General features: G+C 35.8%; 1 protein-coding gene across 1 annotated transcript; it reads right to left on the bottom strand.

Annotated features, from left to right (window-relative positions):
* Nucleotides 1-46,315: 46,315 nt before the first annotated feature.
* On the bottom strand, nucleotides 46,316-242,357 carry RAB31 (RAB31, member RAS oncogene family). The gene is made up of 7 exons (XM_074201263.1): nucleotides 241,727-242,357; nucleotides 159,147-159,226; nucleotides 145,198-145,279; nucleotides 110,914-110,985; nucleotides 109,451-109,557; nucleotides 88,945-89,054; nucleotides 46,316-50,851 (listed from the first exon to the last, which is right to left on the bottom strand). The coding sequence occupies exons 1-7, from the start codon at nucleotides 241,763-241,765 to the stop codon at nucleotides 50,754-50,756; spliced, it is 588 nt and encodes a 195-aa protein (XP_074057364.1). The 5' UTR covers nucleotides 241,766-242,357; the 3' UTR covers nucleotides 46,316-50,753.
* Nucleotides 242,358-254,186: the final 11,829 nt, after the last annotated feature.

Genomic DNA, 254,186 nt, shown 5'->3' with positions numbered 1-254,186 from the left:
CATCCCAGTTTTTCTGACTTTGCCTAAGTACTATGGCTTTTGAGTTACAAAATAATGACATAGTGATATAGTGATATATTAGAATGCAATTGATTTGTTAGTTGTTTACAGTAGAAATTGTGAAATATTTAAGCTAAATACAAGTCCTTCTTGTTGACTTCTTTTGGTTTGGTACAGAAAATGCTCTTAGTACAATAGCAAACACACACCCTAAGGTATTTGACCTTAGTACCCATGCATCATGAGCTAAAACAATAGTTTCCTCCTCTGAGGAAGCATTGCTTCATACTCTATGTGTCACTACTACTTCATACATTTTTTAGCTTTGAGGAGGAAAAGGTGAAAGAAGAGAGAGAGAGAGAGAGAGAGAGGAGAAGAAGAAGAAGAAGAAGAAGAAGAAGAAGAAAAAGAAGAAACAAAATAGTGACTTCAGAAAGTTTCCTTTTGAAAAGAATAAAAATCATTTCTCTCTTATTTATTTTACTATATTAACCATTTCAATTTTTTTCTTCTTTGGTTGTTTTGTTACCAGTTCTTCAAGTAAAATTGCTTAAGCTGATTTCCTAGAAACTGCAGAAGAAAAATTAAGATTCTAAGGGTAAGCAATGAATAGCAATTTCAATATAATGAAACTTCATGATATTCAAAACCAAGCTGAAAAAAAATAGATAGAAATGAATTTTACCTGTCAAACATCTAATAAGAGGATTACAACTCCTTCCCATCCCCTCCCAACTTCTATTTTATTGCCTCTTGTAACGATGTTCTCTAAAGTTTCCTGAAGTTTGGCATACACCTCAGTTCTGGCTTTCCTTCAGGCCAGGAATGTTCATCTCTTCTGCCTCCTAGTTCCCATGGTTTCTTTCTAATCTCTGCTCCCCCTTCTGTGGGAGGCTTTTATTCTGGGTCCTTAAGATCCAGAATTCATAACTTGGGGTCCATGAACTTTTTAAAAACATAAACATATATCTCTATGTATATATGTACATATATTTAGACATCCTATGTATTTCATTTTATTCATCTAAAACATTATTCTGAGGAGTATGTAAGCTTTACCAGACTACCAAAAGAGTCCATGACACAACAAAGGAGAACTCTTCCTCCAGATACTAGTGTAGCACCTTTGCTTTGAAATTAGCTCCCAAGTGTTGTCTATTTGTTGCTTTACTATCCTATTTTCATGCTGTCTCCCTCATTAAAATATGAGGGCAGAGGTTGTTTACCTTTCTTCATATTCTCAGGTCTTAGCACATAAAATGCACCAACACCCAAAATACTGAAGAAGGAAGACTGAAGAAAGGCAAGAAAAACAACAAATAGAAACACCAAAGAAGAGAAAAATAACTTTAAAAGTACTTAGGGAAAAAACTAACCAAAATTAAAATGAGCAAAACAAACTACCAGTAGTACTTTAATTTTAGAATACTATACAGCAACTGATTGAGATAAACTATCTACTGGAAACAAAGGAGATGGGAGAAAAATTAAGCAAAATATTCTGAGAAATATCCTCAAATGGATAAAAATATTCAAAGAAATTAGTCGGAACTCTCAATATTAAGAAAATGACGAAAAACAAAAATAACAAAACATAATAAAAGAAAATCTTTAAAAAAGTAAAAATAAATCATACAATAAAATTAAATAAAAACAGAAAACAAAGAATATAGAGAATAAAATAGGAAACCTCAAAACCACATTACAGACACAACCAATAGCAGATTTACTTAAGCTAAGAATTTGAATTTTGCATCGAGAATTCACACATATTCAAAAAGGTCACTCAATTATTCCTACTCTTGGAAATCATGGGTTTTTGTTTTGTTTCGTTTTCAACAGGGTAAACTATAAGAGGCAGCATGACATATTAGATAGAATACTAGTTTTATTAGTCAGGTAGTCCTGGCTTTAAGTTCTATTTCTCAACATACTGATTGTGTAATCTTGGGCAAGTAATTTAAGCCCTCAGTGTTCCAGGCAACTAACTATAAGACAAGTTGTAGAGGTGTCCATGAGCACTGGTGATCTGCTTTAGCAGATCCTTATGTCAGTGAGATAACAGGTCCAGTCCCATTCCATTCCACTGGACCTGTGGACCCGAGTGACAGATTTAGAGGAAAGAGTGTCATAACAATCTCAAGATTATAAACATTTTAGAGTACTTAAAGTGGGGGAGGAAACTCCTGAAAGTCATATTTCAAGAAATTGTCCAAGAAAATTTCCCAAAATCAATTTTATAAAAACCTACAAAAGTCAAATAAAATACAAAATGAAAATGAAGAACCAAGGTTAACATGCCTATAAATGTCATAATGAAATTCTCTCACTACAACAAGAAGGAAAAAAATACTATGAGCTTGAATAAGAAGAAGAAAGTAGATCACAAAGAAGAACAAAGAAACTGGATTTTGCAATATTAAAAAAATAAGAAGTATGGACCACAAAGCCAGAATCTTGGCCCCTTCCAGTTCTAAATCTGTAATTTTTCTCATCTATGATACAAAATTTTACATAGTCTATGAAGTCAAGAAGAAGGTAGATATTCTGCAAACAGATTTTGAAAAGTTTAAAGATTGATATTCACTTCAAGGAAGTTTTCAGCGACAAACTAGCCTTTCAGTCAAAAAGATAAATATATAAAGCATTGAAAATAAAAGTTAACAAAATGTGAGAAACCTCAGAGTATTTCCATGTAATGAATATGTAATACAGACATGGCTGATCCACAAGTGGCATGGATAACTAGAAACCTGGAATCTGGCTCACCCCATTCACAAAAAAGACTGATTTCTGACTTTGTGGGAAAAAATAAGTGGCTTATGACAAAGCTCACTTTCACTTATGTTTATTCTTTCACTTGCTTATCTCCAAGAGGGCTATTAAGTTAGAACAACATCTATCTACTATACCTCAAATATTTCTGATCTTAGAGTAAAATGTTCTTCTTTAGAAGGTTTGGAACAAAAGCTACTTTTCCTAGTCCTGTTAAAGGGAAGAATAACAGCTAACTTATTTTTCCCTGCTGGTCTTCCTATCCTTAGTACACAAAAAAATGATCAAGAATGACTAGTAAATCTGACTATCAAAATAAGCAGTAAATGGAAATTGGAAAAGTCATACATTTAAGTAAGATGAACAACACACTGGTTGTTCAGTTGTTTCTCAATCAGGTCCAATTCTCTGTGATCCCACTTGAATGTTTTCTTGGCAGAGAGATACCAGAGTGGTTTGCCATTTCTTTCTCCAGTTCCTTTTACAGATGATGAAACTAAGGCAGACAGAGCTAATGATATGCCCAGGATCATATGTGTGAGGCCAGATTTCTATTATATCCACTGTGCTATCAGCTGCCCTGGGAAGCACATTAGGGCAGAGTAAAATCTTTGATTTGAAAGGAAGGAAAAATCTTAGCTTCATCAAGGGGAAGTCTACCAAGGAAGTCTACTCTAAGCAATCTCTAGATTTGCAGCTGCTAGAAATCAAAGTACAAGTTAGGGGACAAGCTTTCCTATACTAGGGAGATTTCCTGTTCACCCTTCAGAACTTTCCTGTTCTTTCTCTCTGTCTTTCTGTCTCTGTCTGCCACACAGAGTAAGTGGGGAAACAACATGTAAATAAACTTTGATTCAAGGAAAGGGAGGAATTGATGACATGGAAAGATTTCCTTCCAAAGATGAGATTAGCTGAGTCCTAAAGGAAGCCAAAGAAGGTAACAAGTAGAGAAAAAGAGAGAAAGCATTTCAAGTACGAGTTAGCCTGTCCAAAGTCACAAAATTGGGAGATAGCATATTGTGCAAGAGGAATAGCTGGATTGTAAAGTGTGTGGAGGAAAGTAAGATTTTTTTTAAAAAACCTGGCTCTGAGAAAAAAATGAGTAATGGAACAAAATACAAAACTGATATATTGAAAGCAATCTTTATTTTAAAAGAGTAATGTTTGCTAAACACTGTTCAGTTTTTTTTAAAGCTATAGCAACTGGATAATTATGTTAAAAATAGATTTGAAACTATAACTCACCCCTCACTACAATAAATTATAGTTGGATCAGTAATATAATTTTTTAAAAAATAACAGGATAAAAAAGAGGAATAATCTTTTGTGATAGAAAAGTGAATAGAAAAGTGATAGAAAAGAGAATAAAACAAATAGAAGAACTCGTAGAACAGTCTATGAGTTAGATTATACAAAGATAAAAGTATATTGAAAAACAATAAATAATTCTAAAATTAAAAGAAAAGCAATATTAATAGTAAGAGGAAGCATTTTTATAGTCTAATAATTCTAGAATTGTTTTCTATTGTAGCATATTGTTGTGGTCTTGCAAAATAACCTGAGTAAGCTTGTATGTGTTGAAATGATACATCCACAGTATCATAAAACATTATGATACTGTTTTTTAAAAAAGACAAATAGTTGACCTTTAAAAACTAATGCAGAATTCAATCAGCAGAACCAGAATTATACTCATAAACAGAGATTGCAAATGAATAGAAGGAAAGAAGAAAGAAAACAGTTAACTTCAGATAGATCTGAAAGGGGAATTGGAACAAAAATATTCTCTTTGATTGTTTTTTAATTCATTTAATTCTACTATTTTACATTCTGGGTTGTTTTTTTGGGGGGGGGGGTTTGGTTTGGTTTTCAGATGGTAGGTAGAGAAGAACTTGGCATTAGGAAGATCCTAATTTGAATCCTGCCTCATATACTTACCAATTGTGTGGCTCTGGGAAAGCCACCTAAGTTCTGTATGACTCAGTTTCTTTATCTGTAAAATAAGAAAATAATAGCATATTATTATAAATATAGTGTATCCTTGAAATAGGATAATAACAACACTTTTCTCATGGAATTTTTTTTTTTAGATTTTTACAAGGCAATGGAGTTAAGTGGCTTGCCCAAGGCCACACAGCTAGGTAATTATTAAGTGTCTGAGGCTGGATTTGAACTCAGGTCCTCCTGACTCCAGGCTCTGTCCACTGCACCACCTAGCTACCCCTTCTCATAGGATTTTTGTGAGACTCAAGATAACATTTGTAAAGCTCTTTGAAAACCTTAAAATGTTGTATAAATGCTATCATATAAGATTTTAATCTTTTATTATTTTAATCTTTTATAGATTTTATTTAATTGCTTTTGTTAACTATTACAAAATTTATGACAATTTTTAAATTTCAGAATATACTCTGGCCAAGTCATCTATACTTTTTTCTATGGTTCATTGCATATTTTTAACCTTTAAAAATTTTATTTAAACCCAAATGAGAAATGAGATGTGAAGATTTTAATAATTCTATTAGAAATGAGAATGTTTTAACACAGATCTTCTCATCAGGTGGGCTAAAATCATTGGTGATTGTCATAATATGCCAAGAGAATTTGTAAGTCCCTTGAAAAAATATTGCAAATACTTTGTTGCCATTAAACTCCATGAGCAAGAACCATGGTCTTGCCTAGAGTGATAATTTACTACTGATTAATTTACAGAGAAAATAAGCTACTTATTACTGTTTGTCTGCTTAGGGTCTGTTTGGGGTTTTTTGCCTGTATAGTATTAGCGAATATTAGGAAAAACTATCTCAAGGAATTTATAATCAAAAGATTCATTAGCTCTGTTAAAAAATGCCAAAATTAGTTATTAACCTATTTTCCAATTCTAGATTCTCAAAAAGCATTGATTAGGTCCTGAAGAAGGAGATTTTTTTTTTGAAGTTTCCCTGGAGAAATGAGTTTTTTATTTAGGACAACATTCTGTATTATGTGAATTTGTCTCACATAATAGAATAATTTAATTTAATAATTTAATCAAAAGTTAAAGTACACTAAGAATATTTCCTCATGAAATATAAGTATTTATAAATGGTTTTTGTAGGTCATTAGGCTTGTCAGGATTCTTTTTGTCTATTGCCTACCTTAGATGGTTACAGATGGAAGAAACTTTTAAGGCCATTTTGCAGATGAAACAATCAAATCCCAGAGACATAAAAGGAATTAATTGACCAGTATTATTTAGCTGACAGTGGGCTGAAAATCAGGCAAAGTCTGAATCCCTGTCAAGTGATCCTTTCTCTTTAGCTCTTGTTAGGACTGTTTCCTCTCTCCTCTCACTGACTACTTTCTACTCTACTCAGTGTCCTTTCTCTCACCCAAGAGTTCAAGGCTAAGTAAGAGAGACTGAGAGATGAGATCACACTTTTTGTATGTCATTCACTTCCAGTTTAGTAACTCCTGAATCATCAGTTCTTCTGGCTCCTCAACCAATTAGATTTTTTGTCATCACACAGTAAAAACTCTTGAATCCATGTGGAGAATCTGGCTCCCCAGAGTTTCTATGTGGTCTCCTGGCCCAGATTGAGAAATACCAGCTTGGACTGAAAATAGTAAGAGAATATATACACCTGCTTACATACACACCGGGACCTCCCTGACCAGATCAAGCCCATCAAGCCCACCACACCAACAACTACTGGAACCAAAGACATATGGGGACTATTTCTCCAACTCCTGCAACTTTTGCAACTCTCATAAGTTAAAAGAGTACAAATATTTGACAAGAGCATATACAGAGTTTCTTTATAAAGAGAAAATTCATGGAATGAAAAAAAGAAGAAACTGAAAAATGAGACAGAATGTTGACCTTCTCATTTGACTCATTGCAGAATCCTTTTAATCCTCAAGCAAAGGGACTAGTGCGTATTTTAATGCCTTTCTATCACATGAAAAGTATAGCATAATAAATAACAATATTAAATTCATGACAAGTTTAATCCCCTGCACAAAATGTTTATTGAATTTAAAATAATATATTTGCTTATAAAATATTTTCATTTTTATGTTGAATTGCTATATCTTTAATAACATTTCTGCTTTACACTGTATAAAAACCAAAAACAAACAAAAAAAAAAACCCCAATTTATCTAAATTCACTGCTGAGGTATATAGCATACTTTCCTATTGTTTTAACAAAATTTTTTATAAATTTGATTTTGATTAAAAATAATTTATGATCATAAATTGTATCCTTATACTAAATTCCATCTTCATTAAACCTATTTATATTAGTTGCTTTACAAATTATTTATATATTTGAAGACTGAGCACCATATCTTCTCTCAATTCTGTTTTAGAGAGGATACATTGACTCAGATGACTAGGACAGAGGACCAATCTTTAGAAAAAGAATCTCCTAGAACTGAATTGTTCCTAGGTATCCAGCTGGACTTGTTGGCATAATTTCATGAATAAATATTGTTGTTTCCTGAGGAAGTCTCCTCTGACATCTGGCTAAATAAATTTTTATTGTTGTCCCCAAAAGACTGGACTTTTTTCTGTGTATTAGATAGATCTCTCTAAATAATGTTTTAAGAAATAGGGATATGGGGGCGGTTAGGTGGTGCAGTGGATAAAGCACTGGCCCTGGAGTCAGGAGTACCTGGGTTCAAATCTGGTCTCAGACACTTAATAATTACCTAGCTGTGTGGCCTTGCGCAAGCCACTTAACCCCATTTGCCTTGCAAAAAAAGAAAAACCCTAAAAAAGCCCTAAGAAATAGGGATATGAAAGTACATTTCTTGCATGAACTAACTTTTTTTTGCAGGCATAGTGGGTACTACTACAGGGTTTAAGCTAATGTTAAAATTGGGAGGGGAAAAAAATTCCCCTTAGGAATGTAATTTAAAGATAGCAGTATAGCTGAGGAAAAGGGATGACAGCATAGAGCCTCCACTTGAAGTTCAGTTTTCAGAACCCCATACAAGGTTGCCTTCACTCTATAAACATGATCTGTTCCCTCTTGCTATCTTTTCATTCTAGCCTTCCACAGTCAATATTACATGCATCTTCCCACATCTAGCTCTTAAATTGCAGAGAGGAACCTCTGAAATCTAATCCTTTCTCTGCCAGAGTTGAAATTATGTGATGAAACAAAATTTCTGAAGGGCAGGGACTGTCTTTCACCTCTTTTGTACCCCCCCCATGCTTATCATAGACCTTGCACAAAAAAAGGCAACATGTTTATTGATTAGTGGATTTGAAAAAAAATAAGAAAAAAGGAGAAATTTACGAGTATACAACTGTAATTTCAAGTCATGGGGTTTTCTCCATTTAAAAAAAAAAGAATTTCCTAGACTCAAAATCAATTTAGAATCTAATTTTATGGATTAAATATTTATTCTCTAAACATCAAATCAGACTTTTTGGGATGATTAACCCATAACTAAGGATATGGACAGAGCTTCAGGTGAGACTCTTAAAGGAAATGTGAAGGAAAAAAATCATTATTTAAATAAATAGAAGTAATTACAAAGTATTTTTCATAAACTATCTCATCTGACTCACAACAATTCTGTGAAGTAGATAGTGTAGTAGATACTACATTAATAATAAATCATAATAATGTTTGTCCTTCATATTCAAAAGAGACCATGCTATCAGAGGAGGTGACACCATGACAAGTACGTGAATTGGGTTTGAGTGAGTGGGTGCTGTGCTAAGTCATCAGCCTCACTTTCTCCTCCAGAGCCACCTGGGTCCAATGGCCAGATCTAAATCAGGATGACTGGAGATATTCCTGGATTCGAGGTAATCAGGGTTAAGTGACTTGCCCAAAGTCACACAGCTAGAAAGTCAAGTATCTAAGACTGGGATTTGAACTCCTGTCCTCCTGACTTCAAGCTTAATAGTAGTAGTAGTAGCAGCAGTAACAGCAATAGCAGCGGTAGCAGCAGTAGCAACGGTAGTAGTAGTAGTAGTAGTAGTAGTGGTAGTGGTAGTAGTAGCAGTAGTAGTTGAGTAGTGAGAGGAAGAGGAGTAGTGGTAGTGGTAGTAATAATAAAGTTGTAGTAGTAGTTACTGTTGTTGTAGTGGTAGTACATACTGCAATAGATACTGCATTAGAAAATATTATTATCTCCATTTTATATGTAAAGAAACTGAGGTCCAGAGAAGTTAACTGAATTTCCCAAAGTCTCACAGTTAACAGGTACTAAAGTTGGAATTTGAACTCAGGTTTTCCAATTATGATATGACCATTTCATCATGATCACATATTCATCTATATTCATTTAGAGATTATCTTGATGTATGATATTTAGTTTTCTTTAACAACTTTTATCCTTTTTCCTCCTAACCACCCCCACCCTCACCCCTACTGGGGTCTTTGAGTTTATCATTTACTACCATTCTGAGGGTGGTGATCGTTGTTGTTGGCTTTCATTCCTGTTTTTTGCTTTTGTATGATGTGTAACTGATCTGTTCCACAGATCAACCTCTTTCTCTTTTAAATCAGTACCTGTATTATTGTGGTTTGAAAATTGAAACTGATAGACTGTCTTCCTTCACACTTTTCTTTTATTGTTACCTTGAGATTCTTGACCTTTTGTTCCTCTATATGAATTTCATTGCTTTTTTTATAGGTTTATAAAATATTATTTTGAGAGTTTGATTGGTACAACATTGAATAAGTAAATTAATTTAGGTAATAAGTACTATATTTAGGTTCAACCTACCCATAAGCAAATGCTTTTCCAATTATTTAGGTCTATATTTCTGCAAAGAATGTTTTACAACTAGTTTCATGTAGTCCTCTGGTGAAACTTTTGTAGTCATGTTTAAAGACTTCTCTTTCCAGTAGTTGAATTGTATTGTTTACATTGATGATTTGCATGGGTTTATCTTATAACCTGTAACTTTACTGAAATTATTAGTTATTTCAATTTATTTTAGTCAATTTTCTAGATTTCTCTCAATAAAACATCATATCTGTAAAAAATCAGTAATTTTGATTTATCTTTCCTTATATTTATTTCTTGTGACTATATTTAACATTTCCAGCACTATGTCAAATGGTAGAGGGTATAATGCACATTCTTGCTTCTGATCTTGTTGGAAAAGCTTCTAACTTTTCTTCATTACTTATGATTTCTCAAGAATTTATTCTTATGATTTCTAGAACTTTTAGTAAAAAAATAGCTGAATTTTGTAAAAAAAAACTTTTCTAACATTTATTTATATTTATTTTGTTATTGGAGTAGTTAACTTATTATATTTATGATCTTTCTTTTATCAAACCAACCCTACATTCTTGAACCTGAGTCTTCTGAAATCAATGCTCTTTCCAGTATGCCAGAATCACATTGTTGCTATGATTTAAAGTAGTATTAAGTTCTTTTAAAAGACTGAAAATAATATACTGGTGGAATTGAAAATACAGGCTTCACATATCAAAGAACAGATAAATAATGTAAATATTTGTGACTTTTTATCATCATAAAATAACTCAGCACATAATGAGTACTTAGAAGCTTTTTCATTCAATCATTCATACAAAATTTGTAAGGGAAGCTAGCATAATCCTTTGTTAACAATCATGGTGAATTGAAATTGCTACTCTTTTGTTAGGCTGCTTTCATGATCTTTATGAAATAAATAAAACAGAAATTCAATTTAAAAAGCACAGTAACGCTTAAATATATGGGTAAAATATTTGAACTTTTAGGTTCACCAGCAAATACTAGGGAGTTTCTCACAGGCACTCAATTTCACTGGACACAATTTACTGGGTTGATTTCAATAGACTGACAGATTTCTAAACAGTAATTATTTGTTGTATAATTTAGTAAATGAAATTGTTAGAAATATTTTCAAAATAGAATAAGTTGCTATTTTTTAAGCATCATAATGGTGTTTTACTATGCTCTCTTGTCTCCACATTCAAGGAATTTTACAAGTATAATAATGTTTTTGCATATTTTGCATACATCATCAGTTTATATATTCCATTTTACTAACAAGAAGAAATACTTACCTTGTTTTGCTTTCTCACTGTCCTCATAAGAAATGTCTGTTTTACAGGTGGAAAAACAAAGGCAAAGAACATTAAATTACCTGTCATGACAAAGTCACTAGATAACCTATATTGGTTATGATTCCTGGGACATTGTATTTTCCTGTAATTCTCTCCACTTTTATACCAATGAATTAAGATGTAACACTCATTATGTAATTAAAGAAAATGTTTTCCCAAGTAAATAAAGATATCTCATAATAAAATATTTATATCATCTAGACTTCTCAATGTCTGATAAGATTTTTTAAATTATCTTTTTATTATAAGCTTAATCATTAAAAATCAATTCAGGATAGAAAGAACGAATAAGAGAATTGTATGAATATACATAAACACACAATTGTAACAGAATTGTTTTGTGTCTTCTGCACTTCTTTCCTCTGTGCATTTTTAATGTTTTATTGAGCCTTTTCCTATATTTATTATTACCCACTAACTTCCTCACTTCCCTTCCCAATGGAAGCCTTTCTTATAACAAACATGTACAGTCTGGCAAAACAAATGAACACATTTACTATGTCTAACAATGTATTTCTGATTTAATACCTCTAGTCTTTCATTTCTATGCTTAGAGTTGGGAGTTAGATTTCATCATCTTTTTTTTTCTTAAATTCATCACTGATTTTAGACTTAAGTCTTTCAAAATTATTTTATCATCATTTCATGAAAGTCTTTCCACAGTTCCCTGAAGTCACCATTTTCATAATTTCTGATGGCATAAAAAATTCAAAACTTGATAATATTTTATTTCAAGTATTTTTCTACAACAAAAGGTGCTACTCTAATAAAATTCTTTACCCTGGGGGTCTTTTGAACTGGTTGGAGGTAAAACTTACACCTTTATTTCAACTTAATTGGTTTTCTTTATAATCCTAAGTATTTCATCTTAGACATTTAAAAACATCAGTCTGAGAAAAGGTAAGTAGACTGCAAAAGGTCTCCATGACATTAAAAAAAAATTAAGAACTCAAACTATAAATATTCTTACATTTATGCCCTTTCTTGGTCTTTAACCCCCTTTGATTCCATACTGAAGAGTATATAACAGGTTTAAAGGATATGTATAGTGTGGTGTCTCTGAAGGCATAGTACCAAACTGTTTTTCAAAATGGTTAAACCAATCCACAGTTCTATTAGAACTGTACTATTGTTCCTGTTCTGACACAATACTTTTTTTTAAGGTCTTTTTTTTTGCAAGGCAAATGGGGTTAAGTGGCTTGCCCAAGGCCACACAGCTAGGTAATTATTAAGTGTCTGAGACCGGATTTGAACCCAGGTACTCCTGACTCCAGGGCTGGTGCTTCATCCACTACGCCACCTAGCCGCCCCCTGACACAATACTTTCAACAATTGTTAGCTTTCCCTTCTTTCATTTTTTCTGGTCTTTTTCTGTGTGTGAAGCAGAACCCCAAAATTGTTTTAATGAGTATTTCTCTATTAGTATCTGAGCATTTTTTCAGAAGGTTACTGATATATCACATTTTTTAATTTGAGAACTTCTTGTTCCTATCTTTTGCTTTTTCTAGTATATTTTGGTTTAAGTGTAACATCTTCCTCAGAGCTTTCCATCCTCATGCTAAAAAATGAGTTTCTTGAGATGCAGAATTGTACTCACTTATAATCTTGGAAAAGTACCTATCTTATGTTGACCTCTACGGATCATTGGGTGTGCCGACCTCCTGGAGGGGAAAGATTCACATTTGCAGAGTTCTTGGCATAACTGATAAAGCACAAAGGTCCTGGGTTTTGGAAGAGCCATCATTTGGGAGGAGCCATCCCTCTTGGCATGTACTCCTGGACATACCACCTAGTAGGTGTGTCTGATATGCAGCCCTATCCTAAGTTGAAGCTCACTCCCTTCCTTTGATGGACAAATTCAAAGAAACTTTTTGGATCCCACCTTCTGATAGTGAGACTGTATTTAAAAACAAAATCATTCAAAGTTGATTCCAACAGTGTTTGGCGCTCTAGTCAGACTGCCCTGAACATGCTTGCATAATCAGCAAGCTTAGAAAAATATTAATAAATGTTTAAGTTAACCTAATTCTTTTTAGCTCTTTCTTGACATCAAACCCCGGAGATTAATGTTTGTCCCTTATTAGGATAAACTCTGATGGCTGACATATATTTAATCTAATTATTATTTTCAGGTCAAATTCATGAAAGACCCCTTCTCACTTAGTATACTGAAATATTTAATGTAATGAAAATAATTTAGATAGCAATTCCCTGCAATCACAATGATTTTTACTCTATCATTATTTTTAACAAACCTTTATTTATTGCCTAATATGTGTTAGTTTCTCTTTTTTAAAGCAAGATTCTCCCCTTCTCAAAAAAAAAACCTTAGTGAATTTTACTTATATCAAAGAACAAAAACAATTCTGGTTGATACATATAACAGAACTTAGAGGATTACATATCAAATAAATTATGCTATTAATAGCTGGTCCTAAAATCAGGAAAACCTCAGTTCAAATTTGACCAGACACTTAGTAGCTGTGTGACCCTGGGCAAATCACTTAGCCCTGTTTGCCTCAGTTTCCTTATCTATAAATGACCTGGAGAAGGAAGTGGAAAACTACTCCAGTATCTTTGCCAAGAAAATTCCAAATGGGGTCATAGAGTCTGACACAACTGAACAACAACAACAAATTAAAAATAGCAATAACTGCAGGGCTTCACAAAGCAAACAGCCTTAAGTTTCAGGGCTTCATAACTAACCCCCCTCTGAACTTTGTTGTTGCATCCCATTTCTGGATCTGAATCTAGCCTCTTCATCTGTTTCTACCATATGTTTGCTAATCAATGTTTATTCATAAAAAAATGCTGCCAACAATTTGGATTATTACACCAATTAAATGAAAATAAATTGTACACATCATTCTTCTACATACTTCATGTCTGATTTAAATAATTTGAAACATAATAAGCTGTGATCATGCTTTGCTCCTTTTCCCCATATTAAATGAATCCTCTGCATTTATACTTGATAATAATAATAATATAATAATGTTTTGTCCTTCATTTTTGAAGAAGATTGGGAGGTGATGCCATGACAAGCATGTGAATTGGATTGGGGTGGGGGAGGGGGACTGTGCTAAGTCATCAGTCTCACTTTCTCCTCCAGAGCCATCTGAGTCCAGTGGCTAGATAAGAATCAGGTTGATTAGAGATGACCCTGGATGCGAGGCAATCAGGATTAAGTGACTTGCTCAAGGTCACACAGCTAATTAGAGTCAAGTGTCCAAGAATGGATTCTAACTCCTGTCCTTTTGACTCCAAGGCCAGTGCTCTAACCACTACACCACTAGGCTACTTGATGTAGGGAGAAAAAAAAAAAAGGAAAAGCACCTAGACCTGGGACATTTAAACTATCTCAACTATCAAGGCCTACTCACTTTTGATCAAATGCTTCTCCCACTCCATTTAATTCTGTGTTCCCCATGTCTATAGGTGGTCCTCTTGGTTGTTGATCACTCACTGAATATGAGATTTTTCTTTTCTCTTGCACTATTTCCTTTCTGCTCTCCATCCCCCCACCCCACAACACCCACACCACTGCCATCACCATACACACACACTTCCATTCTTTCTAGCTGGCCACCACTCATTGCCTTTCCTGCCCTATTTATGTGTACTCCTGGGCAGTAGAAGCTGACCACTCCATTTAGGTTAACCATTCCATAACTGAGCCTGAACCATAACTAGGGCAGGACAACCAAGAATCTTCTAGGGTTTGGAAACTTTTAAAGGTTATTGAGCATTTGCAGTCCTTCAGCAGCTTAGAAACAACTTCGCTGGCTAGAATAAACTACTTAAACTAGGAAACTGTCAGATGGTGATCTGCTCACCTTGGGTGAGATCTTCCTAGATCTTGTGACCTTACCCTTCCCAGCTCTCTTTGCCTAGATCTTCCCCTCTCTAAACCAACCCTGAAGTAGTGTCCCTAACTATAGCTTTGTTTTGTTCTTGAATCTGCTTCTCTGCTTTATCTGCAACTGGATTGAGAGCATAGTTCATGCTACTTGCCTCAAACAAAACATTCCTAGTTATAGCGCTTTTTACTGACTTCTAGACTTTCTTAGAGTGCAAAAACACAGCTTCCTCTGATGGCTTGGGCAATCATTCTAACTGTAGTTACTTTCCTAGTGTCTACAATTCAGCCTCTATCACCATACAAAAATTATAGTTCTGCTGTTATAAACAACAAATTATTGGGTTCAAATAAACTTGCTTCTTCAGAGTTTCTTATTTTTTTAATGAACTTTGAATTTCTAATAAACTCATTTTTCATGAACTTTGAAGCAGTTGACTAGTATAATGGATGTTTCATTCAAGTCAAGAAGATAAGTTAAATCCTGCCTCATATTCTATTTGTATGATTCTTAGCAATTCATTTAATCTCTCTCAGTCTCAGTTTCCTCAAATGATAGAAAATACCAGTACCTTTCTTCCAAGGCGTTTGTGCTCATAAGATAAGATAATATGTGTAAAGTGTTTTGCAATTCTCAAAGTACTATATGAAAGTTAGTTGTTACTTCCTTCTCTCATATTTTTGCTGATGTATCTTTTTTTATTATATTATTATAAGTCTTTAATTTAAAAATGCAATCATGTCACAGAACTCAATGAATATCCTTTGATCATCATCTTGCTTAATTATATTATAAAATATTTTCATAGTTATTTTAGCCTCACAATCAAAGTATCAAGGCAAGCATTATTACCTCCATTTCATAGGTGGAAAAACTGAGGTTTAATGATTGTAAATTTCCTAACAACAAAAGAAGCAGAATTCTACCTATTTCTCCTGATAGTCTTTCTATTTAATCTCTAATATCTTTCTCATGCTTGTTTATCCCATAAGAACTTCTAATATATGTTAGGAATTACTATCAAGAAATTTACTTAGTTTTAGTTTACTAACATTTCAGTTTGATATTTTTATTTTCTTTGTCAATTTGATTAAAATTGTATCATAGAATTCTCAATTTTCCTTTCTCAGGGGTTCAAGTACCATTAACTAGTTTCATAGCCCTAAATGGTTTGTTCCAAATCCTCAAAAACTAGGACAAATGATTATTTTATGTGTATTTTAACTCTGCAATTGATTCCAGCAACCACCAATGGTGTTCCCCCAAGTGTAGGGTGTGGGGCTCTGTACCCAGTTCCATCTAACCACTAACAGATTAGTTTTTTTACAAAGAAATATTTTACTTCAAAAGGTATAATCACAAATATACAAACTTGTACCCAAACAAGTGAGGCATAAACCCCTTTTCCACCCCACCCCCCAGGAACCATTCCAGTCTCTGAGAAGAGGATTAGATCTGTAGTTTATCTCAGTCCCAGTTTCAAGTCCAAAATCCCCTGGTGCTTAAGTATCAGGCATCCTGACCTCTCTGGGTTACCCTGCCAGGTTGACTGACTGCATTATCCTGCTTTCAACCTTGGCTCCAAAGATGGCATAGTGTGAGTTCCAAGATTGGTAAGGATCACCTCCAATACTCAAAACTAAGAATGACCAACATAGAATAAATGCAGACATTCCAGCCTATCTTTCATAGCTGGAGTAAAAGGGGGAGAACAAGGGGAAGAAAAGCATTCCTTCTTACTAGTTCAGTTCATGGTGCCCACAATGTGGATGAAGGGTAATCCTTATACTCTAGATCAGCACAAAAAAGAATGTGAGCCAGCATACTCAGTAGAAAGAGACAATGACCATCTCAGGCTCTCCAGTTTTAAAGAGAGTTCTAGTTACATAGTCAATCAGATAAGGTTATATCTACAGAGAGCTTCCATTTTAGGAGATCTGGGCATGCTTATTTGGTCCCTTAGGACATCTCCATGTTAGATAACGTGGGCATACTCCTTTAAAAATTTTTTTTAACATGGTCATACTCTTTTTTATGGGCATAATCTTTTTTTTTGTTTTTGTTTTTGTTTTTTTAGATTTTTCAAGGCAATGGGGTTAAGTAGCTTGCCCAAGGCCACACAGCTAGGTAATTATTAAGTGTCTGAGGTCGGATTTGAACCCAGGTGTTCCTGACTCCAAGGCCAGTGCTCTATCCACTGCACCACTTAACTGCCCCCCCCCCCCACTGTGCCACCTAGCCACCCCATTATGGGCATATTCTTAAAGGATCTATTATGCATTGAGATTTACTCAGTTCAGATATATTGCAAGCTCAGTTTATCTAGAACTTCCCAGATTATTTTCTCCTTTTTCAAAGAGTTTTAGTATGTGTCTCACAGGTTTCATCAGCCCTGAATCACCCATTTCCCTAATCATCATAACGTACTTCTTAAGTCACAGGGATCGATATACCCTTGATCCCAACTCACCAACTAGTGTTCCACTTCCTTAATCAATTTTCTAGAATTGCATAATCTATCATATTTTCCTATTACACCATCTTTCACCATGCCACTTTCTTGTTAAATCCATTATTCATTCAAACTAATTTTGACTTCCAATTCCTGCTTTGCTCAGTTCTTTATTAGGGCATGACCCAGGCTCTTGTTTCCCTCTTCTCTCTTCCTTATTTTGACTCAGTAAGTAACCAGTTTCAGCACTAACCAATCCTCTACATCCAGAACTATTTGCTCTTTCATCACTCATGCCTTACCAAACCCCAACTTTAGATTACTCCTATTATCTATCTTTTCTGCTCCTACTCATGTAGTATTGAACAATGCCAGAAGAAATAATACAAGACAAGTGACTGGGTCAAATACAAATAAGCATTTTTATTCCCATTTTACCTATAAGAAAATTAAGTTTCAGAGCACTTAAACAACTTGTCCATATTTTGTTGTTGTTGTTGTTGTTGTTGTTCAGTCATTTCTCAATCATGTCCAACTTTTTTTGGAAACTCAATTGGAATTTTCTTGGCAGAGATACTAGGGTAGTATGCCATTTCCTTCTCCAGATCATTTTACAGATGATGAAACTGAGGCAAACAGGGTTCAGTGATTTTCCCTGGATCACACAGTAAATGTCTGAGGCCAGATTTGAACTTAGAAAGATGGGTCTTTCTGACTCCAAGCCTAGCACTCTATCTACTGTGCCTTCTAGCTACCCCATGCTTAACCAGGACTAGAACCCACAAATTCCTCTCCTAACTGCAGAATTCTCTAATATTAATAATAATGATGTGAGTTTTTTATAACACTGGAAGGTTTCCAAAGCATTTTATATACATTATCTTATTAATCAACTGCCTCTTTCTACCACTTATAAAAACATATTATTCAATTTTAAATTTTTAAAAAGAGGTTTTCAACTTCCTATCCCCTCTGAAGAGGTTTACTGGAACACAGTTCACAGACTGTGAATAATCACTATTATTATTATAACATTGCATCTATTTGCTCTACATGGGGTTCATCACTATAGCTTTAAAATTAACTACCTATCTAAACACTAACTTTTCCTGGCTTTTTTTTTTGGTTTAAAACTTAGTAATAATCATAGGTAGCATTGTGCTCACTTTTTTTTAAGACATATGGAAAGATGTTCTCATAGGTAGACTCTGAAAGGGAAAAGTGATAGCAGCTGGTATTCAATTTATATAACTATATTTCATGAAAGTGATAGTTCAAATGAATCTACTTTGGCTTTGATTATCATAAAGATTCATGACATATCTACAGATGCAAAATCAAATAGGAATCACTTGAAAGTAAGCATTTATATTTGTGAGTTCATTTTAAGCCTACGAGAAAAGATGAGGAATTGAACACAGGAGGGAGAATCATCTAAATCTTTTTATATCAAACTGAGCTAATATCTAGAGAGACTTTTTCTCTTTTAACTCTTTTTCTATTTAACTCTTTCTCACAACATGACAACACCCTTTCACCAATTGATGTCAAGAATAATTTCAAGAAAACTTTCAGCTATTCTGCAAAGCCCAGAACCCAGGGCAAAGCTAAAGCTGACATTTCTGAGCCAAGATTCATTAGCTAACTGGTTATTTCCTCTTGCATATCCCTAATATCTATGAAGGTTACAGATTTGGCCAAGGGTCACTGGCTTTGCATATGAGTCTCTCCTTCAAGCCAAGGCAGGTACTAGTTATGTAGCCTTCCAGATATGAGAAGGAATAGAGCTTCTCTCTTTACTCTCTTTTCCAAATTCGGTCTATGACAGTGTGACTCTGATCTCAGTGGAAGCAGCTTTCAGATGAGTAGCATCTCTGTTAGTATAACCGTGGGGCTTCAATGAGCCCAGCCTGCTTCTGCCAAGCTTCCTGCTTTCTCATATCTGCCAGGAATTCAAAGATTAGGATGGATATATATATATATATATATATATATATATATATATATATGTATATATACTTTCTTATTATCCATTTAAAGAATAGAAACTTATGAGACAATCAAAGAAGAAAGCTTGTAAAGGGAAGAGGAAAAATAATTTTAGAGTGGGAGACACTAGTAGCTAGGGGACCAAGAAAGGCTATATGTAAAATGTGATGTTTGAGCCTAACTTCATATGAAGCTATGGATTCTAAGAGGCAGAGGTGGGGAGAGAAAGTATTTCAGTCAAGGAGAAGAGTGAGGACAAGGGCAAAGAGATAGGAGATAGAATTTGTTTTATAAGGAACAGTAAGAAAGCCAGTTGGCTAGACCACAGAGTGCACAAAGTACATAATAAGACTTAGAAAGAATTTTGGAGCCAAATTGTGAGATTGTCTAACAGATCATCTAAAGAGGTAACATGAAACAAATAGAGTTTATTGAATAGTAGGACATGATCATACAAGTACCTAAGGAAAATCACTTAGGAATTGTTCAAACAAAGATCAAAAGACTATAGGGGGTGGCTAGGTGGTGCAATGAATAGAGTACAGGCCCTGTAGTCAGGAGTACCTAAGTTCAAATCCTACCTTAGACAATTAATAATTACCTAGCTGTGTGACCTTGGGCAAGCCACTTAACCCCATTGCCTTGCAAAAAAGAAAAAGACTATAGAAAGGCTATTGAACTTAATACTAGGAAATAGTGGGCCTAAAATACTACCCAACACTGCATGCAGGTGAATCAATCATTTTTGGAGGACTAAACTTCAAGATAAAGAATTACAATCATGCTAACAGACAAAAAAAATCCCCCAAAGATTCACAACATTAAAAAAGGGTTAAGGTGGGTGTAGAGGTGAGTAAGGCAGAGACATATTTGGGTTTTTTTTCCACTGGGACAAGCATTAATCTACACTCATGGAAAGTACAAAAATCATCCTCAGCTGGAGGAAAGGAACAAACACTGCCCCGTGGAATGAGGCAGAAATGCTAAGATCTCAAACCTGCTGTTGGAGAGTCTGCCTATGCCAACATCAGAGAAAGTAGGGTACTCAGTAGCTTCCTATTTAGTTAATCTTGATAAGTAGGTCCTAGGGTCAGCTCCATCATCCAAGAAGTTCTTTATTGGCTTTACCAAATTGCACGGGGCTTAGATTACTCCCCCCTCCGCCTCATTTTGTAGTCCAGGTAAATTTTGAGCAGTATATTATCTGCAGAATTCACCCCATTCATCACTTAATCAACTCCAGTGGATTCCTGTTGCCTCTAGGATCAAACAAAATTCCAAATTTGGTGTTTTAAGCCCTTCCTAACCTGGTCTGTCTCCTTTCTAATCTTCTCACACTTTATACCCCCCACCCCAACTCTGCAATCCAATGATACTGGCTGGCTACTTGGTTGTTCCACAAGTAAGGGATCTCTCAGCTTCTGACTTTTTCTAGGGTTGTTTCCATGCCTGGCAGGCTCCCCTAGTCATCTCTGGTTCATGTCCTCTCTGGTTTCCTTTAATTTCTAGCCCCAAAACTCACTTTTCCCAATCCCTCTTAATTCTAGCATCTTCAGTCTGTAGACTTTCACATTTCAATTATGCCTATATATAATTTATTTGCACATGGTTACTTGTCAATTCCACCATTAGACTGTGAGCTCCTTGAGGTTTTTTTCCCCTTTCATTGCATCCTTAATAAATGTTTATTGACTGGTTGACTAGTGGCAAACTTGGCCTGATGAGAACAAAGAACTTCCAGATCTTTGAAGATATCACACTCCTGCTCTGGATAGTTTTCCAAGTCTGAGGGGCTGCCAGACACCACATCAGCAAAATAAACATGAAACAAAGAAACCTTTATGCCCTAACTGCCTAGGTGATGGAGGTTACCACCTTTCAGCATCTCCCAGCCCACCTTGTTTGATAATCCTATCTGCTCTCCAATCAAGAAGGACTTTCTTCTTGAAATTAAAACTGACCCTTGAACCTACTTCTTCTATTATAATGGATTGATCTGATTTGATCTAATCTAAGAGATTAATTGGGTAAATCCACATAGAACACACCCCAGATAATGAGATAAGCTAAAACAGATGTTACTGAACCTTCAACTCTGAATAACTTGGAGAGATTGGTCTTTTCTCATAGCCTTCTGGTGTTAGATGTATTGAACACTGGTGTGGGCAGAGAATGCCTGTGCCTGATCCCTACTGTTAAACAGAATCAGGCTACTGGCCAACACCACCCCCTTGTGGTCCTCATAGGCATTCCATGTAAATTCACATTCATTAGTTTTATAGTCTCACTAAGGTACCATTCTGAATTTATGTTCTGGAAAGGTGGAAAGAAGGGAGGTTGAGGAGAATAAATTATAAGGACTCAGTATTACAAGAAGTATTTTATAGGGGAAGAAAAGCATTGTACTAGAATTCAGGGAAGGTAGGTTCTGCACACAATTTTTTTTTTACTTTATTTGTGAATGTTCATTTCATATAACTTTCTTGTTTTTATTTTGTTTTCTTTTTGTTTTTGCTAGGCAGTGGGGTTAAGTAACTTGCCCGAGGTCACAGAGTTAGGTAATTGTTAAATGTCTGAGGGTGGATTTGAACTCAGGTCCTCCTGATTCCAGAGCCAGTGCTCTATCCATTATACCACCCAGCTGCCCCCACACAACTCTTTCATTACCTTGTATGACCATATAGCAAATCATTTCTCCTCTCTGGAAGAAGAAATAAAAACTTTCTATAGTCATATAAAAATATTCTAAATTGTTATTGATTAAAGTACTACAAATTAAAACAATTCTGAGATACCACTTCACATGTATCAGATTGCTTAAAATAACAGAAAACAACAAATACTGGAAGAGATGTGGAAAAATTGGTGGAATTGTGAACTTCTCCAGTCATTTTGGAAAGCAATTTAGAATTTTGCTCAAAGTGTTATAAAGATCTATTTCCCCAAGGAGAACAGGGAACAAGGAAAAGAACTTACATATTTATAACTAATTTATAACTAATATATTTATAACAGCTCTCTTTGTGTTGACAAAGATTGAGATGAGGCCTACAAATTGAAGAATGGCTGAATAAGTTGTGGTATATGATTGTGAAATAAGAAATAAGGAGTAGAATGGTTTCAGGAAAAACCTGGAAAGACATATGAATTGATATGAAGACATACACACACACACACACACACACACACACACACACACACACACAGTCTTCTCTAATAAAAGAAATAAAGATAATTTCTCAAATTAAATTTTGGAGTGGCAGAGGCAAAAGATCAGAGTGAGACATTTTTCCAGTCTAAGTGTACTTAGGAGGTAGGCAGGAGAGCTCCATTATACCAAGGAGGAATACAGCCTATATACAAGGTGGGAGACCAAGGTGGGCTGCAGACCAGTGGGAATCCTTGGAGGCTGCCAGAGCAGCAGTACTTTAAGGAGTTCTCAACTCAGAGAATGTAATGGGGTCAGACAACTGATCAGAAAGAGAATAATGAGGACCCTTTGGTGGCACTTGTTTCTGTTGGCACTTACTGGCAACTCTATTACCCATACAAAGTTCTAGATCTCAATTTTAGGCATAGAGGAGCAGAGCCCTGGTAATAGTTTCAGGTTGGAGAAATAGGGGCACTTGTGGATGCAGGAGAACAGAGGACCTTTCTGTGTAAAGTCTGGAGCATAAAGCAGGGTAGTGGTAACCACATGTATCCAAGGATCACATGACCCTGGAAACACTGAAAACTTGCAGACCCCCCAGAACTAGCCCTGAAAACAGCAGCACAAAAAATGTCTGAAGTTTGCCCCCCCACCCCTAAGTGAGCAGAGCTCAACTTTGATATAAAATTCAAAGTCAAGAAAAAAACTGAAAAGATGAGTAAATGCCAAAAAGAAATGGTCATTAAAAATCTACTGAGGTTGAAGGGAGACCAAGACAGGAAAAAAAATTACAATATAAAAAGAGCTACAAATCATGATTTCTCATAAAGCAAACGCCAAATATTTTGATCCTTGATCAAAAAGTTCTATGACTATATCAAGGGGGACGTGATTTGTATCTAGTCATGTGAAAGGTTCCTTTAGGGATAAAGGGCCATGTTCTATATACTTTTTTTTGTCATCTCACAGAGCTGGAGTTAAAGTAGGCATTAGATAGCTGGCTAATTAAATTGAAGAACTGAGCTACACTTTTATCTCCTTTTCCCATTTCAATGAAAGTGGCACAAAACTGTTACATCAGTGATGATGAGTGCCTGTCATGCGGAGATCAAAAAAAAGTCTTTGTCATAAAGGATCATTCTTTATGATCAACAAACTTTGTATAACCAGATCATTTCCATTTGTAGAACATAAGTCCCTTAAGGGTAAAATTTGCTAATTTCTTTCCTTTTTGGGGGGTGGGGTTTGCAAAGCAGTGGGATTAAGTGGCTTGCCCAAGGCCACATGGCTAGGTAATTATTAAGTGTCTGACTGTGGATTTGAACTCAGGTCCTCCTGACTCCAGGGTCAGTGTGCTATCCACTGTGCCATCTAGCTGCCCCAATTTTTTTCTTTATCTCCCCAGAGCATAGTGCTTGGCATATGCTTACTGATTGATTAGAATTTGAAAACAACTGTAAAAAGTATTTGCATTTATAAATATATAAATTCTGTAAATATAAATAATATCTACATATTTACAGATATATGTAAATTGTGTCTTTACACTAATGATTATGTAGTCTGGTACACAATTAAAAATTTAAATAGTCTTTTTTTCTTTTTTAGGTTTTTTTTGCAAGGCAGATGGGGTTAAGTGGCTTGCCCAAGGCCACACAGCTAGGTAATTATTAAATGTTTGAGACCAGATTTGAACCCAGGTACTCCTGACTCCAGGGCCAGTGTTTTATCCACTGCTCCACCTAGCCACCCCTTAAATAGTCTTTGTACAAGTAATTATGTATTTTTTGTACTAGCAATTAATGGAATTTTATTCATGTTGCAAGTTCTTATCATAACTGGAATGTTCAATAACTATTTTCCCATGCAAATGATGGTTGATTATCAAATCCTCTGATGTGCATAATCTGTTAAAGAAGACATCCCAAAAATCTTAGTACCGTTTTAAGTTTTTTAAGTTTGAAAACCTGTTTATGACACCTCTGGAAATACATTGAGTCCTTCTTTCATGGTAGTGCACTATCATCTTAAGTTCATTCTCACACAATGCTCTCCATCGCTGTATCTAAGGCACCATCAACAATCCATAATAAATGCCTTCATTGTATAGAACTTTCTTTGGACTTGGCCTCCCTGTGCACATCTCTTGATTTTTTGCTCAAGTTCTGGGTACAGGCCTGAGTCTTGCCTCATAGAAAGGTGACTTTGACTTGACTTGGGGTTTTTTTTTTTTTTGGTATTAAACTGACACTTAGTTGCCATCCCCTCTTCTGAATTCTTATGCCTTGGGAGAGTTTTAATTTGCTGAATTTAAGTCGACACTGTGCAATGTTAGAAATTAGAGAGTCCTGGTCAGTGGTGCTTTGGCAAGATTGAAAGGTATTAAGGATTTGTTAACAATTTGATCTCAACCACTGGCATGCCAAAAAGAGATAGTAAAATATCCATTGGGCCCAGATCACACACAGTATTACTAGGACAGTGATCTCCACTTGTTTTTCATTGGTCCTTTAAATGTTGGCCCCCTGACTAGAAGCCAAATTAGAGTTTTACCAAAATGCCAAGGGTTGAATCAATATTCGTGAGAACAAATGGAAATCAAAGATGCGTCCTAGAACTTATTTTTAGCACATCCTTTAAACCCAAAACACACAGGCAGTTACAGTAGTTAAAAATAATCAGAGCCACAGCTCCAATTACCCAGCTATTAGCAGATTCCTTGTAACCTAGCAGCTCAGAATCACAGTAAGAGATTCACTGGGAAGGCTCTGAGCTCACACATTAAAAAACTGATAGAAACTAGTAATGACTGAGGAGGATGGAGGGAGTAAAGAAAAGGGTAATTATTTAATAACCTTGTCAAATTAATGAATGAATGAATGATAGGAAGTCAAATAGGAATAACTAAGATTCTAAAATGAAAACTTTTGTTCTCATAAAAATTATTTCTTTGTGCTTTTGCAGCCCCCAAACACAGGAGGCACTCACCAGAGACCTGTTAAAATGAATTAAATACCAGCATCTATAATATATATGTCATTTTTACTTCTTAACTCAAAGAGAAATAAAATGAAACCAATCTTTCAAATACCTCCAGTTAGCCATCAGAAGGTATAAATTAAAATGTTTTTAAAATAAATTCTGCAGTGAGAGTTTTTCAGACCAACATAAACCCCTTTATGGTCTCTTATAGCTAATAATAATAATAATAATAATAATAATAATAATAATAAAAGCTAACACATATTATACTGAGTACATTATAATTTTATCTCATTTAATCTGGACCCTGGGAGATAAGTGCTATTATCATTTCCATTTTGAGGAAAAGGAAAACAGAGGGTAAATGACTTGTCTAGGTTCACACAGTTAGTCAATGTCTGAGTTTAATGAGTTAGTTAATGTCTGAGTCAGGTCATCCTGACTCCAAGTCTGGAAATCTATCCACCATGTAGCATTTACTATGTGCATGATACATTTGAGGGTATGATTATATTCAATCTTATGTTTTATAATTGCTTCCTATGTATAATATATAGTCATTCTTATTGCCCCCACAAAAATTAATTTTTCTCTAGGGCAAAGGCCAATTCTGTTCCTTCTCTCAGGGTCTAGTCCAGTTTTGAATAATACTGGACCTGAGGAAGACAGGAATACTTCCTGAACTATAAGAACCTGACCCCTTTGGGGTTTCCTTTATTTTTAAAATGGGTTTCTTTCAGTACCTTTTGTTATTACATCACCACAATTTCCCCCTTCTATAATAGAGATCTACTCCATATAACAAAGAATCTTTAATAGAAAGAGGAAGAGGGAAAAAATGGGTAAAACTTATCTGCAATTGGAAAAATGTCTAACTTTGTAAGCAGTGTTCCACACCTGTGGACCCACAACCTTTGTATAGCCTTCTATTTGTCTTGTTAGTACTCAGTTGAAAGTTCCTCAATGAATGATATCTTTTTAGTTCAATTTTGTAAAGAATTGTGAATACACTTCTCCAATTCTTTGAGTGGCAGTGATTTTGAATCTGCAAATGCAAGGATAATTTTGAAAATATAGATCTTCCTCGTGCAAAGAAGATTACAATGCAGCTTTGAGTCCCTAGATAATCTTCAAATTATGTAATCTCTGAAAGTTCATCAAACTGTAGATAATCTGGTAAAGAGTTTCTCTGAATTTAACTAAATTGGGTCACATACAAAATTCTTCAAAATTCCAAGGTTACTTCTACAAAATGAGACAGCAGAATAGAATTTTTATAAATATTTGTCACTTGGTAAATATTTATTGAAGATTATAATGATGATGTAAATGGCTATCATTTGATTAGGGATAATGTAATGTCTAGACAAACCAGTGACTTAGCTTTCTCATTGTATTTGTTTATAGCTCAACTACCGGGAAACAATGGAGGCAGAGGATTTGAGGGTTGGAAGTGGAGAGATGAAGTTGTTTTTTTTTAATTCTAAATTAAAATACATTTCCATTTTCATAGTAGAATACAAAAATAGGATTATATACAAAACTATGAATTGCTATTTCATTTCCACTTGTGTTTTTAAGAAGTATAATAAATTTCACACTTTACTTTCAAAACTGACTTGCTTCTCTATGCTTCCTTCTATTGTTTTTTGTGTATTTTAAAAAATGTTTTAATGGCCCACTTTTTTTGGTACCACTATTGTTAATGTCATCTCCTTCCCTTCCCCCTCCCCACTAAATTTCTCTCCCTTATAAAAACAGAGTGGGGAAAGGAGGAAAGAAGAACATTTGGAACTAAAAAAAATTTTTAAAAGAATGTCAAATTGTTTTTACATATCATTGGGAAAAAATAAAACAAATTTTTTTTCAAAAAAATAAGGGGGAAGAAAACATTTGTAACAAACATTGTCAAGCACAATGATATCATATACCAAGATCTCTTACTTATGAAAAAATGTTACATCTTGTGTAAGATTGATTGTGATTCTGTAGTTTATGGCGGCTTTGGTTTGTTCCTCCTTCCAGTCTTAGTTTCTAAACTGTGATGTTATGCCAGAGTCAGACTCTGCCTCTTATTGTAATTTAAAAAGTGTTAAAAATACTTGGTATCCTGTTGGATTGACAGATGATCAGTATGTGTATAAACGCACACACAAATACATATTGCAAGCACTACAAATAGATAATAAATGGGGCTCCATATTGAACAGGAGAAAGTGTAGCCTATTGTCTTTGTCATTATTGCAGCATTTAATAGAAGTCTTTCCAAACTTCATGATTTATTTTATTAATTACATTAATCATTTTTTTTAGGTTTTTGCTAGGCAATGGGATTAAGTGACTTGCCCAAGGTCACACAGCTGGGTAATTATTAAGTGTCTGAAGCCGGATTTGAACTCAGGTCCTCCTGACTCCAGGGCCGGTGCTCTATCCACTGCACCACATAGCTGCTCCCTATTAATCATTTCTTAAGGCATAATATTATTCTGTTATTTTAAAGTACTACAACTTGTTTAGTCATTTCCTAATCGATAGAGGCATAAAACTACTAGTGAGATATATGGGTCAAAGGCTTATTATAGAAATTTTGATAAATACTTTGCAATGATTATGTTTGAAATAATATGATTCATCTCTATCTCTTGTCAATATTTCTTAAACTCATTGTTTCATGAGGCAATATTTTACCAAATTCCTTCAGGAAATTTTCCTTTACCTATTATATCTCTACATTTGGCAAGAAAATAAAATGTTTGCTGAGATAGTCTCTAGGTGGTCTCTATTTTTTTCCAATTGATTTACTTCTGTTAAACTTCCATAATAATACATAAGTCCAATGAACTTCCATGGTGATAGTTCTTGTCCATATGTTCTTTTATTCATTTTTTTTTATTTATTTTTCAGAGTCAACAACCTGCTTAACTAGGTCAGATTAGGACTTTTCATACTCATTTTATTCCTTCTTCCAATTTGATTCTGATTTTTATCTTTGTTTTAACAAACTGATAGTTTACTTTTGTACAGACAACTATTTCAGAAGTGATTCCTAAATCAGCAAATGACTGATTCCTATCTGTTAAGATATAATCAATTCCATTAGTGTGGTATTATTTGAGTTTTGATTATGTGCAGACTCTCTTGACTCTCAAAGAAACTTCGGGGCAGCTAGGTGACACAGTGGATAAAGCACCGGCCCTGAAGTCAGGAGTACCTGGGTTCAAATCCGGTCTCAGACACTTAATAATTACCCAGCTGTGTGGCCTTGGGCAAGCCACTTAACCCCATTTGCCTTGCAAAAACCTAAAAAGAAAAAAAAAGAAACTATTCAAGATCCTATATGATGTTTCTGAATAGCTAATAATACTTTGACTCTCTCATTTTTTTTAGTCCTGAGACAAATTTCCAAAACTATTTTTTTGTGTTCTTCCCTTTTATTACCTTTGTCTTGAAGAATTAAAGTACTTCCTCAATTTTTACTGTGGATTTTTGTGCTTAAATTGTAATTATCTTCATAATTTTAAAAAAAAGATTTCAATTGTCATAGATTACAAAAATAGCTAGATGGCACAGCAGATAGAACACTGGTCTTGAAGTCAGGAGACTGAGTTCAAATTCAGCCTTAGACTCTTAGCTGTGTGATCTTGGGCAAGTTACTTACCGCAGTTGTCCCACATCCAGATTTATCTCAAGTCAACCTGATTCATATCTGGCCACTGGACTCAATTCATGTGCACATCATGACATCACCTCTTGCTTCTTTGAAAACAAAGGACAAAAATCATCTTTATCTAAACTGCTTTTCAAATTTATTACAACTTTTACATATTTGTTGTACTCCTTTAAATTCCATGCATCTTCTTGGGCTAATCAGACTTAGTTTGATCTTACTCCTAGACTTTTGTATGCAGCATACCTCAGAAAGATTGTGGGTTCCAATCTAGATCACTGCAATCAAGTGAATAGGACAATAAAGTGAGTCACACAAATTTTTGATTTCCCAGTATATATAAAAGTTATGTCCATACTGTACCACAGTCCATTAAATGATCAATAGTATTTTCTTTAAAATGTACATATTTTAATTAAAAATACTTTATTGCTAAAAACAAAACACAAATGATCACTTGAGCCTTCAACAGCTTATAATCTTTTTGCTGGTGTAGGATTTCACTTCAGTATTAATGGCTGCTAAGGTAGTGGTTGCTGAAGGCTGAGGAGGCTGAAGCAGTTTCTTAAAATAAAACAACATTGATGTTTACCCCATTGATTGACTTCCTCTCATGAAAGATTTCTCTGTAGAATATAATGTGGTTTGATAGCATTTTATCTACAGTATAACTTCTTTCAAAATTGGAGTCAATCCTTTCAAACACCACCACAGTTTTATCAACTAAGTTTATGCAATACTCTTCAATATTACAGAAAAGGAAGAGAGACTGAGGAACAGTTGGTAGGTAGAGCAGTCAGAACACACACAACATATATCAATTGTTCACTGTCTTATATGTACATTTTTCATGGCTTCCCAAAATAATTACAACTTACAACAACAATTACAATTACAACAACAATAATTACAATTAAAGATCATTGCTAATAATCATTCCCCATTCTTCTCCCTGATACTTTTCAAAGGAACTTAAATTCTCAAGAACTGATATTAGCTGCTATATCCTTTTTTGAAAAATCATTTTGTTGATGTCTTTATTTTTTTTTACATCTCAATCACTTTCCAATATCTGTATTTTAGGTTTAAAATTAGAGTAATAACTATACAGTCAAAGAAAATGTAGATCACAGTAGAGCAAATTCAGCCAGCAAAAATTTTTACCACTCAAAAAAGGTAAAGTAAGAATCTTAATCAATACAGAGTCAAAAATTCTGGTTTTTATCTTGAGGAAACTGAATTCCACCACAATCAGATAGAAATACATTTAATGGGGAAATAGCTTTTAAGAATCTACCTGCAATGCTCCCCTAAGCAGTATCTTCTACAGTTAGAAGGCAGTAATTATTTTCAATTATTTGATATTATCTTTGTAAAACAAAGTTTAATAGCAGTTAAATTTAAAAAATAATTTGAACTTTTGCTTAATATCAATTAAGTAAACCTCAGAGATTGACTAGATTTATCAATGTTGTATATCATAAAGTATCTCATGATGCAGACATTGACATCAGTTGATCCAGAGACACTTTTAGGACACTGATAAGAAAGTCAGAGGTTCAACATCAACCAGATGCTTCAAATTTGTCAAGATCCTTCTTTAGGTGGGGGGGAGGAGGGAGTAAGGAGAGCTGAATGTACTAATTGGTGCATACTCTTGTTTTATTGGTTTTTTCTCTTTTTGTACATTTATTTGCTTGTATTAGCATCAAACATATATTGCACATTTTAATTGCAAGAGTTTGTTAATTATATGTAAGTGATCGTTAGCAAATTAATCTGCATGGACTATCTGAATTATTACTGCATGAATGCAGCTGTCAATTTGGAAAGATTTAAACTAGATGCCCCACAAGGAGGGGGGGGGTGAAATGGAGTCTAAGTTACTAAAGACCCAGATCTGGAAGATAGGAAGTTATCTCAGGATCAGAGCAGAAGGAAAAGCAACTTGAGGTTTTTTTCTCTGCTACAGTGGGAGTTATCATCTAAAAGAATGTTCACCACCAGATTTCAAACCATGCCACACATTTAGTATAAGATACTGGGAAAAATATTTTAAAAAAGGATAATGGGGTGGCTAAGTGGCACAGTGGATAGAGCACCAGCCCTGGAGTCAGGAGGACCTGAGTTCAAATGTGACCTCAGACACTTAATAATTACCTAGCTGTGTGGCCTTGGGCAAGCCACTTCACCCCATTGCCTTGCAAAAAAAAAAAAAAACTAAAAATAAAAAGGATAATACAAAATCTTCCCAAATCACCAAAGAGCCACATGAGAGTTTGGATTATGGGTTTTGACAAATTGCTGAGGACAATACATATATATATATATATATATATATATATATATATATATATATATATATATTAAAACTGAGGAAAAGATTCTTAAGAGTTTGATAGGTTGGAGCAAGAATGGCATTTCAAGGGTTAAACAAAGTGTGATATGTGATTATGATGGAATGCTATACTGCCAAAAGAAATGATGACCAGAATGCTCTCAGAAAAATCTGGAAAGACTTACATAAACTGATGCAAAGTGAAATGTACTGTGTACAAAGTTACAGCAATATTGTGAGTTAATCAGCTGTGATTTCACTGTTCTTAGCAAATGACTCAACATTTCTGAAGGACTTATGATGAAGAATGATATCCATCCCCAGAGAAAGAGATTACAGTTTTCAGAAAACAGATTAAAGCATATTTTTTAAAATTCATTTTTCTTGAACTTCCTTTTTGGGGTCTAAGTTTTCTTTCACAGCCTGACAATTATGGAAATGTTTTGCATAACTACACATGTATAATCTATATCAAACTGCTTGCTTTCTCAATGTGGTGGGTGGGGTGAAAGGGAGAGAATTTGGAACTCAAAGTTTTAAAAATAAATATTTTAAATTGTTTTTACATGTAGCTAGGGAAAAACAAAATGCCAAATTAATTAACTAAAAATCTTAATTAATTAATTAATTAATTAACTAAAAAGAATGACATTTTAGTTCACCTTTGGGGACCAAAGAGATCTAAGTTGTGACAGAAATGGGAAAGATCTGAGAGATCTTTCTAGATAGTTTCTAGGATCATCTCTGAGCAGAAAAAGGTCAGCTCTTTCTCCAACTTCTCCTAGATAGTTTCTAGGATCATCTCTGAGCAGAAAAGGTCAGCTCTTTCCTCCAACTTCTCCTCCTAATGCCTGTCAATCCACAGACATTGAAATATTATCTGCCATTTTGTTGCCCCCAAGTTTTCAATAAGCTGAATTTTGTCTCAGTTACAAAGAGGACATGAATCCTGAATTTTGGGAATTTTCTTAACTAGGGGTTCAGAATAATTGTGACTAAACTCTAAACTTTTGATCTAAAATGGATGACACAGTGTGCAGAGGATCTGAGATCAAATCCAACCTCAGACACTTAATTACTTTGCTGTGTGAACTTGAATAAGTCACTTAATCCCATTACCCTGGGGAAAAAAGTTTAAATCATTCTAATTATTATAACAGAATTAGCAAATAGTGAATTTGGACAACCACTATTTGGATGTTACTTTCAAATTTTAATCACATTGAAAGTAAAATTTCAGGTGGACAGTAAGATACAGAGAGGATGAACCAAAAGTCAAGACACTTGTGTTCAATTCCCAGCTCTGCCATGAACCATCTCTATTACCTTAGCCTTTTGGAGCTTCAGTGTTCTTATTTATAAAGTGAGTAGATTTATAAGGTACTCTTCAATCTAGCTCAGAATTTTTTAATGAGAAGGGATCTTCATTTATAGTTTGCAAGGGTGTGTTAAATTTCCACTAGGTATCTTAGTGCCAAAGAAAACAGGCTACTCTTAAGGCCTTGTTCCAAATGGCATCTGGCCATTATTAGGAAGCAGCAGCAAAACCCATAAAATTCTCAGCAGCCAAATCAGGGCTTCAGGCCTCACCAAAGTCAGAATGGCTAAATTTATACCAAGAACCCAAGAGTTAATGTGCATAGGTCAGGCAAACTGAGTCAAATCTGAGAAGCTGGTCAACATGAAAGGTCTCAACATGTCCATAGTACAGTTTAAGTGAGCACAAAGATATTGATCAAAGGAGAGCCATGCCAAGAGTTTTTGGATGAAATAATTGTTACAGATAAACTAAAGAGCTTTTTCTGTTAGAACTAAGAGTGAGACAGCATTTCCAACCTTGTTCTTAGGCTAGATCTTGACTTTCTAGTCAGAATTTCCTCCTCAACAGAGAAATTGTAAGGATCTTTTATTTTGATTTTTATACAGTAGGTTACATTGGGAGGAAAAGAAAGGAAGAGAATGGGAAGAAAGAGGAAAATAAGTGGTTGAATGCATATGAATGAAGAGCAAGGAAAGAGACAAAGTTATGGTAGGAAGAAGAGAACATTTTTCCTGGAGATTGCTCTACATTGGAAGTAAAAAGAATTTAAATTGAGATAATTTTTAGTTAGACTTTTTTCACTGCTTTTTACTTAAAACTCCCCAACAAAGTTATCCCAAAATAAAATAAGGTGTCTCAAGAGGCAGTTGGTTTACCATCACTGAGTTCATAAAGTGAAAACTGTAGGACCACTTGCCACCATCATTTTATAAGTGTGATCTTTGCTTTCTCCTCCTGGTTTTCTTCCTACTTTTAGGCTTAGCCACCATATTTCAGCTACCATCTCATCTTGGATCTTCCCCCAGCACCTGGGACTTCCTCATCCTAGAACATCCATCTGACCGTATGGCCTTCTCAGTCTGGAATATTCCTCCACCCTGCAAATGAGTTCTTCTATACTGAGGAAAGGTCAAGTCTGGGCAACCTGCATTTTCCTGATCTTCTGCTCCTGACTTTCCAGACTTCAACATCATGCCCTGGTATCTTCTCCTCCTTCATCACACCCAACCTAGCTGCATACCCTCCCTTACTTTGCATGTCCCTTTTGTATATTGCCTTTCCCCATTAGAACATAAACTTGTATCCCATAACCTGGCACATTACCTGGAATATAATAAGTACTTAATAAATGTTTGTTACCTGTTTTCATACCCAAGAACAGGTTGGGACCTCTTGAGGCTCCTTCTAACTCTAAGGTTCCACAATTTTGCAATTCGTACCTTTTTTCTTTTTACTCTCATTCTTTCATTTTATTACTCCTGTTTCTTTTTCTTTTTTTCTTTTTGCTTCTCCCCATTTCTGCCTCAGGCCTGTCTGAGGTACCCACCTTCTAGGAAAATATGCAAATATAACTTGATCAGCTATAAAGAAGTTAAAGAAGATAGAAGAGTAGTAGCTGCCAGAGACAGTGAGGTGGGTTTTTTTTTGTTTGTTTTTGTTTTTAGGTTGCAAGGCAATCAAGTGGCTTGCCCAAGGCCACACAGCTAGGTAATTATTAAGTGTGTCTGAGGTCAGATTTGAACTCAGGCACTCCTGACTCCAGGGCCAGTGCTCTATCCACTGTGCGACCTAGCCATCCCCTAGTGAGGTTTTTTAAAATAATCCAAAACATACAATCAAAACAGATACTAAAATGTATATGTAATAAAGTTAGGAATGCATACTGGGGTGGGGGGGTAGAGAATAATGGCATTGCCTTCTTTGTTTAGCTTCTGTCTTGGATCAAATGCATTGCTATGCCAAACTAGGAAGATCCTGGAAAAATTTTACCTAAAATCAAATAGTTACCCAGGATAAAGGACTGTAATTTAGCTTTAGAATCTGAATTTTAGGACCAATTGACTGACCATCTACACTGTCTATTAAATATATATGAATATGTATGTATATATGTATACATATACACACACACACACACACACACACACACACACACATATATATATGTATGTATATTATATACCTCCTTAGATAGATAGATATCCTGACAAACAATCTCTACAGGTTTTCCATTTAGTTGAAAAGTATAGCCTAGACCAGTGGTTTCCAAAGTGAGGGTTATGGCATGGCCCAAAGTGATGCATAATAAATAATGAATCAGAGGGAAGATGAGTCACATCCTCTCCTCTCCGTGATAGCCAACTATAAGATTTATCTCCAAAATAACAAAATCTATTCTTATTCCCTAATACTCCCCCTCTCCCTTCCCATGCAAATTCCTATCTTCCTTCTGAAACAACATTGGGTACTCAAGTTATAGGCTAATGGCTGATCAAGTGTCATTGAGATAATTCCCCTCCATCCCCTGCTACTCCCACCCCCCCAAAAAAAATTACTTACTTTTTTGCAGAGGACACACCTTGTAAATTGGCTGGTAAGAGCCTTGTCTTTGCCCCTTTTCTTTTTGTGTGAAACAGAGTGAGTCATATGGGATGAGTAGGTATGGGTAAATTGCGGTCTACATTATAGATCTCTTCACATTATTCCCTCCCCCCCCATCCATAACTCTTTTAAGTTTCCCCATTAATATTGAGGGAACAACCATTCTTTTAGTCAACCAGTTTTATAATCTCAGTGTAATTTTGACTGATGGAATGACTTCTCATTCTCTCAAGACTCATGGAACCCAGTAAGCAGATTCTCCTTAATCTTCCAGTGCAAAAACTCCATTGGCATACTTACTGCCCATATCACAACAAATGGCATCCATTTACTCTTCTAATTCAGATAAAGAAAGAAAAGGACAGGATGTTGAAAGTATGCTGCCTACTAACTGGGACCTAAAACTGGGTTGCAGACCTCAAATCTGCAAAGACTCTGCCCCAGACACCTTCACCACCTTATTCCTACTCTAAAAAAAAGTGATAGGTTGACTCAGCATAAGAAGGAAAGAAGAGCCAAGGGAAGAATTGGTTCTGGGTGCTGGCATGTCTATTTGTGCTAGACAGGAAGTAAAAAGGATTAATACCCTTGTTGCAGCATTTCTGCCCCTCAAAGGGACCTCAGGACAGAGTTGAAAAACTATTTTTATGGCAGAGAGACTTAAAGCCACTTTGCGGTCCCCAAGAACATACCTCCAGCCAATGAAAAGGATTCAGTGAGTGAAGAAGGGTGAAAAAAGTTTGAAACATAAAAGATTTAAACATAAAAGAAAAAGTCCTGAATAAAAAATTCCAAGGAATAAACAGATAACTTTGTTTCGAGAATCCTAAAACTAGAAGAAACAAAGAATACTAAATCCTCAAAGAGAATGCAAATATAGAATTTTCTGGATTCTAAAGAGAGGAATAGAAGAATAATAAGAAAAGATAAATTAAAGAAGTGTTATTTAATAAAATGAATATCTTCCTAAAAGAAGAAATTAAGAATGAAAATTGGAGGAAAGAATGATCATAGGTCAGAACTTGAAACTCTCAATAATAATTAAAAAACTTAATTAGCAGATCAGAAAAAATTATAATCCATGATGGAGATTCCAGATTTGGAATACAAAAACACTAAAACAGAAGAAAATCTATCAGAAGAGATGCAAAAGACAACATTAAAACAATAGATTAATTTTGTAAAAGTTCAAGTGGCTCACCTTGAAGACAGGATGCCCAGAGATACTCAAAGGTCTTCCAGACAAATAACTAATTTTAAAAATTGAACATCATAATGCAAGAAATAGCACCAAAAATTTGCCAAGAACTCCTGAATTTAGACAACAGAGTATCAATTGAGATTGCTCCTAGGAGAAAAATAAAAAATACAAAGCCCAAACTTCAAACTCCAAGGAACACAATGGTTAAATTTAACAATTTCAATGATAACAAATTTTACAACCTAAAAGAAATAACTTCAGAAATTTAAAAAGTGGATTCAAGTAGATTATTCTACAGATATAAAAAAAATCACAGAAAAAATGAAATAGGGAATTTCAAAAAACAAAGGAACTCAAGTTGCCTAAAATGACAAACCATTTGAACTTAAGTCTCAGTAATGAAGAAAAGATGAACAGTCAACAAAAGAGAAGAATTGGCATTATTCTTGTCTTTTAAAAAATTGTGAGCAGAATATTTGATTAAGAAGTAGCCAGACCTACAGGACAAAGTAAAATAATATAACAACCAATTAAAAAATAAATAATGAAACAATTTGCTCCATGTTTAGAGGTTATTTTAAAAGGGAAAGGGAAAACTGAATTATGGGGAAAAAATTCAGTAATTTCTCAGTTTTTTCTGTTAGGATTTTCAGCACCCAAAGGACATCATCTGGCCAAGGTGATTCAAATTCATCAAAGAGAAATAGGTATTCTCTTATTGTTCCCTTACTTATCTCAACAATTAACACCCAATTAATAATTTTTCTTCTGACTTTTCTGGTCCAGAGATCTTTCTACTTTGAAGAGAAAACAGAAGTAAAATTAGTTGAATACTTGTGCCTGCTCTCCACTATCTTTTATCAACATAACATTTCTCCACCCAGTAGTGTGATCTTATTTTTTTATTTGATACTACTCTTTCCCCTAATATAGCTTTAAAAAATAAACATTTTTTATTATGCCCAAAAGGTAATAAAAATGTGCAAACCCTTTGATCCAGCAATACCATTATTGAGTCTATACCCTGAAGAGATCATGCAAAAGGGTAAAAACATCACTTGTACAAAGTGATGGTAGCAAAGAATTGGAAATCAAGCGAACATCCATCAGTTGGAGAGTGGCTGAACAAATTGTGGTATATGTATGTTATAGAACACTATTGTTCTCTTAGAAACCTAGAGGGATGGAATTTCAGAGAAGCCTGGAAAGACTTGCATGAACTGATGTTGAGTGACTTGAGCAGAATAAAAACATTGTACACCATAACAGCAACATGGGTTGATGATCAGTCTTAATGGACTTGCTCATTTCATCAGTGCAATAATCAGGGACAATTTTAGAGCACCTGCAACAAAGAATACCATCTATACTCAGACAAAGAACTGTGGAGTTTAAACAAAGACTAAAGTATATTACCTTAATTTTTTTTTTAAAAAAGTGACTTATGTACTACATAATTTTGCTATCTCTAATATTTTATTTTCTCCTCAAGGATTTGATTTCTCTCCCAACACATTCAATTTCGATCAATGTATAGCATGGAAACAATGTAAAGATCACCAGACTGCCTTCTGTGGGGATGGGGGTGGAGGAAAAAATTGCAAAATTCAAAACCTTACTGAAAATGATAGGTAGAAACTATTATTGTATATAATTGGAAAACAAATAAAAATATTAATAAAAAATAACATCTTTTAAAAAATTCTTAGATTTTCTCAAAAGCCTCAATTCATTCTAAACAAGTAATTTTGACACTATTCATACAATTTATGCTCCATTTCCTGCCATCCCTCATTTATGCATATCCATATCTATTTCATATCTAAGTTCCCTTACCATTTATATCCCCCCTTTTCTCTTTATTTTCAAAAATTATTTTTAAGAAATTCATTCTTGGTTAATTTCTTTATACTTTTAATCCATATACTTTTACTTAACATTTTTTCTTAATCTTTTGAAATCTGATCTGCTTAAAAAATCTGGGGTGCACCACATATTTAATTATGTACAACTTTCCTCTTTTTCTCCTTCATAAATCCTAAAATGGAATAGTCACTTCATTCTTTGCATTCCCAAAAGAATTTCTCTTCTTGTTGAGGATACATAATAGATGTATCTAGATGGTATATAACATATGCCAATGATAATATTATTCACCCAAAAGGTTTCCACTATGCTTCTCATCCCCAACCCGAAATTCTTATCTGGATTTTCCCACATGAGTATATCTTCTTAATATACAATATTACTGGGGCGGCTAGGTGGCGCAGTGGATAAAGCAGCAGCCCTGGAGTCAGGAGTACCTGGGTTCAAATCTAGTCTCAGACACTTAATAATTACCTAGCTGTGTGGCCTTGGGCAAGCCATTTAACCCCATTTGCCTTGCAAAAAAAAAATATACAATATTACTTACTCTGTTTCCTTCCCTCCTAAAATTTTCTGTTCTCTTTAAATAAGCTACATCCTTCCAGGGCTAAATTATAGTTATTGGTCACATTCTATAAAATCTTAATGATATCTATGAGCATATGCCAAATTTGCCTCTTTATATTGCTTGTTACCTATACTCTGAACATTTTACATAGATATCTAAAGCTATAGGTTTTATTGCTGGCTTCTTTCTTCTATTTTGTTTCCTGTAAATTTATATTTATCTTAACTGGTAGTCTTCTTAGGTTGCAAATACTCCATGTGGTATCTAGTCTGGAAGTTATACTTAAGTAGTTTTCTTCGTTTTCTTTTTGGTTTAAAATCCTTGTTATTGGATTTGTGAGACACCAAGCAAATATATATTTGACTAGCCCTTTCTAGATTTATTCCATTTTTGGCCAGAGGCCTACTTTTTAAGAAATGGCTCCAAAATAAATTTCTTTCTCTGACATTATCTTCCTAACTACTTGTTCACTTTTAAAATTTTTGAGTCTCATCTGAAATTCTAGTCTTTGATTAGACGAACAATGATGAAAATGCCATTTGTCTTCCTAAGGTAGTCACTTATTGCCAAGACTTCATAATCCTTAGCAATGATTTCTAGATTCCTTAAAGTATTATTATTATTTGTGCCCACAAAAATCCCCAGGAATGGGTAATAATAACTAATAATAGTCAAGTTTGACAAACCTTGGGAGGTTCTTTCTCCTGTCCTAGATGCATGCTTCTCAAAGATAGCAGACTACTTTCTTATTATTGTTAGATTGACAAAGAGCTCTCAGGGCAGGGGATTATTACCACCACTATTGGTCTCTTTTTATGACCCAGTTATAGTGCTACATCACTCTTCTTTAGATGACAAGCAGCAGCTTCCTCCTTACAGCTCTCTGTCTCTTCCTGTTTGGAAATAACTTCAACTATAAATCTTCAATCAACAGTCTTCTTCCCTTTCTCTGTCATGTTACATTCTTCTATTGTCCAATTGCATCACTTAGGTGAGGATTCAGCTCTGCCTCTTGAGTTTCCTTTTCTTTTTTGATTTTAACATTAAAATTCCTTTCCATTTTAGGAATACTTCATTATCCCCTGGTTAGCGATGTCTTCTTCAAACTAGTTTATTTTTTTCTTCCAGTTGAGAGATTAGTCTTCACTTTAACATTAATAACAATAATTGAATAAGGCAGAAAGACAAACATTACACATTCTATGCAGGGGTTGACATAATTCTCCCTACTTCATATTTTCCAATAGCAACATCCACAGGGTTCAGGAATGTGATTATAACTTGACTTCAATACATGCAAGAAATAAGACTAACTTTCAACTGACAGATATGGATGCACAAGAATCTTTCTGTGTATTTTAATTTTCTTTGAGAATTAATCATGTTGATAAGGCACTCTTATTTCACATATATTTTCCAAAGAAAATTCAGGTTACAGGAAAAAAATGATTAGTCATGATAGAAACCCCTGCTTCATTTAACAGAAAAGGATTTGCTTATCCATCATTGGTGGCATCACTTTAAGAATATTGCTGCTGCTATGTGTGTGATTGCCAAAAAGCTGCCATTTTTAAATGCTGCCACTTTGTAGATTGTATTGTGTGTGTGTGTGTGTGTGTGTGTGTGTGTGTGTGTGTGTGTGTGAGAAAGAAAGAGAGAGAGAGAGAGAGAGAGAGAGAGAGAGAGAGAGAGAGAGAGAGACATCAGAGTATCAAATGTCAAAGCAGGAGGGAAATAAATATGAAGGTTAATGAGAACTAGAAACTGACGTAATGTTAGAGTAATTTTAATAGCGAATTAAAAATTATTTTATATTAACTGGTCAAACAGAGAAAATTGAGATCTGCCTGCACTCTATTAAAGCAAGCAGAAATGTAAGGAGCTTCTATGTATTTGTATGATATTTTTTGCTTCATTTTTTTACTTTTTAAAAATGATTACCAGTTTGGGGATGAAAGATCTATGAAGGTTAACAGGGAGTATGGCGTGAAGATAATGGACAAACATAAAAGTTGTTTGTTGAGCAGAGGCTTCATATGACAGATAAGAAAGATGACAGACCTCTGAGAGTGAGACATCTCTGGTTACTGGGATGATAAACAAAGAAGGTTATCTGTTCCAGGGCAAGCGGAAACAAGAAAAAAATAACATACAAAGAATTTTCATTTGCAGAGATTACAATCTGCTTTTGCCTTGTTATTCTAGAAACCGAAGAAGATGAATTTTACTAGAATTAAAGGTCTAAAGCTTAGAAAGGTCTTTAGAGGTTATCAAGTCTAAATCCTTCTTTTTTTACATATGAGGAAACTGAGGCCCAGAAAGGTTGTGACTTTGCCCAGAGTCATACAGGTAGAATGGGAATTCCATCAATAATGTAATACTTTTGCTTATCTTTCCTAAAAACTGGGTCTGTAATTGACTTCTAATCTCAATGACACTGATTTCTATTGAAATCCACTGATTTCATATTTGGCCACTGGACCCAGATGACTCTGGAGGATAAAGTGAGACTGGTGACTTAGCACAGCACCCCCCACTCAAATCCAATTCATGTACTTGTCATGGCATCACCTCCCTGATGTCATGGTCTTCTTCAAGAATGAAAGAAAAACATCATCCTTTTATTCATTTTGTCCCACCACTGGCTCTTCATCTGACAGTAAATCATAATTATCTTACACCAGTTCTTAAGAAATTTCCCCTTTTATGAGAAGGTCCTTTCTCTGATAATTGGATAAAAAAAAATAATCGTTCTACTTAAAAATCTTCAGCTATTTACTGTTTCCAATTGTGTAAAGTTTAAGCTCCTTAGCCTAGTATTCAATACTGCCTATAATATGGATACGCCATACCTTTCTATCTTTGTCTACAACTATTCCTTTCCACATAAAGTATGTTCCAGTTAAAGACTCGTTCTCTCTCTTTTCTATACAGGGATGTGCTGGTAAATGTTTAACATCTGGCTCTCAAGAAAAAATGTAGCATGGCATTTTAAAAAATTAATTTGCATTATTTTAAAAATATTTTATTTTTTCATAATTGCTTGTAAAAACAATTTTTGACTTCTTTTTTTACAATTTTGAGTTCCACATTTTCTCCCTCATTCCCTTCTCTCAAGTAAGAAGGCAAGTAATTTATGTGCAGTCATGCAAAACCTATTTCCTTATTAGTTGCTGTGACTAGTCATGAAAGAAAAGAAACCAAAAAAGAAACCAGAAAAATAAGGAAAGTTGAAAAAGATATGCTCCAATATACATTTAGATTCTATCAACTCTTTTCCTAGAAATGGATAGCATTTTTCACTATAAATCCTTTGGAATTGCTTTGGATTATTGTTTTGGTGAGAATAGCTAAGTCATTCATAGCTGATCATTATATAATATTGATGTTACAATGTTCTGCTTCTGTTTATTTCACTTCGCATTAGTTTGTGTAAGTCTTTCCAGGTTTTTGAGAGAGCATACTGCTCATCATTTCCTATAGTACAATAGTTTTACATCACAATCACGTGCTCAAACTTGTTCAACTTTTCCCCAATAAATGGGCATCCCCTCAATTTCCAATTCTTTGCCACTATAAAAAGAGCTGATATAAATATTTTTGTATATTAGGATCTTTTCCTTTTTGTTTTTTGTCTCTTTTAGATACAGACCTAGTATTGCTGGGTCAAAGGGTATGCATGGTTTTGTAGCCCTTTGGGTATAGTTCCAAATTTGTTCTCTAGAATGGTTGAATCAGTTCACAATTCTACCAACAATGCATTACTCTCCTCCAACATTTATCATTTTCCTTTTCTGTCATATTAGCCAATCTGATAGTTGTAGCATTGTATCTCACAGTTTTTTAAATTAACATTTCTCTAATCAATAATGATTTAAAGCATTTTTCAAATGATTATTTATAACTTTGTTTACTTCATCTGAAATCTGCCTATTCTTATTCTTTGATCATTTATCCATTGGGGAATGGTTCTTATTTTTATAACTTTGCTTCCATTCTCTATCTATTTGAAAAATGAGGCCTTTATCAGAATAACATGAAAAATTTTTCTAGTTATGATTACTGTTTTTCCCCTTTATTCTGTTTTACCATTTATTTAGCCTTATCTCTCCTTTCACCATGTCCTTACTCAAAAGTGTTTTACTTCTGACCACTATTTCCCTCAGTTTTCCCTTCATTCTAACAATTTTCTCCTTTTCTTATTCCCCACCCCTTCTACTTTCTTGTTTGGTAAGATAGACTTCTATAAGCAACTGCATATGTTATTCCCTCTTTGAGTCATTTCTGATGAGAGTAAGGTTCAAGTGATTTTCCCACCTTTTTCATCATCCCCTCAAACTTTTCCCCTGAAGGATTTGCTGGGTAGGTGATTTTTTCTTAGAATGCTATCTCCAGGGTGGCTAGGTGGAGCAGTGGATAGAAAACTGGCCCTGGAGTCAGGAGTATCTGAGTTCAAATCTGGCCTCAGACACTTAATGATTACATGTGTGGCCTTGGGCAAGCCACTTAACCCCTTTGCCTTGCAAAAAAACCTAAAAAAAAGAATCCTATCTCCTTTGCTTTCTGGAATGCCATATTCCACACCTCTTTAATGTGGAAGCTACTAAATCTCATGTTATCCTGACTGGTTCCATGAGATTTTAATTGCTTTTTTCTGGCTGCTTGAAAAGTTAGTTTCTCCTTAACCTAGTAACTCTGGAATTTCACTCTAATATTCCTGGGAGTTTTCATTTTGAAATCTCTTTCAGAAAATGAGTGTTGAATTCTTTCAATTTCTATTTTATCCTCTGTTTCCAGAATATCAGGGCAGTTTTCCTTATAATTTCTTTTTTTGCTTGTTTGGTTTTTTTTTTTTTGGATTTTTGCAAGGTAATGGGGCTAAGTAACTTGCCCAAGGTCACACAGCTAAGTAAGTATTAACTGTCTGAAGCCAGATTTAAACTCAGGTCCTCCTGACTCCAGGATTGGTGCTCTATCCACTGTGCTATCTGCCTCTCATAATTTCTTGAAAAATGATGTCTAGGCTTTTTTTTAAATCATGACTTTCAGGTAGTCTAATAATTCTTAACTGATCTCTTCTTGATCTACTTTCCAGGTCAGTTGTTTTTCCAACAAGATATTTCATATTTTCTACTATTTTTTTTCATTCTTTTGATTTTGTTTTATTGTTTCTTGTTGTCTCATAAAATTATTAACTTTCATTGAGCCAATTAAATTTTTTAAGAAATTATTTTCTTCAGCAAGCTTTTTATCTCCTTTTCCATTTGTATAGTTCTACTTTTTTTTAGGTTTTTTTTTTTTTTGCAAGGCAAATGGAGTTAAGTGGCTTGTCCAAGGCCACACAGCTAGGTAATTATTAAATGTCTGAGACCAGATTTGAACCCAGGTACTCCTGACTCCAAGACCGGTGCTTTATCCACTATGCCACCTAGCTGCCCATATAGTTCTACTTTTAAAGGAGTTCTCTTCAGGGAATTTTTATGCCTCTTTTTATCAAGTGACCTTCTGTTTTTTAAGATGTTATTTTCCTCAGTAGTTTTTATACCTTCTTTGCCAAGTTGTTGACTCTTTAATCCTGATTTTTTTTTGCATCATTCTCATTTCTTTTTCCCATATTTCCCCCACCACTTTGATATTTAGAATTCTTTTTGATCTCTTCCAGAAATTCTTTTTGGGTCTGTGACCAATTAACATTTTCTTTGAGGCTTTTGTATATAACTGTACTGATTTAATTGATTACTTTTTTGTGTTTTGATCTTCCCTGTCATCACTGTAACTTTCTATAATAAAGTTGTTTTTGTTATTGTTGTTGCACATTTTTTAACTTATTTCTTGACTTTTAATTTTATATTAGAGGTGTGTTTATTGCTCTCTGTGATCTGACAGGTCTGTGATCTGACCTGTGAGTGACCAGAAACACTCTTTTCCATGATGGAACTGTGACCAGGGTCCCCATTCCCTAGATGGAAAGTTCTGGTAGGCTAGTGCTTAAAGCTCTCCTCATCTCCATGATACAGATCCAAGTATAGACAATGCAACAGAGTTCTGCCCCCCAGAGAAGTAATGGGATCCCTGTAATCTTCTAAATTTGTCATCTGACCTTTTTACCATTTGTGGACCAGGAGCTCCGAAGCTGCTGCTGCCATTTCAGCATCCCCGGGGTCTATTGTTGCTGGCACTGGTCATGGTTGCTCTTGTATAGCGGTCCAGGGCATTACTGCTACCCTGCTCAGGCATGGCTTGCCCTGGGCCTTTCCTTTGAAGCTGATTTGGACTGGGAAATTGTTTCACCCTTTCCTTTATTAGTTCTACTTCTTCATAATTCATTTTGAGGTGTTATTTTAGAGTTGTCAGAAGGATAATTTGAGAGAGCTCAGATGAGTCCTAGCTTTTCTCTGCTATCTTGCTAACTTTAATTTGCATTATTTTTTTTTAGGTTTTTGCAAGGCAAACGGGGTTAAGTGGCTTGCCCAAGGCCACACAGCTAGGTAATTATTAAGTGTCTGAGACTGGATTTGAACTCAGGTACTCCTGACTTCAGGGCCAGTGCTTTATCCACTGCGCCACCTAGCCACCCCTTTAATTTGCATTATTAACATTTTCTTCATCACTTTCTTAAGACCAACCAATCAACAAAATAATAAATCAATCTTTGATTTATAGTTTGCCTATTTCTAAGGCATAAACTACTCACAATGAAAATTTCATAATTGACTTCTGGTCTGGTTCTAGCTGCTTCCTGTATACATACCTGATTACCTTTGTTCGTGATCTTTGTTATGCCCGAAATACTATTCCCAATTCTTTCCTTACCTATTTAATTCTTGCCTTTAAAGCCTAATCCAAATGTTCCCTTCTTCAGGAACTTTTCTCTGATTACCCCATTTACTAATCACCTTTCTGTGTATCTCCAACTTTATATTCTTCTTGTATACTCATCACAAATTATACTTTATGATACTTCATATCACACATTACACCTATTAGATTTTAAACTTGACATCAGGGGCTATGTCCTATCTAGATCTTGTAACGCCTCTATTATTCAGTACTAACATGTTTTGTACAAATTAGATTTGCTGAATTTTTGTTCATCTGCAATCTCCTTCAAGTTGTAACTCTATCCTCCACATATATTCACTGACTGTTAGTAACAGTAGATTTTAAAAAGTATATAGGGATAATATTATGTAGGTTATTTGAGTAAATTAGCAAATAGGGAACATCTTTCTTATTTGATCTCAGTCACCTAATAAATCTTTGAAAACTGAAATTCTGTATCCATAGATTATATGCTCTAACTTTTTCCTTTCCTACTCTCACCTATCTACTTAGCAGCACATTGATGAACATAAATCTTTGTTGAGTTGACTGGATTAAACAGATTTTAAAGGCCCTTATTTTGACAACCATAGACAATGCTTAAAATATAATCAGAATTTTAAGAGACTACAACATTTGATAATACTTAAAATATTTATTAGTATGAATCAGTGTATGTTAAAACAAAATAATAGGTACAGTTTTGTTGCTGTTGCTGTTGGAATTTGGTGATTTTTGTGAAGAGAGGTTGGGAATGCACTACTATTTAATGAAAGGGAGAAAAGTCCTGATATCATAAACGCATTCCCCCTAAGCAGGAACTGGGGCCAGCCCAGTCAAAGCCCTTTGCAAAAACACAAGAGAGAAAGCAACACACATTGCAATACATAATGTTGACAATGGAACACTTGATCAGGTTTAAAAGATGATTAAAATAGTAAACATATATCACTGATACACTTCATATGTCTGCATACATGTCAGAGTTTTCTAGCCTATTGCTCAACTTGCCCTGCTCCTTGGGGAGCAATATAAAGTGGGAATCTACCAATAGGGTTTATTTTCAGCTATCATATATTGTAGTGCTATGTCTGGAAGAAGCCTTCCACACTCATAACCTCAGCACATAGCACAGTCCCAGATACATAATAGACACTTAATAAATACTACTGAGTAACACTTGGGAATATCCCCTGTAAGGAATGAGATTAATCCTCTTTGGGGCACAACTTCAGTACCCTAACTGTGAGAGAATGGTTAATTTAAAGCCCTCAAAATCTTGCCGCCTGAATGGAAAATGCATTCTTAGTATTATTCATGTACTATTTGAAAATTTTTAAAAATGGCAAGTCAACAAGCTGTTTATATCATCTTCTTGTATATCACTACTTTCTATCTTTGGCCTTTCTGATCTTAAGTGTGAAATGGGCACTATAAAAATTCATATTTACAATTTGCACTGGATATCTGTGAGCCAGATTCAGCCAATGAAGGGTGTATCATGTTAGCCTAAGAAATGTAAAATCATATTTATATATGTATATATGTACACAGAAGAGATAAAAAGGGGCAAGGAGAGAAAAATGAAAAAAGAAAATGCAAAAGAGAGAAAAAAGGAAAGAACCAAGGAAGAAGGAAGGAAGGGAGGGAGGGAGGGAAGAAGGAAGGAAGGGAGGGAGGGAGGGAGGGTAAAAAGGGAGAAAAGAAAAAAGAAAAGGAGGGAGGGAAGAAGAGAAGTTTAGAGAATGATTAAAATGCTATGTCACCTTTAATGCTCTGACCAGAGTTTATGGGGGCACATTGTTTTATAAGGTCACCTTGTAATATACTCTGGTTACAGTTCATGTTTTAACTCAGGCTACCCTGATTTTTTTAAGTAGCTCTCATGAAAAATCCTGAATCCTAAAAAGGGTCTAGATTCTTTCCAGAGAAGGCTCAATAGACATACAAATCTGTTTTCTTAGCCATGCTTTATCACCTCTTTCGATAATGAAGGTTTTTTCTCTCCCCAACCTGCTTCTGATAAAAACAGTATCAGAAAGATAGAGTCAAAAAGCTTAAAATCTATTCCTTTCTGAAGAGAGCCCTGGGTCCATTATTTTTTTTTTGGTGGTGGTGGGGGGAAATGAATATTCATGTTCTGTAATCAGAATTAGCCTCCTTTATGTTAGAATTTGTCCACTGTAATTCCCTAACTATGTGACAAATGGATATGATTCCTTACTTTCTCTGCTCTATTCCCTGCTCAGTTCAAACACAAATTCATTTTTTGTGCTCAAAGAGGAAAAATTCAACATAAATCTGAATGTCATCCAGAAGAATTGACTTGTTTCTCATATCAAACTATTTACATCCAGAAGGATGTGCAGATCTGTATCAAACCTGTGGATTATGACAATGTAGGAAATCCCATAAAGTCTTTTCCCAGATAGCTAGAATTCCTCTTTACTCTTTGTGAGTATTTGCTTTTGTCTGAAATAAGTAAGACTCAATCCTATACTAAACTACAGGTTGACTGTATGGAATTCCTTCCAGCCACTAATATTTAAGAACTAACAAACCAGTTCTAACAATTTCAGAAGTGCAGTCAGAGAATCAAACTGACTGTGTGCACAGTAAACAAAAACAAAAACAAAAACCTTTTTATTTGTAATCTTTTGTAATCTGTCATTTGTATTTGTTTTGTAATTTATAATCTTTGGGATTTTATTTGCTATCTTTTTTTTAATGTAAAAACTTTTTTTTCAAAAGGTCTTTATTGTCAGCCTGGCTTCATGTACCCTTTGATTGTTTTTCCATTTACGGCCCCACCTTTTTAAACCACAAAACAGGGATAGTTGTGACACCCATGTTGGTCCCTAAGTAGATACTTTTTTGGGACACTGACAAAACTCATTTCTTCAACCCAGGAAAAAAAAAGATTCAGCATGCAATAGGAACTAAATAATCATGGGGATGGTCCTATATTTGTTCCCAAAGACTTGAAAACTCCAGGTATTTATCCATTAATTTCTCTCCTAGTTCTGATATGAACTAATCATATGACCTTGGACAAACTATTTACCCTTTCTGAGCCTTTGCTTCCTTCTTTCCAAAACAAAAATGATTAGAGTAGATGCCCCCTAAGATCCCTCCCATTCTCTAGTTCTCTGAGTGATATGATTGTTTCTTAGATCACAATTAAGGTCCTCACAGAAAAATAAAAATGATTCCAAATTTTCCTTGACTTCATAGTACTTGATTAGATATTTTGGGAAGAATGGAATTTCTTCTTATATTATGGTAAAAAGAGAGTTGGATTTAAAGGCAAAAAGCTTAGGTTCAAAACTCACCTCTCCTAGTGATCTTGGGTGAATTATTTAATCTTATCTGATTTTTCTCATCCAAAAAATGAGAAGTGCTGTTGTCTCAGTGACCTTTAAGGTCCCATCCAACTTTAATCCCTTATCCTCTACCAAGGTTACTGGACCTGAGATATCCTAACAGTCCTTTCTCAATTTGAGTCCCGGTGATGAGTCAACCACTATACCATTCTAGATTGGTAAAAAAATTGGAATGCAAAAAGGATTTAAACTTTGGGAAAAACTAGTTTCTCTCCTTGTCCCTCTCAATCTTTACTTCCCTCTACTGGCTCCAAGGACTCTTCAAAACTAAACAGACAAAAGATATTCAAATCCTTCTGTTACAGAAGTAACTAAGGAATATGGGTCAGGAAGGCCATTCCAAGATCTATCTTTTGTGCAGATATGATGGACTACTGCATTGATAGAGTGTGGAGGAGCCCACAGGATATCTTTTTTTTAAATGCTTCTTTTTTGTCTAATAGTTTTAATATGTCTAAAAGACTAAGGCATATGCCACTTACTCTAGCTAGCTGTTCAATAATATAACCAAGCTTTCATCATCACAAGCTAACTCTACAGTTTAATCTGTGGCTTCTTTTTCTTCAATTCTCAACAGATTTTATTAGCAAGGAAATACTCTGTTCATTGAGTTACCTGCCCAACAAGATGACAAGCAGATGGTAGAACCTCTTTAAAAAAAATGTCTCTGTTCTCTACCTTAGTCTCTGCTCAAAGGCAATCTTACATAGAAATGCCTTCTATTTTTGTTTTTGATTTTTTTTCCTGTAACTAGACCTTCTCAATCTCCACGTCATTTGCAACAGTTTTCTCAGATATGTTATTCTACATACATACCTGAAACTCAAAATGTGTGCAATGCTAAACAATGAGGGGAAAAAGAAAGATCTAAAAAAGATTTTCCTTTCTTCTTTCTTTCTTTTATTCTTTCCATCTCCTTTCCTTCTCTTTCTTTCAAATAAATCTTCCACTCTTCTTTTTTCAGTGAATTGCTCAAACCTATAGTTTTGGGAACAGTTGGACAATACTTGTCTGTTCTCTAAAGAAGATGTGGGAAGTATGGGCTAAATTCTATTTCTTAAAAAAAAATTTTAGAGCAGATCTAAAATTTAAAAATAAAAACAAGCTCAGTTCTAAAATCATATAAAAAGTTATCTCCTCATTAACTAACTTCCACCGGTGACTGGGGAGGTCATCTGCAAAGGCAATGGGACTGGAAGGACTCTTGCAGTGTGGCCAGCCCATCTGGGAAGTCAGAGAGGAACAATCCACCATAGGATCTCCCACACAAACTGAGCCAACAAGAATACATCCTCTTTTTTGCAAAACTTGAATATTGGGAGGGTGTAACAAAAAACTCAGTATATACTAGTCATCCAACCACTCCCTTCTTTCACCCACTCAGTAAAAAAAAGCACTGTTTTAAAAAATGAGAGAGAAAGGGAGGGGGAGGGGCAAGATGAATTTGGTATACTCCAATTTATCAATATAAATAGTATGACTAAGGATTTTTCAAAAATTTCTGCAAAATCCTTTCTCAGGGAAACTTTCTAACTGTGATGCCTGAATATTTCTCATAATGCAGAGCAGGGTTTGTTTGTTTGTTTTTTTAAAACAAGGCACAAGGTCACCAAGAATGGAAAATCTTTCAGTGCACAAGAAAATGGGATTTGAGTTCTTCAAGTACATCAGATGATATCCCAAGGGGTCAACAACATCGCCTGCTTGCTTGTGGTGTTTGCTTCCCGAGCTTGATTGCTCCATTGTTCCCATTTTCATGAGGATCCAAGGGTGGGATCTGACGACCTAGAACATAACATTTCAATAATATTTGTTAATATTTAGCTCATCATTCCTTGAATGGTTATCAAACCATAGAAATCATTTATTGCAAAACCATCTATTTTGAATTGGAAGGGAGCTTAGAGATTATCAGATTCATTTCTTATTTTATACTTCAGGAAACAGTCCAGAGAGGAGGTGAACTAACTTTGTCAAGGTTACATGCCAAAGTATCCAGGTACTGTGACTAAAAATCCCATGCCATTCTATTGTTATTAAACTGATGAGAGAATAACTTTGTTTTTCTTTTTTCTTTTTTGCAAGGCAATGGGGTTAAGTGACTTGCCGGAGGTCACACAGCTAGGTAATTATTAAGTGTCTGAGGCAGAATTTGAATCATGACCTCAGGGCCAGGGTTCGATTATCCACTGTGCCACCTAGCTGCCCCAGGGAATAACTTTAATACATATGAAGTTATTATACTTGGATTCTAAAAAATCTACTTAATAAGTGTAATATGGGGTCATGGACTAGGCAGCAGTTGAATTAAAGAACAAGGTGGCACAGTAGGTAAAGTTCCAGAATTACAAATACCAGAAGGCAAATCTGACAGACACTTACAAGCTATGGGACCCTGGGTAAGTCACTAAAACTCCAGATTGCCTGAGTTTCCTCAGCTGCAAAATAGGGCTAATAATAACAACTACCTTCCAAGGGTTCTTTTATGGATCAAATGACATAGCAATTATAAAATATTTAGCACAGTGTCTGACACAAAGTAAGTGCTATGTAAATGTTAGTTGCTATCTGGAATTTTAGTCCAATCATTTATTAAGGGTTTTCTAACCTCAGTCAAGTGCTGGGGATAAAAAGAGAGACCAAAAAACAATCTCTGTCCTCAAGAAGTATATTTTTTAACAGAAGAGACAACATGTAGATAACTAGGTAAGTACCATGATATATAAGAGAAAATAGAAGGTAATCTGATTAGAAAAGGCAGTTGATTGAGGGCCAGGAAAGGTCTCTTGCAGAAAGGGAGACTTGAGTAGAGTCTTGAAGAAAACTAGGAAAACCAAGAGGAGAAAGCAAAGGGTTCAGAACATTTCCATCATGAGGGACAAGCAATACAAAGGCATGGAGATAGGAAATGGTGTATTATGTTTGACCTGTAGAGATGAATCATAGAGTACATGGATGGGAACATAGGATTAGAAGACTGGAAAGGCAATAGGGAGTCAGGTGATAAATAGCTTTAAATACCAAACACTGGACTTCTATAATGGATCCTGGAAGTAACAGGGAACTACTAGAATTCACTGGGAAGGTGGTAAGATCTATGCTTTAGAAAAGCCACCATGCAAAAAATCCTTGGAAGAATTCTCTGAATTGATACAAAGTGAAGTGATCAGAACCAGAAGATCTTTGTATATAATAATAGGAATATTGTAATTATGATCAATTTTGAAAGACTGATCAATATAATGATCCAAGACAATTTCAAAGAACTCATGATGGAAAATGCTGTCCAACTTGAGAGAATTGGTGAACTGTAAGTGCAAACTGAAGTATAATATTCTCACTTTCAAAATTTTATTTGCCTTTTTTTTTTGCAACATGGTGTTAACCTCTAATAGTCATTGAGTGTGCTGAAATTCTGAAGGGGAAAGATTCACTTTGCATTGTAGAGGTCTTGGCATAATTGATAAGGCACAAAGATCATGGGTTTGGGAGGAATCATCAATTTGGAAGGAGTCATACCTCCTACCTAGTAGCTGTAATGGATATCCAACCCCATCCTAAGTTGAAGGCCACTTCCTTCCTTTGATGGACAAGTTTTTCAGATTCCATCATCTGATAGTGAAAATGTATTTTAAAAAAAACTTTTCAAAGCTGTATCCTTGGGGGTTTGATTCTCTTATCAGACCTGCTGCATATACCTGCTTAATCAGCAAGCTTAGAGAAATATCAATAAATGTGTATGTTAACCTAATTTTGTTTTGTTCCTTTTTTTAAGGCAAAACACTGGAGGTTAATACATTTGTCCCTTATTAGGACAAACTTTGAAGTTTAAATATATTTAATGAAATTTATTGTTTTTAGGTCAAAATCATGGAAGACCCCTCCTTCAATGGCTAATATGGAAATGTATTTTGCATGATTTCACATATATATTTGACATCTTACTGCTTGTCTTCTCAGTGGAAGGAGGAAGAGAATTTGGGTCTCAGATTTTTTTTTAAAAGAAAACTAAAAAAGAAATAAACTTTAAAAACCTCTCCATGATAGGGAGACCAGTTAGGATGGATGATATATTTAGTCTAGGAGAGATAGGATGAGGATCTGAACTAGGGTTATAACTTTGTGAATAGATAGAAGTTACAGATGAGGGATGTTCTGAAGGTAGAATTAGGATTTGGCAAAAAAGTTAGTATGTAGGGTTAATGAGAGTGAGGTGTCAAGGATGACATATTAAGGTTGCGGTTCTGGCAGATTGGGAGGATAGCGATACCTTACTCTGGACTCTGGATAGGGAAGTTCAGAAGAGGGGAGGGTTCGGAAGAAAAGACAGTTAATTCTGTTTCCATCATTTTGAGTTTGAGACACCCAGAAGTCAGCTAGTTTGAGAAGACTATGGGACATCCCGGGTTCTGTGATAAGGTAGGACTGAAGCTCAGAAGAGAGACTAGGGCTAGGTAGAGAGATCTGAAAATCATCTCTATGAAGATGATAAATGAAACTATAGAGTTGGTGAGATCAGTAAGGAGAAGATTATTGTGCAAAAAGAGAAGATCTAGAACATAACTGAGGGATGCTCTTGGTTGTAAGTATAACATTGATAAGAAAAGAAAAGATGGCCAATAAAGAATATTGAAGGAGAGTAAGAAAAAAAATTAGAGGAAGAGGAGAAAGCAATGTCATGAAAATCTAGAGAAGTAAAAATGTCCTGAAGGAGAAGGTGATCAACTCTATCAAATGCTGCAGAAAGAACAATAATATGACAAATGAGAAAAGGTCAATAGATCTGGCAATTAAAACATTAACTGCCATGAAAGCTACAGTGATGCTCATAACTAAGTTATGAGAGGCATAGAGTACTCAAAAATAAGGAGGCAATAGTCCTTATGAATGTTGTCCTTGTCAGATCATATTTGGAATTTCTGGGCACAAAAGTGTAAGGAAAGAGATTGAAAAACTGAAGTGTATAGAGGAGGGCAACATGAAGTAGAAAGAGGAGAGAATAAAAATAGAGAGAAAAACCAAGAGTCTATGGTCTGGGCAAGAGGTGACAAGCTTCCAAACTATGTCAGAGGCTATGGGAGTAGATAAAGAGAGAAGACATGACAGAGATGTTGTAAAAAAGAGTAGAAAAGATTCAGCAACTGAGAGAATACAGGTTGAGGTGGGGAGTGTGATGAGGTAAAGAGAAGAGTCAAGGATCATGCCAAGGTTGTGGATCTATGTGATTGAAAATGAGGTAGTGTCCTCAAGAGAAATGGGGAAGTCTAGAGGAAGGAGGAATTTGAGGGGGGAAATGTAATAAGTTACATAAGGGAATCTTGAGATGTCCACGGGATATCCAGGTAGATATGTCTAATAAGTAGTAGGTGATATGAGAGTGAAATTTAGGAGAGAGATTAAAGCTTAGATATATAGATTTCAGAACCTTCAGCATAGAGATAATTGAGTCAATTGGAACTAATAAGGTTATTAAAAGTAAGTGGTAGGAAAGAGAAAAAGGTACCAAAAGAAAGTCTTGAGGAATGCCTCACTTAGAACATTTATATGGACTAGCAAATACAATATAATTTAAGGAAGAGAGAGCTAATAGGTGGAATTGGGAAAGGTTGCCCCCAATCTGATTATGGCAAGATCCTTATCCATAGTAGATCAAATTACTTGGGTTTGATGAAGTTTTTCCTTATGATGGAAAGAAATACAGGAATACATCATATAAAATTGAGCAGCAAAAAAAAAAAAAAAATGACAGGATCTTTTGAATTGAATGGAATCCCAGAAGCTATCTGTTTAGTACAACCTGAATCCAAACAAGAGATTCCCCCATAACATCCCTGACATCTTCAACTGCTTTTCACATATCTCAAATTAGATATCCAAAAAATATCTTAAATCTAAGAAGTCCAAAATCAAACTCATTATCTTTCCCCTAAACTTTCTCTCTTCCTCCTATTTTTCTTATTACTGTAGCCATTCTCACTAAGGCTCCCCTGAATTCCTCACAATCTCTCATATGTAATTTGTTGCCAAGATCTGCAATTTCACCTTTGCAACATCTCTTGAATATTATTCATTCTCTTCTCTGACACTGCCACTCCTCTAATGTCCTCCTGGTGTGTCTGTCTGCCTTAAGTCTCTGCTCACTTCAATCTGTGCTCCCTTCAGCCACTAAAGTGATTTCCTGTAACAAAGGTCCAATCACATCATATATAGCTCAACCCCCAACCTAACTTTCAATAAACTCCAGTTACTGGCAATAATCTCCAATAGCTACCTATTACCACCAGGAACAAATATAAAATGCTCAGATTGACATTCAAAGCCCTTTATAATCTAGTCCTCTCCTACCTTTCCAGACTTCTCCCTGACAATACTCTTTGATGCAATAATACTGTAATAATTAATCTCTAGCATTAATTGCTAGAGAGGGTTTTCCTTTTAAAAAGTTTAAATCTGCCTTATTTCAACATCTAGTTTCTAATTCTGCCAAACAGAAAGTCCAAACATAAGTCCTATGGGAAGTCTTTAGATACTGAAAGATAGCTCTACCCAATTTTATTTTATAATATTGTTGTAAAATAGTTATAGCTATCATAATAGTTACATACACATATAGTTCATTCACAGTTGCTTGGCTCAATCTTTCTACCATAATTGTGATTTTTACCATAGTTGACTTCAATACTCACACTGATGCCCATCAAATACCCTATGATCTTATAGCATAGAGTGTCCTCACTCTACTCAGTTCTCATGAAATATTCTTCCACACCATCTAGGCAACACTCAGAGAGGGATCATACCCTCAATTTTGCCATTACCCACAAGTTTTCTGCTTCCATGTTCATGAACTTTGTAATGATTTTATCTGGTCATAGTATTTTAACATTCTTTCTTTCCCTATGTATTACAACCTCCAATATTATTCTTCATTTTCATCATGACCTCCAATCCTTCCATTCTTCAGTTTTTTCACAGTCTATCACTCCTGTATGGTCTACATTTTTTTCCCTTCCTTATTTTAATCCCTTTATGACTCAGTTCAATTCTACAATATTGTCTATCTTGGAACTTCTTTTTCCCTTGTCCTATCATGGATCATGTTTTGACTAGTCCCACTTTGGATTATTCCCATCATCCACTTTCTTCATTTCTATTCATGAGTTACTGAATAGAGCTGAAGGAAATCATGAAATCATGTTGAGTCCACTATAAATTTATGCTACACAATATCAAGTAGGCCCTCAGCATAGTCCTTTTACACCTCCCTAATCAATGCACTATATTGCTCACTCCAGCAACTGTTCTACATATTCATGTCTCTCCTCAAGCCTCTCATAGCACCTCATCCACCAACCTTAACAGAGGATTTTACTTCATACTTCACCAAAAAATTTCAAGACTATCTTCTGAGAGTTCCCTCTTCTCCTCCCGTCATTTCACATCCCTCAGACATTTCTCTCCAACTCTTTCCTCCTCTAACCCTATTTCCCATAAGAGATCACCCTTCTCTTTGCCAGCACAGAAATATGTACCACTGATTCCATCCTATCTTATCCTTTCCGAGAAATTAAGCCCTTTCATCATCACTCTTTCACTAATCTTCAATATCTCCCTACCTACTTGCTACTTTCCTAATGCATGCAAACACACTCATGTTCTCACACCTTTAAAAAAGTTCTCACTTGATCTTGTCATCCTTGCTAGCTATATTCCATTATTTCTCCTCTCCTCTCCTCTTTCCCCTATTCACTTCTAAATCCTCTACAATTTGTCTTTTGACCTGACAATTCAACTGAAACTTTTTTCTCCAAAGTTAGCAATGATTTCTTAAAGGCTAAATCTAATGACTTTTTCTCAGTTCTTATACTTACTGATTCATCTGTAGCATATCTCATACTGACACTGTAGACAATACTATTCATCTAGATTCTCTGTTTCAGGTTTTCATGAGACTGTCTTCCCCTCATTCTCCTACCAGATGACTATTCTTTCACAGACTTCTTTGATGGATTTTCACCCAAGGCATGCCCATTAATTATGGGTATTCTCCAAATGTTTGTCCTGGGTTTTTCTATATATATATATATATTATCTCACTTGGTGATCTCATCAGTTCCCGTGGTTTCAATTTTTAATTCCCAGATCATCCATCTATCATATCTCTCTCTCTCTCTCTCTCTCTCTCTCTCTCTCTCTCTCTCTCTCTCTCTCTCCATATGTGTGTCTGTCTGTGTGTGTGTGTGTGTGTGTGTGTGTGTGTGTGTGTGTGTGTGAGAGAGAGAGAGAGAGAGAGAGAGATACCATCCTAACCTTTTCTCTAATCTTCATTGTCGTTGCTTTTGGAACATCTCAAATGGGATGTGCTGGACACATCTCAAATTCAGCAAGTCCAGAACACAACTTATTATCTCTCTCCCACCCCTAATTCTCACTCTTTCTCACTTATTTTAAGGACACCACAATTCTTCCAGTCCCCCCAGGCTAGTAACTGCAGCATCATCCTTAACTCTCCACTCTCATTCATCCAACATAGCTGATCTGTTGTCAAGTCTTGTATTTTATACCTTGAGTACTCTTCTATGTGTTCCCTCCTCTCTATTCTCCCTATTACCATACTGTTTCTTGTTTTTTTTTATTCATGTCTAGACTGCTTCAATAACTTTCTAGTTGGTCTCCCTATGTTAAGTTTCTCCCTATCCCAATCCATCCTCCTTTCAGCTGTCAAAATTATTTTCTTAAAAATGCATGTCTGATCGTGTGACCTCCTCCCCCACTTCCCCCACTCAGTAAGCTCTAGTGGCTCCCTATCATTAGGATCAAATATAAAATGCTCTTTGTGGCATTTAAAGCTCTTCAAATTTGGACCTGTCCTACCTTTCTAATCTATTAGACTTTACCCCTCACCACAAACTCTACAATCCAGCTATAGTGGCCCATTTACTGTTCCTTGATCACAACACTTCATCTCCTGAATCCATGACTTTTTTTTAAATTTGACTCCATGATTTTTCACTTGTTGTACCTAATATTTAGAATGCTTTTCCTCATCTTTAAGCCCATAGCTTTTCCAGCCTTTTTCAAACTTCTATTTAAATTCTATTTTCTGCAAGAGATCTTTTTAATTCCTCCCTCAACTCCATCCACCCTTCCTCTGAAATTACCTGTCATTTATATATATAAAATTTTATAAATATATATATATAATATGTATGCATGGAGGAAACAACATGAAAATAACTGTGCACATACATCATGTATATTGTTTGGTTATTTGCATGTTGTTTCCATTAGAATGTGAAATCCTCAAAGGTAGAAATCATGTTTTTGCCTTTTTTTTTGTATTGTCAAAACAGCATAATTTCTGGCACATAGTAAGCATATAGCAAATGTTTATTGACAGACTGACATATGTGCAAAACAACCAACTCTAAGATTAAGAACTCTACTGTCATGTCATTCACACCAGTTCTTTTTTTAAATCAGTGTTCTTTGTGGTTTTTTTAAGTTCAAGTAAAGATTAAATCACAGATTTATATTTAATTAATGTTAGGTGAGCTATTTCTGCCAAATGTTTGGTAAATAAATAAATCCAATAGACATTATGAAATGAGTTCCTTGACAGTGTCTTTTATAACTATATATGTTTTTGTTCTAAGAATTTTGATATTTAAGATTGAGAAGCATGATTCCTTCCTATTAGCAGAGAGTTGGTAAGTTATAATTGTAGAATAAGAAATACATTTGCTTTTTTTTTTTTTTAGGTTTTTGCAAGGCAAACGGGGTTAAGTGGCTTGCCCAAGGCCACGCACAGCTGGGTAATTATTAAGTGTCTGAGGTCAAATTTGAACTCAGGCACTCCCGGCTCCAGGGCCGGTGCTCTATCCACTATACCACCTAGCCTCCCCAGAAATACATTTTCAAATGAAGCCAATGTGCTGGTTTGTTTAGCTTAGTTATATCTATTAAAAAGGAAAATGCTAAGAGTAACTGATGAATGGGGGAAAGTAAGGGGAAAAGAGAAATTAGGAAATGAAAGTATGTTTGAAAAAAGAAAACTCATGAAAATTACATTTCTTGGGAGAAAGTAAAATATTTAAAAAGAGACATTTAGGGGCAGCTAGGTGGAGCAGTGGATAAAGCACTGGCCCTGGAGCCGGGAGTGCCTGAGTTCAAATGTGACCTCAGACACTTAATAATTACCCAGCTGTGTGGCCTTGGGCAAGCCACTTAACCCCGTTTGCCTTGCAAAAAACCTAAAAACAAAACAAAAAAAAAGAGACATTTAGTCTTATGTAAGATATGAAGATGATCCTCTAAAAGCCCTCCAAAAGGAAATAACAAGGTGATTTTGGTTCTGCCTCATAATGAAAGTATCTATTGAGCTAATCTCCCAACAAATGACACAGCTATGTAAATGGATTAGAATTTTTTTTCCAGGTGTCCAGAGCAGATTTTACTGTATTACCTTCAGCTGTAATAGGTAAAAGTATTTAGATTAATAGAGTGAGTGCTTAATGTTTATCAGACACAAGTAGGATTTTTTCAGATTTTCTATTCCTTTCTTCATCAAAGAGGAAAAAACAAATTCCATTCCAGAAGTGAGAGAATTCACACACATAAATTTTATCTTTTCTGCTGCTCCAGTTTGGCCTCACCAAACAGTGGAACACAGATAAAAGCTCCACAAATATTCTGTTCCCATGAATTCCAATTGTGCTTGGGAAGTGGGCAGTGCAAAGGTCTTTCATGTCAACTGTTGTCGTAAAATCCCCATGAGTCAGAAACCCGCCCCTCCTCTCAAGACGTGTTATGTTAAATGCTAAGAATCCTATCTCGGAGCTGCAACCGCTAAATTTTACTCAGCCTTGGAGACCAGGCGGCTTGGTGGCAGTTTGCCAAGGGGGAAATTATGTGGAGAAAAAAAAAATTTATATTTCCTTTACAAAACCAGGAGGAGGGGGGGAGGAAGAGGAAGGAGAGGAAGGTGAAAGGAATGTAAACAAAGGAAGAAATATGCCATAAGAAGAGCATTCTTTTTCCTTTAGCTTTCCATCAGGGAGCCTCTATCTATATTCCTTCTGACAAAGATCTGTCAAAAAAAAATTTTTTCCCCATCATGAAAGACCACATTATTCTGTCAAAAGAAAAAAAAAATTGTTCATTGGTGTGGCTACAATTATTTTAGAAAGATGATTAATAATAATTGTTAATAATAATGAACTTTCTCTGTCTCATAAATTCTTTCTGTATGCTTGAAAATGATAGAATCATAGATTCAGAGATGGGAGAGTCCTCGGAGACAATCTAGACCAATGTTGAAAAACAGGAAATAACACAAAAAGGTTTTAATCAAATGGGGATTCCAATACAAGTCCTCTGATTCTAAAGTGAGGCAGTTATGTAGTCCAATGGAGAGTATCCTGCACCTGAAATCAGAAAGACCTTAGTTCAAATCCAGCCTCAGTTGCCTTACTAGCTGTGTGTCCCAGGGTAAGTCACTTAACTTCTATTTACCACAGTTTCCTCAATTTTAAAATGAGGATTAATAATACTACTTATCTCATCAATAGTGCCACCACCTATCAAATGAGATAATATTTGTAAAGTATTGAGCAAAGTATCTGATATATAATATGTACTTAATAAATAAATATGTATCTCCTTCCAAAATGTGTGTACCTTTCTACTGCACCATATTGCCTCACAACTGTAATTCTTTCAAAATGTCCCATTACATTTTTAACCTGTATCAGATTGTTTGCCTTCTTAGGGAGGGGGGAAGGAAGGAAAGGAAGGAGGGAGAAAAATTTGAAAGTCAAAATCTTATAAAAATGAATGTTGAAAACTATCTCTAAACATAATTGGAAAAAATAAAATACTATTTACAAAAAAACACCCAAAAACAGAAAATGACTTTTTATTCAAGTCCAACCTCAGTGATATATAGAATCTGAGGCAATATTTCTCTCCAACCCCTTTTTTCCATCTCTTCTAGAATCATTTTTATATTAGTGAAATCTTGCTGTGATGAACTTCAAACTCTGTTCAATAGAACTGAGAGGGTGGATATTAGAAGTATTTCAGTGAAAAATGAAATAACTAATGGAAAATATTACAAAAGGCAACATATATAGTCTGGGGGTGGAAGGGAGAAGAAAATATTGCTAGGCAAGCAGAGACAGTCTCACATATGATGATGACTCAATGATAGTGAGAGAGATGTATGTTTGGGGAGGTTGGGGAAGGAGAAAGGAGTTATTTGTTGATTGCATATGTGTCTTAAATCTTTAAAGTGGTGTTACTTTAAAGAGGTGTTACTTCCTTCTCCTTCTCTACTTGTCATACTAAGTCACCATAGAATTTCGGCTGCTAGGTCTTCAAAACAAGGTGTGTTCTCCCTCAAAATATATGGTTTGGAGCTATATAGACATGAGTCATTACTATGCAATATCAAAGTCTTCGTGCAAGTTTAAACTTCAAAGGCTTAGCTGATCCTGAGCAAGTCACTAAACCCCTGTCTACCTCATTTTCCTAAAATATAAAATGGGAATTAATAATAGTATCTACTGCTTAGGAGAGCCACATAAAAAAAGCCACAAGAATACAATGCAAATATTACAGAATGTATTGCTAAATTTAGAGTATGGATTCATGTTTCATTAATCAAAACTAACACATTTAAAATAGAACAGAATCACAGAACCACAGAAACTCAGAATTGTAAGAATCCATAGAAGCCATGTTGTTCACTTCAAATTTGGACTGAACAAGAATCCCCTAGACAATCCAATCCAATTCATCAAGTATTTATTAAAACAACTATCATATGTGTAAGGCACTATCCTGGAGAAAAGGATTTTAAAGATGAAAAAAATTTCTTTTCTCAAAAAGCTTAATAATAATGTGACATTCTTATGGTACTTTTTTTGGTGGTTTGAAGTGTTTCACAGCTATTTCAACTCTTTTGAACCCATATTAACTGCTTGAGAAAGGTGAACCAGGTAATATCCTCTGCAATTTGCTAATTAGGAAATTGAGACTCCAAAATGACTCTGGTCCTATAGCTAATAGAATCCAGGTCTTTCTGAGTCTGAGGCCAGGACCCCATGCTCTAGACAAACCTGTCTTTCTGTGCTTGAGACAGAGATCAACTAACCTTTGTTTGAAGACATCTCCTGAGAGGTTGCTGACTCTTTCCTTAGGCAGTTTGTCCAAATCCCTATTTTTTTTTATTTAAGGCAATGGAGTTAAGTGATTTGCCCCAGGTAAGACAGGCAACTATTCAGTATCTGAGGTTGGATTTGAACTCAGGTCCTCCTGACTCCAGGGCCGGTGCTCTGTCCACAGTGTCACCTAGCTGCCCCCATACCCCTATTTTTTTAATAGCTCTAGTTGTTAGAAAGTTTTCCCAGTCAACAAGTCTACATTCACCGCTTTTCAACTTTCTCCCATTGCTCTTAACTGCTTTCCGGGGTCAAACAGAATAGGTCTAATTCATTTAAAGAAATATCTCTGTCAGTAGTTTAAAAAAAGTAAAAGGTCATAAACTGTTAAACTGAACTCCTGTGTAATTAAAATGACCAGGCTTGCCACCCTGAGAAAAGGTGAGTAAAGCTGAGAAAATGTACTTTCCTCCCTCCCTTCCTTTTTTGAAAAGATGGGGAACTATGGTGTGGCATATTGTATATGCTAAATCAATATATTTGTTGATATTAATGCATAACTGACCTTTCACTGTTTTCTTGTTTATTCTCTGTTGCAACAGATGATTTGTTGATTATGGGGGAGGAGAATTTACATATTTAGAAATGAAAATCATGTGAATACAAAAGATTCCATATTTAAAGACTAATTTTCCTTCTCAATTACCAACACATTGATTGCAGTAACAGGAGTTACAGAAAATCAAAAGACCACCAAGAGGAAGTCTGGAGGTAGGAGACAATTGATGAGGAGATAAGAAAAAGGAAAGAATCCCCAGAAGACTAAAAATGGGAAAGACTTATAGGAAATTTTTTTTTAAAATGGAGAATAAGAAACTACATTGTCTTTTTTTTTTAAAGTATGGGGATGAAATATGTGTCAGGTTGATTTCTTTTGAATTTTTTTAGGGGATGAAACTAGTATCTTACCTGTTTATACTGAGCAATTTTCTAAGACTATAAATTGAAGAGAATTGTTAAGTTGAAACGGTAGGAGAATTTACTTACAGGAGCTACCTGGTTGAAACAATATGTTTCATTTAAAAAAATAAAAAAGCTAAGATGAAAATTATCAAGGGAAGAATAGGAAAGTGAATATTAAGGAGGAAACTGAGGCCCAAAGCCATATTATCAACTAATGACAGTAAATTTTACTTTTCCTATTAAAAATAAGATCTTTAATAAAATAAGATACAAATATGAACTAATCACTAAAGATAAACAACATTACCTACCTGCAATTTAGTGCAGTAGTTTAAAAAAAGTTACAAACCTACAATTTGGTAACTTCCTTTCAAAACTTGAACTTTGGACAATTATCACTTTCTCTAATGTCAAGTATTTTCCCAAAACTAAGCAAAAAAATTTCATTTGAATCTTCTTTAAGAATTGTCTTCCTGGGGGTGGCTAGGTGGCACAGTGGATAAAGCACTGGCCCTGGAGTCAGGAGTACCTGGGTTCAAATCTGGTCTCAGACACTTAATAATTACCTAGCTGTGTAACCTTGGGCAAGCCACTTAGCTCCATTGCCTTGAAAAAAATCTAAAAAAAAAATTGTCTTCCCAGGGTACAAGCAGGCATTTAACTCATCAGGAAAAATGACCTTGAGGACAGAGACCAGGTCTTATGTAATTCTACCTTGTAACAGTGACGTGCACATAGTAGGCCTCAATATTTGCCTCACTAATATGCCCACTTATCTCTCTGAGCTCTCCTTTTATTTGTCAGAATTTCTTTCTACCCCTTCTAACAGGGAAAGAAAAATGACTTTCTGTTCTATGTGTCTACGTTCAAATGTCTCTTCAGCTTTTCCTACTGGTTTTTTCTGATAGATGAGTAGAAAAAGAGAAAGAAAAGGAAGATGGCAGTCAGGCAAGACCGTTAAATATATTCACTAATTCTTCCTCTGTTACCTCTATAGATTTCTTACTTTCTTAAAAAGTACAAAGATTTATTAATCATTTATCAGATTTTAAAAAAAAAGACAAAATAAGTGAATTGGTTTGCCCTTAAGATCTCATATTTTAATAGGAAAATGTATGGCATATAAAAATGTGATGCCCAAATAACACTTTCTCTAGGCCAGGCAGGGGTTCTTAACCTGATGTCTATGAACTTTTAAAAAATATATTTTAATAACTATTTCAGTGTAATTGGTTTTCTTTGTAATTCCATGTATTATATTTTATGTATTTAAAAATGTTATTCTGAGAAGAGATCTATTGGTTTTACCAGACTCTCAAAGGTTCCATGACACATAAATGACTATGAATACCTACAGAAGGATTATGATGGAGCTACAAAACACTAGTTTATCATACTCTCTTCAGTAGAATGGTAGTATTGGTTTGAATATTAATTCTAGAATAAAGCAAGAGTTGGAAAGAAAGAGGAATGTTGACAGCAAGATGCCTGAATTAGGAGGACCCTGGTGTTCTAGTGTATGCTAAAATGAGTTATGAAGCAGAGTTGAAGGTTGAATAGATCTAAAATTAGAAATAGAAATATTAGCAGATTTACGGGGTTTTTTCCTACTAAAATCTTAAAACACACAAATAGAAAAAAAAGTTTGTTATTGGTAGTTTTTGGTTTTGAGTTTTTAAAGAAATATATAGAATATTCTTCACACTCAAACTTTAGGTCTTTTTACTACCACTATAGACTAATGTATATGTGTCACACTGCTCTAAACCTGGTCTGATTAAGTCTTGGGGGGGGGGGGGTGAGAGATGAATGCCTACTCTAAAACAAAGCATTACTTTACACACCTCAGTGCTATATAATTGATGTTCTTAGTTCAGTTTTTAGAACTTCTCTATCCAACAGTCCTAAATTGCTTTGGAGAAAAGTTCTACCATCTCCAAATAACTGTTTTGTTCATGTTCTTGTCATCCTTACCAATCTGATGAGTATAAGGCAGAAAAAGAATTGCTTAAATTGACATTTCTCTTGTTAGTGAAGGAGAATTATAAAAAATTATATTTTGTTTTTCCCAAATTCAAGTAATAACAATTTCTAACAATGTTTTTAAGATTTTGAGTTTCAAATTAAATTTGTCCTTTCCTGCCCCACCCCTACCCTTGAGAAGACAAGCCATTTGATAGCAATTATAATGTATAGTTAAGCGAAATATATTTTCATATTAGCCATATTGCAAAAGAAATCATAGAGGAAAAAGGAAAAGAAATATAAAGTAAAAAAAGCATACTTTGATCTCCATTCAGATTTCATCAGTTCTTTCTCTGGAGGTGGACTGCCTTTTTCATAAGACCTTCAGGACTGCCTGAGAATAGTTAAATCTCTTACAGTTGATCACAGTACAATATTATTGTTACTGTATACAGTGTTGTCCTGATTCTGATCACTTTACTTTTTATCAGTTCATACAAGTCTTTCCAGGGTTTTTTAGATGATTTTCATATAGTTGTTGATCACTTTCATTTCTTCTGAAAATTGTATAGAATTATCCTTTTACCATTCTTATATGCTTGTATCAATTCCCTATATGGATATAGGGTATCCTTAATTTTAAGTTTGGCTAAAACTGCACAAAGTCTTTTGGGATACTCTGTATTTTAGATTTCTAGCTTTAATCAGAGACACTGGATGCAATTTCCCCCCTGGCTAACCCTTTCCCTTTTCATTGAAACCACTTTAATTTTGTTTATGGAAAAACCTTTCAATAATATATATATATATATATATATATATATATATATATAATTCAAACTGTTTATTTTATATTTTAAGATAATCTCTATTCTTTGGTCAAGAATTCTCTTCTATGAAATGTATCATCCCTTATCCTGTAAATTTAATGTATTAAAATATGGATTATATTTCAACTTGAAACTTATTATGATATATGACATTAGATGTTTGTCTAAGATTAAATTCTCCCAAACCAATTTCAATATTCCCAATAGTTTCTGTCAGATGGTAAGTCCTTACCCCTAAAGATGGTGTCCCTGGATTTACTAACTATTTTGCTATTATATTCTTTTGCTTCTCCATCTTGTATATCTAATCTAAACAAGAAACTTGCAGACACTTAAAGACTGTTGCCAAGTTGTCCCTTAGTCTTTTTTTTTCTTTTGGGATAAACATCCTAAATTCCTTTAAGTAATTCTTTATAACTTGTTTTCAAGAAGACTTCTTGTCATTTTGGCTACTGTTCTCTGAATAATTTCCAGTTTGTAAAAACAGCAGCAACAAAACAGTTGAGAAACTGAACAGAGGAGAAGCTGAGAGGCTAAGTGACTGTAGCAGGAGCTCAGGATTTATCTGAGCTTGTGTGGCTGCTGGGTTGCCTGTGCCCACCAGGTGGGTTGAGGAGCAGTAGCAGAGAGGGGGTGGGGGGGATCACCACCATAGAAGGTGCTAGGCAGGGACTCCTGGAGGAGGGAAGGGCTTGATGCAGAGTCACTCTGTTGCACTTGACCAGATTTCTTTTCACTTTACAGATTCAAAAGCCGCACCTCAAACCTCTATCAGTTTGAGACTTTGCTTTCTTGTCTCCTCACCAGAATAATTCTCCTCCAGCAATGTTTTCTGTAGCTATTATTCCCTTTGATCCTAGGTCTAATTCCTGATAAAAAAGGAGGACTGGACTTTTGATGTCATGGGATAGGGAATTTTAGATGAGGTAACTCCTACCAGGACAAGTTCTCACTTTCTCTATAACTTCTAATCCTAGAGAATCCCCTTTGGCATGGAGAGATTCAATTACTTGTCTGGGACACACAGCAGCTTTGTCCATGACAACATTGCCTCTAGAGTTCCAAATACATATAATAGAAGACTGAAATGGTTATTCTCTCACAGTGACATAAATGGATGTTGATACGGCTTTATCTTAAAACCATAATCGGCAAGACCACAGGAAAAAATGTACCAAGTATATTCTTTGATTGACTAAAGATTCTGTTTTACACAGGTGGTCTACTGTGAATAAATAAGGATTTCTCCTATTTTAGGAAAAAAAAAATAATTTCCAGTTTGCCAGTTTTGCTTGTCCAGAATTTGACAAAGTACCCCATAGTCTGATTTTTCACAGAGAATAGTAGGATTATCACCTTCACTTCCCAGACACTATAATTCTATTAACATAGCTTAAGATGGCATTAGAATTTTTGGTTGCACATGTGATACTGATTACTCATACTGAACCTTCTGCTTAAAATCAACAAAACCTCTGTGGGCTGTTGTTGTTTTCCACAGCAACTTCTATTAAGCCAACATTTCCTCCATCCTGTATTTGAATGAATTTTTTAAAGCACAAACAAAACCTTACATTTATCCTTGTTAGAGTCATCTAGTCCCTTTTTTGTATCTCAGTTCCTAACTATCCCTCCCAGCTTTGCATCATCCACTATTTAATAACCATGCCTTCTTTGGCCTCTCTTAACAACTGATAAAATGTTGGATTATACAAAACCAAGGATCAAGTCCAATGATAGCATTAAGAAAATGAACTCTGTCCAAGCTGATGATCATCCATTAATCACTTTTCTTAGTGCCTCACGTATATTAAGTGCTTAATGAATGCTTGCTGTTTTTCTATTTTTTTCTATAAAAATATTATTACTGATTACGTTGAAGGATCAATTAAAATTCACATAAACAGGGCCTAAAATATTCCCTTGATCTACTGAACCAGTGATTCCATTTTTTAAAAAAAGAAATCAACATGTGATTTGAAAATATTCAAAGTTCAAATACAATAAAAAGTAAAAAATGCTTTCCCTTCAGAGTATAAAAAGAGGAAGATAACTAATAAAAGAAGAGTTGTACTTTAAACGGAGAATAAATGTAAATAACTAGAGGAAAAGAAAAAAGGAGTAAGGGTTCCTATTCCATGGTCAAAGATATTATAATTCATTCCAAGGTCAAGTACACCAGTCACCAAAGAATGGAATCTGGCAAAAAGCCATACACAGTGTTCTGCACCAAGGTGATCACCATGGAACAGTGTTAAATCAATATTGTTTATATGTGGGAAGGGAAGGCTAAAAAAGTCTGAAGAGGTTCAGAACATTATCAGTATGTTTCTGTTCTTAAAAAAAAATACCTTGTAAGTACCCCACCTTAATAACAAGTCATACTTGTATAAAACCCTAGGGTATTTTTAAAACTGAGATTTGGACTGGGTAAGATTCTCTCTGCCTGGGAAAAGCTAGAAGATTTTAAAAGTTCAAGTCTCTTGGAAGTTAACAGGCTTGGAAAAACTCAAGCCTATAATAGTTTCTTCAGAAATTTAAGGCATGAAAACAAGACCTAAACCTGTAGAATTTCAGGCCAACCAAGACCTGACTGTCTAGAACATGATTATTTTGAACAAAAATTAAGCAGCATTTTTTTGTAATGTATAGTAGAACAGAAGCCATTTCCTCTTCATGCTTTGCCTTATCCCAGATTTGCCATTTGTATTCTTCACTCCCATTGAATTTTGGGAGCTGGTCTCCCATTACATAAGTTCATGTATCTCCCTTGTCATATAACCTGTTTCCTTCTTCTTTATCTTTACACCATTCTCCATTGTTTCTGAGGAAGTTTTTGTAATATTGCTGCTTTTCAATAGTTAACCTTATCTATGTGTTTATTATAAAGACCAGTGTTGGTTTTCTAACTCCCATTTTTCTTCTCTGATTTGATGAGTCTGTTTTGTTTATTAAATCAATCAACACTTTTAGGGTTGAGTGATATTTTACTCTTGAAAATAGAGGCTGACCACCTAAGTTCAAAGTCTATGTAGAATAAAGGGAGAACATTGCTCCCAGAAATAAAGAAAACCAGGAAGTCAGGAAGATATTGAAGATAACAAATGTGTGGCTCATTTATACTCTAAACTTTCCCAACACAGGCTACTGTTGCTACCTTGTGAATGTAAGAAGGCAGCAGTAGAGAAACTGGAGTAATTATTCTTAAGGGATTAAATTATCCAATCACACTAAAAGGGCAGGCCCCAGACCTTCGAAATAATCTAATGGTGAATCAGCTTTGACATTTTTCCACATGGCAATTAGGAAATTATTCTTGTTCCTTCTATTTTTATGTATGGGTTAATTTCTTCCAAAGAGAATGGACATTATACAAATAAGGACTTCTGGATGAAGTCTGATATTGCCAGCAAAGAAGACACAAGAACGGAACTAAAAATTAAACTAGAAAAAGAGTAGGAACTCTAGACCTGCAAGTGTGAGGCTAGCATTTAGGACGGATACAGCCTAATAGGGAGCTCTACAGAAGTGCACACTTAGAGGAATTTTTATTTCATTGTAGAAGTAAATAAACTGTATATTATGTGACCATGTCTCTAGCTGAGGGAGGTTTTGTAATATAAGAATCAGGATTTTTATCTAGCCTCATATTAATTCTGAAGAATAGGATTTGATAGACACAAGAATTTCAAAGCTGTACAAGCTTTATAAAGTGGATTTGTTGCTCTGGACAACAATTAAGGCTTTTTTTTCTTCTTTAAAGGATTTCTCCTTCTGTTGCTTCCTTTCTTTCAACTCCATTAAGCACCAATTTCAAGCACCATCCCTCTTATTGTTCTCTCTCACCCATTCCTCTCCCCTTCAATTTCTCTGCCTCCCTTCTCCCTTACATAGCCTATCCACATACTCATAGGCAGTGACCGTGAACAGTCGATGCAGCTTGGATAGTTTACTTCTAATCTTCACTATTCTAACCAATAGCAGTGCATACTGAATATAAAGAGTATACTAGGGTGCCATATGGTTCATCTTCACCAAGTTGCAGTTCATTACACTGGCTGCACAGAAAGTCATTAACAATCTTACAAAGTAGTACTAGATGATTGCCATTCTGACTTTTCTGAGCATTAGTCAGTTAACAAAGCAAGTAGAAAGGAGGGAATGAGAGGGGGGAGGGAAAGAAGGGGAGGGAAAGGATAAGAAGGGAAGGAGACAAAAGAGAAGACTCTCTAAGGGTGACTAGCAAATAATTTCATAGTATTTTCAACAGGAGGATATTCAGACTTTTCTATAATTATTCAATTTGCACATATTCCCCCCATATGATTCATAGGGCATCCTTTATAACTATATTTGCTTTTTAAAAATTGAGTTTCTGAGGGTTATTGGGGAAATGGAAATGGACGGGTCTTAGCTGTCAACCCTGCATTTCTCGGCCTGCACAGGTGTTGTAAGTATTGCTTGAGCAAAATCAGGATGCAGGGATCTCTTATCCCAAAGCAGCTGAGAAAACAGGGATGGGCTTAGATGATATTCCAAAGAACATAACTATCATTGACCCTGTGACAAAGAGGCAGCATAACCAAACCCTTAGTAATCACTGTGTTCAAGACCTCTGGCAGTTTGTACACTGTCCAACAGACAAAATTTCAGTACAAATACATGGACAGCACAAAAACATATACAAAAACATTGGGAAAACTACCCAGGAAAACAAAATGTTAGAATCTCTGGTTTGGAAGGGACATCAAAGGCCATTGAGTTCAACCCTTACCTGACCAAGAATCCCTCTTACATTAGCCCCAGCAAGTGTCCCATCCTGCCTGAAACCTTCTAAATGGCCAGGTTTAGATGCCACTAACTCCTAGAAAGGTTTTGTTACACCAAACTTATTACTCCCGATTCTGCCTTCTGGAGCCATATGTTACAAGGATAACCCCTCTTCAATAAGTTAGCCTTTCAAATAATTGATGACAGAAACAATTACACACCCCCTCCCACATGTTTTCTCTTGTTTAAAACCCTCTTTTCCTTCCAATGGTCCTTAAATAGCATGAAATGGAAGCCTTCAACTTTTCTTCTGCCTTCCTCTTGGACTCTCCAGCTTAGCAAAATCCTTCTTAATCAAAACTCTGCATCAACCCACCACAAAAGAAGTCTTGTCTGCTTTCCTTGCTCTCCCTCTTTTCCATCCATACTGTCCTGTCACTGCAATAGAACCAACCCCCAGACCAGGCAAGATGTTCAGGCTTTCCCTGAATTTGCATAATGCTTACAGACAACCCAGAATGGAATCAAGGTTAGTGCCCTGGCTATGGCTTCTGGTAACAGCTGCTGCCTTCTTTTCCCACACATCATCTCCTCTACCTCCATAATTGTGACAGCATGAATAAGATGAAATTCTAGGCATGCAAATTAGGCCCTTGATATTAATAGATACAGTGTCCTGAATAATACTACAAGAGATCCCTGTTTGCAAATCCCTCTCTTCATTTTTGAACTCCAGTTCTTATTCCCCTTTATAGAACCTTCTATCTCAACCTCCCTATAGATAGATTCATTTGGATGACAGGACCTCCAAGAAAATATGAAAACCATTTGATTAATTATAGGTGTAATGAGAATCTAGTGCATGCACAGACTCCATCAGCTTGCTTGGCTGATGCAACATTTCTGTGGGAAGGGCACTAGGGAAATGGCTTCTGAAAGAATCAAGATAACACACAAAGGAAGTGCCTTGGAAAGGCTATGGAGCATGTGTGGACATACTTTAATGGGTTCCTGTTGATTAACCACATGATTGGGAGGGCCTTTTTTGATTGACTGCATAGTCGAAACTAATGGTATCTTCCAAAAGACTTTAATCAGCTTCATCAATTTCTTTACTTAATTAGCGTCTGAGAGAGTCTTACCGGCATTCAGTAAGACACATGCAGAGACATTAGAGGCCCCTTCGTGAACCCTCTCAGGCCAGATAGCCCCTAGGAAATGGGTCCATTTCCTGGGTCTTTTCATTTATGCTTTTCTAGGTGCAGAAAGTGAAGTCTCTAACCATAAAAGAGTGAGCCTCAGGAACTCAGGAGTCTGAATCCATGCTGTTTTATTTTTTTTTTTTTTAGGTTTTTTTTTGCAAGGCAAATGGGGTGAAGTGGCTTGCCTAAGGCCACACAGCTAGGTAATTATTAAGTGTCTGAATCCGGATTTGAACACAGGTACTACCTGACTCCAGGGCTGGTGTTTTATCCACTGCGCCAACCTAGCCACCCCTAATCCATGCTGTTTTAACCAACCTATTATTGATGTGCAGAGGAACAAGGAGCAAGCTTCAGGAGAGAACTTCTGGGAGTATGACAATAAAACGTGAAATGAGGACTCATTCATCTGTGATGTCACTTTTGGACATGAATCTGGTCAGACCAATGCTAAATGAGAAGTGAGCTAGGTATATAGTATTAACTACTCCCACAGAGACCAACTCTCTCCCCCAAGAGAGTTACATTATAGGAGGGTACATCCCAGAGGTATAAAGGAAAATATGTTATGTTTCTTCTTCCTACATCTTTGAAGCAAAACCTTGGTAAAAGCCAAATGGAACTGAGGTACTAGTTACAAGACCCTAACAATGGGCGGGGAGGGGAAGAGACACAGTCAGTAGGGGTTTGAGTCACTGGTGGTAGAGGCACTCTGAATCCTGAGAAGTGACATAGCTGAACTTCCTCTGAGAGAAAGTCAGAGCAAAGACGTGGGAATGAGATGCTATGAGGAACAGAAAGCAGGTCAGTTGAACTGGAATGGACATATGTTGTAAGGGACTGTTGTGTGTGGGAGTACTGTAAACTTCCATCATCTGGTGTCCTCGAGCACTAGAGCCTTGTTCTACTGGTTGATTGTAGAGTGCCACGGGAGTGGGGGTGGACCAAGAACTGCAGAGGATATTTAAGCACTTGTATTCTGGTTAATAAATGGAGATCTTGGAGATCATGGAGATCATGGAGTACTAGGAGAATTTTAAGGAGAACTTGTCATCCTTGTCTCCCTTGTCCCTCACCCCTTCAACATTCGCCTGGATAAGGATAAGCAAGTCCAGAAAGAAACTGAACAAAGTAATATCGAACTGGAAAGGAAGGTGAGAGTTACATTGTAGAGGACTTTAAATGACCACCTGGGTAGTTTTATTTTATACAAAAGAAATAGCAAGTTATAAAAGTATTTTAGTGGGAGAATTATAGGATCAAATCTTCATTTTAGGAATATTAATTTGGCAGTTAGGAGACTAATCAGCATAGTATCTTACTAATCCAGGTGAAAGATGATAAAAGTCTTAACCCTGGTAGACAATGCATGAAAATAAATAAAGGGAAAATGTAAAATAAGTAGAAGAGACATATGAAAAGTTTTCATGTATAATTAAATATGATGAGTGAAGGAAAAGGAAAAATTAAGGAGTCTATAAAATTGTTAACTTGCAACTGGCAGTGTCAGTCAACATACATTTTTTAAAATCTTATTATGAGCTTAGGCACTGTTGCTAAGACTTAGTGATATGAAGAAAACAACACAATGATGCCTGCCTTCAAGGAATTTGTTCAACACAAGAGATAATAATAATAAAAGCATACATACAAAATATATACAGAGTAAATGGAAAATATTCTCAATGGAAAGTCATTAAGATGGGAGTGACCAGGAAAGGTTTCATATTGAATATGGGATTTGATTGAGTTTTTGAAAGCAGTCAGAGAAATCATGTGGCAAATTCTAGGCAGGAGGAATGCCCAATAATAAGGTATAAAGTCAAGATATGGAGTGGCTTATGCAAGGAACAGTAAGGCCAACAACTTCTGGATTGCAGATATGGACAGTGATTATAAAAAGGGGATAAAGACTACAAAGATGGGGTGAGTCTAAATTGTAAAGGGCTTTATAAGTCAAACAGATATTCTTTGTTATATGTGAGATAGCTCTCTGGGAAGGGAGACTAGAGAGGGAGGAAGGATATGAGAAAAATTTCAATGATATAAAAACAAAATATATCAATAAAAAGTTATTTTTTTTAAAAAAACAAGCCAAACAAAGAACTTTATAGGAAGCCACAGTAGTTTATTGACAAAGTAGTGAGTGATACCCTGAATAGATGGGGAAATTTGAAAGAAGGATCATTTTGAACAAATGAGTTTGAGATAGATATCCCAGAGATAGACATTTAGTAAACAGTTGGTAATCCAACTGTTCAAGAAAAGGATTATGACTGGTTCCCTAGATTTAGGAGTTGTAAGCATTGAGAAGACAATTGGCCACATAGAATTAATAAAATGACCAAGATTACCAAAAGAGAGACAGATGAGGACCCAGGACAAGACCTGAAAGGTTAGGAGGATAACCATAGACTGAATCAGAGAGGAATCATGATCCAGAAAAGACTGGAAAGGAACAATTAAGCAACTTGTAGGGTAACCAAAAAAAACATGGTCATAGAAAATAAGGAAACAGAAAGTGGTTAAGAGGACAAGGCTATGCTTTCCTCTTTTTGGATGATAATGACATTTACTCAAGAAAAAGAAAAATGGAGCTGAGATCCCTATCCTGGCCCAGCAGCTATTGAGTGGTTTGGGGAAAATTACACAGATGATGAGCAATTCAATGAACAATTCCTGAAAATAATTTAATATGAAAAGGCTGTAGTTTTAAAGATTATGGATTAAGATGGTTGTTACTGTCACTCATTGCATCACAGAACTGAAGGATCAAAGTGAAATCCTTACTTTCTTCCTTCATTCCTGAAATGGTTGGAGCCCTAATCTATAAGCAGACAACGGGAGGAGCCACAGTGGTCTGGTTCCTCTGCCTTTAGGATAAGGGATCAAGATCTGCTAAAGATGTTTATATTTCCTGTGGCCTGTGGTGAGTGGTTAGAACTTAGCTTTTCTTTTGGCAGGAAAAAGAAAAGGAAAAAGAAAAAGCAGGAAATGTATATTCCCATCCAGTATTTGCTAGGAGTTAAGATAAAGAGTGAACCAGTTGAGAAAGCAGTTTCTGTATTGAATATCAATTGCTCATTAAAGCATGTTACTTTTCACTTTCTTTCATTCCTTTTCTTTTATTTGAATCTTCTTGTACAAAATGACTAATATATTTTACATGATTTCTTATGGAGAGTTGGGAAGAGAGGAAGAAATAGATTTTGAAACTCAAAACAAACAAATGTTAAAGATTTTTTAAGATGTAGTTGGGGGAAAATTTTATACATATATACATATATCTATTCAAAATAAAATCAGAATAAAAAAATCACTTGTTCATCCTAATTATATCAAAAGGCTTGGTGAATGGAGTTATAACTTTTGTGACAGTCTTCAAGTATTCATTAAATTTACAATATGTCTAGCATTACAGTAAAGCAATGGGGATGATGGTGGAGGTGTCTACTATGTGCAAGACCCTGTGCTGAGCACTTATTACAAATATTACCTCAGTTAATTCTCACAACTCTGGAAGATAGGTGCTAATATGATTCTTATTTTACAGTTGAGAAAACTTATATCAATAAAAGTGACTTGCCCAGGTTCATGCAGTTGGTAAGTGACTGAGTTCATATTTGAACTTTGGTCTTTACCCACTGAGTCACCAAGCAAGCAAAAAGAAAGCCAGACCCTAACTCAAAGAGTTTACATTCTAATGGGGAAAGACATGCAAAAAGAGAGCTGAAAAGCAGGAAGGAAGGGGAAAGTACATGGGGAGGGAAGAAGGGGAAATAATGTTGATGTTCAGAGAGTCAGAAGCAAAACCAGTAGGGCAAATGAAAGATTGTCGTTTATGGTTGTTCAATTGTTTCAGTCAAACTGACTCTTTGTGATACCATTTGGGGTTTTCTTGGCAGATTCTGGAGCGCTTTGCCATTTTCTTCTCTAGTTCATTTTACAGATGAGGAAACTGAAACAAGGTGAACTGATGTGGCCAGGATCACACAGTTTACAAGTGTCTGAGGTCACTTTTGAACTCAGGTCCTCTTGATTCGAGGACCTATGATGCTCTATCCACTCTACGGTACCACCAAGCAGAATGAAGAATGGTTCTCTCCAAAATGGAAAGCCCAGGAGGAACACCTGAGAGAAGGGGGATGATTGAGTAGAAAGATATTCCAAGATAAGAATGCAGCTGAGGCATTTAGGAACATTCTAGATATAACTAATGATATTTCTTAGACTCAGGTCCAACCAAGTTACCTCCTATTCAACAATTCCAGTGATGCCTTATTTCCAGGATCAAATTTAAATTCTTTTGTTTGGCTTTTAAATTCCTTCATAACCTGGTTTCTTCCTTTCTAGTCTTCGTATTTAATATGGTTTATTTTTTTGTAACATTTGGGGGTTTTTTCTTAAAGTTTTTTGAGTTCCAAATTCTATTCTTCCAACCCTCCTTTGACACTCCCTTGCTTGAAACAGTAAGTAGTCAAATATAGCTTATACATGTGCCATGTAAAACATTTCCATTTTAGTCATTTTGTACAAGAATACTCAAATAAAATAAAAAGAAAAAAGAAAGTAGAAAATAACATGCTTCATTCTATATTCAAACAATATCAGTTCTTTCTCTGGAAGTGGTTGGTCTGTTTCATCATCATTCCTTTGGGATTGTTTTAGATCATTATATTTCTGAGAATTGTTAAGTCATTCATAGTTCTTCATCAAACAGTATAGCTGTTATTGTACACAGTGTTATCCTGGTTCTGTATGCTTCATTTTGCATCAGTTCATCTAAGTCTTTCCAGTCTTCTCATAATTTACTGCAAACCACTGCCATCTCCATGTTCCCAGCACACCTACATAACTCCAAGTTCCAGGGGCACTGGGGTCCTTGTAAAATCCTGAAGAACTAATATCAGGCATTTTCACTGTTTGTCTCTGTCTAGGATCCTCTCACCTCCTTTTCCTGGTTTCTCTGGTTTTTTCCCCCCTCAGATAAGTCCCATCTTATCTAAGATTCCTTTTCTAGTCCTCAGTCTTGGTGCTTTCCCTCTTAGATTCTCTTCCATTTATCCTGTAACTCTCTTAAATATAGTTATTTTCCTATTTGTCTCCCCAACATTTGTCTTTATATCCCCAACATTTTAGGACAGTGTCTGACACAAAATAGGTACTTAATAAATGCACATTGAGTAAATGACTGACTTCTACCTTTACAAAATGTCTCATATACATTTCCCTCAGACATAATCCTAGCTCAGGTCCTAATCATCTCTTGCCTAGACTACTGCAACAATTAACTGGTCTGTCTTCCCACTTCATGTCTTTTCTCATTCCAAATCATCATCCGATCTGCTACTGAGATAAGTTTTGGTTTTTGCAAGGCAATGGAGTTAAGTGACTTGTCCAAGGTCACACAACTAGGTGATTATTAAGTATCTGAGGCCTATTTGAATTCAGGTCCTACTGACTCCAGGGCTGGTGCTCTATCCACTGCACCACCTAGCTGCCCCCTACTAAGATCCAATAAGCACTTATGAAATGTTTTTTGACTGACTGACACCTTAGTTTTTCTTTTAATCACTTCTGTGCACCAATTACATTCTGTCTTCTGCCATACTTGGTATGATGCTTTATTGTCTCATTTGATTCTAAGATCCCCCAATAAAAGGCCTTTTGTAATCCTTTTTTTTTAAATCTCTAGCAACTAATACAATGCCTTCCTTTCATATGCTTAGTGTTTGGAAAATTGATAGGCATAATAATATACTAGTATAGTGCTAAACAAAGAAAACCTGTATAGTGACTTAAAGTCTTTGGAAACCATTTTCACCTATACTTGGATCATTTGATCCTCAGAACATCTCTATGCTGTATCTGCTGTGCATAGCACCATATGCGATATTTTGTAGATAAGGAAATTGAGGTTGAGCATTTTGCCAAAAGTCACAAAGCTCAAAAATAGAAAAGCCACAAACCAAATCCAAGTCCAGCACTAATTTCACCATTTTACGTGGCTGGAGTCTTCATGTCATTGATGAACACAGGGACCCATTAGAATATTTAATGTAAGATTTATTTATAGCTCCTATAAATTCCCATTTTATCTGTGCTTTCAGAGCCAATTTTCTCAAACCTAGGGATCCTCTAGGAGCCTTATAACTTCACATGAATTGGGGAGAGATTTCTCATCTACTAGTTTTTTATTGGGAACAGGCTCAGTAACAAGCAGGGAAATAGGGCACCAGCAGGATCCTTGTTCTATTGGCCACATTGTGCCCTAATTATGTGAGTGTCTGAAGCCCAATGATGGTTCCATTTTTCATCCCAAACTTCCTATTTATTAGGTCTTTTTGAATATTTCTGTAAAGGCCACCATACCACAGGTGTGTGTTGAGCATCTATGTCAAGCACCCCAGGGTTATGAACATTACAAGACTTCTGAATCAAGGAGCTTGAAATTTCTCTGGGAAACAAGATACACACAGGAAATAATTGAAATGAGCTGAACTCCAAGTTGCTTGGAAAACAACTAAAACAAAATACAGGATTACATAACTCAAGAGGATCTAATTAGTTCTTCAAACCCAAGATATCAAATCCATAGGAAACAATTAGATAGCAACATAAAACAATTCAATTAAGTGTCCCAAAGATGGTAACAGATAATAGGTGAGATAGGGAGAAATTACTGTGGGCTACAGTAGCAAGGGGAGGCAGACAGAAAGTCAGGGTTGAGGTTTGAGCAGGGTCTTTAAGAATGGATAGGAGTGTTTTATCTGAAAAGGAAGGGTAGTGAAAACAGGAGCAAAAACTGAAAAGTGGGAATAAGAATAGCATCTCCTACTATATATTTATCACTGAAATCAAGCACTTAAAAAAACCCTTTTTTGCAATCAGGTGATATATATATATATATATATATATATATATATATATATATATATAGTATAAGAGAAGCAATTTTAATCACATTTAGAAAGCCTTTCAAGAAATTTAAAAGACTTTCTATAACAAGCTACAAAAAATGAAATAAGGGGTTCTTTGTCTTCTCATATGAACTATGATTCTATACATGTAGGTATAGAGTGAACTGAACTGATCAGAACCCAACAGCAATTTCTTTTCCTCTATAACTTGTTGTTGCCTTTCTATAAATCCTCACAATGGGTCCATCCTAAGAGCTGGGAGCCATCCTCTAAGTCTCTTGACATTATGTGGAAACCAATGGAACACAAAGGCTATTCATCACTTATTCCTTTCTCTCATTATTATTATTATTATATGACTAATTTACCTCCTCTTTTGGTCCTAGAGCTCCTTGGTGATCTCTTCTAAGCTACTTCTCCCATGCAATTCTTTATATTAGTGGAATGTTGCAGTGTACTCCTACTGATCACGCATCCCTACATTGTCCTTCAGGCAACCCTCAACTCTCATTCATCAGAAACCCTGGTATTCCATGACTCACAGTCACATGTCATCAGAAACCCACATTCTCCCTAACAGACCAAAAAGGAAAAATGTTCAGTTATGGTTGATTTTTAAACCAAAAATCTGTTTCTTTTTTAATCTAAAGGGATAAACGCACATATATTGCTTCTCACCCAAATCAAGGGCATAAAAACTTCCTGGGGTTTGCCAAGGTTAATGTCAAGAGCACAAGTAAGAAAAACAAACCAACCCAGGGTTAAGAATATCCAGAAGAGAACAAATTATATGCACTGGGAAAAATGACGAGAAAAAAGAAGTGATTTTGAAATCTGTCTTGGAGAAAAACTTCTATTCCAGGATGCCTGGCAACCTTACCAGTCAGAGCCTCATCAGGCCCACACATTCCAAGGACAATAATAGATTATGTAAGTCAAACACATAGAGTATTAAGTACCTTTACTGGAATCTGACACTAGAATAACCAAGCAGTTTTTCAAGTCGTTGTTATGTACTTGTAGCCTGAGACTTTTAAAAATATATGCTGGTGAGCCGTTTTCAGTTAGCAAATAGATTAGCTCATCGTTAGAACAGACAGTGGCCTCATTTCTGGTTTACAAATACTTTTGAAATGCAACAGTGAGACATTTGTTTCTTCATCTCAATCAATATGATTTATTTTTAACACAGCACACATTCAGAAGACGTATTTTTTTCTTTTCCCACTCATTTTTAATTTTTTTGTACCTTTTCTTTCAAGCAATTTTCTCTTTGGGACACTGTTTCTGGGAACATAGGTAATAGTGATGTCTAGATCTATTTTAAGACCAAGGGTGAAACACATAAGGAAACAGGAAAGTATTTAAAAAATGGCAGTTACCTGAAACTTAGATATGCTAGGCCTGTATTTTAATGCATCTAGAAAATTAGGGTTTATCCTAAGGAAATTCAGAGAAGAAAAGAGAGGAAAAAGAAAGAGAGAGAGAGAGAGAGAGAGAGTGTGTGTGTGTGTGTGTGTGTGTGTGTATACAGAAATTATATTATAGGATATATATAGCTCACAGTTATTGTTTTAATATATATGTGACAAATTTAAGAAAAACTAGGATACAGTTCTTAAAATGTTGCTTAATTGGACAGAAGATGGGTAAAATCATATATTTAGAAAAGGTAAAAATTACTCAGGCAAGATAGGCAAAAGTCCATGTTTTCCTGAAATACATAGATATCTAAGGGAAAACAAAGTTTAAAGATTTTGTTATTTCATTTATTCAAAGATTTGATCAGCTTCTCCTTGTCTTTGTCCTAAAAGCCTACCCCATAGAATTAAGACTTTCATTTTGGGTTCATTTAACCTGACAACATGGCTGCTGGATTCTTAAAGCCCAGCTCAAATATCATCTCCTTTGTAAAGCTTTTCTTGATTCCAAGCAATCATCAGCCTCAAACAGCACTTTGTTATGTACCTTTGTAATGCATTTGTCATCAAATATTATCAATTATAGTTATTTATATAGATGGCACATCCAGTCTTTTACTGGAATGTAAGAACCACCAGGTAGGGACTCAAGTGTCTTAATAAATTCCCCAACACCTATCACTGAGATGGGCACTTAATATTTTTGAATGAATAAATGAATGCAATAATAAACTTTCAAAGTTAGTTACCAAGATTATGCTAAAGTAAGCAAATAAATAATTTAAGCATTGTGGTATAATGGATGAGATACTATTCTTGTCAGGAAGGCTGGACTAGAATTCCACCTCCACTCTAGGCAAGTTACTTAACTTTTCATTCATTCATTCAATATACATTTATTAAGTACCTCCTATGTGCCAGAACTGTGCTATGTGCTAAGAAGACAAAAAGAAGCAAAAGATAGTCCAAATTCTCAGGGTTGGAGCAACTAGGTGGTGCAGAGTAGATTGGGTCTGGTGTCAGGATACTCTGAGTTCATATCTGGACTGAGACATTTATTGCCCTGGGTAAGATATTTAATCCTGTTTACCTCAGTTTCCTCATATGTAAAATGAATTGGAGAAGGAAATGGTGAACTACTATAAGTATACTTGCCAAGAAAATCCCAAATGTGATTACAAAAAGTTGGACACAACTGAACAACAACAAAAGCTCACAAGGTACTTACAATCTAAGGGCAGGGGGAGACAACATGCAAACAAATATATGTACTGGATAAATGGGGGGAAATTAAAAGAAGGAAAGAAGAGAAAATAACAGGTAGAAAGTGAAATTTTAATGGGGACTTAAAAGAAATCAGAAAGATTAATAGTTAGAAGAGAATAGGACAGCCAGAGAAAATGCCCAGAGTCAAGAAATGGAACACCTTGTTTGTAGAACAGCAAGGCCAGTGTCACTGACCTGAAGAGTGTGTGTTGGAAAAAAAGACTAGAAAAGTAGAAGAGGGGCAGCTAGGTGGCAAAGTGGAGAGAGCATTGATCCTGGAGTCAGGAGGACCTGAGTTCAAATCTGACTCAGATACTTAATAATTACCTATCTGTGTGGCCTTGGGCAAGGCACTTAACCTCATTGCTTTGTAAAAACCAAAAAAAAAAAAAAGTAGGAATGGGTAGGTCATGAAGGGCTTGAAAGAGCACTTTATATTTGATCCTGGAGGCAATTGCAGGGGAGGGGGGAGGAAAGAGAAGTGTTACCTGATCAAACCTGTATTTTAGGAAAATCAGTTGAGTGAAGGGAGGATGACTTAGAGTAAAGCAGGCAGACCATCAGGAAATTATTGCAATATTCCAGGTGTGAAGAGTTGGAGGCCTGAACTAGAGGTGTGACAGTGTCACAGGTGAGAACCAGATGTAATGGAGAGATGCTGCAAGATGAAATCAGCAGACCTTATCAAGAATGGATATAAGGGGTGAAAGACAGTGAGAAATCCAGGATGACTTCTAGGTTTTAAGTCTGAGAATTGTTGCCTTCAACAGAGATAGGGAAGGTTGGGGATGGCAGAAAGAAATTAGGGGGAAAGAGAATGTATTCCCTTTAAAACACATTGATTTTAAGATGGCCAATAGACTTCCCATAAGAAATGTCTGAAAGACACTTGAAGATTCAAAATTAGGGATCAGAAAAGAGATTAGGGCAAGAAAAGTAGAACTGAGAATCATAAGTATTGAGATGTTAAATCCATGGTTGCTGCTGTGATCACTAAGTTAAAAAGATGGAGGTCAAAAAATAGATTGGGGAGGGAAGAGGTAGATTTGAGGATCATTAGCATTCTGTGGTTGTTTTAGTCATGCCTGACTCTTCCTGACCCCATTTGGGGTTTTCTTAGCAAAGATACTGGAATGGTTTAACATCCCCTTCTCCAGGGACAAACAGAGATTAAATGACTTTCCCAAAGTCACAAAGCTAGTGTCTGAGGTCAGATTTGACCTCAGATCTTCCTGACTCTAGATCCAGCACTCTATCCACTGTGCCACCTAGTTGCCTCAGTAGCATAGGGATGGTAATTAAATCCATAAAATCAATAAATTAAAGAGGCAGAGGGGAAGAAGAAAAAAGCCCCCAGGACAGAACTTTGAGGGGCACCTAAGTTTAGAAGCTGTGATATGGAGGAGGATTCGACAAAGTAGACAAGAAGTAGTCAGATAGGTAGGAGATAAAGCCAGAGGAAAGAGAGTATCAAGGAAGAAAGAGGCATCAACAGGCTGCAGAGAGGTCGAAGAAATGAGGATTGAGAAAAGCTCACTGGATTTGGGAATTAAGAGATCCACAGTAACTTTGGAGAGAGCAGTTTCAGAGGAATGACAAAGTTGGAAGCCAGATTGTAAAGGGTGAAGAGAGAAAGGAGAGAAAGGAGAGGTATTTTTTGTAGACCACCTTTTTGAATTTAGCTACAGAGGAGAGAGGAGATATAGTATGACAGCTGGGGTAGAAGAATCAAGTGAGTTTTTCAAGGATGAGGAGACAAGGGTATGTTTTTAGGTAGTAGAAAATGGATCAGTAGAGAGGGAGAAATTAAAAATAAGTGAAAGAATGGAGATAACATAAGGAGCAATCTATTGGAGAAGACAGGATGGAATGGGATCACTTGAACACGTAGAGGGGTTAGCTTTGGTAAGGAATATGGTGACTTCATCATATGACACAAGGGTGAAGGAGAAAGTAGTAGAAGGCACCTGAGTGTTAAGGAGGTGAGAAAGAGAAGTGGGGCATTCATGTTGAATGGCCTTCATTTATTTAACTATAAAATATGAGGTAAGATTAGGGGGAGAGGGGAAGCCATGAGAAGTTTGAGAAGGGATAAAAAAAGTTTGGAAGAGCTGTTGTGAATTGATAAGGGACATTGCCTAGCAATGGTGTGGGCCCAGCTTACATTATGTAACAGAATTTATAGTGGACTCAGTCAGAATGGTTAGATTGTTTTCTTTACCTTTGTTCAACAGCACATGTGTAGGCATGAAGGTGACAAATGGTGGGAGTGATCTGAAGTTAAAGCTTGACTGGATGTTGTCAGAGATATGATAAATACTCTAGGGATTCAAGAGAGGCGGACAGTGTAGAGTTGAATTGGTTCACCAAGTGATCAGGATGGGGAGAAGAGGAGAGAGTGGCTAGTAGAGGGGAGATGGCTTGGGAAAGAATTAAGGGATCAAGGGATTGGAGATAATAATGAGTATGAAAAGTTAAGCAAGGGAAGGCAGAGAGAGTGGTGAAAAGGCAATAGATTATGGTAGAATTAATGAGATTGTGGAATTCTTGAACTGAAAGGTGATAGATACATCTATGGGTGATGGCAAGATCAATGGAATAACTATCTTTGTGTATGGCTGAGATGGGGTGGAGGAGAGACTCATAGAAAATTGAGGAACTGAGTGGTTAGGATATTTGAAAGAGAATCAATATGTATATTGAAGTCTCTTAGTATCCAGGCACTAGGGAAGAGAGAAAAATTATAAGTTGGGTATCAAATTCATTGGGGAAGGAAGGAGAGAGACCTAGGAATCTTGAGACAAGAGGAATTTGATTGGATAGAAGATATGAATAACATGAATCTCAAAAAGAGATTACAGAATAAAGGAGGAAGGGCAAGAACCTGGAAATGACAATAGGAAGCAAAGAATATTCCAATTCCCCTGCCTTGCCAGTGGTCAGAAAAAAATGAATAAAGGTGTAGCCAGTAGTAGAAAGGGTGGTCAGGGAGACTGTGCCATCAGAGGAAAGCCAGATTTCAGTAAGAATTAGTAGATGGAAAGGGTAGGAGAGGAAGAGATTTAAGATGAAGGGAAATTTGTTGCCTGTCAAACTGGCATTCCAGAGGGTACAGAAGGACTGGGTGGAGTAAGGATGAAATCTCTCTGATTCTGTTTCATCATCTATAAAATGGGGATAATAATAGTGATGACTACAGAAGGTTGTTGTAAGGACTAAATAAGATGATATATACAGAGCATTTTGCAAGTCTATAAGTGATACATAAATGTAAATTACTACTCTAGTAGAAAGCAAGTTTATTCAGACCCAGGATGGTGTCATTTTTTAATCTGTATGGCCTAGCACAGGCCATACTATTAATTAATTAATAAATTCATAATATATGGAGCTGGGAGGAACAACATTCATCTCTTTTGAGGCCCTTATTTTGTTACTTATTTTAGTGGTAAGTACTCCCTGTCTTAGAAATTCTCTCAGAACTAATGAAGGAATCTCACTAAAAACATTTAAATATACTTATAGTGTTTAAGTATACAAAACTATTACAATAATTTGTTGATAATTATGGGGATGGCTAGGTGGCACAGTGAATAGAGCACCGGCCTTGGAGTCAGGAGTACCTGGGTTCAAATCTGACCTCAGACACTTAATAATTACCTAGCCGTGTGGCCTTGGGCAAGCCACTTAACCCCATTGCCTTGAAAAATCTAAAAAATAAAAATAAAAAATAATTTGTTGATAATAATAATAATCACAACAAATAATTATATAGTAAAATTTAAGCTTTTAGTACTTTATATGCATTATATTATTTGATCTTTGCATTTCATTTGGCAACAACCTGCTTAAAACTACCCACAATGAATGAAATTGTTTAGTATCTGGACAAGCAGCCTCCACCCAACAAGAATATAAATTAGTTCTTGGGGAGCAGGAAAGTTATTGTAACAAATACAACTTGCAGTTGCTTGGTCACTAAAACAGGCTACAGTTATACAATTTCAAAAGATCTTAAATAATTTCTCAAACTTAGACATCAAATCCATAGTTCTTAACTGGAAAAGAAGCAGTGATGTGGGGAAAGGGGTCTTTTTTCCCAATAATTCATCATCCTGGAATTCAATAGCCAAAGTCAACAAGCCTTGCAAAATTCCTGTACTATGGAGAGAATGAAGTGAGAAGAGGAAAGGAATCCTTTCACAGAATTATTTATACTATGTTGGCTTGAGCCATTAGGTCAAAGGGAAAATGGAATTGACTGCAAGGAATTAAAGTACACAAGGAGATACAGAGGTCTTAGCAACATTCCTCTTTAATTCTCTGTATAGCATATTTTAGGTCATGATTCCCTCTCTGCAGCAAGTTCTTGTTAAGGCCAAAACAAGCAAACAAAAGACTCTCTTTTGTGGGTCCTGATCTTTGAGTCTAAAGTAATGAAGGAAAAAAACTAGTTCAATGGAAATCCAATCTGTTCTGGGAAATAACTGCCCCCTGTGATTTTCTGAGGGAGGTCAACAATGATCTCAGGCACAAACATCAAACCAAAAAACTTTCTTTCTGGGGTTGTCAGGTTCCAGTCAATTCAAAAACAACTGCTCACTAAACTTTGAGCCTTCCCCTGAGATGGATGCCCAATTGTCTTCAGGGCCAAGACTCACCCGGTCACTTCTACTCTCAGCAGTGTCCCTGGGTAAGTCAATTATACATGAGTGGGGTTTCTTTAGAACTCCTTTGGATAAGGAACCATGATAGAAAATGCTATCCACCTCCAGAGAGAGAACTGATGAACTCTGAGTGAAGACTGAGGCATACATTTTTACTTTCCTTATTTTTTCATTTGTGATTTCTTTCCAACATGGTTAATATTTAATGTTTTACATGACTACTTATATAATAAATATTATATTCTCAAGAGATAGGGGAGGGGCGGGGAAGGGAGACAATTTGGAATGTAAATTTTTAATGAATATTTTAAAACTTTAAACTGGGAAATAATAAAAAAAAGTCTGCATATGTATATTAATACATATATTTTAAATATATGCACATGTACATATTAAATAAAAATATACATATATACATACATATACACATTAACACACACACACACACACACACATATATATATATATATATATATATATTTTTTTTTTTTTAAGAATTATTTTAGAGAGTCTCCCAGGGCTCTTCGAAATAAACCTCCTACCATTAGAAACATAAAAAGGCCAGGATAGAAAACCTTTATGGACAAAGTTGTTCAAGATAATAACTAAATATTTTAGGAGAGCTGACTTGCTACACATAAAGGTACTTAAGGGACTGAATTTTACCCTCTGACAAATTCCATTTATAGTGAAATAGAAACATTTTTAAAAAACTATAAGGATAACAAGATCCTAATAGAGAAGGGAAAGGACCACTTTGCATTAGCTACTTAATAGTGATGAGACTTTTATGTTTGGGGGAAGAGACAGGATTTTCTGTCATTGTCCTATAGTAATTACTATAGGTTTTAGGTATTTTTGCTTTATTTTTTTTTTACCATGGTTAATTCTTGGCATCTGTGTCTTAGCCTCCCTAGCAAGGGCTACCAACAAATGACCTTTGAGATCCCCAAACATAGGTAATTCTATAATCATGTATACTTAGAAACGTAAAGTAATTTTAAAAAATAGTTTAAGCAAATTAAGATTATTTTATTTTAGGATTTTTATCATTTTTTAGTATTTGTGGCATTTTGGAATAATAATGAGATTTATTTAGCCCTTGAAGTTTTCCTCATAATCCTGGGGAGTGTTTTTAGTGAACACTCTGCCCTCCAGCCCCACCCCCCACCCCAAGCTTTTTACATCTCACTCTCTCCTCTCCACATACTGGACACTGCCTCCTTACTGTTCCATGAACAAGACACACCATTTTTCTTCTCCAGGAACTTTCTCCAGTTATCTCACATGTCTAGAATGTCTCTCTCTCTCTCTCTCTCCTCATCTCTGCCTAGTAGTTTCCCTGGCTGCCTTTAAGTCTCAACTGAAATCTGACCATCTACAGAAATCCTTTCTCAATCTCTCTAGATCTTAGTGTCTTCCCTTTGCTTTCTATTCCCTATCTATTATGTATGTTTATTGTCTATCCTTTGAGATGGTGAACTTCTTTTGTCTTTCTTTGTATCCCACAGTGCCTGATGTGTAATAGATTTTTAATAATGACTATTTAATGAGCTTTGTGAATTTAATAAATGATTTTAACAGACTGGGTTTCAAGATAGAGTATAATAATATTTTGTAGCATTTTGCAAACCTTAAATTCTAGTTATTATAAATATTATCACCCCCATTTTACAGATAAAGAAATAGAAGTGACATGCTCAAGGTCAGAAGTAAAAGTCACATTAGACCTTTAGGTCTCTCCTAACTCCAAATTCAGTTTTCTTTTCCACTAGGATCACAATGTTCCTCTTCTACAATGGAGATCACATATTCTCCAAACTGGGAAAGACCCTAGAGGTCATTTCATTCTTCCTGAACTAGAATTCTCTCTATAATATCCTTGATACATGTTCATTTAAGCTGAATATTAAAGATCTTCATGAATGGGAAAGCTTCTTGGGAAGCTCCATTTCACTCTCAGCTCCCAGTCATTTAACTTAAATCTTGTTCATCATTTCAGTTGTGTCTGACCCTATTTGAGATTTTCTTCACAAAGATACTAGAATGATTTGCCATTCCCTTTGCCAGCTCATTTTACAGATGAGGAAACAAGGGGAAACAAGGTTAAGTGACTGGCTCAGAGCTGCTCAACTAGTTAAGTGTCTGAGGCCAGATTTGAACTCAAGATAAGACTTTCCTGACTTCAGACTTGGCACTCTATCCACTACACTAAATCTACCTTATTCCTTCCATTCATCCTTCCTAACAGCTTTGATATCCTAACAAAGTGTTCTTCTCTACAAGCTAAACACCCCTAGTTCCTTCAGTTAATCATATTGCAGGGTCTTCAGTCCCCTCACCATCCTGGTCACCATGCTCAGGGGCACTCTAGTTTGGCAATGCTCTTCCTACATTATGGAACCCAAAGCCCAAAACAATACTCTAGCTATGGTATAACAAGAGCCAGGACAGAGTACCCCTGCCTTCATCCTGGAAAAGTGGCTTTTAAGGCAATCTGAGATCATATTGACTTTTTTGCTACTATACGACAATCAATGGGTGAGATTACAAAATCACAGTTTTAGCTAGAATTATCTTAAAGATCATAATAAGGCTGCAGCTTTGAGCTCCTTATCAGCCAGAGCACAGGTTCCATTTAATGGCTACAGATCCGATCTAAGACAGGTTTGAAAATACACACACAGGAGAAAACAAGTCAGTGTACTTACTGATTCCTTGAAACAGTTCCTCAATATTAATAGCACATTTTGCACTGGTTTCAACTACAACTGCACCTATGGATTCAGCATATTCTTTAGCATCCTTCATAGGAACCTCCCTGGAAAAAAGGGAAAACATATACAGAAATAATTTTAAAGAATTTAGGATTCTTTGGAATTATGCCCAAAGGGCAATAAAAATGTGCATGCCCTTTCATCCTGCAATACCACTACTGGGTCTATACCCTGAAGAGATCATGAAAAAGAGTAAAAACATCACTTGAACAAAAATATTCATAGCATAGTTTGTGGTAGCAAAGAAGTAAAAATTGAGTGAATATCCATCAATTGGGGAATGGTTGAACAAATTGTGGTATGTATGTTATGGAATACTATTATTCTATTTGAAACCAGGAGGGATGGGAATTCAGGGATTTGCATTAACTGAAGCTGAGCAAGATGAGCAGAACCAGAAGAACATTGTATACCCTAACAGCAATAGGGGAGTGATGATCAACTTTAATAGACTTGCTCATTCCATCAGTGCAGCAATCAGGGACAGTTTTGGGGTATCTGCAATCAAGAATACTGTATCCAGAGAAAGAACTGTGGAGCTTGAACAAAGACCAAAGGCTATTACCTTTAATTAATTAATTAATTTAGTTAGTTAGTTAGTTAGTTATTTTAGGTTTTTGCAAGGCAAATGGGGTTAAGTTGCTTGCCCAAGGCCACACAGCTAGGTAATTATTAAGTGACTGAGGCCGGATTTGAACTCAGGTCTTCCTGACTCCAAGGGCCAGTGCTCTATCCACTGTGCAACCTAGCCACCCCTATTAACCTTTAATGTTATCTTATTATGTAATTTTTCTATCTCTTATACTTTACTTTTTTTCCTTAAGGATATGATTTCTCTCTCATCACATTCAACTTAGATCAATGTATACTATGGAAACAATGTAAAGACTAACAGACTGCCTTCTGTAAGGGGTAGGGGAAGGGAAGCAAGATTAGGGGAAAATTTGTAAAATTGAAAATAAATAATTAAATAAATAAAGTTTTTAAAAAAGAACTTAGGATTCAGGAAAACTACTCTCATTCCATCCAGTGTTGGTGTAATAGAAGCAGCTGCTCCATTCATTCAGCAAATATAGATGTGGATGGTACAGTGGCAAGCACTGAGATGGATAAAAAGGAAATCAAAGACCTGGTCCCTGCCCTCTAGGAGATTCCAGGAGAGTTCTGTTCTTGCCACTTTGCCTAGGGCATAGTAGGCACTTTAAATGTTTATTGGTTGAATGGAAGGAAAAGATAAATATACAAAATGATTGCTATCTCTTAACATCCTTTGGAGGACAATATTCCAAAACAGACAACTAGAGCGTGTTGGTGGGAAATTTTTGATGTTGCTATTCAGTCATTTTCAGCTGTGTCCAACTCTTTGTGACCTCATTTGGAGTTTTCTTGGCAAAGATACTCCAGTGGTTTGCAGGGTCACAAAGAGTCAGACATGACTGAAGAACAACAACAAATTGTGGGAAATTATGGTGAGAAAATATGTGAAAAGAGTTATCTGGTCACACTCCTCTGGGTAAGGTTTTGTTTGACAATGTCCTTCCTAAAAATGTAGCACTCAGAACACAATAGAATGAATAAGTAACCATTTATTAAGTATTTTCAATCTTGCAGGCATTGTGCTTGGCTTTAGTGATACAAATTAAAAAGGGGAAACAGTGCCTACCCTCAAAGAGACCGTCTTGCATTTCAGAAAGATAGTGAAGCATCTATACATGTAAGAAACATAAACAAAATAAATAGAAAGCAACTTGGGAAGGAAGTCAGTAGCTGCAGGAAGATCAGGAAAATTTTCTTACAGAAAATGGCATATGAAATTGAAATAGGCAATTCTAAGAGATATGGGTAAGAAAGGAGGGCATTCCAGACTTGGGAGACGGTCAGTAAACAGAAAAGGAGAAATTGTGTGAAAGAAGCAGCAAGGAGTCAGATTGGCTGGATTTCAGAGTTTAGAGTAATGTATAAAAATGTATAATGTATAAAATGTATTAAAAAGGCTAGAAATATAGGTTGGAAATATGTTATGCAGGCTTCAAAAGTCAAAGATAGAAGTTTGGCTTCACAAAACCTCTCCTTGTCATAAAGAGAACTTTTGAATAATTTGTATTATCTAAAACTGGAATAAGGAAACTTCTGAGGCAGTAGCTGCCTACTATATGCTCAATTCTGAGGTTACAAAGGCAGGTGTGAGACAAACTTTGTCCTCAAAATGCTTAGAGTCTAATACGGGAAAAGAAATATATGCAAAAAAAGTCACAATGTGCATGGATCAGTGGAATAGACTAGATGCAATAGCAGAAAATGATTATAGTAATGATTATAGTAATCGGATTACATTAAATTAAAAAGCTTTTGCACAGATAAAACCACTGTAACCAAGATCAAAAGAAATGTAGTAAATTGGGAAATAATTTTTACAACTAGTATTTCTGACAAATGACTCATTTTTCTTAAAATATACAAAGAACTGAGTCAAATTTTCAAAAAAAACAAACCATTCCCCCAATTGACAAATGATCAAAGGATATGCAATTTACAGATAAGAAAAATCAAAGCAATCCATAGTCATATGAAAAATTGCTCTAAATAATTACTTATCAAAGAAATGCAAATTAAAGCATCTCTGAGATACTACTTCACATCTCTCAGACTGGCCAATATGACCAGAAAGGATAATGATCATTGTTGGAAGGGATGTGGGAAATCTGGGACACCAATACATTGTTGGTGGAGCTGTGAACACATCCAATTTTTCTGGAGAGAAATTTGGAATTACACCTAAAGGACAACAAAAATGTGCATACCCTTTTACCCAGCAATAGCACTACTGGGTCTATACCCTGAAGAGATGATGAAAAAAGGTAAAAACATCACTTATACAAAAATATTCATAGCACATCTGTTTGTGTTGGCAAAGAATTGGAAATTGGGTAAATGTCCTTCAATTGGGGAATGGCTTAACATTAACAATATGGTATATGTATGTCATGGAACACTATTGTTCTATTAGAAACCAGAAGGAATGGGAATTCAGGGAAGCCTGGAAGGATTTGCATGAACTGATGCTAAGTGAGATGAGCCAAACCAGAAAGACACTGTACACCCTAACAGCAATATGGGAGTGATGACCAACCTTGATGGACTTACTCATTCCATCAGTGCAACAATCAGGGACAATTTTGGGCTATCTGTGATGGAGTATACCATCTGTTTTCAGAGAAAGAATCATGGAGTTTAAACAAAGACCAAAAACTATTACCTATAATCTAGGGGAAAAAAATGTTATCTTATTATGTAATTCTGCTATCTCTTATACTATATTTTTCTTCCTTAAGGATATGATTTCTCTCTCATCACATTCAACTTAGATCAATGTATAACATGGAAACATTGTAAAGCCTAACAGACTACCTTCTGTGGGGGGGAGGGAAGGAAAATTGGGGGGGGAATTGGAAAACTCAAAGTAAATAAAATCTTTTAAAAAATCACAATGTGGAAGAAAACATGATGACTGTGAAGAAAAATGACCTAGACAAGAGACTAAGGAATTTAAGATGGGATTGATAAATTTCAACTGGAAAATGGGTTGTAATATGGAAAAGATTTCAAGCAGGGAGGTGGCACCTAAGTTGGGTCTTGGAAAAAAAGAGATTCTAATAGATGGACCTGATGAGGGCTGTGGAAGGGAATGTTGTAAAGAAGTAGGGGGTGATGGGGAAGCATGAGCAAAGGTGTAGAGTCAGAACAGAAAAAGAAAAAGCAAAAGAATCAGAGAATAGTCAAGTGAGGATGGAACATAGAGCACATGAAGGAGGATAAAATAATATAAAGTTAGAAAAATAACTTGAAATCAGGTTACAAAAAGCGCTAAATGTCAAGATTAGGAGTTTATATTTAATAATAATAACCAGCATTTATATAGCACCTATCATGTTCCCAGTAATTGTGTTTTAAGAGCTATACATATATATATATATTATATTAATATATATATAATATATATTAATATAATATATATATATATATATATTATTTCACTTGATGTTCACAACACCCCCAGGAGGGAGATGTTATTATTCTTCCTATTTCATAGTTAAGAAAATTGAAGCAGAGAATGGTTAGGTGGCTTTCTCAAGTCACACAGCTAAGTAAATGTCTGAGTATAGATTTGAACTCAGGTCTTCCCAACTCCTCTTTCTCTACTGAATCACCTAGTTGCCTCTTTCTTTTGTAGCTAATTAGTCAATATAATTTTTTGACTAGAAGACTGATATGATCCAAAATGTTAGAAAGATTATACAGGCTGTGATGTAAAGGAAGGACACATTAGAGAGGGATTAGGTGGGAGGCATTAAGACTAGTCATTAAGATAATTTTTAAGGTAAAGTGTTGTGAAGAACTAAAAACAGATATATTATAGTAGAAGTGGATAGGAAGGCATGGATTTTAAAAAAAAGTCAAATCTGAAATGGATATGGGAAAAGAAAGGAAGGGAAAGGTCAAACAGGAAGGATGATCATGCCTTAAACAAAATCAGCAATATTAGGATGAGGCAGGGGCAAGTGTTGAGGGTAAGATAGTTTAGTTTTGTAATATTAAATTTGAGATCGTGAGACATTCAGATGGTAATATCTAGCAGGCAACTGGAAATAGAATTAGCTCTAGAGAGGAAATTCTTCCTCTTTGTGTGCAACATGGACCCCTTCTCAGAATAACATATTTAAATGTTTAAATTAGGACAAAGAAAACAAAAAGAAATCACTTACAATGAAATAAATATATTTATTTAAACCCAAGTTCACAGACATCAGATCAAGAATTCCTGCTCTAAGTCAAGGAATTCTTCTACCTCCAATAATAGCATCTGTAGTAGAACAAAAAGAACATAAAATTTAGAATCAGGAAATCTGGGTTTGAATAATGGCTCTGTTGCTCTGTTACTATTAAGAGAACTCAACATGCCTTTAATTAAATGAAATAAACTCTTTGCATTTCAGCTTACTCTTTTCTAAAATGATATTTGGATTATATTTAGAGACTTCTAGCATTGATGCTATGCTGATTCTGGGCATTTAAGACTATTCAAGTGCTGCCATTTGGATCAATAACCCTGACTCATTCAGTTGTGATATTCAGATACTCAAATGGATCTTGGATCTCTTCAATTTAGTCTTTCTTCCAATAATGTCGATTGCAACCCATCAGTGTCTGTCCATCTTCTGTAACTCAAGACTCAATTCAAATCTCACCCATGCAGGAGACCTCTCCAGGTCCCACCAACTGGGAGTGACTGCCTTTGGGATTATCTTCCATCTACTCTGTAGATACCTTATCTGTACAAATGTGAGCTCTCTGAGGGTAGGATAATGTTTTTTCATTTCTTTATATCCCCAATACTTGGCACAGTGCCTGGAAAAATCATAGATGCTCGAAAAAGAACTATTCTAGAAAACCTCCCCTAATTAGTAGGACAGGCCATATTGTTCTTAAGATTCAGGCTAAAAAGTGGGGAACTAAATATAATTACATTTAATATCAAATAATGATTCCAATAATGAAATCTGGGAAATGCTTATTGATTGATTGTTACCCATATCCAACTCCAAATCCATTATAGGGAGTCTACCCAACTTGCTATGAGCCATCTTCATTTTCTCTTGTCATTATGAGAGGATGAGTGAGGCACTTTATCTCTCTCACCTGTCATCCTTTCCCTTTACAAGTGATAAGCCCAACTTTTAAGGCCCCTTCCAAATCTAAATCTATAATTGATACTATGCCCTTTATTCACATCCAGGCTTTGTTACTTACTCTCTATGTGATCTTAGGTATGCTACTTTCCCTCTCTAGGATTCAGTTTCCTCATCAGGAAATGCAAGTCATATTAGAAAGTCACCATAGTGTAGAGGTGAGTACTGGGCTTCTATCATGACTCTGATACTGATTGTGTGACCACAGGTCATTTAACCTCTCTTACCTTAGATTCTCCAACTGCAAAATGAGGAAAAATAATAATACAACTCAGTTTTCAGGACAGCTAGGTGGTGCAGTGGATAGAGCACCGGCCCTGGAGTCAGGAGTACCTGAGTTCAAATCCAGCCTCAGATATTTAATAATTACCTAGCTGTGTGGCCTTGGGCAAGCCACTTAACCCCATTGCCTTGCAAAAAAAAAGAAAAAGATTTATAAGAATTAGATGATATTTATAATATTTTGTAAGTTTTAAAGTGCTTTATAAAATATAGCTGTTATTTTTATTAGATTATCTCTAAGGCACCTTAGAGTACTGCCTGCAGTACTTTCAACAAGATTCTTTTTTGGGGGGGGTAGCTAGGTGGCATAGTGGATAAAGCACAAGCCCTGGAGTCAGGAGTACCTGGGTTCAAATCCAGTCTCAGACAGTTAATAATTACCTAGCTGTGTGGCCTTGGGCAAGCCACTTAATCCCATTTGTCTTGCAAAAAGACCTAAAAAAACAAAAACCTAAAAAAAAGATTCTTTTCAGGAAGCACTAAGATAGGGTATTTAAAATACTTTGTATAATTTTAAAAGATCATATAACTGTAAGTTAATATTATATCCTATATTCCTGTAAGTTATACATGAGTGTGGAAGTTTTGATGATTAAAGTACTCTTTCCAGAGAGATTACATTCCAAGCCCTTTCCCAGCTTAAACATTAAAACAGAACTATTCCAGATAATCCTCTGAGGCTCACCTAATTAGTAACACAGGTCATACTTCTCTTAAGACTCAAGCTAAAAAATGGGGAGCTATCATTACACTTAGAATCACAGAATGATTCTGATAATGAAATTGGATTTGCCTAGGCCCTTCCCATACCCTCTTTATAATTTTACACTTATGAAGTAAAACCCCAGAAAGGTAGGACAGGATGAAATAAACATGTCAGAGGATATTTTTCTAGTAACAAAGTCAATATGGTTTCTGGTTTCCTTCCCCCTTGACCCCACACAGGAAGATACTTTTTTTCACACATGCATTATATTAAACATATAATGTTTCTAAAATCCCTAGCATATTAAAAAACATAAAGAAATTTCAAAATTGACCAAACTCTTGAAAGCTGACATTTACCAATCAAACTTTTTTTTTCTCCTTCTTTAACCTCTTCCCACAGTCATGGCTCCTATCCAAGGTCAAGTTTAAAATGGCAAATAAGCTGGTAAAACTGTAACATGGCAACAGTGAGCAGTATATAGTAGTTAAATGTCTGATGGAATAGTTTTTGCCACCACCATCCCATGTGTTTAAAGTATCTGGGCCAAAAATGATGGGAAATATTCACAACACTCCATCAGAATCCTGCAGAGGCAAGCTGTGGGATGTGTGAGAAGGCTGTTGTATGTGATGAAGCAGATTCTTATAGCCTTCCCTTATTACCAAGGAAAGCCATTGAAGTGAATAATTAGAGTTTGTTATGTTCCCATTACTGCTCATATTTTCTCTAAATATTCAAAGATATTTGTGTAACACAGATGAGGCAACTCTTTTAATGATAGTTTTGAAGCAGCAACCTGTATGTTTAAAAATAAACTTTTCTTGATGCTAGATACAATTTACCTGTGAGGAAGAACAAATACCAGAGAGAACTTTTTATCAAGTAAATAATTATTACATTTATACCAAAAGACCCAATCATCCTTAGCCTATATATAGAACTGTGTAGCTAATCCACTCAACATCCCTATCATGGGAGTGAGAAAGGTTCCCATGGGACATTGCCTGCTTAATCAGGTGTATCCAGAACTGCTATTTACCTGTAGCCAAAGCTCCAGTATCAAGTTTAGCAAGCAGTGTCAAGTTCATACCATTGACTTAGACTGAGGGTTTTCTCTTGAAAAAACACTCCAGGTCTGAAAGCAAGACCCTACTTCCCAGAAAAGAAATTATTTGTTATTTTTTCTTCAATTCAACAACTAGTTATTAAGCATCTATGAGGAATAAAGCATTACACTTGACCTGGGAATACGAAGAGCAAAACAATCCCTTTCCCCCAAGGAGGTGACAGAAAAGTTCAAGAACTGCTTTCAATAATAGGATTCATATCCTATCCCTGGGCAGAAAATTAGGTTAACCAAAGAAAGTTCTGTAAAGAAGAGATAACAAAATATGCTCCGCCCCTCAGAGCAGAAAGGTGAGGGATTTCTAGGGTAAAAGATTACACGCCTTGTCAGATGAGGTTTTTGTACCAGATGTGTTTGGTTTAATTGTTTTTCTTCGTCATAAGCAAGAGTTTGATCACGGAGGAGGAAGGGGAAATGACTGTGATATAAAGACAAAGGCATCAATAAAAGAGTTTAATTTTTTTTTTTTACTAAAATAAGTAAGGATAATACCTAGGAAAGTGGGAGGGATGGTGGCACAGAAAGAAATGCTCAGATCCAAATCTTAGGATTCAACAGTTGTACCTTTTCTCCCTCATTCTCTGGGGGGCTCATTCCTTGTAGACTATTCTTATGGCTCCTCTTCCTATTTCAGCCCAATCTCTGATGGTTAGACTCTGAACCAGCAGTCCAAACATCTGGAAAAGTGCAGGGTTTGAAAATGTTCTCTGGGATACCTGGAATTCATAATAAAACTCCAGGGAAACTCAGGGGTTTCTGGAGCATGCAGATTAAAAGGAAAATGAATTCTTGCTCTTCTGGCAAAAATTTCCTGTTTCTAAAGCTGACCCTCAGTAACACTATGTAAACTGACACTTTAGAAAGTCACATTTTGGCTGCCTTAGTGCTAGATATATAGTGCTGGCCTCCCTTGAGTTCAAGTACTGTCATTACCACTTATTATCTGGTGGGATAATCTTAGCTAAGTATGCAAATCACTTAATTTCTAGGGACTTCTTTAGTCCACCTTTATGGTAGGAGATTTAACCAGATGATCTCTCAAGTCCCTCCAAAATTAAATGCCTATGATCCTAATGCTCTGCCATCTGTGGGACTTGGTTGAAGAAGAGATTCAGTTCTCTTAAGGAGCCCTGACCTTGCTTTTTGCTCCCTTCCAGTTTCATGATTAATCAGCAGATGTATGGTCACCTACTTCAGTCTCTTGGCAACAACTATCAGCAAAAGATAACTCCTTATAGTTCAACATGCTACCAACTATCATTGAATAACCTCATATAAACTGCTTTTCTATGTCCCACAAGTCAGCAAAAAGTAGTATCTATCCATAAATCAATAAGCATCTATTAAGGGTCTGGCATTGTTTGAGAAGATAATATAAAAGTTAAAGCATCCTTGCTCTCAAAGAGCTCATATTCTATTGGAGGGGACAGCAAATACACACATTACTGATTATAAAATATACACCAAATAAATAAAGATAATTTTTGGGAGGGGGCAATAGAATTTGTTGCGGAGGGAATTTGAAAAGTACTTGCATAAGGAGTGACATTTTAGTTGAGGTTTAATGAACCAGAAACCTGTGTATCTAGAGGTAAAGTGGAAGTCTATGCTATGAATGAAAGAGTAGAGTACATCCTAAGAATAGAGTCTAGACCAGGAGAATATTATTCACATTAACAACAATGTAAGTTGATCAACTATGATAGATTTAGCACCTTTCAGCAGTTCAGAGATCTAGGACAACCCTGGGAGACCTATAAAGGGCAATGCCATCCACATATAGAGGAAAAAAGAAAACAAAAACAGAAACACAAAATCTGAATGGATATTATGTTCACTTCTTTTTAAATTTCTCTTTTGTTTTTGCTTCCTATCTCATGGTTTTCTTTCTGTTCTTCACTGACAGAAGGGAAGGGTAGGGGTGGGATGGATGATGGTAAAAAAAAGTGTAATTTATAAATATGTAAGTGGATGAATGTTAAAAAACTTTCATAACATGTAATTGGAAAAATAAAGTAAAATGTTGATAAAAATGGAATCTAGAGTATATTTCATGAATGGGATCTAAAGTACAATCCATAAAGGGAGTCTAAAATACAAATTATCAATAGAGTTCAGAGTGCATTCCATGAATGGAGTCTGTGATGCTCATAAGATAGGACCTTAAGAAAATGACAGTATTTGATTTTGATATTTCAGTAATTATTTTGCCGTTTTGATGGTCTTAGCATTTGTTTTTTAGACTGGATTAGAACTGAGGTCTTCTGACTCCATGTTTTTTTAAATATTTGGTCTGGATTCATCTTGGGTTTTTAACATCTTGCATCTCCAATTCTTGAAAGTCTGAAGGACACCAAAAAGTGTTAAGGTTCCTTATGATCACTTTTGAGATTGGTTTTAATGTTGTATACACAATGTTCACAATTAATGCAGAAAAAATTAACTACTGAATAGACTCCATTCCATTTCTACCTGGTAATTCTAACTTTAGTCTTCATCTGTTACAAAAATTAAGCAACAAGAATTTAATAAGGGGACAGCTAGGTGGTGCAGTGGCTAGAGCACCAGCCCAGGAGTCAGAAATACCTGAGTTCAAATGTGATCTCAGACACAATAATTGCCTAGTGGTATGACCTTGAGCAAATCACTTATCCCCATTGACTTAAATAAACAAAAAAAAATTTTTTAAAGAATTTAATAAGTATCTATAATGTACCAGGAATTGTGTTCTGTGCTAAGAATACAAGAGAAAACTAAAATGAAATAACTTTGAGAAAACATCATTTTTACACAAAAGTAAACACAAAATATAATAAGTAAGCACAAATAGTAATTTTTTAATTAATTAAAGTTAAAAATAATAAGTAAATATACAGTAATTTCTGATGAGTACTAGCAACTCAACAGATCAGAGAAAGCCTCATTTAGGAAGGAGAACTTGACCTGAACTTGTAAGAGAAGAGGGATTCTAAGAGTCAACAGAGAAGACAACCAAGTGCATTCTAGACACAGGGGAACCTAGCAGAGACATGAAGAGGATAGAATGTGTACCTGAAAAAAAGCCTATCAAACACTCTAGCTAGAATGCAGACTGCACCAAGAAGACTAACCCCCATTAAGTCCAAAAAAGTAGACAGAAGGTAGATCGTGAAGGCCTTTCAGCGACATGACAGGAGCTTTTATTTCATCTTAGAGGCAAAAGGGAGCTACCAGATTGGAAAATGATGTCGGAACTACAAATTCCCAAATCCTGCCAACCCTCCCTTTTCCCTTCCTCTAGTTCCCATGCCTAAATTGCACAGGAAAATTTTGACATCTGGGTTCCAAAGTGGCATAATATAGATTGGGTTTTTTTTATTATATTTTAGCTATCTTTTTAATAATGATTTATGGTTTGTAATATGCTTTACAAATATCATCTCATGTGATATTTGCAAGCATTTAGCAGAATGGCTGGCACACAGTGGATAGTATTATAACTTGGCATATAGTAGATGTTATAAAAATATTAACTATTATTAGATGCTCAAAATAATTCTGGAAGGCTGGCACTATTCTTATCTTATTTTACAGTGAAGGACATTAAGGCAGACAGAAAATAGCTCACCAAGGTTCACACAGCTGAGACTGGATTAGAACTGAGGTCTTCTGATTCCAGGACCAACATTCTTAACCATTGTGCTAACTAGTTGCCTCTTTTCTAGGCTATGGAGATAATCCCCATCTCTACCTCCTTCCCAGGAATATAGAAAATATAAATTATTAAAGACTTATGATGGTTAAATGAAGATTACAAGTTGTTGCTGTAATGTCCCTATGCTCTCCTTTTGACTTGTTAGGTCACAGCAGTACAACCCAAATCACAATAAATATATATGTTAATTGTTGAATTTTAAACTGGAGTTATTGCCTCTAGTCTCTCCTCTCCCTGATCCCTTATACTTATTATTTCCATTTTTTAATGTTTCTGCTCAAGAATTTAGAATGGCTCCCTAATTTTCTGAAGCTCAAATTCTTCTATCTTTCAAGCTACTTGTCCTAAACCTACCTTTTCTACACAAAGGTTTAAACAGTCTCTTTAATATCCCCCCACACATAGTTGTGAACTGATCTACCCATTCTAGAAAACAATTTATATACCCTAAGGGCTATAAAACTGTTCATATCCTTTGATCCTCTGTCCCAAAGAGATCATAAAAAGGGGGAAAGACCCACATGTACAAAAAATATTTATAGCAGCTCTTTATGAAGTGATAAAGAACTGGAAACTGAAGGAACTCCCATCAATTGGTAAATGGACAAATTATGGTATGTGAATGTGATGGAATGCTATTGTTCTATAAGAACTCATGAGCAGGTAGATTTCAGAAAAACCTGGAAAGACTTACATGAACTGATGAGGAGTGAAGTAAACAGAATCAGAAGAACAATATATACAATAATAGCAACATTTTGTCAATTATGATAGACTTTGCTCCACTCAACAGTTCAATAAGCAAAGATAATTCTATAAGACTTGTGTTGGAAAATGCCATCCACATCTAGAGAAAAACTATGGTATCTGAATGCAGACCAAAGTATACTATTTTCTTTTCTTTTTAATTTGCTTTAGGCTTTTTTTCTTTCTCGTGTTTTTTTCCCCTTTTGTTCTGATTCTTCTTTCACAATATGAGTAATATGGAAATAAGTTAAAAATGATTATGCATGTATAACCTATATGATATTACATGCTGTCATGGGGAGGGGGGGAGGGAAGGGAGGCAGAATAATATGGAATTCAAAATCTTACAAAAAATGAATGCTGACGACTATCTTTACATGTATTTTGAAAAAAATAAAATAAAAATATCCCCTGCACATACCATACTCATTCACACCAGTACCTTTGCTACTCTACTTAAACGAGTCTTCATTATTTTGACTAACAGATGTTTCTGAGCTGCCTACCCTCTGGCAATTAACTCACCCAGATACTATCATCTATAAACTGCCAGAATCATGTTAATTCTTTTATAGGAGCAACTCTATTGTCCCCCCACTTCTTTAACTTAAGACCCATCATTGCAACAGTAGGTTAGTATCCATAAAAGTTTAGACAATCCCTTGGCTCCCGAAGTCCAGTTAACAGGAAATCTCACAATATCTGAAGTACATCAACTTTTAAAATTTTATTCCTTTAAAACTATTAGATTATCCCAAAGTAAAAAAGAAACTACAATGAGAATTATAGATGAGACAGCTGATTTTGAATTGTAGTAAAGATGGCAGTGCTCTGAATGAAACCCGAAGATTTGGCTAAAACCCGGGACTACATAAACTATTACATGGTATCTCTAGTTGTTAATAAAAACCAACATGCCACAATTTGACAGGCTTTTGAAATCCCAAAGAAACAGAGCAATTTGTCAAATGGTATTAAACGTGCGTGAGAGAGCTATTCTTCAGAGTTTATTTAATTTTGGTTTAATCATATATGGATTAGCAAAACCTGGAGCACTGTGTACTGTCTATCATGGTATTTATGAGAATTGACTTCCAACATTCCTGAGTATCAAAATACTGAGGGAATAGAGGTGATGCAAAATCTTTATTTGCTTCTTTATTACATATTTATTTAGTGAACCATCTAGCCTATGAGCCTGGATAAAGGCATCCTCAAACCTCTATTGTCTAAGCCTGTATAAACCCCTCTCCAGGGGATGGTTGCTCTATGTTTCATTGTTTTAGGGATAAGCCAGTGCACACATATTGACAATATATATCATGTCTCAAGTCTTAAGAGATGATTTAGGCCCAATTCTAATATTGAGTTACAGGTTGGAGCTTTACTTCATTTGGAATATTTGATTTAACTAAAGTATACCCTGCAGAATATGAAAAATTAATCTTGTCTATCCAAAGGAATCACCTCAAATAGTGCTAGTGGCAGAAATAACAATGATAGTCATACCCACTAAATAATAAATAGTCTCAAATACTCATAAATCTAGTGATCCATTTATATCTTATAAGACCCAAACAGAATTTAAGCTTCTAAGGAGCAAAGACTGATTTATTTTGTTGTTTTGTTTAGTTTTATCATTGCATTCCCCAGCAATATGCATTTTATATATAACAGGTACTTAATACATACTTATTAGATTAGTTAAATTGGGCAACACTATGTTATAAATGAAAGGAAAATTTAGTTGTGAAATGTATTATTACATTGTTGGGTAATTCTATAATTCTCTCCATTCTTGCAGAGGATGTTGATGTTCATTCCTGTACCTGTTTAATGAACACTGTGTAGGTAGAGATCTCTCTGTGTCACATGGCACATTTTCATGAATCCCTGGGCAACAAGGGTGACAACTGTCATGTTAAAAAATGGACCAAAGTCACATTAGATTCCAGGAAGGCATAGCTGACAGTTCTGTGTAATAATAAATTCCCAAGAATTCTATCCAAGACCTTATCAGTAAAAAATAAAAAATTCAAATATCAAATAAAACACACTTTTATATATATTAAAAAAAGTGATAGAAAAAACAAAAGAATGATTTTGGAATACGCTAACTCCACATGTAAGGGCAAAATTAAGAATATATGGTTTAATTATAACCCCCCCCCAAAAAAAGTTATCTTCTTAGAATTCTGGGAATAACAACTAAAAGATTAATTAATTTCTTATTCTATTTTTGAAGAATGATTATTTGATAATTTAGGTCCACCTTTCTGAAACATCATCCTTTATGTTTTCCCTCTTCCTGGATGTCTTTCCCAGCCTTTATCTCAAGGTCCTCATGCTTCGTTAATCCCCCTAAGAAAAATCTATGTCTCTCTCCCTTGTTTATTTTTCAAAAACACTTTTGTTTATACAAGTCTTGTAGTACTTATCACAACAAATTTTCTAAAGTATCTTTCTTATCCAAGAAGTCTTATCTGGAAGTTTTTGATGATGGGACCATGTCTAATTCATTCTTATTTTTTCGATTAAGCCAAATCTAGCACCTTATATAATAATATTTATATTAATGAATGAATTTAAGTAAGGATTAGAAAATCTATAAAGATAAGAAAAATACATGGAAATGAGAATTAATAGAGCCTAGATCCAGAAGAGGAAATATCAAATAGACACAACAATAATTTATAAACATTAGTTGAATTCAAACCACTTAGCAGACAAATCAACTTTATTAGAGAAGGAATTAAAGATTGAAAACTTCACAAATTTAATAAGGAAATAACTACATGCCCTAGGCTACTTCTGGCATAGTTGCCCTCTTTTGAAACACAATGAAATATATGTATTTTACAAATAGTGGCAAGTACACAGAGTGCTGGACTTGGAGGTAGGGAGACAATTTAAAATTTGGTGGCTATTTGACCCAGGGCAGGTAAATTAACCTCTTTCTGCCTCAGTTTTCAAATCTGTAAAATGAGGTTAATAATAATAGTGCCTACTTCCCAGGGTTGTTGTGAAGATCAAATGAGGTAATATTTGCAAAGAATTTTATAAACTATATAAGCACTCTATAAATACTATTATTGTTGTCAATATTATCATTACATGTATGTACAATAATAAATTGCCAACGTTACAGTTCCAGGAATCAATGATTAAAATGGATTATATAGATATGCAAACTTGATTCTAGTTAGTCAATTTACTAATTTCCAGGTCTACTTATGGACTGTATATTTTCCCCCAGGGTTAAGTTTAAAAAGTTTATTGCTAGACTAGCCTCAAGGTAATGAATTTTTTTCAACCTCGGAAGCAATCAAATTTTATCTACAAAGGGTTTATGATCTGAGTTAGGGGAGAGAACCCCCAAAACAGTGAACTTACAGGTGACCTATGAGGCATTGTCAGAGAAGTTAAGACCTACTATTTTCTTAGGATGTGGCATAGCTATAAATATATACATATATATATATTTATAGATAGATAACTAGATATGTAGTCCATACGTACAATTCTGTGGGACATGTTAAGTACAAAAAACAAAAAACAAAAATCAGAATTACATTAAAATTTGTTATATGTTTGTTTTTCTCTTGGTTTTTGCAATTGGGGAGGGAGAATGGGGGGAGAAAAGCAATCAGGTAAAGTGACTTGCCCAGGGTCCCACAGGTAGCATCACATAACTAAGGCCGAATTTGAATTCTGGTCCTCCTGACTCCAAGGTTGGTGCTCTATCCATTGTGCCACCTAGCTGTCCCACATTAAAACATTTTAAATATACAAAGAGCTTATTATTTAAAGAAATTTTTATCACAAAATCCTAGATTTAATGTTGGAAGTGACCTAAAGAGATTAATTTGTTCAAACCTCTCATTTTTATAGATTAGGAAACTGAAGCCTAGAGATGGTTAGTGGTTTAGCCAAAGTCACAAAGGTAGTAAAAAGCAGAGTAGAGACTTGAATTTGGGGTATTTGTCTCCAGGTCTCATCTTTCTATTATACTGTAATGCATCTCTAACTTTTTTGAAGGTCAAAGAGATCCTTCTAACCATCCCTGATATAAATCTGGATTTTTCAAATATCTGGGTTTATTTGTATTAGAGTACACCTGCCACACAAATTTTATGTATTTCACCCTTAAAAATAAGGTTAATGTCTGTTACTTTTCAAGTATAACAAAGAATAACCTGTACCACAACTTAAGTGTTCTGCCATACATACACATATATAAATATACACATATACATATCCCCTTTTATGTTTCTTTACTGAAAATCTACATCTCTCAAAATTTATATTCCTTGTTTGATTGTTTTGCCTCTAGATGCATGACTCTAGGTGGGTTTATTACCTAAATCTCCCTGGCATAACAAAACTGGAAAGCCCTTACTGGTTTTTGAACTCTGAAGAAAATAGAAAAAGAATCAAGCCTTAGATCTGATGCTAATCCTGATACCCTAAAGGAATAGATGTCCCATTATCAAATGGCTTGAGTCTTTGAAAAGCAGGATGAGCTGATGAAAGTCATGGAGAGATACTGCAGAGAGGTTAACCACTGATAAACCTTATCGCTTTATTGAATTTCAAATTCAGCAATCATTTACTAAGTGCCACTTTGGACCAGGCACTTGGCCAGATGCTGGAGATAGCAAGAAAAAAAATAATAAAAAACTCAAGAAATTTACATTCTATGAGAAGCAGGAGGGATGGGAATAGTGTGTATGCAAAATATACAAAATAATTTCTCATGAGAAGACACCATTAACTGGGCTGAATCCAGATAGACTTCCTGTAGGAAATGACACTTGAACTGAATTTGAAAGAAGCAAAGGATTCTAAGATGTGGAGTAGAAAAAGGAGCCTATTTCAGATTGCCTTTGCAAAGGTATAAAGAGAAGATATGTTGTCATCTTATGTGGAATAAATTACAACCCAGCTTGGCTGAAATTTAGTTTGTGAAGGAAAGTAATGTGTAATAAACCAGTAAAAGTAAGTTGAAAACAGACTATAAAAAAGCTTTTAAAGCCAAATTGAGGCAGTTATTTACATGTTATCCTAGATACAAGGAGTCAATAGAAATTCTTGGGCAGGGAATGGATCAAAACTGTGCTTTGAGATCACTGGAAGCTATATAAAGGATGCATTAAAGTGGAGAAAGATTAGAGGCAAAGAGACCATTTAGTGATTATTGTTGAAACAAGAGATGATGAGAATCTGAACTAAGGTGAGGGCTATGTGACAAGAGACAGAGAGAGAGAGAGAGAGAGAGAGAGAGAGAGAGAGAGAGAGAGACGAGAGACAAGAGAGACAAGAGAGACAAGAGAGACAAGAAAGAGGGAGAGGAGGAGGAATGGATCTGAAGTACATTATGGAGGTGGGATCAATAGACTTGATAACCATAAGGGAAGAGAATAAGCATTTATATAGCTTCTGAGTGAAAGGCACCAGGATACATGTTTTTTTACAAAGATTATCTCATTTGATCCTTATAACAACCTACCTGAGAGATAGGTGCTGCTATTATTCCCCTTTATAGATGAGGAAGGTGAAGCAAACAGCAGTTAACTAATTTGTCCAGGATCTTACACCTAGCAAGTGTCTGAGGATTTGAATTCAGGTCTTTATGAACCCCAGGATTAACACACTATCCATAATACCATCTGATTATCTCTGATGGATATGAGAATGTGAGTAATTATGGAAAGAGAAGTGTTGAGGATAAAACTCTGGAGCCCTCAATAGAAATAGAGAAATTAGGAAATAGGGAGGATTAGGAGGAAGGGAAATTATTTTGGACATAGTGAGGTTGAGATCCTGTGTGGCATCTAACTGGAGATATACAATAAGGGAGTGGAATTCAAGAAAAAGACTGGGGCTGGATATATAGATCTGGGAATCAGTGGCATAGAGATGATCATTGAACTGATGGGAACCAATGAGAGCAATGAAAGAACAGATGCAGAAGAGAACAAAACCCAGGACAGGACCCTGGGGGTATAACCACACATATAGAATGAACAGAAACAATGATTTCACATAAGAGATCGAAAGAAAATTTCCAGACAGGTAGGAGAAGAACCAGAAGAAAGCAACATCAAGAAAAGCCAAGGAGGGCGGCTAGGTGGCATAGTGGATAAAGCACTGGCCTTGGAGTCAGGAGTACCTGGGTTCAAATCCGGTCTCAGACACTTAATAATTACCTAGCTGTGTGGCCTTGGGCAAGCCACTTTACCCCATTTGCCTTGCAAAAACCTAAAAAAAAAAAAAAAAGCCAAGGAGAAGATAGTTTCCTAGGAGGAGAGTATCATCAAAGTTGTCAAATACTACAGGCTGTCAAGAAATATAATGTCTGAGAAAAGGCTATCAGATCTGGAGATTAAATAGACTTTAATGAGGAAAATATGAGTGATACCCCTAGATGGCTTTTTCTTTTTTTATGTTATCTAATTTTTATTTTATTTTACTTTTCCAACTACATGTGAAGATAGTTTTAACATTCTTTTTTTATAAGATTTTAAATTCTACATTTTTCTCCCTCTTTCTTCCCCCCCTTCCCATGACAGTGAATAATCTGACATAGGTTATAAATGTGCAATCATGTTAAACATAGTTCCATATTACTCATGTTATGAAAGTAGATTCAAAACAAAAGAGAAAAAACAATGAAAAAAGCAAAACATATAACAAATTTTAAAAGGTAAAAATAGTATGCTTTGGTCTGCATTCAGACTTCAGTTCTGGAGCAGCTAGGTGGTGCAGTGGATAGAGACCAGCCCTGGAGTCAGGAGTAACTGAGTTCAAATCCAACCTAGAACACTTAATAATTACCTAGCTGTATGGCCTTGGGCAAGCCACTTAACCCTATTGCCTTGCAAAATAACTAAAAAAAAAAAGACTTCAGTTCTTTCTCAAGATGTGGACGGCATTTTCCTCATAAATCTTTTATAATTGTCTTTGATGACATAAATCTTTTATAATTGTCTTTGATGACTTTATTGCTGGAAGAGTTAGTTGATCATCACATAATGCTTCACACAATGATCTCTTAGTTCTATTGACTTCATTCAGTATTAGTTCCCTAGATGACTTTTTTCTAGGAATTTCTAGTGAATAGTACATACTTGAATTAAGTACATTGATTATTTAATAGTATATTACTTACAAATTGTCTCAATATGATTTTTTTGTTGATGGACACATAAATTATGCACAAATGCATAGTATGTTTGTTTCTAGGTATACATGTGCACCTCTAAGCCCTGAGATTCCAGAAGGGCAGAGTGTAACAAGTACACATGGCATTGATACTTCATTTGTTCAATGGGTAAAGAAGCAATTTCATGGAAAGTCTGTTGCTTTGCTCAGCCTCAACAGCTTCCCTTAATGACGTTCACTGCCTTTTCTCTATTCAATGAAACTGGCACACCAGGTGAATGTATCTGAGCCTGAAGCTGTGATATTCACCCTGTGTCCTTTTTCCACACATTCAACCAGGTGCCTTTTCAATTCATTTTAGAATACTTTCATCAGATACCTACACATTCATTTCAGTTGGAGACCTAAAAACCCACATTACAAATGTCTAAAGCTATTAGTGAGAAAGCAGTGGGATACTATAATGGAAAAGTACAGAAACAGAATTAATAAAAATTTTCTTTCACTCTTCAAAGACTTTGTCCTGTACTTCCAAGTACATAACTAGATTTTGGATAGCTAAGATTGATCAGTCTTATTCCCAGGTACCCAGCTATGTTAGAAAATCTGAAGTTGCTCTAAATCTTACTGTTAGATAATAGAATCATTGTTATACATCACAGCTAATATTGAGCAATATTTAGCAGATTTGGTTTTTCTATTGATCAACTCATTCTCAAATTTATAATTGTTTATTCAAGTTAGATTAATAGAAAAAAGACCACACTCTTATAAAGTAGCCCCAGACAAATCATTTGATGTGTATAAATATGTTGAACCACAGGATATAAAAAGAAAAGATCAGATACCAGTTAAGTAAGTGTTTAGATTAAGAAGTAATTACCACTGGCATAGTCTTCTCAACTTGTACTAATGGAATAATACATAATTGCATCCACATAATCAAACATAGGCATATGTGTATATATTACCTGATATCCGAAAGATCACATTTGTTTCCAGCAATGGCCATTACAATGTTTTCTGGACCATGTTCTTTTAATTCTTTCACCCATTTCTTCAAGGTATTAAAAGAATCCTTAATCAAAAATACAAGCAAATTATTCAGAAAGCTTTTTGGGATCTCTTTAAAATTCAACATTCTCTTGCCATTACAAATGCACTACAGTTTGATGAAGAAAGAGTTTTCATGTGGTTCTCTTGAATAATGTGATTAGTATTACTACTCTGTATTATGTAAATGTAAAACTATCATTGAAATTATAATTCATTCTTTCACAAAATCTGAAACATTCCACACACTTCCCTCTTTTCAAAGAAAACTAGAGGACTGTGGTATAAAATGTTATCAAATACAGTCACTGTATTGACCAGTTCTGTGTTATTGGAATTTTGTTGTTATAAGCTAGGGTTCTACATTAAGATGGGAGAGAGGGGAGGAGGCAACTTAGAAACAAATGGATATAATTTTAATAATACTTAAAAAATATGAAACTCATTAACTGAATAAAATTAAACCTCTGTAAAGGTAAAAAGCTAACAATTTTCTCTGTAAGTTAAGATTTCTTTAAAATTGTACCCTTTGCACTGTATAAATACAGATAATAGGACTGATGTTATCCTGTTAGGGATGTAGAGTTCTTTTTTCATTTGCTTCAATAGGAAGAACAGCTTTTTGCCCTTCACTCCCACCCTCCCTCCAGTCCTTGACCCAAAGAACACAAAACATAGAAGCAAAAAGTGGCACAAATTCATAAAAGGTAGCAGTGATGGGTCATTTAACTAATGCCTTAGTGTTCTGAGTCAGCCTTTCAAAACTAAAAGTAAATAATTCAATTTGTGGGAGAGAAATAAAATGTCAGCAAATTGCTACAAGGATCTATTAATGTACAGCCTATAACCTCATTTTATCAGATAGATACATAAATACACACATACATGCATATACATTTACACATATACATAATTACATACATAAATATTACCACTGGATTTTAAGTTCATTACTTTTCTATAGTAATGCCATAGAATACTGACAAAAAGCAAAAATTTTATAATTATGTACAAAACTTTGCACCATGAATTCTTGTCTGCCTTCAAAAGCAAAATCTTGATCAAGAAAACTGTCAAAGTTCTATCTACAAATAAATGGTTAGGGTAAAATATTGTCTTAAAGTTAATAAGCAGTCACTTTCTGAGGTTTGGTTTACTCATTTATTTCCATTTTGGATATATCTCTACATGCACTGAGACCTTTGGAAAAATAAAAGCAATATGGAAAAGCCCACTTTGGCTCTTGAGGATCATTATTTCCTGCCAATGCAAGGCTGCATACTAATAAACTCCACTGCAGTACATTTGAGAGAACCAAACTTTCCTAACATACTAAATCAGAAGATAATATGATATTATTTCTCAACTTAGCCAATCTTACCTGTTTAGTGATATCATACACTATAACAGCTGCTGCAGATCCCCGATAGTACATGGGTGCCAATGAATGGAACTGTTTAAGGAAGAATGAATAAAATGAGACCAAAATAAATACATTTAATGTAGTTTCAGATCAAATGCAAGATTCTAACCCCAAATCTAAGATAGTGGTTTACACTGGTATTTCCCCAAAAGTTATATTAAATAATCTTAAAATCTTCTTTGTTGATTTTTTTTCCAGTATTCTACTTATAAACAACAAAACTGTGTCCTTTGGAGATTGCCAAACTTCAACTTCATTTTAAATGTTATCTTTCTAAAAGCTTATTCTTTTCTCTATGGCTCTTCATTCATCTGATTTTATTTTCTTCTATCACTGACAAGAGAATTCTACAATAGCAAAGGAGAAGATAAAGTGTCTAGGATAAGGAGGCAAAAGAATGCCAAGTATACCAGAACCATTGAAAATACAGAGATTAGAGACTTTAAAAAAAACACTCCTAGACCAATTTGACACTTCATCACATTGGACTAAAAAGGCATAGAAAAGAAAGTATTTCATTAAAAAATCTTAACAAAAAAGGATATCATTGGTGATAAGATTCTTATTAGGAAGAAAGAAGTGGGGGAAAGGAAGGAAAAGATAGAAGGAGGGAGAAAGGAAAGTTGGAAGGCAGGGAAGAGGAAAGGAAGGGAAAAAAAAGAAAGGACGGGAAAAAGGAAGGGAGGGGAGAGCAAGCAAGGAAACAAAACATCCCAGAGATTTTTATTATAAGGACATCATCTTAAGGACTTAGTAGTGAGCCATGAAGCTGCTGAAGATTCAGCATATCTATCTATAGATTAAATGACCTTCTACTTATTTCTTTTGTATTACTAGATCTCTCCAACTGGAGAAATTCATTCTCCTTTTACCAGTGAAGACCAAACCTATTTTCCTTTCCTGCAATTTTAAATATCAAATGTCTTTGAAGCAAGAAAAATTCATTTAAAAACTGAAAGAAAGAGGGGAATGAGAAAGAGATAGTCATACTTTTTACCTGACAGATTTGTATACAAAGTTCAGTTCAGGAAGGATTCTTGAACCCAGAATGGAAAGTGAAGAGATCAGTTATAAATTCATCATAATAGATTCTTAAGACCCAATTCTGCATCTCTCAATGAAAAGAAATTCCTGTTTAGATTGTTGAGATTACTTAACCTCATTTTTAAAAGCATGATTGGATCCCGAAAAGTACTTTCACTTTCAAACCTGTCAGAGTTACAAATCTTACAATGACTTTTTAAAGATAGCAGTGATCAACCTGGAAAATAAGGAGATAGTTTTTTGGTGTTTTTTTTAATGAAATAATAAAAATGAAAATGATGACAATAATTACACTAGCATTTATATAGTGTTTTAAGGTTTGCATAGCACTTCACAAATTGTGATTCATTTTATCTTCATAACAACAGCCCAGAGAGATTGGTGCTATTGTGCCCATTTTATAACTGAGGAAACTAAAGCAGATGTTATGTGACTTATCTAGGATCACACAGAAAATAAATGGATGAGGTGGTAGGTCCTGCCTCCAGATCAAGCATTCTATCTACTCTGCTCCACCTGGCAACATTAGAATGAAAATGATTGTATTATAAGGGCAGAAACATCAATAAAATATTTATTTTTTAAAACATCAGTGACCGTTAAAATCTATATACAGAGAAAAGTGCTATCTTACTTTTGTTTTGTGGCTACAAAAACTGTAAAAATCCAAGAATTTTCACAGAGTAACCATCAAAAAATTGGTTCAAATCCCCCTCTTTTAAGAAACAATATATGAATAATTTTCTTTTAAAAAATATGAAAATTGGGGCGGCTAGGTGGCACAGGGGCGGCTAGATGGTGCAGTGGAAAAAGCACCGGCCCTGGAGTCAGGAGTACCTGGGTTCAAATCCGGTCTCAGACACTTAATAATTACCTAGCTGTGTGGCATTGGGCAAGCCACTTAACCCCATTTGCCTTGGAAAAAAAAAAAAAAGAAAATTTCTATATCTTTTCAAATTACATGTAAAATTACATGTTTTCAGCTTTTAGCTTTTAAAATTTTGAGTTCCAAAAGCTCTTCTTCCTTTCTTACTCTTCCCACTACTAAGAGGGAAAGCAGTTAGATATAGAACATACATGTACAGTTAGGCAAAACATATTTTCATGTTAGCCATGTTGTGAAGAGAAAAAAATAGTTTTTTAAAAGTATACTTTGATTTGCATTCAGACATGATAAAATCTGACAAGTTCTTTCTCTGTGAGTGGATAGCATTTTTCATCATTCAAAATGACTATAAAAAGTGAAACTGAGGAAGAATTCATGCACTAGCACCTTAACATTTCCTCCATAGAAAAAAAGTACTACATAATCAATAGGAGGTCACTATTCTCTGTGAGATTCAGTCAATTAAGAAGCATTTATTAAGTGCCTACTATGTGATAGCCACTAGGATTACAAAAACAACAATGCTATACTTCCTGCCCACACGTTCTGAAGCACAGTTGCAGTGCCCTAGATAGATCAGAAGTATTATTTATAGATTATAATACCCAAAATGTAGCTGCTATTTTGACAATTTTTTCAACCCAATTCAGAGCTATTTCAACAAGAGCTCTAAGGGGTTCATGTCAGGGGGGGAGATTTTTGGGAGAGGATGTCAAAGGCAAAAAAGAAATTAGATGAAAAGCAAAATCCTGAAGTCTGTCCAGGGTCAAAGGGTAGAAGCACCAGTTAGTAATCTAAGGAATCAACTAAACTGCTGATTCAAAAGTTCATTCCCCTGAAGCAAGAGTACAAAGTTCTATAAAACAGGAAACGGTAAAAATTACTTCCTTCTTCTACTCCCCACAGGATCCAGAAAGGTCAAAAATCATATTCCCTATTTTACAGAATAAGAAATAGAAAAGTTAAGTAATTCATCAGAGCCATACAACAGACCCATTGCAAAGAGTTAGTGGTTGAACTGAGTCATTTCTATTAGATTCTCTGACTTCCTCAAAGAAAGGTCCTATCATATATATATATATAAAATATTAAAATATCATATTATAAATTATGGATAAAGAATAAGAAAAAGACAAAAAGAAGGGAGAAGGGAAAAAAGAGGGAGAGAAAGAGTTGATTTTATTCATCACTATTTTATAAGCCAGAAACTCCAGAATTCTAGTTGCTGATTTTTTGTTTACAGTCCTGGGAGAGATTCAAGATCTATCATAGTTTTTCTTGTTTTCAGAACAAAGAATAATGTTTGATGTTTTAACAATACACACCTGCTTATACACTCTAATTTGATTTGTTTTCATGTTTGATAATCTGCAGACAAAAAGCTGAAATAAATCTCTAGGGAACAATTAGTGCTACAATATTATAAGAATTAACTCCTTGCTCTAAAATCATCCTAATCAATCAGAATAGAAGATACTATATACTGAAGACTTGGAAAAGTTCTCTTACAATTTTGTAAAATCTATTTCCTGAAGACTTGAAAGAAAATGTATTTCCTATCTTCGGTTTCAAAGAAAGATGAAGGTAGCAACTGAAAAAAACGGGTTTCTTTTCAAGATCCCAAAAGTCAATCTTAGGAAAACTAAGAATCATATAAGTTTAATCACAGAGGAAACATTATCAAATGGATAATTGGTTAACTTTTTTCCAAATATCTGTTTCTTAGAGCAAGAGGCCATAGTATCCAAGGTCAGAGTAATCAAACACCATGAGAAAATGCCACAGGGTGCATTCCAAAGACTGGACCAGACCAGATTAGTTAAATCCTAGATCATGACCAGTGGCACAGAATTACAGAAATCTGAGGAGTCAGAAGGGACTTCAGATCAGCCTGTCCCTGAAAAAGGATCTCTCTCTAAGTCATATAGAACAAGTAAGGGAATTACTAACCTTTGAGGCTAGCCATTTATGGCTAGCTCCAATAGTGAAGAAATTTTATGGAAATCAAACCCAATTGAACAATTTTAAATAAATTTTTTGTAATTGCCACTCATTGCTCTTAGCCTTGCCCTGTGGAGCCAAGAAGAATACATCTATTCCCTCCACTTAATTCCCTTCAAATATTGGAAAACAATTATTATACATACTTTCATGTCTTCTCTTCTTCCCCATTTCCTTCAACTAATCAGACAACATGAATTGCAGCCCCTTCAACATCCTGGTTGCCCTCTCTTGGGACACTTTCCAATCTAGAACTGAATAGAATGTTCCAGATATGATCAGACCAAAGCAAATCAACCTGAGATATTTCTGACTTGATCCAATCACTTCTCTGTGAGATCAGAGAATCAAACCTTGCCCAAGACATCTTTCCTGACAATGGCAAACGCTATCTCTTAAGTTTTAGGTTGTGCTTGAAGTTAATAATGAGATGATCAGGGAACAGTTATCTTTGTGATTAGATATATCAAAGAATATTGTGCATGAGATCTTGTCACATATGAGAGACTCCTTGTTGGGGAAAAGTATACAAGATTCTATTCTTCCATAGCAAATTTGAGGGAGGGGAGTTATCAATAAACAATAAGCACTACTAGATCTCATATTCTCAGCTCTTCTCAGTCATATGACTACAAAGACATGATATGCTGTAGACAATCAGTGGTTAAAGTTTGCTTGTTTCCTTCTAATAATTTCATAAAATTTACCCTTAAATGGTATCTAGATCACTGTGCAAGCCTAGTTCCTTAACCTCTACCAGCCTCAGTTTCCTCATCTGTAAAATAAAAGGGGAAGAGAAGTTTGAACTCAATGACTTTAAGGACCCCTTCCAGATCAAAATCTATAATCCTATAACCTGATGACAAAATAGTTTTCCTTCAAGTAGCTTAGGTAGGAGCAGCTAGGGTGGTGCAGTGAATAGAGCACTGGGCCCTGAGTTCAAATCTGATCTCAGACACTTAATAATTACCTAGCAGTGTGACCTTGGGCAAATCACTTAACCCCATTGCCTTGCAAGAAAACAAAAAAAAACAAAAAAACCCCAAAACAAGTAGCTTAAGGATTGTGGCCTGAAGCAGGGATTAATCTTATCAGCACACTGATTCTTTGTCCTTTGCTTATTTTAAGTCCCCTGCACTGTAGGGAACAAGTTAGGTTCTCAAAAAACACAAATTTGTGAGTGAGTATAATAGTAATAACATCAACAACAACAGTAATAATTTTTATATAAGCCTACTCTGTGCCAGATACTCTGCTAAGATAATTTACAATTATCTCATTTGATCCTTAATACAATATTGCAAGATACACAATTATTAAGGTCATATTTGAACTCAGATCTTCCAGACTCCAGGACTAGCATTTTATCCACTGAACTGGCCAGTCTACTCCCCTCAAGTATAGAGGGGGAATCTGAGTCCATCTCAGAGAAAGCAAAAAATGTAATGTACTGAAATGGACCTGTAGTCTTGGTTCTTAAAGAATTTATATTCTATTAGAGGAGTGGGGAAAGAAGAGAAAAGAATAATGAACAGGTAAGAAAATACAAAATCTAAAAGCAAATACAAATGTCAAAATATGTTAATAAATAATAATGATAATGTTAATAATTAGTATATGTGATATGAAGGGGAAATTAATTTTTAATGCAATTCATTTCTCATTAAACTCAGTACAGAAGATTCACATGAAACAACCTGGCTGAGTTAATGTCACACACAAGGTCTATTTTTTAAAATAGTTATCCAAAGCAATATTTTATGGAGGCACCCAAAGCAGAAGGGATTGTATGAGGGAGACATTTCAGGAAGTTGCCATAATAGAAGCTCAAACAGAAAGAAAAGCAAAAGATTTTTTTTTAAAGGAGAGAATTCATTTTCAATGGTTAAGCCATAAAATGACCCTTAAATGGCCACTGGGTCTGTCTTGTGAATTATTAAAGAGTACTCCGTTTATAATGCATTGCTTTCCAACTCCTTCCTGGAAATGGAATCATTTTAAAATAAATCTATTCGGGAGTCTCCTCAAAAGATTTGTCTTTGTTGGGGACTTTGCTATTAATGAGCCAAAATTTAAAGAGTTCAGCCCCCAAAACCCACAGCTGTGACCAAAGATTAATTTTTGTGTAGGCTGGAAAGATAAATCACTTCTGACCAAAGACAAATATTAAATAAAATCTACCTAGTACATTAATATACAAAATGATATAACATATTCAAGGAAAGGGAAGAGTGAGAGCAATCAAATTAAAAAGCCATTTGGAAGTAAAACATAATCATGAGTATGTAAGAAACCTGTCCTTGAGAGGTTGAATATCTCAGGACTAGAACAAAAGATGCCAATTTGCAGTTTTTCCTCACCAGCTACATAACACAATAGCCTAAAGGCCTAGTAAACTGTCCATCCAGATAATTTTTAGATGCCTTCTCATCATTCAAAGCAACCCCACAGGGAAACTTGAAATGCTAACCTTTTCCTCCTAAAATAAATATTTTGGGTTCTCTTCTTAATATATATATATATATATACATATATATATATATATATATATATATATATTCAATGTATGAATTTCTTACAAGAGCATTGTTTTTCTTTTTCATTTGTGAGACCAAGGTGGGAGGGAGAGAAAATAATTTTTTTAAAGCATTGTCTAAAATTGTCTTTATTTCTTGACCTAGAGAGCCTATTGTTAGGTATATACCCCAAGAAAGTCAATGACAAAAGAAATGCCCCACTATAACAATTAATAGCAACATTTTTTATATTAGCAAACAAGTGGAAACAAAATAGATGCCCTTTGGAGAATATCTAAACTTGATTTACAAGAAGGTAATGGAATATCATTGGGCTGTAAAAAATATTAAGTATGATAAAAAAGCATGGAAAGATCTATGAAGAGATTCAGAGCAAAATAAAAAGAACTAGGAACACAATATAATGTAGATTGAAAGAACAATAAAACAACTAAAATTGAATGCTATGAAATTATAACCATTTCCAATTTCAGAAGTCTCATGTTGAAACATGACACCTACCTCCTGCAGAGAGGTGATGGATTCAAAGTAAAGAATGAAATTTTCTTAACATAGCCAGTGGGAGAATTTATTTTGTTTGAATAGTACTTGTTTGTAATTGAGGTTTTGTTTCCTTTCTTTCACAACAGAGGAGGATGGACAAGAGAGGAGAATAAGTAGGAATATTTCCATTAATGAAAAAAACTAAAATTTAATTGAAAAAAAGTATATTGACCAACCTTGGTGCCTAAGAAGAAATATAAAAAGACATATTCTTATATTATTTCAAAAATGGAAGACTATGATTGTGGAACACTGGATATAATAGACTTTTTCAATATGTTTATTTCTGGTGATCTGGCTTTTCACTTTTTAGTTCTTTGTTATTAAGGATATATCTATTATTAGGGAATAAAAATGTGAGTGTTGTAAAAATAAAAGAATATAACTCGTCATTTGACCCTCTTAGGCCAGTGCTCTTGCCATTATCCTATTCAAAATCACTACTAACCCTAAAATTCTGGAGATCCCATATACTTCCCAAAGTCACTTAACAAGTCCCTGAAGTCCTGATTCTTTCACTCCTCAAGGAGTAAGACTAGAAGAGGGTGAAGTGTCAGTCTCAATCCTATTATCCTCATGCAAATTAAAATAATTCTGAGGTACCACCTCACACTTATCAGACTGACTAAAATGGCAAAAAAGGGAAAGTGATCAATATTGGAGAGAATGTGGGACAACTGGGATGCTAATGCACTGTTGGTGGAGTTGTAAATTTAGCCAACCTTTCTGAAGAGCAATTTGGAACTATATCCAAAGGACTATAAAACTGTGTGTATCCTTTGATCCAGCAATATCACTACTAGGCTATATCCCAAAGAGGTCACAAAAATATTCATAGCAGCTCTTTTCTGTAGTGGCAAAAAGAATTGTAAATTGAGGGGATATCCAACAACTGGCCAATGGCTCAATAATTTGTTGTATATGAATGTAAAGGAATACTATTGTTCTGAAAGAAATCATGAGCAAATAGATTTCAGAAAAACCTAGGAAGACTTACATGAACTGATGCTGAATGAAGTCAGAAGAACCAGGAGATCATTGTACAACTTAACAGCAACATTATGAAATGATCAACTATGATAGATCTAGCTCTTCTTAGCAATATAATGATCAAGGACAATTCTTATAAGTGTGATGGAAAATAATTAACCAGATTTAGAGAAAGGACTATGATCTGAATGAAGACCAAAGCATACTAATTTCATCTTTTAAAATTTGTTGTATTTTTTTCTTTCTCATGTTTTTTTCTTTTTTGTTCTGATTGTTCTTTCACAACATGACTAATGTTTAACATGATTGTACATGTATTTAAAAAAATCTATCATTCTCTTCTCTAACCCCTTCCCCTTGACCCAGCAAATTGTCTATTAAAAGCAAAAAAACAAAAAACAAAAAAGAAAACCTTCTGCTAAAATACACCACCCTATATCTTCCATTTTCTAACCTCTGTCTCACAAAGTAACCTACAAATATTAGCTGTAAGATCTTAGGCAAGTCACTTAAATTGTCCATGCCTGTTTTCTCAGTTATAAAATGTAGAGATTGAACTTAAGTGGTCTCTAAATTCCCTTCTAACTCAATCTATGACCCTATAATCATAGATATTCTAGTATTCAAATAAATACTAAATCATTTCAAAATTATCTGAAGCAAATTTCTGAATATTAAATGCTATTTCCAATTACCTTATTATTAATACTAAAAGAAAAAAATCATTCCTATAGCCAATAAATTAGAGTAGGGGTACTAAAGTTTTCCCCCCCTTTCTAACTCGTCCCAATCTATCTCCTTGGCCTCGACTCACTTGTTCCAGCTCTTTGATCTAATGTTGGGGTGGCAGAATGTAGATAAAAGGAGAATCATAAAATCCAAATTCCCATCCCAGTCCATCACTTGCTAACTCTGCATCCTCTCTGACTCTCTTCTCAGCTTCCTCAGATGTAAAATGTGGTGGCTGGACTAAGTGATTTCTCAAGCTTTCATGTCTATAATTCCATGATTTGTTCTGTAATCGTAACAATCCTTTCACACAGAAAAGGAGCTCCAACCTTTTACTGGTGGAGGTTTACATTTATCCCAGTTTTGCAATCTCCCTTCCTTCCTAGCTAGTTGTCATCCATCACTTCCACTTTCTCCTCCCATTCTCTACATTAGAGCTTCTTAAACCTTTTCTTTTGTCCTGGACTCCTTTGGCAGCCTCATAAAACACATGGATTCTTTCTCAAAAATAAGGTGGGTTTTTTAAATTCATAATTGAAGGAAACACTAAATTTCAGTTGCTATGAGGGAAAACAAACTTTTAATATCTTTATGGAAGGCCATGGACTCCCTGAAATCTGTCCTCAGACTCTTTAGTAATACATTAATAACTATTGATTTACATCCAGAAAAATGATAGAAAACTAAAGGGCAGGATTTTTTTTCTTTTGATCCTTGTTTCCCAGAGCAGAACTCTCTTTTGCTCCTTTTTGAATTCTGAGTGTTCAACACTATGGCTGGCCCATACTGGGCCCAAATAAATGTTTATTGACTGATTGATTGACAACCTAGCACTGTGACTAGCATATAAATAAGCTCCAAATAAATGATGGTATAATGGTATACTTCTCTAGGCCAAACTTTACTCAAGTCTGACTTTCATATACTGGGGGGCACCCCAAGATCCAACATTTCCCCAGGCAAGTTTCTAAGCCATTCAGACCACCCAAAGAGTCACTAGAAAAAATTCCTTAAATGCAGATTTGCGGTATCATAAATTCTATGTGTACAAAATTCCACAGACTGACATTCCGTGTTAAAAAAAATGAGCAGTGTTGGAAAATAAATGATAGCTTAGAATGAGCATCTGGTTCCAGCTGGGTTATACCTTTACAAATGAGAAAGAATCAGGCTAGAATTATCTGGCAATGTCTTCTGGAACTTTGCTATACTTTTCACTTTTCAGAGAATAGTCTGTCCCGAGAGACCCACTGGAAACCTTCTAAGTTTTCTTGGCTTGGATGGGTCCCTATGGTCCACTCTCAGGGCTGCCTTCTGTACTGTGGTACTTAATCAAAAGTCTTGCAACAACCTTCAAACCCTAGACTGAAAAAGAGTCAAGAACAGGAAATCAAAACAAGGCTAGGTTACTATTGGGTTTCTGAGAAAACGGGAAGTGGTAAAAAAGAAAATTCTTGACATTCCCAACATTCTCAGCTGGCAGGGTGTGAATGGAAAGTTTTATGTCTTAGGGTTCTTTCAGTACCATTCAGCAAATGCTTTGCAAGTTTTATTTGTACCCACTCTCTAGGCAGAAAAACTAGACTTCTAATTCTAGGCAAAAAACCATGATATCCAAATTGCACAAAGGTAAATTAAAACTCACCTTCCAGAATCATTTGTTTGCCCATCTCAGGATTCAAGATACATAGGATTTAAGAATCTTACTAGAAAGTCCCCTTGATTTAGAATTAATCTAACTTTTTTTATCCCTTCTTCCTCTTCCTCTTTTAGCAAGGTATGATACAAATAATCTAGCCTAGGTACCGCTTCTACAGGCCTTTTGTTTTTTTTGTTTTGTTTTTTTTTCTTCTCTTTTAAAGATTTTATTTATTTTGAGTTTTATAATTTCCCCCCTAATCTTACTTTCCTCCCCCCGCCACAGAAGGCAATTTGCCAGTCTTTACATTGTTTCCATGGTATACATTGATCCAAATTGAACATGATGAGAGAAAAATCATATCCTTAAGGAAGAAACAAATTATAAGAGATAAAAAGATCAGACAATAAGATATTAGGGTTTTTTTTCTAAATTTAAGGTAATAGTACTTGGTCTTTGTTCAAACTCCACAGTTATTTCTCTGGATGCAGATGATATTCTCCATTGCAGACAGCCCCAAATTGTCCCTGACTGTTGTACTGATGAAATGAGCAAGTCCATCAGGGTTGATCATCACCCCCATGTTGCTGTTAAGGTGTACAGTGTTTTTCTGATTCTGCTCATCTCACTCAGCATCAGTTCATGCAAATCCCTCCAGGCTTCCCTGAATTCCCATCCCTCCTGGTTTCTAATAGAACAATAGTGTTCCATGACATACATATACCATAGTTTGCTAAGCCATTCCCCAATTGAAGGACATTTACTTGATTTCCAATTCTTTGCCACCACAAACAGGGCTGCTATGAATATTTCTGTACAAGTGATGTTTTTACCTTTTTTTGTCATCTCTTCAGGGTATAGACCTAGTAGTGGTATTGCTGGATCAAAAGGTATGCACATTTTTGTTGCCCTTTGGGCTCTACAGGCCTTTTGAATGCTATATTTACATTCCAGGTACTCTCTGTATCAGTAGCTAATCAAAACCACAGCTCAATAGTCTCAAAGTAATTTTTTTTTTAATGAAGCCAAATGAGAGAACACAGAATATCTATGGAAATAACAAAGGGAATACAGAGACTCTGCCTCCAACAGATTTCATATCACTTATTAGAAGAAAATACTCATAATAATCTAGACAACTCATATTTCTAGGGCAGCATTTCAGCAGAAACACCTCTCTGTCCTTTGAAGCTGCTCTTGCTGCTTCTTCACAGAATTAATGATGTCATCTACTGTGTTGCTTTCTCTATTGAGCTGCCATCTGCTACTTCTCCACTGAGAGTTTACTGCCATCTGTTCTTTCATGATGAATTTGCTATAAGACTGTTTCACCACTGAAATGTTATTGCCATCTGCTGCTTCCCTCCTGAATTGTATCTACTAGGTAGTTTATTCCTCAAATGGTAGTATAATGAGCCAATTCTTTCATGAAAAAAAAATCTCAAAACTATTTTGTCTCTTTTGTGAATCAGACTCAGTAACACCTAGCCAGCAAAACAGAGTTCTTGAGTACAAGTCTAAGTTTCTGAATATTACATTTCCTCTTTAATAAGAACTCCCCCCACCACAAAGTCTGATTGATGGAATAAGTGAATTCCTTTTAATTCCCAAATTTGTCCCTGGATGAGAGCATCAAAGCCATGAACATTATTTTGGGGTTTCAATTAGCAACACTGGAGAAGTAAAGTAGATCTAACAATCTTTGCCCCTGAAGCTACATCCAAACTTTTGCCCTCTCTTCACAAAAAAGAAATGATAAAATATGAATACACTTTCTCCAATTTTATTTTATTTTTTTTTTGCAAGGCAAATGGAGTTAAGTGGCTTGCCCAAGGCCACACAGCTAGGTTCCTCCAATTTTATATACATATATATATATATATATATGTATATATATAAATGATACCACATACATAAACGTATCATGCTTTAGAGTTTACCCATATCAATTATCTGAGTTATATGGTATATTTATTATCTCCATTTTTAATTGTCACCATTTTTAATGTCTCCATTTATTATCTCCATATCTCCAGAAAACTGAACCTAAGAAAGGTGATAAAGTGCTCACACTTAAACATACATAATTTTCAGAGCTAGAACTCAAAATCATGTCTTCAGGCTTCAAGTTCAGTGTTTCATACAGAAAATGATGCCATTTCTAAAATGTGAACTTTTTTATTGTTAAATTGAAATGTTCAAAACTTAGTACTATAGACATGAATAGCAATGCCAGTGTACTTACAGCCATCAAGTTATAAAAAACCAAAGCTGAAAAGGACTTTTTTGATTCAGTCCTCTCACTTTACAAATGAAGAGGCCACTGCTGCTCTGAAGTCAGGGAGACACTGAACTGTTTCTAACTTGTTGCTTCTCTGAGTTGGTAAAACAAATGGCAATTATCTAAAAGTTTAAAATCCAAATACTATGTTACTTTCTTTTATTTGTTTGTTTGTTTGTTTATGGCAAGGGGATTTTGAATGACTTGCCCAAGGTCACACAGCTAGGCAATTATTAAGTACCTGAGGTTGGATTTGAACTCAGGTCCTCCTGGCTCCAGGGCTAGTGCTCTATCCATTGAGCCACCTAGCTGCCCCTTATTTTCTTTTCCTATCAGACATTACCAGTTCTTCATATCTGAAGAAAATAACATAATTATGTGAGAAAAAAATCTATCATAGTCTCTCTTACAATGTTATATCCATACTTCTCTCATTTTTCACATTCACAAGAAACTTCTTCCAAAATAAATACTATAAATAAGAATGTTATCAAGATCCAACCATTCTGAAGAGCAATTAGAAACTATGCCCAAAGGTATATCCTGTGATCCAACAATTACACTACTAGGACTGTATCCCAAAGAGGAAAAAAGGGGGAAAGATTCACATGTACAGAAATATTGATAATAGTTCTTTTTAGAGTGGCAAAGAATTGGAAATTGAGGAAATGTCCATCAATTGGAGAATGGATGAAAAATTATGGTATATGAATGTTATGAGGTACTATTGTTCTGTAAGAAATCATGAGTGGCCAGATTTTTAGAAAACTCTGGAAAGACTTGCAAGCACTTGCTGAATGAAGTGAATGGGACCAGGAGAACACTGTACATATTAACAGCAACATTGTGAGATGATCAGCTATGAAGAATGCATTTCCATTTAGCAGTTTAGTAATCAAGGAACACTCCTGAGAGACCTGTTATGGAAAATGCCATCCATATCCAAAGGAAAAATGATAAAGTCTGAATGCAGAGCAGAACATATTATGTTCACTTTTTAAAACTTCTTTTATGTTATTTCTTGCCAATGAACAATATTGGAAGGGATATGGAAAATCTGGGATACTAATCCATTGTTGGTGGAACTGTGAACTCATCCAACCTTTCAGGAGAGCAATTTAGAATTATGCCCAAAGGGCAATAAAATGTGCACACTCTTTGATACAATTATACCACCACTGGGTCTATACCCTGAAGAGATCATGAAAAAAGGGTAAAAACATCACTTGTACAAAAATATTCATAGCAGCCCAGTTTGTGGAGGCAAAGAATTGGAAATTGAGTGAATGTCCATCAATTGGGGAATGGCTGAACAAATTGTGGTATTTGTATGTTATGGAACACTATTGCTCTATTAGAAACCAGTAGGGATGGGAATTCAGGGAAGCCTGGAAGGATTTGCATGAACTGATGTTGAGTGAGATGAGCAGAACCAGAAAAATATTGTACATCCTAACAGCAACATGGGGTTGATGATCAATCTTAATGGATTTTTTCATTTCATCAATGCAACAATCAGGGACAATTTTGGGGTATCTGCGACGGAGAATACTATCCTTATCCAAAAAAAGAATTGTAGAGTTTAAACAAAGACCAAAGACTATGTTATTTCTTGCTGTCTCCTGGCTCCCCTCCCCACCCCACCCTTAATTCTAATTCTTCTTTCACAGCATGATTAAGATGGAATTATGTTAAACAAGTTTGTACCTGTACAATCTATATCAGATTGTCTGCTGCCATGGGAAGGGGGAAGAAAGGGGATTGTGTTAGAAAAATATGGAACTCAAAAGTTTACAAAGGAATATATGTTGAAAACTAGCTTTGATTTAATTGACAAAAATAAAATAGAAGCTTTGTTGAAAAAGAAAAGAATGTTATTAAGGATCATGGATCTATGGTGCCAATAATAACTGAAGGTTAAAGAAAATGTGATGTGTCCTAAAGATAGATAATATGGGCCAGGAGTCAAAGACAGGCTCCCATTTCCCCCATATTTTGTAGGGTAATAAGCCTCCCAGAAAATATTCTCTCCTAGATTTTTCTATCCTTTGCCATAGGATTCAGGAACCTGTATTTGATTCAATTCAGGCAACATTTATTAAGTAACTGATTTGTTCATGGCCTTTGTTATCAAAGAAGACCAAAGTGACATCACTACATTAGAGACAAAAATCATAGTGTATTCATTTGGAACTAACCAAACCAATACAATCTCAGAACGTTCTAGCACAAATAGTCCATGTGAACTTTCTGGCACAAATAATCCATGTGAACACTTGGGAGGTTTACTCTAAACTTCTATATCTCACTAAATACATACTATATATTTGATGAGGTGCTAGGTTCTAGCGACAACAAAAAAGATGAAAAAGTTTCTGCTTTTGAAGAAGGAAGAATACAAATAGAACATATATATAAGCATAACAAAATCTGACAAGGGAAAATTCACTAATAAATAGAAGGAAAGGCAGTAATTAGGGTTCCCTGGAGAATGTTATGCCTTCAAACAAAAGAGGGAAATTTGGAGAAGGGGTATGCTTAATGAAGATATTATATTTTGGACATATTATGTTTGAAGTACCTAAAGGTCATTAGAAGTGTTCAATAAGGGGCGGAGTCAAGATGGTGACAGGAGAGGATCATCTCTTAGGTGCTCTCTCTCAAAACTTATAAACTAAGGACTCTAAATTTTCAAGAGAGACAAAATCCACAGAGGGATACAATGAGGCAGTTCTCCAACCCAAGGTAACCTGGAAAAGAGTGGAAAGGCTCTGCTCCATGGGGTTAGAGGGATAGCCCACCAGAGCAAAGGAACTTCAGCCTCTAGGAGGCAGTCCCAGGGTGCTGGGAGCCATGGCTCACAGCAGCGAAGGCAGTTTCCTGACTTACACTCCAGGGAGCACCAGGCACAACTTGGGGGATCAGCGGGGGTACCTCTACCAGAGCAAGCACGTGAAGCCCAGCCCTCAGGGCACACAGCAAGCAGCATGGCCACGGCAGCCCAGATCCAGGAACTGGAAGCAGAAGCCAGTAAGCAGGAGCCCCCAGGGCATGCATGAGTGCTGAGCCTAGGGAGGGCAGTGGAGAGATGCCGACCTCTATCCTCTGTCCCTGGAACAGGACTCAGGGGTTCTGACCACATTCAGATCCTGATCGTAGTCTAGGCTCCCCCACAAAACAGCAGGGCCCCTCCCACCTCAGCTCCATGGCAGAGGGGTGCATTTATGGTCATTCACAGACCAGAAGGGAAGACAGAGCCTCATACACTGAGATCCTTGTAGGGAATGTCCCAATAATACTCAAAAGCTCAGGAAGCACCCCCAAACCAGGCACAGGCTGGAGAAATGAGTAAGCAGAGAAAAAAGAAGAACACCATTGAGAAATACTTTGCCTGTGATCCCAAGAAGGATAAAAACACTCAATCTGAAGATGAGGAAGTACAAGCTCCTGCATCTAAAGACTGCAAGAAAAACTGAAATTAGGCTCAGGCTATGACAGAGCTCAAAAAAGACTTTGAAAATCAAGTAAGGGATATAGAAGAAAAGTTGGGAAAAGAAATGGGAGAGATGCAGGAAAAATATGAAAAAGAAGTCAGCAGCTTAGTCAACGAGATCCAAAAAAATGCTGAAGAAAATAACATGTTAAAAACCAGCATAGGTCAAATGGATAAAACAGTTCAAAAAGTTACTGAGGAGAAGAATGCTTTAAAAAGAAGAACTGGCCAGATGGAAAAAGAAATAAGAAAGGTCTCTGAGGAAAACAAATCCTTCAGACAAAGAATGGAACTGAGGGAGGTTGCTGATTTTATGAGAAATCAGGACTCAATACTTCAAAACCAAAAGAATGAAAAATTAGAAGAAAATGTGAAACATCTCATTGAAAAAACTGATATGGAAAACAGATTTAGAAAAGATAATTTAAAAATTATTGGAATACCTGAAAGTCATGATCAGGAAAAGAGCCTTGACATCATTTTCAAAGAATTACTACAGGAAAATTGCCCTGATATCCTAGAAGCAGAAGGAAAAATAGAAATTGAGAGAATCCACCAATCTCCCCGAGAAAGAGATCCAAAAAACACAACCCCCAGGAATATTATAGCCAAATTCCAGAACTCCCAAATCAAAGAGAAAATATTACAAGCAGCCAGAAGGACACAATTCAAATATCATGGAGCCGTAGTCAGGATCACACAGGACTTAGCAACAACTACATTAAAAGCTCATAGGGCTTGAAATACAATATTCCAGAACGCAAAAGAGCTTAGAATGCAACCGAGAATCAATTACCCAGCAAAACTGGACATCCTCTTCCAGGGAAAAAGATGGACTTTCAATGAACAAGAGGAATTTCAAATGTTCCTGTTGGAATGGCCAGAGCTGAACAGAAGATTTGATCTTCAAATACAGGACTCAAGTGAAGCATAGAGGGTGGAGGAGAAGGGGAAAATATGAGGGACTTAATGATGATGAAGAACTACATGTATTCCTGTATAGAAAAATGATACTGAGAATACTCATATGAACCTTCTCATATAATAGAGCAGGTAGAAGGAGCTTTTATAGATGAATCACAGGAGAAAGCTGAATTTGAAGATATGATGTGGTATAAAAATGGAGTCAATAGATAAAAGGGAAATGTAATGGGAGAAAGAAAAAGGAGAGATGGAATAGGCTAAGATATTTCATATAATAAGATTTTTCTTTATCACAATGAGCTACTGCAATGATATAGAAGGGGGGAAGGCAAGGGGGAATGAGGGAATCTTCGCTCTCATCAGAGGTGGCTAGGAGAGGAAACAGCATATATACTCAATGGGGGATAGACATCTGGAGTAAGAAGGAGAGAAGGGGGACAGGGGGAAGGGGGGATGTGAGTGATGGAGGAGAGGATGGGCCATGGGGGGAGAGCAGTCACACATAACACATTTTCTTTTTTACTTCTTGCAAGGGGCTGGGATTGGATGGCCTGTCCGGGACCATAGGGCTGGGTGGATGCTGGGCCTAAGGGGTGGGATGTGGGCTCGGGACCTCTTGGCCCCAGGGCTGGGGATCTGTCTGCTGTGCCACTCAGCTACCCTACAGCAGAGACAGAGTGAAAGGAGAGAAAAAATATAGTACATGGTAGTGAAGTACGAATGAAGCAATTAGCAATGGCAACGGTGGAAAAATATGGAAGTAATTTTTGTGGTGGACTTGGTGGTGTTGGAACACAGATTGAAGCACATTTATCATTATTATTATTATTATTATTATTATTATTATTATTGTTATTATTATTATTATTATTATTATTATTATTTTGGTGGGGGGGGGTGCAGGGCAAATGGGGCTGGGTGGCCTGCCTGGAGCCACACAGCTGGGTGATTGTTGGGTGTCTCAGACCAGATTTGGACCCAGGTGCTACTGGCTCAAGGGCCAGTGCACTGTCTGCCACCCAGCCGCCCCTTCTAGTATTATTATTATTACAATTTTATTTTATTTTGAGTCTTTTTTTTTTTGGTTTTTGCAGGGCAATGGGGTTGGGGTGGCTTGCATGAGGTAACACAGCTGGGTGATTGTTGGGTGTCTGGGGCTGGAGTTGGGCGTGGGTGGTCCTGGCTCCAGGGCCGGTGCTCCATCCACTGTGCCACCTGGCCATACTAGTAGTAACTACTACTACTATTATTATTATTATTGTTGTTGTTGCTGTTGTTGTTGTTGTTATTAATTTAATTTTTTTTCTCTCCCCTTTACTTTATCACTCATGTAGGTCTATTTGGGGGGTATTAGGTTTACTCTTAAACAAGAATATTTTAGTAATGTATAAAAAAACATTATTTGTACAAAATAAGAATAAATAAAGAGATAGATAGATAAATGAGAAGAAAAAGAAGTGTTCAATAGATACCTAGCAAAACATTTAAAATTATTAACTCTATCTATACAGGAAAAAAAAGTAGATAAAGGATGGCAATTGCCAGAATCAGAAATTCACTTGCATAAACAAATTCTCCCCTTATAAAGGCATAGTAAATGGACAAAGAATTGAAAAGGAAGAAAAGAACAGACTTGATTGCATTTGGATTGCAATGCTGGATTACCATGTCTACAGTATTTTCAATCATCCAAGCTTTTCCTAACACACACACATACACACACACACACACACACACACACACACACACACACACACACACAAAACCACATCCTTTCAGCTCCAGTATTCTTTTAGTTATGCTATATGGCTGAAAACTGTGAAATACCACAGTATCTAAGATAACAAATTTATAAGTCACCACCCAAAAAAAAAAACCCTACTAAAAACAATGAAAAGATAGATGTGAGATGGGTCAATCAAGCAACCAACATTGGGTCATCTACTATGCACCAGGAACCATGTAAGCACTGGAGAATATAAAAAGAAATAAAAGACAAATCTTGCCCTCAAGGAGCTTACAATCTAATGGGGAGAAAAACATGAAACCAATATCTACAAATCTATATAAACAGAAAAAAAGCAGAGGGAAGGCACTAGAATTAAGAGGAATTGGGAAAGGCTTTCTATATTTCTATAAAATATGAGGTTTTAGTTGTACTTAAAGGAACCAAAGGAAGTCAAAAGGTAAAGAAAAAGGAAGGTAACTACAGGCACAGAGGACAACCACAGAAAAATGGAGAGTTTTGTTCATGGAACAGTAAGAAGGCCAGTATCATTAGGTCAAACAGAACATAAGAGTAACATATAGTAAGACTGGAAAGGTGGAAAGGGCTAGATTATAAAGGGTTTTGAATGATAAACAGGGCATCTTGAATTTGATCTTAGAAGTGACAGGGTTAACTTTAAAAAAATTTTTTTTTACTTTTCTTTCTCATGATTTTCCCCCTTTAGTTTTCATTCCCTTTTCACAACATTTCTAATATGGAATATGTTAAACAAGATTGTACATGCAGGGAAGGGAGAGAGTGTGGTAGAAAAAAGTGAAACTCAAAAGCTTGCAAAAGGATGAATGTTGAAAATACCTTTGCATGTAATTAGAAAAAAATAACTTTTTTTAAAAAAGTGATAGGGAGTCACTGGAGTTTATGGCAGGGGGAGGGGGATTGACATGGTTGGATGCTTTAGGATCTAAATAGATGACAGCTTAGTATTAATTAAATATGTATGCAAAAAGTAGTAAAAAAAATACCACCAAAGAGATATGAAATTAAAATGGATGTGCTTCTCAAACACCAGAAAGGAAGGATAACATATACACAACAGTGCTTTCATAACCATAAGATATCAAGATATAGAGAGAAAAACTCCCAACATGTTGATTGGTCTCCATGTCAAGAAATTATGAGAGGACATTAACAAGATCATTAACAAGATACCTAATACAAATCTGTTATCCATGGCTTATGATCTGCACCACTAGAGGAAGTACCCACATGGATGAAAACAAAGATTGTTTCAAGTATCAAAGAAGAATCACAGAGTAATAGAACCTCATATTTAGAAGGGACTTCAGAAGCCAACTATTCCTGAACAAGATACCCATAATACCTGAACAAGAATCCCCTCTAACCCAGAAAATGATCATTCAATGTCCAGTGAGAGAGAACCTATCATCACATTTTATTAAAAGTCAGTCTATCAAGTCAGTCTATCAAGACCTAGAACCTAACTCCATCATCTGCTATATTACATGTCCCTCTCAACTTTGTATCATCTATAAATTTGATAAGAACTGCATCCTCTGTTTTTTCCCAGGTGGCTGATAGAAATGTTAAAAAAACAGTGAGAGAACCTTAGTTCTCTAGAGTTCTTCAATACAGACCTCTTCCCCATTTGGTATTAGACCAGTAATGGCTACTCTTTGGGTGTTGCCATTAAACTAATAATGAATCCATGTACCTGTCCTGTTGTTTAGCCCACTTTATCTTTTTTGTCCAGAAGAATAACATGAGACTTTCTCAAATGCTTTCTTTAATCCAATTTAATTCCTTCAATCCAAATAGATTAAATTTATAACACTATTTATTTAAGAAATTAGGAATATCAAGTAAGCAATATGATGTGAAATCTTCTGTAAACAGTTATATTACAATCAATAAGCATTTATTAAGTATTTACTATTTATTAGGTATTTATCAACTATAATACTATTAAGTATTATACAAAAAAGAAATTTTGCCTGCTCTCAAAAAGCTTACACTCTATCAGATAATGGGTAGAAAAATACCCACCTATATCACTCATGAGGCAATTGTCAATAAATTTCTAGTATATGTAAAAATTCCCAGGAACCATCCCCAGCATCTATATCAGGACCATCCAAAATGTGACCCACCTTTGGATTTACTAAATGTTTTAGTAAAAGAAGTCAAACTACCACAGAACTCTCACTAAAATGGCAAATCAAAATTTTTTTTTATTGTTCCAATAAGAACTTTTAAAAAGTAAGGTTGGACAGGCCTCATCAAAACTGTCAGGGCTCAACATTTGAATTCATCCTCAAGCCAAGTATGAGTCTAACATACTAACCAGGAGAACATAGGCTCTGCATCAGAATATTCATAAATCCTCATAAAATATGAAAGGAATAATTTTCCAACAATTAAGTCTGATTCAAACAGTCTACTTTTGGCTCCCTCTAGTCATTAAGCTTGAACACCAGGACAGAATGTTGGTGTACTAAAACAAGTCGATTCAGATTCTTTAGTCTTGAAAGCTGCTGTCAGGCTTCTGCTGTTGCTGTCAGTTTGGTCACAGCATTCTCCAAGGTGGCAAAATGGAAAGTTGGCAGCAGCGCAAGAAACACAAGCAAAGCTTTGTAATTAGAAGCTACTTATGGAAGCCTAGACAAAAACACACATGAATAAAATTTCAGTAGGTCACTTGTGAAGAAGCCTTTACCAAGAGCCTCCCCTCCAATGTCCTTCCCAAAGATATGGGAAATTATTCAAATTGGGGCAGTCTGAAGAATCAAGAAAAAAAACAAGAGCAGTTCACCATCCTCTGGAAAGAAGAGGTCTGACCATGAGGTAATGCAGGAGAGCCAAAGGGTTGACAACAATGCACCTCCACAGTTTTGTAAAGAACTTTGATCAGATACTCTCCTATTCCTCATCTGTCTCCCTATCCATTATCACTACTACCACTATTCTGTTTCCTTCCATTTCATCAAGAGTTTCCTTTAGGATTTCTACATGCACTGAAAGATATAGAGCGTGTCCATCTCTCTCCACTCCATCACTGCTCTCCTACCCCTCAACACTAAATTCTGCATCTAGCAAAATGCCTTCCCCTTTTGCCTCTCTCAAATCACCCTATGATTTATTCCACATTCACTTCTTGGCCATTTAAAAAAACTTCTCTCTAACATTATTCTAATTATAGCTTATAGTGTCTTCTAGTATAAAATTTTAAGGGATGAAAACTTCTATACTTAGGAAATTATTTAACTATAGAGCAGGTTAAGCATTAAAAAATGTCTGTCTTGGGCAGTATACTAAGGAGTTGGATTACTGAGATAACAAAAGGACCTAATCCAAAAACAGTTCTCCAAAAATGATGATGCTAAAGAATGAGTATATTTAGCTTTACTGTTAGTAGTAGTAGTACTGGTAGCAAGAATACTAATAACTATAAAAGCATAACAAAAATAACTTATAATTTAAAGTTGTTTCATCAATTTCCTAACTAATAACTGTGCATATTTAAGCAACTATTATTATGTACCAGACACTGCACCAGGTATATGACAAATATCATCTCATTTCATCCTCACAATAACCCTGGGGTAAACAAAGGTTAAATGACTTCTCCAACATCACATAGCTAGTAAGCATCTGAGATCAGATTTGAATGCAGGTATTCCTAACTCCAGGTCTAGCCTTCTACCTACTGTACCATCAAGCTGTCTGGCTTGTCAAGATATTAGCGTGATTTAAAAGAAAAAAATTATCCTTTCCCATCCCCATCCCATCCCCCACCCCAATCCAGATCTTGTTGCATAACCTATATCAAATTTTAAGCATTTTTAAAATTTTTCTTCCTGAGTCTCAGTACCTTGGTGGCTCCTTTTCCCTTTGTCCCATAGCTTGTTCTTAGTAAAAAGGGGGAAAAACCCAACTTGATAAATTTCCCTCTATTTTCTTCCTCACCTTACCTATAGATTTTAACCTTTCCAGGGTAGACTTTGAAATTCTTATCGAAACAGTTTTTATGTTTTTCATCTTGAGACTGGTAGGTTAAGGCAATAGGGCAGAGATGGGTGGAGTAGTTCCTTTCAGGCAGGACCCTAGGAGCCAGCAGCAATAGCATGCATGTTTTGTTTGCTGCAAGTAAAATCAGCTGGCCCTGTTCTGTTTACTAGTCAATGGCTGCAGGGCAGACAAAGGAGAAAAGAAAATTTAATTCGTTTAAGAACATAATAATGAGTTCTATGTTTTCTCATACATTTTGTGTAAGAGGTCCTCATGTACCTGATTAACTCCATATTTCCACTGACTTCGAATGGTGTCTGTGAAGAGTGAAGGACTAGATCACAGATGACACTCTTATTAATTAAGGACAACAAAAAGGTCAACACTGTTTTACTTCTGAACTTACTTTGATGTATTGGGGTACTGAGCTTTACTTGATTTATAGGGGGTCTATTTTATATCCTGCAACTTTGCTAAAGTTGCTAATTATTTCTAGTAGGTTTTTTAGATGATTTTTTGGGATTCTCTAGGTATTACCATCATGTCATCTGCAAAGAGTGAGACTTTTGTCTCTTCCTTTATTTCAGGGATTTTTAAAAACAAATCTTGAGGTTTCAGATTGAATGAGGGGGAGATGTTAGGGTAATTTTTGGAGGATTAAAATAGATATAGGAAAGGCAAAGGAGACAGTGAGAAATTTCTGTCCCTCTCCAAATAATTATCTTTGTGCCTTTTTTAAACCAGAGCATCAATTCATTCTCATTATACTTTATTCACTAAACCAAGAAAGATGAAGCAAAAGTCATCACACAAAGAAAGCAGTCATGTTCAATGGTATATGCATCATTCCATACTCATCCATCTTCCCTCATTCCCTACCTTTCAAAAAAAAAGAAAAGGAAGATAGGTTTTCTCCTCTTTTCTATGGGACCCAGATAGGTCAATGACAGTAATCTCCATTCTGTGACATTTTAATGTTGTTGTTTTTTTACTTTCATTTACTCTAATGTTGTCATGAGAAATTTTAGCTTAATAGACTTGGAAATACCTCATTGAATTTCTGAATATGAGAATTTCCTCAATCAAACCATAAAAAACTAGTAAATATCTACTATGTTCTGGACATTACAGGAGGTATTAAGGATGCAAAGACAAAAGTGTAAAAAGTTCCTGACTCTCAGGAACTTATATTCTACCCCAAAAAAACATTATGCACATATATAACTAAACCTAAGATCAATACAAGGTAATTTGGAGAGAGTTGGAGGAAATAGTAAAGGCTTTGTGTGTGTGTGGTGCCTCAGCTGATCTTAAAAAAAAAAACAAACTGATCATTCTAAGTGGATGAGACAGTATATTTTGAGAGGAGACTAGTACATAGCTAGTGTTACCTAGAGGGAACAGAAAGAAAGCCAGCTGGTTGGATTGGATTGTAGAATGTGGTAAGATAAGCAATGCACAATAAAGATGGAAAAGTAGGTTGGGGGCCAGATTGTGAAGGGCTTTATATGACAAACAAAGCTGTTATATTTGATTATAGAGATAATAGGGAATAGGGTAGTGACATAAAGGATGGATTGTAGTAGGGAGAAATTCGAAGCAAGATGAACAATTGCAGGGCTACTGCAATAGCTTAGACTATCAGACTATCTTTGTCCTTAATCAATATTTATTTAACTAACCAACACCTACATCAAGTAAAAAGAAAATCATATCTTTTTTTGTTCAATATTTTTATTGAACCAAATTGGATGAAATTAAAAAGTTGGAGGAGAGATTATATTTATTTCAATCAATAAAGCAATTAGAAAAGATGCATTAAGTACTTAACATTGTGCTAAGCACTACAAATATTTTGAAAAGCAAAAAAAATCAGATTATATCACCCCCTACTCAATAAACTACAGGGGCTTCCTATCACCTCCAGAATAAAATACAAAATGCTTTGTTTGATATTCAAAGACCTTCATAATCTAGCCCTTTCTAATGTTCCCAGTATTATTACACCTTACTTCCTGATGGAACGCTTCAATTTAGTGATATTGGGCCTCCAAGCTTTTCCATTATCAAGACACTCCTCTCAGCTCTGTGCATTTTTTCTGATTATTCCCCATGCTTGGTATGTTTTTCTTACTTCATTCCAAATATTTATTCCCCTATCTTCTTTTTAAGTCTCAACTAAAATTCTAATTTTTACAGAGAGTCTTCCCAACTTCTCTTGATTCCAGGGTATTCTCTCTATTAATGATCTACTATTTGTCCAGTAAGTAGTTTGTTTTGTGTTTATTTGTTTCCATACTGTCTCCCCAATTAAAATGTAAGCTCTTTGATGGCCAGGGACTGTTATTTTCCTCTTATTGTATTTTTTTGTATTTTTTAGCCTAGTATCTGATACACAATAGATGTTCAACAAATGTTTATTAATTTATTGATTGTCCCCGTCCTCAAGGAGTTTACTTTCTATTACAGGAGATACATATAAATAAATATATATTGTAGTGTGTTGATTCTAACCAAGGCTGTTGTGCTAGTAGTTTAGATATTGATACTAAAATGTAATGAGACACTTCTAAGTCATTCAACTTCATATATTTTTTTTAGGTTTTTTTCCCAAGACAAATAGGGTTAAGTGGCTTGCCCAAGGTCACACAGCTAGGTCAATATTAAGTGCCTGAGACCGGATTTGAACCCAGGTACTCCTGACTCCAGGGCTGGTGCTTTATCCACTGCATCACCTAGCCACCCCTACTCTTAAGTCATTCAAAAGTCAACAAAATGAAGGTTTGTCTTTTGGGTTTTTTTTTTTAGTAATTTTTCAAGTTCAATTCTTTGTGACCTTTTTTCCTTGACAAAGATACTAGAGCAGTTTGTCATTCTTTCTCTAGCAAATTTTATAGATGAGGAAACTACAAACAGAGAAAAATGACTTGCCCAGGATCATGCATCTAGTAAATATCTGAGACCATATTTAAACTCAGGACAAGAAATCTTCCTGATTCCAAGCCAGCACTCTATCCACTGTACCATCTACCCACCCAAAAGGAGGTCTAATTAGCCATAATGTAAAAAAGATACTCAAAAAGAATATAGCATTCAGCATTCAGTAAGTTTAGATATGTCTCATTCCAGGTGTTGTAAGATTCAAATGATACAAATGCCAATTATTATTGTTATTAATATTATTGTTGTCATTATTATTAGCCCACAATAATCAGATTTCTAGTGTGGTAATGGCCTCATTACTCTCTTACTGTGCTAATCAATGTAGAACATTATAGGAATGGAACATTGCTGGTAAATGTTTAACAACCAGGATGTCTGGAAATAAGTTTGTATAAATAATCTGCATTGTTAACATTTTGTTAAGTCTATACCATTAATAAACCAATAATTCCAGTTCTAATTGAAGGAATTGTAGAGAAAAATCATATCATTTTGAGGATAAGTTCTTTCTCTGGAAATATTTTAACTTGAAAGAAAATATCAAAAGTCACAAATCCATCAGTTATAATCTAATAATGATTAGGCCATTTCTTCTACTTATAAACTGCTTAGTCTGGTAACTTGCAAAATTCCAATTGTAGAACAAACCATTTGACCTGGATTGGAATATGAATTCTCCTTAATGCTCGACCTTGACTAGATAAGGCTTATATTTAGACATTCACTTGGTATAGTTATATAATCAAGGCCAGACATAAAATCCTTATTTGAGCCTGGAAGTAGTCTTAGATTTGACATGACGCTGACTTTGTTCTATGCTTCTGTAACTATCCAGGCTAGGGGGTAGACCATGTGGACAACTGGCTTACTGAATGAAGCAGTCAATGGTGAACAGTGGACAGGAAGACATGGAGCATACCAGAGAAGGGGGGAGAAGTGAACTAGGAACTTGGGAAACTGATAAGCAAACTTGGCTATCTGCTATGCAGATACATTTATGTATGAACTTGACCCTGCAGCCTTCTGCTGCCAAGGCTATATAATAAAAAGGTCTAAATCTCTCCAAGCCTTCTCAGCATTCCTTTGGTCTCTCTCTGAATAAAGAACCTGCAAAACAATGAGGACAGAATTTGTTTGAAACATCCTGTTCCTCTCAAATAGATAAGGTCTTACATTGTGGTAGTCATAGACTTGATCTGACTTACATTTGATTTACAATGGGCTCAAGTAGACAAGATGTGATTTACACTAATACTTCCCCGTTTATGATTTTTGTATGAATTTACTGAAAAAGATAGCTGAAGAGGCAATATTGCACCATTTAAAGATTTAATTTAAGAATGGCTGAAGAAGGGGGTGGCTACGTGATGCACTGGATAGAGCACCTGCTCTGGAGTCAGGAGATCCTAAATTCAAATCCGACCTCAGACACTTAATAATTACCAAACTGTATGACCTTGGGCAAGTCACTTAATCCCATTGCCTAGCCAAAAAAAATAAAAAATAAAAATAATAAGAATGGCTGAACAAGCTGTGGGATATAATTGTAATGGAATATTGTGATAGAATAAATGACAAGCAGGATGATTTTAGGAAAAACTTAGAATTACATGTATGTAATTATTATTTAATGAAGAATATTATTTAATGAAGAACTTTGAATGTTTTACCTATTCTCAGCAATTCAATGATCCCAAGACAATCCCAAGGAACTAAGGATGAAACATACTGTCCATCTCCAGAAAAATTAATTTAATTGATATTGACTGAATATGGCAGATAGCATACTATTTTTCACTTTTACTTTTTTTCTTATTTCAATTTCTTTTATAAAATGACTAATATGGAAATGTTTTACCTAAGTGCATATGTATAACCTCTATTTGAATGCTTACTGTCTCGGGGGAAAGGGAGGGGAGAAGGAAGGGAGGAATTTTGATAGGAATAGGGAAGTAGGATGGATGGGACTAACTCTGAGCTCAAAACTGCACTTCCCCATTCACCAAGAAATCTCAGGGAGATGAAAGATGCTTCACAGTCCATAGGTTAAAGATGTATTAAGATTCATTCCAATCTGGGACACTAATACATTGTTGATGGAGCTGTGAACTCATTCAGCCTTTCTGAAGAATAATTTGGAATTATGCCCAAAGGGCAATAAAAATGTGCATACCCTTTGATCTAGCAATACCACTACTGTATCCTGAAGAGATCATGAAAAAGGGTAAAAATATCGCTTATTCAAAAATATTCATAGCAGGCCTGTTTGTGGTAGCAAAAAACTGGAAATTGAGTGAATGTCTATCAGTTGGGGAATGGCTGAACAAATTGTGGTATGTGTATGTTATGCAACACTATTGTTCTATTAGAAACCAGGAGGGATGGGAATTCAGAGAAACCTGACAATTACTGTAGTACTAACACTTATTTTTAAGGATTTTCATGAACTAATGCTGAGTGAGATGAGCAGAACCAGAAGAACATTGTATACCCTAACAGCAACATAGGGGGGTGATGATCATCCTTGATGGACTTGTTCATTCCATCAGTGCAGCAATCAGGGACAATTTTAGGGTATCTGTGATGGAGAATACCATCTGTATCCAGAGAAAGAACTGTGGTTAAACAAAGACAAAAGACCATTACCTTTAATTTTTTTTTAAAAAAAAGGTATCTTATTATGTAATTTTGCCATCTCTTATATTTTATTTTTTTCCTTAAGGATATGATTTCTTTCTCAACATTCAATTTTGATCAGTGTATAGCATGGAAACAATGTAAAGACTATCAAACTGCCTTCTGTGGGGGGTGGGGAGGGAATCAAGATGGGGAGAAAATTGTAGGATTAAAAAAATTTTTTTTAATTCATTCCAAACATCTATGGAGTGAGATAAATATTACTTTACAGGGCTTGCTATTTTCTTTTTAAGTTAAAATGTTTAATTTAGTCATTTTATCATTTACCCTCTTGCTTGTGACTCTTCTCCCTCTTAAATATTAATGTTTTGAATTTGAGAGATTGATTTTGAGAGATTTTTAACTTATTTTCTTTCTATATGTGGTCTTAGCTTAGTTATTATTGGTTCTCTTTTTTCTTTCATACATTTAAAGGTCAGCTTTTTTCTACCCTATATCTTGTTTTCTATATCTGTCCAAATGCTTTATCTTATTTCATTCTTACTGTAATCCACATATTTTTCGCAATCCATGAAATTTTACCCAACACAAATTTCCAAGGTACCCAGGGTCAGTTAGAAAAGTAGCTTTAGTAACGGACATGATTGATTTTATGAAGCTTTTTAATTTGTTTTCAATCCTTCTGATGGAATAAGATGCATCCTGCCAGTGGATTGGAGACCGGATAAGTGGTTGTGGCTGTGGAGTTCTATCTATACCTTTTCTGACAGAAGTATTAGTTTCCCCTCTTCTTCAATCTTCCTAGAACCTTAAAATTTTGATTTTTAAAGTATTCTCCTGATAAACAACAGTGAGGTTAATACTGACACTTATTTTTAACCTTCCTGGGTAATCCATTCTGGAGCTCATTGGGCTGCTGTGGTTGGCAAATACATTGATTATAAATGCTGTTGTCAGCACTTGTTCTTCATTCACTATCAACATGGAGAATACTAAATACTTACCTCTTTAACCTCTGGATTGTGTGGTGCCAGTAAGTTGACTTTCATCTCCCTGAGATTTATTGGTGAATGGGAAGTACAGCTTTGAGCTCAGAGTTAGTCCCATCCTACTTCCTTATCTCCCCCAAAATTCCTCCCATCCTTCTCCCCTCCCCTCCCTGTGAGACAGTAAGCAAATATAGGTTATTCATGTGCATTTATGTGAAACATTTCTATATTAGTCATTTTGTACAAAATTGAAATAAGAGAAAAAAGTGAAAGTGAAAAATAGCATGCTATATGCTATATACAATCAATACCATTATTTCTCTAGAGATAAATAGTATGCTTCATCTTTAGTATCCTTGCTAAGAAAACCTAAATGGAACCACAAAGCATCAGACTTATATAAGTCAATAACAATAACAAAAATATAAATATACATGATACACACACATTTGTTTCTGAGGATGATGATAAATAAAATACAAGACCAGGTTTTATATTTACGAGGTGGAGTTAAGGCTCTTTTAGGAAATATGAAACATGCATCAATTATAACAGAGAATTATTCTAGTGATTACTGGACAATAACACTTAAAAATAATAGCATGTTAATCAGAATGATCTACTTGCTATGTAGAAGAGAGCTAGAGTTGAAGATGGAAAGTCTGGATTTGAATCCCTGGTCTCCTGGGTGACCTTGAGCAATTCAATTCACTTCTCTGATACTCAGTTTTCTAATCTATAAAATGAGGGGTTGGTTTTGGTGAATTCTAATGTCTTTCTAAATGTAATGCTATGATGATATAAATCACTCCATGTTATTAATGACCTTCTATGTACAGTGAAACAGGTCAAGAATTGTCATTCTTTATTTACAGAAGAAGGAAGTCTAGGTCCATACTATTTTTTTTTAGTACCTCTAAAGAAGTTAGCACAAATCAAAGTGACTATGTACAGTCTAGAGTCATGAGAAGGAATGGCAAATATTTATAGATGCTAAAAAGAACTGGAATCTTTCATTAATTAATGAGAATGAACAAATAGCATTGGGCATGGGCTATAGCAGGAAATTTATTTTTAGATTAAGCATTAGGCCACTTCATTACAAGCACAATTAAGGCAGTCAACAAGCTGCCAAGAAAGATTGAAGAATTTTCATTGCTGGAAAGACTTCAAACTAAAACAAGGCAAACCCTCTGCCAAGCTTAATGATAATTAAATCATTGCTGTGAAAGAATTAAATAGATCAGAGAAATCATAAAGGCTGACTAAATACTTCTCACATAGCATCTAATTCTAAAAATTTAATACTCCACACATTGTTTATGACACTAGAACTCTCACACAAAAAGAAATATGTATTATGACTATAAAATATAGGACTAGTTTCCTTAAGTAAACAATATTTTTCCATCTTTATTTTAAAATCACACATTTTAAACATTTGCTAACTGAGTTTAAGGGGAAAAAAATTTTGTTCAATGAATCATATTTCTCTGTGGCCTCTCCACCTACATATTTTTCATGAAAATCCATTAAAAATCATTACAAATATGGGTCATTTGGAAACTCTGATTAGCCACTATTTCACTTCAAGATGATGAATTCAACAGCAAATCTATAATATCATACCAGTTTTTGTCAGCTTAGTGACAAATTTCATCAAAATAAACCAACTCTTTCAAAGGCTGCCATGAAACACATAGGCAGACATGAAATACTCAAGTTCAAACAGAGATTTCATTTTGTTGAAAAATTAAATCAATATTATTTTTCTCCTTGCAAGGCAAGCACCTATACTCTGAAATATTTGTTCTTTATTTGGAATCAGAAGATTTGGGTTCAAATCCTAACTTTGATAGTTGTCAGTTCTGTGACCTTGGTCAAAAATAATAATAATAATAATAATAGCCTCTCTGGACCTCAGTTTCCTCATCTGGTAAAATGGGAATAATAATAATAATACATAACATAAGTATTTAATGGGATTGTTGTTAGAAAAGTATTTTGTAAGCTGGAAAGTGCTATATACATGTGTACAAGTGTTTGGAACTATATCCTAAAAGTCACTAACTTGTCTATACTCATTGAACTAACCAAACCACTATTAGACTCTTAAGAGATCAAAGAAAATAGAAAAGGATCTATATGTACAAAAAATGTACAAGAAGATCTATATGTACAAAAATAGTTATAGCAACTCTTTCCATAGCAGCAAAAAAACAAAAATAAAAACTAAAAATAGGAGGGGTGCCCATTTTTTGGAGAATGACTAAATACATGAATGTACTAGAATATTATTAAATAGAATATTTCTTGAACTACAAGAAATAATAAAATGAACAGTTTCAGCATAAACTAGGAAGATCTCTATTAAATGATGCAAAGTGAAGTGAAAACTAAGAGGACAACCTATATTATGACAATATTTTAAAGAAAAAGCAGCTTTGAAAGACTTCAGAACTCTGATCACCACAATGACAAATCATGATTCCAAAGGCATGCTACCCCAACCTACTGGGAGAGGTGATGGCTTTAAAATGTAGTCATGTGCTCATTTGTTTTTCTGTCCTACTCATGTTTTTCATGAAGGTTTTTTTTATTATTATTACTGTTGTAGTTGCTCAGTAGAGAATGGAATTCTAAGGGAAATAAATAGTTGTTATTTTTTAAAATAAAATGTATGACATTAAACTTTAAACTTAATTAACATTGTTATTGGCTAAAGTTCACAATAAATATGTATTTTAAATAACGTATTTTAAAATAAATTTTAAATAATGTAAATAAATATGTATTTTAAAATAATAATAATAAATTTAATCAGATGTGATGGAACACACCTGTAATCATTGCTTTCAATAAGGTTGAAACTGATAGGCTGAACTATGTAGTTTTGAGTTGCAATAAAGCTAACAATATTTGGATGTCTGCATAATGTCTGATAATGCTTTGTCCTTCATTCTCAAAGAAGACCATGACATCAGGGAGGTGCTGCCATGACAAGCACATAAATTGGATTTGAGTGAGGGGTGCTTCACTTTCTCCTCCAGAGTTGTCTGGTTCCAGATATGGATCCAGATGACTGGAGATGGCCCTGGATGTGAGGCAATCAGGGTTAAATGACTTGTCCATGGTCACAAAGCAAGTGTCTGAGGCTGGATTTGTGCTCCCATCCTTCTGACTGGAAGAATAGATCTATCACCAATATGGCAAGCCTAAGGAGATGAAAACTAGATCAGATTGGAAACAGATCAGATTAGAACTTCTAAGGTGTTCAGCATTGGGCTCAGAACTGTGAATAGGTGAGACAGGGAAATTCCAATAAAAAAATCTAACCAGAAGAAAAGAAAAAAATTAAGTAGTCCCAGAAGTTGTGTGTGCCCAGAGTTTCAGGAAAATAATATTAATTATGTATAACAATAAAAATTTGGCAGAAAGAAAAGATGCACATTAATATAACACTTTTAAGGTTTGAAAAACACTTGCCTCACAACAGTCCTTTGAGGTTTATAGTGAAAGCATTACTATTCCCATTTCATAGATGAGGTAGATTAAGTAATTTGACCACATCATTAATGAAGATGAAAATCAGGATTTTCTGGGTTATACTCAGATTTATTGATTCCCAGTATTTTTCCACACTGATGTGATTGGCATTTGTAGGATGGAAAGCAAATCTAATAGTATTTAATGAAAGAAGAATATCTTTTTAAAAATATCCTGACATATAAAACTTAGGGAAGTTGCTCTTAAAAAGAATTCACTCAAAATGAAAATTACACAAATCAAAATAATTATTCAAGTACTGGTGGTCCAATTTATGAATTTGTCAGCCTTCTCCCTTCTTGTATTCTTTGTGGCTAATTCCTTTATCATTGCTAATTTTAGTACTATCAACATAACATGGACAAGAGAAGGGAAAGGTCAATTTTCTTATTATAATAAAAACCCACTCCACTAATAAATATCTGGGTATAAAGGTGACACTGATTTCTCAAAGATTATGCCAGTGGAGTATAAGCTCTAACAGGTTCTAACAGCCTAGAAAGTATTATAATATGGATCTGGTGAAGGACTGCCTCTGCCATCAAGGACCAATCTAAATTTGGAAAGACCCCACCGCCACTACATTAACCTCAGAGTGATGAACTATGGATGATAGCAATTCTTAAGAATAACCTACTAAACTGAAAAGGGCCAGATACCTATAGCAGAGGAAGAGTAACCACTTTACACTTATTACATTTTAAGTTCCTTGAGGATAAGCATTGTCTTTTGCCTCTTTTTTTTAAAAAAACCTAGGTTCTGGTACTAAATAGTTACTGACTGCCTCATTCATTTATAAAGTATTTCATAATTTTAAAGAGTTTCACATATAATATCTCATCTGATTCTTCAACTAGACTTGTGAAAAAAAGTTTATGATTATTTTCCTCATTTTAAAGATACAAAGAAAAGGTAGGGTTTTTATGTGGCAGACAGACTAACTTCTGACTTCAAATCCAGGAGATGCTTTATGATGCCACATACTGTCTTATTTCTGTCATATAAGATCCACTTTTGGGAGGTAAAGGTAAGATTTTTCACCTGATCTAAAATAAGAATGTCCATCTATGCATGTGTTTCATTTATCCAGAGCATTCCTCTTCACTTCTAACATAGATTATAATTATGTCTCAATAGTAAATACATAGAGATATATACATAGCAAATGGTGTTTTTTATTCTTAGTATTTTCCGCCCCTCCCCTGCTGTCTGATGATGAGTTCTTTAAATGATATTATTCTCTAAAAATGTCTTTCAAAAACAAAAACAATGACTAAGGAACTTATAGGAATTACTGGTACTTACACGTTCCTGACCAGCTGTATCCCAGATGAGGAACTTATGAAGCTCATTTCCACAAGGCACAGTTTTAGTCATGAAAGAAGCACTGTAATTAAGAATCAACACTAGGTTAGTCCTGTAAATCACTAGGCTTCAAAAAAGCCCCCTCTACTCTTCAGCAGACCTCTGGTTTCTTGAGCAAACCCCTAAGAAGAAAAAAGAATAGTTGGGGTTGCCTGTCACTGAAAAGAATCTTGGGCCTTCCATGCCAATGTAATAATGGTCTGTTTTAAAAAATCTAGGAAATTATTTTTATACATTTTGATGGACTGTGTTTCTTCTAGCAATCCTGTTGTAGTGTGCATAATATTTTTCAGCTCTTGGAAAAAAAAAACCATGTATTTTTAAAAAGAAAAAAAAAAAACAAATACCACAGCAAATTTGATTTCCAAACAACTTGATATGTTGATACTATTACAGTTTTGTCATGGCAACAGTAGAAATGGCAAAATGGCTCATCTAATGTGCTATGTTGTGAGTAAATTCAAAGTTAATAGCAACTACAAAATTGCCATTATCTCTATTCCCCAGCCTTTGTACCTGCTGAATTATGGATATAACAAATATATTTATTAACTGTAATAAAAATGTAGGATCCTCAAGAAATAATGATACATTTTCTTTCTTCCTCATTTTTTCCTGGGTAATATCCATATATGATCACCTACTCTTTCTTATTTCATATAAAAGACTTCCCTAAAGTCCTCCTCTGCTATGGGACCCTGGATTCCTGAAGACAAGACCAAGGAAAAACCAGTTCTTGGAAATTTATTGAAGATTTTATTAGGGCTTAGTCAAACTGAGGTCTTTGAGTACAAGACCAGGGACAGACTCTATATCTATTGTCCATGAACTAGATAAATTTGAGGAGGTACAAAGCAAAGTATGGAGGCAATTCCCTAAAGTACTGAAAGACTTCACAAGAAATGAAGAATTTCCTCCACATCTTTTTTACAAGATGTACCTTCTCAATGGCCAACATATTCTCTCCTTGCCTTTCTTCTAATTCCTTTTTTGAATCATACTCCTTAAATATTAGAATTTCAGGTACACCAGAGGCCCTACTCCTTTGATCCGATGACCAATGCTTACAGAACCCTGCCTTATGAAAAGGTATCTCCTCACTTTCTTTGAAGAGGTGAGGAAGCTAGGGGTGTGGAATTATGAATATAACACCAGACTTTTTCAATCTGTTGGTTAGTTTTGCTGATTTTTTTTTCCTTCTTTGTTACAAGGGATGGCTCTTGAGAGGATAGAGAAGTATGATAGCTTCAGTCCTGCATTCAATAATAATACCAAAGTAGTTCTATTCTATGAACCCACCTGCCCACTGCCCATATGTTTCTTCATATATAATTTTTTTTTTGGTTTTTTGCAAGGCAAACGGGGTTAAGTGGCTTGCCCAAGGCCACACAGCTAGGTAATTATTAAGTGCCTGAGACCAGATTTGAACCCAGGTACTCCTGACTCCAGGGCCAGTGCTTTATCCACTGCGCCACCTAGATGCCCCCATATATAATTTGAACTGGAATCCTACTAATCTATACTTGTATAACCTGTTGTGTTTTTTTCCCCACAAAGCCTTTCCACCTCTAAAATCCAACTTTGACCCCCTTTCTTAGACTCTAAATTGACATATTCCACTTTGGGCCCCTCCCTCATGACTCATAACTCTGTCCATCTAGGCTGACTCCATGTGAGATAAGAAGGAGGATATCCTTCTCCACCTTGCCTCACCACCTCCTTTTGGCTTCCCTTCACTAAGGGTGGCTTTCTCCCTCATTCCCCCAGTGAAAATAAAAAAGAAATAACATCAACTTATATTCTTCTGGGCTTAAATATACTTCATAATGGGACAACTAGGCAAAGAAATGAACAGAGCGCCAAACAGACCCTTTATCTTTGTGTGACTCTGGGCTGTACTCTGTTTGCCTCAGTTTTCTCATCAATAAAATGACAAACCACTCCAGTGTCTTTGCCAAGAAAATTCTAAATGGGGTCATAAAGAGTCAGACATGACTGAAAACAATTGATCAACAAATTTCCTAATAAGTACAAAATAGTTCAGAAGTAAACAGAAACATAGTGATGGATGCAGAAAATTTATTGTCTCATTGTAATTGACAACTGAAGTGGAAGTGTACCCCAACCTTTCTGGCTTGTGAGCTTCGTTGGGCATGATTATATGGTGCATCATAAATGCTGAAACATTAATCCCTTTTAATGAGTGATTTCGTACACATACACACACACATAAATACACACACACACAATTTGAAGGTTTTCTAAAAAAGGAGAGTTGTATTCTACAAAGGCAACTCTGGACAACAGATCAAACAGATAAGAGACAGGCATTTTAAAATGTTTTGTAAACCTTAAAGTGCTATGGAAATGCGAGTTATTTTTTTTAAACTGATAGCTTCAATTGAAATGCCCTCTCTTTAACTGGTTTTATAAATTTCCCTCTTTTTTTTGTCCAGAAAAATTTAAATAGCGGCCATCTAACTTAAAAAAAAAATACACAGATACAAAACTGCAGCTGGAAAATAAAGTATATCCCTGGGACTTCCATTTTCAAACTAATCCTCCAATTGCTGCCAAAATTATTTTCTTAACATCTTAACCAAGCTATTTCTCTGCTCAAAACCCATTGATGATTCTATTGTCTCTAAGAAAGGGCCTGATATTAAAGTCCCCTCATCCGGTTTCCACCTACTGTTGGTAATGTTATTCACATTACTCTCCTCTATGCATTCTCCATTTTGCCAAATTAGACTGCTAGCTGTTTATCAAATCAGACAAACTGTTTCCTGTTGCTGAACTTTCTGGCAGGTTGCCCATATGTGGGCAATGTCTTCTTCCCTTTTTTTTGGTGAGATAAATGGGATTAAGTGATTTGTCCAGGTCACACAGCTAGTTAAGTGCCAAAGGTCTGAGGTCACATTTGAACTCAGGTCCTCCTGACTTTGCCAAGAGAAGCATTCTACCCATTGCACCACCTAGCTTCCCCCCGCTTCCTTGAAGCTTCATCATCTCATCTTTTAGGCCTTACTTGATATTTTGAGCTGAAAGTCTTTTTTTTATTCTCAAATTTTCCTAGAGCATTTTGTTTAGATTTCTCCTTTGCCCCCATCTCACTTTACTGACACATCACCTTACCTAGATTCATGTCATACTCCTCATCCCCCCAACCCCAAGAATGTAATTCTTTGAAGTTAGGATATATGCTACTTTTACTCTTTGAATACTGAGGGCCTTGTAGAGAATAAGCACATAGTAAAGTTTTATTGAATTTGTATGAATTTCACAAATGATGATTGATATATACCCCACAAGTAGCCCATTCATCAACCATAGTTTTATTGTCAGATTAAATTTAGATAATCTGGAGAACTCCATTATCTGACAGTCCTTAGCATAGTGCCTGGACCTAGCAGATATTTATTTATGAATTAATACTAATTATTTATGTCTACTGAGCTGAATTGAATTGAATTGGTGGTGTCACCAGTTCTCTTTATGTGACTCATAATACTGAAAGAACAAATGAGTTTATTTACAGGTCAATGACAACAAACCTGATTTTCCTTTAGATTATATCTGATTTGTAAATTTTCTTGTTTGTAGTCTTCACTATTTGATGGTGAAGGCAGGGACTGTTGAGGCCTTTCTTTGTACCTTCCAGTGCCTGGTATATTGGACCTGATGCATATTGAGCACTTAATATTTGTTGATAGATGAATAATGCAAATATTATTAATAATGCTGCCTGCCTATGAAGAATACGTATCCAGAGACCTATTTGGTGCTTCTGATGAAGTTCCTCAAGACTAGTCTCTTTTGGAAGGTTTTAGGAGGCTGAGCTGAAGCCAGTTAATGGTTCTGGTTTACACTGAACTTTATATTTGCTCCTCCTACAGCTCCCCTGCAGAGACTGGGTCCTCCTCCTCCTCTACCTGCATCATGTAGTTTGGCCTTTAGTCAGAGGTGCATTAGTAAATATTGAACAACATACTTTGAGGTTTAATTTACAGTCTAGATAATCACCAAGACAATAAATGAATTCCCAGTTGGTAGTATTTTGCTGATTAAAGTGTAAATGCTCACACTGAAAATTTCACAACTGGTTAGAGCTGACTCCAGCTCATACCCCTATGTTTAGTCTCCATGTAGGTATCTCTGTTGCCACAGAGTTCTAGTCAGAGGCCGATCCTATAGTTATTCAAAGATCTTTGACAGTCTCCCCTGATCCCTCAGAATCCCAGCTTTGGATGCCAATGAAGTGCCTCACAGAGGTAGTGATATGGTTTTACTCATCTCTGGTCTAATATAGAAGCAAGTCCAGTGGTCAAGAAGACAATTTGTCCCTGATCAGTATATGGAACTCTGATCAATAACATCATGTTTTGTCAAAGTTATATTCAGGTTGATATCCTGTTCATTCCAGTACTAAAGGGATATCTTCCCTGCCCATGATGGTCCTTCTCATGTATTTAAAGGGTTTGGCAAAATTGAACCATCCCTTCCACTCTAACCCTCCCCAAATCCCTCTGGGGTCAGCCATATAGGGATGATTCAAACTCCACAGGCTGTTTCTTCTCTCAACTCTAGTTTAGAGAATGGGACTGTTTGGGATATATCCAATCATTCATGGAGCCAAGGACTTAGTCCTCCAGTGACATTTAGGAAAGAGAAAATGTTAGAGTCCTGCCTACACTGAAAATGTTCCACTAACAAGAGGAAAATAAGAACAGAGACAGCCTTTGCTGTACAGGAAAGAATTTTGATTTGGAACCAGAGCTTTTGGCTTAAATCCCAGATATGATATAGATTACTTGTATGACTATGGGGAAGTCACAGCTTTCAGTTTCCTTATAAATACTGAGTTTTAGTTTCCTTATAAATGGGAATAATAGTAATAAATCATTCACAGGGCTGTTGTGAGGAATACCATTTTTTGAAACTTAAAGTGCTTAGCAATAAGTTATTAATAAAAAAAGAGCATCATATTGAGAGTTAGAAGTTCTAGTCCTATAATAAATTTGCTGTGTTACCTTAACCACACCTTTCTGGACTCCAAATTACTGAACTATAAAATTTTATGATTCTAAATGGATCATCTTTGCTTTTAAGAATCAAATAGCACTGAATTCTATAGCATGGCTCAATTCCAAGATAAAACTATGGCTATCTTGTGGGGGGTGCATTTTGACCACCATTTGTGAATTTTAATCAATTCAATAAACACTTGCAAAGTGCCTACTATCTAAGGATAGAAGGATAAAAAATGTCATAGCTCTTGCCTTCAGGGAACTTTACATGGTGGGGGGAGGAGAGAATCATGACACAAATCCAAATAAATAAAATATAGGTAAGATGAGATAGGCACAAAGGAGAGGCAGACAAAGGGCTTTAGGCTTAAGAGAAAACATTAAACTGGGGAGATCAGGAAAGACCTCAAAGATGAGATAGCACACCTGGATTGAGCCTTCAAGGAAAACATTCCCCACAGAGCCAGTAGCACAAGTGTTGAGAGACTGGAAAAAGCACATATGATTAAAGGAAAACTAGTAGTCTGAATTCCAGGGCTTTCCCTCTTTTAATTATTTCCTATGTATTCCCTCTCTTGCTTTACATACATACATATATATATATATATGTATATATATACATATATATATATGTATATTTGTTGTCTCCCCTATTCAGTTGTAAGCACCTTGAGGGCACAGATTATTTTTTGCCCTTTTTTTGTATCTCCAGCACTTAGTAGCCTGATACATAAAATCTTTATTTAATTGTATCAAATAATTTGGCTGGAATGTAAAGAATAAAGAACAGGAAAATTAGCCAGAGAAATAAGAAATTTCTCAGGATGTATCTCGGTCCTTAGAATCATAGAAGCACACACAAAGGTTATGACAACACTTGTAATAATTACAATGAACAATAAGTGCATTAAGGTCATTTGGAGCTTAGCCTGAGCTTTATCTTAAATGCCCTTGGACTGCTTTCTTCAGGCTGAAGTACATTCCAAAGTGGTGAAAGGAATGCACAGGTGAGCTGGAGGACAGGGGATTTGGTGTTTGCATTATAACTCATGATGATTTTCTGCAGAAGTCATCTCTAGCAGAAAAATGACAGGCTCTCCTTACTACAATTGAAAGATATACATGCACATATAAATGCAAAAATGTCAAAGTAATTTGCTTCATTATCACTGCTAAAGTTTTTTACATTTAATTAAATTTGAAGATGTGACATTAACCCTTTAAGTGATAGAACAAAACTTCCTAGCCTCTAAAATGGTGTTTCCTATGACAGCTAATGACAATTTGAAAAAGTCCCAGATTTATGCTTTGAGATTATTCCTTATATCTTTCTTTTATAATCAAAAATACTAGTCAGAAACAATGGGAAAGAGACAAAACTTACTTTAAAAGATTTAAAAATTTGACAGTGAGGCTACGCTAGGAAGTAAAGCATTCAAACTTTGCTGCTCAGTTTTCCAGCCATGTCCAACTCATCATGATCCTATGTGAGGTTTTCTTGGCAGAGATACTGAAGTGGCTTGCCATTTTTTTCTCCAGCTCATTTTACTGATGAAGAAACTGAGGCAAACAGAGTGAAATGACTTGCCTAGGATCACACAGCTAGTTAGGGTCTGAAAGACAGATTTGAATTCAAGAAGATGAATCTTCCTGATTCCAGTCCCAGTGCCCAGACCTCAATTCAAATCCTGTCTCAGACACTCTCTTGTGTAATCTTCAGCAAATTACTTTGTTGAGGGTCAAATAGCAAAGTATGACCTCTCTCTCTCTCTCTCTCTCTCTCTCTCTCTCTCTCTCTCTCAACTGATTTCCTCAGCTGCAAAAAGGGAATAATGATAGTGCCAGCTTCACAGGGCAGTTTTAATGTATTATTATAATATATGAAAGTACTTTGAAAACTGTTAAGGTATCTAAATGTTATTATTTTTATTAAGATAAATAAAAGCATTTTATAAACCATAATAATAATAATAGCTAATGCTTATATATATATATAGTATTTTGTGCCCAAAAAAAGATGACTTGATTAAATAAAGTATGAAGACCATGCCCATGGAATGAAGCAAATCAAAAAAAGAAATTTAATCCATGAACTCAAGTCAAAATACTCATGATTTTTTTCTTTAGTCATTTTCAGTATGCCTGACTCTTTATTAACCCATTGACCAAAGTTTTCTTGGCAAACATTGTAGAGTTCATTTGTCATATCCTTCTTCAGCACATTTTACAAATGAAGAAACTGTGGTTAAGTGACCAGCCCAGGATCACACAGCTAGTAAGTGTCTGATGTCAAACATGAACTCAGGGCTTCCTGACTCCAGGCAGTACTCTATTCACTGCCCCATCTAGCAACCCTCATGATACTCAATAAGCAACTGATAAATGAAGTTAGAAAATAGTCTAAATCTGGGAAGAGTCTAAGAGTATAAATATCAAAAGGGGCTTATGTGTATAGAGGTGTATGTGTAGAGATGTGTGTTGGTTGGGGGGAAGACAGAGGGGAATATTGATCTGTTTCTATAAGGGTAAGGAAAAGAGGGATTTAAAAATATCTCTTATTGTCTATCCTCAAATGAGTATAAATAACTAATATACATCAATATACATGTTCATCCATAAGCATTCATTTGGTTCAAAATGTAAGACTGGATACCTCTCCACTTATTGCACACTACTAATTTAGAAAACTAATAAAGAAAATCATTTCATTTACAAAAATTCCTGGTACCTTCCAGTCTTACCTCTCAAGGGCTATTTTCTCCAAGAAGCTTTCTCTAGTTCCAATCTCCCCCCTTCTATTCTGCCGAGACCAAAGTGACTCTCAAAGCATTTTATGGTTTTTACAGCAGAGACAGCATTGCATTTACTTTGTATTTCCTTCAGTGCCCAAAGGAGCACTTTACACATAAGTATTCAATAAATATTTCCTGAATTGAATTTGTTGAAAAACCCAGGCAAAAAATGCCCTCTCAAAAGACAAGTGAGAAGGAAGAGATGGAGAAATCATGATAATAACTGAAAAGTAAAAGGTTTCAAGGTGTGTGTTTGTGTGTGTGTGTGTGTCCACACACATGCACACAAAAGTGGCATATAAGGTTCAAATTGATTTTACATATACATACATAATTGTATAAAATCAATTTCAGCCTTAAATGCCTATTTTGTTGACATTTACAGGTATTATCATCCACATTTTATAAATAAAATTTCAAAGTTATTAAGCCTCTTATCCCCCTGAGATACAGCTAATAAATGTGAGAGGAAAGAATCAATCTAAATCTCTGCTGGCTACTAAAATGTCATTTTGGTGGGGGGGGGGGGGGCAGGGAGCTATATCACTTTATTTTTGTATTCCCCATAATGCATAATGTCTGATATATAGTAATCAAAAAATGCTTGATGATTACCTCTCTGCTTCCCTACAATTAAATGCTTCATTTAAACAAAGGTCTATATAAGATGCTAAACCAGAGAAAGCAAAGTAATCTAAGAAGAAATATTTCTAAGATCCATAGAAAAATTATCATAAAACAGACTTCAAAGTACAAGTGATAAAAGAACTATAACATCACAGTTATTATCATTACACTATTATTTATATTATTTTATATTATATATTATATTATTTATATTATATCCTCTTCTTCTCCAAGACTCTCTACCATTTCATGAATCATTTGAGGCCAGGAGAGATGAGTTTGTCTCTGTGGACTGCTGAAAGTACTTCAGGAATGATTTTTGAGATAATGACAGAACTATTTTAGCAGTATTTCCCTATTGGAGACCTGTCTATCTAAACTGTCTTTGTGAGGTAGCCAGTGATTAGTTAAGAATGTGGGTGCCAGGCAAATGAAGTTTCCGTGTTTCAGAATTGATTCAGATTGATTCAGATTGAGCTTAAGTTTCTAGAACAGGCAAATGAACTCAGGCCACAGTAATTAGATAAAGCAAATCCAAATTTGGCATGGGGTATTTTGAGTGAAAAGAAAGAAACTAGTGGTACTGGGTCTTGAATTATGAAGACTTGAATTCAAATTCAGTCTCATTTAATAGCTGTGTCATCCTAGGTGTGTTACTTTGCCTCAGTTTCCTCAATTGTAAAATGGGGATAATAACAGAATGAACTTCCCAGAATTGTCATGAACAACAAATTAGATAATGTTTGTAAAGTGCATGCTATAATACCTGTTACAAGCTATCTAAAAGCTTATTTACCTTCCTCCCTTTCCTTTGAAGAAACCAACCAATTTGATGACAAAAAGAAACAGAATGCCTTGGAGCAGTCAAGAGGGTAATAACAGGCAAGCTAAATGGGAAGATTTTTAACTAAAATTAGTTTAGAAAGTCTGATTGATCAGAAACCTAATTTCGACTAAGCTTTAATTTCAACCTTTTTCTGTCAGAGTTGGTAGAAACAGCAAAATTGATTTTTATCTCTTCTTGGTTTCTTATGTTAAAATAACAAAGTAATGAATGCCTAGGAGGAAAAGTAAGAATCTGCTAACTGGAACATTATCTCTTGGATTCTAGAAAGCTAATTATAATTTCAGGTGTTTTCAATTACTCTGCTAAAGCAAATAAAATGAAGAAGTTGAAAGTTTCTTGCAGCATAACAGCTTTCAGATAAGATTTTTTTCCAGTGTTACAAAACATGCTGATAACACTAGACTTTATTCAGTATGATAAACAAAATTCTAAATAGAATCTAGAAGCATCTAATCTTGTTTCCCCTCCAAAGTTGTTCTAATGCAATAAAAAAATTATGCATATTCATTACAAGAAACAAAGGAAGGAAGGAAGGAAGGAAGGAAGGAAGGAAGGAAGGAAGGAAGGAAGGAAGGAAGGAAGGAAGGAAGGAAGGAAGGAAGGAAGGAGGGAAGGAGGGAAGGAGGGAAGGAAGAATCTATTTCCTCTTCATTTGATTCTGACAAAAGGAGGAAGAAAGTCTAGGATTGGGAAGCTTTCTCCTATATAAACTTCTTTTTTTCTTTATACTGAAAACTATATGTGAATTTGTATGTATTTCATTTTTAATAAACTATTTAGGTGCAGCTAGGTGGTGCAGTGGATAGACCACTGGCCTTGGAGTCAGGAAGACCCGAGTTCAAATCCAGCCTAAGACACTTAATTACCTAGCTGTGTGACCTTAGTCAAGTCACTTAACCCCATTGCTTTGCAAAAAAAAAGAAAGCATTGTGATCTATTGTATATAATATCTGAAATAAGAGAAAAAATATATAATTACAATCCCACTACTACAAGGCAGCCACAACAAATTATGGGAGACAGTCATAAAAGGCTTTAGAAATAGAAGAGACACTGAAAACAATTCAGTCTAACCCCCTCATTTCAAAGGAGAGGAAATTTGAGACCTAGAAGCATTGAAATGATTTGCAGAAGGCTCTACAGCTGGGTAATGAGTAGACCAGATCTCAAACATAGATCCTCTGATTTAAAATGCAATATTCTATCCTCCTTAACAACAATACAACAGATCTCCAAACCCACAGAGACAAAGCAGGTTCAGTGGCCAAGAATGTTGGGAAGTTCAGGGACCAAGAAAGTTGGAAGTCTCATTGCCTTAAATTGGGTTTAAGGAGCAAGGAAATTTAGAAGGAATGATAGGAGAAAGCCCAAGAACCCAATAAACACTCTAATGGACTAAGGTTTTCTCCTAGGAAATAAAATCCCTGTAACATAAGGTTAGATGTTCACAGTGTCATCAGCAAAAATTGGATAGGAAAAATTAGTTTATCCAGCTAATTGTTGGCACCACAAGATAAGGGAAGGAGTCAAATAGCTCTTTTAAAATAGTTTTATAAACATTTCCAATATCCCACATTTCTCCTGAAATGCAATCACTGTAACATAAGATTGAGGAGTAGTATGGAATGAGTTTTGAGAAGGGTCAGTCTTGAAAAACAGGAAAATCTGAGGTCAAGTCCTACCTTTGAAAAAAGTTTTTGTGACTTGGAATAAAATATTTAATCTCTCAGTGCCCCCAGGCAACTCTAAAAGATTAAAATATGTAGAGGAGTTGTTGAACTACATCAGCTCTTGAAGAAGATTCTATACTGGGAGTTCCTCATATTAATGAAATCCCACATCCCCTAAAAAAAGAATATGGAAGATAGGGTTTGTTATAATGGAAATTTTTCCTGCATTGGCTAAAGTGAAGCTTTGGAATAATCTATGCATTCCAGAAAACTCAGGTTCAAGCAGAATTCCAACAAAGAGGAAGTACAGTAGGACTATAGATAGATGGAACAAAAGAAGTGAATAGAGACAAAGAGGAGGCAGCAAAAGACTCCAGTAAGAAATGTAGACAGGAGCAATCCTCAGATTGTCACAGACTGGGGCTATGTGATTAGAAACTGTGAAAGCAACAAGTAAAGTGATTACAGTTGACAAGAAGTCTTTTAAAAGGCAGGGAAATGGCATATTTGAGCTCAACTGTGTAGTTCACCAGATGATCTGAATATGTCATGAAAAACATGACTAGAAAATATAGAAGAAGAGAGCAACAGTGAGATGGCAGGGGAAAAAAGGGGTCTTGAAAGACTTGATTACTAGCCTCACTTGACACTATAATGGGGTTTTTTGTGCCCATATAAATGTAATCTCAATATTCTAAGGGAGAAAGGAGAGTAGGAATGGAGAAAGAAAGAATAATATAAAAAAACAAAGCAATTTAAAAATCATGATAACAACAAAGTCTTTATGGTCTCTTCCCAAAGCAAAACTATTATAAGAGCACCACACTAAAACTTCAAGCAGTAAACTACATAATTATAAAAAACTATCAATTGGCAATGTGGGAAAAAAGGCTCCATTACACAAATCAGGAAGGAAATTCAAGTCAACTGAATTCAACAAGGGCAATTAGATGGCAGAGTGAGTAGAGTGCTGGGCCTCAAGTCTTCTTCCTGAATTCAAATCTAGTCTTAGACTAGACTAGACTGTCTGCGTGACCCTGGACAAGTCATTTAACCCCTATTTCCCTTAATTTCCTCATCTATAAAACTGGAAAAGGAAATAGCAAAATACTCCATTGTCTAGAAAGAAAACCCCAAACGGGGTTCAACTAAACAACAATAAATTCAACAAGTATTTATTAACCTCTATGTACAATCCACTATTGTAAGATCTTATTTTTCTATATGTTGTATATAGAAAATATATATATATATATATATATATATATGCATCGTGTGTATATAATTTTATATGTTATATATATAGGTATATCTTATGTATGTCTATAAAATCTGCTTTAGTTGACTAAAAACATGGTGAAAAGAGAGTCAGTATACTTAAAATACATCTGCAGATGGTCATATAGGAAAGAAAATAAGATCATCCTGAATTCAAAGAACAGTAGTATCTTGAGGGTTAAAATAAACCAACACACCCTTCTGTATATAAAACACACCCAAATATGAGGAGAGAAGAATTGCTGGCATAGGATGAATCGAGAAAGGGAGAGGAAATGGTTGAGTCAGTCTGCTCCACAGGATATCCAAAGAAATCTGAAGCATGCATGGATAAGTTTATCCATGTTTGCTTAGTACAGGACTTGTTAAGGAGTTAGTTTGTTGGGGTTTTTTTGATTTGCTGGGTATCAAGTTCTGCCTAGAAAAAACAAGAGTGTGCTATATAGAGCCATCCACCTGTAAATAAGGAAATGGCTTTAAACTAGCCAGAACAAGAGGGAAGCAGACTAGACAGAAGGATAATTTGGGACAGTAAAAATATTTAGGTCCTAAAGAACTTCTAGGAAATTTCTCTTAGGAACTCTAAAGATGGACCTGATTCTCCTCTGGTTCATTCTCTTCCCAGTCATTTTGAAGATTTCACTTTCTTGCACTTCAAAACTTAAACAGGACCCCTAGGTTTCTGATTGGTCAGCATTCATTATACAGTCATCTCACATAATGTGATGCTATTTGTGTATACTTTCTGTCCCTCACATTTTTTCCAACTCTAAAAACATAACCAAATCAATATTAGCATCCTTGGAAAGCACATGTCAATCCATTGTCTTCTAACTCCAATGACTATCCCTGGGACCACATCCCTTTATGTGTCTGTCATCTATCCTTATTAGAATGTAATTTCCTTAAGGAAAGGAACTGGTTTCTCTGCTCATATTTTAGTTCCAGAATCAGTACAATGTTTTTTCACATACTAATAAATACACTTAATAAGAACTTAATAAATAAAAGCATTTAATAAGCACATTTTAGTCCATCCACTCATTTTACAACTCATGGTCAGTTGAGAACAACCAAGCAAGTAGGTATTTTTAAGAACCTATGTGCCCATCATATAATGTTTGTCCTTTATTTTTGAAGAAGACCACGGCATCAGGGAGACAATGCCATGACAAGCACATGAATTGGATTTGAGTGAGGGGATGCTATGCTAAGTCACCAACCTCACTTTTTCCTCCAGAGCCATCTGGGTCCAGTAACCATATATCAATCAGGATGTGAGGCAATCAGAGTTAAGTGGCTTGCCCAAGGTCATACAACTTGTGTCAAGTGACTAAGGCTGGATTTAAACTCCCATCCTCCTATTTCCAAGCTCTATCCACTGCGCCACCTAGCCACCAATGCCAGACATATTACTACAAAATGGACAGTACCTATCCTCAGAAAAAGTTTGCATTCTCCTTAGAGGGTACAAAATGTTCACAGATAAGTAAATACTGGATATTTATAAAATAAGTACACAATGATTGAAGGGGGGCACTAAAAACCAGGAGAATCTTAAATCAAAAAAGTAAGTGAGTCATCAAGTCCTTCTAGTTCTGATTCTAGGAAAAGAAAAATAGAAAGAATAATATCCTAGAGTACTTACCCAATTGTAGGACTGATGTTGTGGTCAAAGTGATCCTGCACAAATCGACAAACTATACTTGACTTTCCGACCCCAGTATCCTAGAAATTAATGAGAGCACAGATAAGTTCAAAGACAACTGAACCTAATCTAGGCCTAAAAAGTTTTTAATTCAGATGGTCATAGTAAATATGCTTTTAAAGGGGGAGTAAGAAAGAAACAAGTATTTATTAAGTGCCTTTTAACATGGGGATTATGTCAAGCACTTTTCAAATGTCTCATTTGATCTTCACAACAGACCTGGAATGAAGATGTTATTATTATTATTATTCCTATTTTATAGTTGATGAAATGGAGGCATAGATAAGTGAACTGACTTGCTAGGGTTATACAGCCAGAGGCAGCTAGGCGGCAAAGTGGATAAAGCACTGGTCCTAGACTCAGGAGGACCTGAGTTTAAATCCAGCCTAAGACAATTATCAGACTTTGGGTAAATCTTAACTCTGATTATCTTTTGAAAAAAATCAAAAAGATACAAGAATTATCCCTATGCATCTTTCTTTGGGGTGACCCTTGGTAGCCAGTATGTACATAGTTGGAAGAGACTTCAGGTGCTACCTAGCCCACCCCATATCAAAAAAAAAAAAGTTACTTCTAGATCATACCCAACAAGTAATCATCTAGCTTTAGCTTGAATAATTCCAATGAAAAGTGTTTGCTTTGTTCACATAATTTCCAAGTATTTGCAGCACTGTTTTCAGCAACAAAATAAAGATTATAAACCACTCAAAGTAGCCAATTTTTGATCCTATTTAAAGAATATTGTCATCACAATTAAATTTGATTTTGCTTTAAAATGGAGGGAAATAGCATATACCTCCCCCCATATACTCTGTGATTCAATGGGCCTGACTTCCTTACTGTTCCCCATCTCCCAATGGTAAGCATTTTCACTGGCTGTTCCCATGATACCTCGAATTATCTCCCTCTTCATCTCTACCTCCTGGCTTCCCTGAATTCCTTCAATTCTCACTAAAATTCCACCTTCTTCAGAAAGTCTTTCATAATCTCCTTCCATTCCAAAGCCTTCCCTTTACTTATTATCTCTTATTTATCCTGTATATAGCCTATTTGAACATAATTCTTTGAATGTTGGCTCCCCCATTAGTCTGTGAGCTCCCTGAGGGCAGGGACTGCCTTTGCCCTTCTCTTTCTTTGTATTCTCAGTGGTTAGCACTGTACTTAATAAATTTTTATTGATTGATTGATTATTGAGAAAAAATACTGGAAAAAAAAAGCATACCAAGATTTTAATCTTAGTTTCAACACTATCAGTGTAACCTTGAGAAAGCCACTTAATGTGGTACACTGGAAAGAATAATGACATAGGATCTTTAGTTAAAGGATCTGTGTTAAAATCTTTGGTCTTGTAATTATTAACTGTATGATTGTGGACAAATCACTTAACTTTCCTGGTCCTCAGTTTCCTCATCTGTAAATGAGGAAGATGGATTTTAGATGACCTCTGAGGCTTCTTCCTACTCTAGAACTATGACCTTATGATTGCTTCAAGCCTCTTTTGCAAAAAGGGGATAATAACACTCATGCCACCTACCTTAGAGACTTGTTATAAAGGAAAGAATTCAGAAAACAATGTTAATTGATTGCAAATTGCTATTGCTATTTACTATCAATGTATTAGGGAGAGTGGGAGTTTGATGCCAATAAGTCAAGACTGATGAGAAGTAAAACAAAGTAAGGAAAGACTATTTCACATTATCCATTAGTTCTTCTCTGGGAGAAGGAAGGTGTAGGCCATCTGGAAGGAGGAAAGAGAAATAAAAAGGAGCATGACGGAGACTAAACAATTGAATGTGGTCTTGTTGAACCATGGCTAACACCAGCTATCTCTTAGGAGAAGTAAGGAAAGCAAAAGATAAAACAGATTTACTCCACTACAACTCCCTTTTGTGGGCAGGGAAGTCACAACCAAAAGTTTTCAATTTGATAGAAAATGGAGATACTATAGGATTTTCATCTAAAGGAAAATAAAGGAAGAGTCTTTAGGGCTTACAAAGTAAAAGAAGTGATATTGCCCTCTTACTCCCTTCAGGAATGGACAATCTAGATGTATTAGCCTTAGAGGGAAGTCTGGGAGTACCTATTTTTAAAAAATTATACCTGTAAAAGAATTAGAGATAGGCTTTCCCAGGTATCCTCCCTTCCTGATTCTTATCAAGCACAAATCCTCAAATCCATATCAGTGTTTTCTTTCCTTTAGCTGAGGAGCTATAATAAAACTCCATTTTAAAAAAAAAAGGCTGTTTATCTGCAGTGTACAAAAATCAATGCACAGAGCTCAGAGGGGGAGACAACAGTTTTTATAAACAGCTTGGAAGGTCCCAGATCAATACAATACTGCGGCTATTTCTGAACTCAGTCAGGGCAGATTCCAGCTAACATCACTGTACAATATCTCGTACCATGGCTCAGTTCTTTTTTCTCTCCTTGGTGGCTGTTTTTAAAGTCACTTGTGGGCACACATATCCTTGCTATAGTTTCTTCCAAGTCAGATCATAGAAACTGGAAACTGACTTTGTTCAGGTCAGAGGAATTGAGTTACCCATCTCTGTGAAGCTCACCCTTGCCTCCCGTGGCTGGTTTCCAACTGAGTCGTGACACCAGTGATCTAATGTCACCCCGAATACTGTCCACATTAGTTTCCATCAGCCTTGGCCCATCCATCCCTAGCTATCAGCAATGGCAAACAAGTGCCAGCTGGCACCAGGGTCGCTTAAGAGGGATAATGGAATGTAAAGCTATAAACAACCTCAAGATCTTCTATCCACCTCCCTCATTCTACAGTAAGGAAATTAAGGCTTAGACAGTATAAATGGCTCACATGGTATCACATAGCTAGTAAGAAGGAGATCTAGGCTTCAAAATTGGGTTCTTTAATTCTAAATCTAGAGTTCTTTCCACTTTATGGTATTTCTTCTTCTAAAAGGGCAAGGAAGCCATTGACCGGGCCCTCAAATTTAATGGAGACCTCACATCTAAGCACATAAAAAGTTATTATCATTCAATGTGGGCTAAAGGGCAGTAAGGTGATACAATAGCCAGGTCTGGAGTCAGGAAAACATCTTCCTCAGGCATTTAACTAGCTCTATATCCCTGGGCAAATCACTTAACCCTGTTGGCCTCAGGTTCTCATCTATAAAAGGAGCTGGAGAAGGAAATGGCAAACTACTCTAGTGTCATTGTCAAGAAAACTCCAATTGAGGTCACAAAGAGTCAGACAAAACCGAACTACTACAAAAGGTATGTTAGATGGGTCTCAACCTGCCTCAACATTCACAAAAGGTAGATTCCCTACAATATGAAAAGGATTTTTAAAAAAAACACTAAGTTTTAAAATTTTCAAATTTTATCTCAGTTGGCAGACTGTCCTATTTTGATTTTTTTTTCAATTAGGACTGGGAGCCTCAAAAGCTAAAAAAAGATTTGTCTCTTGGGAAATTTGAAAACCCACTAGATATCATCTCTTGGATGATTTTGTTTGGTTCTGTTTAGTCTGGGGGAAGGAAAGGGAAAAAAGGAGCACTTATTCAACAATTACTGTATGTCTCTTACAATTAAATGCCAGGGATACAAATGTAAGCAAAAAGAAAGCTAATATCTGAATTATATTCATACAATTACATTCTAATGGGGGAAGACATCACCAAAAGAGAGCTTAAAAAATGGAGAGGAGGTAGAAAGAAATGAAGGAAAGTATCTGAAGTCAGGGCTTGGATTTGAAGTCCAGAAAGTCAAGAACAAGGTGAAGAAGAGAATGAAAGTTGATCAGCCTAGGCCCTCCCTTAGAAGAGAATCTTCAGTGGAACTGAGAAAGGGGTAGGCCTTGTGGAGGAATAAGCCAGAATGAGCCAGCCAAGAGGTAGGCAGTTGCTGGGTATGGAGGCCCCAGATGTTGAAGGAAGTTCCAAGCTAATCTAGCAGTAGAAAAGGCTGGATTTTCTAAATACAAAAAAAAAAAAAAAATCAGGAAGACAATGAAGGGAGGCAGAGCAAGTTGTCACCAGGACAACTTCTTGAAAAATGACTACACAAATCTTTGCTTCACTGGGTTAATATTTACCAGATGAAGATAGGGTGCTTGTGAAAGTTTCTTTTCCCTACCTCCACTCAACTATTTCCACTAACCTCTTAGATCTCTCTCCCCTAATTGCACTGTTCATTTGTTGTTAGCTAATCAAAGTGTCTATTAAAAATGCTGTTACTTAGAAATAATATATAGCTTTTTTTCAAGAAGGTCAGGTCAATATCAAACTTTTGTAATCCTTCTTTTCTTTTTCTGATTCCCAAGTCATGAAATAGCAAGAAAATACAGCTTTTTACAAAAAAAAAGATAGAAAAATAAAATTCTCTCAAGTATGTATAACCCTGGAAAGATCTATTCTCAAGATGACCCGTGGTCATAAATAATATTGTTTTTAAATTGCTTTGTTTTTCCTTTTGCTCTTTCTTTGTATTTGTACCACACCTTGGGCAACATAATAAAGAAAGATCTGGTCATCAGAAAGTGGTACTTTCTGAGATCAAAAAAAAAAAGGAAAAAGGATTTATTTGTACAAAAATATTTAGAGCAGCTTTGTGGTGACAAAAAAATTGAAAATTGAGGGGCTGCCTATCAACTGGGGAATGACTAAGCAAGTTCCGGTAGATGATTGTGATGGAATACTATTGTGCTTCTCCTAAAAAGGGATATGCCAAGGAAAGCTACAACTCCTTTCCTTTTTTCATTCAGTTGCTGAGATGGTGGGCAAAGGGGAAGAGATAAGAGAAGAGGACAAAAAATATCCCAGTCCAATCATGACTCAAATAGTTCCCATTATTAAATTCAAGGAAACAACCAGTGATCCATCTACATGCTTGACCGTTTGTGGATAATATTTACACTTTATCTGCTGGCTCTAATAAGTAGAATTATCATTCTCATTGGCAATCCAAAATAGCTAATAGCTTCACCTGGGTTTTGTTCTCCTCTGAAGTCATTTCCAAAAGAAAAAGGAAGGAAGAATTCAAGGTAAATAGGGTCACCTATTTTTCTTGGGCATTGAGGAATTGTTTTGAACTACATTCATCAGATCTGGTGTTCCTTCTGGCCCAGAAGGTAAATGAAATAATGACCCACTGGCTTTGCTCCCATCTTTCCCCTTGTCCAATATGTCCTCTGCCCTTTTCTCCACTTAACTAAATTCTAAGCATTCCTCAGAGTCTAAACTCTGACCTCTCTCTAACCAAAACTATAATAATTTCCTTCCCTTTCACACCAAAAGACTCCAATAGAATTTAGTATATCTATAACTCATTTGGCACTTATCATTATTGGGGTAGCCCAATATTATTGGCTAACTTTTAATAGGCATAATGTTTTATCATCTAAATTATTTTGTGAGCTATTTAGGGGAGCAGGCACACCAGCTCATGCTCATATTTACACTTCATGCTAACCCAAACATAATGTTGTATCCCCTTACAGAGCTTACCATAGTACCTTCCAGAAATAATGTACTCAATAAATCTTGTTTAATTAGTTGCCTGAGCCCCCCAACCTACCTCCCAGTCATGTAGATGGATGAAACTTGTCTTGTTCCTTCTCTCCAACTTTCTGGTTTCTCCCCAATACCTTCTCTTGATTATCAACTAAGCTCCTGCTTATGTCACTTTATATAGATGGTGTGATGGGTAGAACTTAATATACCATGCAGAAGTGGCAAGAACTGGGCAGAGTTACTTCTTCCATGCAATATCACCTTTCTTTGATACTCCATTACCCAACAAACCAAAAGTCAAAATCCTAAACATCACTGGATTAATACAAATCTAATATCAGGTTATCCAAATTTAAAACTTTGAACTTCTCCCTTTTTTTTTCCACAAGTTCATGTCAGATTATAGACAAAACAGATTTTTGAAGAGTTAGCCTAGATATGGAGACATTTTAGCCCCAGTACCATTTTGGAGAGGCAGCTACAGAAGTTGGAAGACTATTTCCAGTTACCCATTAAATAATGATAATAGCCAGCATCTACATCACTCTTTAAGTTTTACAAAGCATTGTGTCAGATTTGAAACTATAATAATTTCCTTCTCCTTCACACCAATAGACTCTTGTAGAATTTAGTATTTCTACAACTCATTTGGCACTTATTATTGGGGTAGCCCAATATTATTGGCTAACTTTTAATAGACATAATGTTTTATCATCTAAATTATTCAGTGAGCTACTTAGGAGAGCAGGCACACCAGCTCAAGTTCATATTTATACTTCCAGGTAGATATTATTATTATTATTATTATTATTATCCTTATTTCAGGTAAGGAATTAATTGCACAACAACCTGAGGAAGGACTCAAATTCAAGTCTTCCCGATTATAAATTCAGGGGACTCCATCTGCCTTTACCACCTAAATGAAGAAACATTTCCAATGACATAATGGGTAGAAGAATTAAATACCCTTAAAAGAAAAATTAAGCCCCTGGATCTGCCAAGTTCAGAATAGCCTGGGTAATAGGTAATAACTAAAAGTATCTACCATGAAGTAGTGTCTAAGTAAAATAGAGACAATTATATTTCCACAACTGGTTGATTAAACAATTCATTCTCTGTGAGACTCTAGGAGAGTTTCCTCACCTTTAAAATTAGAATGTTGAATAGATAATCTCTTAATTTTTACTATATTTCTATACCTTTTAACTAAGATATTGTCTTAACAGCTTCTCTATAATACAGAAAAGCATTGCCTTGGAGGAAATCAGATCAATTTGTTTTACCTAAAGGCTTAGCTGAAAGCAGCACACACAATGCCAAACACTGTAAGGTCAATCCACAGAATACCATTTAACATGAGTTGAAGGAGTAGAAAGAAACAAGAGTGAATATATATGTGAAGGAGGGAGGCAGAAGTTAATTAAAACATTCTGCCTTTTCCCTTCTACTCTCTATCCCCCAAGCTCAAACTGGAGGTGTTATGAACACCTAGTAGCTCTACCTGCCTGAATTTGGATTTAACAATTAATAGCCAGTCCAAATAAACCAAAGCTTCTTCCAAAGCTTTCACAACTCTTAGTATTTGTATCTCTCATATTTTTACATGAAACAAAATAAAATGAATTAAAAAGGGAGCTTTCAGTCATTGAGTCTTGATGTTTATTTGAAAATGTCCCAGAGAAGAAAGGTTATGCAATAGATCTGCACCACTTCTCCTCTCCCACCCCCTCACCTTGGCTAGCTGCTTTGAGACATCACCAGGAATAACAGGCAGTTGAATAATTCCACCACCAGCCTCACTTTACCTAAAGAAACTGTTGTCCCTTTCCTGGCCACCACACCACCTCTCTCTCTCTCCTTATCAGTTCTGGGTTGTTCTAACTGGCCCCACTCCCCACTGCAGTGTCATTTGAGACACATTGGATAAATGTAAAAGGAAAACTCTGGAGTGACTCATTCATGAGTCTAATCTGCAGAAAACAGAAAAGGTTAAAGCAAGAAGAGACACAAAATCTAATAAGTAGAAGAGAAGTTTATTTTTTAAAAAATAGGAAGGGAGAATTTACTGTTCACTGTTCTTCACTGCAATCCACTCAATCTTTGATGATTTCAACACTTATTTAAAAGTACCCCCCTTCCTGATTTTATATAAACACTGAACCAAGTAATAGATAAATAATAGGCCTAGAAGTCAGGAAGACCTAGGGGTTTAGGTCCAGACCCTGAAGCATACTGGCTATGTGACCTTGGGCAAATCAACTAAACTATGAAGTTATGATTCACTTTAGACAGTGCTGTGTGAAGATGTGAAGGCCAAAAAAATGCAGATTTACCCTTTAGCATACTGAAATATTTACATTAGATTTTCACTCTATTTGAAAAGAAATTTAATCTGTCAGAGAATCCAATTTATGCACAAGTTCAAACAGAAAGCTAACTAAACCTCTAAATTGGAAATTGGGAGACTGGCCAGATAAGTCTCTCAGACCTTTTTAAGTTAAAGAACAATTGCTTCCCTTCATTGGCAATAGCATTTATATAACTCTGTGTTGTGTTTTGTTTTGTTTTGTTTTGTTTTGTGTGTGTGTGTGTGTGTGTGTGTGTGTGTATGTGAGTGTGTGCATGTGCACACGTGCTTTAGGGTTTATAAAGCCCTTTACAAACTTCATTTCATTTTTATACCTGGAAGTAGGTGCTATTATTATCAGTTGAGGAAACTGAGGCCAAGACTGAATAAGTGACTTGTCTAGGATCATACAGTTAGTAAGCATCCCAGGAAGGATTTAAAGTTCCAGACTTCAGGTACAGCAGTCTAACCACTTAATCGGGAGTTCCCCCATACTAGTGTAAATCACTGGTCTAGACAAAACAAAACAAAACAATGATAGGACAGAAAGGAATCTTAGAGATCATTTGGATCCTCCTCCCCTCCCCTTTACTTGTAAGGACCCTGAGACCACACAATGACAGAATCAGAACCAGAAACCAAATCTCTGATTCCCAGTTTAGAGGTTCTGAATAGACTAGACTTGTACATAAATTTGATTCTCCGCTAGATAAATTTTTTTTCCAAATATAGGGAAAACCCAATGTAAATTTCTCAGTGCACAAGGAAGTTATAAATCTGCATTTTTAGGCTTCTCATCTTCACATCTCACTCTCTAAAGTGAATCATAAGGTCAAATATTCACAAATTAGCCAAGATGGAAAGGACCTTAGAAATATGTAATCTAAAACCTCTTATTTTACAGATAAGTTAACTAAGGCACAAATAGGGGGACTTACCCAGGATTACAGAGTCTTTAAGAAGTAGAGCATGGACTAAAATTCAGGATTTTACTCAGTGTGCCACAGTATGCATCCCAATCACCTTAAATTTTGATTGCTCTCATTTAATATGCAAATCAGGGAGCCACTGATTGGAGCAAGGTAATAATTGATAACTGGCTTCTGGCTTTGGTTTATCAATCCATTGATTAAAAAATTCAGAAAAAAAGTGTGGGGTAGAAAATGTTTCCTTCTTTGTACAGCTAAAACACAGCTCTGTCTTGAGGTCTAATAAGTCAAGTCCTTCTACTCATTCTGAAAATAGATTACTATTCAATAATCTTTCCAGTATAAGGTATCATTCTTCAAATTGTGACCATTCAAGTCTCAGGTCTGAAAGACTGCTTTCTTGCCTTTTCTTTTTCTTTACATTTATTCAGAAAATATAAATTTGTAATCACAGAATCCTGTCAAAAATTTAATGAAATGCCAGGAAGTTTTATGCAAGTTAAAATAAGACTAAAATGAACCAGTAATGTTTTTTATGGTTTAAAAAGTCACAAAAGGAAAATAACTAACAAATATATGACTGAGTACCATTACTCAAAAGATAAGTGATCAAAGGAAATGAACAAACACCTCTCAAAAGAAATACAAACTATTGGCTAACTCTGATACTCTTTAATATAAAATTAATTATTTCTGATCTAGATTTCTAACCAAGAATTGTTTTAATCAGCCTTTCAAATGAGATTTGTAAGTCTGGAATGTTAGTCTCTGCACTCTACAAGGTCTATGTCTCTCTAGTTATAAATCTGAAAACAGGCTCTGTCTGTGAAACAGCCTGTTTCTCCTCTAACTACATCTGTAAGATTGTCTTTCAAGTTATGTAAACAATCAGAGTAAAGACCATCCAGAGAAGGCAGGAAACTGCTCTGGTTATCTAGATAAGAGACTGAATAAATTCTTATACTTGTGACATTTTAGAAAAGGAGAAATTCCAATGTTTTATATGTCTTTATCATATCTAATAACATAAAATATCAAGTCAGGAAAGGAGGGACTACTGTCCTATGCTAATTGGATCTTTGTCAGTTCTAATATAGAACAGACCTTATAGATGGGTTAGAGAATCATAAAGTAATCAATGAGACCTTTATGCACAAATGTGGAACTTGATTAGTTGGCTGCCAAAATTTTGTGATCTTTTGTTAAATTTCTATAACTATTGTTCATTCATTATGTTCTGGATTGGTATTTGTAAGGATGCTGTTCATACATGGGTTCCAGTAAGATCCTAGAGAATAAAATTTCATATATAAAACTAACCTTTGTTATTTTATTTTTAACCTAAGAAAATTATAGTTAACACTATTAACAACCATAATGAAGAAGTGCTCCAAATCACTAAGAAAATGAGAGGTTTTACCCCTTACCCAGCAAATTGACAAAGATGACAAGAGAAGGGAAAAAAAACAACAGGCAGACTCTGGAGACATAGGAAGACTAATATGCTGCTGGTAGATCTGTGAACTGGTCCAACTATTCTGTCAAGAAATTATGAATTTGGGGTGGCTAGGTGGCGCAGTGGATAAAGCACCAGCCTTGAAGTCAGGAGTACCTGGGTTCAAATCCGGTCTCAGACATTTCCTAATTACCTAGCCGTGTGGCCTTGGGCAAGCCCCTTAACCCTGTTTGCCTTGCAAAAAAACCTAAAAAAAATAAATTATGAATTATTTTGAATACAATTTAAATGTCCATACCCTTTTATCCAGAATACCTACATCTTAAAACCTAAGAAGATCAATGATTAAAAAAAAAAAGAACCAAATATTCCCAAATATATGGAGGCACTGTTTGTGGTAGCAAAGAACTGAAAACAAAGTCCATATTCATTGACTGGGAAACAGCTAAACAAATTGTCATACATTAATGTAATAAAATATTACAATGATATAAAAAATAAACAGAGAAGTATGAAAAGATTTATATAAGGAGACATAGTGAAATAAATAGAAGCAGAAAAACAACATCTATAAATGTAAATGGAAAGAACAACAAAACAATTGAAATTGGACATAGTGAATTATATCAAGTTTGATCTCAGAGAAGGAATATGAGAAGACTCCTTCTCCCCTCCTTTTTTCCAGAAGTGGGACATTGGTTTTTAAATGTCTCCCTCCTACAGACTGTGACTTTCTTAAGAGCAGAGACAAGCATTTTTACCTTTATTCTTATCCTTAGCATTTAGCAGAGTGCCTGGCACATAGTAAGAGCTTAATAATTGTTTATTTAACATTAAACACAATATTTAACATTAAACTTTTTGATATATTGTTAATTTTGTAGAATAATTTATTCTTTATTATAAAGGTTAGTTTGGGAAGGGTAGGAGAAGGATAAATTATAAAATACAGGTGATATGAAAACAGAAGATATCAATAAAAATTAGTTTAAAATTTTTAAGTTACAAAAGGGCACCAGTGAATAAAGTGAATCAGGACATACTGTGGCCAAGTTCATCCTGGGTCCAAGTCTTTTTATAGCACTTATTAGGGCCACCTCTTCTACACCAACCTTTGTCTTTCTAGGTCACTGCCTAGTTACCTCATCCCAAAGGAGTATCTCAAATCCCAAAGCAGCTCTAATTTGCAAAAATTACTAAAATACTTTACTCATAACTGAATTATTGCCATGGCCTCCTAACTACTTGGGCTGTCTCCCCTTTCTCACTTTCTCCCCTAAGCCCACCTTGAACATAGAGTAGAAATTTTGAGGATCCCAGATTCAAACAGAGGTGCTCCTGGGAATAAAAATAAACACAGAAACCCTAAAACATAGATTCATAAGAAATTTTATAGAAGGGATGTAGTCCTAAAACCTTCTGGGTTTACATTAAGCAGCTTTGCCATTTTAATATTTAACATAAAATGAAAACCTGAAATACTGTGAGCACCCTCCTTAATTCGGGAAAGAACACATACAGGATCTGTCCATTTATCATTCTACTAATAGTACTGAATTGAACACTTGTTCTATCCATGAGAACTATATTCTAAAGGACCAAAGTGCTTCACGGTCAAAAATTTCAATGGAAGAGTATATGTACAATAGAAATACCCCTAGTGCTGGCACCAAAGCAACTTAATTCTCAAGAGATCCCAGAATCTAGTTCTGATTTCTGTTTTAAAGTCTTCATAATTTGTGTAAGATGGAGACAAATGACTGACTTTTCTGATCTTGTTCCTTTTTATCATATTTGTAACTTGGTTCATCATTCTGTTAATTATTTCCCTATTTATCCTGCTTATAGCTTGCTTTGTATATATATTTATATGTCTGTTGTCTTTCCCATTAGGCTATAAGCTCCTTGAGGGCAGGACTGTCTTTTGTCTCTTTTTATAACTCCCCAGTGCTTAGAATGATGCCAGGCATTTAATATTGTTTATTAATTAGCAATAATTTTATTTATTTATTAATTAAATTTGTTTGTTAATTAATTTTAAATTTCATTTATTAATTAATAATAATAATTAAATTTTATTGGTTGTGATTTATTGGCAGATCTGAGACTGAAGATTACAGGTCATTTTATTCCAAATCCAGTCATAGTTATGCAATAACTTGTATAACACTTTTTTTTTTTGGTTTGGGTTTTTTGGGGGGCAAGGTTATGGAGTTAAGTGACTTGCCCAAGGTCGCACAGCTAAATGAGTATTAAGTGTCTGAGACTGGATTTGAATTCAACTCCTCCTGACAAAGCAAGTGCTCTATCCACTACACCACCTAGCACCCCAGACTTGTATTACACTTGAATAAAAGAGTTAAAGGTAGATGAGTCTTGTGATTTTCCACTAGGAACGTTATCCCCAGAAAAAAAGCTCTAGGAAAAGTATCATTTGGGTTGACAAAGTTGCAAGATATCCCAGTACCACTTGATGTTTCAATATCAGGAGTTCTTAAACCTGGGGGTCCATGAATTTGTTTCTTTAAATATTTTGATAACCACATTTCATTTAATTGGGGGTTTTTTTTGGTAACCATGAATTTTATGCATTTAAAAACAGTAATCTTGGGGCAGCTAGGTGGTAATGGATAAATCACAGGCCCTGGAATCAGTAGGACCTGAGTTTAAATGTGAACTCAGACACTTAATAATTACCTAGCTGTGTGGCCTTGGGCAAGTCTCTTAACCCCATTGCCTTGCAAAAAAAAAAATAAAATAAAATAAAAACAGTAATCTCAGAAAGAATCCTTAGACTTCACCAGATTGCCAAAGGAATCCACAACACTATGAATAAGTACCCTTGGGGGGGGGGGGGGGGAGCAGCTAGGTGGCGCAGTGGATAGAGCACCGGCCTTGGAGTCAGGAGTATCTGGGTTCAAATCTGGTCTCAGACACTTAATAATTACCTAGCCGTGTGGCCTTGGGCAAGCCACTTAACCCCATTGCCTGGAAAAAAAATCTAAACAAACAAACAAACAAACAAAAAGAATAAGTACCCTTGAGCTCAACCCTAAATGCCACTATGGGGTGGAGAGAATGGCATAGGAGGTACATCACAGCAGGCCCCAGTAAGGCTCAGATCCAAGGTAGGTTAAGAAACTGCAGAATTCACACACCCTTCCCTTCCCCCATTGCAGAATCTCAAAGGGATACTACTGACATCAATTTAAGATGAAAAGAACTCATTCCAACCAACTTTTTCTCTTTTTTTTTGACTTAATGGTATTTTATTTTTTTCCAATTACATGTAGTTATAGTTTTCAACATTCATTTTAATAAGATTTTGAATTCCAAATTTTTCTCCCTCCTTCTCTTCCTTCCCCTCTCCCTAGTAAGCAAGCAATCTGATATGTTATTCATGTTCAAACATGTTTAACATATTTCCACATTAGTCATGTTGTGAAAGCAGGATCAGAAAAAAATGAGAAAGAAAAAATCAAAAAAGTGAAAATAGTGTGCTTCAATCTCCATTCAGACTATGTAGTTCTTTCTCTGGATGTGGATGGCATTTTCTATCACAAGTCTTTTAGAATTGTCTTGGTTCACTCTATTGCTGAAAAGAGCCAAGTCTATCATAGTTGATAGTTGATCACACAGTGTTACTGTTTTCCTGGTTCTGCTCACTTTACTCAGCTTCAGTTCATGGAAGTCTTTCTAGATTTTTCTGAAAAGATTCTGGCTGTCATTTCTTATGGAAGAATAGTATTCCATTTCATTCATATATCACAGCTTGTTCAGCCATTGCATAATTGATGGACATTCCATCAATTTTCAACTATTTGCCACCACAAAAAGATCTACTACAAATATTTTTGTTCATGTGAGCCCTTTTCCTTTTTTTGTGATCTCTTTGGGATATAGCCCTAGTACTGTATTGCTGGATCAAAGGGTATGCACAGATTTATAGTCCTTTAGGCAAAGTTTCAAATTGTTCTTCAGAAAGGTTGGATCAGTTCACAACTCCAAGAAGAATGCATTAATGTTCCAATTTTCCCACAGCTCCAACATTTATCATTTTTCTTTTCTATCATATTGGTCAATCTGATAGGTATGAGTGGTAACTTCAGAGTTGTTTTAATTTGCATTTCTCTAATCAAGAGTGATTTAGAATCTTTTGTCATGTGACGATAGCTTTAATTTCTTCATTTGAAAACTGCCTCATCACATCCTTTGACCTCACATCAACTAGGAAATGACTCAGTTCTCTATATATTTGAAACATGAAGCCTTATCAGAGACACTTGCAAAAATTGTTTCCCAGGGTTCTGCTTTCCTTTTAATCATGGTGGCATTGGTTTTGTTTGTACAAAAGCATTTTTAGTTTAATATAATAAAAATTACCCATTTTGCATTTCATAATGCTTTCTATCTCTTGTTTGGTTATAAATTCTTCCCTTCTCCATAGACTGCGAGGTAAACTATTCCCTGCTCTCCTAAGTTGCTTATGGTATAACCCTTTATGTCTAAATCATGTGCTCATTTTGAACTTATATAACTTGTGAGACATTGATCTGCTCCTATTTTCTGCCAAACTATTTTCCAGTTTTCCCCATAGTTTCTCCCAAATAGTGAGGTTTTGTTTTGGGGTTTTTTAGCGTTTTTGCAAGGCAATGGAGTTAAGTAGCTTGCCCAAGGCCACACAGCTAGGTAATTATTAAATGTCTGAGGCTGGATTTGAACTCAGGTAATCCTGACTCCAGGGCTGCTGCTCTATCCACTGCACCATCTAGCCACCCCCAAATAGTGAGTTCTTATCTCAGATGGTAGAGTCTTTGGGTTTTTCAAATAATATATTTATTACCATAATTATTTACCACTGTGTATCATGTGCCTAAGCTATTTCACTGATCCACTACTCTATTTCTTAGCAAGTACTAAATAGTTTTGATGATTGTCATAATATGGTTTTAGATGTAGTACAGCTAGGCCATCTTTGTTTGCATTTTTTTCATTAATTCCCTTGATATTCTTGACTTTTTTTGTTTTCCCAGTGAATTTTGTCATTATTTTTTTCTAGCTCTAAAAAATAATTTTTAGTAGTTTGATTGGTGTGGCACTGAATAAATTAATTTTGATAGAATTTTTATTATATTAGCTCTATTTACCCATAAGTAATCAATACTTTTCCAGTTGTTTAGATTGGACTTTATGTGTGAAAAGTGTGGCAATTGTGTTAAATAGCTCCTGGTTCGTCTTGGCTGGTAGATTTCCAAATATTTTCTATTGTCTACAGTTATTTTAAGTGGAATTTCTCTATCTCTTGCTACTGGGCTTTTTTGGCAATATGTAGAAATGCTAATGATTTATTTTATATCCTGCAACTTTGCTAAAGTTGCTGATTGCTTCAAGGATTTTCTAAGTATACCATCTTATCATTTGCAAAGTATGATAGTCTTGTTTCTTCAATGCCTATCCAAATTCCTTAATTTTTTTTTTCCTTCTCATTGCTGGACCTAACATTTCTAGTGTATTACTGAGTAATACCAGTGACAATAGGCATTAGGGAAATTAGTCTATAATTTTCATTCTGTTTTGGCTCTTCCTGGTATAAGTATCAGCATGTTCTATTTTTCCAAATAGATTATATAGTATTGAAATTGATTGTTCTTTAAATGTTTGATAGAATTCACTTGTAAATCTATCTGACCCTGGAGATTTTTTTCTCAGAGGGATCATTGATGGCTCATTCAACTTCTTTTTCTAAAATGGGCAGTCAAGGGAGAGGAGGGATACCTTCACTGACTTCTCTTTTCTTCTCAGTCATTTCTTCTCTTCCTTGACATAATTTAAAACAAAGCCACCACTAGGGAGCCTCAGTTGTACACATAAGAGTCTGAGTGAGATCAAAGGTAGTAAAGTTCCTGTCATATAATTAATCCTGGAATAGTACTATAGACCGAAAATATAGAAAACTAGATATCATGCCTAGCACTGCCAATGAAACTGTAAGAACCTAGATCTAGTCAAGTCACTCCTTCTTAATGCCCCTTTCTCATGCAACTAAATAAAGCTGTAGTACAATTTGTCCCCAATTTATATAGGCTACAGACAACCAACCCTATCTCTAAGGTCTGGTCACCACTGGGACCTTTCCCTTCCTTCCTATCAGCTATTACTTCTTATAGTTCTTTTCTCCAGAAACTGCCAGCTCCACCCAGTCTCATTTCTCAGCTGTTTTGGGGCTGGTACAGGGTGTAGTCTGAGGTGGTTGGATTAGGGTGGCAAGGGAGGGGAGGAGACAACAGCATAAGAAGGTGAACTCCCAGGAAATCTCATTCCTAACCCTCCCCCCCTCCCCTCTTGAGTTCAGAATCCCTGCCCTTCACCAGCAGCCTCAGGCTTTTCCTGCCTACCAATAGACCTCTCAGCCCCTTCCAGGAAAGGAAAATTCTGTACAGAATCTTTGTTTTTCATTTGAAATATAACTGAAACATTATTTCATGCTGTTAGTACCCAGATGAAACTTTCCCTATGGAAAAATTATGGAGAAGGGGGAAAGGAAGCAGTCACGGAAAGAATTCTTTAAATTGACTACTCATGAGAAAAACAACCAAAGAAAAATCATTTTAAAAATACCTACAATAACCCTGGAAAACGTGTTATGGAGAATACCATCCACATCCAGATAAAAAAAAAATTAAAAAACCACAGAATCTGAATGTACTCTATGTTCACTTTTTTAAACTTCTCATTGTGCTTTTCCTTCCTATCTCATGACTTTCTTTTCCCTTAGTTCTAATCTTACATAAAATGACTAATATGTGAATATACTAAATATAAATGTATACGTACAACTTTTACCAGACTGTTCATTGCCAAGGGGAGGTGGAAGGGAAGGGAGGTAGAAAAATGTATAACTGATAAATTTGCAAATGGATGAATGTTGAAAAACTACCATAGCATATAATTGGAAAAATAAAACAAAATATCAATTAAAAAACTTAAAAAAAACTGTGTGCTTGCTTGTCTGGGGACAAGGAACAAGGAAGAACACTGTGAAACTGTACCCTACTGCACAAAGGGCTGTGTGCCTTTCCAACAATGGCCAAGGAAAGGAGAAAACTCTTCTTGAAAACAACAGATGGTAGCAATGGTAAGGGAAGCAAATAAATCAATCCTGGAGATCCAGGGAAGCAAATAAAGGGGGTTGACTGTATAGTCAACCCCAAATTGCAAGAGGTCTATCAGGGAACAATCCCTCCCAATTCATTCCCCCTCACTTCCTTCTATAGTTCTCTCCTGATTCTGCACCTCTTCTCCCTGGACATTCATTTCCTCTCCACCTTCTCAGTCTCTTTCTATGGCCCAGAACTGGGAAAATCTCTTTCCTACAGCCTGGCATTATGGAAGAGAAATGAAGGAGAGAAGAGGCATGTCCACTTAGAGAAGTAGAAGAACTGTATTTTTGAGGTTGCAACCATGAATATATTTTTGAAACATTTATAATAAATAATGGGCTGGGTTCCTTAGTTCTATTTATATAATACTATTTACTAATATTTTAACTTTTATATTTAAAGGATCTTTGTGTGCTTCTGCCAAATCAAATTGGTTACCCTATACCTGAGTGAAAAGTCTTCAGGAAGTTCTATAGTTGACCTCTTCTTAGCCAATCTGATGATAAACCTCTTAATTTAGCTTGGCAGAGGTTTTTGAATGACTGCTTAACTTTCCAACTTGGAAAGAATTGCCAAAATTTCCACTCCACTCTTGACGTCTTCAGAAACCCAGTATTACCACACACATGATTAGGCATAATAGTAAGATTTTTACTGTGGTATACATTAGATATGAACAACTGTGGGCTAACCTAGGACCTAACTACCATGGATAACATTATTTTATGTCTTGAGTTATTATATGTATTTATTACCTTTACATGTATGTGTATATATATACATGTGTATACATGTGTATATATGTGCATATATACATATATATGTACATACTCCAATGAAGTAAGGGTCAGCCATCTCCACCAACTGCCCCCAAGCCAGTCTACTTGAAGCAGTCAGGTATCCTGAAGGAGAGAGGAGGTACATGTGCCAGAGAAGTCAAACTACCACCTGTTATCAATCACCACCTACCCTTAGACCTAGATGGAAACAGTCAACAATTCTTGAGTTCAAGAGCCTTTCTTCCCCTTTCCCATTCAAAAATAATAACAATAAAGATGATGCATTGCCACCTGTTTTACCACAGTACATTAAAGATCACTGGGCCTTTTCATCTGACTTGAAGCTGAAAGTTCCTATACATGTATTTTCCCTTTATTAGAATTTGAGAGATTGCCTCCATTTAGTATTTATATCTCCAGCATTTAGGACAATATTTTGCACATATATGTACTTAATAAGTATTTTTTCATTCATTCATTCATTCATATATACACATATACCTATCTAGAGAAGAGAAAGAGAAAGATTGACAGAGTTAACCTCAGTCAAGAAGGCCAGGATTCAAGTCCTTCTTCTGACTATTTGTGTGGCCCTAAGCAAGTGGCCTAAATTCTCTTGGACTTGGGCAATTCTCTAAAACACCCTAAATTGCAGAGCAGTTGGTGATTTGTATTGGTCATTTCCTCACTAGAAACTCTCAATGCTGATTAAATCAGAGATTCAGAAAAAATTCATATCATTTATAGTTATGTGAACTTATTATTCATTATATAAACCACCAGTGATCACATATGAACATCAGTGATCTCAAAAGCATCTAAAAAAATTAAACAGCTGGGGTGGCTAGGTGGCACAGTGGATGGAGCACTGGCCCTGGAGTTAGGAGTACCTGAGTTCAAATGTGACTTCAGACACTTAATAATTACCTAGTTGTGTGGCCACTTAACCCCATTTGCCTTGCAAAAACCTAAAAAAAAAAAAAAAATTAAACAGCCTTTTGAAAAACAAGTAAAAATACTTTCAGAGAAATAAATGAAACTGGGGTTTTATCTGGGCCCATGAATCATAAGCCCCCTGTTAGATTTCCCCATACTGAGCCAGAACTCTGGGCCTCAACTCTCTATTGATCCTGAGCTCAGTCTGGTGGGCATTCATTCATCTTATCTTGCCAGTCTTAGTTCATCATGCTACTTCCTAGCCATAGCCAAGCCAATGTATTTCTCCTTCAATTCTAGTTCTGAGAAATTGTGATCATACACTACCATTCCTGGAAAGAACATGTCAATTATTTGCCCTCTGGCTCCAATTCACTCTGATTCCCTCATCTAAAACACTCCTTCCTGGCCACCATTCCCTATATGTGTCAGCTTCTTCTATTAGAATGTAAGCTCAGTTGTGTGACCTTGGGCAAGTTACTTAACCCCAACCTCTTAAATAAAAATTTAAAAAATTTAAAAATTTTTTAAAAATTAAAGAATGTAAGCTATTTGATGGTAGGAACTGTCTTATTTGATTATATTCACATCCCTAGGGCTTAGCACAGAGTGCCTTGCATTAAAATTTTTTTAATTCTTTTTTCATTCTAGGGTGTAAATTATCAAGACTAAGTAATAGTTCCTTTCTTTTTATCTTTAACCAAGTTTCATTAATTCATTCAACAAATTCATTGAGAATGTGCTTACTAGTAGCTAGGTTTTGTGAGAGACTCAAAGAAGATAAACCCAGAAATCCTAGGTCCCTAACCTCAAGTGTCTTACAAATCAGTTGTGAGATAGGACATATAAAAAGTTAAACACTAAATTAAAAATTTCAGAATAGAAGTTATCTTGAAACTATTTCTGCTAAAAGCAGGGATAGGGACTGGACCTGTGATTTCAGTGAAATAGGGAATTCCCAGGTGAATGGAGTCCTCCTTTCCAAAGTATCTTCTCTTAAATTTACAATCTTATAGATTGCATAGAACCCTAAGAGATTAATCTAGTGAGGGGCACCCAATCTAACAACATGTATGAAAGAGGAGAGAAGTGAACTAGGGACTTCCTATCTTTGAGCCAGACTCTCCCCATCCATCATACTACTAATTAATGTGAACATACTCACATGAAATTGGATTCCACAAGTTTTTATACTGTTGCTTTTATCCTCAGTAAATTATCAATATCATGTGAAATTTTTTGATGCAGATTGATTTCCAATCTCTCTAATTAGTGCATGTTCTCCCTTCCCTAAGATCATATTCATTTTTCTGTATAACCCTATTTTTTTATTTCTACCAAAAAAACCTGTTGGTATCTCCAAAATGAGGTCATTTTGTTTGACTCTTCAGATCTCTCTTCTTAACCCTCCCCCTCCCCAAGACAGACATCAAGAGGCAATGAGCAGGCTAATGGAAACTACTCATTAGATTCCTTTCCTAAGCCCCATCACACCACTCTGCCTTTAAAAAGGACTACCCTGACCCAGTCTTATTTTGCATAGCAGCAAATTTCCATTCTCAAGATGGGTGGTATCATGCCTCCTAAATAAAGCCTGCACTTTGCTCAAATGATGACTTTTTTCCACCTATGAATTCTTGGGTAATGAGTTTCTTTATTTTAAAATAAATATTTTATTGATAGAGTTTGTCTTTACATCCTTGACATTTCTAATTCTATCTATACCCTTAGTTCCTTCCTGAACCATCTCTCATAATAACAATTTAAAAATAGAAAGAAAACAAAAATAACAAAAAATAACCAGTATGTCAAAAACTTCAGATGTCAAAAACAATTTTCCATATTCATGGTCCCCCCACCCATGTCTACAAAGAAATAGAGAGAAAAATCTTCTATATTTCTTCTTTTGGGCCAATTATAAATTTAGTTTCAACTGTTTGCTGTTGTTTATATTTCTAGTGCCCTGGATTTAAGAATCATGAAGCCCTGAGTTCAAATCTAACATCAAATACTTAAAAGCTGTGTGACCCTGGACAAGTCACTAAACTATCTGCCTGCCATGCAGGAATGTTGTGAAGATCATATGATATAATCTTTGTAAAGGATGTAAGATAGTGTTTAGCATACAGTAAGAATTTAATACAAGCTTGTTTAAAAAGAAATTGGTTTCCTGGTCCTGCTTACTTCACATTTCATCCATTTATATATCTTTTCCTGCTTCCTTGCAATCATTATATTCATCATTTCATAAAGCACAGTACTATCCCATTCCATTCATGTAACCCAATTTGTTTAGCCATTCCACAAACAATAGCCATCAACTTTGTTTCGACTTCTCTGCCATCATTAAAAAAAGTACTGCTATAAATATTTTCATATTATCATTGACCTCCCTTGGGATTTATGCCAAAGGAAATCTCTGCTCCACAGGAATGGATATTTTTGTCAATTTCTTAGAATAATTCCAAATTGCTTTGGGCCAATTAATAAATTAATTGATCCAAATTAATTGGGTCAATACCTATGATGCATTAATGTGCTACTCTTTTGTCAAAGATAAATTGATTCTTCAGAAAGCTTGTAGTAAAAGTGTTGTAATTTAGAAAGTTTCAACTAATCTGTACCCTGGCTGGAGACTAAGAAGATCAGGACTGTCATTTAATAATCTTATGTGAATAGGCATAAGGTGCCTCAGTGTACCACAGAAAGCTGATTGCATTAGTGAACTATGAATTCTGCATCAACTGTCCTTTACAACACTAAGTCTTAAGAAAGGAAATTTCGTTGTCTTTTAGGATTCTGAACTCACTCTGTCTTTGTGACATTCATACTCCTCTCCTTCCATCTCAGAACAGAAACCAAAGAAGGGGGGGAATGGTTAAAAAGTTTTTTTCTTGACAATTTTAAAAGAACAAATTGTCCCAAAATATGAACTCTCTGTGGTTAATCAGTGTTCAGTTTATTGGATGATTTTTGGAAGAAGCTGCCTCCTGACCAAAATATGAGCACAATTTTTTTTTACTTAAGAAACACTTCCTGTCAGAGGAAACAATGTCCCTCCAGTATCTTTATTTCTTCACAAGCAACATATATGCAAACTAATTTGTTGGGCAACTAGGGCAGGACTTTCAAACTCTTAAGACACAGGATACTGACTCTGAATGAAAAATCTGCTTACTGTATAAAAAAAAAATAAGGAGCTACTAGGAATCAGTACTCTTTCCTCTCACAGACTTGGTGTTCCTGAACATGTAGAAATTGTAAAATAAAGTTAAAAATATGCTCATTCCTTTTCTCCTCAAAACATTTGGAAAATCAAAGGAATGCCTATAAAGTTTCTGGACACTCGTCTCTTATACTATTTAAGAAACAAATGAATCCCAGACTTAATCCTTGACTCTGTTTAATTCTAATCTTGGAGTGAAAGCAATATGAAATGTTATTTGAATACAATGTTTTAGAAGAGTGAGGGGATAAATGTAAAATTGATGCTCAGTGTAGAATTTAATAATTAAGGTAAGACGTGAGACTCAAAGATAGAAAACACACAAGACCATGAAGGACTAGACTATGTACCTTTGCAAACCACAAGTAGCATCTGGGACTTAACCTGTGAAAAATAAAACTATTTTAAACACACTGTTTTAATCTAAGAAAACTCCTTTTAATAGTTGGAGCACTGTTAAGGAACTAGTATTTAAAAACAATGACTCCCAGAAAAGAATGAACATTCAAAGATAGCCCTCAGCACTCAAGGTTCATAACATATAACACAAAGAAGAATTTACTTCCTGGATCTTATTTCATGTATTCCAAGTTCTTTTGAGAGGTCATTACATTAGCATTATGTCATTTTTATTAAAAATCTTTTGATGTTTCAATTACAACTTTCTGTCATTAGATACCATCACTACATTAGACCATATACAGGCTGATTTAGTGGGATAAGAAAGAAGGTTCCCTCTACACACACACTTCATAGTTTACTCATATAGCCATACATTCTACAGGAATTATCTCATTCAATACATTCTCCCTTTAGAAATTACAAAAAAAGTATTACAAAGTATTTATGTACTATAGTACATGTTGAACACATCCACTCTCTACCTCATTCCTCCCCCTAGAATATAAGATTCCCCAGGGAAGAAATTGTTTGATTGTTTGTTTTTTAATCTTTATATTTCCAGCAACCAGCACAGTGATTTGAACATAGCTGTCATTAAAAAAATACTTCTAGAAGAGAACAATCCTACTATCCCTATTTTACAGATGAGGAAGCTGAGCTTCATAGAGTCAAATGAACTTACCCAAAGACAAGTGGCTAGATGACATAGTGGTTATAGTGTTGGATCTGGAGTCAGGAAGACCCATATTCAAATTAGACCTTAGCACTTGCATACTGGGTGATTCAGAGTAATGTCACTTAGTCTCTGATACCTGAGTTTCCTCAACTATAAAACTGAGGTCATAATAGCACCTACCTTACAGATTATATGAATCAAATGAGATAGATAATATTTGTGGATAGATAATATTTGTAAAGTGTCTGGAACTATAAAACTAGGAACTTAACAAATGTTTATTCCATTCTAAAGTCTCACAGCTAGGTCACAAATCTTTGTAACCTTAAATCAATTAACCTCTCCTATGCCTAGCAGACCAGTAGGATGAATAATTGAATGTTGATCCACTTTGCTTCCAGTGGAATAGCAACAAACACTCCAAGTCAAAGTGTATTTGGCCCAGCTAAATACTTACTAAATCTTTTAAGATAGTAAGTGATATGGAGGATAAAGATATGGCAGTGGGGGTAGGAGTGGGACGTAATAGATAGATAGATAGATAGATAGATAGATAGATAGATAGATAGATAGATAGATAGATAGATAGATAGATGGATGGATGGATGGACTGACAGACCAGACAGACAGACAGATATAGAAGGTGGCTTCTCCTTAGTCACATAAAAATGCTCTAAATCTCTGTTAATTAGAGAACTGCAAATTAAAACAACTCTGAAGTACTATCTCACACCTATCAAACTGACTAAAAAGACAGAAAATGAAAATATAAATGTTGAAAGGACACAGAAAAATTGAGACACATGCATTGTTGATAGAGTTGTGAACTGATCCAACCATTCTGGAAAGCAATTTAGAACTATGCCAAAATGACTACCCTTTGATCTCATATACTACTTCTCCTAGGTCTATATCCTATAGACATTCAAAAAAAGGGGAAAGGGACCTTTTTGTACAAAAATATTTATAACAGTTCTTTTTGTGGTGGCTAAAAATTAGAAATCAAAGTGATGATCATCAATTCAGAAATGGCTAAACAAGCAGTAGTATATGATTGCAATGGAATATTATTGTGCTATAAAAAGTGATAAACAGAATGATTTCAGAAAAACTGAAGACTTATATGAGCTGAAGCATAATATGAACAGAACCAGAAGAACATTGTACATAATAACAATATTGTTCAATGAAGAACTGTGAATGACCTGGTTATTCTCAGCAATACAATGATCCAAAACAATACCAAAGGACCAGTGATGATCCATAATAGTCCATTTATCTCAAGAGAAGAATTTGATACAGACTGAATGCAGCCTGAAGCATGCTATTTTCCATTTTCTTTCATTTTGTCTTCTTGTACAAAATGACTAATATGGAAATATTTTTCAAAATTGCAAATGTATAACCTATATCTGATTGCTTACCATCTTGGAGAAGGGGGCAGAGAGGGAAGGATAGAATTTGGAACTCAACATTTTAAATAAATTTTTTTTTTTTAAAATGGGAGAGGGGCAGTTAGGTGGTGCAGTGGAATGAGCACCTGCCCTGGAGTCAGGAGGACCTGAGTTCAAATGCAGCCTCAGACACTTAATTGCCTTGCTGTGTGACCTTGAGCAAATTATTTAACCCCATTGCCTTAAATAAATAATATTTTTTAAATTGTGAGAAAAGGTCAGCCAATTAAGAGTATAGACACTGATTATGACTTTTTTTAGGGTTGTTTTTTTGGGGGGGGGACAAGGCAATGGGGTTAAGTGGCTTGGCCAAGGCCACACATGTAGGTAATCATTAAATGTCTGAGGTCAGATTTGAACTCAGGTACTCCTGACTCCAGGGCTGGTGCTCTAGCCACTGCACCACCTAGCTGCCCCTTATGACTTTTTTTTAAATACAACAAAGAGAACAATACTTTCTAAGTAGAAAAAACAGATTTCAAAGTTTTGAGCAGATGTTGGTGAGGACAGTATGGTAACCATCATAACAATTGCTGATCACTACCCTTAAGTATTTCCAGAGCAAAAATTAAGATGATTCAGTATAAAAACCTTTACTTTACCTGAGCAAACATGCAAAAAACTATAATAGCTATGGGGAAGGAAAGAGAGGAAAGGAACCAGTAGCAAGTTGGGAGTAGGGAGTTGAGAAACTGCTGATTTCACAAACATCATTCTCCAATCATTAACTCAATGGAAAGGAAGCATTCATTTCACAGCAATTGACTTTCCTATTCTCTGGGAGCATCCTCATCTATCCCCACCTAAGCTAAGTTCCCCGGAAACTTAGAATCATAGATCTAAAAGCTGGAAGGAATTTCAGCAGCTATTTAGACTGAACCTCTTTATCTTACAGATGAGGAAACTGAAGACACAGAAGATTAAATAATTTATTCAAGGTCAAACAAGTAGTATCAAAGTTAGTTTAAGAACCCAAGTTCTCTACCCTCAGGTAAGACAATTCCACTGGAACATACTGTCACATTCTAAATGATAAGTAATAAACATATGCATTAATCCTAAAATAAAAACCCATTCTATATTTAAAAGATTACAGCAAAACAGGAAATTCCTACTAATCAAGGTCGAGATCAATTAAGTAAGTAGCTTTGACATATGAGGTGACTGAAACAAGTCAATGAAGCTGACACTAGCATACAACTGTTCAAAAATGCACTTAAAATCAATGAATTTTAGAAATGCAGAGAAATATGGGAAGATTTCTATTAAAGTGATTTAGAACCAGAACAATATATATATGATTGCAACAATACAAATAAAAACAACCTAAAAAGCCACTTGATTCATTTTAAGTTTAGTGACCAGTTCTGATTCTTGAGTATAGAAGCAAAAACACATACTTTCCCTTCTTGGGAAATTAATGGGAGCTGGGGAGTGGGGCGGGGGGAGAAGGGATTATGTTGTATGAGCTGTCTGTTAGATATTTGCTGTGTCACTTTACTTTGCACATGTTGGAGAGGGAATGCATTGAAAGATAATAAAATATACAAAAGAGATCAATAAATTGTTTAAAAAAATAAACACAAAAATGAAAATGGAAAAACTCAAGAAAAGGGAGTTGGAGCCCAAAAGAGCACATTTACTCTATTGCCATCTCCTATACAGGATTTTTTATTTCTGTGTCATTATTTTTATTATAGAATAGGGAACACACTATATCTATGACACTGTGATGCTAGCAATAATACAAGCAAATAAAACAATCTGTTCAGGGTTTTCCTTAGAGAACAAAGGGTACAGAATGTCCAAGTGCCACTGAATATCATGAACTAATATGTAAGTTAATATTAGTCAACTAATATTAGTCAACAAGCATTTTAGTTAGGGTTATCCCCCCCAAAAAAAAGAATGCTTTTTAGAAATTTCTACAAAAACAACACTATAAGTCCTTCCAACCAACTCTATTTTAAAGCTGAGGCTAATTTCAATAAAGTAAAAAAGAAATTTTTTAACTTTTTACAAGGCAGTGAGATTAAGTGACTTGCCCAAGGTCACACAGCTAGGTAAATTATTATGTGTCTGAGATTGGATTTGAATTCAGGTCCTCCTGACTCCAGGGCCAGTTCAATCCACTGTGCCACCTAGCTGCCCCTAAAGTAATTTTTTTTTGATTTGTGATTTGTTTCTCCAATGATAAAATACAGAGATTTTCTAAATGCTTCCTTGAACTCAGTCACCCCCAACCAATGTTAGATTTTTTAAATTAATTTTTCTGATTAAATGTCAAATGTCAGTCACTCAAAAAAATATTTATTAAGTGCCCACAATGTACAAGGCTATGCCTTGGGGTACAGAGACAAAAGAGTTCTTACTCTTAAGGAACATAAATTTTACAGAGGGAAATGACATGTACACAGTAAGTCAATACAAACTGCCATTTATTGCAGTTTTATTATAACTAATATTATAACTAATCTTTTTTTTTTTCCTTGTAAAAAAGAATCACAGTGAAATTTTTCTGTCTGCCTACTTCCAAAAAGCAGATGAATCATAGTGGGATGTCTAAGAGTATCACCATCATTTTACCTCAGAAGAAAATTGAACAAAGGAGTGGTTCTTTACCTTCCCTTTATAATTTTCAAAGTCCTTTCAACATGTATTATCTCATCTAATCTTCAAAAGAACCCAGTGAAGTAGCCAGAACAGGATTATCGTCATTTTATGACTGGACATTGAAGCTCAGAGACATTAAAATAATTGACCAAGTCAAAGAATTAGTAAGTGCTAAAGCAAAGTTAGAACTCAGATAATGAGATTTCTAATATCCATGCCCAAAAATGGATACTCTCCTCTTTTTTCCAATTATCTTCAATTTATCTATTTTGCTAATTTATACAAAGCCACATTTGCATTTTGACTTTCCCTTTAGACTGTGAGCTCCTTGAGAACAGGAACTGTTTGGGGGTTTGGGTTTTTGGTTTGGGGAGATTTGGGTTTTTTCTTGTCCAATGTTTAGCACAGGGCCTGGAACATTAAAGGTCCTTAATAAATGCTTGTTGACTTGATCCTGTTCTCCTCAAATCTGCTATAGTTTCAAATTCATCACTCAAAGTTGGATTCCTGGAAGTAAATCATTCTAACTCCCAGAAACATAAGAGACAGAGACAGAGAGACACAGAGACACACACACACACACACAGAGAGAGAGAGAGAGAGAGAGAGAGAGAGAGAGGTTATTTTCCTTAAAACAAAGTTGGATACATTCATATTTCACTATTAAATTAATGATTGTACAAATACATGATTTTATGCAAACTAATGCTGACCATTTTTATTCCACAGCACTTTCTCTTCAATAAGGAGACATCTAAATTAACATAAATCTATCTTCTATGAATAGTGTGAAATAACATTTTCTGTGTGTTATTATCAAAAATACAAATGAAAGAATGTTTCTTTAATAACATGTTTATTTCTGAAAAAAGCAAGAAACTACCTACTTCCCCCTTCCAACTAACAGGACAGTTACAATCCACCTATTAGTAACTGCTCAAAAAGAATGACTACTTAGAGCAAGAGTTCTTAATCCTTTTTTTTGTGTCTGTTGACACAAATTTGGCAGTCTGAGCAAGAGTAGAGTCTTTCTCAAGCCCTTCTCAGATTCATGTTTCTAAGGAAACCAATAACACTGAAAATTATCAAAATATTTTTTAAAAAGTTTATGGAATCCAAGTTAAGAATCTTTGAATTAAAGTAAATATGTCATACCATTTGAAACATGGAAGCATTTCTTCTTTAGGCTATTCTTTATAAAATAAAATTAGTATAATACCTATCCAAAGTCCTTGGTTCCACCTAAATGAGAAACCTTAAAAAAAAAGCATTCTTTAACTATCATTTCCCAAAGTCCTTCAATGACATATTTAAACTCCAATTTTAATGAAAGCCTGTCTAGTCCAGGAAATCTCTTAAAGTGATCATAGAAATATATCTTGAAGTCACTTTTGACCAGACTAAAGGAAGCATCCTTAGAATGGCTAAAGAAGCCACAATGGATTTAGGAAAATTATTCCTGAAGGTAGGCTGAAAAGAGATGACTCAAGTTCAATAAATTAAAATCTTACCTGAACTTTTGTCTGAGCTCTGCAATTGCATTGTCTTATTGTGGAATGCTGTCTTTGGGAATACTACAAATTGTGATTGAGAATGACTGCGACTAGAGATTTTCAGAGGTATGATAGATTTCTTTCTAAGCAAAGATACTTAGAATTAAAATAATTTAACTAATAAAATTATTCCTGGAAAGCTCGTGCCCAAATGCAGGTAACGGAATAATCTTCTCCAACAGCAGAATCTGTCCAAAACATTTACACCATTCCAACAACATGACATAATTTGGACAGTAGTCATTTTTCATTCACTTGTGGGACAGTGGATAGAGCATTGGTCCTAAAGTCAGAAAAATCTGAATTCAAATCTGGCATCAAACACTTACTAGATTATGACCCTGAGCAAGTCACTTAACTTCTGTTTACCTCAGTTACCTCATCTGTAAAATGGCAAAAATAATAGCACCTTTCTCTCAGGATTGTCATAAGGATCAAGTGATAGAATAATTGTGAAATGCTTAGCACAAAATGTTGTTCAGATGTTTCAGTTGTGTCTGATTCTTGATGACCCCATTTGGAATTTTCTTGGCAAAGCTCCTGGAGTGGTTTCCTTCTCCAGTTCGTGTTATGGATGAGGAAACTGCAGAAGTTAAGTGACTTGCCAAGGGTCACAAGTGACTGAGGTCAGACTTGAACTCAGGAAGACTCCTGACTCCAGCACCAACTAACTTTTCCTGGTACATAACTGTTGGCTGCTACTATTTTTTTTTCCTATGTGGCTGGTTAAGTTAAACTCCTTGAAGGGTTTTTTGATATTATCCAATAGGCTTGCCAATATTCCATGGCTTAATGCCACAGCACAGGAAAGACTTGAAGGACTACATCCTCAGAGAATTCCACTTTCAATTAGGACTCCTCCCTGGCACTACAAGACAGTAATAAATACCTTTGGTAAGCATACATTGCCTTGTTTTATGCCTTGCTTAATATTAATGATGAAAGATCTGTCAAACAACATTATCTCTAGTGTATTTTTCTTTTTCTTTTGATTTTTGCAAGGCAATGGGGTTCAGTGAGTTGCCCAAGGTCACACAACTAAGTAATAAGTATCTGAGGTGGGATTTGAACTCAGGTACTCCTGATTCCAAGGCCGGTGCTCTATCCACTGCACCACCTAGCTTCCCCTCTAGTGTATTTTTAAAGGAATATTATATATTTGGATAAATGTATGGCACATTACTCTAGGGAAGAGAGAGTTTAAGGTAAAATTTTCCTATGTTGAATCAAAAAAAAAAAACACTGCAAGTGAACAATTTGTTGATCCTAGAATTAATAAGGAGAGAAGAAAACAAGCATTCATTAAATATTTATTATGTTTCAAGTCATGTGTTAAATACTTACAATATTATCTCATTTGATTCTCACAACAAGTCTGGGGGGTAGGTGCTATTATTATTACTATTTTACAGATGAAGAAACTCAACTGTGGTTAAGTGACTTCCTCAGGGTCATATAAGTGTATGAGGCTGGATTTGAACTCAGATTTTATTGACACCAGACCCAGCATTGTATTCACTATACCACCTAACTGCCTTTAGGTAGAAAAGAGTGATCTAGATAACCTTTGGTAAATTAAAACTCTTTTAGGTATAGGACATTATATGTGTAGGTAATGTAGCTATTATTACTTATCTCCATTTTACAGATAAGGAAACTTAATTTCAAGAGGTGTAGGACATTATATTAAATTATTTGTCCTTAATCAGTAGCTAGTTTTAGCTACAGAATCCAAATCTATGTCTTTCATACTTGAAACCAGCATGTTTTCTACTATATATATTTATATTAAAACTCTTCCCTAAAACAAAGGACCACCTTATTAATAGCAATATTAAACTGGCATTGTTGATTGACTACCATGTGTCATGGAACACTACGGTCTCAATGATCACTCAGAGGGCAATGGAAAGGTCCAAGACAGGTAGTAGCAGGCTACAACCAAAATAAATAAGGAACTATAGACAAAAGCAAAAACAAAAGATGTCACTTTTTTTTTAAAAGTGTGATCAAAAGTGATGAAATGGGGACAGCTAGGTGGTGCAGTAGATAGAGCACCAGCCCTGGAGTCAGGAGTACCTGGGTTCAAATCCAACCTCAGACACTTAATAATTACCTAGCCGTGTGGTCTTGGGCAAGCCACTTAATCCTATTTGCCTTGCAAAAAAAAAAAATCTAAAAATAAAAAGATGAAATGGTCACATGAGAAGAATAAGGTATAATTTTTTTTTTTTTAGGTTTTTGCAAGGCAATGGGGTTAAGTGGCTTGCCCAAGGCCACACGGCTAGGTAATTATTAAGTGTCTGAGACCAGATTTGAACCCAGGTACTCCTTTCTCCAGGGCTGGTGCTTTATTCACTGCGCCACCTAGCCGCCCCAGAATAAGGTATAATTGATAGACTTACCTGAATCTTCAATGGCTATCCTAAAACTAGCAAGAAAACTAGCATTGTGGGTAAAGCTCCTTTGGTGAACGTAGGAGAAGCTGTGTTTAAAAGTCACATGGGGTAATATATTTTACATGATTGCATCTCTATTAAATAACTTACTTATCCTGGGAGGGGGGGAAGGAAGGAAGGGGAAAAAATGGAACTCAAAAATTTTTTAATGAATGTTAAGAATTATCTTTATATGTAATTGGAAAAAATAAAACATTATTTTGAACATAAAAAATAAACTGGGAAAATTAAGTCATATATGATGGGGAGTCATGGGTGGGTTGGGATCTGCATTGTATAACAAATAGCCACATTCATAAAAATATAGTATGCTATGATGATGCTATTAGAGAAATTATCTGTAATTAAAACTTATAGAATTTTAGAGTTAGAACAGACTTCAGCAACCACTCTAACCTATACTTAGAAAATGAATCCTTAGTATAACATGCCTGGCAAGCAGTCATCCTGGTTTCTACTTAAAATTCTCCATTACCTCCCAAATTAAGAGGAATCCACTCCCTCCCAAAGCAGCCTATTCCATTTTGGGAGAACACTACAGGTTAAGAAGTTTTTTTCTGTCATTAAGCCTAAATTTGCCTCTTTGCAACTTCAAATTGCTCTCATTTGCAACTCCCATTGCTCATGGGACCTTCAAGTGAGACCAAATCTAATACTATTTTCATATGGCTTCCTTTAAGATACTTGGAAGACAGCTATCATGTCCTCCTCACTGCACCATACACCTCAAAGCTCTTTTTCTGCAGACTAAATAGCCCTCATTCTTTCAACCAATCCACATTTGATGTGGTCTGGGTCCTTCACCATCATGGCTGCCACCTTCTAGATGCTCAGAGAAACACAATCCTCACACATTAAAGCAAGTTTCCCTTCTCACTAGGAAAGCAGACCAAAAACAAAGAGAAAAAAATGCTAAGGTCCTTTTCTATCAAGAACTTTGGCAGATTTGGACAGTCTGCCTGACTATGGCAAAAACAAGGGAATACTCAAGTGTATCTAATCTGCACAATGGGCTAAGGTCAATGTAAGTCAAAGTCCATAAATTCACGTTTAAAAAGCAACATAAATTAGTGCCCAGACTGATTCTGTTCACATTCAAGAAGATGTCTTCATTGCTACAGTCTAACATCTGAAAAATACAACTTACTTTCTATTAAGCATATAGATTTTGGGCCATTATGTATCTTCATTTTATATATGCAGTATAATTTGTTCCATGAATGAAATCATCCTTCTGGTTTCAATTTGGATCCTTTCCCTTAATTGTACTTTGACTCTGGGGAGCAGTACTCTGTTCCCCAGAAGTAGAAAGTAGACTTTGGGATTGCTGCAAACAGACCAGTATTTGGAAGATTATCATTTAGTCAGATGCATATAAGGTAAATATATTTCTTCATTTAGTGATCTGTACAAACTCAGAGTACAAGGAAGATGACATGAACTTTCTCTAACCTTATAAACCACACCCACCTCCATTAAGAAATTCAATTATTTGTTCATCTCCAAATTTTCACTGGCAAGAAGTTAAGCTCTTCCATGACTATACCCTAAAATAAGATTAGTTGACATTTCAAATCACTACAAAAATAGTATAAAGGACTTTACACATATTATTTGATTTGAGCTTCACAAAATCCTATGACTAGGTAATGTAGCTATTATTACTTATCTCCATTTTACAGATAAGGAAACTTAATTTCAAGAGGTATAGGAGATTATATTAAATTATTTGTCCTTAACCAGTAGCTAGTTTTAGCTACAGAATCCAAATCTATGTCTTTCAGACTTGAATACCAACATGTTTTCTACAATATCATACTCCTATCCCTTTGATCTTCAATGCCAATTCCATGCATTGGTTTCCAGCTCATAAATCATTCCATCAGAGATTGTATTAGTGGTATTTCCAAAATTGCTTTGTTGGAGGGAATTTCCAGATTGGACAATGAGTTGTTTGTTCAGTCATTTGAGGTGTGTATGACTCTTCATGATCCCATTTGAGGTTTTCTTGGCAAAGATACTGAAGTGGTTCACTATTCACAGACAAGGTTAGTGACTTGTCCAGAATCATACAACTAGTAAATGACTGAGGTAACATTTGAATTCAGGTCTTCCTGACTGGAGATCTAGCTGTCCATGCATGAGAACAGTTTGATTTTTAGTGGTTAGTAGTAAACAATACAAGTTTCAATAGGGCTTTAAGAGAACTTCCTAGAGTCTTCCAAACCTGAAAATGAGATTCATCTTATCAAAAAACTAGAAACAAAAGTAGATGGCTATGGACTAGGGAAGAGTTAAATAAATTGTGATAAATATATAGTGGAATATTATAGTACTATAAGAAAGGATTAATATGAAGAATTTAGAGAATATAGGAAAACAAGAGAAATATGGAAAGAACTGATACAGAATAAAATAAGCAGAACCAGGAAAACAACATATATGAAACCTTTAGCAATTTAAATGAAAAAAAAGTAACAACAAAAGTAAACTGAATCCTATGTAATTATAATGCTCCAGCTTGACCGTAAAAAAAGAGAAGAAAAAGTACCCTTCTTTGTAGGAATAGAGGACTATAGGTATGAAACACTGAATATCTTGCCCTATTCAGTTGATGTCTTGATTAGTTTTACTAACCTGCTTTACTTTCCTCTGTTACTTTTATCCTTTATTATTAGGACTGAGTCACTGGTTAAAAGATGGTTGAAGATTGTGTTTAGAAATGAATGTGATCCGGTGGCTAGGTGGCGCAGCGGATAGAGCACCGGCCCTGAAGTACCTGGGTTCAAATCTGATCTCAGACACTTAATATTTACCTAGCCCTGTGGCCTTGGGCAAACCACAGTGGGGTTCCACTGCCTTGAAAAATCTAAAAAAAAAAAAAAAAAGAAATGAATGTGATCCAAAATTTTAAAATATCAATAAAAATGGATTAAAGGGGCGGCTAAGTGGTGAAGTACATACATCACCGGTCCTGGATTTAGGAGTACCTGAGTTCAAATCCAACCTCAGACACTTAATGATTACCTAACTGTGTGGCCTTGGGCAAGCCACTTAACCCCATTGCCTTGCAAATAAAAAAAAAAACCTAAAAAAAGTATTTAAAAATTAAGTTACTGATGCTGAGTGAGATGAGCAGAACCAGAAAAACACTGTACACCCCAACAGCAACATGGGAGTGATGTTCAAACTTGAAGGACTTGCTCATCCCATCAGTGCAACAATTGGGAACAATTTTGGGCTGTCTGCAAAGGAGAGTACCATCTGTATCCAGATAAGGAGCTGTGGAGTTTGAACAAAGTACAAGGACTATTCCCTTTAATTTGGAAAAAAAAAAAAAACCAGATATCTTATTGTCTGATCTTGTTACCCCTGAGAATTCTGTTCTCTTTAAGGATATGATTTCTCTCTCATCACACCCAAATTGGATCAAGGTAAAACATGGAAACAAAGTAAAAACTGACAGAGTGCTATCTGTGGGGTGGGGGTGGGGGAGGGAAGCAAAATTGAGGGAAATTGTAAAACTCAATATCTTTAATAAAAAAATAAATAAATAAAAAATTAAAATTAAAATTAAGTTACTTTTTATATCTAACTTAAATCTCTTTGACTATTATTTAAGCCTAATACTTGATCCTTATTTATAGTTAGATGCCTCTGAAACAAGTTGTTATATGGGAAATGAAGCAAAGCAAACAAAAAAACTATAAAAAGTGAAATAAAAAGTGAAAGTAGCAACCCACATAATGACAACATGATGTGTTCATGAACAAGATAGAAGGAGCAGTATTAATACATCACTTAATTCAAGGTTATAAACCTGAAGCCAATAAAATAAGAAGTGAAGCTGAACTCTGATTACCTGGTAGAAAGGCAATATAATTAAGTAGTGAAATAAGCATGCTATGGCACTCCCTATGAGCTCTGACTGGCACCATAGGAGTGCCTTCCACCAAATCTAAAGGAAGCTAACTCAGGGATAACATTAAAACAAAGCTAGGCAAAAAAGAGACTCAAGATGCAAAAGAGAGGAAAGTCAAAGTGACCACAAGCCAGAAGAGTGAGGAAGTCTGGAGAACAAGAAAAACAAAATTTGCTGCTACCCCAGCAGCTGGCGCTGCTGTCAGAGCAACTGCCAAAGCCTCCTCTGTTGTTTCCCAAACTTGAAATCTGTCAGGGAATGAATGACTCACAAAGTTGGTGTTGCATGTGGGCTGAGTAAGCAGTTTTTTTCAGAACCCAATAACTGAGAAGGGAAAAAGACTTCTAGCTCCAGTGGTTTCCCACACCCACTCAGCTATGCCATCATCTTTTTATCTACCTTCAGCTTCAGTGTAAATAGCTGGAGAGAAGCAACAACCTAGGGCCTTCAAATTCATTTGGGTACCAAAAAAAGGGTCCCTTTCGCATTACCTATATCATCATTTCTCAACTCAGCTGATGATTCAGTTGGAGATTTACGAAATTATAAGACTGAGTTATTAATTAAGAGATATAAAATCATCTGATGTTAATTTATAGTGAAAAGAACATTTTTATTTATGTTAAAGTGATTGGGACAAGCAATAGAGACATTGAATCTATCATCGTTATTCTTTTGAATAAAACTTTGATTATTATATGAGTCTTATCTATAATAAAATTGTAACTTATTTCTTAGATTATATATTTATATCTATATTTGGAGAGTCATGTGAAGAACTGAAACAAATTCACAAAATTTGAAAAAACATTTCAACTTAAATAATCAGAATATTTAAGCAAAATTGGGTTTAGGATTAAACTATTCAAAACAGTATTTTTATTCTCCATTTTATTCATACAATACTATAGAATATATGTGTATGTGGGTTTGTCTTCCATCTTCCTATGCATTTTGGGAGAACAAAATAAAGAAATTCAAGGGGACCCAGAAACATATATTTGTATCAGGAAAGAAACTGGGAGATAGATAGATAGTCTGCCCCCATTCAAGTACAAAACCAATGAGATATTTCAAAAGGACTTTAAGAGAAGTTCCAAGTATCTTTCAAACCTCAAAATGAAATTCATCTTATCAAAGATGGCCATGGACTAGGATACAGCTAAATAAATTGTGAAATATGTATATGGAGAAATATGACTGTGTCATAAGAAAGGATTAATATGGGAAGAACTGAAAAAGGATAAAATATGCAGAATAGGAAAATAACATACAATGTTTTATATATGTACATATACAAAATAGAATATCAATAACACTAAATTGAATGCTATGTAATTATAATATTCTAAACTTGGGTCCTAGAAAACAGATAAGAAAAAGTACCTTGTTCCTTTCTTTGTATGAATAGAAGTGTTTAAGTGACGTGTCCAAGATCATAGCTAGTAAGGTAAGTTATCTGAATTTGACATGATACATTCCAAGTCAACCCAAAACAAAAAGAGTAAGACAGGAGTCATCACATGAAGTCCTCATGTTGAGCATAAGCTAATATATAACATATAACTATACATACATAAATAGAAAGAAACCAATAGATAGATACATAGATGGATACGAAAACTTGAGAAAACAGAAGGGAAGGTAGGATTCAGATAAACCTGGGAAGACTTTTTGTTTGTTTTAGTTTTTGCAAGGCAATGGGGTTAAGTGGCTTGCCCAAGGCCACACAGCTAGGTAATTTTTAAGTGTCTGAGACCAGATTTGAACCCAGGTACTCCTGACTCCAAGGCTGGTGCTTTATCCACTACACCACCTAGCCACCCCAAACCTGGGAAGACTTGCATGAAAATTATGTAGAATGAAGTTAAAAAAAAAAGAAACATTTATATAATGATTACCACATTGTAAAAACAAACAACTTTGAAAGACACAAAAGATTTGATCAATACAATGATCAACCAATGGACAAATTATGAAGTAGGCTTTAGACACTCTTGATAGAGAGGAGACGCACCTAAGGTACAGAATTTGACAAACATTTCTGAATGTGGCCAAAATATAGATTTTTTATTACCTGATACCTGATTTTGTTTTTATCTATAAGAAAAAGATGAGGCTTTTTTTTGGGGGGTGGAGAAGATTGGAGGGGGAAAGGGATAGTGATAGTGGGACCAAAAAAAAAGGATAGGAGCAGAAAAAATCATAAAAAAATGCAAAGAAGACAATAAAAGATTGAAATACAATCACTGCTGCTTTGAAATTAAAGTGCTAAATGTGTTGTATACTTTAAAAAAAACATACCTAATTGAGATTTTTAGTTTCATATAAAAGCCTTTTTTTCTATTATCTGCATATGAAAATGTTCAATTGTTGGTATGTCATATACAGAATAAAAAATAAAAATACAATTTACTTCTTTCTTAAAAGATAACCTAACTGCCAACATCTGTTGAACAGTATGAGGAAATAAAATTCTATTAAGAACTCAAGACGACTCCTCCATCCTAATTAAATGTAGATAGATAGACAATAATTTCAATGCAAAGACTGATATGGGGAGGAGAAAAACAAATATGTTTTAACAAAAAACAACTATTATCTTTTGTTTAATAATATAAAAATTCAGGTGGAGAAGGAAACAAAACAACAAAACTTTTATACCCCTAACCAGGGCAGCAGCAAGACTATCCCCAGATTAGATTCCTGGTCAAACCTCATTGATTTATGCTATGGAAATAAATCAAAATCTCAAGGTATAAAGTTCAGTGAGAGGACGGGGTACACAACTGGGTCAAAATAAAAATGGGCCCATTCATCTAGAGAAAACAAATCTATTAATCTTTATTCTTCACATCATTAGGAAAGAAGAAGACCAATAAGGAGGAAATCTCAATTCATTTAAAGTGCTTTGTGCTCTTTGGTGGGTTGGAGATCCTAAAGGCAGGGTGATCACATTTGTAAAACAGTATTAGTTTGATCCTATACAGAAGTCAGATGCACTTTGTAACACTCTTAAGTGCAACTGAAAGCAGATTCAAATGCAATTGGGAAATACATGGCAAAAATAAATAAGAACACAAGAGAACATAGATACAAATAAAACTAAGCTACCACTGGAATCCTCAGTTAGTAATTCTCATTTTTATTTAAGTTTGACAGACTAGTGTAAAGGAAAGAACACTAAATTAGTTGTTACACAATCTGAGTTGAATGAATTCCTTGCTCTACTCTTTGTAGTCTGTGTAGCTTTGGACAAAAGGGAGATGGGGGGGGGGGGAAGGAAAGTTATATTTATTAAGCATCTACTATTTGCCAACCCCATACTAAGTATTTTACAAACATTGTCTCATCTGATATGTCACTGAACCTCTCTTGGCTTCAGTTTCATCATTTGTAAAAAATAAAGATTTAAACCAAAATGATGAAGTAGGTCTTGTTCAGCACTATGATTCAAAAATAATTCACATTTCCATGGCAAAACACAATTTCTCCAGAACTCAGTATGATAGATAGTGCAAGTACAAGTTCTATTACTAATTTTTTTTTCTATGAGGAAACCTGAGGGTGGGAGAAGTTCATTGACTTGTAGGTGAATGTGAGAAGAAGTGAAACCCAAGTCTTTTTTACTCCAAGTCTCTTCATTACTATTAGTGTAATTTACAGTTATTTATAGAGTTTATGACATTCTGGACAAAAGGTGACTTGAAGTTTACTTTCTTTTAAAAAATAAAAAGTCTGGGGCAGCTAGGTGGCACAGTGGATGGAGCACTGGCCCCGAAGTCAGGAGGACCTGAGTTCAAATCCAGCCTCAGGTACTTAATAATTACCTAGTTGTGTGTTCTTGGGCAAGTCACTTAACTCAATTACCTGGCAAAAACTAAAAAATAAACAAATTGTTTCAAGAATCCCATAAAAGATGTGCCAAATTGGATAAAAATATAAGATAATTTGGTGATCAAATTAGCATGAAGTAGTGGAGGAAAAAAGCACAGAGTCAGGAACAGGGTAATTAGACAAGTGAGGGATTGAATGTGGCTTGGATGGGAACTTCCTTAAAATTCACATTGGGTTTTGCAGTCAGTGTAGCATCAATGCCCCAAGGAGCAAGGAGTAAACTTTGAAAGGGACCCTCATATAGCTAGATCAAATTTAACCAAGACCTTGTCCAGAAATCATATAGCTGGCAATGAACTTGGTGGGACTCTACATAGGAATAGAGATAGATTTTGAGCCCATTTCTCCAGAAACTGAGTTTAAAAAAAAACTTTAAAAAACAAAATAGAAAGAAAAGAAATTAACATGCTGAATTTCTTTTATACTTTTCAAATGCACAGTAAAGATTTGCAGTTTCATATACAATCGTCTTTTGTGTTTCTTTTATATGGAAATGACAAATTCAGACAAAAATTTCAAAATTTCAAAAATAAAAACTGTTCACATGGAAAAAAATAATTAACATTAAGGTCAGAGGGGCAACTTGGAAGAGTAGAATAATTAGATGAAATTCAGTAGGAACAAAATATCAAGCCCTGGATCTGAATTTTAAAAAATCAACTTTATAAATATTATATAGGACAGGTTATACTATAATGTGTGCAGTATACCCAGAGGTTTTTTACTAGATAACAAATACAATGAGACACCAGTATAACTTGGCAGCCAAAACTTAATATCTTAGTATTCTGGCTGCATTAATAGAAAAATGGTGTCAAAACTGGGGAAGCTCTGAATAGATGAAATATTCTTATTTTGTTTCATTCATAAAAGGTCTCTCTTATAATAGACTCCTAAACTTGGAGATTTCCAGAAGCAGAGGGTAAGGATGGTCAGGCCAAGGTCAATTGAAATACTAGTAAATATTTAACCAGGAGAAGTATGAGTGTGTATATGTAGAGTGAGGGGGTCAGGGGAAGGGTAAACGCATAATAATTTTTGAAGGCTATCATTTCCAAAATAAATTTGACTTATTTTTCATGGCTTCTAAGGATAGAGATAGAACCAATAGGTAACATGCAGGGTCTGAAGTCAGGAAGACCTGAGTTTAAGTCCAACCCTAGATACTTACTAGATTTTGATCCCAGGTAAGTCATTTAACCACTGTCTGTCTTAGTTTTCTCAAATGTAAGATAGGAATAATAATAGTACCTACCCCACAGTGCTGTTTTAAGGATCAAATTAGATAATATTTGTAAAGTGCACAGTGCCTGGTATATATTAGGAACTTAATAAACATTTCTTCCCTTCATTTTCCTCATTTCCCCCAGGAAGTATATATATCTGAATTCAACAAAAAGAAAATCTTTCCAAGAAACTTTATAATTTTTTTCTAAGAATTTGAGCTGTTCTAATAAAACTCCAAGCTGTAGTGGAAAAATTACCAATCGCACAGCTAAGGTCTTAGATTTACTGACTGATCAAGCCTTGGTAACAAAAGAAGCGATTATCCAACATAGATGGATATTAGACTGCCTTTTAGCTGAAGGAGGAGTCTGTGGTAAACTGAACTTATCAAATTGTTGTCTAAAGATAGATGACAATGGGAAGGTGGTAAAGGAGATAACCAAGGATATCAGAAAGTTGGCACATGTGCCAGTCCAAACCTGGACAAGCCCCTTTAGTACCTCTTTGAATGAATGGGTTTACTGGTTCAGGGTGGAAACAGTTACTCGGTATCTTATTATTGGCCTGAAGTGGGATAATCCCATTAGCCGCGTGCATCTCCCGTGTATGATCCAGTTAATAACTAAAATAGTACAAAATTCTATCAGCAAATTAGGACTGGTATATATATATGGCTCTAATAATGAAGAGGTAAAAATGTTGATAGGAAAAGTCAGTAGTGCTATCGAAGATGAGGATAATGAATTAATTTGAAGAAGACATTGCTGATGAAGTGTGAAGACCAAGTAATTATTTAAAAGAAAATAGGGGAGTTGTGAGGAATGAAGGGCATTGTTGGTCTTCACAGGGTGTGAAGGGGGCCCCCTCTGAAATCCATTACAAAGGGGGAATGGATCCAGTCAATCACAAAACTGGGAGAGTTCTCCTACTCCCATTCCAAAGATAACAAACTAGATTAGAAGAAACTAGTCCTTAACTGGTCAAGAGTAACCTAGTCTTGACCTCCTTTGCACATGCTCAAAAAGATCTATCTGTTCTTGTATTAGATTTGTGACCCCAGCATGAAGGGGCAGGAACAAAGTCTTTCAAAGTACATAAAAGAGTTTGTATGTTGGGATTTCCCTGCCCCTCTCTCCCACCATAAGAGAAAGGCAGGGATCCAAATGTGATACATAGGGATTAATGCTCTGAGATCCCTTCTAACTTTAGATTCTGATTCTATTTACATAGAAATATAACATAGCAATATTACAGATAATATGTGATCTCATCAATGTGACTATTCTTACCATCCAATGCAAATGTAAGGTGTTATAATTACCAGGAGCTATGTTAGAAAAAAAGAACACTATTTGGATCACTCTCCTAAGGTGGAGAATAGGCAAGGGAGTCCTAATGAAGGAGAACTTTATCAAAATTGTGAGGTGAATGAATTTTTTTAAATCCTTGTTTTTTTTCTTGAGCATCCCTTCCTTTCTCTTCTTAATGCATTCAGTCTATTACAGAAGTAATATATGGTTTGAGAAATCATCTGTCATGGTTCAGAGTCTTGAAGTGAGATACTTTATACTATATTTATTATTTATAGATGATTTCTAAAACCCCTAAGTGAAAAATGTCACACTGCAATGATGTATATTACTTACCAAGATTCTGACTTAAAGACCTTTATCTTAGTCTTTTTCTTAGTGAAAGACTGACCACCAGACCACTTAAATTTTTCACAAATTCACAGAATTTTAGTGTTTGAAAGCACTTCAATGGGCTCCTGATTTATTTCCATACTGGAAAATGTTTAATAAATACTCATTCCATTTTTGCTTTGAGAATCTAAGGTGGGAGGAATCCACCAGTTTCCAAGGCAGCTCATTTTGAAGATTTGACTTTTGGAAAGTTTCTCCCTCACCCTATGTCAGAAAACAGAAATCTATATGAATCTCTATTTTCTTTCTAACCCTTTTGTGCTAGACTTAGACAATGTGATCCAAAGGAAGCTGCTTCATAACAATATCAGCCTTCTGTTTGTCCAACAATGCTGGAAAAATAAAGTATTTTACACTTTTGGAAGATGAGAAAATTACTGTAAGATAGTATCAATGTGATGTAATGATGCAAATTAAGCACCATTTATCTGAAATCACCCAACTTGAAAGGAAGTAAGAGCTCAAGAAGTCCCTAGACACTAGCATGTAAATGACTCAGAAAAGTCCCAACAATAACAATGTAAAGATATGCTTGAGATAGGCAAAGGATCACTTGGGATAGGCAAATGTTGAAGAGATGCTATAGAAAATGTCTTTCATTAGTCAGGAACTTTAAGCATAAGGAATCTGAGCATAGAAACTAGAATAGAGATGCCCACCCCCTTTGTGATGCTTGCATTTCCATAAGGATTGCCCATGTTCCCAAAGGCAATCAGCAAATATACAAAGATTATAGTAGTTGTGGAGACTATAAAAGCTTCCTACAAGGGAGGTGGAATTTTTGATGATGCTTGAAGGAAACCAGGAAGAAAGGAGGGAAGATTTCCCAGGCATGGAGGAGCTGCCAAATGATTTTCACATGTCTGAGCATATCACTTATTTAATAAATTCCTGTAGCTCCCTATTGCCTCCAGAATCAAATATAACTCCTTTTGGCATTATAAGGAAGCACATAGCTGATGAATGTTCCCAAATATTTGTGGGAGAGAAAGAAATTTGTTTACACAGAAAGCAAGAGAAAAATAATTCAAGGAAATTCTTAAAAGAAAAGATGAAATCACAGTATATTAATCTAAGTATGACAGAAATAAAACTTACTAAACTAAAGATATATCCCATCCTATGTCCTGGCTGAAATCTAGGACTCTTATTCAGCTTTCAAAAGACATACTAACCAGTGAACTGAAAAAACCCCTCCTGTTCAATTTAGGCATCATTCCCATGGTCCCAGCTGTCATTAAAAAATATGGAGTAATATGCCTTGTTCCTCAGATTACATGAGGCAGAAATGTATAAAGACATATAAAGTGAAAAAAGATTTGAATAACAATCTCAAAGGAGGATGAGCCTTCAAGTTGAATATAGAAGTTTAAAATAATAGTAAGACATTTCAGCAAGGCTTTCTAGATGATTCCCTAAAATCTTCCTTCATAAAGAAGTCCTACCATGCATACATGAGCACCAGAGAAAGGAGGAGATAGTGTATAGTGGTGAACTGATGACTCAGCAACACTAAGCTTCATGTCCACCTCAAATCATCTATAGTTGTTCCACATGGCAGAAATAAGCAGAATGCACTGTGGGATATATGCCAGTACATTTCATATCACAGAAGTCTTAAAAATATTCGTTGGAATACAGACACCTCATTTTATTTGACTGGGCCAGTGAGTCAGAGAAGACTGACTTGGAGCAGAGATCCAACCTAGATTTTTATGTCTTGCCCTTATCCAGAGGGCAAAAGGTGAATCCCCTTCCCCCTCACTGGACCCAGAATTAGGTAGAAGGTCGAAGAGGAGATAAGGGTACAAATTTTACATTAAACAATGAAAAATGGTAGTTGATTCACATCTCAAGAGTGGGAGACCTCTACCCAATTTAACAAGATTTAACAGCCTTTAAGATCACAAATTTTGTTTCTGCTAGTTCACAATTCTCCCATCACAATTCTCACATCATTTCCCCTGCATAAGAAACATAATTTTTATATACATTGTGAAATTAAAATATTCATGTTACTCACTTTATTGAGATATATTCTTTCAATAGTCTGGAACAAAATCCATAGTATCTCCAGTGAATACCAGTAATAAAAATAATAGCTAATATTTATATAGTACCTAAAATGTGTGCTAAAGGCACTGTACTAAGTGCTTCATAATTATTATATCATTTTCTCTTCAAAAACTCTAAGAAGTAGGTACTACTATTATTTCCATTTCGTAGACAAGGAAATTGAAGCAAACAGAGACTTAAGTAAGTTGCCCAGAATCACACAGATAGGAAGTGTCTGAGGCTGGATTTGAACACAAATCTTCCTGAATCCAGGCATTCTATCCACTGGATCACCTAACTGTCCCAAATGAATGGGGAATATGAAATACAATTAATGCCATCAAACTGGAAGGACATCACCAGAAACCCGCAGAGCTCAATTTGAGACTCTTCTAAAGAAGCCAACTCATTTGAGTAGGTCAGTTTCTGCCTGTATTTTAGAGGTTCATCCAAAGTAATCATCCTTTCAGGGTGGTGATAGTGACAGAATCATGCCCCGTGAAGATTCTTTCCAACCAGTGGCCACATCTCAGGTGAATACATCTGCCCAGCCTTATCTTTAGGGTTAGCAAATTAGTCCTGAAGTTTCCTCCTCCTGGAAGTTGAGGTTATGACTCTTATCTCTAATCTACCTAAAAGCAGACACAGCACTACCAAAACCTCATAGTATCCTACAAAATGCTTTCTTCTCTTGGCAGTTTCCCTCCAGGTAAACCCCTTCCTCACACAGATACAACACCCCTTGCCTCTGGCTACATTGGTTTGTAATTTAGCTTTTTCTGTCAGTATCTTGTCTCTTTAATTAAATTGAAATTTCCTTGAGGAAAAGGGACTCATTTCAGATTTTGGGTCCCTTCAGTCTGAGCTAGGATATAGTAAGTATTCAATAAATCATTGATGGCCAAAGTTTGAAATATAAAACATTTTCAGAAGAAATACCCATTTAGCCAGTAAAGACTTAGGTGAACTGAAGTTTAGTGAAATGAGCAGTACAGGAGAAAACTGCACATTACAGCAATATTGTGTGATATCAATTAAGATGGACTTAGCTCTCCTTAGAAATAAAATGTAGTGACCAAAGACAATTCCAAAAGACTTGTGATGGAAAATGATTTACACATCCAGAGAAAGTCCTATGGAGCATACTATTTTCATTTTTTTAATTTGTTTTTTGTTTTTTATTTCTCATGATTTTCTCCTTTTGTTCTTATTCTTCATAACCTGATTAATATGGAAATATTTTTAACATAGTTACAAATATATAACCTATATCAGAGTACTTGCTGTCACTAAGAGGTGGAGAGAAAAGAGGATGAGAGAAACATGTATAACTCAAAATCTTACTAAAATCTTACTAAAAAAAATGAATGTTGAAAACTATCTTTACATGTATATGGAAAATAATACCAAAAAAAAGAAATATCCTTACTTTTATGTGTGCTATGCAAACCATGCTAATATTATTGCCTAATGGATGTTGGACTAAATAATAATAATTATTATGGGTCAATACTCTATGCTTAGTATTTTACAAATATTATTTTCATTTGATCCTCAAAACAAGCCTGGGAAGTAGTTACTATTCTTATTCCTAATTTATTGTTGAGGAAACTAGGGCAAACAGATTAAGGGATTTGCTCAAGGTCACACAGCTGGTAAGTATCTGAGGCCAAATTTGAACATAGGTCTTCCTGACTCTAGGCCCAGCCCTCTAACCTCTGTGCCAATAATTTCAAGCAAGTCCTTCAATCAAAGTTAAAAAACACATTTTTTACATAAATGTTTATTTCTAAAAGACTTGAAAACAGTAGATCACTACTTAGAAGAAGAAAAAATTCATTTCATAATCTTGCTTACACCATTCATTTGCTCAGCAAAAGCTCTTTCAAGGATCACACAGAGGTCAATCTTAGCCTTAGCTCCTGTCTGAATTAACATAAACTCTGAACAAGTAAAATTCAAATTCATGAGTTGTATTTGCAGAGCCTTGCTCTTGCTCAATTTCTTCAACTTCTCATTCTCCTCAACATTTTTTTTGGAAAGAACTGCTCCATTTTGGAACTTCACCCTATTCTGGATTTCCCAGAAATCCAAAACTTCACTCCATCATTTGAACTTAATGCTTTTTTGGTTGCTCCTGTCCCCATCCTATTTGCAGCTATCTTATTTTTGATGGCCAAAATGCAACTGTTGAGATGTTTTGGTGTCACTCATTCTTCACATATAAAAAGTCCAGGAGAGCTGTCTTAGCAGCAAGTATCACTTAAATGCTGGTGAATTGGCTATATGCCAGGACCTAGTTGTTGGTAATCCTGTCTTACTGTTTGTAGTATTCAGGAAGACAAAACACTATTTATAACCATTCAACTACACAGAAAAAAAGAAAAAGGAAAGTCCAATCTCCTGTGTTCCTCTGACCTATTTAGGGATCTTTACTTGTTATGTAGTATTTTCAACCACTCACAGGAAAAACAATTATCATCCCTTAAAATTGCATAATAGCTATAGAACAAGTTGTTCTTGCTTCCATTTTTTTTTTTGCTGCCAAATTGTCACTGATAAAAGATTCATTTCCCATGACACCAGGTAGTGTCTCATTGACCAGAATGACAAAGTAAACACCTCTCTTTGTATCAACTACATTTTTGGTGCAAAGAAGTGCTAGAGGGTGACTTACTTAGAAAGTCACAAGAAAGTACAACATTCTTCAGCACTGCCTACCTTAGACCAAAATGGATGGCAAATTGTTTCCCAAAAAGAAATCAGTATTGCACCATATCTATTGAACAGACTATTTCTGTCTTACCCATTCATCCTACTTCTCCACTCTCCCAAACCTCCCCAAAAATAAGCCACAAACTATCATCTGTGTTGCCTGTAGGAAAAAAGAGTGTTTTGTTGGGTTTTTTAAAACCAGTTACGAAGGGATGATTGGAGTGAAGCTTAAATTGAAACAGATGGAGTCAGCAGCTATGCTGGCAAAAAGCAGTTGTATGATTAAATTGACATATGGAACTGCACTTTTCACAGGATTGTGTTTGAATTTTAATGTTCTTGACCTTGTTATATTCTATAATCTATCATCAGTGGAAAGTCATAATAATGAGTGTCACCTTGATTTGCTATTTAAAACCAAATAGTTGGCATATATTTTGGACATGTAAATTTATCTATCAATTCTTTAAATTATTTTTGTATAATATACATATCCATATGTATATATATATATGTAATATATATATATATATATATATAATATACATTAAACATGAGAGGCAGTGTGATGTATAAAAGCTACCCTAGGAATCTGGAAGACTTGAATTCAAGTCTTTCCTCTAACACATACTGACTGGGTGACCCTGAGCAAGATATTTAACCTCTCAGTGCCCCAGACAACTCTCTATGACCATAAAGTTCGAGAAAGTGCACTGGTAGAGGGAGTTCCCTCATCTTAGAGTTATGTATTCCAATGAAATCACAAGTCTAGTCCCTATTTCTACACATACAACAAGTAGATATATGTATAGATAGAGATAGAATAGAAAAAACAATATATATTACATTGTGTATAATTTATGCATGTATATATACATACATACAATAAATATGCAAAAGTTCAAGTGAACCAGTACAAAAATGCATGGTAGGGATGAAATAATCCCAACAATGACTAGCAGATGATCTGCTGGTGTAAACTCCTCCTTCCACCTTCCCTTCCTCCCTGAGTTAGTAACCCAGAATACATTTCTGTCCACCCCCCCAACTGAAGACACCCTTCCTGCCAAATGTAAAAATTCATTGTGATGGTTTTATCTGCTAAAGATTCCTCTCCCCATTTGTCTTTTCACATCTGATAATTAAAGTACTTTCAAATCCACTTAACTATATGGACATCCAGTTCAATTTTCTCCATCTACCCACAAAGATAAGAGAAACTCTAAAATGCTTTTTGAAAATTCAGTTATACTATGTCTAAAGCATTATACTGACCTAATTACCCTATCAAAAAGGAAATGCTGTTAATCTGGCATAATTTCTTAATGAATCCACAGTGGCTCCTAGTGATCCTCATGAGCACTTTGTAAATTCTTCCTTAAAAATAAGTTACCAAAACAATTTCAGATTTTAAAAGAAAAATCAGTAATTTCATCTGAAAGAAACAAATGAACAACAATTATTTGAAACATAACTGTGGACTTTTTTTAGAATAAAGTTACCACTATATTTGGAGTTAAATGTAGGAACTCAGTAAATAGATTATATTTATTATCATTCCTATGCTCCTCAAAATCATCATCATCATTATTAAACAATAACAGTAATTAGCATTAAGTGTCTATCAAATATGGTATTGTCACATTCAATAAATATTAACTGAGCACATCTTAGGTGAATGATATTCTATTAGCTGTCCTGTTGTTTCTGACTCTTCATGATCCTATTTGGAGTTTTCTTCACAAAGATACTGGAGTAGTTTACCATTTCCTTCTGCAGCTCATTTTACAGATAAGGAAAATAAGGCAAACAGGGTTAAGTGATTTGTCCAGGATCAAATAGCTAGTAGTGTCTAAGGCCTGATTTGAATTCAGGAAGATTTCCTGAATTCTCAATACCCTGAAGGTCTCATTGAAGAACTTTAGAATTCATTATACAGCATGGGAGACACTGGCATGGAACCGCCTGGCATGGTGTACCCTCATCAGTAAGGGTCCTGCACTTAATGAGGAAGGGAGAATTGAAGGAAAAGTGACATACGTATGTTTAGAGGACCCAACTTAGGTGTTCACATGGACTATTTGTGTCTGACCTGTGGTAGAGTATTCAGAGTTCATATGGGTCTGATCAGCCACAGTTGGATACTGGAATTTGTCTCAAACATAGCAATGTCATTTTGGCATTGGCAAGAAAGACAAGAACCAATCCCCACTCCAGAATTCTAAATAATCCTGGTACTTAGTTGCTGCTTAGATTGAGTGACTTAATTTTGGCCTTGTTGTCCTTGAATTAATCTCTGACTTTAATTATTGCAGCTATAAAGATTGACCAGGAAGGGATAAAGAATTAAATCCCTTTAACTCACCAGAAGAACTTTGTCTTGTCAACAAGGTTCCTTTAGAATTGATCGCTTCACTATGCAAGCCTTCTATCCAGTGACTTCTGTAACTAAAGAAGCAACAATATTTACACACTATTTGGAGGGAAATTTATCAATTTAAAGGGAAACTAGTGTGATTCAAATATATGCAGATCACAGAGTCTTAAAACTTGTTCTGAAAAACAGTTAAGTGAACGAAATTTGTTTTGCCAATTTAAAACCAAGTTTTAAAAAGTTAAGAAAAAAAAAACCTTTCAAGAAACTTAATTGAGGCAGCTAGGTGGTGCAGTGAATAGAGTACCAGCCTTGGAGTCAGGAGTACTTAAGCCTTTCTTTTTCTCTTACAGCTGGTAGCCACTTTTTTGTATATTTTACTCAAATCCGACCTCAGACACTTAATAATTACCCAGCTGTGTGACTTTGGGCAAGTCACTTAACCCCATTACCTTAAATAATTAAAAAAAAAAAAGAAAGAAGAAATTGTTCATTTGAAAATACAGCAAAACAGCAAATAGTTTACAAATAGCTTGTTGATCCTTTCCCAAACCCTCTGTATAAGAACAGTTCTGTCAGAATGTAATTATTTCATTTCATTTAAATAAGTCCACCTGAAATTTCTGAGGGAAAAAAAGTAATAATGGAAAGGGATTGGAAGCAGTTCAAGAAAGCTGTAAAACCAAGACTGAAAGAAAATTCTCCAGTGAAATCCCTGATTCCACCATATCCTGGCTTCACAGGCTCATTGTTTAAAATGAATATTTGGGCCAACTGTCTTTCCCATCCACACCTCAGAATCTGCTACACAAAGTGTTCCTTTTGGCTTTTTTTTTTTAAATAAACTCCCTCAAAGGCTTAATGAGGGTTTCCAGACCATATTTTAATTAAGTTCGCAGGTATTCACAGGGTAATATATTTTCTCAAGTTATTACCCCAATGCTTATTCTTTTCTGCCATTGTCTAGTCATTTAGCTCCTCTAAGAGGTTAAAAAGGATAGGGAAGAGGTAACTCACTTTTCCCCTTGAAGTTGGGGAGGGTAATACCTGTTCTGCTTGATGAACAAACATACCTCAGTCTTCAGCCAAGGATGCCCTGCCCTCAGCTTTCCCCACCCATCCACCCCCCCCAAAAAAAAAGCTTGCCAGGGCAAAACACTACAGAGGCTGAAATACCAGGCAAACAAGCTCACCGGCTTCTCCCCTGCCTTTACTGCAGCCTCACCCCTACTTCCACTTTTAAGGTTAAGTAGCTAAGGGAGCCAGATTAAAGAACTAGAAAAGATACATTCCTTCCCTTTACTCCTTCTGCAGCTTTCCAAGTCATTTACAGACCCCTGGAATCAGTAACCATGAAAGGGAATATAGAAAATCTCCAAAGGCAGATTTGTACATGGCCCACCATACCCAGCCTCACAGGGGCAATGGATCACACTAAGGGAAATAGCAAATCAAAATATAATATAATAAACTTTTAAAACTGAGACCATATCTTCTCCACTTAAAACATCATCTGTCCCATTCTTTTTTAAAATTATCTTCTTTAAAATTTTGTTTTTTAATTTATGGAATAAAACTAGTATTTCTATAACAGTATAATTTAAAAATATGATTGCACCTGAAATTGCAAATCTATTATGTACAACTTGCTATTTCTTTTAAATATGATAGTTATTATTTAATTTCTTTTTTTCTTCTCTCCCCCTACCCTAGAATTAAACACATTAGACACCAAATTGGATACCATTAGACATATACGCACATACACACACAGACACACACACACACAAACACACACAGACGATTCTATTTTTCAGGTTTCTTTGGATACAGGTAGCTTCTTTCTTCATATGTCCTTTAGAGTTAATTCTCTTCTGGTTCTAATTCTAATTCCCTTCCCTGTTCTCCATTTCTTACCTGAACCATTCCACGGGGGATAATTCAAATCTCAACTCCATAACTCTTCTTAGCCCCCATAAAGAGCCTCCTTTCTCTTATAGCTGGTAGCCACCTTTTTTGTATGTTTTACTCAAATTTAGTCATAAATTATTTTTTAATTATTTTTGCAAAGCAGTGGGGTTAAGTGACTTGCCCAAGGTCACAAAGCTAGGTAATTATTAAGTGTCTGAATCCAGATTTGAGCTCAGGCCCTCCTGACTCCAGGGCAGGTGCTCTATTCACCATTCCACCTAGAAGCCCCTTAGTCATATATTCTTTTTTTCCCCTTTCTTTCCCTCTTTTTTTTCTTTCTTAGTCATATATTCTTAACATTTAACTCTTTTAGTTGCATTTTATTTCCCTGAAGATCCTTGAGGACAGGAATCATGCCCTACACTATCTTTAAATAGCATATACTCTCAAACAATATCTTTGACACAGAAAAAAAGCATCTATTCAATACTTGTTGGTTATAAAGTTAATTTTCAAAGATTAATTAATGCACAGACACCACAACCTGTTTTATAATTTTGCTGTGGGTTTTCAACTTGTATTTTTTTCCCTTACCATCACTAAGAGAATTGTTTATATTTTCTCACCCAGATTCATTCTTTTGTTTTTTTGGTTTACTGTAAGGTCCAAAGCATATATATATATATATATATATATATATATATATATATGATATTTCAAACCACTCTATAACATGTGCACTATATATATATCAGATCTTCTTAATTACTGAAGGGAGAACATGTCTTTTTAAAGAAGACTAGGGGCTCAGTTCATTTGTCACTTTTAGACTCACTGACTCATTATTTTCTGGATGGAATCCAAAGTAAGGGATCACATTCACATAGAAGTGGAAAAAATGAAGAAAGATTTACAACATGGAAAATACAGAAGTGCTGTAGATGTTGGAAAAGTGATTCTTCATCATTTGCTTGTTTTTCCAGCAGTTGATGTAAACTCATAAACCTATCATAACATAAAACTTAGGTACCAGGAAGATCCCTCTCCAGTCATAACTCAATTCATCTAACCTTACCTTCTTTTCTGTCCAATCTCTATTATCTCATGGGCTTGTGAGTTATTCATTCCTAATTCTCACATCACTTGGATGTTCCCACACAATGCTCCCTGCACATAATTTTTTTATGTGGAAAGCTTCATGAACTGAGTCCAGGTGCAGTGCTAAACTAATTACAGGCAGACAATTATAATATTGATTAAGACAGACTAACCTTGACAAAAGTTACCCTAACAGTCAGGCAGTTAGATGATGAAGCAGATTAAAACATTGGACTTGGAGTCAAGAAACTCTGATTTTAAATCCATTCTCAGACGCTCATAGGTGTATGATCCTGTGCAAGTCACTTACCACTTATCTGCCTCATTTCCTCACCTGTAAAACGGGAGCTCCCTTGAAAAAGGAAATGGCAAGTCACTTCAGTATCTTTGCCAAGAAAATCCTGTGGACAAAAAGTCCATGAGGTCACATAGAGTTGGATATGATTAGACATCAACATTCAACATCTCAAATCAATCAGCCTAATCCTACAATCTCAGTTGTTAGTCTTTCCAGACTTCTGGCAAGTTCAGTATTATTTCTCTCATGTACTAAGTAGTTGTTTTGTTGCTGTTGTTTTGCAGCAAAGTCATCTTTGCTTTAGATAGGAACTGCTCCTCTCAAGACCCATGATAGTTTCCTAGGTCCTTCCTAGTGATTCTTTATCATAAAGATATTCTAGCCAGAGGCTTTTTTTTCTACCTGGATAGTATCTGGATTAATAAACCCAGATTCTCTGATTCCAAATTCAATGCTCTTTCCACCATGTCACCCTGCCTTCTCATGATAAACATATGTTATTTGGCAAGATATCATGCTAGGAACACTGGGAAACAAAGTCAAAAAATAAACAATCTGCTCAAAGCACTTACATTCTACCCTTTAAAGTTGGCATAAATTTACACTAGCTGATGATGATGATGATGATGATGATGATGATGATGATGATGATGACCAATAAAACCTCTGGGATCATTGTTCAGTGCAAGCATTGACAAATAAAATGTGATCCCCAGGGTCACACAGCTATATAACTTTATCTACAGGAAAATTATTATTACTGTGTAATATACACACTTTGGGGATGGACTTTTCACACCAAACTCACATACAATCCATGACAGTTTACTACTTACTGAATCATCACATAGGTCATAGTTTGAACACTTCCATCAAAAAGGATGGATGTTAAATTGTTTATTTATTATTAAAATTGTTGGAGGGACAAAAACTCATGAATAAATAAAATCCAAACACAAAAATCCCAATTCCTAGTAATTTACAAAAATGGTGATATGCAACAAAACTGTTCAATATGGATATCCTATCTTCTGTTACTATCTTCTTTGGCTTTCCATTTTCCCCTTCCTCCCTTTCCTCTCCTCTCCCCTATCTGGTGGAGAAATAAATGATCCCTGGAATGGCTGGAAAGTCAGAAGTAGAAGAAAAAGAACTGAAAAATCAGGAATCATGGATAATCCCTGTGGCCTGATTGGCCCCAAGTAGAGCTAGTATGTCGTATGAAGAGTAGGACATGTATGAAAAATGACTGAACAACAACAAAGGTCCTTTGAAGTTCTAAAATTCTATTCATCTAATAAAACTATAATATTTAGAGCTAGGAAGAAGTTCCCTGGCCCAGGGGGAGGATTTGGAAAAGTTTAAGAATACTAACTATGCAGCAATCATTATGACTTCAGCAGATTGATGATAAAACAAGGTGCCTCCCTCTTGCCAAAGAGGCAGTAGACTACAGGTGCAAAATGAAATATGCTGTTGAGTCATGTCTGACTGTTACTGACCCCATTTGGGACTTTCTTGGCAAAGTAATTGGAATAGTTCGCCATTTCCTTTTCCAGTTCATTTTACAGATGAGTTACTGAGGTAAACCAGGTTAAGGGACTTCCCCAGGATCACACAACTGAGGTCAGATTTAAACACAAGACTTTAGGCCTGGTATGCAACCTACTGTGCCACCTGGATGCCCATTTTTACAAATGGCCACATATGCTGATGTGTTTTGTTTAATTATACTTGTTACAGGAGACAAGAGGTAAATTAGTAGGAAGTAGAAGAAAAGAGAAAAAGAAGACATCATTAAACCATTTTTTTGAATACCCAGAAAATAAAAAGACAAAGGGAATAAACATTTATGTTACATAGGGCCTACAATGTTTCAGGACTCTTTACAGTTATTATATCATTTGATCCTCACAATCCTGAATGTTAGATGCTTCTTTTATGTATATTTTACAGTTGAGGAAACTGAGGCAAACAGACTTGCCCTGGGTCAGACAGCAAATAAGTATCTGAGATCAGATGGAAGCAGTCTCTGCTCCTGGGCAATAGCTATAACAACTGCCAACCCTCAGTCAAGGCTAGGTTTTATAATTGACCACGAGAAAAAAAGAAGAAAAGTGAAAAGGCTTCCTTGAGATGATCAGGTAGCATGATATAGGTGGAAACATTGCTGGACTGAGAACCATGAAATCAGGATTTTCTGGTCCACAGGGTCATAGAATTTAGATCTAGAAGGAACCTTGGAGATCATCTAAGGCTCCTCATTTCATAGAAGAGGAAACTGTGCCCCACACAAGTTAAAAAATAGTTCCAACCCTTTGTCAGATATAGGACTCATAGGCCAATTATGTCATTTCTCATCTATAAGATGAGGAAAATAAATTTATATACACTACTCCTCACAAGATTGATATAAGGACTAGATGTAAAATGTAAGCTATAATTTTTTTAAAAATCAGGCTTCCCTGACATTGGCTATTTGCTCAGTAGCCTGTTAAACCTAAGTTTGTTATACTTTATGAGCAGTAGCTTGCCATATTGGGAAACTCTGCTAGAAATCATGGAATCATGGTTTATATATTTTATACAATCATGTAATGACAGCTTTGGGAACTGGTTTTTCCTGTTCAAACAAAGTATACCTTCCTCATTCCCTGCCCCCCACAAAAATCCCTAAGTTGTAGAACTGCAGAATCATGATCTTGTTATTACAGATAGATCTTCTGCAGAAAATTAATACACTTCTGAATATACCATTGTAATCCACCTGGTGGTGCCCAGGGCTAACTTACCTTTGGAATGCAAGCATTGAACATGAAATCAGGGTATATGGATTATAATTCATGTTCTACTATTTACTACCTGTGTGATATTAGGCAAATCATTTCATCTCTCTAGGCTTAAGTTTCGTCACTTATAAAATGAGAAATTGGTATTATAGAATTTTTTAAGGTTATTTTGTAGCATGAAATCATATTATCCTTAAAATGTCATGTCTACAGTTCATGGGTTATAGAAAGGAGATTTCAATATTAAATTGTATTAGTCTATAGTCACCTCTTTCATTTGGACCATTATTAACATTAAAGAAATGAATTTCATAGGCTAGAAATTACAACCCTAACCCAGTCAACTATAATGAAATAAATATTTTCTGTCATGATAACAGTGAGTGAGTCAGAACCAATTTCTACTAGACCTTGTAATCTGCTATAAATGGATCAGGACCATCATTCCTGATAAAACTGAATAAATAGATCTGAAAATCATTACCACTGAGATAAGTGATTCCATGGAAACTAATAAGGGAAATAGGGAGAAAAGAAGAGATCCCATCCAGCACAGATACTCATGATTAGTGGGAATGACCTAGACAAAGATCCAGCTGAGGAGATTGAGAAGAACCGGTCACTATGCCATAAGCCTAAAATGCATCCTTCCTTACTTCTCCCACTTAAGAGTGTCTGGTTGACTTTAATAGTCAAGTATTATATTCTGCTTTAGACCCCTGAGAGGTGACTTGAATCTCTTTTATATGTTTTTGTGTGTGTATGTATATATATATATGTATATATATACATATATATATATATACATATATATGCAATTATATGGTGCAGCAATGCACCAGTCTTAGATCAGGAGGATCTGAGTTCAAATCTAGCATCAGACACTTGACACTTACTATGTTACTTTGTTGAGTTCCCGACCAGGACCGTCTTCATTCTTTTCCAATTCATATCTAACACTGGACTCAGCTCAAGAGGAGAAAATAAGGCTGGTAAAAAGCACAACACCCCCCTTATTCAAATCCAATTACTCTCTTATCATGGCATCACCTCCCTAGTATCATGATCTTCAAGAACGAAGGACAAACTCATCATCGTTTTGTATATACCTATATGTATGCATTGTTACCCTTCCACCTTAGAAAATAAATTCCTTGAGGACAAGGACAATTTTTTTAATTTGTAAACCGAGATCTAGTACAGTGACTGGTACTTAGTTGATGCTAAAGAAGTGCTTGTTAAATGATTAATGGTGCCCAGATTATAATATTCATTTTATAATTAAGGAAATTAAGGCTTAAAAGTTAACTAGAGGGGTGCCTAGGTGGCCCAGTGGATAGAGCACTGGCCTTGAAGTCAGGAGGATCTGAGTTCAAATCCAGCCTCAGACACTTAATAATTACCTAGCTAAGGCCTTGGGCAAGCCACTTAACCCCATTACCTAGCAAAAACTAAAAAAAAAATTTAAAAGAAGTCAACTAGAAAATGACTTGGGTTTCTTAACTCCAAAACCAGTCCTCATTAGATGATACAGAGGGTAGAGCACTGGATCTGAAGTCTGGAAAATTTGACTTTAAATCTCAGACATTTACTAGCTGTGTGACTTTGGGCAAGTCACTTAACCTGTCTGCTATAATTTACTTATCTACAATTTGAGAGGAATAATATCTACCCCCAGGCAATTGTGAGGCTCTATCCACTGGGCCACCTAGATGCCCCTATTTTTTTAAATTTATTTATATTTCAGTTATATAATTTTTTTTGCAAGGCAATGGGGTTAACAGCCTTGGGGACTTAACCAAGGTCACACAGCTAGGTAATTATCAAGTGTCTGTGGTCTAATTTGAACTCAGATCCTCTTGACTTCAGGGCCGGTGCTCTCTCCACTGTGCCACCTAGCTGCTGCCCCTCAAAAGTATTTTAGCAGATGAAGCCCAAATAAATATACAAGTATAAAATTTCATATCATAAACAAAAAAGTCCAAGAATTGACTATGACTAGAGGAAGTATGAATAACTCAACAAGAAATACATAGAATCAATGAACAAGTTTGATAATATAAATTTTTTTTTTTGCAAGGCAAATGGGGTTAAGTGGTGGCCAGGGCCAAGGCCACACAGTTGGTGATTATTAAGTGTCTAAGGCTGGATTTGAACTCAGGTACTCCTGACTCCAGGGCCGTTGCTCTATATGCTTCTCCACCTAGCCACCCTGATAATATAAAATTTAAAAGTTTTTCCATGAACACAATCAATGCAATTAAATCTAGCCACCCCATAAACAATTTTTAATCCATAAAATTGAAGAAAAATAAGCAGAAAAACTTTGAAAGTAATATAATGAATTTACTATATACTTAATATAAAAAGCAAGTCCTGATATGTATTAGGGAGAGTTTTCTTCCTTCCTAGGTATTATCTACATCAATGAAACCACAGATCTAGTCCTATAATATATATATATCATCATCATCATCATCACTCCATTATGAAAACATTAGGAATCTGCCATGCCTCCATCTTTTTTTTTTTAGTTTTTTGCAAGGCAAATGGGGTTAAGTGGCTTGCCCAAGGCCACACAGCTAGGTAATTATTAAGTGTCTGAGAGCGGATTTGAACCCAGGTACTCCTGACTCCAAGGCCGGTGCTTTATCCACTAGGCCACCTAGCCGCCCCCATGCCTCCATCTTCTAACTCAAAGTTCCTTTCTTCTTCTGGAATTCTTGCTATTTTCATAGCAGGAAGGGGCCAGTGAATGAGGATTTGCTCACTAGGAACCAGGGAAGTCAGAGGCAACCAACATTCTACCTTACAAGATCATCCTTCAGAAACACCTTCAATTTTTGGCATGACAAGTATCCAGTGTCACCATGAGGGGTCTATATGTAGACCATGGGGGTCTACAATACCTACAACTTAATACAGGGAAAGATATGCTCAATCAGAAACAAATATTGATGAAGAGCTTCTGAATGAGTTCTAATAAAATAGCTTGCTTTTGGAGCACAAGATGGATACAGATGGAGAAAAACTACTGGAAAGAAATCAAGACTAACTCTTCCTTTCTGGGCCACCACAGAATTTTAATAAAAGCACAAAGGGCTATGTTTCAACTAACAAAAAGAAGAGAGGAGAGGAGAGGAGGAGCATTTTGGCTCTATTTGGGTCTGTCAGCCTGTAAGTTATAGAAATTTCTATATTAACTTGTCAAGACAAGCTCTTTGGGATTCCAACCAGAAGAAACTTAAATACAACCACCTCAGAGGCAGTTAGGTGGCACCATGGATAGAGCACCAGACTTGGAGTCAGTTGGACCTGTATTCAAATCATCCGACCTGAGATACTTGATATTTACTAGCTGTGTGACCTTGGGCAAATGACTTAACCCCATTGCTTCACAAAAATTAAACAAACAAACAAATAAATAAATAATGAACACATCCATCTTCACATACTCCCTAAGAAATAATAGACTAAGAGAAAGGGTACACCTCTTTCCTCTCTATTGTCATGTGGGGTGGGTGTTGGAAACTGCATACTGGAAACCTTTGGGGTTTGGAAGGCTACTGCCTGAATCTGCCTCTTTTTAGGACTTTTAAATATTATGATAATAAAATGGTTAACAATTGCTGTGATCCTCACAACAATCCTATTATTATTATCCTCATTTTACAGATGGGGAAATTGAGTCAAACAGAAATTAAGTGACTTTCTCAGAGCCATTTGGCTAATAAAGATTTTAGGCCAGTTTGAATTCAAGTCTTCATGACTCCAGGTCTTATGCTCTTTCCACTGTCACTGTTTTTCTAATTTGCTATTTTTAAGGTTATAATCCCTACTTCCTAATACTAGTTCAAATCAACAACCTATGTGCTTGATACTTTATTTTCTTTTTTCCCCTCTTTTCTTTTTTTCTTTTCCTGGGTCTCTCTATCTCACCAAGCATTGAAGTGTGGTGGCCACTCACAGACTCAATTCCAGGAATAAGATTACTCAAAAGTTTGACCTAAAATTCCAACCTTTTCCTATCAGCCCAAACTTGGGAAACCTAGTGACCCTCCTTTTTCCAATCCTTACAAGATTAGTGCCAAATACCCTAGAGTACACCCAAGTTCAAGTAAAGCAGCTCTTCAGTAGAAGGGATTAGAGAGCGATACCACCACATGCAATAACACTTTACCATTATCTCTTCCATATAACTGGGGTTAGGGATGCAACATCTCCCTCCATCTGGAAAATCTATGTAAATTGTTTTGGCCCTCCCTTGTACTAGAGAAATCTGAATTTTTGTTTTTCTTTAATGGGGTATTTACATTGTAAAATCTGAATTAAGTATTTGGTTGTCTGTGTTATCAGCTGGTCATCATAAGTGGCTGCCACAAAACTATCCAAAATTTCCATTTCATTTCTTATGCTATCCCAAAATATATGGGAAAGTCATGATATGGATGGGATAACCATACTTTCTATGAGATAGGCAAAAATGGGCACTGTGTCTGTTGATCCTTGACAAAGGGACTTCACCATATCAATGTTACTCTTCTGAATGATCATCTCAGGAAGAACTGTGAAAATGACTTTGATTCTGTTATAGCTACGGCATTTCTAAAAGGAAGACTGATTTAACCAATTGGAGAACCTGAACCATAATCTTGCTCTTGTCCAAATGCCTCTGGGACTGAACCCTGTGCCCAGAATAGTCCAGACCAAGATAAACCAGCCTAAACCAATCCTAGGAATATGAGTTGCCCCAACATCCTGCTTTCCTGTTCTATCCGTTCCCAAAACTCCCTTCCCCCAAACTTCTCCTTAGTACCCCTATCCCACCACACCTTCACCCCCATCTCCCCTGTGACTTTAGTCTTTAAATAATGCTCTGGGCCCAGATTTATGCAAAGAATCATGGGTATAGGGAATATTGAAATTAATTTGAAACAAATTTTGTAAATCTTTTGTTTGTATTGTTAAAATCCTCACTCTTCCTCTATCATTCTGTTAAAACACTCTATCTTTCCAGTCATTGGTAAGGGAAGTTAGATTATGCAGGTGTTGAAACATTATCTTAAGACCACCCAGGCCAGAATCAGAGACCCTCAACCCCTCCCCAAAGGCAAAGTCTCCAAATACAGGATTTGGGCAACTCCCACCTCTTCCCTTAGACCCTGAGCAGAGATTTAAGGAGATTCTGGGGAGGAATCTTTTTGCTTTCAGACCTGCTTAATCTTGCAGTAGGGTTGACAGGATTAATTAGCAATTCACTTGGTTTTCTTTAATCTCTCTTTAACTTCTCTATCACTTTCATTATATTGTGACTACTCAATAAATCTCTATTTTCTTTTTTTAACACTTGTATTCGTGGGTCAAGCAAGATAACTGAGAGGCTGTAATCTTGCGCAACCCTCCCTCACTTAAATCCAATTCATTTGAAAGTCATGATACATTTGAAAGTCATGATATCACCTTCCTGCTATCAATGTCCTCTTCAAGAATGAAGGACAAGAAATTGTTCTGTAATCTTATACAGATGGGCATTCTTCTACTTCAGTACTTGCAGTATCCCACTTTCTGTTTTTTAAGATCTGCTTCCTTTGCTTTTCTTTATACTGAGCTTGAGGTCCATAGTACACTCACAAGTACTTTGTACTTTCATCAAACCCTTCTGAAACTTGTTTAACTTATTTTTTTTTTAGGTTTTTGCAAGGCAAATGGGGTTAAGTGGCTTGCCCAAGACCACACAGTTAGGTAATTATTAAGTATCTGAGGCCGGATTTGAACCCAGGTACTCCTGACTCCAGGGCCGGTGTTCTATCCACTGCGCCACCTAGCTGCCCCATTCAACAGGTAATTTAAATAAATACAAATAATGCTCTTGAGTCTCTGGCTTGCCAAGACTACTGACCAACTATTCAAAGATAGTTACACGGACATTAATACAAATTTCATTCCAGTAGTTACCATGAAATATCAGGAGCTCAGACAACCCAACTCCCTGCAAAATCCTGGAGACACAAAGAAATCTAGGGTCTAGGTAAGTCAAGGATCCCAGAGTTAAATGAGATAAATAAAGGTAGCTCAAAGAACTCATTATGAGGCAAATATGCCTCATTACTACCTCAAACAGCAACATATGTCCCCAATTTCAGAAATAAAGGCCTCTGGGTAGATATTACTAAACATGAATATGCCAGCAAATATTTAGCAAAAATTTTCTTTTAAAAAAAGTATGCAGGGGCAGCTAGATGGCACAGTGGATAGAGCACCGGCCCTGGAGTCAGGAGTACCTGGGTTCAAATCCGGCCTCAGACACTTAATAATTACCTAGCTGTGTGGCCTTGGGCAAGCCACTTAACCCCACTGCCTTGCAAAAACTAAAAAAAAAAAAAAGTATGCAGAAAACATCTTCAGTTTAATCTGCATTATCAACATTTTTAATATTACTTTCTTAAGTCTAGACAATCAACAAGGCAATATAAATCAAATTTACTGATTCCTGAGGCTTACACTACTGAAAGGAGAAATCTTTATAAACATGAAATTAAGGATAACTGCCTAGGTTTCTTATGTATCTACCTTGAATTTTAGCCAAGAATGCTCCAAACATTCACTAAAGTAGCTGCACACTTGACTAGCTATGATTCTTCCAGCTCTCTAGTCAATTTGACTCTTTCTGCTTTTCTCATTTTTAGCATCATTAGATTTGCTGGGGGAATCTGAGTGTTTAGGAAACAACTTAGAAGGTTTTGTGTTTGGGTTGTACCATATACCTCGTTTTGAGGTATAAAATGAGACCTTAGACAATAGTACTCATTTGATGCAGGGAAAAGATGCAGAGAATTGTGAATTAGCAGAAACAAAATTTGTCAAATGGGTGGAGATTCCCCCTCTTGAGGTTCTGCCTCCCTTGGACATTGTTGATTGTATCCTGTTCTCCCCTTGACCCTATTGTTTGTATCTTATCCTCTATTTCCATCTTGGCTTAACTTTCACCTGGACACTGGCATGCAGGAAATGGCATGTTAAAATTGGACATCAAGTACCTTGGGATAGGAAGGACCAGCATGTAGATTGTCATTGGAAGTTACCTGGCTCCAATGTGAAAGACCATACCCCAAGCACCACCAGCCTACCATGGAGGGGTACTTAACAGGAAGCATTGCCCCTTCAAGGTCCTTGCTTCTTCCATCCTTCCATCCAGAAAGATGGGCTTTCCTCTGGCTCTTCCTTAAACCACGTGGAGCTGAGTGAGCTTACTATGTGACCTGGTTAACCCAAGCCTCAAGGCTACCTGCTCTTCTCTCTCTCTCTCTCTCTCTCTCCCTCCCTCCAAGATTAAGATTAATTAGCAATCCACATGGCCTTTTCCTCAAGTTCTTCGTAACTTTCCTATCACTTTCTTAGGGGTTTTTACTTCTTTTAATAAATCTCTATTTCTTCCACACCTGCATTCCCGGGTCTGAATTGTGATTTGTCACAGGCATAATCAAACTCAAACTAACAGCTACACACCGAGAAAGACCAATCACACAAGTTAGAGATTTCTGACACACAGACTAAATAAAGGTAAGATTACCAAAAATAGCATGAAAAACACTGGATTTGGAGACAATGATCACTTACTATCAATGTGACCCTGGATAAACTCTCTGAATAAACTGGGCTAACTTCTCTGAGTTTCCCTTTCTTTATCTATAAAAAAAAATGATTATTGGATTTCTGTTTGGAATAATGCAAGAAAAGTGATTAAAATGGAAGATGGTCAATTGAATGGAAAGGAGACCACCCAGCTCCCAAATACTTACTCCAACAAAACTACCAGAGCAATGATCAAGAATCCAATGAGAAACTACAATGACTTAGCTATTGCTTATCAACAAACAGTGTAGGGCAATCTTCAAATTAACCAAAAACAATCAGAGAAAAGCAGCTTAAAAAGTTCTGTGTCTTAGGGGTGGCTAGGTGGTGCAGTGGATAGAGCACCAGCCCTGGAGTCAGGAGTACCTGAGTTCAAGTCCGACCTCAGACACTTAATAATTACCTAGCTGTGTGGCCTTGGGCAAACCACTTAACCCCATTGTCTTGCAAAAAAAAACTAAAAAAAAAGCCCTAAAAAAAAAAGTTCTATGTCTTGAATCAAATAGAAGGAAAGAAGGAAGACTAAGAAAGAACTAAGAAGAAAGACCTAAAACTGAGAGAAGAGGAAAGGAACAAACACTTTATTTAGAATCTAGCATTGTGCTAAGCACTTTACAAAACTATGTTTTGACCCTCTAATCAATCCTAGGACTTTGATGCTATTATTAATCGCTATTTTACTTTTGAGAAAAAGGTGAAGTGACTTGCCCATGGTCACACAGCTAAGTAAGTTTGGAGGTTAATTTGAACTCAGGTCATTTACAACTCCAGATCTAGCACTTCATCTACTATGCCAGTTTGCTGCATAGCACGAGTACAGGTCTCCCCTGAAAAAGTTCAAGAATGGTTAGAAAGCTTTAGGGGTATAAGACCTTGGAAGTGCCAGCAAGTGGCAGCAACCAGAAGTTAAGAACCAGAGCATAGGGGCTGCTAGGTGGCGCAGTGGAGAGAGAACTGGCCCTGGAGTCAGGAGTACCTGAATTCAAATCTAACCTCAGACAATAATTATCTAGCTGTGTAACCTGGAGCAAGCCACTTAACCCCATTGCCTTGCAAAAACATACATACATACATACATACATGGAACTAGAGCATAAACCAGGGCACAAACCATGACATCTCAGGTGCAGGGATGAAGTCCCCAGTACTCTGTCCCTAAGAATCCAGAAAGGACCCTGAAGGTGTAGTACTTTGAAGTTCAAAGATGTAATTGGGACTAATATTAGGATCAAGATCAATGCAGAAAACAAAATAACTAAGGGTGAAACAAAGTAGGGATGGACTCCCCCAGCTAACAACAATGCTCTTATCAAAAAACAGCAGGAAATAAAACATAGTTCTGACACAAAGCCCCAATTTAGGAACTAAAGCTGGAGAGATGAGTAAATTAATGAAAACACCAATTGATATCAGCATGATTATACTTGACTAATGTATTTTTAATCTATAACAGATTACTTGTTCTCTTGGGGGGAGGGTTGAGAGGAAGAAAGAAAAATGTGAAAGTCAGAATCTTCCAAAAAATGAATGTTGAGAACTATCTTTAAATGTAATCAGAAAAAATAGAATATATAAATTATTTTTTAATGATGGTATATCTAAAGCTCTCCAATAGGAGATAGTAACTTCATAACTACTGCAAGGAATCAAAGAAAAATAGACTTTCCATAAAATCTATATGAATCTACTCCAACTTTCTGGAAAGCATTTTGGAACTATGTCCAAAGGGTGATAAAACAGCATATCCTTCAATCCAGAAATACCATTTAAAGGTCTGTATCCCAAGGAAAATATAAAAAATAGAAAAGGTCCACATGTACAAAAATATGTGTACTAATTCCTTTTATGGTGTTAAAGAATTGAAATTGAGGAGATGCTCATCAATTGGGAATGACTGAACAAGTATAGTATATGAATGTAATGGAATACTACTGTGCTATAAGAAATCATGAGCAGACTTATTTCAAAAAAACCTGGAAAGACTTACATGAACATATGTGGGATAAAATGATTAGAACTGGAGAGAACATTGTAAACAGTAATAGTAACATTGTGCAATGATCAGCTTACCTCTTCTCAATAATACAATACTCCATGACAATTCCAAAAAAACTAATAGAAAATGCTATACACATCCAGAGAAAGAACTATGAAATCTGAGTGCAGATTGAAGCATACTATTTTCACTTTTTTTATTTTTGTCTTTCTTGTGGTTTCCCCTTTTGTTCTGATTCTTCTTATACAATATGACTAATATGGAAATATGTGTAATATGATTGCACATATATAACCTATATCAGACTACTTACCATCTTAGGGATGGAGATAGGAGGAAGAAAAGAAATTTGGAACTCAAAATCTTATAAAAGTAAATACTGAAAACTATCTTTACATGTAATTGGAAAAAGTAAAATACTATTAAGTTGAAAAAACTATAAGAATACCAAGGAAAAAATGAAGCAAGAGGTAAAAAATGAAATAAATTCTCTAAAGAAGAATTAGAAGGAAAACAGTTTAGAAGAGAACATGGTAAACTTTAGTCAAGAAATGGTCCTAGAAAACCAAAATAGTCCAAATAGAAATCAAGTCTTACGATTTCATGAAACAGCAGGAAATATATGAACAAAATTAAAAGATTAAAAAAATAGGTGAAGACATAGAATACTTGATATCAAAAACAAGTGACCGGGACAGCTAGGTGGCGTAGTGGATAAAGCACCGGCCCTGGAGTCAGGAGAACCCGGGTTCAAATCCAGTCTCAGACACTTAATAATTACCCAGCTGTGTGGCCATGGGCAAGCCACTTAACCCCATTTGCCTTGCAAAAAAAAGCTAAAACAAAAAGTGACCTAGGAAAAAGGTCAAAAAATAATTTAAGAATACTGGTCTTTCCCAAAACCATGACTGAAAAACGTCTGAGCATTATTATATTTCAGTAAATCATCAGTGATAACTGACTAGATCTGTTAGAATCAGAGGGCAAAATAAAGAATGGTAGAATTCACCAAGTATCTCTTGAAAGGAACCCTAAAGGGAAAAAGTAGTAGGAAAGTCACAGACAAAATCAAGAGTATTCATGTCAAACAAAAAAATATTGGTAGTAGCTAGACAGAAACAGTTTGTCAATATCACACAAATGCTAGAAGCTTCTGCTATAAATAATAGATTACAAAAGGCAAAAGGAGATTACAAAAATGGATCTTTAAAATAATAGAGAATTTTTAAGCATCCCTGATGAAAAGACCAGAGCTAGGTAGCAATTATGAAATACAAACATAAAGATCCAGAAAAATTCTAGAAAGTTAAATTTATTTGAGACTTGAAAGGAGATGGCAGATGAAATCAAATTAACATTCTAATATGGGGATAAAAACCAAGTGTTCCTTGAGTACTATTTTTTTTTGCAAGGCGGTGGGTTTAGGTGACTTGCCTAAAGTCACACAGCTGGGTAATTATTAAGTGTCTGAGGCTGGATTTGAACTCGGGTCCTCCTGACTCCAGGGTCAGTGTGCTCTACCCACTGGGCAACCCAGCTGTCATTCCCCCCCCCCCCCCCCCCCGCCCAAGAACTCTAAGGTTGAAAAAGTATGGTTCTCTTTGAAGATCTGAAGAGGGGAAATTGGAAAAAGTCTACAGGTTGAAAAGGGGAAATAGTAGGATTCTACTGTTATCAAAGAGAAAGAAAAGTATGAGAAGAGAATACAAATATGGAAGAAAGGGTGGGAAAAGTGGATATTGAGATATTTTGGTATTAACCTCATTCTCATCTAAAATGTGCAAAGGAGAACTGAACAAATAGACATAGAATTTCATGTGGAAAAACAAACTCAACAGGAGAAAATGTAGAGATAGGGAAGAAGAAATCATTATGAGGGAAGAGAATACTAATGAGGGAATATCAGTGAGCAAAATGAGTTTTCTGATGAGAAGTTAGATTTAGGAGGGTGTCTTGGATAGATTTTAGACAACTGGGATTTGAATAAACAAATTGTGGTAAATGGAAATAATTGATCATTATTGTACTTTTAACAAATGATGATAAGAATGAGTTCAGAGAATCCTTCAGTGAAGGAGCAGAACCAGAACAATTTAAACAAGAACAGCAATGTTAATTTTTTTAAGATGATTTTTGAGGGCAGCTAGTTGGCAAAAGTGGATGAAACCTTGGAATAAGGAGGACCTGAATTCAAAGCTAGCCTCAGACACTTAATAATGGCCTAGCTGTGTGGCCTTGGGCAAGTCACTTAATCTCATTGCCTTAAATAAATAAAAATGGTTGCGAGAGCCCTAGGAAATCCAGTGTTAATCTCTTCTGAAAAGAGGTAAAGTCACAAGTTATAGAAAATAGTAAATATTTTTGCACACACCACATTATACATTCATTTTGCTTGACTATGTTTATTTGTTAGAAAAAATATTTTTCTTTATTTTCTCAACTAATTGGGAGTGGAAAGAGATTTCACAAGAAGTTACTAATACTAATGACAAAAAAAAGAGGGCCACAAAAAGTCTTTAAAATATGCAGAAGAGAAGAGAAGGATTTTCAGGAGGAAGCACAGACAAGTAGTTCTTTTGAAAATAATGGGGAAAAGTAGAATTGACCAATTAGAAAAGGAGTTGCAAAAGGTTAAGGAAGAAAACTCCTCCCCCCCCCAAAAAAGAATGGAGTCTACAGAAACTAATGACTCCATGAGACAGCAAGAGTCAGTTAAACAAAATCAAAAAATAGAAAAAAATAGAAGCAAATGTAAAATACCTCATCAACAAAACCACTGACCTCGAGAATAGATCAAGGAGGGGCAACCTGAAAAGTATAGGACTTCCAGAAAACATTGAAGAGAAAAAAAAAAGCCTGGACTTGATATTACAGGATCTAGTGATGGAAAACTGCCCTGATATCATGGAACCGGGGGGCAAAGTAGTTATTGAAAGAGTACATTGATCCCCACCAGAAAAAGATCCTAAAATGAAAACACCAAGGAATGTTGTGGCCAAACTCCAGAACTATCAGATAAAAAAGAAAATCCTGCAAGCAGCCAGAAAGAAACAATTTAAGGAGCCACAGTAAGGATCACGCAGGACCTGGCTGCATCAGCTTTAAGGGATCGAAGGGCCTGGAACGAGATATTTTGAAGAGCATGGGAGCTTGGAATGCAGCCAAGAATCTACTTTCCTGCAAAGCTGAGTCTTCTCTTCCAGGGAAAAAGATGAACATTTAACCAAATGGAAGAATTCCAAAAATTTCTGATGAAAAGACCAGAGCTAAACAGAAAATTTGGGCATCAAACATGAGGTTCAAGAGACACATGAAAAGGTAAAAAAAAAAAAGGGGGGGTAAAAGAAAAAACATGCAATCCAGTAAGTTGAAACTGGCTATATCCCAGCAGGGGGTAAAAAAAAGAAAAAGAAAGATTCTCATAAACCTTGAAAAATGTAACTCTAACAGAGAGAATAAATACACCTAGCCAGAAATGATGGACATTCATGACCTATCCATGAGACTACTATCTAATGGGATGTAACTGGCTTTAACCCCTCTTGGGAGAAAGACTCTAATAACTCTCAGGAATTTTGACTCTATTCGATATGATATACAGAACTAAAAGGGACAGACACTCAGAATTTTCTATGACTTAGAATGATCTAAAAAAAAACACTACTGTCCTAAAAAGGGGGACAGGAAAGAGATGGGAGGAGGGAGTGGATTGAATGGGGTAAATCTCATTACACTAAGAGGTACAAAAAAAACCTATGGTAATAGTGGGGAAGAAGGAAGCAGAGGAGAAACACCTGAATCTTCTTCTCATCAGACTTGGCTTAAAGTCAACCTACACATACTCAGTTAACTTATAAAACATCCAACCCTTCAAGTATCAAAAGAGGAAAGGGGGAGGGGGGTGGAGAAAGGGAAGGGGAGTGGGGAAAATAACAAAAGGAAGGGAAGGGGAAAGGGAAAAGAAAGGGGAGGGTGTGAAATAGGAGGGCAAAAACCCTTAAGGGGGTGGTTTTCAGAAACAAAAGACTGGGGAATATGGATAAAAGGGGGGGAAGGGGGAAAAATACAAACAGAGGGAAGATAGCACAGAGGGCAATAAAGAATTAGTAATCATAACCTTGAATGTGAATGGGATGAACTCTCCCTTAAAACTTAAGCAAATAGCAGAGTGGATTAAAAACCAGAATCCTACAATATGCTGCTTACAAGAAACTCATTTGAAGTAGAGAGATACATATAGAGTAAAGGTAAAAGGCTGGAGCAAAATATATTTTGCTTCAGCTGTAGTAAAAAAAAAGCAGGGGTAGCAATGCTTATCTCAGACAAAGCAGCAGCAAAAATAGATAACGTTAAAAGAGATAAGGAAGGAAACTTTATGGTACCTAAAAGGTACCATAGACAATAAAGTCATTTCAATACTAAATATATATGCACCCAGTGGGACAGCACCCAAATTCTTAGAGGAGAAGCTGAAAGAATTACAGGAAGACATAGACAGCAAAACTCTACTAGTGGGAGACCTCAACCTCCCACTATCAGATCTAGATAAATCGAATCATAAAACAAACAAGAAAGAAATTAGGGAGGTAAATAGATTGTTAGAAAAATTAGATATGGTAGACTTATGGAGGAAACTGAATGGGGATAGAAAGGAATATACCTTTTTCTCTGCAGTACATGGAACTTATACAAAAATTGACCATGTACTACGACATAAAAACCTAATGATCAACTGCAGAAAGGCAGAAATAGTGAATACATCTTTCTCAGATCACAATGCAATAAAAGTCATATGCAATACTGGGCCAAGGAGATATAGACCCAGAACAAATTGGAAACTGAATAACCTCATTTTAAAAAATGAGTGGACCAAAAAACAAATTATAGAAAGAATTAACCATTTTATCCTAGATAATGATAATAATGAAACAACATACCAAAACCTATGGGATTCATTCAAAGCAACTCTCAGGGGATATATTATAGCTCTAAATGCTTATATGAATAAATTGGAGAAAGAGGAAATCAATGAACTAAACATGCAACTAAAAAAATTAGAGAAAGAACAAATCAAAAATCCCCAATTAAGTACCAAATTAGAAATTCTAAAAATTAAAGGAGAAATTAATAAAATTGAAAGCAAAAAATCTATTGAATTAATAAATAAAACCAAAAGTTGTTATTATGAAAAAACCAATAAAATTGATAAACCTCTGGTCAATTTGATTAAAAAAAGAAAGAAGAAAACCAAATTGCTATTATCATAAATGAAAAAGGTGAACTTGCCACCAATGAGGAGGAAATTAAAGTAATAATTCAAAATTATTTTGCCCAACTCTATGCCAATAAATTTGATAATCTAAGTGAAATGGATGAATATTTACAAAAAATATAAGTTGCCCAGGTTAAATGAAGAAGAGATTAAATACCTAAACAACCCTATCTCAGAAAAAGAAATTCAATAAGCCATTACTGAACTCCCTAAAAAAAAAAACTCCAGTGCCTGAGGGATTCACAAGTGAATTCTACCAAACATTTAAGGAACAATTGGTTCCAATCCTATATAAACTCTTTGGAAAAATAGGGAAAGATGGAACTCTGCCTAACACTTTCTATGAAACCAATATGGTACTGTTACCTAAACCAGGAAGAGTTAAAACAGAGAAAAAAAATTATAGACCTATCTCCCTGATGAATATAGATGCAAAAATACTAAATAAAATCTTAGCAAAACGATTGCAATAAGTCATCACTAGGATGATACATTATGATCAAGTAGGATTTATTCCAGGAATGCAGCATTGGTTCAATATTAGGAAAACTGTTAGTATACTCAATTATATCAACAACAAACTTATCAGAAATCATATGATCATATCAATAGATGCTGAAAAAGCTTTTGACAAAATACAGCATCCATTCCTATTAAAAACACTAGAGAGTGTAGGAATAAATGTTTCCTTAAAATAATTAGCAGTATCTATCTGAAACCATCAACAAGCATTATATTCAATGGGGAGAGGCTAGAGGCATTCCCAATAAGATCAGGGGTGAAACAAGGGTGCCCATTATCACCACTACTGTTCAATATTTTATTAGAAATGTTAGCATCAGCAATTAGAGAAGAAAAAGAAATTAAAGGAATTAGAATTGGGAAGGAAGAGACAAAACTCTCACTCTTTGCAGATGACATGATGGTCTACCTAGAGAATCCCAAGAAATCATCTAAAAAACTACTGGAAACAATTAGCAATTTTAGCATAGTTGCAGGTTATAAAATAAACCCTCATAAATCCTCAACTTTTCTATATATGTCTAGCAAGAAACAGCAGGAAGAGCTAGAAAGAGAAATCCCATTCAAAGTAACCTCAGACAATATAAAAATATTTGGGAGTCTATTTGCCAAGACAGACTCAGAATCTTTTTGCAAACAATTATAAAACACTTCTCACACAAATTAAATTAGATTTAAATTACTGGGCAAATATAAACTGCTCATGGATAGGTAGAGCTAATATAATAAAAATGACAATTCTACCAAAACTAAACTATCTGTTTAGTGCCCTACCAATCAAAATTTCAAAAAATTATTTTAACGAGTTAGAAAAAATTGTAAGTAAATTCATATGGAGAAATAAAAAGTCAAGAATTGCCAGGAGCTTAATGAAAAAAAGTGCAAAAGAAGGTGGCTTAGCCCTACCAGATCTAAATTTATATTATAAAGCATCAGTCATCAAAACTGTTTGGTATTGGCTAAGAAATAGAGTGGTGGACCAGTGGAATAGACTAGGTGTAAAAGCAGGAGATGATTATAGTAATCTGCTGTTTGATAAACCCAAGGAGTCTGGCCATTGGGATAAAAACTCCCTCTTTGATAAAAATTGCTGGGAAAATTGGAAGTTAGTATGGAAGAAACTTAGATTAGACCAACACCTCATACCCTTTACCAAGATAAGATCCAAATGGTTACAGGACATAGACATAATAAAACAATACTATAAGCAAATTAGAAGATCACGGACTAGTCTACCTGTCAGATCTATGGAAAGGGGAACAGTTTATGACTAAGGAAGAGTTGGAGAACATCACCAAAAACCAATTAGATAACTTTGATTACATTAAATTAAAAAGCTTTTGCACAGATAAAACCAATGTAACCAAGATCAAAAGAAATGTAGTAAATTGGGAAACGATCTTTACAACTAATGATTCTGACAAAGGACTCATTTCTAAAATATACAGAGAACTGAGTCATATTTTTAAAACAAAAAGCCATTCCCCAATTGACAAATGGTCAAAGGATATGCAAAGGCAATTTACAGATGAGGAGATCAAAGTAATCCATAGCCATATGAAAAAAAGCTCTAAATCATTAATTATTAGAGAAATGCAAATTAAAGCTTCCCTGAGGTACCACCTCACACCTCTCAGATTGGCCAGTATGACCAGGAAGGATAATGATCATTGTTGGAAGGGATGTGGGAAATCTGGGACACTATTACACTGTTGGTGGAGCTGTGAACTCATCCAACCCTTCTGGGGAGCTATTTGGAACTATGCCCAAAGGGCAACAAAAATATACATACCCTTTGACCCAGCAATACCACTACTGGGTCTATACCCTGAAGAGATGAGGGAAAAGGGTAAAAATATTACTTGTACAAAAATATTTATAGCAGCCCTGTTTGTGGTGGCAAAGAATTGGAAATCCAGTAAATGTCCTTCAGTTGGGGGAATGGCTTAGCAAACTGTGGTATATGTATGTCATGGAACACTATTGTTCTATTAGAAAAAAGGGGGGATGGGATTTCAGGGAAGCCTGGAGGGATTTGCATGAACTGATGCTGAATGAGATGAGCAGAACCAGAAAAACACTGTACACCCTAAGAGCAACATGGGAGTGATGTTCAAGCTTGAAGGACTTGCTCATTCCATCAGTGCAACAATCGGGAACAAATTTGGGCTGTCTGCAAAGGAGAGTGCCATCTGTATCCAGATAAGGAGCTGTGGAGTTTGAACAAAGTACAAGGACTATTCCCTTTAATTTAGAAAAAAACAGATAGCTTATTGTCTGATCTTGTTACCTCTTAGACTTCTCTTTAAGAATATGATTCCTCTTTCATCACACCCAATTTGGATCAAGGTACAACATGGAAACAAAGTAAAAAAAAAAAAATAATGGGGCAGCTAGGTGGATAGAGCACTGGCCCTTGAGTCAGGAGGACCTGAGTTCAAATTCAGCTCAGACATTTAATAATAATCTAGCTGTGTAAACTTAGGCAAATCACTTAACCCCATTGCCTTGCAAAAAAAGCAAAAACAAAATAAAATGAAAATAATGTCCAAAAATTAATATTTATATACATATGTCTGTATACCAAGTGATATAAAATGGACATTTACATATAAATAGTATCTCCCCATTTTATTTCCTTTTATGTATATGGAAATGAAGCTTTTTTGGTGCTAAAATTCAGAATTTAAAAAAGAATTTAAGTAAGTACTTTTTCTAACTCAAGGCACTAAACAGAGTGAGTGTGCTGTTTATATTCTTTGACCAGCAATCTCATTTCTGAACAAATACACTAAGAAAGTCAAGTCAAGGGGCAGCTAGGTGGCACAGTGGATAGATCACCGGCCCTGGAGTCAGGAGGACCTGAGTTCAAATTGGACCTCAGACACTTAATAATTTTCTAGCTGTGTGGCCTTGGGCAAGCCACTTAACCCCATTGCCTTGCAAAAAAAAAAAAAAAAGCAAGTCAAGTCAATTGAGCAGCAAGCATTTATTAAGTGCATTCTATATTCCAGGCAATGTCCTAAACCAAAGATGTCTAGGAGATAATAAAATATCTGTAGTCATGGTCTTTGTGACAACAAAGATTTATAAACAAAGTGAAAGACTGCTGATTAGGAAATGGCTAAGAAAAAAAAGCCTGCTGTGGTAAATGAATGTACTATAATATTATTGTATGGTAAGCAATGAAGAATATGAGAAATTCAGAGAACCCTCAGGAGATTTATATAAATTGATACAGAGAAAAATAAATATATACAATAAATATGCACAATAATATGAATTGAAATATTACTAAAAAAGGAAGATGAACTATAAATAATGGAAAAACACTACTGAAAATTCCAGAGAAAAGATAATGAAACATGCTTCCTTTCTCATAGAAGTGAGGTAGAAAAGAGAAGAAGTAATAGGTTTTCCTTTGAAATGTTTTTGTTTAATTATTTGGTTTTTTAATCTCTGTCATTGTATCCCCAGTAGTGATTCTATCTGGAGAGATAATAGAAAGTGTTTGTAGTGTAAAGACAAAAAAAATCAAGAAAATGTACTTTCAAAATTAAAACATGAAGAGAGTTGGACTAAATGGTCTTTCAGTTCTAAATCTTTGAACTTGAGCCTATGTGCCTAGAAGAGGCTTTAAGACTACACAGACTGTCATATGAAAAAATGCTCCAAATCACTATTGATTAGAGAAATGCAAATTAAAACAACAATGAGGTATCATCTCACACTGGATAGACTAACCCAGATGAGATGATACCTGTTGGAATCAAGATGATCAATATTGGAGAGGTTGTGGGAAGATTGGGACATTGATGCCTTGCTAGTGGAGTTGTGAATGGATCCAACCTTTCTGGAGAGCAATATGGAACTATGTCCAAAGAGCAATAAAATTGTTCATACTCTTTGACTTAGCCATTCCAATTCTAGGACTATATCTAGAAAAAACTGTAAAAAATGGGAAAAGTCCAATATGTTCCAAAATATTCATAGCAGCACTTTTTGTAGTGGCAAAAAATTGAAAATTGAGATGTCCATCAATTGGGTAATGGCTAAACAAGTTATGGTACATGAATACTACAGAATATTATTATTCTATTAGAAACAATAAATGGTAGGACTCTAGAGAAGCATGGAATGACTTACAGGATCTGATACTAAGTGAAGGGAATAGAACCAAGAGAACAATTTACACATCAACATTATGAGATGAAAAACCTTGATGGAAGCAACCCCTCTTGACAGGACAGGAATTTAGGACAAGCTAGATTATGGACTATAGTATCCCCAACCAAAGGAAGAAAAACAAAACAAAACAAAACACAGAAAAAAAAGTTGAATCTGATGAAAAAAAAAATTTGAATCTGATGAATACTATAAAAATTATCTCTTATGTATCTCTTTCCCTTAATCCTAATTCTTCAAGCCAAAAATTACAAATTTTTTAAATACGTTTAACAATATATGTATGTAAAATGCTAATCTGATTGTTCCCAACTGGGGAGGGAGGGTGTAGAGAAACTTTGTAACTTGAAAATATGCATGTACAAATAGATGAAAATAAATAAATAATCCCCCAAAAAAAGACTAAACAGAATGGAGTTCAACAAATAGTACTGTGATGATAATGTTTGTACTCAGTCTAAATAAATTAGAAAGGTATAATGGTTGGTTGGTTCTTGTCCTTCTTTAATGAGAAAGACCAAAATGACAACTCTTTGCTTGAGACAAATTATAGTGTGTCCAACTGTGGTTGATCAGATCAATAAGGGCTTGGAATGCTCTATCATAGGTTGGGCATAAATAGTCCATGTGAACACCTGAGGTGGGTACTCTAAACTTACAGATGTCATGTTTCCTTTGAGCTGCTTCAATTCTGCCTTCCTCATAGAGTGCAGCCCCCTCACTGATGAGGCAGTCCTGTGCCAGGGTCTCCCATTGATGTACAATCAATTCTAAAGTTCTTCAATGAGACCTTCAGGATGTCTGGGTATCACTTCTTCTGACCCCCTTGTGATTGTTTGCCCTGTGTGAGTTCTCCATAAAATAAGTTTTTTGGCAAGCATATCTCTGGTATTCTAACATGTCCAGCCAATTGTAGTTGCACTCTCTGTAGTATTGTTGGAATGCTAGGCAGTTTAGCTGGAGAAATGACCTCAGTATCTAGTATCTTCTTCTGTCAGGTATAATAACACTTGAGATCAGTCCATCCTGGGGTAGGAGTAGGCAGTCATCCAAGGGGAATAATTACAGGGATGTTACAAGGCTCCATCTAGCAAAAAAAAAAAAAATCTTGTACACTGCCCTTTACCTCCTACTTGAAACTCCCTCTCCTAGAGTCCCTCCAAAGAATTAGATAACAAAGGGTTATAAAATACATGTTACTTGAAAGAAGAAAATGAAACCTGAGAATCTCCTTTTATTCTCTTCCATTCTTCACTATTTCAATGGATTTTGGATCTCATCAGGATGGATAATCCCAACAGAAGAGATTGTAATCCAGCCTTAAATCCTATAAATAGGCTCCACCTACCATTCAAGGGGACTTCCTCTTAAATTTCCTGATATTATGTGTATACCAATGAAGTACAATGGCTGTCCAAATATTCTTTCTGCATACAATTTATAGAGATATATTGTAGAGACAGCATGGTAAAGTATAAAAAATATTGGATATGAGGTCAGGAAGGCCTAAATTCATATTCTGGTTTGCCACTTACTAGACAGTGTCAAAGGGCAAGTCATTTAATCTTTCTAAGACCAAGTTTCCTCAACTGAAAAATGGAAATAAAAACACCTGTAATACCTACCTCATGGCATTGTTATAAAAAAACTGAAAATCTTTTTTTTGAAGTTTTGATGTGTTTTCTTTTTATATTACATTTATAGATTTCTTTCTCTCTTGTAATAAAGTAAAACCACTGGGTAAAACTAATAAAAAATGACCCCATCTAAAAATGCTTGCAATATTCCTCACATGTAAAAACTTCACTTCTCTATTAGTTAAGTTTTTTTTTAATTTAACAGAAATTTATTTTCTCTCCCTACCACTCCTAACTCCATTGGGGGAAAAAAAGAGAAAAAAGGCAATTTTTTATAAGAAATATGCATACTAGGGGCTGCTAGGCGGTGTAGTGGATAAAGCACCAGCCCTGGAGTCAGGAGTACCTGGGTTCAAATTCGGTCTCAGACACTTAATAATTACCTAGCTGTGTGGCCTTGGGCAAGCCGCTTAACCCCATTTGCCTTGCCAAAAAAAAAAACCTTTTAAAAAAAAAAAAAGAGGGGCAGCTAGGTGGCACAGTGGATAAAGCACTGGCCCTGGAGTCAGGAGTACATGGGTTCAAATCCCATCTCAGACACTTAATAATTACCTAGCTGTGTGGCCTTGGCAAGCCACTTAACCCCATTTGCCTTGCAAAAACCTAAAAAAATAAAAAAAGCTTTGGGGCGGCTAAGTGGCTCAGTGGATAAAGCACCGGCCCTGGAGTCAGTAGTACCTGGGTTCAAATCCGGTCTCAGACACTTAATAATTACCTAGCTGTGTGGCCTTGGGCAAGCCGCTTAACCCCATTTGCCTTGCAAAAAAAAAAAAAACCTAAAAAACCTAAAAACCTAAAAAAAAAAAAGAAAAAAAAGAAATATGCATAGTCAAGTAAAACAAACTCCTTCATTGGTTGTATGCAAACATGAATGTGTGTGCTGCTCACATGAGTATATGTCTCATTCTGCCTAAATCTGTTATCTCTCTGGAAAGAGGGAGATAGTATGGTTCATCAATGTTCCTTGGAAATCATGGAAATCATGGATGATTGTAGTTCTTACATCATTCAAAATTGTTTGTCTTTACAATGTTATTGTATATATTGTTCTAATTCTCCTCATTTCATCCATGATCAGTTTCCATTGACCTCATAGTTGAAATTGTCTATACATAAACAAGGGAAAGTCAAACCAGAAAAAAGAAAAAGAGACTAATATCTCCAGTGAATATTGATAAACATCTTAAAGCACTACATAAATGTCAGCTATTATAATTATTTTTAGAACATGACCTCGCCTCTTAATTCCACCATATCTCTTTCTATCTTCCTATGTATGACCCACAATTTTGATTCCAAAGTGACCATGGTATTCTATGAGTCATTTCCCCTCATCATTCCTTGCTATTTTATAAAGTAATGTTTCTTATAATCTTCCACCATCCAGTTATATAAAATTTTGCAAATGAGTTTAGATAATATAAACTAGAACTACCCTTACAGCTACTATATCTCTACCTGGCAAAAAAATCAAGTGTTTGTTTCCTTAGTAATTTTATGTCCTTTTAGCATACTACACGTGGCAACTTCTTTATCATTTAATGATGATAGTCTCTAAATCTATTCTTTTTATTTTTTATTTTTTATTTTTTTTAGGTTTTTGCAAGGCAAATGGGGTTAAGTGGCTTGCCCAAGGCCACACAGCTAGGTAATTATTAAGTATTTGAGACCAGATTTGAACCCAGGTACTCCTGATTCCAGGGATGGTGCTTTATCCACTACACCACCTGGCCCCCCCAAGTCTATTCTTTTATCTGTTTTTTTCATTTCCATCAGTAAGAACTTATTTAAATAACTGTTTAGAGTTGTTTTAATTGTGACCTATCTAATTTTTCTACTTTCTTTTAAGTCTTGATTTTTGATCTTTATTCTAACAAGTAAATGGCATAAAAGCTCATTTAGAATGATTCACATCTCAGTCTGTAAGATATAATCCATTGCCTTCTTTGTGCTATTATTTGGTCCTTGCCATGTCCAATGACTTCAGACTGCCTTCTCCAAGAAAGCATTCAAAGAACTAAAGTGATCTAAACTTTTCTTTAATTTCCTGATATGAAATATATTCAATATATTTTCCACTTTTCTTCCCATGTCCACTTTTGCACTGAAACCACCAAAATATCTAAGTTTATAAATTTTGGGCATCTTATAATGTTCTTTGTCAAATATGGATACCTCTTCATCCTCTATAACAAATGTTGGCATAAAACCTGCAATTATTTTCATCTTAGTCTTTTTAATTATGTTTATCATGATACTGGAGTGGGAGATGACAAAATATACCATGAATCGATCTTTCTTGTTGATTTTGAGAATACAACAAAAGTAATTCCTTTATTTGCCTCTACAAGGAGAGCCTGCAAATCATCCTTACATTTGCAACTTCCTTATGTCTTCTATTTTCATTTACAGAAAAAAAAAAAATCAATATTGCTACAACTCAGTTTCTTCAGTAGTCTATTGGCTTTGATCTTAGGTAAAGAGCTCAAAATAAAAGAATCAACAATTAAGTTAAGGTTTAGAAAAAGTCTGTAAACTGTGCTCATAAGTACTATCTGTTCCCTGTTACCATATCATTTTGACTATAGACACTGATAAAGGGCACAGGATTGAGAGGGCCAATTTGGACTTTTCTTCTGCTTCTTGGGTTGCCATGATGAAAGAATCCATCACCTAATGAATGATCAGCAGACTGGTGATGCATATCTCCAACCTTAGCTCAGCTGGTCCTTGGAAAGCCAACTTAATTGCAATAGAAGTCAGTTTTTTCAGTTTAATAAAACTCACCAAAGTTTATACTTCATTGGCATAACTTTCAAGAACATCCTCTGAAATATTAAAGTAGAACTCCCATTACACAAATTACTTTCTCAGATTAATTAAAACTAGAATCATAGGTTTGCAAGTGATAGAATTGTGGATTGTAATACTGGAAAGGATCTCAAAAGATTACCTAGTCCAACGCTTTACAGGTAAGGTATTATTACCCGCTATTTTATAGATAAGTAACAATATCACACAACAGAAGAATAATACCCAAGCTTCTAATTAGCAGTAGAGAATGAGGTCCTGTGGGAGATAAAAAGCTATTAACTCCAAGAGAATCTATAATTCTGCAAGTACCATATACATGAATCTAGGTATCATATTGTAAGGGAACTATTATCTAACTGGAGCAGAAGTTATTAATCTTTTTGTGAGTCATGGACCCCTTTGATGGTTGGTAAAACTTGGAGAGTCCTCAAATTAATGAAATTTTAAAATTCATAATTAAACCAATTATATTTTCTCCCAGACAAGTTCATAGACACCTCCTTTGAAAACTATTCATACATCCTTTGAGAGTTTGCATAGTCAAATTAAGAACCCCTGAATCAGTATGTATCTAGAAGAATGTTGATTAGATGGCATAGTGGATAAAGGACCAGGATTTGAGTCAGGAAGACTCATCTTCCTGAATTCAAATCTGTCCTCAGATATTTACTAGCTCTGTGCCCCTGGGCAATTCACTTAATCCTGTATGCCTCAGTTTCCTCATCTGTAAAGAAAAGGTAATTATGAACTACTCCAGGATCTTTTTGAAGAAAACCTCAAATGGGGTCATAAAGATCAGACACAATTAAACAAGATGAAAGAGGTTTGGAAATCACATGAGGAAAAAGTGAGATACATGGAAATATTTATCCTAGAGAATTAAGATGTAGGAATATGATGTATACAAAATATTTAAATAGTTTTTATGTGACAGAAAAGAATAGATTTATTCTAGATTTTCCTTCAGAGGGTAGGCTACCTAGAATATTGGAAAAAGTATTAGATTTAAATAAGAAAACCTGGATTCAAAAGTAGGCTGTGCCACTACCTTTTTGATTTCAGCAAATCATTTACTCTCTTGAGGCCTCAGTTTCCCTCCCTGTAAAAAGAAAGGGTTAGCTTAAATTAAATCTAAGATATCTTCTCATTTTAAAACCCTACAATCCTTCATCTAAATCCTTTGTCAGGGGCGGCTAGGTGGGGCAATGGATAAAGCACTGGCCCTGGAGTCAGGAGTACCTGGGTTCAAATCCAGCCTCAGACACTTGATAATCACCTAGTTGTGTGGCCTTGGGCAAGCCACTTAACCCCATTTGCCTTGCAAAAACCTTAATAAATAAATAAATAAACAAACAAACAAATAAATAACTACTTTGTCAAAGGGGAGTCACAAAGCAATGGTGAAAACTTGGCCTACTTCTTAGCTCTCTTTAAGACCAGCTCTAGTCATACAACTACTGGAGGTACCACACTCCTTCTAAGGCCCTGACAACTTTCTGACACTGACATGATGCCTCAAAAGGAGACATGAAAAATGAACTTACCAATGTGCATTCTGATGAAAGGCATCAGAGAAAGAATAGAATAGCATGCAAACATATAACTTTGCACAACTGGGTGAAAGAGGCCTGTCTGGTCTTTGTTTAGTATATAACAATGGTGAAAAGGAGAAGAGGAGGCTAAACGAAGTCATACAATCCAGCCAGAGATTCATAACTGTCCTCAAAACAGTCCAGAGAGCACTACAGTTTTGTAAACACAAATCTACCCTAATCTTCTCCCTACAAAAGCCACAGGGTGGATAGAGACTTAAAAAATCATTTCCTCTTATTCACTTCTTGGAAATCTACTGACAGCTCATAGTTAACATTTCTTTGAGGCTAACAAAAAATGAGTGTTCCCTTTTGGGGCTTTTCTTGGTGAAGAGAGGCAGTTTTCTTGGAGACAAGATTAGCTGGACCCAGGAAGCAGGAGTCCACAGATGTCAAAAGCTGCTGCATCTTTGCAAAGAGGGGGAGGGGTGCAGGACATTGTTCTTTTTTTAAGAACAAGTTTTGAGGGAGCATGGAGGGGTTCTGAGGTTAGATGAGATCGAGTAGAAAAACCCCTAGAACCTAAATTACCCCGGGCCAGCGTCCTCTTGGGACTATTGCAGTGGCCCTTCTTGTGAATGACCCAAAGCAGCCACTCCGCTGGCTTTTCTATCACTGGCAGCTTAAACAGAGTTCTTCTTTATGCTAAGAAAGAAGAGATTTGAGAAAGAGAGGAAGTAGTAGTTGGGGGGCGGGGGAGCGGTGGAGAGTGAGGGAAAGAAGACTTTCTTAGCCTGCTGCTTTATCCGCGACACAAAAGGCTTCCAGACCAACCACATACTTTCTTTATCCACCCTCCCACCCACTGCCATACTCGAAGAGTTTAAAAACACTTAATATATATCTTAACCTCTGTTTTGTTTTTCCTTTTCTTTTTAAAGTAAATAACGAAATAAACGAAATCATTCCCACGGGAATGAAAGAGAATTTCAGGCTACTCTGAAAACTAATTTACTTTCAGCCGGAAGGAAATTATCAAAGGCAATGAAGAAAGCCCCTTCAACAAGGCTGGCAGTGAGGGGGTGGAGGGGGAAACATTCCAAAGATGGAACCGGGACTCCCCGGGACCCTCGCTGGCAGATGGAGGACAGTTCCGGGGGCGCTCTCCCCGGGGGCCCCCTCCAGTCCTAGGGCAGCCCACTTACAGGAATCCGATCCAGAGAGGCCAGAAGAGCCCCCTGGGCCCGCTCGGTCCCGGGACCCCAGCTGGGGCGGGGAGGGGGATGGGGTGACGAAGGCCAGAAGGGAATCTAGGCCCCCTGGGTCCCAAGGGACTAGTGGGACGCCTGCAGGGACATCCTCCCCTCCTTCAGGACAGGGGCGGGGGTCGCCACGACCGCCCCCTCTCGGCTGAAAAAAAGCCGGTCCCCTTCTCTCGTCTCCCCTGGCAAGAGCCGCAGGCGCCTGGACTCACCCCGAGAAGACACACTTTCAACTCCCGTATCGCCATCATCTGCTTGAGGCCGGGGCAGGGGAGGGGGCTTGCATTCTCCGGGAGGAGCCCCCCGGGTGTCCCGCGCCGCCGCCGCCACCGCCGCCGGCTCCTCTCTCCCGACCCGGCTCTCTCTCTCTCTCTCTTTCTCTCCCTCTCTCTCTCTCAGTCTCAGTCTCTGTCTTTCTCTCTTAGCCAACCAGGGAGCGGAAACCAGCTGCTGCTATTTCTGGGCAGCCCCAGCCCCAGCCCCAGCGCCGCCACTACCACCACCACAATCACCACAGCAGCAGCCACGGATGGTCACAAGTCTACGGTGCTCAACTCTCCGGGGCTTCAGGTCTACGACCCTCAGGTCTCGAACCCTAAGCTCACCAGCCTAGAAAGCAGCCAGAAGATCCGGCGGCCCTCAGGAACGCCCTCTGGGGTGCACTTGGCAGAGACACCTCCGCTGCTACACGTGATACCCCTAACCCAAAACAAGGCTGCGGTTCAGCTACCTAGCCTCCTGGCCTCCCCCTCCTCAGACGCATCTCAACAACCTAATTCAGCACCCCAGTGAAATACCACTCTCTGTCCTCGACGCAGACTGAGGCAACCTAGTGTCAAGTTGGCCTATGGGTGTCTTATTAGTGTATCTCTGAAACGAGGTTGGTAGGAGTCAGACAAGTGGTTATTTTCTGAAGGTTCGACCTCCTCGTTGAACCACCCCCCGCATTCCTTACCTACTTCTCCGCCTTCACTCTCACCCGAAGCCCTGAGCAGTAAGACAACTCCTTTCCCCACACACCACTGAAATGGACTTTAAAAACCTCTTTGGAATACAAGAAAATACTTCTTCAACGTGGGAGTCCAAAAAAAGAAAACAAGTAGCATCTTGGAGAGTTGGCAGACAGGGCGGAATATCCCTATTAAAACAAAGAAAACCCTACCGTTCACAGTATCCTAACCAGTCATTTTGGACTCCGATATTTTCAAAAAAACTATCCTTATCTTTTGTTAACTACAGTAAAAAAAATTTCCTTGAAGAAATACTGCTTCCTCTTCTATCTACATGTTGCCTGGGTAGTCTCACAAGTTTCTACTATTAACAGTAGGGTAGAGAGAAGTCAGGCAAGAGGAAATGATCTTGAAAGTTACCTTGTCACTGGTGGATTGGATGTCATTTAGTTACCACCACCACTACCACCACTATGTTTCCAACATGTATGTGTGACCCTGGGGCAAGCAGTTCAAATCAAATATAAAAATCAAATAATTCCATATGAGCCTACCTAATTCACATCAATCAAATTGTCTAGCTTGAAAATAAAACAAAAAAGCAAAAAAGACAATACCCCCCTAAGATGTGTGGGACTTTACCAAATATTGAGAGTTCAGTGAAGAAGGTTTGAATCTTTTACTGATGGTAAATTGTGTTCTACTCCCCTTTTTCAATGATTTCAGTCCTGATTCTTTGTAAATTCATCTGAGGTGGGGTTTTTTTAGACAAAGATACTACAGTAGTTTGCCATTTCCTTCTCTAGTTCTTTTTACAGATAAGGAAATTGAGACAAAAAGGATGAAGTGATTTACCCAGGGTCACTCAGCTAGTGTCAGATGTCAAATTTGAACAGAAGTCTTCCAAACTCCAGACCACCCCCTCTATACACTATATCTCTTGGTTGCCCTTCTAATCCACTCCAAGGGCCAATTTGATGTTGGAAGAGACTTCCTCTTTTGTAGGTTCATCTGGTATTGAGGGGAAGGGAATAGAGAAGTTAGACTACTTGCCAAGCATAAAGGGAAGTCAGGATAGCTCCCTTAAGATTTTTTTAAAAATTAATTTAACTGATCTGGACTGATTGATCGCCACGGTTTTAAATTTTCCAGTCTCTGTCATGGAAGAAAGGGGAAGCATCTAGGCCCAATCTTGAATTGGTTTTCTTCATTTCAACCAAGTGACAAAGGGTATATCTATATTGTAAATGAGTGGTTGTTTATCAAATGGAAATTCCAAGGCCTGTATATCCTGTATATTAAATTGAACCCAACAAAGAAATCCCTTATCAACCCTTTATACAAATTAAGTAATATCTACAAATCTAAATAACCTTTTGTAATAGAACTTTGTACATAGTTCTCTGTGGGAGAAGTCAGGGACGTGCTTTTTGGACAAGATATATATATATATATATATATATATATATATATATATATATATATATATATTTAGTTTTTGCAAGGCAATGGGATTAAGTGGCTTGCCCAAGGCCACACAGCTAGGTGATTATTAAGTGTCTGAGATCAGATATGAACCCAGGTACTCCTGACTCCAGGGCTGGTGCTTTATCCACTGCGCCACCTAGCCGACCCCGTGGACAAGGTATTCTGTTCCTCCACCTTGTGGGTGCCAGCTGCCTCTTTCTTTCCATTGGTTGTATAGCCAGAACTGGCTGCATCTTTAAAACTATCAGACTGGTATAGTCAGAATACACAACACAAAGCTGTGTGAAGGAAGGGTTATCTCCTTTCTCTTTTTAGGTTTTGGTTCCAGGAGAAGCTGACTTTGAGTTTTGGTCCATTCCATTTGTCTTTTTCAGTTCTAATTACAGACTGTAGAGATCCCAGATGCTGGGGCTAGGGCCATGGCAACCTTGGAGGCAGCATTCCAGGTGGATCTTGCTGATCGCCCAGCAAGGAAGCTCTGAGAAGTCGATTTGTCAGGATATAGGTCCAGTGAGGCACTAGACTTGGAATTTACAATGACTATACTATATAAGAATTAAGTTAAACAGAAAAATCTAACTCCCTTTCTTCACCAGAGACTTAGGTGACATGGGGGTGGATGGGTAATTATAAAACACTCCCCCCACCAAGTGTTGTGGGACTATTTATATGTTTGTTCTGATTATACTTTTGAAGTAAATACTCCTTTTGTTTCAAAAATCTATTAAGCGATTAAATGAAATTGGAGTGCTGGAGTTCAGTAAAATTTGAAGAACACTAATAGTGAGCATTTGAGTCTATAGTTAAGAGATTCCCACACAGGTAAGGGTAAAAGAAAAAGTTAAGGAAGGAGTGAAAGGGAGAACATTTGGCTCTCAGGCAGTGGAGGCCACAGTAGTCATTGTTATAGTTGTGCCTTCTCACCTAGCTTTTTTCTCATATTCTTTTTCTTTTCAAAATTTGATTGCACAGACAAAACCAGCATAACCAAGATCAAAAGAAATGTAGTAAACTGGGAAACAATCTTTACAACTAATATTTCTGACAAAGGACTGTAAAATATACAGAGAACAGAGTCAAATTTTTAAAAAAAACCATTCCCCAATTGAGAAATGGTCAAAGGATATGCAAAGGCAATTTACAGATGAGATCAAAGTAATCCATGGTCATACGAAAAAATTGCTCTAAAGCATTACTTATTAGAGAAATGCAAATCACCACCTCACACCACCTCACACCTCTCAGACTGGCCAATATGACCAGAAAAGATAATGATCATTGTTGGAAGGGTTGTGGAAAATCTGGGACACTATTATAATGTTGGCGGAGCTGTGTACTCATCCAACCTTTCTGGAGAGGAATTTGGAACTTCACCCAAAGGGCAACAAAAATATGCAAACCCTTTGATCCAGCAATACCACAACTGGATCTATACCCTGAAGAGATGATGAAAAAGATTAAAAATATCACTTGTACAAAAATATTCATAGCAGCCCTGTTTGTGGTGGCAAAGAATTGGAAATCAAGTAAATGTCCTTCAATTGGGGAATGGCTTAGCAAACTGTGGTATATGTATGTGGTGGAACACTATTGTTCTATTAGAAACCAGGAGGGATGGGAAATCAGGGAAGCCTGGAGGGATTTGCATGAACTGATGCTGAATGAGATGAGCAGAACCAGAAAAACACTGTATACCTTAACAGCAACATGGGGGTGATGATCAATCTTGAAGGACTTGCTCATTCCATCAGTGCAACGATCGGGAACAGTTTTGGGCTGTCTGCAAAGGAGAGTGCCATCTGTACCCAGATAAAGAGCAGTGGAGTTTGAACAAAGTTCAAGGACTATTCCCTTTAATTTAGGGGAAAAAAACCCAGATATCTTATTGTATCATCTTGTTATCTCTTAGACTTTGTATTTCTTCCTTAAGGATATGATTTCTCTCTCATCACATTCAATTTGGATCAATGTATACCATGAAAACAATGTAAAGAGTGGCAAATTGCCTTCTGGGGGGGGGTGGGGGAGTAAGAATAGGGGGGGAAATTGTAAAACTCAAAATAAATAAAATCTTTAAACCCAAAGTTTGATTGATTTGTTTTCTAGAGCACAGTCATTTCCATACACAGCTTCCCCACCTCCACTAGGAAAAACCCCTCCTTATAAAAGTTAGCAACCCAGAGGAGGATTGGCAATATGCATGCACGAAACATTTCCTACTTTTAATCTCCTTTGTACTTTCTCACCTTTTTTCCTGAGACCAAGACTATTCCTTACATTCAATACAAGATTGGTTACTTTCTTTTATTTCATTGTAGTCTTGTATATATTGTTTTCCTAGTTTCACTTTCCTTATTCTCCATAGTTCATACAGGCTTTATTTCTTAAAAATCAATAAATAAACATTTATTGTGAACTTATGTGACAAGTACTATGTTCTGGAAACACAAATAGAAAAAAACACCCTGCCCTCAAGAAGCTTATTTTTAATAGAAAAAAGACAACAGAATAGTGGCCAGGCAGAAGACTTTAATTTGAAAAGTTACATGAATGGTGAGTAGATTTACCAGAAAGTAGATTGACATACTCATGACTCCAAAACTGGAGAGGGGTATGAAGGGAAGGAAGACTAGAGTTTACTTGAAATAATAAACCAAATGAAGCCTCAAGACAGTGTCAATCCAGAGTAGAATCTCCACTGAATGAAAGGTATAAAATCCTCTGGGAATGATTTATGATCCAGGAGGCAAGGTTTCCAAAAGGATGCTCAGGGAATAAAGAATAAGTAAAACAAGCCTCAGATCAACCAGTAATAGTGGATCAGGTAAAGCAGGTAGAAAAATTATGTTCAAATAACACAAAATGTTCAGCCCTTCTCCAATTCAAGAGCTCCCACTTTGCTTCCAATCTTTTACTTCCACAAAAAAGGGATATTATGAATATTTTTTGAGATATATGTAACCTTTCCCTCAGTCCTAGACTAATCATGATTTCTATATAATGGAGGGTTCCTTAGGTGAAAAAGGGAATGAAAAGTTTAATGACTTTTTATTTTTTTTCTTTAATTTATTTACACATTACTAAAATATTCTTGCTTATGAGTAAATATAATACCCTCCTCCCCCACAAAAATATGAAACTTCATGAGAAATAAATTGAAAGAAAGAGGGGAAAAATACCTTTCAGTCTGTGTTGATACCATCAGCTCTGTCTCAGGTGGATCACATTCTTTATCATAAGTCCATCAGAGAAATTACTTCCATATTTTCCCCCAGTTTCGCCTGTTGCTGATTGTAATTCCTTCCATCCATTCCTCCCTTTTACCATCTATTATATTTCTCTCTCTCCTTTCACTCTGTCCCTCTTCAAAAATGTGCTGTGAGGCAGCCAAGTGGCACAGTGGACAGAGCACTGGCCCTGGGGCCAAAAGGACCCAAGCCTACATCCCACCTCAGAGACCCAGCAACCACTGGGCCCCATGGTCCTAGACAGGCCACTCAATTCCACCACCTTGCAAAAAATAAAAAAAAAAAAGGGGGTTATATCTCTCCTATGATCTACCCTCTCTTCTATTACCCACATTCCCCCTCCCCTCCCCCTGTCCTTCTTTCCTTTTTCTTCTAGATGTCTATATTCTATTGAGTGTGTATGTTATTTCCTCTCAGCCATTTTTGATAAGAATTCCTCCTTGCCTTCCCCCCTTCCATACCATTGCAAAAGCTACATGAAATATCTTTTACATGAGATATCTTAGCCTATTCTACCTCTCCTCTCTCTTGCTCTCAGTACATTTCCCTTTCACCCATTGATTCCATTTTTATAATATATTATATCTTCAAATTCAGCTCTCTCCTGTGCCTCATCTAGAAAAGCTCCTTTTATCTGTTCTATTAATGAGAAGGTTCATATGAGTATTCTCAGTATCATCTTTCTACACAGGAATACATGCAGTTCATCATCATTAAGTCCCTCATATTTTCCCCTTCTCCTCCACTCTCTATGCTTCACCTGAGTCCTGTATTTGAAGATTAAACTTTCTGTTCAGCTCTGGCCATTCCAACAGGAACATTTGAAATTCCCCTGGTTCATTGAAAGTCCATCTTTTTCCCTGGAAGATGATGCTCAGTTTTGCTGGGTAGTTGATTCTCAGTAGCATTCCAAGTTCTTTTGCTTTCTGGAATATTGTATTACAAGCCCTATGAGCCCTTAATGTAGTTGCTGCTAAGTCCTGTGTGATCCTGACTGCAACTCCATATTTGAAATGTGTCCTTCTGGCTGCTTGTAATATTTTCTCTTTAACTTGGGAGCTCTGGAGTTTGGCTATAATATTCCTGGGGGTTGGGGGTTTTTTTTGGATCACTTTCCAAAGGAGATCCGTGGATTCTCTCAATTTCTATTTTACCCTCTGCTTCTAAGATTTCAAGGCAATTTTCCTATAGAAATTCTCTAAAAATGAGATCAAGGCTCTTTTCCTGATCATGACTTTCAGGTATCCCAATAATTTTTAAATTATCTTTTCCAGATCTGTTTTCCAGTTCAGTTTTTTTTTTTCAATGAGGTATTTCACATTTTCTTCTAGTTTTTCATTCTTTTGGTGTTGAATTAATGTGTCCTGATTTCTCACAAAGTCATCAGCTTCCTTTAGTTCCCCTCTACATATGAAGGATTTGTTTTCCTCAGAGAGCTTTCTTATCTCCTTTTCCATCTGGCCAATTCTGCTTTTTAAAGCATTCTTCTCAATAACTTTTTGAACAGTTTTATCCATCTGACCTAAACTTGTTTTTAATATACTATTTTCTTCAGCATTCTTTTGGGATCTCCTTGAATAAGCTACTGACTTCATTTTCATGTTTTTCCTGCATCTCATTTGTTTTCCCAATTTTTCTTCTACCTTCCTTACTTGATTTTCAAAATCTTTTTTTTGAACTCTGTCATAGCCTGAGCCCAACTTCTACATTTCTTGGAGTCTTTAGATGCAGAAGTTTGGACTTTCTCATCTTCAGATTGTGTATTTTGGTCCTCCATGGGAGCAAAGTAATTGTCTATGGTCAGGTTACTTTTTTTCTGTTTACTCATTTCCCCAGCCTGTGCCCAGGCATACTTCCTGAGCTTTTGAGTATTTTTGAGTATTATTGGGACACCCCTGCAAGGACTTCAGTATGTGAGACTCTAACTGCTCTCCTGGTCCATTGAATGGCCACAAGCTCACCCCTCTTGGGCCCCAGACTGTGCCCAGGGTCAGAATATGGTCAAATCCCCAGAGTCCTGAAACAGGGACAGAGGACAGGCCTCGGCGGTCTCCCTCTATTCCCTTACCATCCATGGGCTGAGAGATCAGGGAGCAGTTGCTGGGCAGCTTCTGCTGGGCAGCTCAATGGGCCTGCTTCTCTTTCTTAGGATCTGAGCTGTGCTGAGGGTTACAGCCCTGCTGAGGAGGGCCATACTGGCCTGGGCTTCACATTTGCTGTGGCAGAGGTCACCCTGCTGATCTTCCAAGTTGGGTTTGGTGCTCCCTGGGGTGGCAGGTCAGAAAATTACTTCTGCTGCCAGTAGATGGGGCTCCCAGGGACCCAGGTGAGATTTGAAAGAGGTCAGGGAAACTAAGTGGTAAAGAAGGTTGTAGCTCCTTTGCTGAGGTGCACAATAGTCCCTCCAACCTCATGGAACAGAGCCTTCCCACTATTTTCCAGGTTACCTTGGCTGGAGAATTGCCTCACTGGATTTTTCCTGTGGGTTCTATCTCTCAAAAATTTAGTTAGAACCATAATTTTAAGGTTATTGAAATATTTTGGAGAGAACACCTAAGAGAAGCTGTTCTCTTGTTGCCATCTTTGCTCCGCCCCCTTGTTTTATGACTTTTTAAAGAATTCCTGAATGTTTTCCAGAATGATTGGACCAATTCACAACACCATCTAAAATATATTAGTGTGCCTATTTTATCCCATAGCACCTTCAAAAGTAATTATTTCTATCTAAATCTAATGAATAAGTGAATAAAGCATTTACTAAGCCTTTATTTTGTGCAAAACATTGGTTGTAGAAATAGAAAACAGTACCTGCTCTTAAGGAGCTCACATTCTAAAAGGACAGATAAATTGCATCCTCACCATCCTTAAAGTTCAGAAGCAAACCATACAGTAATGCCTCTTCTTTAATGTCATTTTCACTGATAAGATCATATCAGTTTCTGATGTTGAACCATTTGGGCTCTCTTCTGGGCTGCCTTCTTTTCTCCTGCTACATTATTTCACTTGATGCTTTCATCAACTCTATTGAATTAAATTATCCTCTCTATACTGATGATTTTCAAATTTACTTATAAGGTCCTAAGTTCTCTACTTTCAGTCTCAACTTCAGTTGGACAGCCTAAACATGATAACTTTAGAAGTTTTAGCACTTTCCCCCAACATTTTCTTCTTCTAAACTTCAAACTCACAAGCTAGTTATCATCTTCAATTCCTTACTCTCTCTCACTCCTTATATCTAACCTATTGTCCATCTCTCCATCTCCAAGACTTGTCCATTTCTCATATATGGTCCCTTCTTCTCTCTGATACTGATGCTAACCTGTTTGCAGGCTGTCATTATTTCATACCTGGACTATCACAACAATCTACTAGTTGGTCTCTAGATCACAAATCTCTAGACCATTCTCCATTCATCTAACAGTGATTTCTCTAAAGTTTAGATCTCATCATGTTGCCCCACTCCCCCATTTTGTTAATTCCAATGACTCCCTACCACTTCCAGGATTAAATATAGAATACTCTGGTGTTCAAAGGTCTTCATAACCCAATTAAAAGATGTTACATATCTATATCTATATCTATATCTATATCTATATCTATATCTATATCTATATCTATCATCTACATCTACATCTACATCTATATCTATATTTATATCTAATCTATATCTAATCTAATCTATATATATAATCTATATAATCTATATCTATATCTATATCTATCAAGTCTTCTGAAATCTTATATCCCCATTCTTTGTTTTTGGGGGGTTTTTAGGTTTTTGCAAGGCAAATGGGGTTAAGTGGCTTGCCCAAGCCACACAGGTAGGTAATTATTAAGTGTCTGAGACCAGATTTGAACCCAGGTACTCCTAACTCTAGGGCCAGTGTTTTATCCACTTTGGCACTTAGCTGCCCCTTATATCCCCATTCTTGAATCCAGTAACACTAACCATCCCAATACTCCATCTCCCTATTCTTTGCATTTTCCTTTAATACCTGGAATATTTTCCTTCTCTTTACCACTTAGTTTCCCTGACTTCTTTCAAATCTCAGCTAAAATCTCTTTTTATACAGGGTGTCTTTCCCAGTTCTTCTTAATTTCAGTGTCTTCCCTCTCTTGATTTCCAATTTATCCCAAAGATAGCTTATTTGGTACATGGGTTTTTTTGCCTGTTGTTTTCTCCATTTGACCATGAACTCTTTGAGAATAGAAATTCTTTTACTTTTTTCCCCCATCTCCAGGGTCTGGCATATAACAGATAATAGATAGATAATTGAAGTTTAGTAAATGTTTTTTGACTAAATGACTGGTTTAGTCAAAGACTTTGGAGTTAAGAACTTTCTTTTTCTGGGAGCAGAGCTAAGATGGCAACAGGAAAGGACCATCTCCTAGTTGCTCTGGAGCAAAACTTATAAACCAAGGACTCTAACTACATTTTTGAGAGACCTCGGTTCCATGGGGTCAGAGAGGTGGCCCACCAGAGGGGTGGCCCACCAGAGTGAAAGAACTTCAGCCTCCTGGAGGCAGCCCCAGGGCACTGGGAGCCATGGTTCACAGCAGCAGGGACAGTTTCCTGATTTACACCCCGGGGAGCAACAGGCACAACTTGGGGGAACAGCGGGGGACCTCTGCCAGTGAACGGGTGAAGCCCAGCCCTCAGGGCACACAGCGAGCAGCATGGCCATGACAGCCCAGATCCAGGAACCAGAAGCAGGGCAGAGCCTGTAAGCAGGAGCCCCCAGGGTATGAGCTTACTGAGCTAGGGAGGGGAGTGAAGAGAGACTGCCAACCTCTGTCCTCTGTCCCTGGAACAGGACCCTGGGACTCTGACCACATTCAGATCCTGATCGCTGTCTAGGGCCCCCCCATAGAGCAGCAGCCCCCCCCCCCCACCTCAGCCCCGTGGCAGAGGGGAGCGCTTGTGGTCATTCACAGACCAGGAGGGAAGACAGCGTCACACACTGAGATCCTTGTGCAGGGTATCCCACTAATACTCAGAAGCTCAGGAAGCACCCCCAAAACCAGGCACAGGCTGGGGAAATAAACAAGCAGAGAAAAAAGAGGAACACCATTGAAAAATACTTTGCCTGTGAGCCCAAGAAGGATCAAAACACTCAATCTGAAGATGAGGAAGTACAAGCTCCTGCATCTAAAGACTCCAAGAAAAACAGAAATTGGGCCCAGGCTATGACAGAGCTCAAAAAAGACTTTGAAAATCAAGTGAGGGAGACAGAAGAAAAAATGGGAAAAGAAATGAGAGAAATGCAAGAAAAACATGAAAATGAAGTCAGCAGCTTAGTCAAGGAGATCCAAAAATATGCTGAAGAAAATAACATGTTAAAAACCAGCATAGGTCAAATGGATAAAACAGTTCAAAAAGTTATTGAGGAGAAGAATGCTTTAAAAAGAAGAATTGGCCAGATGGAAAAGGAGATAAGAAAGCTCTCTGAGGAAAGCAAATCCTTTAGACAAAGAATACAACTCAGGGAAATTGCTGATTTTACGAGAAATCAGGACTCAATACTTCAAAACCAAAGGAATGAAAAATTAGAAGAAAATGTGAAACATCTCATTGAAAAAAACAACAGATATGGAAAACAGATTTAGGAAAGATAATTTAAAAATTATTGGAATACCTGAAAGCCATGACCAGGAAAAGAGCCTTGACATCATTTTCAAAGAATTATTACAGGAAAATTGCCCTGATATCCTAGAAGCAGAGGGCAAAATAGAAATGGAGAGAATCCACCAATCTCCCCAAGAAAGAGATCCAAAAAATACAACCCCCAGGAATATTATAGCCAAATTCCAGAACTCCCAAGTCAAAGAGAAAATATTACAAGCAGCCTGAAGGACATAATTCAAATATTATGGAGCTGCAGTCAGGATCACACAAGACTTAGCAGCAACTACATTAAAAGCTCGTAGGTCTTGGAATATAATATTCCAGAAGGCAAAATAGCTTAAAATAAACCGAGAATCAACTACCCAGCAAAACTGAATGTCCTCTTCCAGGGATAAAGATAGACTTTCAATGAACCAGGGGAATTTCAAATGTTCCTGTTGGAATGGCCAGAGCTGAACAGAAGGTTTGATCTTCAAATACAGGACTCAGGTGAAGCATAGAGATTGGAGGAGAAGGGCAAAATATGAGGGACTTAATGATGATGAACTACATGTATTCCTGTATAGAAAAATGATACTGAGAATACTCATATGAATCTTCTCATTTAACAGAGCAGGTAGAAGGAGCTTTTATAGATGAAGCACAGGAGAAAACTGAATTTGAAGATATATTGTGGTGTAAAAATGGAGTCAATAGATAAAAGGGAAATGTAATGGGAGAAAGAAAAAGGAGAGGTGGAATAGGCTAAGATATTTCATATAATAAGATTTTTCCTTATTACAATGAGATATTGCAATGATATGGAAGTGGGGGAAGGCAAGGGGGAATGAGGGAATCTTTGCTCTCATCAGAGGTGGCTAGAAGAGGAAGCAGCATATATACGTAATGGGGTATAGACATCTATAGTAAGAAGGAGAGAAGGGGGACAGGGGGAAGGGGGGGGGAATGTGAGTGATGGAGGAGAGGATGGACCATGGTGGAGAGTGGTCAGATATAACACATTTTCTTTTTTACTTCTTGCAACGGGCTGGGATTGGATGGCCTGTCGAGGACCATAGGGCCAGGTAGATGCTGGGTAAGGGGTGGTATGTGGACTCGGAGCCTCTTAGCCCCAAGGCTGGGGATCTGTCTGCTACCCTACAGCAGAGAAAGAGTGAAAGGAGAGAGAAAATATAGTTCATGGTAGCAGAGAGGTATGAATGGAGGGAGTTGCGATCAGCAATGGCAATGGTGGAAATATATGGAAGTAACTTTTGTGATGGACTTATGCTAAAGAATGTGATCCACCTGTGACAGAGCTGGTGGTGTTGGAACATAGACTGAAGCACATTTATTATTATTATTATTATTATTATTATTA

Source organism: Macrotis lagotis, chromosome X (assembly GCF_037893015.1).
Source record: "Macrotis lagotis isolate mMagLag1 chromosome X, bilby.v1.9.chrom.fasta, whole genome shotgun sequence".
Classification (NCBI taxonomy): domain Eukaryota; kingdom Metazoa; phylum Chordata; class Mammalia; order Peramelemorphia; family Peramelidae; genus Macrotis; species Macrotis lagotis.
This window is presented reverse-complemented; position numbering and strand designations above follow the sequence as displayed.

Coding starts and splice junctions, on each gene's coding strand:
- RAB31 (XM_074201263.1), bottom strand. CDS start 241,765: ATGATGGCGATACGGGAGTTGAAAGTGTGTCTTCTCGGG. Junction 159,227..241,726: donor TGAAAGTGTGTCTTCTCGGG/GTGAGTCCAGGC, acceptor ATTAATTTCTAG/GATACTGGGGTCGGAAAGTC. Junction 50,852..88,944: donor GGAACTGTTTCAAGGAATCA/GTAAGTACACTG, acceptor GTTATGTTCTAG/GTCGTCAGATCCCACCCTTG.